The sequence below is a fragment of the Petromyzon marinus genome, chromosome 6 (assembly GCF_048934315.1).
Source record: "Petromyzon marinus isolate PM22_M1 ecotype Great Lakes invasive population chromosome 6, UKy_Petmar_22M1.pri1.0, whole genome shotgun sequence".
NCBI lineage: Eukaryota > Metazoa > Chordata > Hyperoartia > Petromyzontiformes > Petromyzontidae > Petromyzon > Petromyzon marinus.
The window spans coordinates 2,770,232-3,058,589 of NC_133672.1; the positions used below are offsets into that span (position 1 = coordinate 2,770,232).

The window sequence follows — 288,358 nt, forward strand, 5'->3', positions numbered from 1 at the left end:
AACACCATCCCCACCGTCAAACATGGAGGTGGAAACATTATGCTTTGGGGGTGTTTTTCTGCTAAGGGGACAGGACAACTTCACCACATCAAAGGGAGGATGGACAGGGCCATGTACCGTCAAACCTTGGGTGAGAACCTCCTTCCCTCAGCCAGGGCATTGAAATGGGTCGTGGATGGGTATTCCAGCATGACAATGACCCAAAACACATGGCCAAGGCAACAAAGGAGTGGCTCAAGAAGAAGCACATTAAGGTCCTGGAGTGGTCTAGCCAGTCTCCAGACCTTAATCCCATAGACAATCTGTGGAGGGAGCTGAAAGTTCGAGTTGCCAAACGTCAGCCTCGAAACCTTAATGACTTGGAGAAGATCTGCAAAGAGGAGTGGGACAAAATCCCTCCTGAGATGTGTGCAAACCTGGTGGCCAACTAAAAGAAACGTCTGACCTCTGTGATTGCCAACAAGGGTTTTGCCACTAAGTACTAAGTCATGTTTTGCTTGGCAATGGTCTTGTAGCCCATTCCAGCTTTGTGTAGGTCTACAATCTTATCCCTGACATCCTTGGAGAGCTCTCTGGTCTTGGCCATGGTGGAGAGTTTGGAATCTGATTGATTGCTTCTGTGGACAGGTGTCTTTTATACAGGTAACAAGCTGAGATTAGGAGCACTCCCTTTAAGAGTGTGCTCCTAATCTCAGCTCGTTACCTGTATAAAAGACACCTGGGAGCCAGAAATCTTTCTGATTGAGAATGGGTCAAATACTTATTTCCCTCATTAAAATGGAAAACAATTTATAACATTTTTGAAATGCGTTTTTCTGGATTTTTGTTGTTATTCTGTCTCTCACTGTTCAAATAAACCTACCATTAAAATTATAGACTGATCATTTCTTTGTCAGTGGGCAAACGTACAACATCAGCAGGGGATCAAATACGTTTTTTCCTCACTGTACCACCAGTGCCAATCGCAACGCACTGAAATGGAACCGTTTGCACGAGGGGTCAAATAACCGCGTGACAAAGATCAAACGTCACGAATTGTAAATGCCACGAATTGTAAATGTTGTGGATTTAGTCTCCAACACACCGATTAGTGATGAACTAGCAACGAATTGGCTTGTATTTGTTTCCATGACGAACCTCACGAATTGGCTGTGTCGGGTGGTGGCGGGTTTTATGACATTCATATGTACGCGATCTAACCCAAAAAAAACCCGTCATTATGGATTATTTTTTTGTAATCCTTAGCACAGGCCCAAAACGCCAACTGGCCAGCAACAAACAGTACGGTACTGTACTATTAAAGTTGAAATAGATAAATAGTTAATAACATGTCTTGATTTGAGCAACGTTTTAAAGACCTTGGGGGAAAAAAAACTGACGATCGGAGATTCCCAAGTCAAGCAGTGCGAGGGAAGACGCAGAAGTGTTTTTTTCCTGCTTTTTGTGTTTGATTACCCCCCTCCCGCCCCGTAACTCGGATTATCACGGTTAGCTAATACGTACGGTGCAAAAGAAGTTCGACATGTCCGGCAGCACCGGTGGTTGAACGTGTGGAAAAAGCAGAGCACAGCGAACCGAGACCATTTTATGACAGTAGTATACTTTTAATCTACACTTTTACACAACGGCATTGAATTTCCCATAGAAAAAAAGACATACAGCAAATCGTCCTATAGTTTGGTAGAAAAATGTCGTTAAAAGTTTGCATCTCATTAAACGTGTGGTCGGAACGCAGACTTTATTTTACACCCACCGCCTGCATCCACTCGCAGAAAAAAAATACACGTCCCGAATTTACAGCAGCAAATTTTTACGGTCTTACAGCAGCCTGCGTTTTGTTGCATTCCACAGTAAACATTGAAGCAACATACAAAAATACATTACATTTAATTTTTGGTAACACTTGGCTCCTGCTCATTAAAAAAATGGAACCAATAAACTGAAAACAATAAAATGGGACATTTTAGTGTAATAGAAACGGCAAAAAAGTCATTAAAATAAATCGTCAAACGTGACGTGGACTGTTCACATCATGCACCGAATTGCACGCTTCCACCCCACCCCCCTCCGTGACACTGTTGATTTTGCAAAAAAAGAACAAGCTCTTTTACCTGCAACATTTACAAAGTCTGCAGCATGCTTTACAAATAACACAGTGGTTCATCAAAGTGGTATTTTTAAGCTTCACATGTATACAATAGCCACCACAGAGGAACTCTTGTGTGCTGGAACAGAAATAAACGACCAATTCGTCTGCCCGTAAAACAAGTCCGCAGTCCTTGACGAAAAACAGCACGAGTGTATCGTCTTAATGCGGCAGTGCTCGCAAGAGACAGTCCCACGGCATGTTGGTAATGCCGGTCTGTCGTCTGCGCTAGTGTATTATTATCCTCGCTCCGTTTAGCCCAAGCATCATTTCTACAATCATTCATTTAATCCTTTTTAAAACAACGATGCAGCATCGCCAGTGACAACTTTCACGTTGATGACGACGGCGACGATAATAAACGGGGGCAGCTTCCCCTCTCGCCAATCGTACACACACCAACATAAACACGCGCAGATTACGATTTTGCTACATGCACTGCATAGTATGAAGGTAAATTATAAAGTAGACGGAGGTCTTTGTTACAGACGACAGTCATATGAGTACACATGCGTTGTGTTTTTTATGCTGAGTCTTCATTGCTGCCGCTGGCTTTTTGAGTCTTCCAGCAAAAGCCATTGCCGAGTTCCACGACTCTTTCAGGAGGGCCCTGCCAACTCCGAGTGTCTTGTACGGATAAAAATGTACAAAGCTTTTCATTTAACCCGACGACATTTGAATTCAAAATTTGCAGCCTTCTACCCGACAAATTAATGTGAGCAATGAATCAATAAAACAAAGCACGAAACGTTGACCGAGATACAGTACTGCAGTAGTTTCGTTATTCAGCAACTAGCACTGCCTTTAGTGAAATCAGGGGGAACATTTCTGAGGATGTACTTTTCTTTAAATTATAATTAGAGCAAAGGTTTTAAATGTATTCATGAGCTCAAAACAGATGAATCCTTGTTTCTGTTTAAAATTACGTGGGAGGTTTGTGGAAGTGAAGTTGATAACATTTAGCGTTGAAGGTAAACGATTACATACCAAAATATGTTAATAATACGTGTACATATCACATTTTGTCATGATGTGTCTATGAAGTGAAACCAATGGGTTAGGGCCCAAGAAGAAAAAGTCGATTAACGAATGTAGTTTTGTTGTTGTGTTCCTCAGATATGCAAGTGCTAGGCGTAAACGAGTTATGATATTGCAGCGTGCCAGGCAGTATAAAACGTACAAAAGGAACGTGGCAAACACAGCATTCCGTTCAAAGCAAACTCTTCAGTGGTAAGGGGACTTCAGTCGGCCATTTGCATGTTGGATATAACGCAACAAAGAGAATACGTGAATTCTAGGCATACCATATGTAGCCAGTCAGAGTTGAAGCTAATAATAATCCAGCAACGTTGTTCTTTGAACATAGACTTTGTGACTGTCCAAAACGGTGATACGTCGTTACTCTTTGACCTCCTCTACATTTGGTGTGTCACGTGTTGGCAGCAAAAGGCAGTAAACATTTTCGTTTGGAAGTGCTTTTATCTCTCCAAGCTCAAAGACTTCATATATTTTCACATGCGCACCCTTTTAGCAAAGCACGTTTGCATTTCAAATCTGGGTGGAGTTGGTTACAGTCAAGGACATGTTGAGGGTAAGCGTCCACACTCGAATTGATTGTTTATAAGTTACATTAAACATCAAAACGTGTTTTTTTCAAAATGGATGAATGCTCGTAACGCCATGTGACATCATCGGCTGTGGAATATAAAAATAACGCATAAAGACCAGCCCAGGCTTGCCCTGCTTGAGCAGTGTATGTCATCACAAGAATAAGTCGGAGGCCATGCTCTCGCGATGTTGTCGAAATTAATTGCCCCAGATGGCATCGACAGGGTACACTTCTCTCCCCTCGCAGTAATTCCAAACCACAACGCCTATGTGGTTCTAATTTCACATTCAACTTGCATGGAGCACACGCGGCCGGAACATCTTGTCGAGCAGCATGAAGGTAAGTGCGTGTATCCGTCAATGACATCAAAGAACGTTTTTTTTACAGTCGTCAGATGGTGGATCCCTGGAACATCAATGGGAATATAAGATATAAATCATGTCCCCACAGGCTTGGCACTTTTTTTCCGTGACTTGATATATTCTTAAGAAACGGGCGGCAGGCCCGCTACGCTGAGAAGCTTCCCAGGAAGGAGTAGAAGAGGGGCGGCTTTGAACGGGCATGGTCCCTGCGACACCAGGCGACCACTTTGCCCTCGCTGTCCACCGTGAAGAGGTGTAGCCCATCGCACGAGAATGTCAGGCTGCAGGGCAAGAAGCGGGAAGCAAGCACCACCACAGATAGCAACGTCACAGTAAGTGACGTGAGGTCAGGGCGGTACGCGACTGCTCCGGATGCAATGGGTTTGGCAGATTGATTAAGGACACGAGTGCTTGCTAGTGCGATGCTCTTTTACGTCAGTTGCTGAACTCTGTTGGGGATATTCTCATACATAAATCACAGATAACCCAGTTGAGCTGCGCATGATAAATGAGTTCAGACATTAAATGGGAAAAGTTAAAGGCACCCGCACAAGCAGACACATTTTTTTTAATTTACGTTAAATGCCTGGTATATATTTATTTAGAATCAATTACATTTTTATGCTACAGCAAAGGAGTGACTTGCCATTTTAAGGTATTTTTTTCGCAATTTAAGAAAATGATGTAAAATCAATTACTACGGGCCAGATTGCAATGACCTTGGAAATTTGTCTCAATGTTGGTAACGCCCAACCTGCATGGACAAGCGTGAAGAATGGTAAAATAATCCCCATAAGCCACATAGGGTAGGGAGGCCCTCATCCGGTAGTGAATGAAAAAAAGGGATGTACATTAAATTGTTAGTAATCCAGATATCAGCACATTTATGCCAAAAATAAGACACTCATTTTTATTTTCCATCACATGGCTCAAGCCAACATCTCTGGACTGTAAGATTGCTGTCACAGAATAAGTACATTAGGAAATATTTGTTTTGTGGATGTATTTACCTGATAACAGCAAGGCCAGACTTGGGGTATGCAATTTCCCGAACTGGTTTCAAATCCCAAGTGCTCCAAAGTCTACACACGTTTTAGAGACATAGCGGAACATCAGAATCAGGATTACTGCATGGTGCTGGCAAGAAACCTTCATTTGGATTGTGGCAATAACAATCTTAGAAACAATCAAATTAAAGGAATCCCTTATACAACCCACAGCATACAGCCACACATTCATAACATTGTTGCATTAGTTTTATGTTCAATTTGTTTTTCTTGTCTCTGAGCTATGATGTCTGCATGCACAGACATAATCTAACTGAATGCATTGGCTGTGCATATTCAGACTTGGCAAACCGATGCTGGTCACATCATCGACCTGTCTCGATGTGAGTTGGGGGAGGTGGCGGGTGGGGCAAAAGATAATTTCTCAGGTTCGTGTGAATTGTAGAATAACATCGTCAATTTCCCCAGGCTGTGTTCCTATAAATGTTACATGAAGAAATCTATGAAGGGTTGAGGATCGACATTACGAGCGCCTGTTGGCTCACGCCGGGCACCGGTGAAGAAATAGAGAAACGAAGCCGAGCACCTGACGACTCCTGTTTCGAGGCCTCCGGCAATCACGTTGACAGACGTGCCCTCCGGCTGGTTTGAGAACGCCAACGAGCGAACCATCTCCGGAGAGTGAACGTGGCCGATGAGGTCACCATTCACCGTCCAGAGCCGCAGGTCACTGCCACCCCCGACTGTCGTCGAAAAATACACAACACCTCACGTGAGAACCACGAACGACGGGTGGGGGGGGGGTCTTGATTTCACCCATTCTTTGCACACCTTGTTCCACGCCCGGGGAAGGAAAATGGCCACCAATATTTAAAGCAGCAATTTGCTTTGCGGGTACGTATTTGGCATGTCCGTGCATAGTCCGTTTTGACAATCCACTCCTGGATGAGGGCCTGTCCTATGTCCTGTGGGACCGTGAGGGATATGTGACTATACTTCGCCACACTGGTAAGAGCAGATTGTTGAAGGTTAGTGCAGAATTTCAAAGGATTTGCTGCACTGCTCTTTTCTGGCAATAATACCTATTACACCCTTTCCTTGGGCATGGTGGTCACCCATCCAAGCACAATCCAGGCTCAACCCTTGCTTAGCTGCTCTGATGAGACTTGGCATGTTCCAGGTGATCTGATCACAGGTGGAAAATAATTAAGTGGCACATTTACTCCTCCAAAAGTCCCATCATCAAATTAACTTTCAGAACTATGTCCATAACAGTGCGGAGTGGAATGAGACAACATTGTTCGGAGTAGCTTGTTCTGCTGCAATCACCTTGAACAAAATGTTCATATTTCATGACTGAGATATTACGTTTCAATTGGTTCTTGCCTGGTTATAAAAAAAATATGAGAATTATTGATTATTCATGACTGTTTCCACCTCATACAAATGACATTAAGGAGCATGAAGTAAACATATTACACTCCATTCTATGTTGTGACCCATGGAAATGCAAAACATTTTTTAGCAGCTAGATTTTGTAAAAATAACTCGCAAAGTCCATTTCTGATCATTTTCATTTGTTCCCACACAGCCATACCTGACAGGTTGATTAACAAGATGCAGACACAGCCCTCGATCCCTGTCAGCAATTCCAGGGCACACTGCCACCGGTAACACATTAACAACTGTCGCAATTTAGTACAGGAACGGCAAAAAAAAGGTTGGAGTTCTGTATGGCCATTTAAAACAGAGTTTGTTGAAAAGTGCATTTGATAGGCCACAACCCCAGGCTGCTCATGTGACCCCTGTGATTTCATTGTAAATTACCATTCAAGTTGCACGCAAGGGGAGAGACTGATTACATTTGTCCAAACATGGGCACCTACATATTTCATGATGGAAAACGGTGAGGCAAGCATTGTTGATGTTTGTTGCCAATGATTTCTGTAATATTTCCCAAGTGTAGCATGGTCTTAAGAGGGAAACACTGTTCATACTAACAAAAGTATTATATATATTTTTTCTAACTCTCATCCACCCAGAGGTTCAGGCCCTGAACCTCAATAACAGAGCCCCGGTACTTAGCATTACTCAAGCACTCCTCCATTCAGCATCCCAATTTATTGCACTTTTTAAGGCGGCGTTTCGCAAACTCCAGTCCTCGCGAACCACTATGGTCACTGCTTCTCTTGATTTATTTTTTATATTCGTCTCTTTGCCTAATTTTATCCCGACAAAGAATCCATTCACAATTATCGCAAAACTGTACCGTTTGTTGCTGATAGAGAAGGGTCCCGTGTAACGAGATGACAGAACTACTTCTGAAATCACTTTTAACTTACCTTTTATCCACATTCGGGGTCAGGTACAAATGGATAAATGTTCATCACACAGCAGCTACATTAATTTAGTTTTTAAGAGCTTGAATTTTTTCCAAATTAAGCGCGAAACAAGATGTAACATTGCGGGGTTTTTTTACAGTCATTGGTTGACCCGAGCTAAAACCGTGAACTCAGTACATTTGAGAACCGAGTTTAATCGAACGCAACTGTCTGGATCTTAACCCAGGATATCAGCGGTGTCAGCTCAGTGATCTGAACTCTGAGCCACCCACTATGGCCTGCTGTAAAAAAAAAAATCTGCTCTCGGTATATCACGTGGGACATGACTATCACTCATCAGGCGCATGTGTTGTGTCATGACTTAATTAGTATTTAAAATAAAAGATTGGTAACCGTGAAAGGCGGACTGCGGTGAGTCTCGACAACTGGAGTTTGACAAACACTGCGTGAAAGGATTCAAGATTGATTTTACCCAGAAGTTCCAGGTGTAAAGATGGTTGAACTACAGTTAAAAATAATTGCCTGTTGGAATAAGACCACTGCAGGGAACAAAAGATGAAAGAAATGAATGGAATGAATAATGTGTAAGTGAAATAGTGCATCATTTGGCCATTTGTGGAGAAGATTCATTACAGCTAGCAGGAAGCTTTCAGACTGTTATTGCTCAAGAATTCCACAAGCATTGCTTCAAATGGATATGGCTAAATAACTCTTCATGCAAGCAACCTCATCAGATCTCGAAAGCTAAGCAGATATTTGAGCCTGGTTAGCATTGCTACGGGTGATTGCGTGAAAACACCAGGTGGCATAGGCCTGGGCTGTGTGATATGGTCTGGCTACGGCAGTAGAGCAATGTTTGAGCGTCATCCTCTCTTAGCATGCATAGGTTGTCCTTCCACATGCCAAATACTCATTAATGATATTGGCCAAAACTTCCTATTACAGAACTCTCCTAGCCTTGATTCTCATGGAGGCTTTTCTGGGTAAATAACTGCCATTAACATTGAAGGAAGTTATTACGTATGGTATAATACCCAGAAGTCAATATAATAATATTTTAAACCTGCACCTCCATAATAATGGTATTTTGTAAAGACTTTCTAAAAACATAATCAACTCTATTCTCCTTCATGGTTACGTTGCTAATTTCCCAGGAGCTATATTACGTTTTATATATCATTTAATCAGTTACTTGTATCAAATTACATTTAAACCTCGGATCTGTTTGTAATTACGTGAAGATACGAAAGTTTACCTTTAAATATTTGAACAGCATTTTCCCACAATAACCAGCAAGTTGCCCTTTAATTAAACCAAGGTTATCATACGCATGTAGAACTTAAGATTGTTAAAGGGGCAGAATCGAATGAGATATACGCTGTCGCATAAAGGCTTCTGGGTTACAATAAAATCCCTTGTGGCATTGTCAAATAGGCATGATGGACGAGGTTATTAGTGTGAAATCAGGGCAATTATTGGCCTCTCAAAGCAGCCATTGCAGAGCCAATGAACAACAATGTGCGTGTGTGATTAGGCCCAGGGTGTGCTACCTTCTGAAAAACAACAGCATACAATGGGCTAACACGGACCCTTTTCTTCTTTTGATCCTGAATTACGGGCATTATGCTGTAAATGCATTCCGCGGCATGACAGTATTAGAGGAGCAATGAATTGCCTCTCATGTAACCACAAATACATTTTGATTTAAAGCTTTCGTGACTGCAGGGATTCATATTCTTGGTTCTTTCGGTAAAGTCACGTAGAAGGGAAACAATAAAATAATAAAAATATAAAACAATAAAATTCTCACGACGTTTCGACTGCAACACAAGCAATCATCATCAGGTGTGAAAACCACAGCGAGAAAATTTGAAAAAAGTGGCGGTTTTTTTACGTTAGCACCACGGAGAGCGATTTGACAGTTTGTTCAGATGGACGAGTCCATCTAATTTCGGAAAAGAGGAGGGGGGAGACGAAAAATAATGGATGTGGTCTGAAAGCCACCTTAAGTGTGATCAATCAATTAAGACCCGAAATGGTTTATCAAATCCTTCCAATGATTGCTAAGCCAGAATCCATCTTCTCGGTTGAAATTGTCTCTGTGTTTGTATATGTGGATAGCCTCATGAACGAATTTCTCATGGTAGCCAGATGGCTTGCAAAGAACCTCTGTCTTGGAGAAATCAATGTCATGTGAGCCTACTGAATTATAACAGTGATCTGCCACGGCCGAGGTGTTGGTCCTACCGTGTTTCAGGTCTGCTTTGTGTTCACGAATGCGGTCCGAGACATGTCGTTTGGTTTCTCCAATGTAACTACTACCACAGAGGCAACTTAGTTTGTAGACGCCAAGGTACTGTATGTCCGGAATCACATCTTTTACAGACGAAACCAGATCACGGATTTTATGTAATGTGTTGAATCGGACCTGGATCTTGTGTTTATTCAAGATTTTGGAGATCTGTTTGTGATCCCCGCAATGTAGGGTAAAGTGATGGTTTTGAAAATCTCCTCAAGAGGGTCCTTCTTCATGGTTGGAGTGATAGCTTTACGGATTGTGTAGTCGGAATAACCATTAGTCTTAAGAGCTTGGTGTACGTGCTTGAATTCACTGGCTATGTGTTCCTGGTCAAATATGCATTGGGCTCTATGGTGCAAAGTCTTGATGAGGGAATTCTTCTGGGATGGATGGTGGTGGGAATCCGGTTTCAGGTAAGCATCCGTATGGGTATCTTTCCTGTAGACAGAGTGGCTCATTGAACAATCAGGTCTCTTTTTTATTAGGACATCCAAAAAAGGTAGCTTGCCATCTTTCTCGACTTCCATGGTAAATCTGATGGCTGGGTGTATGGAATTGATGTGGTCGAAGAATTGATCTAGAGCAGGCCGGCCATGTGGCTTTCAGACCGCATACATTATTTTTCGTCTCCCCCCTCCTCTTTTCCGAACATAGATGGACTCGTCCATCTGAACAAACTGTGAAATTGCTCTCTGTGGTGCTAACGCTTAAAAAAAACACCACTTTTTTCCAATTTTCTTGCTATGGTTTTCACACCTGATGATGATTGCTTGTGTTGCAGTCGAAACGTCGTGATAATTTTATTGTTTCATATTTTTATTCTTTTATTGTTTCCCTTCTACGTGACTTTACCGAAAGAACCAAGAACACAAATACATGTTGAACTTGATGCAAGCCCTGCCAACCAGAAAGGAAGACAATTGGATTTATATGTTCATGAAAACATGTGACGTGTAGCATGCGGTTTCCAGGATGAAGGGAACTTTGTTTTGTGTTTGAGGGAAACGTGGTTTTTTGCGTACCATGGCATTTAAACCACCAAGGCCATTAACAAGCAGCTGCTGCCCACCGCAAAATCACAAATGGCTCGCATAATTACAGCGATTGACATACGCGCAAGTACTAATCTACCATTTTCCTGTCTATTCTGTAGGAGAGTTTTTTGTTTCCTTCTGTCATCATAAAGCTCTGGTGATATTTTAAGAAATTGTTGTGTTCCTATATTGTTTATACATACTGGGCGGCAGGGCGGCCCAGTGGTACGTTTCAATACGGCGCCCTTCCTAGGTGGAGCTTTGATCTGATCTGACTCTGATTTGTGTGTTCTCCCACCTATTTTGCATGGATTTGCTCTGGGTTCTCAATTTTCCCACCACAGCTTAAAAAAAAGATGTCCGTTCTTAGAAAAAAACATCCCAATGCTACAAATTTACCTGCAAGTTACTCGGTTGGGATTATACAACACAACATCGCCCCCCCCCCCCCCCTTTTGAGAAAGTTTTAACAGGATCCGCCTGAAAAAAGTCTTGAGACTCAATGAGGCTTTCCTGGCTAAACAAACTGAATAAGAACAACACAAAATGTGCAGTGAGAGCAGATTGTTGATTTTGATTGAAATAAATGCTGCGTCTGGATTTTTTTTCCCTAAATTTTTAACAAAGCATTACTCTTTAAATGTTTGTGCGGTGCACAAATTGTTTGGGAAGGTCTTCAACCAGCAGTAGATTGATCACTGCTGATTATAACGACAAAAATGACACGTGATTAATCACCATATTCCCTGCCCTGATCAGCGAGAACAAATAGCTTAAATGCTCACCGACTTGACCTCTATTAATGGAGAATTTTTGAAAAAATACTATTGCTGTAGACAACACAACCATATAGTTATAAACGCTTTTTAAAAACGGGTGACCTCTTGTTCAACTGAGCACACAAGAGACGCGCAAAATCCCTCGGAGGCATCACTCGTGTACGACAAATGCTATTCCTGGCACAGATCGTACACACGTTTGCCATCGCGTCATCTGGCACACTCGAGCCCGTGTGTGTCTGAGCTTGCTGATTCATTAGCCCCATCCCTTGCCAGGCGAGCACACGAGTTGATGTGAAAGCGCAGACGATGCCGAGCTTATTGCATGAGCAGAGAGACGATGACTGTAATAATAATAAAAATGAAGACGAAACTAAAGGGCGGCAGCAGCAGTGGGCGGGGTGTATTATGATGACTAAACCCCTCTAACGCTATGAGATTCTTGGGTGGCATGAAGCGTGAAACGCCAGCGTAGTTGCTCTCTGCTGAGCGGTGACCGTGGTGGATCCGGCACCGTGCCGTACCGGAGCTGCAGGCCGTGGCGATGTCGCCGGTCGTTTCGCTCGCCGACACGGCCATGACAGGACTCTTGTGTCCGGTCAGGCTCTGGACGTAGCACAGCCTGCGGAAACCACGGCAACGACACCGAACTCATTAAGTCAGGGGTCCCACGGAGCCGCGGCAACGACGGCGACTCGTTAGTCACCGCCCCGGAGACGCGTCACAACGACAACACGGAGCCGTTAGTCGTGACCGCACGGAACCGCGACGATGGCTCCTCATTAGTCACGGCCCTAAGGGACAAGCGGCGATAACGGAGCAAACTCATCAGTCGCAGCCTCAAAGATGCACGGCAGCACCAAAACCTGCAGTTACTACCTTCGGGAATCACGAGCGCAGCACCGACTCATTAAGCTGTAGCGAAGACTTCAGGAAACATGACAGCGCCATCCAGTTAGTCACAGCCTCAGGGGACCCACAACTCCAACACCAATTAGCCAAATCTCACTTTATCTATTTTTTATGGATGTATTTTCAGCAGTAGCCCAAAATAACACGTGCATATTTTTTTTAATGAAACGGGCCTCAGAATAAGGGGGTTATTTTTACAAATGATATATTTTATGTGGTCTGGGTAGTGGGTGGATAGACTTTAAGTAATGATAATTTAAGTAATAATTTACAGCCCTTAAAACAATCCACTGCTGGATAAAGGTCTTCTCTTGCCGTGTTTGTCGCAGGGGGTTATCTGACCTTACTTTACCACAAATGGTCAGTGTGGATTGGTGAAGGGTGGGTCAACGGATGGTTCATGTCACTCGCCGCTGATGTTCACTGCGAGTGGGAGCTGAACTCAGGTAGTTGGGTCATAGCGCAATGCACCAGCTACTGGGTGTAAATAGGAATGCTTAAATGAAGTGGCGAATGGGGCGCATGCCATGTGTGACTGGCTGAATGTATTTTACAATAGGATGCATATATATATGTAATTGAACGTCTACTCTAATAATGAGTGCCAAAAGATGACTAACAATAATCATAATAATTCCATTTCTATGAAAAATGTATGAAGAGGTAAGGTCACAATTAAATCAACATTCTTCTCAAGGGATGGCCGAGTACGCACTGTGGGTGTTATTTGACCATCAAGTTGGCCAGTGCGGGTTGGTGAATGCAGACTGCATAGACGTTGCAGAATAGTACAGCACAACGATGGCATTTGCTTTTTTCTGCACTGCCCTCTGCTGACAACGTAGCCCCACGATACACCCGAAATGCGAATGGACAGCATTGTACGTCTTGACATCCACATTCAGCACATTGCTATGGCTACACAACAGTGGCTAACGTGGTCAGCAGAAGGTGGTGGAGCGACATCCGTCGTTGCAGCGTGTGCTATGCGAGTGTGCGACGTGACCTGTTGAGGTCCCAGATGATGCAGGTGCCATCGATGCTGGCGCTCACGAGCACGCTGTACGGCTTGCACACGTGCAGCAGCGCCACGGCGTCCGTGTGGCCGTACAGGTGCACACACGACTCCACTTCCAGCTCCGACGGCTGCAGGGAAGAGGGACAGAAATAAGCCACAGGGCGCATTCACAGAAACAAATGTATCATGCAATGGTTGCGTTGCCGTGAATGCGCGTGCGTACAAGCGATGCAATGGTTAAGTGCGCTGCTCTATGAACACAGCACCACGAGTTCGATTCCCGGCCATGGCTAACATCTGAATCGGGCAGAATAAGAATTTGGAGATCAATCAATGAAGGTCGTGAGTTCGCTTCGTGGATAAACCAAAACTATCTAAAGACGTCGGGTGGGACGCCGAGGGTGGACCTTACCGTGGCTGCACTGAAGCGAGTGACGTAGGCAGTCACCACTCCCTCCTGGTTCCCTGTGAACAGCTGGCAGCCGTCCGGGACCCACGCACAACTCGACACCTGGGACGAGGCACGGCAGAGGCACCGGTTGTAGTAGGCATGGCAATGACGCGTCCATTCACGATTAAAACAGATTCTTATGCTTGTGCTACATGCAATGAACCGTGCACTTGAATCATCAATTATTTGCAATTAAGGAAATTTCATGCATTTCATAATGATTTCCACTGCACGTAGTTCTGGTTGTTCGATTATTTTATTCATTATTAGTGGTCCTCGTGCTTATAAAATGTCCCTGCTTCGGTTCTCTGCAACCCCTGTAAATCCTTCCTTTCCATGTAATGTGCTTGCTGCCTTGGCGGGGTCACCATTAAAAAAGAGCATCTTAGTTCAAGGGACCTTACCCGAAACAAAACGACTGATATGCTAATGTTACCTTTAGGCTTTAAAGAACAAAGCTGCGCAAATGGCATAGAAAAAATAGTGTGTCGTGATCAAGATGATATGCAAATAAACAAGTACAAATGAGGTGTACATTTAGTTTTTTATTAGATGGTGAAAAAATAGATGAAACAAAATCATCCATTCTTGGTTTGAATTGTGACTTTGGGCACATTCTAATGATCATCAGCCATTATCAATATTACACTCTAATGCTTGTACTTGTATTTTAAACATTCAATACATAAAATAAAGTTATTTACTTATCCACAAAAGCCTCATTGAGCGTTAAGATTATTTTTCTGGAGGGTGCTCTGTTTAGATGTTTTGTCATTTACATTTTGAATATGTGCTGTGTGCAATGCTATTTTTCTCTTCCACATCATGGAGAGTACAAGGTTGTAATTTAAAACGAATATTTGCATAATACAAATACATAAAGCGGGGTGAGTTGTAGCAGCTAGCGATTTGTGCATAAGGTATAAAAATATAGCAGTAAATCTACACGTTTATTATGTATCGGGATAGTGGAAGAGGAAAACAAATAACAAAACTGAGGTGATAATCTGAAACACCTAAAGCCACACACAAACCGTGACATAAATGAGATTATAAGAGTGTGTCACACGACAGGGTTAAACAAACAAAACACAACAGTGAATACCATGCATAGCATGCACGCTTGGGATTAACCGGGTCACTGTTGCAACACACGTGTCCTCATTTTTTTTTACTCACTTGGTCAGCCGCGTCGCATTGTATGAAGCTGACTGGAGGCTCGGTCTGTTTGCTCTTCAGACGGAGGATGTTGTCTGCATAGCCCCAACTCAAGATGGCCGACCAGTGGATGTCCGTGTTGTGCATGCTGCGAACGCCTGTGAACGGGCGGCAACACCAGGACGATCCGTTACAGCGACTGACCACCGGAGTAGAGCCCAGCTCTCCAGGAGGCTGTGAGAGCAACATGGCTGGGAGGCAGCTGCTCTCTATGACGAACAATTGCCGCACTTACACACGAGGGTGGCACGACTCGGCTACCAGCAGCCACAGGAGGCTGTTGGCATCGGGTCCACGAGTTTTGGAGAGGACTGCGCGACAGCAACCTCCCCGATAAAACAACCGTTGCGCTTTCTGTAAAATAAAAACCGGTACTCCCCGAATGAAATATCTCTGCAATAAAACGTCAACGCGCGAAGGCCGTGCGTGAGTTAGAGAGCCAGCGTGCGCGTGCGGGTAATGGCTCTGCACACCTTGCTCTTTGCTGTACGTCATCATGAGGCAGAAGTTGGGCGCCAGGCCACAGACGACGCGTGTCGGCAGGGCCAGCAGCGAGCCGAAACGCTGGCCGGGGTGCGGCTGGCTGAAGCACACCATGGGGTCCGGGCAGCTCGGTGAGCCCACGTACTCGCCCCAGCGCAGACCCTTTATCCACGGCAACGGAGACTGGGGGTGGGGAGCGCAAGGCATAAACTGAAAACCAGGCCAGGCAGTGAATTTGACTACAACTGTATTTCGTCGTTCGACTCATTGCTGAGTAGTTGGTTGTCTCCATGATGAAAATACCTCCCCCCCCCCCAATCCACGTTTATGAGCTCCGCTATACCGTTGTTATACCATCCTCCTGGTTACAATTTCAATAACTTTAACAGCAATGGCAGTAAAGAATAATAGTGTTTCTGTGAAAACGCCGCATGCAACGATTCACTTTGATGAACTATCACGATTCAGGGTCGATTATTTTTTTTACCATCTTGTTTGTATTGTTTGTCATTTGTAGCATTTTGATCGCTGCAAGGTAACATGAGAATATCATTTGTAATTTTGGGGTGATTTATTTGCATATATCACAAGTGATTCCTACATGGACGTTTGATGCATGTATCGTAAGTACAAATTAAAATCAAATAATCGATGCATCGTTACACATGCCAAGTAAAAAAACTCAACTCAACCCCAGCAATTATTTTCCCTGAGAGGCAGAGCGCGCAATTACGGAGTGCGTAAAAACGCAAACTCCAGTGTGCGTGAACATCGTATATACACACGCGTACAAGCATAATTGTGATCTGCAATACTGTTCTTAATGCACGGGATCACTTTTCGATTTAGTGACGGGTCATATGAGCGTGATATGGTGGCATCAGTATGCCACATCTAAAGCAATTTCCTGGGGTAAAGAGGTTTGTCTGTATAATTATACAGACACCGATGTCGCACAGCTCACAATGAATGAGGCATCTTAATGGATCGTATATACCGGCTCTCTTTTACATGCAATATGCACACAAGTTTGCGCGATGTGATATTTTAATATACGCTCTTGCTCTGCAAAGAACATAAAACCTCTATTGGCGTGGCAGCCACACCGTGCACATTAAAACTCGACTCATTCACTTTGCGCAAACAAAACTTCATTGGCATCGGTTTTATTGCACAAAAACAACACTTCTTAACCCAGCGGTGATCGCGTTATGCTTTGCGCATATTCATTTTGGTCAGTGCATTTCTGTGTTAGAAACAAAAAAGGTGGAAGGGTTGATGGTTAGTGGTGGAGACCAACGACAATGGCAGGCAAAGGAGGGAGCACGTGTGCAGGCTCGAGATTGGATTTTTGCACCCCGAGACTGAGAGATGGCCACAAGTGGGGAGGTCTTCACCCAGCATTGAAATTAGTTGGCCGATGATGATTGGCAGACAACTTCGCAAAATTGCTCTGCGATGCGTTTTCGGGTTGTACCGCGTGTCGTTTGGCAAGATGTCCGATGGTTTGCTCCATGTCCTGGGAGCTCCTTCAAGGAAATGAACGAAGGAACTGAACAGCACGCGGTAACAACCGGAATACACACCCCCGCAACTTCGTAATTTCAACGAACAAACGACGGAGCATTGAACGGTGTAAAAGAAAATCGAGGCAGGGCTGGGGGTGGGGAGTCTCACCGGCGCGACGGTCTCCCTCGCGTGATCTCGCGTGATCTCGCGCGTCTCGCGGAAGGCCAGCTGCACCAGCATGCCCATGGCGGAGGTGATGTCGGCCTCCACCGGCGAGCGAGGCGCTCCGCGCGCGGGGTGCTGCGACGAGAAGAGCTGGCGCGGCGTCTGTCCGTACGTCTTGATCATGGTCTCGAGCGCACGGCGTTGCACGGGGTCCTCAACCGCTGACACGTCCATGCCAAAGTAAGTCTGCGGGGGGGAAGGGGGGCGGGCAGGGTGGCGTGACGTCGCACGGTGAACGGGGGGGGAAGGGGGAAGGAGGCGTTGAACGATCGGCACAGAATCGGCAGGGAAAAACCGTCGGTCGTTTATAAGGAAGACGTACGTCGCTGGATCTTTATGGCTGTCGAGTCAATTTAATTTTTGTTTAAATACGCAGTGCCTTCCCAGCGCAAATCTGCCGCTCAAAGCTCATCCATTCTGACAGAGGAAACAAGGGAAACCATCACTTACAAATGAGTTAGCAATTATTAAGTCACAGTGCACAGGTAGGCAAGCGATATGGAAAGATATAAGTCATGGGTTTCACTTAATGTTAATTGACCTGTGTAAAATCCGACTAAATCTTCTCTGACACTATTTTCCATTTCCCCTGTATTGAAATGAGCACTTTGTAAGTTAAATTGGTGTGGAATTAACATTTCTTCTTTGCCAAATGGCTGGTATGGAAAAGTAGGTCAGATACCATTTTTTTTATTTTAACAATGCCCCGAAAGTACTGCAAAAATAATAAGAATGATAACTGATAATTTCAATATTGATTCCCATTAGGAAACATAAAATGTGAATATATCATTAAAGTAATTGATAAGCCATGTTGGCTTGTGTTTAAAAATAGACGCAGTATTGAATTGCAAATATAATAATGCAATTTGACCGTGTGATTACATTTCATTGTTTGTGTTGATGACATTTGAGAGGCATTTCCGCTGCAAACGCATCTCTACGCTCCAGGATAACAAAACATTTTATCCGTTTGAAATTTATAAACTGATAATGAATTTAGCAGACTGCATTAAGGTGTTAAAATTAAAGTTTTGTTGCTTACAATATCTGCTGTGATTATTATTACTAGACTATTTTGTCTGACTTTTTAACAACCGGTGCACTAAATTAAAGTTTTGAGAATGAGTTGGATGAAGTTGTATAAACGTAACCTTGTCCTATTTCAAGCCTCATATTTATATTCACATTGTATTAAAACATTAATAACCAAAGACAGAATAAGTACATCGATTAAAGTTATTCAACTAATGAAATATGACGCAGCCTATGCACCACCTATACAGTGTATCGTCACTCTCGAAACATAATCCAGTGTGACATATGCGCGCGCACAACAGCGGCCATTTGCCACTAAGTGGTGGTGATGTCAACCCAGGCATTTGTGCCAGGCCAGGTTCACTGCGAGGCCACTCACACACACACAAAGACAAAGATCCCCCTATAGCTTGGACAGACTGTTAGGGCAAGTGCTGTTAGCGAGCACCTATCAAGGCTTGTACGGCACACGAGGGGGTGGATGGCCAACACCACCGTCCGGCCGCCTTTCGTCTCCCGAGTGGCGATGTTTACACAATCGCACCGGGTACTCATTTGAGTCTGAGTCGACCTAGGGGAGGCCCAGGACCGGTTCAGATAATCGTCAATGGTGTTGGCTGTAGGCGGGATTCGAACTCGGGTAACCGGGTTCGTAGCGCAGTGCGCTAACCGTTGCACTACCGCTCCCCACACACTCTGAGGCCACTCACACAGATGCACACACAAACCTTATTGCTGACAATTTTACAAATGCAACCTAGTGCTTTACAATTTCACCTCCACAACCGCAACCCTCCCAGGGGGGGGGGAAAGTGTGGTCCGGATGGGGGGGCGGTCGAGATCAGAATGACGGGGGCGGGGTGGGGACGCACGGCGGGGTGGAAGACGTTGATGGCCTGCACGGCCGCCTTGCCCTTCTGCTTGTGTCCGAAGACGAGGTCGATCCAGTGGCAGAGCGACAGCGACACGTTCTCCGACTCGAGCGCCTGCCGCTGCAGCAGCACGAAGAGACGCGGATCGCCGCGCGCCCACAGCGGCAGCGTCACGTGGTTCACGCGGTCGCCGTTTTGCCGCAGCCCGAAATCAAATCCTGCTCCCCCGGGGATGGGGTGGGGGGGGGTCGTAAAGTTGGGCCGTGGAAGGGGTGGGGTTGGGGGGGTGGGAGGGTGGAGGTTTGGCGGGCGGGGGGGGGGCAGGGAAGGATCAGGAAGGATGAAATTAAAATAAACGGGGAAAAAAACGTGCAAGCCGTAAGGAATAAAAAAAAATATAAAACCGATGCAAAAATTTCAACTGAAGTCAAAGAACTGAAATACAACAAAAAAAAGTATTCATATTACGTTTAGAAGGGAAGAATCAGTGACTTGCGTTCAATACGAGCGAATAAAGGAGGCATGCACAAAGGGAATTGTTTGGTTTGCAAGAGGAGGATTAGATCGGCAACAAAGGAGCAGAAAAAAGGATTGGGAGAATAAAGACATCCTCCTCAGACTTGAACTGCCCATTAAAAATGTACGACCTATTGATATATTGTCAAAACTGGGCAGCACGGTGCAACGAGACAATGTTTAACGAAGCATAACAGCAAAGATGGCTTCCCATTCATTCAAGGTTAGATTCTGTAGAGCTTTAAACAATGGCTCACTTGTCCTGAAACAAAACATGAATTAAGACAGCAGGGCATACTTTTAAAGCACAACGGCCAGTGCATATTTCTACTCGAAAAAAAAAATGCACGCGTTGTTTCCCGTCACCGATGTCCAGATTTGGAACTGTACAGTGTGTGTGGAGAAGTCGACTATTTTTACTTTATTTTACCAGGTAAGTGCCCCACTGAGCTATATAGCCCTTTTTCAGAAGCGACATGGCCACAAATGATAGCTCAATGAAATGGCTTATAATGTGGACATTTATGGCAGCCAAATGTATGTATATTGAACTTCTTTCGCACGTAGCCAACCGTGCCAATCGGAGGTGCGGGCGTGGGGAGGAAGGACACCAAACGAAACACAAAAAGAAGTTCCAAATAAATGAGTTTCCAATCGAGATGATTTAAAAGTGCATATCTCCAGTGGCTTCCTAATGTCGGATGGAAGAGCGTTCCAGACGGCCGCGGAAGCGCAAATACTCCAAACGCTAAACGGGGGTGTGCGATGGACGGGAGGGAGGCGCAGTCTGATTGCGACGGCGGTCCAAGGGCGAGCGAGGATGGGACTTAAGCTCACCTTCGCGGTTGGCCAGGAACTCGGGCAGGTAGAAGAACTCGGGCACTAGCTCCTTGACGTCCGTCGTCGACTCGTAGGACGAGAGACGCCACGTGGTCGCCATGGAGTGGAACGTGCGGTCAGGAATGTCGAAGCTCTGGTCTGCAGGGTAGTTCATGAAGCACTCTCAATTAAACCCATCCATCAAATCGCGTTGTCATAAAAAAATCTCTTGGATAATAAAACTCTCAACCCTAACCGATCGATCAGGCTCGAACGAGAAGCAACACGGATGGACGTTTGTTGCTTCCCTCTGCAGTCTGGGATGAAGAGGGACGCCTCAGTGACTTGATGAGCGAGCGCACAGATCACGCAAGATTCGCTTGAGATGAATTCCACATGCGGACAGGAGGGATGCGGCAACAGTTAAATTGAAAGAAAGACCAAATTGGATATAGTGGTGGCCAAGAGAAAAAGAGAGAGATATATATACAAATTTATGCCGTTCATCAAATCACCCAGAATGTGCACAATCTTCGTATGATCTCAGAAGCTAATCAGGTTAAGCCTCGGGATTGTTTGTTTGGATGGGCACCTGCGATGCATAAACAAAGCATTGCTGGAAATAGACTTTGGGGTTACCTCGTGGACAGCAGCGAACAGTGCAGCTACATCCATTCCTCTACAGTAGAAACCCCTCTTAACGAGTGTAATTGGTTCCAGGAAACCGGTTGTTTAGTGATTTGGTCTTTAAGCTAGTATGGGAAATACACGTTAAAGGCTTTATTCGTTCCGATGGCATCAAAAGTTACCCTTTTCACCCAAAAAACGTACTTTATAATAACATGACTGAAAGCTTTCGGAATCCATATTCTCACCTGAAGACGATTGCTTGTGTTGCGATTGAAACGTCGTGATATTTTTTTATTTTTCTATCTACATGGCTTTACCGAAAGACCCATATAATACTTAAACAATGGATATTAACACATAAAGATACTAACAACATTATAAACACAACATATTAAAATAAACATGGTTAATCAATGCATTAATTAATATTTACTCTACCTATAACAGCCCGTCGTTAACAGGGGAATGGTCGGTAAGTGAACAAATTTGGCTCTATGGAGGCACTACACTTCTATACACTACACTATACACTACACTACTATACACTACACTACTATACACTACACTATAGACTACCATACATTACACTATACACTACACTACTATACACTACACTTTACACTTCTATACACTACACTATACACTACACTACTATACACTACACTACTATACACTACACTATAGACTACCATACACTACACTATACACTACACTACTATACACGACACTATACACTACTATACATTACACTACTATACACTACACCACTATACACTACACCACTATACACTACACACTACACTACACTATACACTACACTATACACTACACATTTGGCTCTATGAAGGCCCGTTGCTAAGCGCTTAGTCGTTGACAGGAGTGGTCGTTAAGAAGAGTTCTACTGCACTGCACGTCTATGCTGCCACATCTACGCTCCATGCTTTCACTGGACTGCATTGAAGAGCGTAGCGATGTAAGGTCAAATAGCCACCATGATCTGCACGGCATGAGGGAGGCCCACATCCAGTCGTGGATTAGCAATGTACATGTACAAAAGCGATATATTCTTAGCTCTTTCGGTAAAGTCACGTTGAAGGGAAACAATAAAACAATAAAATATATATATAAGACAATAAAAATTCTCACGACGTTTCCCTTCAACGTGACTTTACCGAAAGAGCTAAGAATATGAATTACTGCAGTCACGAAAGCTTTAAATCAAAAAGAGCGATATCGCTTATACCTTAATATTCTACAGGCTGATTTTGACCATGTCAAAACAAACAGATGCACACGTGTTGATCCATATAAATATCCTCTAAGCATATCATGAAAAATCATAAAAACATTTTTTTCAGGGGCATAAAAGCTAGGATATGAGAGTACTCCATAGTACACGATTCAATTCAGTGCATGTCGGATGCTATCAGCCCAACATTTTCCTTCACAATCTAAATGCAATTGATTAAACTTTCAAAGCCCTAAGTGACTTGGCGAAGGTTGATCGGGGGCTTCAATAGAAGGCCTTGTGGTTCCTGGAGTGGAGGATGCATGGAGGGGGGGGGAGTGGAGTGATATGAGAGGGCAGCGGTAGGTGAGCACGCTGAGGGGAGTAGAGTGAGACGTGAGGGGAGAATTAGGCAGGGGCAACTCGATGGCAGTGAGACAATAAACAGGAGTCAAACCTAGATTTAAAGCTTTCGTGAGTAAGGAGTCAAACCGGCGTGGGCCATTCCTGCACTGGTCCAGCAAGGCTTGGGTCCCATTTCTAATCTTTATGGAGACATAGCGCATTCGAGTCACGGCTAGGGTAGCGGTGAGCTTCGAGTCGGCATGGAGAGAGGCGGCCTCGGATTAGGCTGCACACTTGCCCTGGTATGCGAGGAACATCTTGGTGAAGGGCGGCAGGCGCACGAGGAAGTGCAGCACCGTGCCGCTGTTGGAGTAGTGCGAGCCGTAGTGGTACGGCTGCACGGGGGGCATGGGGTCGTCCTCCCGTCCACCCTTGCGGTATTCCTCCTCCAGCCACTGCGGTCGACGCAGGTGCGAGGCAAAAGAGGCCGCAAGGAGGGAGCACAGTCAAGGCGACGTGAGTGCAACTTGCAGGGAAGGTGGAGTCAGACGACACGTAATTTTCACAAAAGGTACGTTCAAGAGAAGGGGGGTGGGGGCCCTGGGACGTCGGATTAGCGTTTTAAGTTTGAGTAGTGAGTTAAACAGATTTGAAAATGGGTTTGAAGCGTGCTAAGGGAGTGTGCGTCCTGTGCATTTTTAATTCACTGTGGTGACATCACCGGAGCACGAATGCGGAATGCCAGAAAATGACACTGGAGTTTTTATTCCCATTATTGAAGCTTCAGACTCGTGTTGGACAGCGTCAGACAAAAAGCCTAAATACATCTCTATAATAAATGTTACTTTTGTGTGGCATATTTTTTTAAGAAACAAAAGACAAATGTTGATGATTATGAATATCAGGCAGTTGTCCTCACCTTATAATTGTTAATGTATCGGTCCTCTTTTTCCTTACATTGGACGGCTATAGGCTTCACCAGGTTTCTGTTGACAAAAACGATCATTTTAATGCACAGCAAATATACGAATAGTCTGCTGTGCCCAAGGAATAATAACATTTTTAATCATTGCATATTTTTAAGCCAAGCCAAATGGATCACATAGACAGTAATAGAATACCGGCACATAAATTAAACAAAAGCTGAAAAGTTTGAAAAAACATTACAAGCATGAAGAGTGAAATAGATTGTGGAATTGCAGGACTTTGAGGGATGGCACTGGCTAGGGGAAGCCTTCATCCAGCAGTGAATAGACCATGGTTGATGATACCAATGACGATGGTCTAGGACAAAGCTTATTCATCAACACTGAATGCAACCGGTGATCAGTGCTTGTCTCGACAGTATTCAGATGAAGCCCGTCAACAAAGGTGTAGCAATGCAGACTCGCCGATTAATATCGATTCTTCAGCTCTTGATACATGCATTGATTCACATGCCTAACAATTAATTCCTTGATTCATTCATATATGTTCGATGGAATGGGTTCACGTGACACTTGCAGCCGCCTGTGACTGCTATATCCACTGCAATGTTAAAATATAATTGATAATTCTCAAGTCAAATCGTGACTTTTGATTCACGACAATTCATCACATCGTCAGGGGAGAGAATTGTTACACACCTCTGCAATGCAATATTCGCAATATATAACAGTCAAGTGAAACATACGTAAAACACGAGCATTTAAACAATAAAGAAAATCCCGATCGCATTCCGTTGAATATGATTCTGAAATATTAAAAAATTAACACGAACAGCGTGGACGCTGACAAATCAGCTGCACGAGCTCTCCGGCACGCAGCAAACTCTTGAGCGACACGCCGCCTTCCATTCTTAGACCGTCGGCCGACACCTCTTCCTTGGAACGTTTGCCGCCCGAGCCCCCACTTCACTTTCTTCCTAAACGGGTTTGAATCAATGCCCGACAACCCTCGCGCGCGCTTCGCATTTCCGCCGGTCGACGCAATACCCGGGCGCACGAGAGATGGCGGAGGGGGTCAAAGCCTTTACCGATAGACCCTGGGGTCGGCGAGGTCGAGCGTTTCGCTCGCGTAGTCGCGCAGCACGAAGGGGAACACCGGGTACTGCATGAGGTCGTTGAAGGAGCGGCCCGCGTGCTTGTTGAGGTGCGTCAGGTACTCGAAGTTTGTGATCTGCCCGGCGCACCACAGCTGCGTGAGGGCCGACAGGTTGCCATACTCGAGCAGGTTTGGGAGATCGGAGCTCAGGATCGTTTGGTAGACCTGGTCGCGCACCTGTGACATGCAATGACGGACAAGTACTGCAGTTATTTTTTTTGTTTTTTATCAAAGCACGTAAGTTGCACAAGGTTCATCTTGGCCAATGCTGCCGATGCTAAAAATCCTAGCAATTGCTTCCTACCCTCTTCTAGATTGCCCAGTCGGTACCCATCTTCCAATGCTTCCTCTTGCAGTATCCCGCCATCTTGCCTTTAGTGCTTCCTCCTTGGTCTCTGACCTCTGGGCGCCACTCCAATGCCTGTCGCGGTGACCTCTGCCCTCCCCCACCCTGAGCCACGTCCAACCCATCACAATCTCGTTTTCCAGTTCTAAGTGACCCACCCTGAGCAACCTGGCCATCACCCAAATTATTTGTGTATCAACACGTGCCGAGTGGATGTCGAATATTTACCCTTCAACCCCCAATCAATATTCTATCATTATCTAAACGGTGGCCCTCAGTGCAGGTTTGCTCTGCGTGGAGGGGGCACCTTGGTGGAATCAAAGGTGAGCAGGAGAGTTCGTCCATTGGTGAGGAAGACCTCCAGGGCGTTGTCACGGAGTTGCCACCAGCGCAGGTGCACCTCCTTGATGTCCTCGTAGGTCCAGGAGAAGGACAGAGCCTCGGCCTCACCCACACAGCTCTGCCCAGCCGATTGAGGGAAGGTCCAATGGAAAGTGTTATATTTATACTTTATTGTGAAAAGAGACAATCACACCTGCAGCCACAGTGTTTGCATGCCTAAGTAGCAGAAGGGAGACTAAGGGACACAATAGATCAGCTTCACATTTTCATAATTTTGCGAAAGTTTTACGTTTTAAATTTAACTGTTAATCACGTTAAAATATCCACAAATGTGGAAAGGTGTGTACCGGAGTCTCAGTTGCATCTCCAGTGCTGTCCTCCACAAAGTGCATTCCAGTCTCTCCTGCAGATAAACGGAGCCAAGCATTCGGTGAGCCTCACTCACAAAGCGCACAGTCACGACCGCGGTGCCTGGAACCGTGCTTTTTTTACGTGCGTGACCGCAGAATTCCGGTGGGCATTGTTACATCTCAATCCCGCAGTCTTCTTTGTAAGATGGGAGCGTTGTAAATAACACTAAGATTTGAATTTGTATTGTGCACATCACGTAACAAAATGTCTCAGGGAGCAGTTTTTCAAACCCTAGGGGACCTCCTTGACGGCAGCTTGTCCCTGTGCTGCGCAAGATGAACAACTGAACCCCCGTTTCCAAAGTGCTGGCTCACAGGCCAGAGGGCTACTCCACGCGTGGCCCATCATATCATCGTGATGCCATGCAAGCTTCAGCCCGGCTGGCACTTACCGAGAAGCAGTTCCCCGGGGGTCTCTCTAGAGGGCACCACGCTGATGCACCGCCGAGTAAACCTGGTAGGAAAATTAGGGCAGGATTCACCATGTTAATTATTATTTTTTATCAATTAAATAGGTGACAACCCTGTGAAGACTGAAAGGATCAACCGTGTTATGACATTAATTTTACATAAAGTTATCTGAAGTAAATTTTCATAATTTCTGATGCGGGCTGTGATAAAGGCACACAACGACCTACTCGTTTTTTTATTGATGTCACCAAGTATTTAATTGCCACATTAACCCGATAGCAGTCTGTTAACAAACTGCAGTGCAGCAGCAACAACATCGCCGAGCAGTTCTGAGTTCACTGTTGCAACATCAGGACTGGCTGATAATTACACCAAGCACTCGGCTGTCGGCGATTGTGTTACCCACAATGGAAAAAAACTCTCTAAACATTCGTCAATAACACTGTGGCCTTAAGAGTAAATATATATGTCACCTTACTTCATAAAAGTTACCCTTTTCCCCTTCGGTGGGACCCCGTATGGTTTGGCGTAGCGTGTCCGTTTGCCATCTTACTATCCCCTGCTTTTCATAACCGGCTTGGCTTGTGTTGACGGTGTGTACACACGTAGGCTTTCGCGACCAATATCATCCATAATGCAGGTTTTTTTTGGGTTAGATCGCGTAAATGTGTTGTTAAACCCGCCACCACTCGACACAGCCAATTAGTAAGATATGTAATGTAAATGGAATGTTTTGTTTCCGGGACAAACCTTACTAATTGGCTGAGTTGGGTGGTGGCGGGTTTAACGACACATTTATATTTACGTAATAGAACCCAAAAATTCCTGAATTATGGGTGTGTACCCGTGCGCCACAACCTGCTGTATCAGGCCCACACATTGCCTTAATAAAAATAAATATAAGTTAATATATATGTAATCGATAATGTTTTGGGCAATGGCCCTTCTTGAAAGCACATAAATAGAGCGGCCAGAGAGATAAAGTCGGTAATAACAGTTGGAGGATGCACTTTACACCATGGGGCCTGATGAGAATAAAATTAAACAAAAAATTCTGAAGACTTGTATTGAAATTGGCATGTGAATAGTTACTTAATAGAAGCTATAGAGTAGCATATAAACATTCAATAATAAATAGTATGACTAAAAGCTCACGTAAAAAAATATCTAATGTTCTTGGCAAATTGCATTATGGGTTGTATGACACAGGTGGCGGTGAAGAGGTCATCACAGCCAATGCCATTGACACCGCTGCTCCTCGCCACGGCTTTCCCTCCCACCAACCCACACCGTGGTTTATACACCATATGTTTCACAGTGCGGTGTGTGTGATCTCTTCCCAACTAAATTCTTTCTTCTCACCATTCGACACGGGCATTACACGACTATAATGCAAAGTGGATTTAAACGCTTCGGCACGTAATCCGACGGGTTCGTACTTGGTGGGCTCGCTCGTTGCCTTGTCCTTGACTGCCGACGAGCCCGATGAGCTGCTCTTGTCATCAAAGAGGAATGACAGCGGCAACTTGATGGCGTCAGCTGTGAGACAGAACAGAGCCACGCCACACAATTATTAACTTAAAGGAATTTATAAAGCGCCTTAACCAAGGCGCTTTACAATGAATTCACATCGGTACATATGAGTGTGTTGGTGGAGATTACGTGAATGAAATAGATGAGAGGAAGGAATGGGTAAATCTGTGATACGTGAAAGCGAAATTGATGACTGTAAATGATGATGATGAATGGATTGAATGAAAGGGAAATGAGTGAAAGCCAAATGAGAATACAAAGGAAAAGTAACGGTGGCGGTTATGAGGGGTAGATTAAGGGGTCGCGGGGTGAGCTAGAGAAAATAAGTGAGTTTTGAGTGCGGAGCGGAAACTAGTGAGCGAAGGTGACTGCTCAATGTGGAGAGGGAAGTTTGTTCCAGTGAAGGGGGGGGGGCAAGAAGAGAAAAAGAGCGAAAGCGTGGATTGAGCGCATAGAGGAGAAGGAACAGAGAGAGAGACAGCAAAGGTTGAGAATGTAGAGGGTGAGAAGGCGACACAGAAAGATACAAGCGGGGCAATTAATCCCCAGCTGCACGACGACCCTTCACTCACCTTAGAAACTGAAAGGCATTATGACGAACGTTATCGCTTTCGCCAAATTAGTTTATAAATATCTCAAGTGGGGAAACACGCTCGGGATGCGATGTCTTTGTGGAAATTAGTTTGGTGGAGGCTACGTTTTACAGAGAGTACAAAGTAAAATGAAAATCAGAGGCAGGGCCAGAGGGCAATAAGGATGAAATTGATTCACCCGAAAATAATTAATGAGCACAATAATCTACTCCACAACTTCACACTGACAGCAGGTTATTAAAAAGCATTAATTTATCGTGAAAAGGATTTACAACTTGCTAGGCTAACTGGCAAGGTTATGCCATTAGTAGGTTGGAGGGGTGGGGGCAACACTTCAACGTTTCTTATAAGTCAATTGGTTCTATTCAAGGGGGGAGGGGCCACGGGGAAGGCCGTGGGGGAGGACCGCGGGGAGGGCCGCTGAAGCGAGTTCAAGTGGCCGAGCTTCCATCGCAGTCACCTGCGCTGGTCCAGCGGTCCTTGAGCAGGTACTTGTTGGGGATGGTGATGTGGCAGCGCTGCAGCCGGCGTCGCTCGCGGTTGGGGCCCTCGGTGGGGTCCAGTTGCCAGGAGGAGGGGCACGCCACGGGAAAGAACCACACCACCCTGTGCGTTGATGGCGGCGGTGGTGGCACAACACGGGCCACGCACACACGGCAGCACAGGCGTCGGGGTCAAAGCTGGACACCACGAGAGCTCCAGCCCGAGCCTTCCTCACTAATAATTACGCTGTCTGTTCGTAGAATTCTTGTTGTCGTCATTTGTTGACCCAGGTCACCTTTAGAAGACGAGAATCGTTTGCATCCGCAGTGTGTTCTTACCTGGTTAAACAAAGGTAGCCAATTGCTCACCGCGACGATTATCATCCAGTGGCTCGGTGATATACGGAATGGTCATGGTCATGGGTGATCACACTTCATCGACCTGCACTGACCAGCATGGTCAAGTGTGGTCAAAATAAATCACAATAATCAATACGGCAAGGGGGAGGCCTTCATCCAGAAGGTGAGCGACAAAGGGCTCTAAGTTATTAGTACTTAGCCCTCTGAAGCGTGTGCTCATAAAAAGTTAACAGATTAATATGCACTACGGATAGGTGCGTAAATTATTTATGCTAGTAAATATATTAATGGCGAGTAAGATGTTTTAAAAGTGATCGCAAATGCTGCACTAAGTACCACGATTATTAGGCATATAAAGATGTATTGATTCATCATATAAATAATTTCTATCCCTAGAGAGAGAGGTTTCACACAGGTTAAAATATTTAAAAGGAGCAGTTATGAATTTGCAAATGTTTTATGTATTCTAGTGGGGTCCCATTCCACAAGCCCCTTATGCAAAGTCGCCATTGCTAACAACATACATTGCAAGGTGATTACATCCAAATCCCAATCCTTGGTATTCAAAAGATCATCGAGGAGGGCACACTGATGAGACAACACGGACAAGGCACCATCGTCGTCACCTCTCGTGCGTGAGCTGCCGGAAGAGCGTCTGCCAGCAGCGCTGAGCACTGAGCTCCGCCTTGTAGGCCTCGCGGATGTGCGCGATCACCTTCTTGCGCTCCAAGCCCTGCCTTCCGGCCACGCGCTGCGTCACCTCAGCCGCCACGCGCGACACAGACCTCGCGCGGGTCTCGATGCGTCCCAGCAGCCTGAACACAACACCGCGGCGAGCCAGCTGTCAAAGATGGTCGTTCTCCTCCCTTTGCAAGTCTCCCGCCAATCCGAGACCTTGCAGTGGCCAAGACGGCATCAAATAGCGTGCAAGCAAGCCATGCCCCGTGAACATTTTTTGGGGATTTTTGCGAGGTGCTAGAAAGAGACGTGGCTTCGAGACGTACGCTTGCCCGTTGGTCGTCATGCGTCGCACCCAAGCCTCTCGGTTCGACTCCTCCTCCTTCTGAAACTTTTCGCGCTCCTGCAATGGAGAATCGCTCCGTCAGGCGATGTTCATCAATGTGACGGTCACCTTGCATTAAACGTGAACCCGTATGGCAACGGAGTAACTACATTTGTGAATCTAATCACCCTGAAGGCACCTGACCTTGTCGAAATCTTTGATGCAAAGCAGTGCCAAGCTTGGTTAATGCTTGGTTGCACGACTGCCTGGCAATAGCAGAGGTGTTGTCCGCTGGGGCTGCGAGGTGGCCAGGAGATGGCAGCAGAGCAACAAATTGAATCCAACTGTGCGAAACTTCGAGCTTCATGGGGATTTTCCCAGAGCACTATCGTTTTCTTCCACATGCCAAACATCCCAATACACGAATACCATCCTTAAAAAATAAAAGAGTCGCAAAGCTCAGTGAGACTTTCCAGATTAAATAAAGGGCATTATTATAAGTTAATCAAATTCCATTCGTTTATTGCCTGTACATTCAACACAAAAGCCAATTTGTAGAAATCACACCAATAGCCTAACCCTCAATGATGAGCTTTAGAGAGGCTGCGCTCGACTTGAGATAGAATTGAAAGTAGGCCACCCCCAGGGGATCTCCTTGAACACATCAGGCATCTCATATCAAACAAAAAAACTGCGTTCAATTGCAAATCAGCATAGTCAATATTAACCCGTGGTGTGTGCCTGCAATGTCAGCAATACAATTAAATCTTCCGTGCAATCAGAAGGGCTATCATCACCAATAATGATTCACAGCCCTTGGTCAATCCATTGACAGGTGAAGGCCACCTGTACGCGGGGGTTGTTTGATCATAGTTCACCCCGCAGAAGTTCAGTAAAAGTTGGTGAAGGGTAGGGGGCCCAGGCCTAATTCAGGAAGCACTCACCACTGTTATTATTAGCCACGGCTTGGGACTGAACTCAGGTTGGCCTGTTTCACAGCGCAGTGCGCTGACCACTGTGTCACAGCTGCCCAGCTGAGGTACAATTAAATCAAAAATATCTCTTGAAAGTTTGACTTAAAACTTTCGTAACTGGTTCTTTCGGTAAAGTAACGTAGATAGAAAATAAAAAATAAATATAAAATGTATTTTTAATTTTCATTTTATTTAATTTTTACGTGACTTTACCGAAAGAACCAAGAATATATTTTGAACGTTTAATATACCATGGTAAAACAGCATTATTTAATTATATTTCTGTGTGTAATTTTCTTTTTTTACTGCAGAGGTGGTGGCGGCCCCATCGGTGGCTCACCTCGCGCACGGCCTCGACGACGTCGTCCTTGGGCGGCGCCCCGGGCGGCACGCTCTTGTACCCGCACTGCCGCAGCAGGTTGAGCAGCACCTCGGCCGCTCGCTGCTCCTTGCGTCCCAGTGTCCGCCCCTCCCGCGCCTGCTCCCGCAGCAGCTCGGACACGTAGAGCGCCAGCTTCGGCCCGTGCTGGTCGCCACGGGAACACGGGAGCCAAGTTCACAATTGAAACGAATTTATTTGCCGCCAGCGGTGCACGAGCACAGATGACAACAACAACAAAAAAAAACCCCGAAAAATTCAACGCGTTCGTAAATGACACTATGGGGGTCTACCACCTGACCGTGAAGGGAACCTCATAGCCATAGGAAGAGGAGAAAATGAAGGAATTCAGTTGGGACTTGGAAAGGGTCTGAGTAGTACGGATGACCAGGACAAGGAGTGGCCATCCCCATGAATGTGAGGTCTGTGCCGTCTCTTCAATGAAATTCAGTTTAAATGTAAAATGCAGCAGCTGTGAGAGTAATTACTTGAAAATGACAGTTATTTTTTTGCGATGCGATTAATATGACAGCGTAGGATATGAACTGTCACCACGAACATAATTTTACTTTAAATTTGAGCCAGATGTAGAACTGCATTGCAAACAACCATATTCGTATAGTTGTAGCATTGCACCAAATCATGCAGCAAGTACATCCAGTCGAAATTCAACATGTTTAAAGTGACATTTTCAACTGCCCCATCGAAGCAAAAATATACCCACTGTGGCATTTCTGGAGGCACATCAACAGGGGCGGAGCCAGGGGGGGTGACAGGGGGGGTGACATTCTGCGTATAAGTGTACGACACTCGGTCTGGTGGGCTCCGTGCAACTGCATTGTCAGAGCGTGTCGCCAACCGATGGCGTCTAGTTCAACAGCCTGACTCTCTAATCATTCTTGAAATTAACATTTGTCGAATGTCACCTCTGGCTGAAAATCCTGGCTCCGCCCCTGCACATCAAGGCCAACTGTTACCATTGCATTCGTAATTTTCAAACTCACTCGCGCGTGCGTGCGTGCGTGCGTGCGCGAACCCGTGCCTGCGGCGGGCTGCTGAGCGTCTCGCGCAGAATCTCTTTGCAGTTGGGCTCCGCCACAACCTCCAGGCCAAGACGGCGCTCGGTGGGGGACCGCAGCGGCGACAGCACGTGCACCAGCAGGCGTCCGAGCTGTGCGCGGAACGTCTCGCGACACGCCCAGAGGATGCGCCGCCACTGCTGACGCGGAGCGTTGCTCTTCCCGCACTCCTGCTCGCCGCGCACGGAGGACCCGGCGGGGGAGGGGGGGGGGGAAACGGCCCACGGCTCAGAGCACAACTTTGTCCACTTGTGCGTAATCAACTCTCAAACATACGGGTCAGGCCTGACCCCGCATTAAAACAAGAATACAGATAATGAAAAAAATATTTGAATTAGGCTATAAAAAGGTATTCATTGTTTACGTGCAATGAGTTAGGGCGAAGACATAGAAGGCGTCATGTGTCATTTTCAAGAATTGCGTGGGGTCATGTGGGTGCCGAGTCACTGACCGTCGATGAGTGAGAAGCAGCTAATATATTGGAAGCTGGATAAAAGCACACATTGTGAGCATAGTTCTGATGCAAGCAACACATCCTTACATATCCAATGGCAACTTCTCATACAAGCACAATTCAGATATAATCCCAGTTGGGCCTTGCTCCCAAGTTGGTGTCATTACTTCAAGCTTCTACTGTAATTAAGCCAGCTTGCATGTAAAGATATTTCATTCACATTCCCGGATGCCTGATGAGCTGCACCGACTAATGGTGATAGTCACGGCACACGCAAGCAACTGAGAATTCAGCGGTGAAGGGCACCGATTCTTTTCCGTGTGGACCAAATTTTATAAAAATAAACTTGGCAACGTGCGTTACAAGTCGAGCATTCTGCCAGGCAAATTCGCCACAGGAGGTGTAAATGTAAGACAAGCAGCCTCTGTGAAGACAGAGCGCTGTTTTATTTGTTGGCCATCGTATAGCTAAGCGTGGCATAAATTTACTTTTCAAATAAAAATGAAAAATGAACTCTGCTTTCAGCTGGCTGTCACGTTGATGTCAAATATTGAATATCGCATAAATCACCACTCACATATTATGCACGGCACTCAAACAAAGATCTAATATTTTTTTCCAACAAATCACCCATCAGCTCAATAGAAAAAAATTTTTCTCGAGAAATTAGTGATGCATTTCAAACTGAAAACTCGATAGACGCGCAGGTACGAAAGGCAGGCAACTGGACATACAGACAGGTTTGTTCGTATCTCTGAAAGTTCGTAAGTTTAATTTTCATAAGTAGAGGATTCCCTGTACTCAACTGCTGTCACTGACGGAGTGATGGACATATTAAGTTCCTTGTGTTTGAATATACAGTCATCTACATTAATCCATTATTACGTAAAACATTACTGAGATGTGTAATGTCTGTCAAGTGTTAGAGATGCAGAATTATGAAATGCTTGTAATATTATGAAATCGCAATCAATGATCAGTGATGAGACAGCAGAAGAACTTAGTTTTATGATTCCACACAGATATAAGATGTTTAGCCCATTGGCCTGTTGCTTTTCACACCAGTATTATCCTGGAACATTTGATTAAGCAAGCAAACTCTGGAGTGATTTCAACCTTTAAGGTGTCATCAACAACAAATATTGCCGGGTTACCAGCTGTTATTGGCAAAAGCACTCCCTCTAAACTTTGGGGCTATATATATGCTTTTACCCATAAGGCACTACAACAATACATGAGTTTGTAACAAGTGAGGAGAAAATCGTACAAACTAAATAACTACGACAATATAAGGTGGCAGCCACCAGCTGTGGGTCACATGCAGCACTGTGAATCTTCGACCCCCTCAAACGTAGCTCCATGACTCACGACTGAGATCTTGAGACCATCGAGCATCATGTGGAAGATCTGTCGCTGGAAGGCCAGGCGCGTGCTGACAGCCATGGGCCACTCCGCCCTGTCCTCTTCGTCCGACAAGGGGGAGCCGCAGTGTATCGAAGGCGGCTGACCAGCTGACGGGGTCATGGGGAGGTCGGCGAACTCAACCTCATCGTGAACGGGGTCTGTGAAGGTCAAGGTTATTCCCGACTTACACTTAACGGCATATCCAGCAGCAGCAGCAAAATTAAAGAAAAATGTTGGCCATGTGTTTTTTTTCTTTTCAAGAGGACTATATGCCGATGTTTAGTCCTTATAATTTAGGCATATTATAATGACAGAAGGCTTTGGTGGAGGCCTTCACCGGGAAGGTGATTGATGATACCGTTGATTAATTGTGGCAGATAACAATCACTGTTTAGCTTACTCCATATAGCTCCCCGCTCTCGTTCAAGTTACCAGGACGCATCATATTACGAAATATTCACACAGCTGAAAGATTTTATTTCCAATCATAAATGTTCGCCTGTTTAGACAGACTATGTTGTTTTTAATCATTCATATTTCATTAAGCTGTGGCATACTGCACAATGAACCCAGTGGCCTCAACAAACTCTGCGCCCCCACTACCCCCCCACCTCCGTGAGTTTCCCTCCTCTAATAGTAGAATACAGCGTATCGGGCGACCTCCCCGGGCCCCGCGCTTTGGGGGGCCCTGTGCTTCGACGTCGAACTTTTTGCGCAACGTACGTAGCCAACTGTGCTAATCAGAGGTGCGGTCATGGTGCGGTCCTGGTGTCAGATGTAATAGTTAAGTTGGATAGTGTTGTCAGGGGGCCCACAGTGTGGCATTAGTCCCGGGCCCCTGCACACCCCCCCCCACCCCCCCCCATGGACGAGTACGGGATGGGGCACCCGACCTTGGAAGAGGATGCGGTTGACGGCCATGACGGTGACGCGCTGCAGGCGCTGGATGAGCTCGGCCTCGGGCGCGCGCAGGGAGTTGTCCTGGCTCATGCGGCGCTGCACGAGGCGTGACAGCTCGTCGCTCGCCACGCTGCGCATGCGCATCAGCAGCAGCGTGTCCGACTGCGGCGCCATCGACGCTCCGGCGCCTGTCGTGCAGGCGCATGAACAAAACATATGTACGCGCACGACCCCGTAACACGTTTAGTTTAGAAACGATTCCTTATCTGAAAACTATTAAAGTTTGCTTACTTAGTCCACTGACAAATCGGTCAACCCAATGCCTCAACTTGTCAGGGATTTGTGTTGTCTTTCAAAAGCAATTTCCATGCAACATCTGTTCAGGCCCTGTCCCTCTGCACTGTTTGCTTCCAACTCATCAGTGGTTAATTGGTGAACATGCTAAAATAAACAAATATTTGCATATTTTTTGCGAATAAATTCAATTGGCAGCCATTTTTAAATACCAGACGCTGGCTACTCTAGGCGGACATTACTTTGAGATGGCACAGCTCGACAGGCGGCCGATACGGAAAGGCTTGACCCACCCGCGTCATGTCCCAGGGTGCACAGCAGCGAGGCGTCGGGCCGGCCGAGCGGAGGCGACCCCGTAGGGAAGGCAAAGGGGGCGAGGCGCTGTCGGGGCTGCCGCGGTATGATGGAATCTCGCACCACCGAGGTTCCTACCCCACCACAAACCGACCGAGTAGCCAAAAAATTTAATGGTGTTGTGCCTTCCAACCAGGCCGTAATTTGAAGATACAACCAGAGCTCCGCCCCGGGGCAGAGAAACTGAAAAACTTACAGTTTTCACCAGATTTATAAATATGCTTGTGGTGTGAGATTTAATGCGGTGACATGCTTCGCCAGAGAAAATGTTGCTGGTTGTCAATTTAAGTTTTTTTAATCAATTGGTTAGGCATGGCAACGTTGGAATTTTTTGGAAGTCATTTATGCGAACACATTTAAGTTGCCTGGGCTTTTGGATATGATGTCTGGCCATTTAAGTGACCTGTATAGTGATTTGTCATGCATCCCACTCAGTCTGGTCCCTTCCCACATGAAATGAAAAACACTCATTAACAAAGAGGCCAAATGTTCTAAGGAGGATCGTTCAGAAAATAATCTTGCGACCCGGTGAAATGTTCCTGGGCAAAGATATATAAATGACGTTTAATATTGATTTGGAAGTGCATGTCGAGGTGGCTGGGTGGTTAATATATTATGGGTGAGAGTCCAGAATCAAGCCACCGTGATTAAAAAAAGTTCTCAAGCAGAGTGAGTTGATGGTTTAAGCCCATTCACCAATGACTGGATATAACAATCTTTGTTGCACTTAATTGAACTTAATAACAGCTCTTATAATAAAATATATATTGGTTTGACTATCAAGTAGCAAACATTTATTTCATAGCAGGTCGTGTGCAAAGTGCGCCCACTGGGGTTATGGAAATAGCCTCTCAAGGTATCTTAGAAGATAATCTGTGATGTCTGCTCTCTGAAATTTTCAAATGGATTCTGCATATGATGACATGATGCTGAAAGAATATTGGGGGAAACATAAATAAAACCACACAACGCATGATAACAACAATAGGGTGGTGATATGACCAAGTGGTTGCACGTTTGACAATTGTTGCAGAGGTTCAAGCCTTGTGGCTACCCTAGTTAACACTCCGGGTGTGTATTCATAAAAAACAATAAGTGCTGTCCGCTTGATAGTGGACTTTAAAGATCCAATGACGTTATTACAAATAAGAGTAGACCATATATGCCCAAGTAACGGTCCAAATTTGCAAAATTTCCCCGCAAACCGATTAATTGGCTGAAACCACAAAGCATCATCTACCCTCACTGGGCAGACTATACTCGTCTGTGCAAAATAGCGCCTTTGTGATACTCTCAAAAACGGCGCGAAATCCATATACATAAACGTGTCGTTAAACCTGCCACCACCCGACACAGCCAATTAGTAAGGTTTGTCACGTAATATTTCACACACGGGTGTGTTGGAGAGCAATCCCACAACATTTACAATTCGAGTACGACATTTCAACGGGAATTACAACCGGCGATATAACCAAAAATATTGGTCGCGAAAGCCTACTCGTTAAACCGAATACCGTATACGCGGCGCCGCATTAACATCTTCGGCATGAAAACACCGAGCCCCTTTTGCTTCACGCGATGGCTAGCTGGGTGCCGATCGCCTAACCTGCGATGCTGCGGCGCTTCTGCTGCAGCGCGTGGTGGGGAGCACTGGGGAGCACGAAGGAGCTGGTCATGGCCTGGCTCTCAGTGTCGGCGACGGAGCGAACCAGGTCCACGGCCGCCTGCAGAACCCTGAACTGCAGCGCCACAGCCACGCCTAAGGGGTGGAGGAGGTGGTTAATGACCCCAAGCTGGCGATGTTCAACCAACTAAAACTAAACAGGCCCACTGAGTTATACAGAGCTCTTTTTCAAAAGTGACCTGGCCACAAATGATAGCTCAACAAAGTGGCTTATCGTGTGGCAATGTATTGCAGTCAAATACTCGAAACGCATGTTACGTTATGACCTCCACTGGTCGTTTTACGATTTTGTTTTCACATCACGGGAGCTCTAAGGGAGTTCCGCGAAGAGGATATTTGGCCTACTCTTCCACGCTGACCAGACGTCTTGGAAAAGGTGGTAGTAGTCAACACTTTAACCAAATGCACAACAACCTGCCCAGGACCGGTTCAGAGGCAGGGGGGCATTGAAGAAACGTGCCCCATTGTTTCAACTGCCGCACCGGGAGATCGAGTCGAACTGGCAACCTCTGGATTGCAAGTCCAGTGTGTGCTGTTAACCATTACACAAAAGCATGAATCCATCACTCCATTGCACAGATTCATATCTGGACAGGATTGACATCCATTTTCCATAGACCGCGACATCACCACAGCCCTTGCACTAGGCGCACTTATGGGCAGGCATATACACGTAGAGAAAGACAAAGAACCCCCATATAGCCTGAACCGACTTTTAGGGCAAGTGCTGTTAGTAAGCACCTATGAAGGCGAGCACAGCACAGGAGGAAGTGGGTGGTCAGCACCAAGCAGAGCTGCCTCCCTATCGCCAGTGGCCGATGTTTACACATCGTACCAGGGACTCATTTGAGGCCGCGCGCATCTCACCCTGGGTGCGTGGGTTGGCCGAGCCCTGCAGGCAGTTGAGCAGCACCACCAGGTCGTCGAGGAGGCGCAGGTACTGGCCTCCGCCCGTGCTGCACGCGTGGATCGTGGCCGCCACGAGCAGCTGCTGCACGTCTCCCAGGAGCAGGCGGCACTCCCACTGCGCCAGGCTGCGCCAACGGAGACAGCGGGCGGGCGGTTCGTTCGACGCTGCCCACATCGGTGGCGTCGCGTGGCTGCAATGGGCCCTGTGTGGCCTCCTGTCCCTCCATTTTTATAGCCCAGTGGATGTGTCCCACCTGGCCACGGGGCCCAGGTCCACTCACCTGCACACTCAATAGTTAAACCACTGCCCTTGATTTGCAGAACCAATTCTGCCGTTCATCTCCATGGTGCTGATCGGTTTTATGCATACAAGTGTGTGCATGCGGGGCGGGGGAGGTGGTGCTGTGGTCTGCAGCGTGCTATGAAGTTCAATCCCAGGCCATGGCTTACATCCGTAGCGAGTGATATATCTAACAGTAAGGGGGCACGACTTCATCCAACTCGCACCGACCAGCACGGTGAAGTATGGTCAAGCAACCACCATGACTGACAAGGCGTGGGTAAGGCCTTCGTCCAGCCGTGGATTGATAAATGGCAGAGAGAAGAATTGGGCATTACGTCACCCTTGAGGCAATCGCTATACCGCACTAATATACAGGTTGGCATTTTATATATTTATATGCACCTATGAGTTCGTTAGACTACTAACGGCGAAGGGTGGGGGGGGTGCGACCGCATGGGACACCGCTCCCTACCCGCCCTCGGCGATGCCCGTGAGCAGCGCCACAATGTTGCAGAGCGTGGAGAGGAGGCCGCTGTCCAGCAGCACGTCGGCCAGGCGCGTGCACGCCCCGAAGAGCTGCAGCAGGGCGCACAGCAGGTTGTGGGCCAGCGGCGTGTCGTGCAGGGAGCTCTCGGCCAGCGCCAGCAGGGGTACCCCCCAGCGGCGCTGGAACGACGGGCACTCACGCACCGCCTGCAGCTCCAGCCTGGTGACACACGGCGGCAGGCGCCACTTTGAGTTTTACTTCGCAACCACCCCACCCCGCTCCCGCCGAGTTCCTCCAGTGGGAGGAGATGTTTCTCTTATTTGCCTGTGGAGTCACGTGACGTCATACGACGTGGCATTATTTCATGCCGTGCTTTTTGTGTTTGAGTCTGTTGTCCTTAGCGCCCCCCCCGCCCCCACCCCCACACACCTTCGATTAGCACGGTTGGCTACGTATGACGGGAAAGAAGTTCAACATACACACATACATAAGTCTCCCATCTCCAACTCTCGTCTCCAGGAATCCCTTCTCTCTCCGTTTCTTCTCAGTTTTGTCTCACGAATCGCTGCGCGTCTCGGCGAGCCGTACCTCTTGGTCGGCAGAAAGCTCAGGGGGGCTGCTCCGAGAGCCGTCGCGAGTCATCGGATTGCTTCACTACTTAAATGATGTTATGACAAATAAATACCTGCCCCAATCGTGCGATGCAGCAGCAAACAAGCTGTCCACTGCTGCAGTCACGATTAACTCTTTGCGAGACAGAGAGATTGTCGCACTCCTGCCGATGAGTCTTTTGGCTGCCTAAAACACGAGTAACAATTTCAAGTGCTGTGGGTCTATGGAACTATTTGACGCGCAAACAATTCGTCTCTCCTCAATTCGGTGTCGTGATTAAAACCCACGCTTCCGTGTTTTTTGTTGTCGCTCTTGTGGTGCATGTAATTCGCTTTGCACAACAACAAAAGAACAAAGGCAAAGAGCCTCCGTATAGTCTTAACATACTTTTGGGGCAAGTGCTGTTAGCGATCACCTATGAAGGCCGACACGGCGCACGAGGGGGTGGGTGGCCAGCACCACGCCCGGCCGCCTTTGTCTCTCCAGTGGCGATGTTTACACACCGCACCAGGTACTCATTTGAGGCCGAGTCGACCTAGGGGAGGCCCAGGACCGCTTCAGATAATTGTCACCGGTGTTGACCGTGAGCGGGAATCGAACTCGGGTCGCCGGGTTCGCAGTGCGCGGCGCGCTGACAGCTGCATCGCCGCTCCCCACGGCACCGCAGACGGATAAGCGATGAATTGGACGAGCGTCATCGTCATCCGCACGTACTCTTCGTCGAGAGCGGAGGGGCAGGCGAGCAGCATGGAGAGGAGCGCCTCGGCGAGGCCGTGCGTGGCCGCCCGCTGGTGCAGCTGGTTGGCCAGCAGGTAGAGGCCATGCATCTTCACGAACGCCGCCTTCTGATCGTCCGAGACGCGCTGGAAATAAACGTCCAGCAGCTGCGCCGACGGGCACACCAAAGAGTGGGAGAACGCATCGTTGTTGTTGTTGTTGTTGTTTTTGTTGTTACGGACGTCAAGCGGCAGGGTGTGCGAATGTTTGTCCCGGGTGTGCGCTTTTGGAATCTCCCGTCTTTTAAAAGCGCAGCACTGGGTGAAGGATTGAACTTCACGTACACATATAGCCCTTATTATTAATCCACCACTGGATGGGGGGCCCTCCCACGCCACGCGCACTGTGGAGGTTGTTTCACCATACTTCACCACACTGGTCAGTGCGGGTTTGTAAAGGTGGGGAGTGCAGATGTAGGAGCGAAGTATGGTTCGACAATTGATGATGCTGCCATAAGAGGTTTTTGGGTTAGATCGCGTAAATATATAAATATGTCGTTAAACCCGCCACCACCCGACACAGCCAACTCGTAAGGGTTGTCAAGTAAACAGAACGCGCCAATTCGTCACTAGTACAGCACACCGGTGTGTTGGAGAGCTTGGCTCTATTATGGATGATATTGGTCGCAAAAGCCTACGTGTTAAACTCATTATGCTGCACTGCCCTTTGCTGACCACTACGTAGCCGCCTTTACAGCAAGCAGGTGAATGTGCGTGACTCCACACGAACCTGCCTACTCTAAACACTGCTTTAAGGTACACTTTTACGGTTATTTTAAACTTTTTTTTTTGGTAATTTGTTTTGACTGGCATGTTTATTGCAACTTCAAAGCCCAATGCCTCGCGCCGCATGAGCGGGTAACAATGACAGGATTATTTACGAGCGCTCGCATTTTATTTTCGAACGACGCGCAGACTCCGCGTTGCACGGCAACAAAATAAAAAAAAGGTCCCTTTGACGTTAAAAAACAAACGCTCAGCGAGAATGCACTTTTGAAAGCGGGAGGTAAAAAAATCCCGAGAGCGTGACCCCAACCGTGCGCGTTCGGCCTCCGCGGGCACGAGCCGTCAGTCACCTTGACGACGGCGAGGCGCTGCAGGGGCGAGCGGTGATTGGCCAGCACGAGCAGCGTCTCGGCCGTGAGCAGCTGCTCGGTGACGAGCGGCAGCATGGAGTCGGGCAGGTTGAGCAGCACTCCCTGCAGCAGGTGGTAGAGGCCGCAGCACACCAGCATCAGCCCGTCCTCCGGGACAGAACTGATCGGGGGGCAGCAGGGGAGGCAGGGACGTCGCCGGCGTTAGAACGCGCCGAGGGCGCACGCGTTCCGGGGCCTTTTGCGTGTACGCGTGTAAGAGTAAGCGTGACGCGTGTAAGAGTAAGCATGCGAGAGGCATGGGGTTCCTCTTGACGATACTTTATCGCGCACCGGCACAACTCAGCGAGGCCCTCATCTAGCAGTGGATTGACAAAACGATTAAATTATTCTTTATTGCTCTTAAGCATGTGCCGATTCAGAGTCATTCACTCCGTTAACATAACCTGTGCATATATTTTGCATGCGTTAAAGAAGAAAATTCTAAATGTATTGTTGCGTGCAACACAAAAGATGTGTAACGGGGGGAAGACCGGAATCCAGATGTTGGCATTGTAAGCCGAGCATTGCCCTGCGGGACTGTGGAGGAAAAGTGTTGGAAGCGATGGAGAGATTTGGGTGCCATCAATGGCATTCGTTGACCTCACCTCTTGTTTCTTGAATGTAAAAAGACAGAGTCCCTATTCAGACTAAACGACTCTCAAGGACAGTGCTCTTAACTGACGACACCATACGTTTAAAACACGATACAAAAAGGTAGAAAACGCACACATCCACTGATGAATTACGCAAAAAAATCACCCATCAGCATTCCCTGGAAGAGCGTATTGTGGTCTTCTTGTCTTAACATCACCATCTTAATTAATGTAAGAAAATGTAACTAACCGTGGCAGTGATGCAGTTTGAATCTCATGGTTTTCCAGCCTGCACTTGTATTGCTACGATGGGTTTTTCTTGTCATTTACAAATTTGACTGATGACACAACATAATTATTGTTCGCATCACAATTAGTACCAAATCGTGAAGCAGGAGTCTAAAATAGTAATTTAAGTAACAACCCTTTATTGGGGAAAGGCTATCCATTTTTTTGCAAGTAGCAAACGCGGCAAATGCCAAAGCGCACACCTCTGGAGCTGGTCCCAAAAATAAATAATTCCCACTGGAAATTCCGATAATTTTGTACGAAAGAAATTCCCTTTCAGGTGCTCTCACCGCAACCACAATGCTAAACTCGAGGTAAAAATCATAACGAACTTACTTAACAGGAAGACAACAATGTGAAAAACAAAAACAAATATGGCTGTGTTACTTTACCGAAAACGTCATGAAGCGAAATGAAAAGGTACGTAATAAATATCATGCAAGAACGTTCGCTACGTTTTAAATGCTTATTTTATTATAAAAAAAAAATTGCAGGGATGCTGATGCAGTCTCATAGAAGACAAGGAATAATAATTCACATCCCTTTGTAAAATTACTGCTGCATTAAGGCCTTTCTACAACACATAGGCCACAGCTGTTGTTTGACCAACGAGTAAAAAATACATAATTAACACTACAAATGAGATTGCAAATACGAGACCAAAAATAGGAAAACAATTCTTGATTTTATTACGTGCCCAAAAAAAACACCGACAGCCATGCTGCAACTTGAGCTCACCAGTGCTGCGTTGGGCTGCCCAGACTCAAGTTGCTCCCAGAGGCCGTGGTGGCACCGGACACGGTATCCCACTCGCCCAGCGACGTCGACGATTTCCACATGCCCTTGCTGCTGCCCAGCCCCGCGCCACTCCCAGGGAAAGCGAGTCCCAGGTCCCAGTGCCTGCTCATCATCCTCTGCAGCCGGGGCACGCGGCTACCGTCGGAGACCGTCTGCTCCCCCATCCCCTCCTGCTCGGACGGGCCCCCGCTGCTCTCGTCCACAGTGCCCTCTGCAGAAAACTCGTTTGTGTTGGAGCGGCGATACACGCGCGCGTCGGGCGCCGGGCCCGCGGCCTCGCCGACGGGCTGGTGCTCGTGCCGACTCCTTTGTCGCGCCGCCGCAAAAGCGTCCGCCGTGGCAAACGGCCCACGGACGTGTTCGCTCACGTTGCTGCTGCTGCTGCTGCTGCTCGGGCTGAGGCTGCTTTCGGTGTCCGCGACCCGACGGCCAACCCCACACTTGCGTTTTAAAATCTCGGAATGGCATTCACGGCCGGCCGAGCTTCCTCCGGCTGCGCAATTGTCAAGCCCGGTAGCTGCTGGGCCGGCACTTTGATCTACGCCGGCTGCGCTGCAGGCCACCCTCACGGAATCTCGGTCTGGCAAGCTTTCTTCCACGGTGCCGCGGAGCACGGCTCGATCGCTCGGCAAGCTGGCATCGCCGCCGCGTTCAATCGTCGGGCCCGGATCGGCGCCGGCCTTTGGGCGTGCCGCGCCGCCCGAGTTCACGATGCCGCCGCCGCTTCCGCCGCCGCCACCGCTGGCTCGGCGGGCGCGCGCCCGCGTTGAGCGGCTCTCTCGGAGGATGGCGGCGCTGGGCGTGTCGGACTCGTGCTCCGAAACTTCGCGGAGTTCGTCCAGGCTCGCCTCGCGCTGGCGCATCGCACGCTGCCTCCGCAGCCTGGGGGAGCCGCCGCCGCCGCCGGATGAGGCCGGCTGGACCCGGCCCACGTCAGGCTGAGCGTCCACCAGATCAACAGAGTCTCGGGCAGACCCTGCCAAAGGTGTAAAAGCGTTTCAAGTGTGAAATCGCATCGGCGTTTCACTGAACGCCACCGCACAAAAAAGGAATGGGAAAAGTAGCATCTGCCAGAGGAACGCAAGATATAACTGTTGTGTGCGCAATGATGCATTGCTTCATGCCTGAAAGCTCATAAATACTGCATCAAAATGCTTTTAGAAGTCATTGTTGTAACAATATATTTTTTATTTTATGGGTTCACATCAACCCTACAACTTTTTGGGGTGCTACTATATTTACCATAGGGAATTGAATCACAATCTCCTGATACACTACAATTCAATCAATTGCAGGGAGGATGTGTTGGCGGGTGAAGTCCACCCCCTACCAAATACATTAAGTAAAAAAAAATCATAAAAAAATAAGCCAAATTTGAACGCTTTCAACTCCATCCAGATTACACATGGCCAACAAAGAGACCGGCTACGGTGGCAGGAAGAATACACTGAAGCCATTTCTCTGCACTTCGTCCAGGGTTGAGCCATGCTTCACCTCTGCTTGCTGGCGGGATCGTAGCGGGGTGGAAAGGGAACGTGGTGCCGGGGGCTGTGGCTGGGCTCATAAGCGGAGTCGAGCTCTGGGCCTGGTCCCTGCGCAGGGCGGAGATTGCCGAGATGCGTTCGTCCAGCGCCCTGCCATCTGCGTGCATGCGTTCACACGTTAGCTCCCGACATCACACGCTGTGCCTTGAATATTACTATTCAACTATTTCATGGGACCTCCTTTGCCAGTAACAAAATATGAGAATAGGTTTTTCCCCTTTATTTTGGCAACAAAACAGGTGTTAAGATGTTGAAACATCGAACTGAAACCTTTTGGCGTCCTCTGGTCTAACACCGTTTGAGACTAGGCTCGAAAGGAAGTTGTCTGGTGTGGACCAATCAGTTTCAAAGACGATGCATATATTATCAGAGTATGTTTTTTGTTTGCATTCTGACCACAAGTATTGTGGTTAATGCAGACATGATTTCTTGTAAAAGGTTTCAGTTTGGTGTTTTAACATCTTAACACCTGTTTTGTTGCCAGAAAAAAGGAGAAAACCTATTCTCATATTAAACGATTTTTATTTTACCAGGTAAGGCCCACTGAGCTATATAGCTCTTTTTCAGAAGCGACCTGGCCACAAATGACGTGTAAATTTATTGCAGCCAAATACTCTAAAGGCACGTTTCAAAAATGTGGAGGGAAAAACCAGAGGACCTGGAAAAAAATCCACGCGACTACTGGGAGAACATGCAGACTCCAAATATACAACAGGCGTCAGGGTCAGGATAGAAACCCATGACCTCCTGTATACCAGGTGAGGTAGTTAACTACTCAAAACGGATTATTAAATATTCTTTAAGCATGTTACGATTCAAGCCCTCTCTCCCAATTTCCAGAAAGGGGAATCAGAATCAGAAAGGGTTTTATTCGCCATGAAAGTTCACACCGACACGGAATTAACTTTGGCAGGATGGTGCATACATTCAACATATAGGAATCTAAAATCTTAAATAAGTTTTAAACAAGTCTTACTATAATAATAAGGGTTAAAAGTCTAACTAACACCACACAGTTCAATGGCTTGTCATCAGGGTTGCGAGATAAACATACGGGTACCGCCCGTCCCGTTTTGCATTGGCCTTGTCGCAAGGCAGGGCTCTCACTGGCTCGCAGCGTGAAGTAGAAGCCGACGCTGGCGTGGCACACGTAGGTGGCGTCCGGCGGGTGCACGGCCAACAGGAAGCGGCACACGGACGCCAGCAACGCCGCGTCGGGAGGCGAGCCCAGCACCTCGCCGATGATCTTGACAAACGAGTGGCTCACGGCCAGCGGCAGGTTGGCGCTGCCCTCGCTCCTGTTCTCCTGCAGCCGCGCGGCAGAGACAAACATCTGTGAAACTACTGAACGTCTGTGAAATAGAGCTTTATAGCTCCTCGGATTCCTCCAGTATAAATAAATATTCTGGTACTGTTGATAAAACTCGCTCGTGCACAGCATTTAATTATGTATGAACGTTTTGATAATGAAATACTGGCTCGCATGAAACGCATTTTTTTTTTTATTGTAAAATTAAGGACTGATAAAAATATAATTGGAAACTTGAGTGGGTGCTGCCGAACTTCATGTCTTCTCTTCAAGAAAAAGCATGCAAGTGAACTCTTGGTGCCATTTGGTAATAAGTAAAAATTGACATAGTTTAACACTCTCATGCATCACGACCGCTGTGGGGGGCCGCGATGAGACATACGGCTGGTGAGGTTGGAGGGGGTTTTTTCGTCTCCAAATATGGCATTAAGACGACGTGTTTTCTTCTTTCAATAATTCACGCACAAGTTAAAAATAATTACTAAGTGGATACAAACATCTCACAACCCCAATTGACTCCGGCGCTAAGCTTCAAAGCAAATCCTCTTGACTGAATGCATGTTTTAGATATATTTCAGCCAGGTGGAAAAAGTAAATATCTAAGTGGGATTATTTTATTTTTTCTTAATGCATAGGATGATACCGCATCTGTTACAGGAAGCATAGAAGCCACATTATGCAGGTTTAATATGCTGTTAATAAGCTGTTATAAGTACGATTTGGCAATGATGGAAATGTTCCATAGATGAAGGAAAAAAATTGTGAGAATAAATCAGTAGTGATTTTTCTCTTTCATGCATATGTGAATTTTTTTTTAATTAACAATTGAGCATATTTACACCTTTTACTTTATCCTTCACTGTAAGAAACACTCAACATTATATTTGCATTACTTTGTTTCCACATTGGTTGCTGCTTTATATATTAATTACAACCCCAGTTCTCGCTTGAAAAACTAATTTGTCCCAATGGCCTCTAACCTGGTTACAAATACAGGTCATGTAACATCGAGATTCATTATACAAGATATTTCAATGTAAACCTTTACACAGTGGAGGAGTACATCGCCCATTTACGCATTTTATTTATTTCACAGCACCTGGAATGTTCGATATTGTTGTTACCAACTCTCGAATGGTCTTAAAAATAAATTGCAAGGAGGACAAATCCTGCTCGGTGTCGCAAACGGTTCTGCTCGGCACAGCTGCTGTTGTCACATCTCCAGCCTGCCGTCACGTTTTACGTGCACGCCAGTGCCGATTGTTTGAAGAGGTTGGCCACAAATTATTCCTCAATGCAATAGGTGCGCTGGGGGGGGAGGGCAAATAGTGCAGTCCTCCAATGTTCCGGAGCAAAAGCAGATTCAAAGTTTCCCCACTGTTGATCCTGATGAAAAGCCCGATAGACAGACTGAAACCCTAGAGCGGTAATCTTTAGGGGGTTAATGCCCAGCAGCCAGAGCAGACTGGTGGCTATGCGCCACGGGTACATAATACATGGTCCCAGATAAGTGCCCAATAACCCTATTTAAGATCCTTCTCGCGTAACAGCGCTTTAAAGGCAAACTCATTACATCAACAAATGCACTCTGCATTCAATAGATTTGTCCGTCAGTGATTTTCCATCAAGTTAGGTGAATCTAATTTCCCTCGAGATGGGAACTTCAGGGCTCTCTCTAGTAGAGGCCCTTCTGCCCAGCCGTGGTGGAGAGAAAGTAATTGCAGGGCTGTAACCTTTACCCTGTCCAAGTTCATCTTTAAACTATGGCCCACTTGCCAGAGCAATAAGTGTGAACCTAGTGCGATTACCTGCAGAACCTGGCAGGTAAGCAGAAGCTGATCCACCACCTTGGCGCGCAGCAGCTGCTGGATGTTGAACATCTGCGCAGGGTGGTTGGGCCGGATGAGGATCTCCAGGGCAGTGAGGAGGGTCTCCCACACACCAGCCTGCCAGGAGTGGGTGGGTCATCAGGTGATAGGTTACTCTTTTATTTAAATACAATTTCCACTCTCTCCTCCCCTCCCCATAATTTTATCCCGATTTCCCTATTGTTGCTATACGAGACAAATAGTCCAATCGGATCTCTTGCAGAGCAGTACGCACCGCGGGCGCGGATATCACAGAGCTACCTCTGAGTGACCTCTGGTCCGCAGAGCGGAGGGCAGCGCTCTCCCCACTCGCTCTACATACGAGAGTAACGTTCACGATAGACCAACCGATATTTGAGTTCTCGGGGCTGGAATAAGGCTAAATGAATTGCGAAGACAAACTGGATGTGATTTTGTTTTTTTTGTGTGCGGTCATTTGTGACTAGGCTGAGAGCATTAACTCCCTACACCTGAGAAACCGGTCTAATCGTATTGTGTTCTTGACAGTTCAATGGTATGACCAAAAAAAAACTCTGTAATATATTACTGACACATGCATACACACTCGGCATGCATTGAACTTCAAATCAACATCAATATGGTACACAAGTAAATCCCCATGCTAAGCAGGCGTATGAGGATGTATCAGTTAATCAATTGTAATTGATTCTTTGGCTCAAGATACATGAACGGAATAATGTGTCACAGAATCAATTATGTGAAAATGTCAATGTTTAAGCTAATGGAGCAGAAGAATAATGAACTTGAAAAAGTGAAAATGAGAAAGGATATCTTAGATGAAGATACCTGAATCGTGATAATTAATTTAATTGTTTTGCGGCAAGCCGGGTGAAGCATTACGTGCCCAATTTGGGCATACGCGTACATACGTACACAAAAGACAAAGATCCCCCATATGGCCTTAACAGACTGTTGGGGCAAGTGCTGTTAGTGAGCACCTATGAAGGCCGGCACGGCACGCGACGGGGTAGGTGGTCAAAACCATACCCGGCCGCCTTTGTCTTCCTAGTGGCGATGGTTACACACTGCACCAGGTACTCATTTAAGGCTAAGTCGACCTATGGGAGGCCCAGGACTGGTTCAGATAATCGTCACTGGTGTTGGCCGTGAGTGGGAATCGGGACGCGGGTTGCCAGGTTTGTAGCGCAGCGCACTAACCGCTACGCTACCGCTGCCCACATACGTACACGCACACGCAGACACAGACTCCACGTACCGGCGCTCGCATCCACACGTTCCAGGCGAGCAGGATGCTGGACAGCAGCTCCACGTCCTGGATCACCGCGTCAGACTCGCGCTCCAGCTCGAAGCGGCTGCGCTCACGGCTCCAGCGCAGGACCACGCCGTCGCAGCACGCCTCCAGCAGCACCTGCACGCGGCACACCACGCAGCACACCACACAGCACACCGCATGGTAAACCATGCAACACACCAAGCAGCCGCACGCAGCACACCCCACGGTAAATCACGTAGCACACCACGCGGCACATCATGCAGCATTACGCAGCACACCACCACATGCAGCACACCGTGCGGCACACCACATAGCAGCACGTAGCACACCACGCAGCACATTACGCAGCACACCACGTGGCAGCAGCACGCAGCACACCACACCACGCAGCACACCACACGGTAAAGTGTTCTCCCAGTGTGTGGATCGAAGGGGCCGCTATAAGGGCTCTTCAATGTAGTCTGCCATTTCTGCTGCCAAGGCTCGTTCAATAACACACAAGGTGATGCACTGCTCTGTGAGATGTCTGAATGGAGACTTCTTCTCGTGATATGACATCAATAGCACAATAAGTAAAGAGGATGGGTACTCTAGTTGCTTTCCATGTGCCAAACACTCATTCATAGCGTTGGCCAAGCATTCCAAAGCAGGAGCCTCTTAACAAAGAGTCTTCATACTGAGATTCATCCTGCGTACATCACTGGCAATAATTTATTTTCTAAAATACACAAACCTGCACCGATTCTCCCCCAGGCATGTTCCATCATGAACGTGAAGCAGCCACCGCCAATTAGGAGTGATGGCCACGGCCGGCCGGAGTGGACAGGGTATGAGAGGAGATGGCCGTTAGGGCCTCGGCGCCCAGCCTGCACCTGACAGGCGCTCATTACTCCGCAGGGAGCCTCGTCTATTGTCAAGGAGTGCTTTGTACCTAAGCAAAGTCACTCCAAATTGACCAATTAAAAAATGCACCAACAACGGTGGCAATTCACAGGGCAGACCAATTAGAACTTTTGATTTGCACGTTCAAAACGCAGCCTCTCACAGCAAAATGGCAACAAATTTTATACGTAGCCCTTGATCTCAGGCGAGACGCACTGTGAAAAGGTACACTTTGTAAGGCGAGTGGCGAAAGCGGCAGGTCTACTCAAGCGAATATTCAAAGGGAATGGAAAAATCCTAGACATTTCAGACGGATTATGTTCCACAAACCACTTGCAGACCATCTCACAGAGGTGTGGCGAGAATGACTGATGATGATGATTGTGGTGATAATGTTCGACCAGGCAAGTACTCAATCTCACATAGATAACGTATCAGCAGACGTGAATCGATGCAAGCCTATAATGCAGTGACCGGGGTTGGTGGATCACACAAGGCATGCATCAACAATGTTTTTGAGAGATATCTGCAGGAAAACAAAGTTCTGGCGGGAAGACAATAGAGCAAGTATGTCTCCCCGTCCATCCAAGAACGGACTGCGTCCTGCCAAGCAGGTTACTAGTTGAGCTTAAGATATCACTCTCGCCACTTCTGATCGGAAACAAAAACTCGGGTCAGCCGGCTCAATGCGCGGTGCGGGAAGCACTGATGATAATTTTGGCAAATAAATAATTCACGTGAATGTGAACATTATTGCGAGACGTGACGATTTGCACATATTTGACGATTTGCACATATTTGACCGCTACAAATTTTCACATGATGATGAACCACTTAATTGAGCGATCATTTGTGGCAGCCAGGTCGCTTCTGGAAAAGAGCTATACAGCTTTAGTGGGCCTAACCTGGTAAAATAAAATAAAATGTTTCAAAATTGTTTCAAAGCAGGGTGTCCAGGCACTTCCAGCGTTTTTTACGCTCCTCAAATCCCGGAGGGGGGCTCCGGGATTTGAGGAGCGTAAAATAAAATAAAATGTTTCAAAATTGTTTCAAAGTAGGGTGTCCAGGCACTTCCAGCGTTTTTTACGCTCCTCAAATCCCGGAGCCCCCCTCCGTTTTTTACGCTCCTCAAATCCCGGAGCCCCCCTCCGGGATTTGAGGAGCGTAAAAAATGCTGGAAGTGCCTGGACACCCTACTTTGAAACAATTTTGAAACATTTTATTTTATTTTACCAGGTTAGGCCCACTAAAGCTGTATAGCTCTTTTCCAGAAGCAACCTGGCTGCCACAAATGATCGCTCAATTAAGTGGTTCATCATCATGTGAAAATTTGTAGCGGTCAAATACCCTGAATGCATGTTGATTCTAAATGTGGAGGGAAAAAAACCAGAGAACAGGGAGAAAAATCCACGCGACGACAGGGAGAGGAGACACGCAAACTCCAATTATGCAGGAGTCAAGGTCAGGCACCTAACCCACGACCTCCTGCATACCAGGCAAGGCAGTTAACATCTCGCCACCATGGTGCGCCCGACAGGCCCACGAGCGGTGCTGACCTTGAGAGTGTGGAAGCCCACAAGGCAGCGCTTCTTGGTGAGAACCTCGTAGATCATGGCGTAGCCGTGGCAGTCGGACATCTCCTGCACGCGCTTCTGGTGGCGGCGCGCCAGGCTGAGCGCCACCTCCAGCGCCTTGGCCTGTGTAGCTTCACTCTCGCTCAGCTCGACCACCTGACGTGTGCGCCGAAGAGGGACGGGCCGGGGTTGGTTAGGGTTTGGGGGGGGGGTCAGGATAAAGCTACCGGACCGTCCTGGTTTAGCTGGGACAGTCCCGCTTTCAGAAAGGCTGTCCTGGGCACCCCGAAGCATTTGCAAACATTGGGATTTTTGTCTCGGGATAAAGCGTTCTGGCCTCGTTTTCGTTGGACATGGGTTGGCAAAGGAGTGGAGGGCAAGGCCATGTGAAGCAATGGTTTGGGGGCCACTGTGAGAAAGAGTGAGGAGGAGGCCTCTCACTGCGTGGGGCAGGGCTAGTGGTTGTCTGGGCGTGACTATTTTAAAGTGGGAAGGGGCTAACGGAGGAAGGCGTTGCAAGCTCTCCACACGTCCGTGATTGAGCCTCCCGGAAAATTTGCTTTATCTAAAGAGCAATAGAAGTGTAAAATCGTCTGGGAACAGATTCCAGTGCCACGATTCAGGTCACATACAAGCCCTGCCGTCTCTGTGAAGTTTCAAATGTAATCACTTCCTGAACTTATGACTGTCCATGTTGTACAATTTCACAAGGGCAACTATGGCAACTACCCCAGCGTAAAAAAACAAACCTCACATTGTAAATGGTTGGGCGGCTCAGGGGGTGGAGCTTTTACATAAGAGCAGTGAACCATTTCAACAGCACTGTACCGCATGGTCGTTCTTGCACATACTCGCTTTAATTTAGGATTGCGTTGTTTATTTTGTGCAATATTTTGTTTGCATGCCAGTCTCCCTATCAAAAATGTGTGTCTCCATGCCTTCATAGGTGCTCACTAACCGCACTTGCTCCAATAGTCTGTGAAAGGCTACACGGGGGATCTTTGTATTTGTCTTGTCACCTGGTTATAAATACATTTGACTTGATTATGTACAACAAAATCATTGCTCCTTACCCCCAGCGATCCATACTATTGACTGTCCAGGCTCAAGAGTATCCATTCTCCCTCTACCTATGACTGACTGCCTCGATAAAATATATACGCATTGATCCTGTACAGCGTCTTGAGATGTGGCTACGCTGTACGAATAATATAGTTGCATCATATAGTTCACGAGGACGAGGAGCAAAGACACGCACGGCAGTCCGCGTACCCTCGCGAACAGGAAGATGAAGGCACTCGTGCCGCCGATCTTGTAGACGCTGCTCTGCAGGCCTCGGTGGCTCGATGGCTGTGGGGCCCTCAGCACCTCTGGGCCGTCAGGAACGAGCTTGATGTCACGCGGGGACGGGGCCTTGACCGGTGGCGGGGCCCTGCCAGGAACGCGGGACTGCGCGGACGCGGGGAAGTCGTACACCGTGTAGCGCGTCGGGTGGCTCGGGCAGTAGGTGAGGCACAGGTTCATCTGGAAAGAATAGCAGAAAAGACGGCACTGAAGCTCAGGGATCAGGTGTTGTGTTTATTAGTTTGTTCCCCCCCCCCCCGCACCTCCGATTAGCACGGTTGGCTACGGACGGTGGGAAAGAAGTTCAACAAACACACGTACATACTTGACCACAATATAGGATGCGATCCACCCAGGATCTATTCGTTACTTTGAGGTCACCAGGCTTAGTTGTGAATCGTTGACATCTAAAAAGATTTTTATATTGTCGTACTCGCATTTACTGCTGTATATTTTGTCAATTGTGATACGAGTGTTGGTGAACACCTAAACTATCATTAACATAAGAACCTCCTGTGGACAGCAAAACAATACAAAAATCGAAGGGAAAATAAATACATCCTTTGATAGAGTTACTGCCCCACCAAACCCATTTGCGCATTCATTAAACTTCCAAGGGTTTATGAGACAGAATGTACTCCTTAGCTACGGGAACACATGTACACATTAGGATCTATATTCTACACACTCTGTCTTACATCGAGACCTGGCTACAGTAAATTACAGGACAATTTTAGGGTCCCTTTGTGAAACCATTAGCAACTGAATGCAAGAAAACCTTTAACTTTTGCTGGTCTTTTTTTCCAATGTCAATACAATTGTGCATTTAAAGTCATGTAATGAGATAAATAATCAATTAGGAACACCCATGGAGCAGTAGTTATGCTCGTGGAAGACTTCATAGAAATGCTTTTGATAAATATAATCACAATTTAATGAGCATTATTATTCACACACTAGGGGGAACATTCACAGACACCCTGGTACCTGCTACAATTCAATGTTTGTTTGATTGCAGCGAGACCAAATCTCTAATTCTCAGAGCTTTAACACAGAAAAAAAAAAGAAACGAATTTAAATGTCACGGGGTTTTTTGTGGTCATTGGTTACCGAGCAGAGACCATCCACTCGCTACAGGTGGTTCAAACTTGGATTTGAAGCTGTCTCTTGAGCAGCGCTGTCTCTTGAGCAGCGCTGTCTCAGCCTGAGACCTCTGAGCAACGTGGACACCTGACAAACCCCCCCCCCCCATTTTTAAGCACCGGGGCTAATCCAGGGCACGAAACGTTTTTGACCACACGAGTTGCCGTATACACAGACGTGGGAAGCGGCAACCACAAGCCAGCGGCCCAACGCGTGCGGTTTTTTTTTCTTCTGCTATTTGAGAAACTAACCACAAGCGGGCTGACGTTGAACTCGGAGCTGCAGGCGAGCAGGTCCTTGAGATTGCCTCCCTCGAGCATGGCCAGGGTGACATACTTGCTGTAGACGGGAGCGGGCGAGCGCTGCTTGCACGGCAGGATGCTGCGCGTGTCCGGGCCGCACGCAAACAGGTGGAAGGCGAACTCCGGCGTGAGGATGGCATCTGGCATCGTCACGCACCGCACGAAACCACCCTTCGGCTATGAGTCATGGGAAACAACTGCTCTACGTGCCTCTGATTAGCACGGTTGGCTACGTACGGTGCGAAAGAAGTTCAACATACATGTAGCATCTGATATTAAAGGTGGAACATACACATCACGTAACTCCACCTACTATGTATGAGGGAAAAAAGTATTTGATCCCCTGCTGATTTTGTACGTTTGCCCACTGACTAATAAATCATCAGTCTATATTTTTAATGGTAGGTTTATTTGAACAGTGAGAGAGAATAACAACAAAATCCAGAAAAACGCATGTCAAAAATGTTATAAATTGATTTGCATTTTAATGAGGGAAATAAGTATTTGACCCCTCTGCAAAACATGACTTAGTACTTGGTGGCAAAACCCTTGTTGGCAATTACAGATGTCAGACGTTTCTTGTAGTTGGCCACCAGGTTTGCACACATCTCAGGAGGGATTTTGTCCCACTCCTCTTTGCAGATCTTCTCCAAGTCATTAAGGTTTCGAGGCTGACGTTTGACAACTCGAACCTTCAGCTCCCTCCACAGATTTTCTATGGGATTAAGGTCTGGAGACTGGCTAGGCCACTCCAGGACCTTAATGTGCTTCTTCTTTAGCCACTCCTTTGTTGCCTTGGCCGTGTGTCTTGGGTCATTGTCATGCTGGAATACCCATCCACGACCCATGTTCAATGCCCTGGCTGAGGGAAAGAGGTTCTCACCCAAGATTTGACGGTACATGGCCCCGTCCATCGTCCCTTTGATGCGGTGAAGTTGTCCTGTCCCCTTAGCAGAAAAACACCCCAAAAGCATAATGTTTCCACCTCCATGTTTGACGGTGTTCTTGGGGTCATAGTCAGCATTCCTCCTCCTCCAAACACGGCGAGTTGAGTTGATGCCAAAGAGCTCTATTTTGGTCTCATCTGACCACAACACTTTCACCCAGTTGTCCTATGAATCATTCAGATGTTCATTGGCAAACTTCAGACGGGCATGTATATGTGCTTTCTTGAGCAGGGGGACCTTGCGGGTGCTGCAGGATTTCAGTCCTTCACAGCGTAGTGTGCTACCAATTATTTTCTTGGTGACTATGGTCCCAGCTGCCTTGAGATCATTGACAAGATCCTCCCGTGTAGTTCTGGTCTGATTCCTCACCGTTATCATGATCATTGCAACTCCACGAGGTGAGATCTTGCATGGAGCCCCAGAGCGAGGGAGATTTACAGTTCTTTTGTGTTTCTTCCATTTGCGAATAATCGCACCAACTGTTGTCACCTTCTCACCAAGCTGATTGGCAATGGGCTTGTAGCCCATTCCAGCCTTGTGTAGGTCTACAATCTTGTCCCTGACATCCTTGGAGAGCTCTTTGGTCTTGGCCATGGTGGAGAGTTTGGAATCTGATTGATTGATTGCTTCTGTGGACAGGTGTCTTTTATACAGGTAACAAGCTGAGATTAGGAGCACTCCCTTTAAGAGTGTGCTCCTAATCTCAGCTCGTTACCTGTATAAAAGACACCTGGGAGCCAGAAATCTTTCTGATTGAGAGGGGGTCAAATACTTAATTCCCTCATTAAAATGCAAATCAATTTATAACATTTTGACATGCGTTTGTCTGGATTTTCTTGTCAATATTCTTTCTCTCACTGTTCAAATAAACCTACCATTAAAATTATAGACTGATCATTTCTTTGTCAGTCGGCAAACGTACAAAATCAGCAGGGGATCAAATACTTTTTTCCCCTCACTGTATGTATGTATAACTTCTTTCGCACTGTACATAGCCATCCATACCAATCCGAGGTGCTGGGGAAGGACAACAAACTCAACTCAAAAAGCAGTTCTAAAGAAATGAGTTTTAAATACATATTTAAAAGTGCATAGCTCGAGTGGCTTCCTAATATCGTAAAGGAAGAGCATTCCAGACGGCCGCAGGAAGCGCATCTGAAAGCGTGCGATGCAGTGACCATCTTTGTTAGATGGCCAACCAAATTCTGCTCCATGGATGTTGGAGTTGGCGTGATGGTTTTGTTCCTTGACGAGATCAGCAAGGTATTGTGGTTCATTTGTGGAAAGGATTTTGTGCATACCCAGGAAAGCCTCACCGAGTCTCATGACTTTTTTCAGGAGGGTTCTGCCACATTTTCGTAGTTGGGGGGCGATGCTTGCCATGCATATTCCAATTTGAGTAACAACTGAAGCAGTAACCAAAATAGGCAAATGCTTGCATTTGAAAATACACTGGACAAATTTGTAAAAAAACAAATATTCTGAATATAAAGTATGAGTGTGGGTGTTACTTGTGATCAACAGTGACTCATTAGTAATAGAGGAATGTTATTACTCCTTGATTGTCCCTTGAACCTTGGCTTTGACAATCAATAAACTAATTAAGCTTGCAGTGCTATGCCTTGCAACGTTACCATCCAGTTATTGTGAGCCAGTCAGTGTCTCCCCGGGATAGCTTTACGCGTACATACACATGGCACGTTCTTAATGTTCTCAATTTTGGCAGTTACAAATGCCGAATCGGCCATAAATTTAACACTCATTATGCACCTGTAAGCGATGGCAAAGAAATTAAGCCAAGTGTTTTAATTGAACATCGTCAATCTCAAGGATGCAGCACCACTAACAATTATTACGCGCATGGTCAAGAGAAAATTGTTCGAGCCCTGTCATAAAATATTATCTCCCATAATTACAGACCCGGGAGAACAATTATAACGTGTACATAAGGAATTTCACCACGGAGCTATTAAGATGGGATCTACAGCTCATGCGTTACATCGGCATGTACATTCGTATTGCTCAAGAGTTAACGTTTCATATTAATTCAAGGTTTTGTTGGCACGATTAATATTCCATCCATGCATGTTGTGCCGTTGTATGTGCGTTTTTGTATCAATGTTTACCGCATTGTAGGGGTGGTTACAATTCACAAACCTCCAAGGAATTCCACAAACTGTCGCAATTCATGATTGTGATGTTATGCAGGAATGTTTTTTTTTTTAAAGACAACAATGGTAGGGCCTCCCGTGGTTGCAGGAGTGACACACACTAGTACAACGGACGTATTGAACAACATTGATGAGTGGATATGCAATTACGTGTATGTATGGTGAGAACTATGAGGGGTGGATGAGTAACACAGCGATTCGAGCACTGCACGATGAACTGACAAAGTCAAGTTTGAATTCTTGGCCACGGCTAATTTCAGTGGCGAGTGATATCTGAACCAGTCCTCGGCACCAACCCACATGGATCAGTTTGGTGAAGTATGGAAAAACAACTGCATGATGGAAAAGCATGGGGAGGTTTTCATCCATAAGTGCATTGCCAAATGAATGTAAATTATTATAATTATTATCATGTCATTCAGAAACAATAGTAACCAATGAATTGATGCATCACTTCACAAATATTGTATTGCATTGCCTTTGTGACCCATGTCTTTGTTGAAAATTTTAATTTAAGTCTCACTTTGTTTTAAATGAATATATATCTATCGGTTCATCCACACAAGGCAACAAAGGTGCAGCACTGCAATTTCTTGCTCATGCCCCTGCTGATGAAAGGGCCTCCGCTGGAGAGAGCTTCAGAGTCCCCTCTAGAGTGTATTTGGCCACGCTGGCTAGACGTCTCGGAAGAGGTGGGAGTATCCACGCTTGATCCCACCACAACACGTGACCTGCGATCCACGAAGTGCCCATTCGCCTCGTGCAAACGTACCGTAAAACACCATGAGGTTTCCCAGGCTCCACGAGCCAAGAAGCCGCTCGGCCTCCTCCTGGCTGCCCACGCTGTGGCCCAGAAGGCAGTACAAGCGCTGAGCGTCAGCCGGGCTGGTGGGCTTCCGTGCGGGCGGAACCACAAAGTCCAAGGCCATCTCGGAAACCCTGGAATTATCCAAAAGGACACTTTTATTTTGTTCGTGTGTGCATGCGTGTAGCGTGTTAGGAAGCAGCAACCAAGTGGTTAGAGCACTGCGCAACGGACACATCTGGGGTCGAATATCTTAACAGGTCATGGGCCACCTGAGGTCGACTCAGCAATAAATGAGTACCTGGTACATTGTTTAAACATCAGCAATAGGGAGACAAAGGCGGCCATGTGCGGTGCTAGCCACACCGCCCTCTCGTGTGTCAGGCTGCCTCTTCATGGGTGCTCACTATCAACACTTGCCCTTAGACCCCGAAAAGGCTATATCGGGGATCTTTGCCTTTTGTTGAAATGTGTATGCAAAAAAAAAGAAAAAAAGCAATGCATACATTAAGCTAAAGCATGTGTCAAATACAAATGTCATACTGCATCAGCATGGCAGGTTTTTTATATGGACTACATAAACCACTTTGGTAGAGGACAGATGTCAACTTTCGTGTTAAAAGTTAGACGTTTGAGATGGAAATGATGTCAGGCAGACGCACGCTGAAGATGCCAGGAAATACATGGAAGGATAGGGTGAGCAACTTGAACGTTTGCAATAGAATGTGGCAGTAAAATTGTTATACGGGAGGTTGTGGATGTGTGGGACAAGTGTGCAGGATGGAAGCCAGGTCTCCAAGAGAGACACCGCAGTTGGCACTCACAGATCGGCGATAAAGGGGAAGGACTAACACCAGACGGTGGGATACTGCAAGAGCTGACATTAACGGTCCGGTGTAGACTTTACAACAACTCAAGAGATCTAGCGAGAAGAAGGACAATGCGATGCTCAGGTGCGGCGGCATCAGCAGCATTGGCGATGACGACATCTTTACCTTCAAAACTTTTAAAATGAGAATCTACGGAGACGGTGGATGAGGCGACGGTACCTGCACCCGTCGATCCAGACGGCCAGCCTGCCGTGGGCGTTCCTCTTCCCCTCCGGACGCTGCTGGTAGGACAGTGCCAAGTGCTGCCACTGGCCGAGCGCCAGCACGTCCTCCGCCGTCTCCGCCTGCGCCAGCAGGTCGACCTTCTTACCATCGCCTGCGTCGACCACCACCCTGGCAAGGCAAAAATGCGTGTCGGCACCGGGCACAGTTTACAAGTGCATGACACCACACCGTTAGGGCCATTACACATACGCGTTTCCAAAAATGTATTTACGTGTGTGCCTGCATACATATATTAAGTGGCTGGTAACTTAATAGTCGTTTGATTTCTGGCTAAGGATAACATTAATGGTGAGTGTGATATCTGAATGTGTCTTGCTGCCCCTGCCTTCACCCCTCCCCTCCTTCAGTCGACATTGACAAGTGTGGTGAAGTGGGCTCAAAGGAACCCTTGTGACCAATGCATAGAGAGTACTTCACTGGCAAAGCGCACAAATTTTATTGTACTGCGATGAATTTAAATTTCTAATGAGGGTTGTGACTTTGCTAACCGTGCTTTGGGGTTGTTTGCCAGCCGAATGGCCTTAAAAAAAATACCTTCTCACAGCTCAATGGCCTTTACTCGGTGGGAGACAAGAAACATTCTAAACTTCTTCTAAGGCATCCGAGCTCCAACATGTGCCAACGCCGCGGCGCGCTCGTTACCTGAACGTGAGCAGGCCGGCGTCTGGCTCGGCCCACACCTGCAGCATGAGCGAGCGCGAGCCGAAGGACAGCAGGTGCAGCAGGCCCTCGTCCACCATCCGGTCGCCCGCCTTGTGGGGGTTGGGGTAGTCAATGACCACCACCCGCTCTCCCTCTGTAGGGGACCACAAATCAAAACGTCCATTAGGCTTGGGGTGCACGGGGAGGTGCACCCCAAGTGCAGCTTTGGATGCGTCTCATAGCCGCCTTTACCAGTGGCACAGCCGAGCCACACCAGTGCGGACCCTCGTGGTGCGGGTGGGTTTTTTTCCACGAGGTATTTGCCGAGCAGAGCTGGAAACAAATCGTGAAAGCTGATGCAAAAAGAACATGTGAATCTGGCTCCGGGTCAAGTCGGGGTTAATCGATTTCGTTCTAAGTTGCATCAGTCAGTACAATGGGTTAGCAGCACAGTTCGGCTTCTGCAGTGGAAAAACAACCTGGCGCCATCGGCATGCGTTTTGGGGTGCGTTACTTTTCCGAGCGCCTCATAATTCGAGTACGATAAATAAATACTCCGTTCTGTTTCCTGCCTGCATGCACTTTTCTGCCCAATGAGCCTCTCATCACTTATAAAAAGTGTTATAATTAGCGACTAAGGCCTGCAGGCCAGACACAGCCTGTGGGCCGCATACGGTCTTGCCACATACGGCCTGCAGCCTGTGAGCACCTTCGCTGCCGGTGCTAATCAGGCACTCGATGAGAATATCTTTGACCTGGCAAGACCGTTTAAACGCTTGTTCGTTCTTAGTCACCGGTTATATTTCAAGCACTTCTGAGCACACACATCAATGTTTTAGAATCTATGAATGTGTGTGGCGTTCCAAAGGTATTTGGAAACCCTATTCTGCTCACGGTTAGGAAAAGTGTTACATGCCCATGGGTTAGTGGATCAAATGAGAATGTAGACAGTGCAGTGTGCAAGGTTCCTCCTGATCCAGTTGTCACCCAGGAGTAAATAAACGAACAAGCAAATACACGGCTACATTGTACTCTGTTCCCAACGTCTATTGACTTGTAATAAAAAAAATAAAAGGAAAAGCAACACCATTAGATGTAATCCAATACGAATGATTGCACAACGTTTCTTAATCTGCCCTATTGTACCCTTTTGCCAATATCAAGATATGAAATGATAAATACAGTAGGTGTTAAGACGTTCAAACTCCAAACAGACACCCATAACAAGTCATAAAGTCTGCATTCACCAGACATACTTGTGGTAAGAAATGCAAAGAAATATGCTTTGATAATGCATGGTTGGCTCTCACTAAAATGTAAAAATATATGATATGTGACTATTTTAATCAACGCAATACAATTCTTAATGTTTCATTTAAATACATAAAATATCCCTTAAAATAACACAAAAAGATATGCAAATTAACGTTTCCTGATATTCCACAAGAGATAAAATATATAAATAACGAATTCAAAAGGTCTGCATTGCAAGAGGCTGCTCAAAAGCTAATCAAATGTTCTGCAAAAATGCATAAATTCTAAGACCCTTAATTGGTACGAATAACGACAGAATCCGTAGACTCTTCACAAAAAGAAAAAATGAACAAGTAATCAAACAAAATACCAGGGCTGTCGATGCTGCTGTCACGGAACACGAGGAGACGGTTCTTCTTGGACCTGCGGACACGTTCGCCGGCCCCTCCAGCCGCGGCGGCGCCGCTGTCCTCTCCTCCAGGGCCCCAGCCGACCCTGAGCCACAGGGAGGCGCTGAACCCCGCGGGGCGGCCCGTGTGCTGCTGACCCCACGCCTGGTGCTCTGCCGGCAGCGCCAGCCGGACGGAGGAGACGACCCAGGGCGATGCCGGGCCGCGGGGGGCGGCGCCGCCACCACCGTCTTCCTTGCGGGACGGGTCGGGCCGCGTGCACCGCAGGAACTCCTGGAAGGCCCTCTGCACGGGGCTGGCGGCCCGGGCCTTCACGCCGGCCGTGGCCACGCGGGCCATGGCGTGGAGCGCGGCGCCGCCGCCCTGTGCCGTCGGGAAGCTGAGGAAGTGCGACGGCACCGCCTGCGTGTTCGCCTGCACCACCTGCGACAACCCGCTGAGCAGCAGCTCCTGAATACAGAGACGATATACAGCATCATCGTTATACATTACCCGTACAGGGCGGCCTTTAAATGAATAAGGTGAGGGTACAAGGTGCAGCCCTGCAATTGCCTGCTCATCCCACTGCTGGCCAAAAAAAAACCACTAGAGAGAGCTTTAGAGAGCCCCTCCAGAAGATATTTTGGCCTAATCTACACAGACTTGTTCTTTTGAAATAGGTGGGAGTACCCACACTTTACCCCACTACATACTAGCTGTTGACGGATGAACCATCGCGTTCTATAACTGGGATGTTAGGTGACATGCATTGATGAGTATTCTTGCACGCGGGAGGGAAATAGATGTAGATAAATCCCACAAATATCAGGAAATCACATTAAAAAAACATAGTCACCAACCTACTTTCTGTACTACTTCACAACACAAGCCATGTAATAGTCTTGCAGATGTATTGCATCATGCACAACATACACATATATATATATATGATCTCTATATGCCGTTTCAAACAGCTGGATTACACAGGCCCGAACCGACAACGCCCAGTGCTAGCGTAAACACGTCTTTATTATCATTAAGCCGTTCACACTTTTTTTGCACGTTATGAGTTAACCATGGCGACTGCTCGTGGGGCGAGTGTGCTGGGAGAATGGGAGGCTGCGCGGCGTGGCTGCAGCACCGTGGGTGGGCGTTGCTCCGAGAAGAGGCGCAGCAGCAGGGTGAGCTCCTCGGAGGACATGTGGCTCGTCGTCATGGCCACCAACAGGTCCACCAGCGCCGTCTGACACTCTGGGCAGTTGTGGACGAGACCAGACCAGGCACGGGATGTGTTGGCCAGAACGACATACCACGCAGTCTTGATTTGAAGCTTTCGTGACTGCAGGAATCCATACTCTTTGGTTCTTTCGGTAAAGTCACGTAGGTAGAAAATAAAATAAATCACAAGCATCCATCATCAGGTGCAACACAAGCATCCATCATCAGGTGCTTTCCCACCTGATGATGGACGCTTGTGTTGCGCCGAAACGTCGTGATTTATTTTATTTTATACCTACGTGACTTTACCGAAAGAACCAAAGAGTATACCACGCAGTCTCGCTCGGCCGTGTTGATTCTCCGACACAAAACGCGGTGCATTATTAATTTACTGTCTCAGCACTGCACGGGGTTGTCCATATTTTCCGGTTTGGACCGATAATTTTTATTTTTAGATAAAGTTTAGCAGGAGGACGTGTTTGAACATTCTGCGCTCAAATCCTTTTTTCTATCTCTTTGTGCACAGCCTCTCAAAATGCAATGCTCACTTCCAAAGTAATTTTTGTCTGAGAATTGTGCAATGCCGGGCTTTCCGTTGGAAGGGTTTTCCCCCATTCCAAACAACTCTCGTCACTCACGCCCGAACCCCTTCCCCCGGGGATAATATTCAATTTGCAAAGGGCACTTATATAAAATAGATTTACCGTTGCGAATTACCCATGCTGTATTTCTGTATATAAACAAGCACAGGCGCCCAATATAGCATAAAGTTACATAACTACTCTGTGACGCAGTCCAAACGAATTTTTAATATTTGAAAAAAAATGTGTACAATACATATTCTAGATTTGAAGCTTTCGTGACTGCAAGGATCCATACTCTTTGGTTCTATTCGGTAAAGTCACGTAGGTAAAAAATAAAACAAAAATCACGACGTTTCGGCCACGACACAAGTGGCCTTCATCAGGTGAAGGGGACCGTACTGTCACGAGGACAGCGTTGGAGTGAAGACAGTCCAGCCCAGGTCGCGTCCTTTTAATGCTATGACCGTAAAGCTTGAGGGTCATTTGATGCTAATTCCTTTGTCAAAGCGTTTTGTTTCCTCCCACACAGCTTAAAAGGACGCGACCTGGGATGGACTGTCTTTACTCCAACGCTGTCCTCGTGACAGTACGGTCCCCTTCACCTGATGAAGGCCACTTGTGTTGTGGCCGAAACGTGGTGATTTTTGTTGTTTTATTTTTTACCTACGTGACTTTACCGAATAGAACCAAAGAGTATGTACAATACATAGTTTTTTTCCCGACGAATGCACAATCACACCATTGCTATCCCTTCATGCCGAACAATCGTGTTGTTATGAAGCGAAATGTTTTCTGCCATCCTTTGTTCAGACCTCTCATAGCCGGATCTGCTTGGCCAAGCAATGCTGTGAATCCTATCAGAAGAGTCTTGACCACTCCCTGCAAAACATTTCCACAAATAACAACAGCAACCTAATTAAAGCTTTTCCCAGGCAATGACTACAATGCTCACGCGCAAAGTACCAATCCTTAGCATTCCAATACATGGTCATTAAATCCCAGCAACAATAACAACTTGATTCTAATATTGGCTTGCATTCTAAATTCAGTTTCACAACGAAAGTAAACCAGACAGAATTAAAGCTTTCGTGACTGCAGGAAGTCATTCTTTGGGTCTTTCGGTAAAGTCACGTAGATAGGTTAACAGAAAATAACAAAAAACTATGACGTTCCGATCGCAACACAAACGGTCGTCATCATGTGTTGTGGTCGAAACGTCATGAGAATTTTTATTGTTTTATATATATTTTATTATTTTATTGTTTCCCTTCAACGTGACTTTACCGAAAGAGCTAAGAATATGAATAACGTTGTTTTTTTAATTTTCTTTGAACCTATCTACGTGACTTTAACCAAAAGACCCAAAGAATATAAACCGTACCGCATAAACGTGTTCAAGATATGCACTCTCATGTCACTCTCCTCTCTTCGTGAACTCTCCATGACAGCAACCAACCCTAGGCTTTTTCTGTCGAAGGCCTCAGCAAACCCGCACTCGGGTGGGAGGTCGGTCTTCTCCCATCGTTGCCCCAGAATGCCCATGTTCCACTGTTCTATATAGCATCTCGAGATGCAGTTGCATTTAGACGGAATATAGACAACAAATCGTGTAATCGTATTATATTGCTCATTTGCGAGCAAGTGACCGGAGTGAATCGGAGAACGATGGAACGTTAATCGACCCCGATTAGCTTTCCATTTAATTCTAAAACAACAAGAAAAAGTGCAGCGAGTTGGGAACTGGGTGCTCCGGATCCCAGGTGTGACGGACGGACCTGCTGGTAAAGCGCGGCGCGGTTCTGCTCTCCGCCACGGGCAATCTCCAGCAGGGTGCGGAACACGCGGGTGGCGACAGGGAGCTCGAGAGGAACAGCCGCGAGCAGCTTCAGCACCAGCACGCACAGCTCCGGGTAGGCCAGCTGGCCCGGCAGGGGCTGAGGGCTGGCACAGGCCGCTGGCCCTCCATCCATGCCCAAAGGAAAGGCCGGTCCCGGGGCCAAACGAGGGGCCGACTCGTCCTTGCTGCCTGCCCGTCACAGGCAGCCGGAATCGTGTAGGCAAATACGAGCGAACGTTGTTGCAATAGAGTTCGAAAACGAATTGTGAACAGCCACTCACACTCTGCCTTGTCTACGATTGTTTTCGAAAAGCCTCCAACCCTAAGCGATTGCTTACATGATCAATAAATTCCAATTGACACCACAACGCAGCTCGTTGTGTGCATTTACAAAAATTAGTTTGGGACTCATGCAATTTAAAGGTTATGGGCAATGTCACGACGGTGGCTGCTCATTCAGTTTGAAACAAATCTGTGTCTCCCAAGACAATTCGGTGGAGTAAATGCAGCTCAGAATGAGCAGGCGTTATTGCTTTGGGGCATGTAATGCTGCATCGATTCTATAAATAAACTATGAACTAATTTTATTTTACCAGGTAAGGCCCACTGAGTTATATAGCTCTTTTTCAGTAACTACCTGGCTGCAAATGATCGATCAACGAAGTGGCTTATGTGGAAATGTATAGCAGACAAATACTCTAAGCACATGTTTTTAAATGTGGAGGGAAAAATCGGAGGGCCCGGTTAATAATCCATGCGACCACAGGGAGAACATGCAAACTTCAAATATACAGGCGTCAGGGTCAGGATCTTACCCACGACCTCCTGCATACCAGCCGAGGCTGATAAAATCTCGCCTCTGATATATACATACACACGCATCGAATCATTGCTTACCTTCCTCTGTGTTGTCATCCGGGTTACTCTCACTGTCCGCTTCATAGCCGCCCTCCTCTCCGCTGCAGCCGCCCCCCGGCGAGTGCTCCGGCTGCATGCCCTTGACCTCCTCGGGGTCGTCAAACGGGTCGGCGCTCCACTCGCCATCGAGGGGGAACAGCTCCTCGTCCGCGCGCTGCTCGGCGGGAAACCACGCGGCGCGGGGGTCAGACACGCACTCCGGCGCACGGTGAAATCATGACTGTTGCATCAATGTCGGCCGCGATCAAACCCTAGCCGTCGCCATCTCCTATGGTTCTGCGATCTAACGATACATGGCACAAGCCGATTTGATCGCTCAATCCGCTTGGTGGATGTCCTCTTAGATGCGTTTCATCTTTTGGATAACGCTTTCCTTGGTCATCGGCCGTAATCCCTGCTAGTGATGTGTTCTTCCCAAGCCAAATGACTGTTTCTAACTAGAGTTTTGTTCTAAATGTAATTCCAAACTTGCATCTCACCATGCTTTCATGCGCACTCCAGTTTTCGTTGCATTTTATTCGTAAATGTCCACGATTCCAGTCCATATGCGAGACGGTAGCGCGCATCGATTTGAACAAAACAACCTGACCATCACTCTTTGGCAGGTATTGCGACGGGTACTGCAAGATTCGACCGTGTCCGTCCAGTGCTCGCCAAGCTGCATTGGCTTCTGGTTGCCGAACGTTAGAAGGTCGCACTCGTTACACACAAAGTGCCTGCGACAAATGAACCACAATACTTTGCCGATCTCGTCAAGCAGCATAAACTATCACGCGAACTCCGGTAATCCTCACAGCGGCTTTTGGTTGGCCATCGAACAAAGATGGCCACTACATCGAGCGCTTTCAGATGCGCTTCTGCGGCTGTCTGGAATGCTCTTCCTTCCAATATTAGAAAGCCAGTGCAGCGATGCATCTTTAGAACTGCTTTTTGTGTCTAGTTTGTTGTCTTTCCCCCACACCTCAGATTAGCACAGTCGGCCACGTACCGTGTGAAAGAAGTTCAACATGCATACGTACGTACAATGCCAATCGACTAGAGCTAGACTGCCCACCTTTTTGTCATCGAAATCGAGCAGGACGTCATCCGGAGGGCCTCCCGTGAGGGCCACACGGAGCAGGGCCTCGCACAGTGGCCGCGCCAGCTCCGTGGCCAGCAGCCCACTCTCCGCCAGCAGGCCCCACAGCTCCTTGAGGAGATCCTTCGTCGAAAAGCCCTGCCGAGAGCCCAGAGCAAGCAACGGCCGTCACACTCGGTAAAAAAACAAAAAAAATTCAAGAGCCGCGATGCACTGTGTGATGAATACAAGACGGTGGTTCCTTAATAAATAACGTCAGGGAGCGGTTCTCAAAGAGCCACCGCATGCGGATCCGGAGCCCCTGGACGTGCTGGTCGGTGCAGGGTGCCCCCCAAACCGGTTCAGACATCGCTCATAGCCGATGTTCGTCACACCCAGGAATCAAACAGAGGTCACCGGGCTCATAGCGCAGGGCACTAACCACTGCGTCACTGCTCCCCAAAGCATGTATAAAATAAAAAAAGAAACATTTTGAATACTAGATTTCAGAAATGTTCTAAAAGTGACACAAATATTTTTTTTTCTTATTATAAAAATCTAAATAAAAACAGAAAACGTGTTAGGTTAAGATTACACGTGCATCTTTTCCTTGAATTTAAACCTCGTTTCGATTTAAAGCTTTCGTGACTGCAAGGATTCATCTTCTTTGGTTCTTTCGGTAAAGTCACGTAGAATGAGAATAAAATAATAAAATAACACAATAAAATTCTCACGACGTTTCGGCCACAACGCAAGCGGCCGTCTTCAGGTGAAAGGTACAGACCTGTTGGGACGACAGAGCTTCAATGAGCCATTGAGCCATTGAAGCTCTGTCGTCCCGACAGGTTTGTACCTTTCACCTGAAGACGGCCGCTTGCGTTGTGGCCGAAACGTCGTGAGAATTTTATTGTGTTATTTTATTCTCATTCTACGTGACTTTACCGAAAAAACCAAAGAATTTTGATTTAAAGCTTTCGTGACTGCAGTAATTCATATTCTTAGTTTTTCGGTAAAGTCACGTTGAAGAGAAACAACAAAATAATAAAATATATATAAAACAATAAAAAAATTCTCACGACGTTTCGACCATAACTCAAACGGTCGTCTTCAGGTGTGTTGGTTCGCATAAATTTATTTTTAAACGGCGCATTTATTTTTTATTGTTTTATATATATTTTATTATTTTGTTGTTTCTCTTCAACGTGACTTTACCGAAAAAACTAAGAATATAAAAACCAAAGAAGTTAAACCTCGTTGTTCATTCCAGCACGCACCTGCCCAGGAAGGTCATTGTCCCTCTGTTGGCCGCCCGTGAGCGTGCAGCCATGTAGGCAGACAGCCAGCAGGGCTTCCAGAAGCCTGATCTTCACCAGCTCGGGCCTATCCGGCCTATCCGTCCTCTCCGTTTCGCACGCACACCAGCGTCCTTCCTCGTTGTTGCTCGTCGCTTCCCGTTTTACATCCGGCGCCACGTGCCCGTCGGCCGCTCTGGCCGCGTGCCCGTCCAGCCTCTGTCCCACGCTCTCGGATTTACTCGTGCCGATGCTGGAGCTCCGACACGATGCGGGCCACCCATCGCCCGCTTCCGACGTCGGAGTCACCTCCGCGTCTGGGGCATCCGCGTCGTCGCCATCGTCGTCGGGAGGCCGCTGCGAGCTCCCGTCGCAGCCCTCCGCGTCCAGGGTCTGCTCGCCATCGGCGGGCTCTTGCTGGGTGATGGTCTCACTCGATTCTGAGAGCGCGGCGGCAGCGACGTGTACCTCTGTCGTCAGCTGCTCAGTGCTGGAGAAGTCCGACGACGTGTTGGATTGCGTTCGCGGGAGGGCGGCTGAAGCCCCGGCGTCGTTGTCTTCGGCTGCGGGGGCGGCCTTGGGCCTCCGTCCCGCCAGCCCGTCATGCCGGGGAGCACCGGGGGAGGGCGAGAGGTCTTTGATGATGATCGCCGCGAGCCGGCGGCATACCTGCAGGGCCCCGCTGCGGGCCAGGCGGCCTCGAAAAGCCAGGCTGGCCTGGCACAAGCGTCGGCACGACGCCCAAACGTCCGCCGCCAAGCGCACCTCGCCGTCGGAGGTCGGCAGCGCGGCGCAATCGGGCGAGAGTCGGGGCAGGGACGAGGCTCCGTAGCGCTCGCCCACGCAGACGCACGGCGTGCTGTCGTAGCCCGAGGTGTCCTCCGAGTCCCGGTCGGTGGAGTCCTCCCCGCCCTCGTCCCTCGTCACGCTCAGCAGAGTCACGCACAGGAAAAGGTCTGCGGCTCGCTGCTGATGATGATGCTGATTGTGGTGGTGCTGATGGTGGTGGTGATTGTTGTGATGGAACTCGGGGCTGCCGTCTCCGTGACTCTTTTTTCGTCTCATCGGGGTGACGTGGCCATCCCGCAGGCCGGCGCAGAGTCGGCTCAGCCTCCTGCGCGAGCCCGCCCCGGCCTGGACAAAGATAAAGGTCCCCCGTATAGCCTTAACAGACTGTAGGGACAAGTGCTGTTAGCGAGCACCTATGACGGCCGGCACGGTACACGAGGGGGTGGGTGGCCAGCACCACGCCCGACACAGCCGCGGTCAGACGCAGCATGTGAGCGCACCCACTTTGCAACCATGAGCTTTTACCATCGTCGTCGTCATTATTTTATGATTTTAATGTGCCTGACATGTCATTGCATCTCAAAGTGCGTACAAAATTGTCTATCATGTGAAGCAAAATTCCCACACATCCGTGAACATAAAAACTACCAATTAATGTTGCAATGAAACAAATTATAGCAATATAACAAAATAAACAATTAGTATCTGTCTGTTTCCACGTAGAATGCATGCGAGTAGCTAGTCTAGCTCTTCATTGATCCAATTCCGTGGACACATTAATATCATCAGATTTGACTGTTTCTCTACAACTATCGCAAAAAAAAATTATCCCGTCATCATCTGTACAATGTTGTATGTTTATGCCGGATTTTTGCATGATGGTCAAATGTTTCTAGCAAATCAAGGACTTTATTTACTGTAGGACTCAAGATCCCAATTGTTGAGATGCAAGACACACGTGACAGGGAATGGCCTGCGGAAGAGTTTCTTCACAGGACTTCTGGAAAATCCTTCCAGTGGCTTTTTTTTCCCTTTAAACAGTAGGGGTCGCATCTTAGCATGTATTCTGCAAAGGGCTTGTCGCATGACAGTCAAACTGCTATTTTAAATTCTGACGTTTAAACCACTATTTTAATTCTCAGAATTATGAATAACAGTTTGACTGGCACAACTGTCATGTGACCACTATTTTTAAATTTCAGAATGTGGCCAAAACAAGTAGAACATAGCATTTAATACAATGTTTTTTTTTTGTGTCACTGGTGACCCAGCTGAGCCCATCACGACATTTCAGAATCCGGTTTAATCACATGGGTGGTTGCCCAGATTAGAATCCAAGATATCACTGACACCAGCTCTAGTACTGTGACCTCTGGGCTACCTGGCTATCTCCATTCACGAGGCTTATTATCATTTACCCTCTCTACACGTGTGGCGAATTCACACAATTCATTTAGGTTCACAATTCAATGAACCAATTCCTTTATTGGCTCGTTCCTATTGTCTCGTTTGTATTGTATGTCGCGTTTGTATTGTATGTCGTGTTTGTATTGTATGTCGCGTTTGTACTGTTTGTCTCCTTCGAGCAATTCGTGTAGAGGGAATATTTTTTCAGATCATTTGCATCTAGTAAAAAACAAAATAAATGTTTATACACTCGATTCGACGCATGTATCACGGAGCATAGGAATACATTTTAATTGCTAAATCGATTACTTGTCATATTAATCAAGAACTGAGCCAAGATAGGTATCACCGCACCATTATAATTATTTTGTTTGTTTCAACTCCAAGCTTGTTAGGGATCGTTTCTTATTGAAACGACACGTTACGTCGCCGCGTACCTCGCCGGACTGCGGGGAGTCGGGAGCCAAGTGAGCGGAGTTGGCGGCGTCTCGCTGCAAGGCCTCACTCCTCTGCACGGGCTCGGGCCCCTCGGCCTCCTCGGGGCCCTGGCCCTCCAGGGCCAGAATGAGAGTGTGGAAGACGGCAAGGGCGGCCGGCCTGACCTCCTCCAGGAAGAGCAGCTCCGTGACCTGGGAGAGGCCATCGCTGACAAGAAACAGCTCCAGCAGCGACCTGCGCACAAGGGGATCACCCCCCGCCCCACCATTTCAACTGCCGGGTTTATGGAAGCTGTGAGTCATTTGAAAAACAGCCTAATGCTTTGACAGATTCTTCCAAAACATACACTTTTAATCCACTGAGGAAATGGGTTCGAGACTGGGGTGTGGCTCTCAAATACAGTTTGGTCTCAATACTGAGAAGACCGATGCCAACCTAAAGTGAATGTACAAATGTTTTTTAAATCACATACAGTGAGGGAAAAAAGTATTTGATCCCCTGCTGATTTTGTACGTTTGCCCACTGACAAAGAAATGATCAGTCTATAATTTTAATAGTAGGTTTATTTGAACAATGAGAGACAGAATAACAACAACAAAATCCAGAAAAACGCATGTAAAAAATGTTATAAATTGATTTGCATTTTAAGGAGGGAAATAAGTATTTGGCCCCTCTGCAAAACATGACATAGTACTTGGTGGCAAAACCCTTGTTGGCAATCACAGAGGTCAGACGTTTCTTGTAGTTGGCCACCAGGTTTGCATACATCTCAGGAGGGATTTTGTCCCACTACTCTTTGCAGATCTTCTCCAAGTCATTAAGGTTTCGAGGCTGACGTTTGGCAACTCGAACCTTCACCTCCCTCCACAGATTTTCTATGGGATTAAGGTCTGGAGACTGGCTAGGTCACTCCAGGACCTTAATGTGCTCCTTCTTGAGCCACTCCTTTGTTGCCTTGGCCGTGTGTGTTTGGGTCATTGTCATGCTGGAATACCCATCCACGACCCTTTTTCAATGCCCTGGCTGAGGGAAGGAGGTTCACACCCAAGATTTGATGGCACATGGCCCCGTCCATCGTCCCTTTGATGCGGTGAAGTTGTCCTGTCCCCTTAGCAGAAAAACACCCCCAAAGCATAATGTTTCCACCTCCATGTTTGACGGTGGGGATAGTGTTCTTGGGGTCATAGTCAGCATTCCTCCTCCTCCAAACACGGCGAGTTGAGTTGATGCCAAAGAGCTCCATTTTGGTCTCATCTGACCATAACACTTTCACCCAGTTGTCCTCTGAATCATTAAGATGTTCATTGGCAAACTTCCAATGGGCATGTATATGTGCATTCTTGAGCAGGGGAACCTTGCGGGCGCTGCAGGATTTCAGTCCTTCACGGCGTAGTGTGTTACCAATTGTTTTCTTGGTGACTATGGTGCCAGCAGCCTTGAGATCATTGACAAGATTCTCCCGTGTAGTTCTGGGCTGATTCCTCACCGTTCTCATGATCATTGCAACTCCACGAGGTGAGATCTTGCATGGAGCCCCAGGCCGAGGGAGACTGACAGTTCTTTTGTGTTTCTTCCATTTGCGAATAATCGCACCAACTGTTGTCACCTTCTCACCAAGCTGCTTGGCAATGGTCTTGTAGCCCATTCCAGCCTTGTGTAGGTCTACAATCGTATCCCTGACATCCTTGGAGAGCTCTTTGGTCTTGGCCATGGTGGAGAGTTTGGAATCTGATTGATTGATTGCTTCTGTGGACAGGTGTCTTTTATACAGGTAACAAGCTGAGATTCGGAGCACTCCCTTTAAGAGTGTGCTCCTAATCTCAGCTCGTTACCTGTATAAAAGACACCTGGGAGCCAGAAATCTTTCTGATTTAGAGGTGGTCAAATACTTATTTCCCTCATTAAAATGCAAATCAATTTATAACATTTGTGACATGCGTTTGTCTGGATTTTGTTGTTATTCTGTCTCTCACTGTTCAAATAAACCTACCATTAAAATTATAGACTGATCATTTCTTTGTCAGTGGGCAAACGTACAAAATCAGCATGGGATCAATAACTTTTTTCCCTCACTGTATATATAAAAAAAATAATTGGTATGTGTGTTTTGCTTTTGGAGATCACAAAAAATATGCATACTATCGTATGAAACAGAAAGGGTATAATGTGACCTCATTCACCAACAGAAAAGCAAAAGCATTTATTTTTAATCGTAACCATGTGATTTGTCAGCTCTTCATGCCTCTGTGTTACGGGGGTCCTTGGCGAGCTTAGCCTCGACAATGGCTCGAGAGGACTTTGTACATTTTCAAGTCACTTCGTGTTAAAGTTCTTACCCGGAGCAGTCCGTGAAATGTTGAATAATAGCCACATCGTGATCACGCTAACATGTTCTCGTGACAAAGTTCTTAAGATGAAAAAAAAAGACTCAATTGAAATGTTTTTAGGGAATTTTGAAGGGGGGGATTTTTCTCTCTTTCCAACAAGCAAAAAATGGGAACACGGTAACACGTCACATGAGTTAAATACAACAGGGGGACTTGTTAACTTGTGAAATAGCAAGACGAATTGGAACGCTTCGCTCTATTGTTCCGTGCTCATCGATTCTCCTCGCCCCAACTTGTCCAGACGGCCCTCTAAGTAAGATAACTGACAAACAGGTGCGCTAATATGAAACTTAAGACATTCCGAAGAGTTTCAACATTATGTTGAGAAATATTTAATTTTGGGTGACCCTCCTAAAGGTACCTCTGAATTAAATATGTAATTTATGTAAGTGAGAGAACACAGCAATAGCGGTAATGATAAGCGAGAGCAATATCCATACGTCATTATGTGATTTGCGTTGTACACATTACGTGTGACATATGTGACCTTGTTAACAATGACAATACATTAAATAGATTTCACATGAGTGGTCGGTCAAAATGTAAGACTGATTAATTCCTAGACTAACAAGTGTTAAAAAAATACTACTTTGTCAACAGAATAATGCGGTTTATATCAGCAAAAAACCTTGGTTAATGATTTAAGAATCAGAATATTTATTTATACTGGAGGAATCCGATGCGCTATAGAGCTCTTTCTCACAGATGTGCAGTAAAAGTGGGTAAGAACGTTACTACGACAGTGCAAAATACAGGAAAGGTAAACAAATCGACCTAACACATATAAATAAAACTAAACTTTCCCCATCCTACCAGGCAAAGCAACCTGGCCACGAATTATTTACAAATGATACATTTAGTTCTATAAGTAAGTCAATCCATACTGGTCTAATCTCTTTCTTCAAGAATTCTCCTCCAAGCAGATAAAAAAAAATTCAGATATACGTAAAAACAACAACACCAAACCGTAAAAGGGCCTAACTTTACGCAACAGGTTTTTCCACTGGGCCTCCTCACCTGTGCTGCAACAGAACGGGCACGGCTTCCAGGCACTTCCTTATGAGCTGTGGAGAGGGGCATCGGGCGTGCAGGTGGCACGCGTGCACGCACCCGCCAGCCGCCGCCTCCCCGCCGAGCCCCAGCTGCCGGGCGTGCTGCGTCGCCTCCACACCCTGCCGGATAGCGGGCGACAGCACGTGCACGTACAGCTGCCGCCGCAGCTCCGGACCGCCCCGCCGCGCCAGATGGCACAGGTGCCTAGCCACCAGCAGGGCGGCGCCGGGCCCGGCCTCGCCGAGCACGGGGCCCCGGTAGGCCGCCAGCGCCTCCCAGCGACGCGGCCGGTTGACGGCGTGGGCGGACGACGGACTGCTGCCACCGCTCTGCGCCGCCGAATCCAGGCCGCTACCGTCGTCGTCGGCGGACTCGCAGATCTGGCACACCGTCGAGGGTTTGGGCTTGCCGTCCACGTTGCCCTGGTGGTTGCCCCCCAGCTGATCCAGCAGCAGCTTCCCCAGCACGGCGAGCGCGTACTGCTGGTACGCCTTGCTGCCGGCTCCGACGGGCGACCAGAGGCTGCGCAGGATGGGGCTAAGGGCCGAGTGCAGGTCCAGGCAACAGCAGACACCCGCCCCGCTCGTGCCGGACAGCACACGCAGCGCAATTTCAGATGTTTGCACAGACTCCAGCATCGCCAGGCAGCGGGCGCTAAATACGGCCACGCAACATAGTCCGTCCGTCGTCTTGCCCGTCGCCCCGAGGCTCGCGGCATCCTCCCTGCCCTCGTTGTCTTGCTCTTCGAATGGGTTCAGCGGCATTCGGCTGGGGGTGAAGGCACACATGGGCAGGCCGCTCAGGTCGCTGTGATGGTGTTCCTGGGGGCAGCTGGGCTGCGGGCACGCTCGGTGGTGGAATGGCTGATGGTGGTGGCGTTTCCGATGGCCACCGGCCGGGTTTACTTGCTCCACTCGAGCCTTCTTTAGGGCGCTGATAACCTCAGTGATGTCATCTACGAGGATGCGGATGTAGACCCGGGCATCTCGAACCTCCAGCGCGCCCATCGGCAGCGACGGTGAAGGGAGCAAAAGGTGGTGTTGCCGTTGCTGCTGTTGCGTCGCGACAGATGACACAAGTGCCTCCAGGTCAACCAGAGATTCCTGCAGGAGATCAAACCCCTGCTGCTTGACGAACTCCTGAATCAAATCCACTGCCTGATTCAGCAGAAAGGGATTAGAACCGGCTGCTTGTACGTACCGCAGCATAAGTTGCAGGGTCGCATGGATAAGCTCTGGCAGGAGAAGCAACCAATGGTATCTACTTTTAGAGTCTTCTTGTGGCTCAAGGCACTTGTAAAGGGCCAGCTTCTCCTCTTCCTCCTGCTGCTGAACCTCTTTTAAAGTCCGCTTCAGCCTGGGGGCAAAGGGCTCTGCCCTGGGTCGCTCTAGGCCCAATTTTGCAAGATGGGCAGCGTTGAGAAGGTCGAGCGCCGCGGAGCGCAGCGTGTCTGGCATGCCGTCGGCTTCCCCGTGCAGCGCGGCGTTCGTCGCGGTCAGCAGCCGCAGCACGGCGTGAAGCAGCATGCGCTGCACGAAGGCCACCGTCTCGCCGGTCCACCCGGCGGCCATAACGCCCGTTTCCAAATTCCTGTCCCCGCCCCCGAGGGCCGACAGGAAGCGCAGGAGGGACGGCAGCACCGTACACACGGACGCTTGGCCCCGCGTCGCCGACGCCAGCTCCGCCTCACACAGCTTCCCCAGCAGAGAGAGCAGCACCCGGCACAGCTCAAAGGGCGTCCCGTCGGCAACGTGAGCGTCCCGCCCCAGGCCCAGCGCGAGGCCGGACGGGTCGTTGGCATTCACGACGTCCAGCTCGCACACCGGAAGCCTCTGAACCTCGGTCTCGATGCTCGGCTGCACGTGCGCCTCCACGTCCGCGAGACGAGTCGCCTGCTCCTCCATGGCGGCGCCGCCGCACCCGAACCTCTCCAGGGACTCGCCAAGAGGCAACGGGTACGACCCTCCGGGCTTGGGCGGGCTGAAGTCCTCGGATGTGAAGAGGCCGGTTGATGCCAGGGACCGGTTGGGGGCCACTTGCCTCCAGTTGGCGAGCAATGTGGCGGCAGCGGTGGGGCGCTCGCTGGAGCTCAGCTCAGAGTCGGTGGAGGCGTGCGGCGCCTGGGCCTTGTCTCGAGCTTCATGCCCAGGCCCTCCCTTACGGTGCCTTCGGTGCTTCCGGCCGGCGCTGCCACCGCTGCAGTTGTACCTCCCCAAGAGGGGGAAGGCCGTGCCTTTGCGGCTAGGGCTGGGCTGCGGCTGTGAGGAGGCCTGGCTGCTGCCCGCGGAAAAGAGATTTTCGCCGAGGGGTGGAAGATGGTAAGCTGCAAAAACAAAACACAAAGACATTCAAATTAATAAAAACATTTATCACGCACCATATTCAGCAAAAAGCTGAGATGGAAGCATGGATGGCAGTGAGAAAATTTAACTCATTTAAACTAAACAGAAGATACATGTATTTAGTCGCGTCTAAAAATCACTGGTTGCCATAGGTGACTGGACTTCAATTGGCAAGCTCTTCCAGGCCGCCGGGGCAGCAGATGGACAGCTCCGTTCTGCTGTCCTAAGCCGAGTGGATTTCACCCACAGCAGGTCCATCGCTCAGGTAGGTTGGTTGACCGCTTGTCTTTGCTATAAAAAGCAAGCAGTGGCGACCTTGAACTGGACTCTTATGCAGTGGTGACAACTGCAGCTCCTTCACAAGGCTTTAGGAGCTTGCGAGAGGTGAGCCCAGGCAAACTACTCTGGCCAGGGTGTTTGGAGACATTGAAGTGTTTATATGTTATATGTTACATTTAAAAAAATATATATCACAATTGCTAAATTGTTGATTAAAAAAATCGCATATCTATCACAAAGACTTTATCAAAGGAAAATAACAATGTCTTTTGAAAGTGCAGAAGGGTATTTAATGTTATGAACTAGTGTATACAATAACGCACAACGTAATGATAATGAGAATTCATATTTAAAATGATCACCATTTGATGATTGCAGTAAATAGAAATAGGTTTTACCCTTTTAACTGGCACAAAAACTGACATCCTTTATTTAAAGCATCATGTTTGCAATAACCACAACACAAGCAGTCAAAATGCAAACAAAAGAGACAACTCTGATAATAATATGCACTGTCCTTGAATTTGATTGGTCCACACCCGAGACGGCTTTTCTTAGAGCCTAGTCTCCACTGGTGTTGGACCAGAAGACGCCAAAAGGCGTACAACTCAAAAACAGCACACTATCAGAGTATTGAGGGCTCGGGGTGAGCATTTACATTATGAGACCTCCTTTGCCAGCAACAAGATATAGAAATAGGTTTTACCCTTTTAACTGGCACAAAAACTGACATCTGGTCCAACAGTGGAGACTAGGCTCTAAGAAAAGCCGTCTTGGGTGTGGACCAATCAAATTCAAGGACAGTGCATATTATTATCAGAGTTGTTTCTTTTGTTTGCATTTTGACTGCTTGTGTTGTGGTTATTGCAAACATGATGCTTTGAATAAAGGTGTCAGTTTTTGTGCCAGTTAAAAGGGTAAAACCTATTTCTATATTTTGTTGCTGACAAAGGAGGTCTCATAATGTAAATATGATTGCAGTAAGTTTTTACCGTTGTATATTAAAACTCCCAAATATTAAACTGTTCAAAATATAAGAAAAAATATATTTAAATGTTTTAGAGGTAGAATGTTTCAGATATGCGTAATACACATTGTCGTTGTCAAGAATTTAATCTTACTTAGAATTAAATTACAACTTCAACATGACAATCATGCACTTTGTAAAATACACTGAATTGGAATCTTTTAAATAATAAGAAAAAGTTCAGGTCTTTGTTAGTTTTACAACAAATCATAAAATTGTAAAATAAATCTGTGATGCAAAATAGAACAGGTTCCCAATGTGAAATGACGGACAGGCAGGCCAGTCCTTGTGCTCAATATAACAAGCGTTATTGATGGTTATTGACATTGATGCCTGGAAGAAAAGCCACATTTCCAGTTTTCTGAGTGCAATATGGATGGCTCCCCCCCCCCCCCCCCATTGATAGCCAGAATAATTCTCTGCCACAGTGAGAAACTCTCCACAAGAACAATGATGAGAGTATGGCCATTTAAGGAGCAGCCATGCAGACGGTGCACATGAGGCCATTCGTGACGTCGGTCTCGTGGACGGCCTGACCAGTGGTGCTAGCAGCTGGTCCACTGGGGCTCCTAGCGCATAAATTGAGAAATGTAACTAAGAATAGAGGTGTGGTGATATGAGAGAAGCGAGATACTGACAGGAGAGAAATAAGAGAGATTTGTTTTACATTAATTATCTTTCCATGGAACTGATTTTGAGCTGGAATATTTTTTTCTCTCATTAATCCAGAGCCCCTTGAGCCTCTTAGGGCCCTAGCCTCTTGCTTGTGCCTTGCTCCATCACCGGGCCCAGTGGAAAGGAGAGACGTTGGCGTGCCTGTGAGCTCGGCTAGCCGTGACGCCAGCGTTTCGAGACCACGAAACAATGTTTACACGAGGAAGCACAGCCCCCCTCTACAATATTCATAAAGGAATCGGATGTTTTTTTAAAATCTCTGCTTCAACAGAAATGCAAAAAACTGTCGAGAATTATTTATAGCTGCCAAGATGAAAAGCTGGGCATAAGATTTGGCTCCCATAAGTGGACTCGCCTCGAAACCAGAGGCTCGTGCTGGATATCTTGATCAGGATTGCCATCCGTATTTGTATTTCAAAACGTTGATCACAGCGTTATTAATTTAGCCTTATCCACAGGGGTTTCATATGCAGGAGTATGCCTCTATATAGTTTTTTTTGTCAGCATCTGTACATTCATGATCATTTTAAAAATGTGCAGTGATACATCTATTTTCATAAAAAACGAAATCTCCAAATTGATCTTGCCATATTCATCGTAATACATTTTTTTTACCTAATATAATGACAGCCACGCAGGGTTTCAGGATAATTCATCATTGCCAAGTTATTATGTAATACTTTTTTCGATTCAAATATTTATTTTGTTCCAGTCATTGCTATGTGCTTCATACATTCCCACGCCATGCGATTATCTCGTGACATCACATTATGTAATCACCGAGCTTTCAAATGGCACCACAGCTGAGGCCACAACTGCAACAATGCAACGGACAACAATTGTCTCTCCGGTTTACTTTAAATGTTATATTACTGCTGCGTTTGAATATGCTTTATTTTGACTAAATAACAAATGCCAACTGCTTATACCGGAACACAGCTCCAAGTGCATTTGTTATTTAAAAACAGGCAATGTACTGTACCTAGATGTACATGAACAATTTTAAAAAGATTTAAATGATATATTAATTTTTTAAATCTGCCCTAAAACCTATTCATACGCTTCTGCTTATTAGACCTTTAGTTCATTTAATAAATTATTTTTCAAATGTAATTATATTATTTTTATGCTGAGTGTCAGCTGCTGTGTCCTTCCTGTTCAGCGCTTTGAGATCCTTGATGAAAAATAATTATATGAATGTAATTATTATTAAATTGAAAGGAGACACAACCTTTAAAAAGAATACACACAATGTGCAGTGTGCACAGATGTACAAAAGCATGGGAGAATATGGCTGACTGCACACAAATGATGAAACTACCCCAAACAAAAAAGCACACGTGCACGCACACAATACAAGTCCATTATTACACCTTTTTAAAAGAATGACTTGATGGGCCCATTCCACGAGTGAGGTTACAGGTTTCCCTCGCTCTATGCGGGTTCGGTTTGTGCGATGTCGGGCATATGATGAGCTAACCTATTTCTACCAAACATTCGCTGAATGCGGCCTGAATTCACTCGTGTGTAGCTATGCGGTCGTACGCGGGACAACATTGTGTGTGTGTACTCTACGCGCTACTCGGCAGGCGAATGTCTCATCGTGCGGTTTCTGCTGTGTGAGCCCTTTTCTCGGAACGTATCTCCCGCATGAACCTCGAGGGAATCATGTATTTAATTTCTGCATCAACATTTTTATTATTTTATTGTTTCCCTTCTACGTGACTTTACCGAAAGAACCAAGAATACAAAAAGAGGGCATGTTAATTTTGTCCCAAGGGGCCGTCCATAAATGACGTCACGCGTTTTGGACAATTTGTGACCCCCCTTTCGTCACACGGCGTCACAAAGTCAGACCCCCCTTTAAATATGACGTCACAAAGCTCTACCCCCCCCCCCCCCCTAAAATAAGACATGCTTCAAATAGCTTTCAACTATTGCCATTGCAGTGCGTATTAATGTGGCGCTGCACTCTGATGTTGCAGGAGAAAACATTTATTAAAAAGTCTATTTAATTAAGTAGAACGTGTTGTCTATATTTATTTAAAGTTGCGCATTTTTATGTGACGTCACATTTCTCAACCCCCCCCCCGCCCTCGTCACATACCGTCACAAATGTCTGAACCCCCCCCCCCCTTTAGGTGCGTGACGTCATTTATGGACGGCCACCAACACTGTCGTGGGTGAGAATGCCACGTGGCGGCTATACCAACGCAGAATACTTGTTTACCACCCCCCCCCCCCCCCCTGTAATCTGCACATTGTGTACACAGCTCAGTTACTTTGCAATGCAAATAGATGAGTTACACTCAACGGCTTCGAAAAGGGCACCCTTATTGATGTCATTATAAAATGCCCACTTCTTGCCAACGCAAGTCATGCACTCTATATATTTTGTTATTACTTGGAAGCATTTTAAAGCGTACAAAGGTTAGTAAAAAAAACATTTAATTTTCGCCACCCGATATTCCAAAGCACAAACCTGCATGTCAATACCTAGTGACGCAATAGCACGCGCACTACGTAAATGCTTTGCACACGTAGCCGCTAAAACCCCTGCACTGCCCACGAGTCGACAGAGCACGAGCAAATATTACGTTCGGTTTCACCTTGATGGTGCTTAAATGTTCTTAAAATTGTCATTTGAACTGGTGGCTCACACACTATGCTGTAAGCCCCAGTAAACCACAATCGATTCCCAATCATGGTTTACGTTAGATTGGCGAAGGATGTCGCGATCAGCCCTGGGTTGCCTTGCTGCACGAACCTACACGAGCCAGCATGGTGAAGTATGCTTAAAAACCGGCACAGCATGGGGAGGTCTTCATCCAGCAGTGGATTGAAAGAGGGCTCTCAATTTTTTTTTGAAATTTTAAAAACAAAGTTCTCAAATAGTGGCTCTAAACTGACCTTCGATGAGGTACCTGATTAAATGTGTTGATTGATTGAGATCATAGAATGGTGGGAGATGGTGCTGCACCACTGGGATTGCAATGAATGATTTGACTCCCATTTGTTCCACTGGGTTGTGGGCTGTATTTGTTTACTGCACTGCAAGAAAGAATGCTGAAACAAACTGGCATGAACGCTCGAGAAGTCACACGTTAGCGTAAGCTATCGGCGAAAATACAACTGCCATAAAACATTTGACAGTGGCTTGCTAAAATAATCTTTCCCCACACTCCCAAAATATTTATTGCAATGTATGTTTTTGTATACGGCGTACACAACTGATGCTGCCGTGGTGTTACCGGTTCTAGCCCACTGGGACTCGCAATCCAGAGGAGGTTAACGACTTCACTTTTCCAGAAGGCAGTTGAAACAAATGGGGCACGTCTTAATACCCACCGCCTCAGTCGACCCGTCAGTAAGTGGAAGGACAATTTAACACCCCAGCGGAAAACCCCCATGCTTGCCGCCATCTCCTGGCCACAATTCACAGCCCCACCTACAACACCTGGCAAGCTCTGGTGGTCAGCAACGTGAGTTCGAACCAGGTTCACTCCTGCGGGGCTTCTTGAGATCTGATACCCGGTGCTCATTCACTTCAAATAAAGAGTTCTTACCTTGGTCATGGATATTTATATATTTATTTTAGGGGTCGCAATTTGTTTTCATTCCCATTTTATTGAAGTAGCTTTTATACATGTGGTAGAAAAACAACACACTTTATTTCATATATTAAGGCAATGGCCTGTTGAGTGGTAATTTTAGTAAACTAGGGTCACCATCTTCTTGGTTCTTTCGGTAAAGTCACGTAGAAGGGAAACAATGAAATAATAAAAATATAAAACAATAAAATTCACGACGTTTCGACTGCAACACAAGCAATCATCATCAGGTGTGAAAAACAGCAAGAACATTTGCTGTGTTTTTCACACCTGAAGATGATTGCTTGTGTTGCAGTCGAAACGTCGTGATAATTTTATTGTTTTATATTTTTATTAGTTGTTTCCCTTCTACGTGACTTTACCGAAAGAACCAAAAATATGAATCCCTGCAGTCACGAAAGCTTTAAATCAAAATTTAGGGTCACCATGTTCTTTTGTAGAATTTTACACGAGCGATACACGACTCGTGATTTTTTTTACATTCATGAAGCATTCAAAACTTGCCCTCTAAACTAAAGGAGGACCCACTCACTTGATTTGTTCTGGCAACAAAAGCGGTGCCAAGCCAATTAAAAGTCGATTAATGCCCCCAAAAAACTAAATGTTCCACACCCCCAAATACCGTAATGGATGACTGTGGGCGGTAAGCCGCCACCCACTTCCGGTTTGAGTCACATTTGAAAAATATTCTATTATTTTTAACCGTGCCAAATTCCAAGTGACCCTGTGATGTGCAGCATGATTAAGTTGTATTTATAGACTCGGGTGGCCTCCACAAGAACCTCCAGCTTAACCGTGAAAATAAAACGGTTTGAATTCTCTAAAGAGAGCCAATTACTCTATGCACTTACATATATGTATATTGAAACTCTAAGTATATAACAATAATTATATTAGACGGAATTCGAATTCTCAAAAGATGGGATATTGGACAAGGCCAGTAAAGCTCCTCCTTATAAAAATATAAAACGTATATATCATTATCAGCACCAGCATACATCATGATCTATCCACTGCTGCAAGGTCTTCCCAAGCCATCACTATTTCGCATGGTTCTAAGATAATCCATCAAGCACGCGAGCAGATTTCATCACTCCATCTCAGCGGTGGATGTTTTCTCTGGAATATTTCCCACGATTGTCTGTCAATTGAAAGCCATAAATCTGGGAATTATTAAACCCCTCGTAATTATATATGAAAACAACTGTAACCATTATGAAAGGGTTACACTTTAAAGACAGACTGACAAAAGGCAGAGGCATATTTCATCTGTAGATCCAAATGTGCACCATGTATGAAAGCACAGCAGTTCTCCTGCTGTGTTTGTTTCACCTGATGATGGTTGCTTGTGTTGCGATCGAAACGTCGTGATATATTAATTTTCTATCTCCGTGACTTTACCGAAAGAACCAAAGAGTAGAAAGGGAACTGCAGGGTTAATGGGCAGAACTCGGGGGTAAAGGCAAATTTAAAGAGGCGAGTTTTCAAGACAGACTCAACGAGCTCAAAAGACTCCCATTGTCTTATTGATAAAGGCAAAGCGTTGTTCCATAGTCTGAGAGGTACACAATGTCAAAATCCCGATCACCCCAGGGACAGAGCCTTGACCTCGGGACTACTTATAAGAAGGCCATCCGAAGATCTCAGGGACCTCTCAAAAGAGTGTTTATATCCGAGACTCCACAAGCCCAACTAGGCAACTTTAAGACTCCTATTGTGCCGTATCAATATCTGTAGCTCAGGGAATGGCACTAAGGTGCCCTTACATATTGGGTGACAAACGTAAATGCTGGGCACGTTTGAAAACACAGCATGATCCAGTGCATTAAAGAAAACCATACTCATCTAATGGACTGGAATAGCAGCTTGTTCAAATATTTAATGTTTTCTTTTGCCTTGCTGAAGCACCGTGCACGTTTGAATGCAGATGTTTGCTATTTTAAAATCAGAAGTCACGCCAGCACTGGTGGTCTGTGACTAATCGATGGCATGCTCTTCATGTGATGGGGGGGGAGGAAATGTGCACTTTAATAAACTCATTTCTATTCTCTGCCATGTGTCTCTGAGCATTTTACATGAGAGCACACACTCTGGAATTTGCAGTGGCTAAGAAAGGGAAGGCTCCAGGACAGGATATCTTCTCCACCCCCCCCCCCCTCCCCAAGGAAGGACCAATTTGCTAAGGTACACACACAATGTGGTTTCAAGAAAATCGGCAAAGGATTTTTTTAACCGAATACAGAAATAGGATTAACTGGTTCCTTACACAGCTAACGTTTTACCACCAGCGATACCGTTCGCGCGACTTTGGTGACACAACAAAGCACCGTGTTTGCGAACAAAACACATTTTCATTGCGTTTTGCTTCGTAGTTCATGGGGGAAATGTTTCCATTGCAAATTAAGGAGCAACGGCACCAAAAAAAATACGATCTTTAAGAAAACCATATTTGCACAACGCGATAATGCCACAGTTTTGAAATATTTAAAGCAGATATGTACGCACAAAGCTTAACCTAAGTGAAACATGTATATTATTCTTACTAATCTTTGGTGGTACAATGCCATTAGGAATGTAAATAAAAAGGCTGGCAGCGTAACAACTGAAGGCCATTGACACGTTTGAATACAGACAACTATAAATCACCTAAATTTCAGCATTTACTGAAAAACACACGCATATATAAAAAATACCAACCGTGGTACCACGGTACAGACATTTTGATTTAAAGCTTTCGTGACTGCAGGGATTCATATTCTTGGTTCTTTCGGTAAAGTCACCACGTAGAAGGGAAACAATAAAATAATAAAAATATAACATTGTCATGTTCTTTGTGGCAGTTTAAACAACATGGTTGCTTGTGCAGAATTTTGATAAGATGTATAATCCAAGCAGAATATCATCACATGCATTAATGTCGATTTATAACAAGACGTTCATGTTGGTTTTCAATAACAAGACCGTTTGAAATTTCAACCATTTAATTGGCTCTCAAAGATTAGGCCAAAGTGAGAATAGGATCATAGAATCTAACCTGAAAAGGGTCTCTAAGAACAACGCAGAGTCTGTATAAAATTGAAATATGAAGCGTCGACCTAAAAGCGAATACAATTACGTTGCAAAAGGTTATGGTTCATAAAAGTTTAAATATCAGGAAGCATACACAGTCATGCACCGTATTCTACTCTAAGCTGTGTATAATGTTCCGAAAATCATGCCGTTGATATTTATTTTTGCGTAATATCTAACGCCATTAGCACTGTGCAAAGATAATTATTCTGCACAATTGCGTCTATTAATAACAACGCCAATGAAGACAGTATCTCCGAGTGTATGAAAACATTACACTATAACTACGCTCACACCTCTCCAATGAAAGTACAAAACTATATATTTCTGTTTACACTGTGCCAAATAGAAAATAAAGTAGATACTACACACCCTTAATTCAATGCAATATGAAACCTGTAAACTTGCTCAGACTACTGTCATAAACACATTGTGATGTCTTGCTGTGATAGTTAACTCAGTAATCAGGTTCGTCATCTGGAATGTATCCAGCAGTGTGACAATCCCTGTGCAGTGTGACAATCCCGGTGCAGTGTGACAATCCCTGTGCTGTGTGTCAATCCCTGTGCTGTGTGTCAATCCCTGTGCATGTGACAATCCCTGTGGTGTGTGACAATCTCTGTGTGCACCAATATCAGTGTAATATAAAGCTATTTATCGTGAGTATTCACTGCGAAGCGAACGTGGCATCACGACTCAGCCATCAAAGGTTTCATCTTCACATCCCATATCTATGCAATTACTTTATTTGGGAAATATTTTTAATTCGGATTGGGTAACAGGAAACATTTTAATTGCACGAAACCCACGTGGAAGGAAATACCAGCAAGTTACATGTATGCGCTTTTCTATGTGTCCTGTATTTTTGGCCATTAAAGGTTTTACTGTGAGAACACAAAGATCATCAGTTGGGAAAATGATTCGTACAATCTCCAGCATCACTAAACCTGACCTGATTGGAACTCAAGTGAAAAGAAACTTTCTTTTTTTAAGTTAGCGTATGACAATTACACATTTATAATGCCATTGCATTCCACACTTTCAGAAAGGCTCACAGCGCATCATTGAGTGGCAATTGAACAAAATTATCCTACGTGTAAATAAGTCAACGAAATTACCAACAACACAGCGGCCTTGAAAGAACAAAAAATGTATAATCATTTACGTTTTGGGCAATGGCCATTCTTCATGGCACGTACATAGAGAGGTCAACGAGACATAGATAAATAAAATATAATAAGAGCTTAAGACTGCAATTTACACCATGGGGACTGCAAATAATGATAATTTTTTGGGAAATCCAGTGGGAAAGAATACGTCTCAAGATGCACTTGAAGATAGCAACAGCAGTGGGCTTCTTGGGTGCGCACAGGCACACAAGTAAATACTACATCAGAGCAATTGCTGTGAAGCAAGTAACTTAAAGTACAACTTGATTCTTTACAAAATACAAGACTAAAGTAAATGGTAACACGCAGTATGAGCTATGCTTTTTTTCCCCAGCACCAGGTGTGCAATCTGCATCGATGACTCAGTGGACGGAATACCTAAAATGGATAACATAGTGCCAAGATTATACAAATTATTCATCGCTTTACTAGTAGCTGTGTAATCACTTTCTTTAAGAAAGTCATCACCGAACACTGCAGTAATAACAGAAAAAAAAGGCTGACGCTATGGAGAGAGAGCACAGGGAGAGCAGAGTGATTTACTGTGCTTATATTGGAAACATTTTTTCCTTACACTGTGGTGTCCAATGAAAACTAGGTCTTGTTAAGAAAGGTGACACATTCAGTTTTGTATTGATATATGAACAGTGTTCTATGAGTTGAATATTGTGTGAGAAACCCTTAACTTTTATGTTTAAATAGCCAATACTGGTGGGTTTAATGATGGACGTTTTTTTGCGCAAAGCTTATAAGTATATTCTATTTACAATGCTGTATGTGTACTTTTATTTCACCTCATATCCATTATATTATGGTATATTAATACATCGCTAATATCTTGGTTCGCAGATGGCATGGTAGCAGTGACTTGTGATGTTACAGATCAGACGTGGCACCCCGGAACCAACTCTCTTGCTAACCACAGTCACTTGGGCCCAGTGGTGGCCTACTTGTCAAGTCAGAGGTAAGCTTGAATGCGAAAAATGATGGATGCCTCTGGCGCCCATAACGGAAGGGATATCCAGGCGGCTCAGGGCACTAATTCCATGTCAGAGAAATAATCTGGCAAGGACGACATCCGAGGTTAAATTCCAAGCAAATCTGGGGAATTAAATGGTTTCTTAAGTACAGAGAGTTGATGGTCTTAGCTGCATCACCGATGACGGTCCAAAAAACCCATAATCTTACATCAATACATTGAAGATTAGCGGTGTATAGAGTGCATTTAATTCAATTCTGGACGAACCACGTGCTTGCTCTTCTCGCACTGGAATTTTCCACAGCAGAGGCAGCAGGGAGAGCAACAGATTCAGCAGATCTTCTCGGCAGGCCAGTTCCTGTGCAAAAAAAAAAAACACACACAGGCATACCGTACAATACAACTTGGGTTTACATCGTGTCTAAATGTGGCCACATCTCAAGATTCTGTCCAGAAACAGTGGGCCTGTTTTTAGCATATACACACAACACGATACATATGCAAAAACAAACACAATACATCTTTAATTGGCGACGTATGCCCCACCCGCGCTTGTTCCAGGCTAAGTGCACTTTGAAGATTCCAAGGTTCACTGGAAAGAGGTTGCAGTACAGGCCCAGGTGTTGTGGGTTAAATGATGACTGTGCCACCTTGTATTTAGACATCTGGCACTCAGCAAATCTGCAAACCTGTTCCTTGGGGCCAGAGATCGGATCATCATCATCGTTCTCCTTAAGGATGGTGCCGCAAGTGATTTTTTTTTCAGTGGATTGCTTGTTTTCTATATTAATTGAAGATAAATATGCAGCAGAAATTCCCTAAAGCGGAGACATTTGTATAAAATAAAAATGTAAATTAATTATAAACGAAGCAAAATGTACAGTGTTTGAAATAGAAAAGTCAAAACAATGACAAACCACGTCGTAACTAAGCCTTACTTGCAGCGACAGGCTTAGCGAAACATCAAACAAAATGTCCAACTGTTACACCGACATGGCTCTATTGATGTATGGCAGACACTTCCTTCCAGCAGCGGGCCAAAAGTAAACACAGAAGATTACAAGAAGCCTAACACTAATCGCCCGCAGGCATACACAACATCCAACGTAGATTTGTTTTGGATGCACTTGCGAAGAGTTTTTGAAATAATGAAATAAACGGACCTTTCATGGGGAGTTCTTGATTAATTTCTTACAACAATAGTGGAACAAGGAAATGCAAAACAGCACATGGACATTTGGTAGCGAAATACGCAATGAAATGGCGCCATCACCATACCATACCATACACAATGTCTTCACAAAGCCGTTTCACAGCTATCTAAAGGTCATTAAGAGCAAATATAAAAAATGCATTCTTTCAAAGAAAATGCACCTTGTTAACAACAACACCCAGGTTGCTTAGAGAAGCAATAATAGGTTGGCAATATTTAGGGGACCGGATAAAATCAAACGTAGCTCATTTGAGTTAACTTCTGGCTTTCAGAAATGTTTACAGATTATTATGATTATTGGTTTAACTGATAGTTTAGCCACCACTGAGATGAAAAATTACACTGATCAATTATTAAGTATTTATTGTGGAAATGACACAATGAGATAAAGACAATGATACTCACGGATATCATTCGCCGCTATTTTATTCACAACTTCGTTTCAAGACGAAACCGCAAAGCTGCGGAATGTGTTCGTAAATAGACAAATAAAAACTAAAATATTCTTCAGAAACCCCAGCTCATTCTCCACGTAGAAGTTTTCCAAAAATGAGTGCGCTGCGGTTTTGGCATCCCGCTTATACCACCCACCCACCCAAAGCACAGGGAATTCTGGCTGGTACAGCCCCACCACCCAGCCGCACATGATTGGGCCACGAGGTTTGGGCACGGCTTGTAGGAGTGGCGGTGCCACTGGCACTTGATTGTCACACGGGGGCGAGAGCTCGAGTGAAAACACCAGCACGGCGGCGCGAGTGACTTTCCGCTCGCTAATAAACTGCCGAGTGTCAGCCCGAAGCAGGCCAAATTAGCAGACTGCTCAGGACAGGTCGCGTTTGAAGGTATTTTAGAGACAGCTCTGCGATATCCACTTCTGTGATGCGCTATCATATACCACGGGCTGCACTGCGCTGCGCTCTCGGCTCACGACGCCGATAGCACAATTGGGATAGGATTATGGAAAAAGATGAAACAAGGAAGGCTCCTGTAACACTATCCAACTTGCATTTGTAATTCCAAATATTTCATTGATGTGAGCAACGTTACCTTCTGAGCTGTTGAATGAGATTACGGTGCATAACGTGTCACATCACAAAGCTTGACGAGGCTTATTGGATCTTGACTTTAAGCTTTCGTGACTGCAGGAATTCATATTCTTTGGGTCTTTTGGTAAAGTCACGTAGATGATTCAAAGAAAATAAAAAACCAGGACGTTTCGATCACAACACAAGCGGTCGTCATCATCCTTTTTCCTCCTGTGATCGAAACGTCGTAGTTTTTTGTTATTTTCTTTTAACCATCCACGTGACTTTACCGAAAGACCCAAAGAACGAGGCTTATTGAGTAAACCTTTGTTCGATTTAGTCGATTTTCCCGAATCTGAAGTTTTGCGCATATTGCGCCATCTCTACGGAATTATCATGACCCGCCCCGCCCACCCCCACCGTTCCAGACGCACAGACGGACGGACGGACGGACACACAGAGAGACAAAACTAACGGATCAAAACAAAGAAAAAATGTTAGATGCTGATACCTGATTAAGCAGCGAGTCGAGAGTGAGCAGCAAAGTGAACCCGCGGCCAGCGAGCAGGTAATCCGCCAGCGCCGTCACGTGTCCGCTCTCCCGCCGCCTCCGCCGCTGCTCTTGCCGCCGCTCCTCCTCCTCGTCATCCTCCACCACCTCCTCCTCCTCCTCCTCCTCGTCCTCATCTCCATCACCGTTTCCTCCATCGTCATCACCGTCACCGTCGCCACTGCCCGGCACCCGCCTGTCTTGGGGCCCCGAGACTGTGCCGCTGGAGACCGATGCGGAGCCGCCCGGCGAGGAGGAGCTCTGCTCCGCCAGGTTGCGGCACAGCTGGTGGATGTCCGTGAGTAGCTCCCGTGCCAGCACATTACAGGCGCCTGCATTCATGGCCGGGCTGAGGGAGCAGAAGTTGAAACAAGGCCAGGGGTGCGGGGGGGGGGGGGGATTTGAATGTCAATTTGGACAAATAAAGCGACTTGGCATAAATGCAGGCGTTATAATACACTGCGGTTAGCTTATCGATTATCCAAGGCCGGGTTATCAGGGTTGCGGGTTTAACCGTGCTCATTCGTGCCTTTTTTATTCGCCGGATGGTTTAATTACGAGCAGCTCCTCACTCGTCGAGGGTCACTGACTCGGTGTACGCGCGTCCACGAAAATGTTTTGCAAGTAAATGGCTTGCTTAAAACAACACGATAAAAGAGATGGCACATTCTACATCTTCACTCCCAATCTACATAGATAAGCAATAAACACGATGTTATTAGACGCCTAGTAACATTTTATGTTATTTGTGTTTTTATTTTATGTGGGCCACCCCTCTTCCCATTATCCCGGATAATAGAGAGAGATGTTGAACAACAATTAGAGCGCATGAACAAACAAAGTAACATAAACGATGGTGTTGTGTGTGCATGCACACGGTGGCCAGAGTCCCTTTGCATAAAACATTAATGTTCTCTAGCCACACGATGCCCTGCCAATTCTGGAATATTTGAATCGAGAATTCAGTGGACAATGGATTGGCAGAGGGATCTGATTTGATGCGGCCGCCCTGAAGCCCGGACCTGAAAACACAACGTTATAATTCCCTTTAGTGCGAAGTATTCTCCTTTATAATTCCTTTCTGCCAAGCCTAGAATGCCTGGAAAACTCCGGCGGTCATCAACTCAAGCGTAAACCAAACACCGCTCCACCAGCTCGGAGGTTCTTCTTCAAGAAGCTCCTGGCACATGCAGCAAAGTCAGACATCCCGACTCTACCACGAGGAGGAGCAGACGCTAAGCCCAACAATTTTAACTGTAACCGTGGGGAGACGAATAATCCTCAATAAATCACAAATATTGACGTCCGCAATTGTGAGATATTTACTCCGGCGCGTATTGCCAATGAAAAGCGCTACATGAAATGCAGCCCGTTTTAGTCCAATCAAAGAAGTGTGAGAAATAAGTACCGATATATCGAGTGGGGAATAAAAGTTACCGTTAGCATTTAACAAAAAAATATTGCATTGCACACATTGGTATACTGTACATGGGATCACATCTTTAAGAAGCAGAGGAACACATTTGTATAGTTCAATGGATCAGTTCAGCGTTGAGACCCGTGAGAACAGAAAGAGTAATGTGCTGGGATTTTAAACCCATGATCTCTTTTTGTTGCAAGCAAACAATCCACCGAGCCATCAACTGGTTCTTCTGAAATTGTTTCAGAATTGACCGTAAAAACCCAAATGTATCGTGTGTTTTCTGAATTTTCATTTAAATAATGCAGTCCTAGGGGATCTGATGCTACCGGAGTTCAATTCCAGGCACTGGCTCACGTCACTCCGATTAGCGCGGTCGGCTGCGTACGATGCGAAAGAAGTTCAACACACATGCGGACATAATGTACTATCCGGTTCGGAGCCCCGGATACACTAACACGTACTGGCCAGCACGGTGAAGTATGTTCAAACATCCCCCATGACTGACACCGTGCGGGGAGGGGCCTTCATCCAGCAGTGGATTTCCAAAGTCCGTGGATTATTATGATTTTCAACATACATACGTACGTACATCTAATCAATTCCAGATGAAGAGAGGAGATGAGATGTGCGAATGTATCATATGTGGTAATGGCCACATAAATCTATAGTAACAAACATGCCAATATTGTGTTTATGCAAACGAAACAGGACCTCAATGCACATCAATTAACTATGACATATATTCAATGGGGGCATCAATGACTCATCAATAATAAGTAAGTGATTGTAAGGTATTGGCTTCAAGGGTTATCATGGTTAATAATAATACATGACTCATATCGTTTACAGCCCTTTGTCTATCAACCACCGGGTGAAGGCCTCTCTATGCCATCGTGAGGGTAGTCTGACCATACTTTACAATACTCATCAGTGTGAGTTGATCAAAAGAGAGGGAGGGGGAACCCAGGACTGGTTTAGATATCACTCACTACTGACGATTTTCTGTGGCCAAGATTAAAACACAAGCGGTGCTGGAAATTCATAAAGTAGCAAGCGAACCACTGCGCCCTGTATCATGGCTCGCGAAGAATTAAACAACGCAGACAGTCGTCTCAGTTGTTACAAAATAGAGACGGTATATCTGTTCTCTAGTAACGTGATAGTGGGGCATTTAACAAATTCACCTGCACAAGTTAATCACGAACACAACAGCACCTCTCAAATGTCTAAGAATCCAAGAATGCATTGAAATACATTTATCTGGAAAATACGGGAGAAAGCAGCTAAATATCAAGGCTGTCAGAATCGTTCAATTGTTCAGAAGCTTCGCTAAATCCACTGGGAGGCAGTCTCAGTGGTTAATGGTGTTTGACCGCTCATCTGTTATGGTCAAGCAGACATTTGTCCAATCGATATGTGGTGCTATAGCCGGTTTGTAAAAAAGAAAAAAAATCAGGTATAGGCGACCATTACCAGGAATAAAAAGCATAGCCAATAATTAGAAAATAATTGTTCGGAACATTTTAATTAGTTTTCTGACTCACATCTCAGTCATACCAATTACAGGCAAACATGCATCCCAGTCACAGCTATGGTTTGCAATGCAGCATAGTTTTAAACAACGTGGAAAGAACCAATTCAAATACGACATACTGCGCACAGCATTGCCAAACTTTGGACAAATGCTGAAAACTAGCCCTGCTCATTAACATTTGACAAAAGTCGACATTTTCGCAAGCATGCATTTTCATGCAATTTCCTTCACTAGGGTTACGCAACCCCCATCAGCAAACACAAGGTTCAAATCAATTCGGGTCATTAAATCTTTACGTGAATAAATGCAATATGAACCCGCAGGGTTTTAACATAGCAAATCCTGTTAGCAGACAAAAGCAACACTGCAATATTTCTAAACTATGCTAAACGATACAATAATAATGTCAGACAAACTGAGGAATCTGGTTTCAGCGCTAATGCAGCAGCCTTCTGCAGTGGCTCTCAAGATTGCTTGGGTCAAGAACCCCTCACAACCAAGGTCAAAGTGTAGTGGACTCTCCTTTGCCTTTGAGGTCCCCTTGATGATGTGTGAACCCCTGGGTAAAATCCTTAACATCTCGCAGAGCCCTGCCCCCTAACAATAACCCCTGATGATTTGCAAACGTGTGGTTAATACATTATGTTCAAGACGTTTGTGTATGGCCCTACCACTTGCTTGTAGCATGGGAATGTAAACTTATTGGATAATAATGTTTACCTTATTTTACTCATAATAACATAAAGCTGGGGGTGCCAATATAAACAGAGGCCACACACTAAAGGTACCAAAAAAACAGTTTCGTGAAATTACATTAAAGGAAAATGTTACGGAATTGGGAAGTGTGAATTATACACACATGGATGTTTTGACGTCACCTAATTAAAACTGTATTAAGAGCAAGCCAATACATATGTAAAACAGCAAAGTCTCAATGTAGAACTCCCATATCTATATTCCCCTGCATAAAATGTATCGCGTGCACTGCAAAGCAAGATGTAACCAAAGATGTGAGAACACTCAAAGTTGAAACCGCAAGATAAGCACACTAACAACGACCTTTAGCCAAGTACCACAACATTTATAATTAAACATCAGCTACTATTGCTTTCAACGTCTACCAGCAGCAAGCATAGGTTATTTTTACACAAAATCCCCCACAGTTTTCAAAACGTACATACTCGGCACCTACTGCTCTGCTAACATCACACTGCATGAACAAGGAGGAGACTGAATGAATGAACTTACTGACAGCTGTAAACAAGAAAGTATGGTTTCTAACGGGGTTACAATATTCACTTTTCACGCAGTGTGCCGTTTTTGGCCATCCAGACTCTCGCCGGAGGCATTTTAAGCCGCCACAGCATGTTCGAGCGTCTTCCGAGTGGGTCACATTGCCCAAACACACGAGCAAGCGAGTAATGAAATGAAGTGTCTCCAAATGCCGAGTGAAGAAACAAACATATGAAAGCAGTCAATGGTCGTCAGTAAAGCGGTTCTTCGATATATTAACCGCCGTCAATATTCGCTGCTCCCGCAGTCATGCATCGGACATCATAAGATGAGACAAATCAACCTCGTTGATGGGCAAAAAAGGTAGATTCATTGCCTATGCGTAATGAACCCAAAAATAACAAGCACGCATTACCCTGACTCATTCCCAGTGCATTTCTGTCAGATTATCTGAGCAGATGGAAGCACTGCCATACACCCTGTAAAACCCATTTAAATGGATAATTTCTTTGAGGTTAACAATTCTATTATAAAACAGCAAAACGCTCTGCCCAGCAATGCATTTGAAAACACTGTTTTTGTACCTGCACACACACAAGCATCCAACCACCCTGAATAATTTACGTGTGGCGAGCTAACGACGGAACAAAAAAAGATGGGATTGGATTTCTGAATTTTAATGAACTCCAGGCCATGGCCAGAGTGTGCTTTTTTGTGCGCTCCAGGCACCAGCCACAATAGCTGACCTCCTGTCACTGCTTGGCCACTTTAAGTCCCCGGTGTTCAACCGAGAGAGATTGAGCTTTTATAAAAGACACTGGCCCACTAAATGATTGAATTGAAATATGTTCAGGCTGGTTGAGCCTCATTCAAATATAATATTGTTGGCATTTCACAAAAAATACCAATCAATAAGAGCTCAGTACTTGATGAAAGCAATTGGACACAGCAAGGTAAAATTTTGGTAAAAGTACGGTTCATACACTTACCCCCCAAAATTTCTAAATTTGCACTGTAGAAAATTAGAAGATGTTACAATATTAGAGACCAAGTTCTTTGCTCCACACTATTTATTTTACAGATTTTTTTTTTAGAAGCAAGCAGCTGACAGGCGTGGCTGGGACTGTGGTACAGGGACGAGAGTTGGGGTGCTGCAATGCAAGGGCCATGGATTAAACGGTAACCTTTAGGGTGGCATCAAACATCAAACGTTGAGAGATCAACGTGAAAATCCAAACCTCGATGGGCTGCTTTGATTGGCCCAATAGAGAACGTTAGGTTTATACAAGACACGTTAAAGTCAGATGAACAGTGATCAAAAACCAGGCTGTCTGCATGATGCAATCACCATGTATGGCGTGATCAGTCTCCCAGATGAAACAATGGGGCATCACTTTAATTAATTTCCGCCGAGGTCCCTCAGACAATGTTGAAAATTCCACGTTCCCAAAGTTGGGGGGGGGGGGGTGGGCAGCCATCCCCCGGTATAACCACTATTCACTGCCCACACAAAGGTACTTATTTTATATACTCTGTAAGGATGATGGGTAGGGTCGATTCTTCAATTCATAGGGATTCATAACTTCGTGAAACATCCATCAAATTTCAAGTGTAAAAATATTTTAAATTCATATCTATTATATCCATTGAGTTCAGATGACCCCACCAGCTACTAGAGGCTGATCCGTTCACCAGAATGTAAAAAAAATATATTCTTAAAGTCAATCGCAGCCTAGAATTGTGACAATTTAATCGTAACAAATGAACAACTCAAATTTGGCTTAATGAGACATCACGGACTTAAACAAATTCCATATTTCATGCACTTACACCACATCCTGTATACGTAAGGCATCAAAGGACATAATTTACAGCCCTTTGACAATCCACTGCTGCATGAAGGCTTCCCCACACCATATATTACCACGCTGGTCAAAGCGGGTTGGGGAAGTGGAGGTCCAAGACCGGTTCAAATATCACTCGCCCCCGAGTTAGCGATGACCGTCACGAAATCCATAGGGCAGTAGGCTAACCACTGAGCCACCCCTTCATTCCACTGTCTGTGTGTGTGTATATATATATCTGTAGAATTGGTCGTGTAGTACATGTGTATTTTTGTCACCACGGTACTTTGGTCTCCCAATCGAAGCATGTCATTAGATTATGCGGCACTACATTTCCAGAAAGTGTTCCAAATGCGTGTCTTTTCCATCTCATCAGCCACCGCTGCCATCAGCTCTACCAGGACAGTGTGTGCAACAAGCAACACGCAAATAATCTCTACCGAGTTGAAATTACACATTGAGCGAGGGGACAGATGCAAAGGGTTTTTGTACTCTCGCAGTACTAATAATTAAGTGCATCCAATCATCAGGTAGTGCACATTCTTTAGTACACAATACACGCAGAGAATGGCACGGGTCAGAATCAATGTTAAGTTCGTGTATTTTGTTTGGAATGGGTTCTTTATGGAACATCCAGCCACTAGAGGCCACTACATTCACTAAAATGTAAAGAACAAAAATCATCTTGAACTGCATCACAGCCCTCAATCGTGACAATTGAGCGAACCGCAAGGCAACGCGAATCGCTATAACCGTACTTCCAATATGTATTGTTGTTATAAATAAAATATTTAGTTGATATAATCAGCTAGGTGAGCCATTGCTCTATGGTTCCAAGTATTTTGGGGTCCAGATCAAGCCTCAGCCCCTTTAAAATGCACTGAACAAGCATCACACTATGTAACACGATTTTTGTCCCTGGGCAGTAAGTGTTATTTTTTAATTGGTTATGCCTAAAAAGTATAGAAAATGGCTATTATTCCCCACAAACTTTGCTTTTGGGGAATGATAGCCATTTTCTGTACTTTTGAGGCATAAGCAATTAGGAAACAACACTTACTGCCCAGGGACAAAACATTTTCTGTTACACAGTTTTATCATACAAGAGTGGCTTTACTAATTTGCATGAAAGTAACTTATCCAAGGACAATGTACAGGCGTATCCTTCGATTTACGAACGGTCAGTTTACGAAATTTCACGTGAATGCAAATTGATAAATTATGGACAATTGTGATTAACGAAATCGAATTTCCACTTGAACAAAATTTCGCTACGGCCACGAGGTCATGAGGTCAAATAAGAAGCACCCGGGAGGCCGTTTCATCCATCCGCGACATCGTCACAGTGTTGTCCCTGCAGAACAACAGTCACATGCAGATCTTTTGGTGTGTTCGCTAAAAAGGTCAATTATTTTTGCTTTGAATTCATTAATATTCAATCGCTTTAAATATTTATATCGTTTGATATTAATTTTGTACTGTAAAAAGTGGTATAGGTGTATATTATTTTCAGGGTAGGAGAAGAGTTGTAATGACTGTCCGAAACACATCCCCCGTTTTTTTCATCAAATGGATAATAAGCCATTTCAGATTAACGACATTTCTTTTAAGCGTGTTTTTTGAAGAACGCATCCCTTTCGTAAATCGAGGGATAACTGTACATACTGCAATGCCGTAATATGCTCTAATGCAGCAAATTTAGTAAAATGACCCTTAATGACTAAATGTCCGGTCTATTTGTGTCAGATGAATGCCTCCATGGCCAGCCGGGAGGATTCTCCTCTGCGATAAACTTCGAGGCATTACAAACCATATGGGTGATAACGATATTAATAACTATAGGGGAACAAAATAAGCTTGTGCAATTTAATTTTCCCTTTGAAAAAATAGTTTATGGTGTTTTTATTAATGTGACTAGTTTAAATAAAAAAAACATGTGGGGATTAAAATATATATATATAAAAATATATATATAGATTAAAATATATATATAAAAATATATATATTTTAATAATTTTCTTGCTGCTGAGATTGTCCAAGAACTCGGCAGCAGGCTTGCATATTCTTTGGAAAAAAAAAAGAATGTCTCATTGCACTTGTGAGTTTGAGGGTTGAAAATTATCTTTCAACACAATAATGAGTGCAGCAGCAGAATTTGACAGTTAGTCGTTTCAATTAAAAAAATAAAGTGTTTTTCTTTTTAAACTCCACAATGTTGTCTGGACAGTGGCTTAACATTCTATGAGGTGTCATGTCAATTCAATTAATTTCAAAGAGCCCGTAAGTTTGTTTCCCCCCCCACTGGTTAAAACATGACACATCATACAGCAAAGATGTTCTTTGCAAAGGTCAGAATGGTGAATGGTTCTAGAGTGCAGTAAACTAAAATCAACATCATTAAGACCATAATCAATCCATGACTCATTCACTTGTTGCCATGCCAGCCCCTGGCCGCCTTGCCGTTATGCCCCATTCAGGGGCCTACGGCGGCGGCTGCATCATCCAACACGATGAAGGCCTCCCCCAAAGTTGTCATCTCTCATGAGTCTACGATGTAATAACACCGAAAGTATAGGGTTAAAATCTTAACAACAACGGTTCTCGAGAGGTACAACAACAACAAAAATGCAGGCTAGCATTCAAAAAAGTGAGTGGCCATCAGTGCATGAGGGCAACGTTACTCTTCTTGGCAGTGCATGGAGGACTGAATACCCATTGAAGGCCATGTGAAAGTAATCATCAGGAATTTCTTCCATAACAAGTTTTATATGGCATGCATATAACAACGAGCTGACAAGAGCAGGAACTAGCATAGGCCAAGGGCTGAAACATATTATTTTTGATAAAACAAAAACATCAGCTCACATGAGTGCACTGTGACTATGGAGTATAATACTGCTCTACTCATTTGCGTGATTAAGCACAAAAAACAATTGCTTCCTCGTGACAGCTTCTGGCATCGCATGATCAAATCAAGCACGTGTGCACATATGAATGTTCTCACTTTGTCGCATGAACGTAATAACGCAAAAAACTGAAGTCTCCCAATGTCAAATTTTGAGTGCCAAATGACAAACAGAATCGCGGGGTTGAGCCACTGCATATCCACTTATAATCATATTTATATGGGTATAATCAAGAACGCTCAAACTGCTCCCACGATCAGGATGGAGGGTCGTATTTGTTATTTTAAATCCCAAGTGAATACCACGGCATTCGGCATTCGGATATCACTGTCACATGGCCATGTATCATCAATGAGTCATGAAGAATTCAATCGAAGGCAGTCAGTCTATTGTCAACAAACTGGGAAATAATTAAATACGTGCACAACCCTTTAGTCAATCCACCGCTGTACGAGAGCCTTCTCATGTCGTGGGGTTCGTGGGGGTTACTTGTCCATACTTCACCGCAAAAAGGTGAGTACGGGTTCGTGAAGGCGGGACAAACAGACGTTAGGAGTATAGTGGTCTCTGGTGAAAACGTAACCCATGCAAGCAGCCTACAGCACCTGTTTAATGAGTGGTAGTCACCCATCTATATCCAGGCTCAAGCCAGCTTAGTTTCTGAGATCTGACAAAGATTGAGATGATTTGGTCATATGCAATTAAATACACAAGGGTGGATTTAGTCAATAACCAAGACACCGCGGTGACGTATTGCACATGCATCTAACACAATGAAAACTGTGGCTTTATAATTTAACTGCCAAAACATGTTTGTTTTTTGTTATGTTGCCTTTCAGAATTTAAAAAAATGTGAATAAAAATCAAACAAATTCCTACAGTATAAACTATGACATTAATGTCATCATTAGCATTGAAAATGCAGATTTCATGCAAATGATAAGAGGGACGTGCAAACTTTCAAATTAACCAATATCATCAGTCTGCCAAATTAGATATATCTGCATAATTAGCAATATCAGAGGGAACCTGTGCTTGCTGACAAGCATTTCCACTAATTGACCGTAGCAATTACCACTGCAGGCAAAAAGAAGCAGGTGGTGTTTAAAATCTAGAGACGACAACGGAGGGATGCAACTAATCATTCTGCACCTCACTCACCATGCAGTGGAGTGAAGATGAATGGCAGGCACGGCCCCAGCAGGCAAGAGATCAAACACAACCAACCTTTTGCCGGGGATGCACAGACAGGTGAGATCACCTCCTTCCATGTCTGCTCACAAAGGGACCAAGTGGAGGCATTCCTGATTGGCGAGCAGATCCGATGCTCGGAGCAGCTGCACGCTCTGCCCCGATGGCCAACGAAATAAAAACGGGACAATGCGGTGGCGACACTCCACTTGGCACTCCCGGCACGGTGGCCGCGCCGTCTCGGCTGCAGGACGTGCCCCCCACCCCCACCCCCCCACCCCCGTGAGGAGCGCGGAGGGAGAAGGCACGGACCCTGCTCGAGAAGCTCTCCCTCTGCGGCAACGACGCCGTCCACATTCCGCGCAGTCCGCGCGCTTTCAAATTGTGCGTGGGCTGAGCTCTCTGCAGCACGCACCTCAACCCCACCCCCCGGAGCGGTTACAGAGGAGAGCGCGCGCTCGTTGTTGTACGCGTGAGCATTCGCATCCGGCCCTCGCGCATCCGATCACAGCGGGGCTTGCGGTGCCCTGCACGGTGAGCGCGGGGTCCCCCCTTGCTTAAGTTTGCTTTGACGTCTTTGCGAGCGTTTGCCTAAAACTGGCTGAGGCCCCTCGACGCATGCGGAGAGCGTGCTTCGCGGTGGCGAATGCAAGCGAGGGCGACAACGCGGTCACTGGTACTGCCGTGTTTTCCAAGCGAATATTACTATCATAATAAGCTAAGTAATTAAAGCGGCATGCAATAAAATGATTCATATCATTTGAAGCATGTCGTTTAAATGAAATGTTTACTAACCGTGAAAGTAGAAACAAATAAATTACAAGCATTATTTTATCCCTTAGGGAGCTTATCATGGAATTCAATTTTTGCCAAATTTCAATTGTCTTCAAAGTGCTGCCTCTGGGACTTTTTCTGCAAACCATTCAGCAATTTTATAGCCATAGCGCTCCATCGCAGACATTCATTCACCAGATTCCTTTTCCTTCCAAGAGAAAAAACCCCACCCCCCACTCCCACTGCACCCCCACCCCCCACTCCCACTGCACCCCCACTAACCTCACCCAGCGGCCTTGCTGGGCCAAGGGTAACTCCCCCCACCTTCCCTCCCCTCCTCCCAGTGACGTGGATTCCCATAATGACGTCACTGTCACATCGGTAAGAGCGCTGCCGTGAATACGGAACACCCTTCATTAACTTATACCGCCTTCACAGTTGGTTAAGCCCATCCAATTTATGGGCAATCTCTATTAATTTTTCCTCCTTCACATTTCACACGTTCCCTTGGCGGACGAGACGTAAGCCGACTGAGATTTCTGCACCACTCCCCGCGGGGGAGAGCGTCCACACAAGCTATTTATTTTACACTAACAAATTCAGCAAAGCAATTTTATCGTCAAGACCTCTGCCCCTGGCATTAGGCAATAACAAAATTAGGAAGGAGTGGTTAAGACGATGGGAGCAGTAAAAACCAAGCTATTGCATTGGTAATTAAAGTGATCAATTAATTGCATTCATGATGAAAGAGCACGTTTGGAGAAAAAATAACGTTTGCTTTGAGAAGGGTCAGACGCCTTCATATTTTGTAACAGAAGCTGCTGTACATGCTTCAAGAGCAGTGGTGGCCACGCACATAACAGGACACGTGAAGTGCAATCGAGGAGGGAGTATTATAATTTAATATTCACCATGGCAGGGTGTGGACAGATTTGTGAACTGTGCATGTGGTTTGGAGGGAGGGGGGAAATGATCATGGATTAATCATGCTAGTCAAGAAGAGGAGCGCCATCTCGAACGGATTTCTGTGCGTGTGCCGACCAATTAGCACAACCCGGACTCTGTGACAACGGAGGGAAAAACCTCGCGTGCGAAATTAACCAATTTCTCTCACATGAATCGGCGCGAAAGAAGCCCCCCCCCCCCCCGCGTGTGGTTAATGAAGCCAGTAAATACACACGTGAAACGGATATTAACTGCACCGGGTAACAATGATGATGAGGTTTATGGAATTCTGAGCGACCGCCGTCCGGGCTTCCTTGTAGCGTGCGGTGCCGGCACTTGGTAAGCAGCATTCTAAGCCGCCCAGAGATAGAGCCGCCTAAAGAAGATAGCACTAATGAGTGCCCTTGTTATGAGGTTGCCTGACCCCGCAATGCTGGCGTTAGGTGGGATTATGCATGCACAAGGGAATCTTCTGACTGATAGTCGTTGAAATTCACTCTTGATGGATGCAATGCATCAACTAGGAAAACTGAATTCACTGCAGGTTATTGCAACGCAAAGGTATTTTTTTGGTAAATTATTTTTATTGATCCAATCACGGTGGGAGGGTGTACAACTTCCGCGACAGGGCGAGTGGTACATAGCGGGATAGGCGGCTCGGACAGACAACCAACGCGAACGTGTAGGACCGTAGCGTTGTGTGGTACGTGCGTCAGATCCCCTTTGTTCGGGGAAGGAAGCAACGCAAGGTATTTCGTTTCAACTTAAAACCACGTTTTTTCCTCCATAGTATTTTTTAATTATACTATTATGCAATGCTGTGCAGCATTTGAATGTCTGAGTTTTTTGTGGAATTCATCAATACATGATGAGGAAATTTGAGATTCTGTTGGTATTTTCCAAATTTACCAATTAACTTGAAAAACCTCTGCAAGATTGAATGAACAACAATTTGTTAAGCTTTGCACTGCTACAAGAAAAAAAAGAAGCCTTGGGCGGAAATCGCTTATGAAATTTCATCTAAAGATGTGACATTTAATAAAAAGCGTGGGGAAAATAACAAAAATTTGAAAAAAATCCAGGGACCTGAGAACATACATTAAATGTAGATTTGAAGCTTTCGTGACTGCAAGGATTCATACTTTTTTATTTTTTTTATTTTTATTTTACCTACGTGACTTTACCGAAAGAAACAAAGTATATACATTAAATGCTTAACAAAGTATTTGTTATCTCCAACATTACCCTACCGAGTGCTGCGCGGATTTTACAAGCTCACTCCACCGCATGGTGTGTTTTTGTCGTCCGTGAGTTTTTTGGGCAAATAATATGTGTTGCTTAGGCCATGAAGTCCATAGGCAGCACCAATGATTTGCTTTACTTTCCAAAAAAGGCACTGCCAACAAACTGCATGCTTCTTCTCCAGAAACACGGGATTACATTTGCGTATCAAGAGATGAGGTTGAGAATCCGACATTTCATTTAGCTAATTCAGGGACCTTTCCTGCGAGCACGGGATTGCAGTGTCAATTGAAGCAATAGCAAAGCAAACCCTGCCAGAGGCTATGGCTTTGTGACGGACGTCCCCGCTATTTGCAATGAAATTGACATTTAATTTTAAAGCTTGCTGCTTCTCCGAACACTGTGCATACACACATAAATATCACTACACCCTCTACACACCCCCTCTACAAAGGTCTAATTTAATATACTGTATCTGATTTTCCAAGTCGAACGTTTAACGTGAATTTTTGTAAAATGTCCTAGGTCACGGATAAATTATACAATGTAATCTTGATGATTACTCGAATGATACATATTTCAATGCTATTGCTAGACTCATCAAGTCGTTGATAGTGAAATCATTTTCACGTGAGAAAGACGTCGGCTAAAAAATAAAAACGACAAAATAAAAGTTACTCATTGTTTTTTTCGGTAAAGTCACGTATGTAGAAATACAATAAAATTGTATGTAAAAAAACAATCACGAAAGCTTTAATACTTTATTAAAATAAAAGTTGACATTCATTCTTTGATCTGAGAATTGCGTCAGCGGCTGAACTCGTTGACCGAGGCAGGAAATAATTGATCTTTAATGAGTAATACGTGCACAACACCGTACGTGCATTACAATGAAAATGTGGAATTAGAATACCGTCAAGGATGGCGACCCATTCCTCAGGAGCCACAAAAGTCATTGTGTGGCAACAAAGTATAATTAATTCATTTGTTTGACACCCAGTAAAGGATGACATGAATGAAAAAGACATGCACAATAATGAAATGCTACAACAGTAGCAGCTGCAGCTACTGAAAGCGATTTCATAAATATTACATCCTACTTCGAGGCTTAGTGGAATAGGGGAGAGTGTGAAGGGTGTGGCTGTGTGCAGCCAAGATGTTGATGGTTCACACCACCGAAGCCACAGCTTATTGGTTGGATCCCTACCCCTGCTTGTGCTGTGGATACAACATTTAAACAACCCGATTCATCTTGCATGACAATGTGTACATAATTAGGATACGATACTAATATTTCGTTCCATTAAAACTATATCACAGAAATAAAAGGAATGCCAATCCACAGATTTTTTAACACCTCTCCATATACGGTTAGTAATGGGATTAGTTTGACCATACTTCACCAAATTGGTTAATAGACGTTGGCAAAGGAGGGACCGATGACTGGTTAAGGTATACCCTCGCCACTTGCGTCAACCGCGGTTTGGGATTCGAACTCGGGCTCCGGGTGGTTCATCAAGCAGCGGCTAACCACTTTGGCACCGCTCGCCGTGGACATTCAGCACACCGTGCATTACACGTCAAGAGTGCGTCAGTGCTCGGCTTTGAAATCCTCTCCTGCGTTGTGCACGCTCGCGCACAACATCGCGCGTCGCTACGTCTGGAAAAATATACTCGCTGGCTTCCCTTTCAGCCAACCCAAAACCCCATAATCCATCTTCATTTTCCATTCCAAATTTATCTGCACTTTATCAAATTCCACCACAGAGATAGCTCCTAACGGCTGTAATCCACCAAATGAGCACATCAGCCCCCCTTTTCTCCCCACCACCACGAATAACCCCCCCCCCAAAAAAAAAACGCATCTTCATTCCGTGTAATGCATGCTGGGGGAACGATTCACTTTAGCTGCTGCAGCAGCAGCAGCAGCTATGATTAAATAAAGCAAGACGGACTAAAATGAGTTTTAGACTGCACATCACAAGTAAACCCGTAATACCGCACATGTCATGTGACCACAATTATTATGCCCGACAGTCTCGTTTTGTTTGGAAAAATCAGACATGATTGTACCGCACAGTGCTGGGTTTAATCCCTTCGGAGGCAACACAAAGGTTCTGTGCTCATCCTTCATCTGCCCTCTTCAAGCTTCGCATCAGTAATTACACTGAACAACACAAATCATCTCAAGGAATTGAAAGGCTGCGGCCAATGAGGATTGGGAATGGAGGGAAGGGGGGGGTTATATGCTTCGTGGACGGGCAGAGGAGCGGGTGGAGTTGGGCATCTTTATCCTTCTGCTGCACCTCATGAGTGTACCCCCTCCGAGTTGGCAACTCGTCTGGTTACGCACTGCGAAATAAATTTACTCCCGGAAGACCGCGTAGCTGATGGGACGTTTGCCAAAAAAAATAGCACCGAATTTTTTTTTTCTCCGAAGGTACAGATAATGGAAGAAGGCGTTTCGTCTGATTGTTTATTGTCTTATTTATATTCTGCTGCACAATGACGTTCGGTGATTAAGTTGCGCTCCGCGCGAGAGAGAGAGAGCTTCAAAGTGTTCTGACCGACAGGGAGAAGACCTCTCATAGTACATTGCCTCTGTGGGGGATAATGGCTCAGTTTAACACGTAGGCTCATTGCATTGTTTGCATTTTATATTAGTTCTCACTGATAGACTCGTTCCAACAACAATGGAAAGCGCATATACTGTATTCGTAGTTTTAGTTTTAAACCAATCATTTGCGCGAACTCATACATTTCGCTGTAAAGCTACAGGGGGAAGCAAAAGAACGTCACAATTGGATACACTCCGTGGAGCGTGCACGATGAACACATCAATCCGAGTTCAATATCCGGCCACGGCTCACATCAGTGGCGTGTGATATTTGAAATGGTCCTGACCGCCTCTCCCCACCGACAGGCGTGGTTTAGAGGCACGGTCAAACAACCCGCATGCCCGTGACACGGCGGGCGTGCGGGAGGCATCTAGCAGTGGATTTGACGTCGAAGCTGCGAATTATACACGCCGCGAGACTGGTGTCCCGACAACAGGAGGGGGCGGCGGTCCACACCAAACGCGGGAGTCATGCCGAATATAAACCAGTCGTAAGCATGTAATGTATATCCCCCCCGTAAGGCAGGGGAAGCCTACAACGCCTGATTGATACAAGCAAGTCTCTGTTGCAGATGCGTGATTAATGGGAGCCGTCCGCTGCTCCAAAACCACCGGCGGTGTGATTTGCGTGTCGCTCACCGGAGCGCACTGATGCCTGAAGTCTACGGTACGCGTCACGCAACATGGGGTGAATCTATTAGCAAACTCGACTTAAGATTAACTTTAAATATTGAAAACACAATGGTCAGCTGTGTGTCTGCCACAGAGAGAGAGAAAAAAGGCTAGTTTTAAAAATAACGTGTTATAGTTACGGAGGTGTTCCAGTTTACAAGCATTTACATTAAAATAGTCCACACGTGATCATTTGTGGTTCATCCTCGCAACATTCTGACAAGGCCTGAAATATCGGGGCAATAAACATGATAAAGTACATTTATTTGTTTAACACGTAGGCTTTCGCGACCAATATTATTCATAATAAAGGTTTTTGGGTTATTTATTAAATGACGCGATCTAACCGAAAAACCTTTATTATGAATACATTTATTTTGCTTTCCTTCGTGGGAGATAAATATATAGACTCCTGCCCTCCACTCCAAACGAAACCTCTTTACATCAACTTCCCCCAAGGCCTCTTCTCCATAATAAAGTATCACACAACACTTGGGATTAGGAAATGGGCTCGTGACACCAGATAGCGGGGTTCCCTCTCACAAAAGACTCCTTTGTAGGGATAAAAAAAGATAAGGCACTACACGGAGATAAGATAACCGGGTGATGCTTACAGTGTAGCACATTTGAAAGTGAACGTGTAACGAGCCAATAACACGGGAAGGAATAACAGAAAAAATGAACCCCTTCAGAATACTGCAGTATCTGCTGCATATATCTAGATATATATACTGGAGCCACAGAGATTAGGATAATGAAAGCGCGACACGCTTACTCGACAAAGTCATGAATTATCCGCAGCCGAGCTTACACTGATTTCACCTGCCGTACGTGCCGCCTCACTCTATTTAATCATTTCTCCCCGACCCCACTGTTTCTGCTGACCCCGCGCAACCAGAGGAGCGCGGACAACGGAACGTGCGCTCATATTGCTAATGCGCCGAGGGTTTTTTTGTGTGTGTGCGTGTGTGTGCGTGTGCATGCCTCTCACAGCGCTCGAGTGTTCCCCCCCCCCACCGCCCCCGTCTGTAACCCAGACGGCAGACTGCTGCTGGTTAAGGTGCACACCTGGGCCAATGTTGGGCCACATTGAAAACATGAAGAAATAACTAAAATCAGCTCTGGATTATTAGACACGCTTTCCTTATTATCTGGTACAATTAACAAAGTCAACACATTCATCAATAACATTGCCTTAAAATAAAGCGTACATAAAATAGGGTACGCTTTGGGCAATGGCCCTTCCTTATAGCACAAATTGGAATGGTCGTTGCTAGAAATAATAAAGTATTAAAGCTTTCGTGACTGCATAAAATTACTCATTGGTTTTTTTCCGTAAAGTCACGTATGTAGAAATACAATAAAATTATATTAAAACAAAAAACAATCACGACGTTTCGATCACAACGCAAGCGATCTTCATCAGGTGTCAAGAACAAATCACGGAGGTAAATACAACAAAAAGATGAGAGACGAGAATTCAACAAACCTCCTCTCTCATCTTTTTGTTGTATTTACCTCCGTGATTTGTTCTTGACACCTGATGAAGATCGCTTGCGTTGCTAGAAATGTCACCGATTATAGATTTGTTTCTTTTTAGACAATATTATGGACGGATGTTTTGAGTTTTGTGTTCGTTTGTTAATTGTGCTTGTTGCACCATTGTGATTTCCACTATAATCAATTACCTGGCAAGCATAGTTGTCTGTGACCAGATTTGTGTAACGTCACTGACACCGGGTGCAAGTTCGGAGCACCAGATTTGTGTAACGTCACTGACACTGGGTGCAAGTTCGGAGCACCAGATTTGTGTAACGTCACTGACACCGGGTGCAGGTTCGGAGCACCAGATTTGTGTAACGTCACTGACACTGGGTGCAAGTTCGGAGCACCAGATTTGTGTAACGTCACTGACACTGGGTGCAAGTTCGGAGCACCAGATTTGTGTAACGTCACTGACACCGGGTGCAAGTTCGGAGCACCAGATTTGTGTAACGTCACTGACACCGGGTGCAAGTTCGGAGCACCAGATTTGTGTAACGTCACTGACACCGGGTGCAAGTTCGGAGCACCAGATTTGTGTAACGTCACTGACACCGGGTGCAAGTTCGGAGCACCAGATTTGTGTAACGTCACTGACACTGGGTGCAAGTTCGGAGCACCAGATTTGTGTAACGTCACTGACACCGGGTGCAAGTTCGGAGCACCAGATTTGTGTAACGTCACTGACACCGGGTGCAAGTTCGGAGCACCAGATTTGTGTAACGTCACTGACACCGGGTGCAAGTTCGGAGCACCAGATTTGTGTAACGTCACTGACACCGGGTGCAAGTTCAGAGCACCAGATTTGTGTAACGTCACTGACACCGGGTGCAAGTTCGGAGCACCAGATTTGTGTAACGTCACTGACACCGGGTGCAAGTTCGGAGCACCAGATTTGTGTAACGTCACTGACACCGGGTGCAAGTTTGGGGGGGTGTGCGGCCGATTTTCCAGAAGGGTCTCATGATCCAGACAATGCCTCAGCACTATAAAAAACCGTGATTTAGTTCGTAAAAAAAAACATTGATCAGAAGTCAATATGGTTTTTACTCCACACCGAGCTAAATAGAAAATTAATTTGGCCGTCGAACAATTCGCGAAACCCGCGGAGGAAATGGGTGCGCGCGCAGGGCACAATGCGAATGGGTGCGCGCGCAGGGCACAATGCGAATGGCACGGCACGAGCAATTAACCGTTGCTCTTTGATGAAGCTCGTCGTTCTGCATCAAAGAGAAACACGCGGTGCATTTCTTTTCGTTTGCATATTCCGTATGTATACTGTTTAAGTCGACATCCCCCCCCCACCCTCATCTTGACACCTTGTGTTTGCTGCATATGTGGACAAATCCACAAACGCTTCACGGACCATGTCTCCCTCACCCACCCACCCTCCTTTTTCGGCAGAGTAATGTGTAGGAAGATAAAAAAATGAGGAACGTCAACAAAAAACCACACACAACGATGTCCACATCATACATGCCTCTTCCAGTTCGTGAAAAACAAGTCCATCAGGATATAAACCCCGGTGACAAGGTCCAATACTTTAAGTGCGTTTTTTTTTTAAATAAACCTCCAAGATCACTACGGCGTGGATATTTGTTTATGTCCTCCAATAATGGAATGACAAAGCGTTGCAAATGATTATTATCATCGTCATACAGCATTAGTGTATAGTTGAAACGATACAACGATTGTAATACTTTATTTGTGACGTGCTATTCATAGATAACACGAGCTTAGACAGGGTAAGTGAAGGATACGCTCGTGTCCCCGATGGCCTCTCACCACTCGATCCCCCAAAGCTGACCCGTGCCAAATACTCTCATTTCATAGTAACATTTCAAATCAACCTCCAACAGATCAATAAAATAATGTGCACTTCCAAAATAACATTGTGATCTCACATCAACAGTGGCACAATGAAACCCGCCTCATTCTTGGTTCTTTCGGTAAAGTCACGTAGAAGGGAAACAATAAAATAATTTTAAAAAAACGTCGTGAGAATTTTATTTCTTATATTTTTATTATTCTATTGTTTCCCTTCTACGTGACTCTACCGAAAGAACCAAGAATATGAATCCATGCAGTCACCAAAGCTTTAAATCAAAAAGAAACCCGCCTCGTCAAGCTAAAGGGGGCATTCACTTTATGACCTGCGGTTACATTGAGACCTCCTTTGCCAGAAACAAGATATAGGAATAGGTTTTACCCTTTTAACTGGCACAAAAACTGACACCTTTATTCAAGGCATCATGTTTGCAATAACCGCAACACAAGCAGTCAAAATGCAAACAAAAAAGACAACTCTGATAATAATATGCACTGTCCTTGAATTTGATTGGTCCACACCCAAGACAGCTTTTCTTAGAGCCTAGTCTCCATTGGTGTTGGACCAGAAGACGCCAAAAGGCGTACAACTCAAAAACAGCGCACTATCAGAGTATTGAGGGCTCGGGTGAGCATTTACATTATGAGACCTCCTTTGCCAGAAACAAGATATAGGAATAGGTTTTACCCTTTTAACTGGCACAAAAACTGACACCTTTATTCAAGGCATCATGTTTGCAATAACCGCCTTTTGGCGTCTTCTGGTCCAACACCAATGGAGACTAGGCTCTAAGAAAAGCTGTCTTGGGTGTGGACCAATTAAATTCAAGGACAGTGCATATTATTATCAGAGTTGTCTTTTTTGTTTGCATTTTGACTGCTTGTGTTGCGGTTATTGCAAACATGATGCCTTGAATAAAGGTGTCAGTTTTTGTGCCAGTTAAAAGGGTAAAACCTATTCCTATGACCTGCGGTTAATTTTAATTTTCATGAAATCGCTGCGATTGCTAGAACAACGCTGTGATAACGGACAGATACGTCTCTTAATGTCCACTGCTATATCGCCACTCTAAGCCACTTCTTCAGGTCTTTCTTTTCAATTCGTAATTTTTTCTCGTGCAGAAATTTTAACTGCACTATTATATGGTGCAGTTAATTTATATGGTGATGAAGCAGTCCTGACATACAAAGATCCAAAGATCCCCCATATAGCCTTAACAGACTGTAGGGGCAAGTGCTGTTAGCGAGCACCTATGAAGGCCGGAACGGTACACGAGGGGGTGGGTGGCCAGCACCACGCCCAACCGCCTTTGTTTCCCCAGTGGCGATGTTTACACACCGCACCAGGTACTCATTTCAGGCTGAGTCGACCTAGGGGAGCCCCAGGACCGTTTCAGATAATCGTCACTGGTGTTGGCCGTGAGCGAGAATCGAACCCGGGTCGCCAGGTTCGTAGCGCAGCGTAGCGCTAACCGCCACACCACCGCTCCTTTCTTTTCAATTTGTAATTTTTTTCTCGTGCAGAAATTTTAACTGCACTATTATATGGTGCAGTTAATTCATACGGTGATGAAGCAGTCCTGACATCCAAAACACACACTAACAGCCAATGTCATGGTGATGTTTACTTCGTAATGTATGCAATGATGGGTAATTACCCCGCATGAGCAGTCACTGCCATAAAATCGTGCCTTTGTTCACTCGACAGATGTTTTATTCTTCCCATGAGCTGCAAAAAACAGCATAGTTCTCAGAGGCAACACTTCTCAATTGGGGAAATAATGCAAAAAATAAAACGTTGCTAAAACAATTGACGATGAAAGAAACTCTGCGGAGCTTTAGAGTGTGGCCCACAATGTGAGCACCGGTAGAAAACCCGGTCGACTCGAAAAGTGAAAGCTCAAATTGTCACGTCTACGTTGTTATCTGTGATGTTAGACAAATGCATGGCAATCCAGCGCAAACGCCATCTCCGCATGTTCCATTTTCTCGGCTAAACTCCAGCGAATCACAAACGTTACTCCAATTGCCTCGGTTTGCAAATGTTCCCCCCACCTCCCCCCCCCCCCCCCTGAGCTAAACACTGCCAACAACATTGCAGCGAGCTATGCATGAAATTATTTTCGCACAAAGTGTTTTCCGTCTGCTCCCTCATTGCCCCCGACGCACTCGTTTTAATCTCCCAGACGACTCGAGCCCGGGGCACACGTGGTACAGCATACAGCAGTGTGGGTCTCTCATGACCGAATATGCGCGTGCGCGCACACGCACGAGGCAAAAATCATGCCGTCCAGTTCTTCCATCAAAGGATTCCTCAACTAAGTCTGGCAGTATAAAATTTAAAAGTTATAACCGTCCCCCCGCCCGCAACTGAAAACGTACGTAGGCGTGCACCGCGCTAGGGAGTGCTGCTCAAGAGGAAATTAATATCCAGCTTGTAAGGTGCACTGGCGTCAAGTCTCACTGGGGGGGGGGGGTTGGTCTGTCACCAAAACAGACACTGAAGCGAGCGGCACGGCCAATTTTCCTGGTCCAGAGCCCACGTATTTCTTTTTTTCATTTAAAAAAGGGTCTCTAGGCTGCAGCAAGCTCATAATTCAAGACAGCTTCGTGAATTCATTCGACAAGTATGAAATCTGCTGATGATACCCAGCAGGTAGAAACCGGCACGGCGTTTGCTTCCTTAAACAAAACGCTGCCGAGTAATATTAGTCGAGAAAGACTAATTTTTGATGGGCCAAACATATTTTTATCTGAACGTGCAGATACAGAATGGAATTCTGCTTATATATTCTACACACCACACGCATTGTGATCCTCGTTATTTATTGCTTCAATAAATGCACACAATCTCTTGCAGTTCTCCGAGCCATGCGGTATATGCCATGCACTTACAGCGTTGCAGAGCGTGAAAGCAGACAGCCACTTAATGAATGCAAGTTCGCGCGAGCAGAGAAATGCCTAATTAGGCAAGTAATATATTGGCGCATGCAGTAGCATTTACAGTAGATATTCCCTGTATTTAAAATGAACGCTCTCATTGGCAGCACTGATCAATATTGACGCGTCCAAATCCGGTCGCTGCATGAAAATCAAGTGGCATATGCGAAATAACGTGCAATTTTCATTTTCAGTGTGCCACATATAAAGAGGCATCTCAACTGTAATGGAACTGGGGCAAAGGAGAAAATTAATAAATAAAATGTGTTGTTATTCAATTAGTCGCATAATAGGCAAGCTCTGAGTATTTTACTTTCGATAATGTACAACCCGATGTTAATGCACTTCTGGCTGAAATTATCTGCACATCGTGGGGGTTGTTTGGCCCCACTTCACTATGCTGCTCAGTGCGCGTTGGTGACCGGTTGGTGACCGGTTGGTGACCAGTTGGTGACCAGTTAAGCCATCACAAGTCATCGATGCTAACCATGGCCAGGAGTGTAAATTCAGGATTCTGGGTTCACAGCGCAATGCGTGAACCATTACGCAACACCGCTTCACTTACTTTGAAAAAAAAAATGGCTGTAATTGGCATGCAACTTTCGACAAAACCAGCAAACGCCCTCACTTTTAATCAAACGGGCATTCACGTCTTTGCAAAAGTGTTACTGTCGACAACAAATATTTTGGTGAATCCTTTGGGTATTGTGCCATCGGCTGGAAGGAATGTCACGGCTTCCCACAAGCATTTCAGTGAGAGTAACAGGTTTCCGATCGTCCTACATCAATAATATAATTATTACTCTTATTACTACATCGTGAAGATATTAATTCGGTATTGTAAGTGAAAATGAGTGACAAGAGTGGCTGCAGTGATTTTATCTTAAGTCCAACGATCGAACACCACATGAACCATTGGAATGGACCACAATACCTTGCCGAGCTCCTCAAGGAGCGTAAACCATCAAGGGCGAACTCCGGTCATCCTTGCAGCGGCTTCTGGCTTGCCATCGAACAAAGATGGTCACCGTATCACGTGCTTTCAGATGCGCTTCAATGGCCATCTGGAACGCTCTTCCTTCTGCTATTAGGAAGCCACTGGAGCTGTGCACTTTTAATTCTAGATTGAAAACCAATTTCTTTACAACTGCTTTTTGTGTTTCATTTGTTTTCCTTCCCACACACCTCAAATTAGCACGATTGGCTACGTGCATTGCAAAACAAGTTCAACATACATACGCGGGATAACTCGAGATCTTACCAGATTTTTTCCAGCTCGAAAAGACAAAGGTTTCCTTTCCAGCGGTAATGGTGGAGCAGAGCCAGGAACTTGTCGAGTCGGGTCTCCCTCTCCTGCAGCACAAACAATGCCGCAGAGCATTAAGACGCGCAGATCGCCAACTCTTCCCGTGAAAGGATGAATTAAAGCGGCAATTAATCAATAACGCAATTTTTGCATTTGAAACGAAAAAAAGATTCAAGCAAGCCATTGCAAAGAGCGGTACAATATTAAGGTGCTGGTCATTTGTTTTTACTCTAAACTTTTGCTTCAATCTAAGAGAATGCCGGCACTCCGTACCTGTTATGTGATTCTCAAATGCACTTTGATATAGTTCAAACTGAATCGTTAAATAAAGATGTGTGTACCATACACACAAAATGTGCTCGCAAGCACATTCTGATGTCATAGATGGCCAAGAAAACATCCAAGTCTCAAAATTACAAACTGGTTCAGAAAGATCAAGCGAGAACGTGATATTTTAGTTGCTAGCGTATATTTTACCGCAGTAAAATCCCAAAGGATAACGTAGCTTCGGGCGCAAAATCAATAGTGCGAGCATCTTTAAGGGAAGGGCATCTGATAAATGTGCAGACAATGAACAGCAGCACTGAAGGTTAAACTGTAAATAGAAAGTCACTGGATGTGTTAAGTGTGATTTACCTATTGGTTTCAAATAGGGGTTTTCAAAGGAAGCAGCAAACCCTCCACCTGTGCCTAATAAACCATCTGAAATGGAAGTCTGCCTGAAAGAAGCCTTTTGTATTGTTTACATGTTTTCTCAATTCTGTTACAATCGCAGTACAGATATGAGACAAGGAAATAATCCATGCGGAACAACTCTTGCAGAGGCAGTACGACTCCCATGTGTTAGAGACCAACCAGTGGAAGCAGAAGTCACAGGACCGCAACTTAGATCGTGCAAGTCAACTCTTTGTATATTTTGATTTAAAGCTTTCGTGACTGCAGGGATTCATATTCTTGGTTCTTTCGGTAAAGAAGGGAAACAATAAAATAAAAATAATAATAAATATAAAACAATTGTTTTATATTTTTATTATTTTATTGTTTCACTTCTTTGTATCTTGCTGTACACACGTTCATTTGACGACATTTAACACGTATATGTTCCTTGGTCAGAAATTTTTTGCTACATCATGTGAAAAAAACATTTGAATGTCAATTTTTTTTAGTGCGGACCATGGTAACATGAGAATCATGAATTCACAAAAAGAATAATAAGTCTAATTTATAACAAACCTCTGACGGCAAGTCGCGGACACAAGTAAGAAGCGCGGAGAAACCAATGAATTACATTTGGGAACTGTATCGCACCACAGGCGGCTTCCTGGACTGAAGCCTTCACAGCTGTGCTGGCCTCACTGCTCTGACCTCTGAGCCAGCCAGATACTTCCCCTAAGTGCAGACTTTAGAAATCGGTAAAACACGTAGGCTTTCACGACCCATATTATCCATAACAAAGGTTTCTTTTTTTGGGTTAGGTCACGTAAATATGGAAAAAAAAAATCACGAGTCGCAGAAAGACCGATAGAGGCCAGAGTCTCAAAAAGCACAAAATGTACAACATGCTGAATCGTGCGTATTAAGTATAACTTATAATACTATAATGCGAGCATCATATAAATGCAGTGGTTATCAATGTAATATGTGTGCATATGTAATGTTTATGTGCTGAAATATTGTTCTCAGGCTGCCTATAATTCAGGAATTTCAAAGGCTGCACCTTATTTGAGATCGAAGTTCGGCTCAAAAAATGCGAAGCAGTCTTATGCAACACTTTCCATTCATTCCCGTGACACCGCAAATTGACTTTATTGTGTTATTAATGTAATAATAAAAAGTACATTAAAAAGCTTGCAGCCTCGTGAAGTCGCACAAAAAATCCATTCCCGGTACGAGACACCATTCCCCCCGATGCCTCCGACAGCTGTCCAAGCAACGTTACATAATAGCAGGATTTTATTACTTTACATTGCTTTTTGCAGATGTGGGAGCGTTAAAAATGAGTGCAACAATTCATTGTTGCAATACTTCCTTCTGCTGCCCACCACATAGCCCCGTAGCAGCCTGCAATGCCCTGTGTTACGCGTGGACATCGCCCATCCAAGCACTGTGCAGGCTCAACTTTGCCTCGGTCTTCTGAGATCTGTTGAGATCGGGTGCATTTCGGGCGATTTGGTGATCGGAAAAACTGGGCAGCAGGGTGGCGGGCAGTGGTTAACACGCTCATGCCTCAGAGCAAGAAGGGACTGGGTTTGATTCCCTACTTGGTTGCCTTACTGTGTGGAGTTTGTAATAGTCTCCCCCCTGTTCTGCGTGCGTTTCCTCTCGGTTTTACAGTGTCCTCCCCCAAAGCTACAATCAAACGTAAAATGTAACCGGTGTTGGCTAAAGCATCCCATTGTAAAAAATGATCTGCACGGTTGGCTATGTATGGTACGAAAGAAGTTCAACCTACATACATACAATTGGGAGTACATATTACAACATCACCTCCTTCTGTGAAAACTTGGCAGGACCCTCAAATAATCAGGGGTACAGATGTAAAAATAAGTTGGCAATTCAAGCACACACACAAGACTTAAAAACAAGTGTGCTGAAAATCTTCCCTCATTTATCGTGACCTGTCCAGGTATTTAAATAAAAATGACTGCAATGGCAAACAACGTTTAATTAGAAACTAATGTTAACATCTGTTGACGACAGATTCCAAAGAGCAGAAATGCCGTGCGAAGTATGCAGCACGTGACATCAGAAGTGAGGCTTTTCCTTTTTTGGCGAACCATCGAACAAAGACGGTCACTTGCATCACGCGCTTTCAGATGCAATTACCATCGAGATGCATTAAAAATCCTCGTGGAGCCAAACATTTATGCCGCTTGTGTTGTGGCCGAAACGTCGTGATTTTTGTTGTTTTATTGTTTACCTACGTGACTTTACCGAATAGAACCAAAGAGTATGGATCCTTGCAGTCACGAAAGCTTCAAATCTAGAAAAGGGGAGTAAAAGCCAGTTGCTTGGATAATGTCATACTCTTCCTTCCGATATTAGGAAACAAACTGGAGCTATGCACTTTGAAATCACCTCAATTAAAAACTTATATTTTTTAGAACTACTTTTTGTGTTTAGTTTGCTGTCCTTCCCCCGCACCTCCGATTAGCACGGTTGGCTACGCACAGTGCAAAAGAAGTTTAACGTACATCCGTACAACCACCACTTGTAACAGTGGCTCCCATGCAGAAGCCAAGGCTACCCTTCTCTAGATTTACGTTGCGGGTTTTAGCGTTCGTGGGGTACAGTGGTGCGCAAATGAGGCACGGAGGAAAGCCAAACCTGAAGGGCTCTCTGTCCAAGAGGAGATTAATTTCCCGTGCGCACCAACACAAAAAAATGAGCCCACCAACAAAAGCGGCTCACGGACCTGGATTTAAACACTGGCATTGAGCCGGGCCTGCAACCGACCATCTGTGTCTGTGCTTATCTCGGCCCACTCAAATCCACCCACACCACCTCGGCTGTGCCAACTTCCACTGGGCACAACACTTTCACAACGAACGTGGCAGTCAAGTTTACCCCTTTTTTGCGTGCATGTGCACGCGTGCCATGCATGTGTGTGTGTGCCTGCACCGGGTGCGTGTGCCAATTAAGTGATTCGGCAATTACATTAGAATCGCTACGATGAAGGTCACAAAAGTGTTGGTTTCTCTGGTAACACCAATGGGTGGTCTGCGACGATCCTCCAAGTGTTCCGTGGGGCTGTGATGCACACGCAGGTCGATCCGGAAATAAGGACAACGTTTACACCTCTTGTCTCGGACATTAAATAATATTTTACTTATATTTCATTTAAAAATGAAGTTAGTCAAACTAAATTTCGATTTAAAACTTTCGTGACTGTAAGGGTTCATCTTCTTTGGTTCTTTCGGTAAAGTCACGTAGAATGAGAATAAAATAATAAATTGATAAAATAAAATAACACAATAATATTCTCACGACGTTTCGGCCACAACACAAGCCGCCTTCATCAGGTGAAGGGACGAGACTGTCTGGAGGACAGCGCTGTCCTCCAGACAGTCTCGTCCCTTCACCTGATGAAGGCCGCTTGTGTTGTGGCCGAAACGTCGTGAGAATATTATTGTGTTATTTTACTTTATCAATTTATTAGTCAAACTACCCTGATTAAACTACCCTAGCCCTAAGATCTAAATATCCCCCCCCCCCTTAAAAAAGTAGCTTATAGACCTTGCCTTCCCACACTGCTTCAGAATACAACCACGCAACGTCAGTGGAAACTCGCATAACGATTGATTTTTTTTTTACAGTCTGTTCAATTCGTGACAATTAATTGAATCACGGAAGGAGTGACTCATAACCATCTCTGTACAGCAGATATCAATCGTACAGAGTACAGCACACACTTATTATATATACACGTTGCAACATTATTTATTTATCCCCAACCCACACTGACGAGCGAGGTGGAGCATTTGTCAAAATAAGCCTCACAATTCGCACCAGCGTGGGGGAGGCCCTGGGGGCATCATCCAAGCAGTGGTGCTCACAGAAGGCCTTGACGTAATTATTTGAGAAAATGTACGAAGAAGACGGGGAGTCGCCTGAGTAAATTCAAACGGCGTTCAGGTGGGCACCCCGACAGCTTCTTTCTCTCAAGTAGCCATAATTGTTTTGGAGTTGTTGCCAAATAAACCCTGCGGTCAATTGGAAGCTGGGGAAGGGGGGCCCTCTCGAGCGTCATTCCAAGGCCTCCACTTATCCTGCGTGACCAACAGGAAGAGAGCACCCACCCACCCCTCGTGGCACCCACCCAGCCCTCGTGGCCTCCGAGCCGTCCCGCTCATCTCGTGAAACAACCACCCCTTTTGACAGAAGAGAGAAATTACAACAATGAATAAATAAATAAATTGCCCCTCAAGTGTCCTGTGGGGGCCAGTTGGCAAGAGGCCGGCCGGAACTGGGCAGCACTTCTCCAAATGTTAATGAAACACTCGTAAGCAACCCGCCAAGGGGGCGGCATAAATATTTAAACTCACCGCGCACTCCCTGGCTTCCAAACTTTTGTGCAGAGTTAATTATCTCGTTTCTAAATTTTGATCATTCACATTTTGCGCAATATGTGGTCACAATAAAGAGTGTGGACCTTTTTTTAATTTAATTTTACAGAAAGCGTTTAAACATTTTAACATTTGTTAAAATTGCTGCAGCTGTATGCCCAACGTGCCAAAGCACATACCATTTGAAACGTTGCGTTTATAGTGAGCCCAACAATTAACCTCTCAAAGTCCTACCAACTCAAGACTCAACGCGATTATCTAATGCTTGTTGCATCAATCTTGCTTCACTTAACGGTTACAATTCACAATTGTTGGGCAGTGACAATGCTTGCCTGTGCAAACTCCACATCGGGAAAACCTGCAAGACAGTTCTGTTTGGTAAATATATTGTAGTGGATACAATCATAAATAATCCATTACCAGACTAAAGTATAGGTACAGGTTCACATGATCCTAAGCTGCAGTGAGCATACAATAAAACATGGTTCCATTTGAAACTGAGCAGAACAGCCCTTTTGCACTATTCGCAGTTTAGCAAATGACACAATTTCAAACTTGCGGACCGTTACTTAATACTTACACACCTGCTTGACGCGATTACTTTGTGTACAATGTTGTACGTTTGCATGAATAAAAAACACGCACACTTCTAAAAATGAAATATGAAACACGAAGCAGCAGTGTCAGCCAGAAACATTTCACCAATGAAAGGTACACCTGTTACGCAACACGCTGCATTCATACGGATGCCGTCCGAGTGTCATGGTCAGCACACTGGACTGGCGATTTCCCTGGCGTGGCAACTGAAACCAAATGGGCGAGTTTATTCAATTCCCCCTCACGCTGTCCACACAGCAGTATAAATTGGTGCCCCACAGTCAAACAGCCGGTCACGTGCCATGGGGTCAAGTGTGGGTGCTTCTTCCAAGATATCTGACCAGCATGGAAGAGTATGTATGCCAAATCTCCTCTGGAGGGGCCCCAGAGAGTACCCTCTAGGGTAGGCCTTTCTGCCTGTGGCAGCTTGAGCAACAAATTGCAGGGCTGCACCTTTACCACTGACAATGAATGTGTTTTTAAAACACCCCAATGATCTGCATCAAGAGTGTTCCATCACAGGAGTCATCACAGGGAAACTGCCCAGTCCCAGACCTGTTTTGGAGATCAGCTGAACAGTACTGCTGTCGCAATTGACTGGAAAGACCATTGGATCGCTAAATAATTTGTTGTATTTCGATTATACATAATCTGTTTTCTTTTATATTGATAATTTATTTTACTCGCACAGATTGAAGTCAAAATCTTATAACAATAAATGGAGTGAAATTCTTACTTAAAATTTTCGTGACTGCAGGAATGCATATTCTTTGGTTCTTTCGGTAAAGTCACGTAGAATTAAAAATAACCACGACGTTTCGATCGCAACACAAGCAGGCGTCATCAGGAAAAGGGGGTTAGCCTCTAAAGGCAAACTGTTTATAAAGGTTTGAAATGGGCGTAGCCCAAGTGTCAGCAGCATGGGTGAGGCAGCTGATGTTGATGTAAGTGATGGGCGATGGCCGGCGTTGGTGGTGGGTTTCCACCAATTAAAGGGCTGCCAAGTAATCATTGCACCTCGCTTTACACACTCACACTGTTGACGGTGGAGGTTGCTGCTAGTGATGATGGTAGTAGTGGGTAATGATGGTACAGGTAGTGGGCTTCCACCATTTAAAGGCTGCCAGGTTTAAAATGGAAATATTACAGCCAGTTATGACTTTTTTATATTTTTTATTTTTTTATTCTACGTGACTTTACCAAAAAAACAAAGAAAATAAATGGAGTGGCTGCACGTTGTAAACATATAATTTTATAACCATAAATAATGTAAAACGAGCATATATGACCGTTAAAATTAAACTGGAAATAAAAACTAAAAAGATGAACAGAAGACGCCGATACCGCAAACGACTCTCTCATCTTAGCTTGTAACTGTTTTTTTTATAACTATCAACATTTAATGGGGGTAGCACCCTCATGATTAAACAATTTGTCACTCTTCATCTTCACGAAGCAATTACACAACCTAATTACTCCTCATGTATTTTCATGGTTCTATTTGTCCCATCTTTGAGCTTCCTTCTATTTTTGTAACTTGCTGACCCCGTGCCCATACTGGAGATCCGTGAGAAAGAGCTTCATAGCTCATCCGATTCCTCCTCCAATCTGATTCACGCACGTTTACTACCATTACAGATCTGCGTCGATCATAAAAGATTCCATCGATTTGCGCATGCTCCACTCCTTCATGCATAATAAGATTAACCTATTCTTGGTTCTTTCGGTAAAGTCACATAGAAGGGAAAAACAATAAAATAATAAAAATATGAAACATTAAAATTCTCACTACGTTTCTACTGCAACACAAGCAATCATCATCAGGTGTGAAAACCACAGTATTTTTTTCCTGCTGTGATTTTCACACCTGATGATGATTACTTGTGTTGCAAAGAAAAAATTGCTGTGGTTTTCACACCTGATGATGATTGTTTGTGTTGCAGTTGAAACGTCGTGAGAATTTTAATGTTTTATATTTTTATTATTTTATTGTTTCCCTTCTACGTGACTTTACCGAAAGAACCAAGAATATGAATCCCTGCAGTCACAAAAGCTTTAAATCAAAGATTAACCTGTTCTAGTTAAGGAATCTAACCCTGCATTAGTATAATTAAAATATTATCTAAAACGTGGCAAATTGAATCGACTCACCAAATCTGATTGACACAGACTACATGATGGTATGTAAAATAAAATAAAAACTCCTCCAACATCACTCAGAGTTCAGTATATATTCGGTGCATTTTATAAATAGCAAAAAAACACTTTCTACAAAAATAAATAAAATGTAAAGCACTTCATACTTTCCTTCATTCCACAATATTGTCAATATAAATAAACTAATTTACAATCTTCTTATTCAACTTACAGTGCCACTCTTGGGAGCGATAATGAGCAAAGCTTTTTTTCCCCATTAAGTATTTAATATTTTTTACGTTGTCGACCCTTGAGGCTGGGGACTGTGAGCTGTAATCTCGAACCCGCTCTTGACAGGACACCAACACCCCTCCAGCAGTTGTCAGCACAAACATTTACAGGGACACCCTTCGGTAAGAGCTGCCTTCTCCTGTAACCGAAAACCGATGTGCACTCCGGCTTTAAAACGGCAAAATGTGACCCACAGTTTTTTTACTCGTTTGGTTCACGATCAAACAAAATGTTGCCAAGCGTTACGCATTGTTCATTTATTGGGATGCTACTGCCTTCGCAGTGGTGCACAACCACAAATAATAAAAAAGTCAACACTTTCATCATCAGTAACATCGCTACGGCATTAGCCAATTTCCTGAAGGAAGTGTTTACCAGTTGAGAATGTACGGTGTTAGAGAGGAACGCACACACACGCTTGCAAGAAGACTTTAGTAAAATAATAACTTCTCGCGTGCAAACAGCAGTAGTATTATACTACAGTAGTCAGACAACCTATACCAAGAGACCATCAGGATGAAGAAATACTTTCGCACTCCCGATTAGCATGGTTGGCTACGTATGGCACGTTAGAAGTTCAACATGCGTACATACATAGCACATTTAATATGTGCTACAAAGAAAGGCCAGTACTCAAAACGTCACCTTTTATATATTTTACTTTTAAGGCCACAGTATTATCGTCGGGTGAGTTGGGTTTTTTCTTTTTCACACATTGCCCAATTGGCTCTCAATTTACCTGCCAATAATTTATTTGCGACCACAAGCAAGCATACACCAAAGTCACAACCCACAACATTACAGCCGCGGGAACTGTTAAACTACATATTTCATATTAACACGTGCATAATTTGGTTGATCATTTAACTCGGTTTTTTTTAAATTGCTCAACGTTCGTCACTCGGCCCTTGTCATTGCTCACGTGGCCCCCAGTCATCCCACTTTGCGTGTTGTTTCGGCGCAAAGCAGCGTTATGGAAAATTTGGCGGTGGTCCGGGGGGAGAGGGGGGCCTGGGGGGCGGGGGGGGGGTGCTGTCGGGCCATGTGGACTAGCCATAGACACACGGCCGATGCCTCGCCCGCAGAACTTCCATGATTCCACCCCGAATCGGGCGTGGAGTTCGCCCAAGATGCGAGGGCAAATAAAAAAAACTGTTGATGAAGCACCACTGTATTCGGCTATAGCCAAGGCTACAGACACACATAGCTGGCCCGTGCATATGCTAGGAAACACGCGGAGCCGCTGCATGTATACCCCAGGCGATCGAGGTCCCATGGGCCCTCGCATCTTGAGCGAACTCCACGCCCGATTAGGGGTGGAATCAGGGAAGTTCTGCGGGCGAGGCATCGGCCGTGTGTCTATGGCTAGTCCACATGGTCCGACAGCACTCCCCCCCCCCAGGCCCCCCACGCCCCCCAGGTGTCCAGCAGCAGAGCCTCTCCCCCCGGACCACCGCCAAATTTTCCATAATGCTGCTTTGTGCCGAAACAACACGCAAAGTGGGATGACTGGGGGCCACGTGAGCAATGACAAGGGCCGAGTGACGAACGTTGAGCAAGTGTCTGCTTTGGGGCTGGATTTTAAGTCTGCAGCACTTGTCAGGCACACAACGGAGGCGCGCACACACACACGCACCGACCAACAGGCCCGCTTAATCTGCAGTAAACGTGTTTCCCTAGAAATGCACAACCCTACAGACAGTGTGACTGAACAACCTGCAACTGACTCGCACGTGGCCAGAGTTGAAACGCACCGCTGCATTATTTATTCGTTTTCCTGGCTCTTGCCCAGTGCAGGGTCTGGCGGTGTGTATTACTCATTGGCGTAGCTATCAAGTGTGCAGGCGGTGCAACTGCCCGAGAGCCCAGGGGTCGGAGGGGTCCAGGCGCCGGCCAAAGCAGAAGGGGTTATGTTGGACAGGTGGTCCCATTCCATTCCGTGCACCAGGGCGGCCCATGCCCAAAGCCACACTACGCTACCGGTGTTACTCCTCAACAACACAAAGCAACTCATATGTAATAGCCCATCCCTTGCTGCGCTGCTCACATCAGTCTCCCCCCCCCCCCCGCCCTGTCGCCACGGAGGTGAGCGTGGTGCCCGGAAAAGACAAAGTGACAGCGAGAACGTGTGCTACTCCTGTAAGCGACTCTCAAATTGGGTACACCACTATGCCATCTCAATTATATTTATCATCATAATCACACTATTGTGGTACATGTAAGTGACGGAGCTTACTCGTGCAGCATATCTTATTTGATGGAGGACTCAAGGCAACGGTTTTAGACTCGGAAACCCTCTTGTGTGTGCCTTGCCTATCTGATGCTTGTGCACTAAGCTGTCCTGCCACCACATGGCATTGAAAGGCATCATCCATATGCGGATAAATGTCTCGCCGGAAGTTTGACTCGGACACAGCTGTCCCCATGATCTTGCGCCTGAAAGTAAGACAAATGAATTCTAGAACCATCACATCCTATAGGACTTAAATGGAAGACAGATGATGGACTATCATGACTAATGAATACAGCACGACGTTCTGAGTATGCACGCGAAACAGTCGAGAACCACCCCAGCTATCCCAATGTGTCTATGATAGTTGAGTTCACCACAGCCATTGTAGTTTTGAAGTAAACATGTCACTTATAAACTGTCATTCTCTCCCATGCTTGAAAACAAGACTAAGTCTGTCTCTTCTTGCTGTGTTTTAATCGTTCTGCAAAGCACTTTATTTACTCTAAATACATTCCTATACATAATCCAGGTTAGAACCCATAATGAAGACGAAGTCTCTTCATAAACAGGACTTGGGAAACAGTGTCTAGTAAAACATTGGCTGTAATCGTGCTCACAACATCGCTGACAGCATGGTCCAATACTTCCTTAAACAAGACAATGTTGTAAAGTAACGCCTGCACAACCACTCCACACGCACGTGCATGACAATATTGTAATTTATTTTGCATACATGCACCCGTGTTAATATCATTGCAATTATAATCGACCGTGACTTTAATATACCTTTCTCTTTAATGATCAGAAAATAAGGTTGAAGTGAAGGGATTTAAAATTACTCAAATATTTTGGCCGTTGTGATTATGGTAAAAAGTATCAGTAAGAGGACAAAAATGTTGCATGCTGCGTTAGTGGTGGTGCATAAGATAAAATAAAAAAAAACTCACATTGGTCAATTTCACTGCCCTCAAAAAAAGAGGAAAAATTATATGATTTCCAACAGTTTGGGCAACAGCTCCTTTCTATAACAGAGAGATAGAGAGGGCAAAGAATATTGAGCAAATAATAGTTGAATATGGTAGGATACACCATGGGGGGGGGGCTGATAGAAGTGTCGTTTTAATGCAAGTGGGTTTATTGACGACCGTGTTGAGTTTTTGTCAAAAGAGGACAGTGTCGTAACATTTGGGTTTTACACACACCAAGAAGAAGTTCCGTCCATTGGCCCGTGTCCTTAGAAACCAATTTGTGCACAAGCCTAAAGCAGGTGGCAGGGCCCATTAAACAAGCCTCTACCCAGGCCTTATTGTTTGGAGGTACATTAAACAAGAGGAAGCCACACGCACACACACAACATAAATCACTTTTACGCAATCCACTTTTTTCAAAAGTGAAATTGGATCTCTTGTTTGCATACAGAACAAGCTTCGCTGTGGGTTTAGCGGTCTGTGCTGATCGGCAAAAAAAAAATCACCCAGCACAGCACGGACATAAATGCACGCAAACATGTACACGTCTAAGATAACCACACACGCGCACGTGTACACGTGCATATGCATAAACGCGCTGGTTATAACTCATGAAGAGGGTTCGCAGAAGACAGACTAACGCTGACTTGTAAACACCGGGGAACAATATGACAGAAATCCAACAAATAATTATTTTAAATCTTGCTGAATTGTGAACTTGCGCCCTAGACCTTTCTTCCCGTGTATCGCATGCCAACATATAAATTGATCCATCTCATCAACATTTAAGGCAAAAGTTAATTAATGCAGAGGAGCTTTCCAGCAGGCTGTTGACCGATGTGTCCACGTGCCCAGATGAAATATTTAATAAATGTCACTCCATCAAGGGGGAGAGGAGAAAAAAAATCCCGTTAACTTAAACACACCACATAATGGAACACTGCGACTAATCGGAAGATTGGGTAAATTGCATGTGCACATACTTTGCAGAAAAAGAGACTTGACAACAACATCATTACCAACCGTTTTGCTTTATTTGTCCGGAGAATCCTGCAGGATGCCATTTTGCAAAGTGGTCCCGCATAAATTTCTTGCGGCTTAATGCACTGTAGCATACAGATTCTGTATTCATAACCGCAAGTGAAAAATTCCAGATTGCACGGTTATATAATATATCAATTTTATACAAAGGACAACAAAAATAAGCTTGTTTCTCCATCGTATAATTCAGTTCCAAAAATGAAGTGACATACTTTGTTATAAGGAAAGCAAGTGGGCTTGGCCAGGACTCGTCGCCGGAAGGGACGATGGCCCGTGGTCAATATACGAACTATCGAGTGGCAGCCAAATGAGAAGAACTCTCACAGATTGAGAAAATAAATCAGCTCAAGCGTGGATTGGTGCATCGCAGGACAATGGAGACGCAGTGACGGCTTAGGGATGCTTTCATCCAGCGACGGTTGATGATGTTAATGAAATGCATCTTAATAAGACAGTGAAATAAGACTGCAGTACACACAGTGGAAATGGGAAACTCCTCCTGGAAAAAGTCTGATTTCCACATGTGCCTCGTCACTCGAGGTACAAAGCACAGAATTCACCATTGTGGAGCGCTATCATCATTCTTGATCTATCCACTGCTGGATGAGCATCTCAAAACATCCCCATGTCGCACGTCGAATTCCCACAAGCGAGACAATTTCACAGATTCACCTCCGTGGTGGGCGTGGCCTCTCCGGCACGTTTCCCCCCCCCCTCTGTCAGCTACAAAGTCGTTCGTCTCAACCACCACGAGGAATCCTGCCAAAACCCCCTTACTTTTCCGAACGGTCATTACGACGTTTCTAACTTACGTTTTGTCTCCGATCCATTCAGCCTATCAGTGTAACTCGAAGCATGTTCCCCCACATGCTTCTCTGTACACTTTGATTTGCTCAATTCCCTTTGTCCGTGGGCCTTGTCGAAAACGTTATTCTTTAGGAACGTTGTTACGCTGCTCTTCACTGCCGAGTTCAATTTTCCAAAAGCATTAAAACCTACTCTCATTCAACTCTTTAGTGTCTCACTTTGGTCACGATCAGCCTTCAATAGCGGCACCTTAGGTATATACACACACACACTCTAGATTGCTGGAGCCCAAAACATATCCTACCAAGGATGTATGATTTGTGGTGGCTGCAACACTACTGGTGTTGCCGAAGCCTCTATTTCGACGGCTAATGCGGACGACGCAAATGAACCGGCATGTGCTTGTGGTGGCTGCAACACCACTGGTGTTGCCAAAGCCTCTATGTCGACGGCTAATGCAGACGATGCAAATGAACCGGGCATATGCTCAATCTTATTGGGCCAGTTTTTATATTGCCAAATGAATATCTAGAAATATGTGCCCATCGTGCTTTTAGATGCACTCATCTCACGAACCACGTCAAGGTGAAATCAAGATAAAAACCGACCGATTTTTTTTGTCTCTGCAAAATCCTAAGTGCTCCTTCCAAATATCTGCAATCAATAGTGTGGAGCTTGCGAAGAGAATGGAGCATGATGGCCAGCCACGAGCAACGGTGGATTTTCACTCGGCACATCTGCTTGCGTGTGACCACGATTATTAAATGCAAATCAACATGCGAACAAAATAAATAATAATAATAATAATTTGCATGCCTTTATCAATTCACAGCTGGATAAAGGCCTCTCTATGCCCGGTTAGTCATGGGAGCTACATGACCAACCACACTTCACCATAATAGCGAGTTGTGGGCTTGTGTAGGAGGGAGACCCAGGACTGGTTCAGATATCAATCGCCATTGATGTAACCTCATGGTTAGGAATCGAACTTAGCTCCACATGCGTTATAACCACTGTGCCAACGTTCCCCACTATACCCACACACACACAACATATACCAACATCTTTAAGTGGATCATACAGTGATTGAAATGAATATAATTACGTAACTCAACGTATGAGACATGTCGCCTACAGTTTACTGTGCATAAAAATGCATTTCATGGACCGTAACTGCTTCAATAACAGTAACATAAACATGTATATGTTCACGGAATAGTAAAAAAAAATGATATAACACCATTTCAGCCGGCAAGCCTGCCGAGCAACACGAACGCAGACGCATTGTGCCTCAACCATGACACACAACAAGCAGGCAACGTAACCTTAACAGCACAAGTTCCGTTTCATTATACCCCCTCCGCCGCGTTTCTCCCATCACACTAACTAATCAGCCGCAGATGAGAGAGAGAGAGAGACGCAGGCTGCGCGACGATGCGTGTAGCATCTCCGCGCCACCACCTGATGGTTTCGGACAGATTTCGGATCCCTGGCCGCGCCGACTCTTTTGAGCGCAGGATGCCAACGCGAATGAAACGCACGCACGTGTGTTCGTCAGAGAGCGCTGGCGCGAAGAGAAATCCAGCGTGAAGAGAGAATGTCGTTCGAGCGGGATCCCCATCAGAGCGTGTTCTCGAGCCAACCTTGGTAACCAGAGGTAACGGAGCCGTTCTTCTCACAATTGGTGTACGACAATGGAAGGTCAGATTTTGACTGCTGGTATAAAAACCCGGTGGCTACATGGCACGTGACATTTACCCAATATTTGTGTTTAGGAGACGCGACGACATATCGCCAATTAAGTCATATGAATAATGCAGCGACCGTGGGTCCGGTCCACGTCACCTCGTCGCTCACGTTCACAAACCACTGCCATCATTTCGGCTCGACTGATCAAAACGCAGATCCTGGTCTTGTTACGCACGTTACCATGGATGTCCCTGTCGCGTCATTCAATTAAAGCAGCCGTCGCTCACTCGTTAAAATAATGATTTTTCTTTTTACTCAATTCAAAACGGACCACGTCAGCGGGAGTAAATACCGTCCGGACAATAATTACCTTCAGCGGATGACCATCAGCTGAGCTGTAGCCTCTGAAATTGACCACAATGAAGATGCCGCAGTCCCACAAAGTGCCTTCCCAGACAGCTTTATGCAATCTGTTACACCCCGCAGAGTCAGAAAGATTAAAACAGCCCGCCCACGCTGCTCATTGTCACGTGTGAGCTACGGGAGGGATGGCATAGGGAAGATGGGTTGTTCGTGGGGTGGGGGAGACGGGGGAGTTTGTTTAGTGGAGGCGAGCAGAAGATATAAAGTGCCTCCTCCTCAACTATCAGATGTTCCCTTGCTGACACCTAGAGGCCAGGGCTGCATATAGCACTTTCCAACATGCGAGAGAAAGTAATATCTACATTATCCATTATAGAGGTTATTGGGTTGGATTGCGTAAATGTATCGTTTAACCCGCCACCAATCGACACAGCCAATTAGTAAGGTTTACCACGTAAACAAATTATGCCAATTCGTTACTAGTAGAGCACACCAGTGTGTGAGAGAGTAAACCCACAACATTTACAATTCGAGTACGACGTTTCGCCAGAAATCACCATCAGGCGACAGCCAAAGTTGTGGAGAAATCCTCCTGTTTCGGTCTTAAATATTACATGCATGTTTCCACGTTAAAAATATATCTAATACAGTAGTTTGCATTTGAATCATAAAAATAGACCGTTGAGAATCATATTTCAGTGCTATATATATATCTTTTTACATATTTTGTATGTAATGTTGAATTATGGACAACTCGTGGCGTGTTATTTCGAAGTCGGCTTGCATGTGCCCAATCTCATCGGATGTCGAAAGCTAATCTGCAGTTGAGCCTGGATCGTGCTCGGGTTGTGTGGCCACCAAGTACATACAGGATTGCCATATGGCTGCGGGGCTACGCAGTGGGCATGGCGGCAAACCCCATCATCGTACTGCATTCATACATTCGTCTATGCCCTTCAACTTTTCCAAAGCTGTACCGCACTTACCAGCGTGGAGAAATATGGTAAAATAAGCCCCACCGACCTGCACGGTGTAAGGGGTAGGCCCTCGTCCAGCAGTGGATTGACAAAAGGGCTATACAGTACTCGTATGAGCAAGTGAAATCAACGGAAGCCATAACCAACCCTTGTGAATTACATCGGAGAGCATTTAGCATCCACATGAGATCAGATTTTGATTTGAAGCTTTCGTGACTGCAGAAATCCATACTCTTTGGTTCTTTCGGTAAAGCCATAGCTGGATTGTTTTTTTTTCCGCCTGAGGACCACCGCTTGTGTTGCGATCGAAACGTCGTGATCTATTATTATTTTTTCTACCTACGTGATTTTACCAAAAGAACCAAAGAGTATTAGATCAGACGTTGGCACACTTTGTTAGAGCACCCACGCATACACTGGGTGGCAGGATTTCAACTGTCTGGTCTGCGTAAAGAGCCTCTGGGCAATAACGGTAACTTGACCCCGACTTGTGCACTAAGTCTGCAGAATAAACATTTCACAATTTATGCCACGAGTGCACGCACGCACAAGCTGGTGTGGCAACCAGTCTAACGTGTAGCATTTTTGGGTGCGCGCAATAGGTGCGTTTATTTTCATTCTCCAGATTTTTTTTGTAAACAAGCAGTGTCACCTAACCGGGTTTGTCAATATAACAAACATGACAAAGACCCCCGATGTGGCCTACATAGACTGTTTGAGCAAGTACGGTGATGCCTGCACGGTGCACGTGGGAGTTGGTGTGGCTTCCACCGGCCGGCGGGCCCGGCCACCTTTGTATCCCCCAGTGCTGGTGTTCGCACAGCACGACAGGTACTCATTTACGGCCCGAGTCATCCTTGGGGAAAACCCAGAACCATTTCAGATAATCCCCGCAGTTGTTGAACCGAGGCCAGGAATTATACTCATGCGAGCCGGTGAGTAGCCGAGTACGCTCACCAATACCCCCCCCCCCCCGCACAATATCATGCACATACAAGGAGAGTGAGAACATTGCTCCCTTCACACTGGACAGTCTGTACAGTTACCCCGGAGGCATGAGCACATAAAACATGCAGCTTCAGCAACATTTTCAACGGGGTACACACATTGCATTGGGGCGCGCAAATGCCAATAATGAAAATCCTTTTTTTGTTAACCCTGCCCTCAACTTTTCAAGCTCGGCGTTGGGTGAACGTGCGAGCGAATCTGTACAAGGGGGGGCAGGCATTGTGCGGTGACGGCAACGCTAACGACACTGTTTCTGAATGCATGGAATTAACCCCTTTTTGTTCTCACCTCCCCGCATTGAACCACGCGCTCCAATCTACTCCCCTCGGTTCTGTCTCAAATCCGACAAGGTTTTGCTCAGAATCAGAAAAAGGCATTTATACTGGAGGAATCCGATGAGCTACAAAGCTCTTTTTTCACAGATGTCAAGTTCTCTAGATAGAGCCCGCGTCTTGTGCATTGTGATCACAGTAAACATCAAACGCCTGGCCAACCTTGTCACGAGGTTGGAACCTTTGAGCCTTTAATGAGCCAACGTTGGCTCAATGTTTCACGTTTACTGGGGTGGTAAAATGGGAACGACCTGTAATATTCCATACTCCTGCTCCTTCACTTTTCCAGCCAATGCTATGTTTAGTGACGCCAAAGCTGCGGTTCATTGGGGAAAATATGGAACGGTACTTCACCACACTGGTAGGCGTGGGGAAGTGAAGATACCCACCCAAAAGTGGGGAAATGGTATTCTGCTCATGCAGGCGACAGTGAAACCACGACCGTGATATAGACATTACAGCTGACTCCAGCAACAAACGACTACAACCACAACTCCGATTACAACCCAACATCCCACTACTACAAATAACACTGTGACTACAGTTTTACCAATGTGATGACTATAGATCACAACTTTAATAGCAAATCATCCCACTACAACCATACATTCCAATGCCATTTAACTGTCACTGCAAAACCATAATTGCAGTCAACTATAACTCTACCATGTGATACTCTGTGCGTGTGTGCAATCATCGACGGCCTTCCTCAGGATTGGCGGTGGTCCAAGGGCAGGCCCAGGCTGACCTGGACGCGCACGATTGAGACCGGTCTCAGACATCGCGACCTCGGCGGCCCGCACTCGGCGTGGCGTCGGGCGCAGGATAGGGTGTGGCCTGGTGGTGTCCCAGTAATAATCCACTAGGCTCCAGCCGAGGCCTGCTGCGACTCGATTGCTTGATTGATGCAATACGACCAGAAATACTTCTGTTGATATGTATGCTTCGCACCATACGTAGCCAATCGTGCTAATCGGAGGTGTGGGGGGGAAGGACAACAAACTAAATACACCAAGCAGTTCTAGAGATATGAGTGTTCAATATATATTGAAAAGTGCATAGCTCCAGTGGCTTCCTAATATCGGAAGGAAGAGCGTTCCAGACGGCCGCAAAAGCGCATCTGAAAACGCGCGATGCAGTGACCATCTCAGTTTGATGGCTAGCCAAAAATTAATGGTTACACAATGAATTTCCTACTGTTCAATTTAAATTAAAATACAAAAGTTAGAAATGCTCCTAACGATAGGAACAGTTACACAAACTACGAAATGTTGTCCTAATTGTGACCTGAAAATACTGAATGTTCAAAAAGTATTTCTTTTTTACGAATAAAAACATTGATTGACTGACCTGTGTTTTTATTTCTCTATAAGACATGATACTGGTTAATAATGTTGATAAAGATTTAATTAATAAAAAATACATTTACAAATATAAAACAGTACAACATACTACAATAGAGATGCGTTTACTACAGCAATAATAAAATATTAAAAGTGAGACAAATTATTACAAATACTGTCTTTGTACAGACTGTAAAACTAAAGATTTAACTTGTATCTTTAAGACTACACAGGTATTTTTCGATTTAAAGCTTTCGTGACTGCAAGGATTCATCTTCTTTGATTCTTTCGGTAAAGTCACGTAGAATGAGAATAAAATAATAAAATAAAATAAGACAATAAAATTATCACGACGTTTCGGCCACAACACAAGTAGCCTTCTTCAGGTGAAGGAACAGAACTGTCGGGACGACAGAGCTTCAATGAACGCTGCAAAGATTCGTAGCGTCTTTTAAGCTGGATAAGAGAAGTGACGCACCTTGACAAAGGAGTTTACATATCAAACAGGAGAATTTAGCATTGAAATAGCTGAGGGATTAGCTTGTGACTGGTCACAGAAATAGCTATGTTAAAGTCAAAGTTTACACATCAACAGAGGCACCTAGTACATGGACGCCAAAGGGGCTGCAACTACCCAACTATCATACATTAAACCGATGTGAAAAAACTAAGTCTAAATTACATCAATATAATAAATGTACTCAATATATTCTTCAATAAGCTGAGCTATTAACAGCAACTGGGTATACACTACACTATATAATAAATACCATATAGTAAACCAATGAAAACTAAAATATAAACTACCTCAATGTTATATTCTTAGTTTTTTCGGTAAAGTCACGTTGAAGAGAAACAACAAAATAACAAAATATATATAAAACAATAAAAAATTCTCACGACGTTTCGACCATAACTCAAACGGTCATCATCAGGTGTGTCGGTTTGCATAAATTTATTTTGAAAACGGCATATTTATTTATTTATCTATATATATAAAATAACGTTTGCGTCACGCGCAACGATTGGCAGTTTGCCCAGGACTAGTCCATCTATTTTTTGAAAAGAGGAGGGGGGAGACGAAATTTGTTTTTATGTATGCTGTCTGAAAGCCACTGTAAGCGTGAACAATCAATCAAGAACTGAAATGATTTATCAAATCTTTCCAATGATTGCTAAGATAGAATCCATCTTCTCGGTTGAAATTGTCTCTGTGCTTGTATATGTGGATAGCCTCATGAACGAATCTCTCATGGAAGCCAGATGGCTTACAAAGAACCTCCGTCTTGGAAAAGTCAATGGCATGTGAGCCTACTGAATTAGAACAATGATCTGCTACGGCCGAGGTGTTGGTCCTACCGTGTTTAAGGTCTGCTTTATGTTCACGAATGCGGTCCGAGATATGGCGTTTGGTTTCTCCAATGTAACTACTACCACAGAGGCAACTTAGTTTGTAGACACCAGGGTACTGTATGTCCAGAATCACATCTTTTACAGACGGAACCAGATCACGGATTTTATGTAATGTGTTGAAACGGACCTGGATCTTGTGTTTATTCAAGATTTTGGAGATCTTTTTTGTAATCCCAGCAATGTAGGGTAAAGTGATGGTTTTGAAAGGCTCCTCAAGAGGGTTCTTCTTCATGGTTTGAGTGATAGCTTTGCGGATTGTATAGTCGGAGTAACCATTAGCCCTAAGAGCTTGGTGTACGTGCTTGAGTTCACTGCTTATGTGTTCCTGGTCGGATATGCATTGGGCTCTATGATACAGAGTCTTGATGAGAGAATTCTTCTGTGATGGATGGTGGTGGGAATCCGGTTTCAGATAAGCATCCGTATGGGTAGCTTTCCTGTAGACAGAGTGGCTCATTGAACCATCAGGTCTCTTTTTAATTAGGACATCCAAAAAAGGTATCTTGCCATCTATTTCGACTTCCATGGTAAATATGATGGCTGGGTGTATGGAATTGATGTGGTCGAAGAATTGGTCTAGAGCAGGCCGGCCATGTGGCCAGATGACAAAAGTGTCATCCACGTACCTCTTCCATAAGGTTGGGCGCAGAGTGGCAGTCTGGATGGCGTCAGTCTCAAATTTCTCCATGAAAATGTTAGCTATAACTGGAGAAAGGGGGGAGCCCATTGGGGTGCCCTCAGTTTGTTTGTAGAAAGTTCCATTCCAAGTGAAGTATGTATTGGTTAAACAGTGTCTCACCAGGGGGGGTACCTCAGTGTTTAGTCCTTGATGAACCAAGTCTTCAATGATTGCAATGGTGTCAGGTACAGGAACCTTGGTGAATAAGGAAACTACATCAAAACTGACAAGCAGGTCGTCTGGGGACAGGGAAATACCCTTGATTGTTGATACCAGGTGAGTAGAATTTTGTACCGCAGAGGTGGTCTTTCCAGTGAAAGGACGCATGATTTCAGACAAAAAACGAGCTAGTTTGTAGGTGGGGGAGCTGATAATAGAGACTATGGGACGAAGAGGTGTATCAACTTTATGTATTTTTGGTAAGCCGTATAATCTTGGTGGCCTGGCAGCAGAAGGTTTCAACGAAAACTGTTTAGATTGATCAATTAATGCGGTTGAATCAGAAATTATTTTGTTGGTTTGTGTGACGAGGCTGTTGGTGGGATCTCTTTTTATTTTTGTATAACTACCATCGTCGAGTAATTCTTTAATTTTGTTGTTGTATTCTATTTTATCCATGATGACAGTAGCATTGCCTTTGTCAGCTGAGAGAACTACAATATCATTCCTCTTTTTTACGAAAGCTTTAAATCAAAATTTTTACCTCAATGTTATCAATAAACTCTATATACTCTCCAATCAGCTGAGCTAACAACAATAAGTCGTTATATATTACAGTGCTATATGGCGAAAAAATGGGTGGATTCTTACCCTCAACGCCAGCACCACGGACAGCTACGAGCCCCGTTCAGACGGACGAGTCCATCCATGCTCGGAACGGAGGAGGGGGGAGAGAAACAGCTGCGAAGCGCTGTTATACTCCATGTAACATGGAAGGGACGTCCCTTCACCTGATGAAGGCCGCTTGTGTTGTGGCCGAAACGTCGTGAGAATATTATTGTGTTATTTTATTTGATCAATTTATTATTTTATTCTCATTCTACGTGACTTTACCGAAAGAACCAAAGAAGAAGACATACACTTAATATACTTTATAGCCGCTACTCGTGGTTATAATTCGTGGCACGAGGTGCAAATTAAATGAATCCATTAAATGAGCACAGGGTAAGGATGTGGTGGCTGGGTGGTAGGAGGTGGCTGAGAACGTGCGTGTCCAGCGGTGATTAAAACAGGCTCTCCAGTAAAGGGAGCTCGTGGTCTCAGGCCAAGTCAAGCCAATCACTGCTCAAAAATCCCACTGGATAAAATTAGGTTTTGCAATACATTTTGCTGACTTCCATTTTGCAATAACTTCAAGATGTATAAGGAAGGAAGCAAAGGCAGGTGTGGTGGCAGAAATCGGCATTGGCTGCGATTTCCTCTGGGTCTTGACAGAGTAACACTTTACAAAGTGGAATGGACTTCACAAACTAATATTTTATAAGAGCCGGGCTATCCGATAATTTTAGCAATCAGTTACTCTACTCATTACTCGATTAAATCGGATAACATAGGGCAAAAAAAGTTGGGGAGAAAAAAAACTCTCGCCTTCATTCCCACGAGTGCCACTGGATGGGAGGTGATGGGCGGGGCTTGATGAGGTCATCCGCATCGTGGGCCACATCACATGGCAGATTGATTTTGTAAAGGGTTTAGACTTTAGAGGAATCGAGCACAACAGACCTGTCAATTAACATTTTTGGCCGATTAAATCCCTAACCTTAACCCAGCTTAATTTTTAAACAGTACGTGCATATCTTAGAATTACATGTGAAACTAACTGCACGGGAGCACCACATTCACACAAGTGCACAGATATATATTAAGACTTCTCAAAAACCATTGATCCACACAAAGTGACTAAATATCCTAAAATATCTCCATCAGACTTGGTGTCCAGGGGCATTTGCAGTTCAGATACACGTGCATGATTTGGCACACACTTGATACATTGGCTAAATCCTTCAGAGGCTGTAATCTTAAAAAAAAAATATGAAAAGACTCAAACAGATCATCTGGATTATGTTCGCATTATTATGATTTTGCATTCCATAAAGGTAAGCCATTGATCCCCATTGTAAATTGTATCCCCCCACCTTGTGTATATGTCACTCCTAATTTTAGCAATTCAAATAAGCTTTTGTACCTCACACCTGTTTTAAAGTCTCTTACACTGGCTGCCTGTCAGTTTTATAATTAATTTCAAGATTATTGTATTGGGCTTTTAAGTAACTAAATGCACCGGCACCTGAATACATGTCTGACATGCTGTTAAGGTATGAACCCAGTAGATCCCTCAGGCCCTCCGGCGCTGATGTCTTGGTTGTGTCAAAGGCCAGGACGAAAACTGATGGGTGGGGCAGCCTTTAGCTTCTTCTGTGGTCCTCGTCTTTGGAACGGCCTGACAGAGGATGTGAGGGCCACTGGAATCGGTGAATGTTTTTAAACGACATCTTAAAAACGTACCTTTTTTTCAAAATTGGCTTTTAATTAGGATGCCCTGATTGTGTGCTTATTATGTTTTTTATTATGATTGTGTGCTTATTATGTTTTTTTATTATACTTTCAATTCACTATGTTACGTATTTTTTTAATGGATTAAGCATATATTAGAGTACGTTTTTTGTTTGCATTCTGACCACAAGTATTGTGGGTAATGCAGACATGATTCCTTGTAAAAGGTTTCAGTTTGGTTTTTTAAACATCTTAACACAGCTGTTTTGTTGCCAGAAAAAAATGGAAAACCTATTCTCAGGCTTACTGTTGTTTAAATTGTGTCAGTCACTTTTAATGTGTCTTGTAAAGCATTTTGTAATGCATTTTAAGCACGAATTGTGCTATATAAGTAAAGTTTGATTTGATACCTTACCTGGCATGTACATTAGCACAAAAGTACATTTCACTCCCCCCTAAATATACCCAGTAAGCATCTGCATACAGTAAATGTCAACCTTTTCATAATTACAGCACACACAAACACCCTGGTCTGGGTTGGGGGGTGGTTGACTCAGCCAATCATCCCTCCAGGGTCGATAAAATATGTACAGTACCACGTTGCGGGTACATCACCGGAGGTTGTGCTATGGATAACAGGAGATGAGCACCAATGCCTCAATGCTTATGGTGAGGAGGAAATCACTTTGACAATTGAACTGGTGTCGTCGTTACATTGTGCACGCATGTGGTGTGTTGTTCAACTTGACGTTGACCATAGCTGTTGAAAAAACCTTCTGCAAATGTAAAAAAAAACTAACAATGCACCTATTTGTCCCCAGCTGGTGTGCCCAAAACTGCCCACAATCACATGACTGAGAAATTATTTTATAAAAGATCTAGCGTCCATACAATATGGACATTTACAACTGGACCGATGAGGCAAAGATCATTTAAAAACAGTAAGTCTTTCTGGTCTCACATGCTACACAACAAAGATTTGTATTGGACGTGTTCAAGTACGCTCTACTGCTGTAGTTATTGCATCGAGGCTAAAAGTTATACATTATACAGCAGTGGGTTGTTGTCACGTTAAGTACTGAGAGAATGATTGATACGAATGCAGCAGCACTGGTAAATCTCCAGGGTTGTTTAAAAAAAAGAACGAAGCCAATGAATATAACAAGGGAACTGACAAGCCAGGTCACTGGCCCATCACAATGACATGAGCAAAGCATCCAGGGTCTAATACCGAGACAGATTTAAACCTGCACGCACAGAATACGAATCGCAGATGCGGTAGTGAACGGAGGAGCTGTGCTCCCGTATTAATTCATCTTAGGTCACGTCGTACACTAATACTCATCACCAGGCCCGTCCATGGGGGGGGGGAGGAGGGGGCCTGGGGAAAATGCGACTGTGTGGGCCTCCCGACAACTTCAAACTAAACCGCAAGTATTATACTCCGTCTGACATCGTGACGTCGAAGCACGGGTGGCCCCCAAAGCACGGGGCCCGGGGCAGTTGCCCTGATTCGCCGTGTACCCTGTGGAGGACTCTGCTCATCACCCAAGCAGACTGCCGCTTTAGAGACAGGGACGAGGCCACACGCATTGCTCGCCATTTTGTAATGGAGGGGTGAACCTATTGCAAATGGGGGCAAATCCATACGCCTGAAGATGTTTCCATGATGCAAAATTAAGTACGCGGTATTTGAAGTAAAACGACACTCGCAAAGTCAATCGCCCGTTTGGATTACAGGACGAACACAGACAATCCGCATTGCTGACAAGGCATTCATTACACAGTTTGTTAGCAATGGTCAAGCTGGTTTGGATAAAAGTGTTGGAGGAAACTGGCGAGGAGAGAAGTGGAAACAATAATTATAAATCACTGCTGAGAAAAAAAAAGCATTCTCTAAAACTGCACTGAACTACAACTATTAGGAGTAGGTTTGGAAAAATCAATGCCTCATCATGCAATGCACAATTATTCTACAAAAGTAGTCAAAAGTTATAATAGGTTCAAAAAAAGCTGTCTGGTGTGGACCAATCAGTTTCAAGGACAATGCATATATTATCAGTGTTTTTTTTGCATTTTGACCACAAGTATTCTGGTTAATGCAGACATGATTCCTTGGGTTTCAGTTTTGTTGCCAGAAAAAAGGGGAAAAAATGTATTCTTATATTTTGGTACTGGCAAAGGAGGTCCCATGATGTAGTAAAAAGTTAATGCCACCCTTTCATAATTGGTGCACCCATAAAATACAAGTTAAAACTTTAAAAATATATTAGCCAAGTATTAGAAGTGGCACATCGGTTAGCTTACTGTACTATAAACTTGCCCACCCGAGTTCAAATCCCAGCGATGGTGAATGATGAATCAGTCCTAAATGGAACCTCCAACCCCCTTCACCCTCTCGCATGAACCAGCGTGGTCAAGTATGATCAAACAACTACCATTACACAGCGGATATAAATTACAATTAATAGCGGAATGTATTTTAGGTATACCTTTAATTACTTGTAAATATCATACTGATGTAGTGTACAGTACTTTAAAATGTATGAGCAGTCCTTAATACTGTCAGCCACAGTCACGATACTGATGTGAAGAAGGCATGCGGTTTTTGAAGACGGTAATGTATTTGTGCCCCATGTATATGGCCTGTGGCTTTCTATTCCCCGGGTGTTTGCCTTCGAAGTTGAAATTCCACGCTCTGAACAACCCTCACCAGATCTCGTGATCGCAAGCTGCAGCTTCCGAACAAAGTGTTGTCACCGGTTGGGAGGCTTTGTGGAGGAGACGCGTCCCATGGCACGTGATTCACAAAAATAAACGATTTGCGTCCCTAGCGCCACCGCCAGATTTCTCTTTAAATACGTCCTGAATCCCAAAATTAATGCTTCATTATTAACATGCCACACATATAGCGGAGCATAGTCATGAAATGGCATGCTGTAATGTATACAGTAAATACTCTACAATGCAAAAAATATAAACAGATGCACAAATAAACGTGATGTATAGCAAAACATCTGTTAGCAGAACTCGAGTAAGACAAAAATCAGGTTAATCCACTTGGCTTCCTGAAATAAATGAAAATAAATCCACGCCTCCGGTTAGCACGGTTGGCTGCGTACGGTGCAAAAGAAGTTCAACATACAGCACATCTGACTGGACCATTGTTAGCCCGCTAATTAAACTTGGTGCGTATGTGCATGAGCAATTGTAAAGCCATATAGATACGGTCTGTTGTACGGAGTTCAGAAATCATTTCCTTTGGAAACCACGTGCTCTCTCGTTTTCTTTACATTTAATTTACCTTTAATTCATTAATAACCAAAATAAGTCTGCCATGCTCATAAGAAAATATATTCAGCCTTCCACATCCAGTGAACGTCAGGCTTCAACCCTCTATTTCAAGGCGATGGGGTTGAACTGCACAGTGGGGTTCTTTGTTATTAAATTGTAAATATAAAGTGTAATATCTTTGGGAGGTAGTTGTCTGTTAAACGTATTTGATGTTAATGACATACACATAATTTCTCAATTGTATAATCATTCAGAAAGCTGGACATCCTCCAACACTCGAAAGGCTTTCCACTCAATCAGTCCGGCTTTCAGAACAGCACCCAGACTTTTATTGTTATTCGCCCTAGCTGTTGTGCATAATGTCACACAGATCTGCATTTCCCGTCACTATTTATTCAATGGCATACGGGATAAGCGCCCATTGTTATGGGAACAGAATGTCAATGGCGAATGATAATCAGGACAGCTGGTATTAAATGTAGCCAAGCCCGTGTTTCACGTAAAGGTGTCACATTCTGCCACCGCAAAATCCTCCAGGGTAATGATGCACGCATCTTTCTTCAGGCAGTGCAATTACCATTGAAATGCATTGAAAATTATCGTGCAGCCAAACATTTTCTGGAAGTACAAGGGGAATAAAAAGCCAGTGCTTGCATAATGGCTTCCTCTTCCTTCCGATGTTAGGAAGTCACTGGAGCAACGCACTTTTAAATCACCTACATTGAAAACTAATTTCTGTAGAACTGCTTTTGTGTGCGTTTAGTTTGTGGTCCTTCCCCCGTACCTCCGATTAGCACGGTTGGCTACGCACGATGCGAAATAAGTTCAGCATACACACATGCAAGGCGGGGAGGACAGACGAAGGAGCAAAGTACAATACAATTCCCTTAGTTGCACTGCTGACAATTTAGCCCCACAGTAGCATACAGCACCTGTTTCAAGGATTGTAGTCACCCATAAAAGCAGTCGGAGATCAACCACGCTCAAGTAAAGGTGCAGCCCTGAAATTGCTTGCTCGCGTCACTGTTGGATGATGGGCCTTCGCTCGACCAAGTAACTCAAGAGCCCTGTAGAGGGTTTTTGGCCCACTCGTTCACGCTCGCCAGGTGTTTCTGGAAGAGGTGGCAGCACCCACGCATTACCCCAACCGCACACAACCTGTCGATCGACTAACTGCTCAAGTAAAGCAATGCTTTAAAAGCATTGATCAATTTAAGAAATATGTAAGTAAAATTTCGAGTTCATAAGTTCTAATTATATTCGATTATTATTTTGTTCAGTCACATTAAACAAATGATAATTGCATCAAATATCATATTTAGCCAAATATGTCCGTTTGGCAGTAAATGCTTTTAAAAGTGCAGGACAATGTGCCCGGTTTGCAGTGTGACTACACGTTTCCTATGCAAAGTCACTTGAAATAACACCCATCAGGGGAATACATTAGTGATCATCTACTCCCGATTCATTGTGATTTCACAAAACCAGAAAATTATTTAAAAATAATCCGCATCAACATAATAACACCATTGCCATGTGTTAATTTGATTGGGGAGTACAGTAAAATGGGAAATGTGTCTTTTGTACAAAAAAAAGCATGCATTCAAGTAGATCCATATCCAACAGAGGTGAAAATGGTGCATCGTTTATTTTACGATTGAAACTTAAGCTCACGACGCATGCGGAGAATTGCACGTTTAAGAATCGATGGGTTGTTTTATTTCAAAAATGTGTATGCATTGGAATTAAATGGGGTTCACGTGACCCCTACAGCCACTGAAGGCCAGTACATTAACCATGAAATAAATAAATACATTCATCGAATCACTACCCTGAATCTTGACCATTCATTAAATATCTGATGTGGGGAGTAAATTCTTAAACCCAGGTTGCTTTGTTAGCCAAGAAAAAGCAGCTACCATCATTCGCGGGCATTTGTTCGCAAGCACCGAGGGCACATGGAATTGATAACGATGTGTGAACCAGCACTTTCGATGTCCAAATTAGCTTGAAATGATTCAAGATCTATGTGGCATGTTCGTTCGACGTTCACACTGCCTGATCTGTGGAAGATGAAAGTACAGCAGTGCCTTTTTATGTATTTCCCCTCCTGTGCTTTAAAAAAAACCACAGGTGCTTTGATTAAAACGGCCATGTTTACTTTTACCAGATCAAAGGATAATTCTGGTTACTCCAAATATGTCTGTAAATAGATTGATACATACATACATAAGGTGTGAGCTGAGAACAAGGTGGAAACCGTCAGCCATTTCAGTCATGTGTTCAAAAATGAGCAGATTTTAGCCATCTCGATTCCCAAAAAGTGCCACACAAAGACAGTCACTGGTGCAAAGTTTGATCGCTTTTTGAAATTTAAATTGTTGTAAGATATTGCAATGTTGATCTTTTTTATCACAAGTAGCCATGCATTACCCAATTTCCTGAAGGAAGTGTTTACCAGTTGAGAATGTAGGGTGTTTGAAAGAAACACACGTGCACGTGTCTGTAAGAATCCTTTAGTAAAATAATTACTTCTCGCGTGTAAACAGCAGTGATATTATACCACATTACACCATAATCCAGCAGACTCGATAAAGACAAAAACGGCTGTCCAGCGGCAGTAGTCAGATAACCTATGTAAGAGACCATCAGCATAAAAAAACACTTTTACCTTTCGATTATCACGGTTGGCTACCTACGGTGGAAAGACGTTCAACATACATTAATAAATGAATACAAAAAAGAAAGTCATTATCAAGGCTCAGGTATAAACATCTTAATTTGCATTGCTTCAGTCTGCTGCCCAAACTGCTGCCCAAACTGCTGCCAAAACTGGGTGTTCTGTGGTCCGAGTCGGTGCTTGAAGGCATGCGTAGCCTCATAATTATAGACACATGAACATCGTAGAACTTAAAATTGATTCGGTTCTGACCAGTACTCACTAATTATGCTGGTAAACGAATACATTAAAATTATGCCATGTTGATAGCGATATTACAGGCCCAACGTTTCAGCAAATTTAACAGTTTAAGAAGATATTGAGATAAATAAAGAGCCTTCAATTAAACTAATCAGCACTTTCTTCTTGCTGATGAGCCCCCTAAAATGTCACAAAGTTTAAATATGTTATACGCATTGAATTAAATAATAATATTCACACCCATTTGTGGCTTGCACTACAATTGCAATTGTACATAAATCCACCCACAGTCGGCAAACATGGAAGCAGTATTGCTTTTTTTCATCTGGAGTAAAACCTCTCTTTCAGTGGGAACCTGAAAGTGACCCCGAGACACCCCCAGCCTCACCTCGGCATCGTCAGCAGATCGTGCCTCATTGAAGCTCTCCCACGCCCGGTACAGGCTGAGTGCCGAGGCTCTGTACATCGCTTCTTCTGGCTTCAAAGTCACAGCTCTAACATCAAACACCAGAACAAGAGCATCGCAATGAATCTCTCTACAACGGCTCAAATAATAACCCTCCTGAACGCAAAGCCCACTTCTCCAAGCTTGGGCTCTTGTATTTTTTGAAGGCGATGCAGAATAACGGGTGCCCTTTGTCACCTGGGTCAGTGCCCTTTTATTTAATCTGTGAATGTAAGTGATGCTATGGTAAGTAATGTGCATCCAGTCTGAACCACCTTTACAAAAAGGATTATCTCAAATTCCAGACTTGAAGGGGGGGGGGGGGGTATGTCAAGTATTTTTTTTATATATATAAAAAGTCCAATTGGTCAAAATTTATTATCATCACAGTGTTACATTATGGGACCTCCTTTGCCAGTACCAAAATATGAGAATAGAATTTCCCCTTTTTTCTAGCAACAAAACAGGTGTTAAGCGAAGTATAGGTTTTTACCTTTTTTTATGGCAACAAAACTGAAATCTTATTACAAAGAATCATATCTGCATTAACCACAATACTTGTGGTCAGAATGCAAAAAAACCTCTTATAATATATGCAATGTCTTTGAAACGGATTGGTCCACACCAGAGACAGCTTTCTTTTGAGCCTCGTCTCAAACGGTGTTCGACCAGAGGACACCAAAAGGCGTCACACAGCACAAAGACAATGCACTATCAGAGTAATGAGAGCTCGGGGTGAGCAGCTACATCATGGGACCTCCTTTGCCAGTACCAAAATATGATCATCTTAAGCATAATCTTAAGCATATATTATCAGAGTGTTTTTGGTTTGCATTCTGACCACAAGTATTGTGGTTAATGCAGACATGATTCCTTGTAAAAGGTTTCAGTTTGGTGTTTTAACATCTTAAAACCTGTTTTGTTGCCAGAAAAAAGGAAAAACCCTATTCTCATAACAGTGTTAATTAACTGGCATTCATTCTGCACTGTATAAAAGGATAAATAATGCAATCCGATTTAAAAAAAATGCACGCACGTGATTAAGTAATTTCCTCATGCAAAAAACATTTGTATGCGAATGCAACTCACATGGAAACACGGAGGCAAGCCTATCTAATGCAACAATACAAAACCAAGATCAAATTCACTTTTTAAGCAGGACTAATATCCAATACATTCTAGTACGAAGGAATCGGACAGGCTCTGACAGCCGTGTGTGGGTCTTTGTGGTATCGCTAGGCACAAGCAAAGTAAACAAAAGCGTAGTGCTCCAAGTAGCTCAAGAGGGACCCGAAATCATGATAAAATATGATTGCATCAGTGGCTCGAATTCAGATTGAATACGACGTTTCGCTGGTAATTACATCCAGCAACATCGGGCAATTTGCCAGAATTCTGTCTTTGTGCTGTGTACGCCTGGCGAATTGCCCGATGATGCTGGATGTAATTACCAGCGAAACGTCGTATTCAAACTGTAAATCTTATGGGTTCACTCTTCAACACACCGGTGGGCTAAAGTAATGAACTAATTGTCTTTTGTCAACGTGACACTTTTTTGCTGATTGGCCGTGTCGGGTGGTGGAGGGTCACGACACATTTATAAATAACGCGATCTAACCCAAAAACCTTGATTATGAATAATATTGGTCGCGAAAGCCTACGTGTTAAACTCGAATTCAGATCCTCACAAGCATAAAAAGCCATTTAACACGATCATTGAATTAATCTCTCGCACCTATGACGAGCACGTGTGGCTACGTCGAAGTTCAACATACATGCATTCTACATTTCACTAACATCGGAATCGCTCTTCCCACCTAGAATTACACTTCTTTATCTTTTGTCCACATTTCTCTCTCACCCATCAACATCTCCATCTCTTGCCTATTTTTCTGCAGCCATCTCCACGAGGAGTTTTTTTGTAAGTAAAAAAAACGAGCATGGGCCAAAACATTATTTCTGCATAGGGCTCCTAAATGGGCCAGCAACAGCCATTTGTGTGGCCTCATCTTTCGCTGGCCAAACAACAAAAAACCCATCAGTAAATATTTCAACATGTACTGGGACCTCTTGCAAACACATGTTTAAGTGCACAAACAGTACCCTGTGTGTATGCCATACACAGAGGGATGCTGATCGATACAGCAGTGGCCCCCAACAATGTATAAAACAGTGACACATTTCAGAGCCCTTTTGGCAACAGACCTTCGAGGTGACGGCTCACCACGACGACACACCTTGTCAATCACGTGCCTTGTTTGACCATACTTCACCGCACTGGTAGGTGCGGATTGGTGAATTTTAGACGCAGGACCGGATTTGATATCACTCGCCACTGACATTTGCCCGGGGACGCGAATCACTCACTGGCTTCACAGCTCAGTGAGCAGTACGCATTACTACATCTATGCACCCTGAATAAGGGCCATTGCCCGAAACGCCATGCACCACTGCCAACGCAGCAACAGCAGCAGCAGCATCACCAACCAGCCCGCCTAAATCAATGTGTCCTGGTCACACACGAAACGGCGATGGTTCAACACCAAACGCCACTGCCCTCTGCTCAACAGAGCCCGTGAAGCTCAACGAGTTTGCCGTGTGCGTTGTCGGTCCGTCAATGCGGGAGGTCATTCATTACAGCGGCCCTGGCTAAATGATCCTCCTCCACTCGCAACAACCCCCGACTCACCTCGTCGAGATCTCAGGACGCAGACGCCAGGCAGGACGTGTGTGTGTGTGTGCCCGTCTCCCTTCGCGCAGTCCTCGGCACGACAGAGACCAGAGCCACCAGCTCTCCCCGAACCCGCTTGCTCCACGCCGCCTGCTCAACGCGCACTCCTGCGAGTTGCACGGAACGGGCCCCCCCCCCCCTTTCACCTCTTCTACCCCCCCACCACCACCGCGCCACCACTCTCCTCGTCCTCCTCCACCCTCCTCGTCCTCTCCGCACTAGCTCCTCACCCACCCAACCAACCCCATCCTGGGCAATTCGAACACGGGAGACCACAGCGCAAGGCCTGTCACCACCACCACCACCTCCTCCTCCTCCCTCCTCGTCGTGTCTGCCCGTCTGTCTGCCGCCAGATATCCTGGGTGCTTGCGTACGAAGAGCGTGCGGACTGTAACGTGCGGACTGCGAACGCCACCGTGAACCAACACTTCCCACCACCACCACCAACACCCCCCACGGAACGTCGTGGGATCGCAACGCGGGCCGCTCCGCCTCTTATGCATTGGGTGTCGACATTGGGTTCCCTCCCTCCCTCCCACAGAAGACGACAACGCAACGCGGATATGGGCTTCTGATGTTGCCGGGCACACGTAAGTCCGTGGGGACGGTGGCGACGCGCCCCCTGCTGCATGACGTTGGCGGTGCAATGCAACTTTTTCGTTTGTTACAACACGCGAACCACCGCCACCCCGTTGTTTTAAAAAACAACAACACACACATCGGGTGCGTGCGTGGTGGGGAGTTGAACGTCCACGCGAAGTCACTTCAAGGGGCCACACGCATGAGGCCTGCCACTGAGAGTTTTCCCACCTTTAAATGTTAACTACAACAACAACAAAAAGCAGGGCCTGTCATGGGAAGAGGAATGTCTCACAATAGTGTACTGGGAGAGGGAGCGAGAACGATATTTGAATGCGTACTCTTGTGCGCTGCAGTATTATTATTGTGCAACTGACAAAACACGGGACTTTAATGTGTCCGGGAATAATTCGATTTTCTAGGACAGCCACCTCAAAAAGAGGATCTCAAACCTATTCTTAGCTCTTTCGGTAAAGTCACGTTGAAGGGAAACAATAAAATATATTTTTATTTTTTATTGTTTTATATATTTTATTATTTTATTGTTTCCCTTCAACGTGACTTTACCGAAAGAGCTAAGAATATGAATAACTACAGTCACGAAAGCTTTAAATCAAAATTTAAGATCTAAAACCTGTTATGGGGCCGTCCATAAATGACGTCACACGATTTTGGACGATTTTTTACCCCCCCCCCTCTCGACACACGACGTCACAAAAAGTCAGACCCCCCTAAAATATGACGTCACAAAGCTCTGCCCCTCCCCCCCCAAACCATATTTCCATTTTGAAATTAAAACACGCTTCAAATCGCTTTAAACTATTGTCTTTGTAGTGCGTATTTAATGCGGCGCTTCACTCTGATGTTGTAGGAGTGTTGTTATAACAATTAGTGTTGTTATAACAATTATATATTTATTTAAAGTTGCGCATTTTGATGTGACGTCACATTTCTCACCCCCCCCCCTCGTCACGTCACAAATGTCTGACCCCCCCCCCCAGGTGCGTGACGTCATTTATGGACGGCCCCTATACATGGTGAGTCAGAATGACATTCTACGCTGCGTTTCAGTGCTATTATTTCCCCCCCAAATCTCGAATTTATGGATAACTTTATTTTTTAAAAGTGGTGTATCCATGATTGATGTTTTTTTCATAATTAGACGTGTGAGACCTTGAGTTAAGTTGTCTGCTGTTTGACCAACCATGGTGTACCCATTTATATTGCTGGGCGAACTGATGCTGGAGTGGTACTACGAGTTCATTGTATAGTACTACAGCAGCATCCCAATCTATATTATGTTGTATTATGTTACGTATTATAAATATTTGTGTCGATATAGTACCCATATAAAAACTTGCCTATAGGGATCTGGCAGTTCACCAGCATTGGACTCTGCTGATGAGACAATTCATGTTGAAACCGGTCCACGCTTTGCTTACATTTAACCAATGCTGCTGCAAAAAAATCACTCCTCCCAGATGATTGTGAGGCCAATGAGATATATTTTAAAAAAAAAAATACTTTTAATTTTTACGTGCAGTAACAGGTATGGCAGGAGGCGTATTGTCTGCGTATTTATTTCGTATGATATATGATATTTGAACAGAGTTAAATTTATACAACACAATACATTTTGTACTGTAAGCTGTACGGTCTGCATCTAAATGCAAATGCTTCCTTGAACAGAAACACATTCTCTGGTGCAAATGCAGGCAGTGAGTAATCTACTCGATATTTATTTTTTTACAATCTGGGGCATTGGAAGCATCCGGATATAATTCAGGAGAGGTACAATGGGCCTCGAAGACCCTACAGAACCTCCTCGCCAAAGCGGCTTAGAGTTAAATATGCTTTCCTGACATAACCCATTATAAACACACAAACAAGTGCTAGGACGCCTGGGGAATTTCAAAGCAGCTGTAATGGAATTTGGGCTGCAATTTAGAACATATAATTGAGTGCATGATGCAGTCAAATACTTTCATCAGATGCAAAGTGATGCTTGAAAAATGCACACCCACATTTCACATTTGCTAGTTGGCTATACACTCAAATAGATAACTACTTATGAAAACATGGTTATTTTTATTCTCGGCTGCGATAATGAAAGTAATTATACATCGTAGTGGTTTAAGCATGCTCTGAGTATGATGGACATTTGGGGTGTATTTGAAACTCCAAATTCTCCAGAATTGCGTTGCAAGACTTCTCACCCACACCCACAAGTGAGATAAAATCACCCCAATCCTCAAATCCCTCCGGTGGCTTCCAGTTCAATCCCGATCAACCACATGGATAACTTCACAATAAAAAAATCCTCCGCGGACTCACTCTGCTCTGGTCATCTGACTCTTCCTACTACATACTCAATCAAACTCCACTCAATGACCTTTAAAGGAAGTGTTATTTAGTAACGTGTTGCGTTTTTATGATATCCACTCCATGGGAGGTGATTCCTTTTTCACTGCTGCCCCAGAGGATTAGGAAATGCCACACACCAGCAATCAGTCTAGGCTCAAGGCCTATGACTGATCCCCACTTTTAAAGTTACTTATGCTCCAGCAAAATGTATTATCTACATTAATTCATGTTTGTGTAATATTTTCGAATTCTCATAGGACACAATTGTTTTTGCCCTGATTTCCATTTGCCTCATTGCTGTACTTAATTTTAGTTTTGTTGTCATTTTGGTGAAAGAGGTCACTCTTGTAAAAGAGCCTACCCTTGTCCCAATGCGTTCTTACCTGGTGAAACAACATTTACTTGAAAACTTGAATATCTTTTGTTACGAATATGAACAACCTCCCTTTTGTCCCAAGGATGTACAAGTCCCACTTTTTGCACAGTGACTTGACAAGTGGCATTTAGATGCTCTATAAATTTAGATTGCAATGGTAATACGTAAAGTCCATGTTGTAGATCGTGAATTTTACATGAAGTTCTTTCAGGTCTGCCTCTGTGCGGTAATCTGTATCCACTGAATTAAACACATTCATTTAAATGTACATTTAAACAGTAATTAAACGGCTCATCCTCATTACATTTTTACATTTTAAACAGAGGAAAACATATGGTATAACTTGACATCACTTCTGTGTAATTATATTTGCCAATGTGAACTTGTTATCTGTTGATGTCAGAATGAATTAATATTTACTTTTGAAATACATTTCCAATTTGCACTCACGAGGAAGGCTACAGTCAACAGAAGTACGTGTGCGTAGTGCTGAGTTAATAGCTAGAGGCAATGAAAATATGATACTTGATATTATCCATATGTGCATAGCTATTGGTCCATACATGTGAAGAATTCGAAAATCAAACTCACATTAAAAACGAATAAAACATTAAAATACTGCAGGCCGTTGCTTTTCACGAAGCTACACATTTAGTTGAAATTGTGTTATGTGCTCTGTGCTGTTTACGTGTTTGGAAGCTTGCATTGTTTGTGAAGGACAGTGGTGTATCACGCTCGTATTGATTTTTATTGTTTGAGACATGGTGAACTGTAGCCCGGTTTATACATTAGAAGGGCACTACAAATAATGTGCAGTATGACCAAATCATGTGGAATGCGCCCAATCTTGTCAGATCTCGGAAGTCATGCAGGAAGAGCCTGGACATTGGTTTGTTTGAACGGGCGATTGTCATACCACACAGGTGTTATAGGCTGTAGGGTGTGTTATTTTGTGCAGCGGACAATGCAGAAAAAATACATTGTTGTCTATAATTCGATGCTCCCTGGTCTATGCTACCCACCTTTACCAACCTGTACGGATGAACATGGTGAAGTATGGTCAGTTAGCTCCTAATGACCCACATGACATGGGGAGGCCCTCGTCCAGCAGTGGATTGACAAAAGGGCTGTTGTGTACACAGACACAGTTGTGAGACTGAGCAGGATATGAAAGATCTTAAAACCTATAATAGACTTGGCTCGCAATGGATAACTATTTAAAACAGTGTTCTTCACTAATTTTCACTTTCGCCGACAAGGCATTGGTGTGAGGGCCACCACACATTTGAAACTATTGGAGTTTGGCAGCAGCACGATGAGGGTGTTTTCACATTTGTGTATTGTCGGGAGTCGCGTGTCAGGGGCCGCACGGAAGACCACCATCGGCCGCCAGTGGCCCACAGACCTTGCAATGAGGAACAATGAATGTAAAACGTTTACCGCCCCAAATAGGGCCCTATAATGTATTACAAAAGAAAACATGCATGGCGCTAGAAAGCACTGGTAATGGGTTCTGTCTCCGAGTGTGATTGCTCTCACTGATGACAATGCAGATATCCCAGACATACTTGTTCTGCTTGATTAACCCGTCTTTTAATAGAAGGCTGCATTCGTCACGAATGTAACACGAACACCGCGACAGAGTGTATGCAATCCGTTGTGGAGGCACGACCTCACTCTAGGCGAAATTACAAAATGCTCCGTGTGTGGCTCATCACATGGCTGCCTGCCACTGGAAAATGAAGCATATTGTCCTTCCAGACAGCGGCAAACCAGGGCAAGTGAGTATGCATATCAGCATCATCAGCCATGGTCAATCCACTGCTGGATGAAGGCATCTTCAAGCCGATGCCATCTCTGCGATGTCACCCAGCACCTGCACACAAACAGATTTCATCACTCCATCTCTTCGGTGCCCGCCGTCCCTTCCCGTGACATTTCCTGCCCATCCCACTTAGTTTCACAAACGGTTTTAATTATGAAATTTACATACATTCCATAAATTCGTGTTCCTCTATTTTTATTATCTTAATACACTCGTAATGATCATGCAAATGCGTACTCATTTGCAGCAGATCTGAATAAATGTTTGGAGCCAGCTACATGTGGTAGCTGCCGTCTTGCTGTCACGCCAGACGTCCAAGCCTCCCCATGCCGTGTTGGCCATCGGGGTTTGTTTAGCCACAATTCACCAAGCCGTGATCGCGAATTGATGAAGAGGGGCCCCAGAACTGGCTCGGATGTCACTCGCCACTAACATTACTCGCGGGCAGAAAGAAATCTAACTTAGGTAGTCGGGTCTGTTAGTGCAGTGAGCTAACCAGTACGCCAATCGATTCACTCCATTCATACGGAGCTGATCGATCACAGGCTCAGTCTATTCCTCTTTCGGCCCTGGTGCGCGCCTATCCTTTTTCGGCTCCGCCCCTTATTATTTAGGCTCCGCCTCTTTTTGTATTCGCCCGCCCCTTCATCTCGGACACGGGGCGAGGCTGGTGTGGGTATAAGGGGCCGTCCATAAATGACGTCACGCGATTTTGGACGATTTTTGACCCCCCCCCTCGTCACACGGCGTCACAAAAAGTCAGACCCCCCTAAAATATGACGTCACAAAGCTCTGCCCCCCCCCCCCCAAAACCATATTTCCATTTTGAAAATAAAACATGCTTCAAATCGCTTTAAACTATTGTCATTGTCGTGCGTATTAAATGTGGCGCTGCACTCTGATGTTGTAAGAGTGTTGTTATAACAATTAGTGTTGTTATAACAATTCTATATTTATTTGAAGTTGCGAATTTTGATGTGACGTCACATTTCTCAAACCCCGCCCTCGTCACACATCGTCACAAATGTCTGACCCCCCCCCCCCCCAGGTGCGTGACGTCATTTATGGACGGCCCCCAATAGTATTACAACAATAGATAATTATAATACTGCAATATGTTTTAGTCAGGAAAACACAATGCAACTACTCAGCACGCTTTGCCGTGGGCCCTACCTGGTACGTTTAGTCATAATTAAACCCTTAAGTGTTCATGCGTCGAAACATAATATTCAATTTTCAAAACCATTTGACTACCCTTACACAAGTGTCACACACCACAGCCTTTATTTATTATATGAATACATTCCGTCCATGTAAAAAAAGTCGTCACCAATTGGCTCAGTGTACCAGAGCCACGTCTTGTAAAATTCCCGTTGCAGGCCCGCTTGATGTTGAGCTTTGCTTGCAGGCTGTGTGCTTCATGCAGCGCCAGCGGAGCGATCCATCAACACTCGTCAAGTGCACACAGTTGTCACTTACCTTGGACCTGACCTTAGGAGAGTTATCTTAATTATAGCGCCACGCTCGGAGGCGGTCGAGCAACGGGTCTTCTTTTCTTTATCATCCCCCGGTGACAGGCACGTTTCCGTGCATAAAGACCACCTCTGTAAATCATCATCATCATCCCTAGATAATTGCTTTTCAAAATTTTAAAGTGAACGGCGTTAATGTGTTGGGAGCAGATAACGTGTCTAAGTATTGGTAAGAGTTGATATATATTTAATACCGGCAATTCGTTAATTTCGGGAAAAATGGCCCTATGCTGAAGCGAACCTCACTGAGCTATCGCTGATGAACAGCAACACGTGTCAACTGGATCGTGCCCCTAAATAATGTTAAAATTATGTTAATTCTTGTCTGTCCGCATGCACTCCTCATGGAAGGTCTGCTGTTACAAGACACGCATCTGCCATGCTTCACAGAAAACGGGAGGGCCTGCTCTGCCTTGCCTGCAGTGTATAAAGTTTAACGCGGTGGAGGTGGCTGGGTGGCTCTGGGTGCTAACACCACGTTCGAGATTTCAGCTGGCACGATTGAGATCCCGGGTTCCAATCTGAGCAGTCACACATGATTAAAATGTCTTCTCTGGCATCGTGAGTTTTATGGCAGGTCTGAAATAGAAAATAAGTTTGATATGAAACAAACACTCATGAGATGGAATATAGAAGCTGTGGATGTGTGGATGAAGTGACTTCGGAAGTAGTAATGTTGTCAACTTCCAGCACCTTTCATTGAGACAATGTCGTGCACTGCTTGCCGTGAGGGCTCCAAATATAAATTTCGTCTCATCGCACGACATGGATATCACAATTGGAACATTATTTGGGCATGTCTGTCAGATGAACGACCTGGCTCGAGCACAACTGGTCCTTCAGCTCACTATTCAGGTGTACCACGGGCTCAGGTAGGAACGATCCTGGCGGAGGCCGCTGATCGTCGTATCCACCACCACCTTCCCGGCTGTGGTAGCTCGGGTTTCGAGCTCCAGATCACATGTGACGCCGCTGCTCGTAGCTGGCTGTTGTGGAGGTCGCGACGACCCACCGCCGGTCACATGCATTAGCAGTAGGAGTACAAGGATAATTTGGAGAAAGGAGAAAAAGATTGCTCAGCCAGGTGCTTAGCTCACGAGAAAAGGAAAGTAAGCGGAGTCCGTCTTTAACCGACAGATTTGCCATTTTTTTTTTCCAATGAAGTAGATTTTTTTGTGGTTTTGCAGTATAGCTCTCCGGCGTTTTCAGGTTGTACAACATTTTGAGCTGCCTGATGTCCGACGTTTCGCTCCACGTGTTGGAAGCTTGTTCAGAAAGAAGTCACTTCCTGAGGAAGCTCGAAGTAACATGGAGTAAAACGTTGGACATCAATGCCGCACAGGCAGTACAAGCCAACAAACTCATCATGTAGCTAGACGTGCAATCTTGCCTGCACAACAACATTTGGATAAAAAAAGACTCTACTGCTGTATTATGGGAATATTTTTTTGTCTTACAGCATCACAAAAATTTCACAATCACCAAAAACTAAATGTGTAGTTTATGTTCAGCACACAATCATTTATTTGCACTGTGTATAATCATTAGGGTATGCCCGTACATGCAGAGAATTCAACTAATTCCGCACACGAGCATAATAAATATCAATATATTTCACGTGTAAAACATATGTATACTGTATTCACAATTCCCCATTTGTAATTAATTATTGTATACCCCCCATGCAATACTTCAAAAGAAACAGAGGCACATGAATGTAAGTAAAGCTAACTTTCATTATTCTGGTTAATATGTAATTTTATCTCTGAACTTATTGAACGCAACGATCGGAGCAAATATGGCTTGTTGGTTTGTTGTGAGTAAACGTTGGCCTGCAAATGTCAGCAAAAATGTTTTGCAGTCCCTTCTCTGACTCAGGGTTGGAATCATGAAAGTCGCATTCCATAAAATGCAATTTGTATTTACGTATAAAGGACCCCACTGTGACAGCATCTCGAGGAAATGCAAAGGAACGAGAATGGTGTGCATCAAGACGACCAAAAGAAGAGGAGGAGGGTTTTCCTCGTCAGAGACCGGCAGTGAAAAGTATGAGGCCACGAAGCAGAGGGAAAGGGCAGGATCGTCCGGTAAATAGTGGTGGTTTGTTACGGAACGCGCAGAGGCCGAGAGCCTTTTGTGCACGTGTTGGTGTGTTCTTTGAACATTTTGGTTTTCCGACCTGCACTATTTTTTCTGTTATGACGGTGGGTTTTTGTTGTTGTCATTTACAGATTTGATTATCATACAGTGAATATGAGGTACTGACATTGGTGGTGAGGAGCAATTATTTTCCCATATGGACACAAATAAGTTGGGGAAAGTTTTAAATGTAGAGGTCCAGTGTTGGGGCAGCGACCTGTACTCATTGGCCACACTGACACCACACCCCCCACCCCACCTCCACTTAAAAACAAGTATCCTGCATGAAAACATTCGCCGAACGCGGGGATTTATGTTCCTGGAAAATGTCGCGTTGGGCGAAACCGCGTTTGATATTTGAACCTTATTGCGGTACTCTTTGGTTCTATTCGGTACGCCGGCTCTCGCATAATGTCCGTGATGCGGTCATTTTTAGTCAGTTGATGGTAGGCGATGCGGCAATCGACTCATCTCGACGAGCTGTACACGATGTACTATCCAAAGTAATTATTTTCGATAACGTATTTTTTCATGCTGATGTTTGGCTTTTCGACATCGCGGAGTAGCACTGATATCGGATTGATTGGTACCCCAGTCGCGGGGTTAACTACATCCCTGAAAAAAATAGTGTCCCAGAAATAAAATATTAGATTTCCTCGGACATTTTGTATTATTTGGTACCCCGGGGTACCGCCATGAGGATCAACTAATGGACCTCATGGGGAAAAATATAGTTGCATTCCTCGGTCCGATTTCCGCCCTTGTTGCACTAAATGATACTGAGTCGCTCTCCAATTCTTATGTATGTATGTCTACACTCTTTACTTTTAATTCAATCTCAACACGAAACCCCTGACACTGAATTGCCAGTCAGCCGCTCGCCCCCGAACACTGTCACGTCAACGTAAATTATATTTATTCACCACCTAGGCGTCCGTATGACTGGCGTCCTCAACGGGCGGACGGCTAGATGCATGCGGCAATGTGTGAACATGTGCGCTGTGCGTGAGAAGAATGTCCGTGTGTCCCGCGCGTGACGTCATTCCACGTCGACCAGCCCCCTCATTAATAATCATGAACAGGTGACGTCACTCCGCATGGAGAACCACCCCCCTCATTAATGATCATGAGCAAGTGACGTCACTCCACATCGAACAGCCCCGCTCATTAATAATCATGAACAGGTGACGTCCTCCACATGGACCCCCCCCCTAATTAATAATCATGAGCAGGTGACGTCACTCCGCATGGAGAACCACCCCCCTCATTAATAATCATGAGCAGGTGACGTCACTCCGCATGGAGAACCACCCCCATCATTAATGATGAGAAAGTGACGTCACTCCACATCGAACAGCCCCGCTCATTAATAATCATGAACAGGTGACGTCCTTGACTTAAAGCTTTCGTGACTGCAGGAATTCACATTATTTGGGTCTTTTGGTAAAGGCACGTAGATAGGTTCAAAGAAAATAACAAAAACTACGACGTTTCGATCGCAACACAAGCGGTCGTCATCAGGAAAAGGGGCGACCGCTTGTGTTGCGATCGAAACGTCGTAGATTTTGTTATTTTATTTGAACCTATCTACGTGACTTTACCGTAAGACCCAAAGAATATAGGTGACATCCTCCAAATGGACACCCCCCCCTGCCATTAATAATAATTAGCGGGTGACGTCACTCCACATGGGGGGGGGGCGAGGCGCCTCCTCCCCACTCCTCAGCGTCAACTCACAACCCTCACTACAAAGGAAGAACCCCCACGTCACGTGATCTCCGTAGCGCTGTTGAGACATCGAAGTAAAAAGGACGTCGTGATGAACAAGGGATTATAACCTTTAAATTAAATAAGTCTGTGTCACCGCGCCCTTACAAATGGCACACGAATGGATGCAATGAATATCACGTCGTTGTCTGCTTTTCGCTTGCAAGTTTCAGATTTACTGCAATACACCCGTCCTTGGACGGGCAAAAGGTTAGTTTTACACTACTGCACAAAAAACACACGGGGAAAAAAACATACACAACCTGCGTGGTAAATACATCGTTCTCAAAGTCGATTCATTTACACCATAGTATGCACCTTCCAACGGATGCAGCAACTCTTACCTCTCGCAAGCCCATGCAACATCTTAGCAAAAATCTTATCAACGTCAAGCCGCGTATAGCTGAAACACCATCCCCGTGTTCCATAAAACAGAACTCATTAGGTCAACCGTGGATAGCCGAAACACCATCCCCGTGTTCCATAAAACAGAACTCATTAGGTCAACCGTGGATAGCCGATACATCATGCCCGTGTTCCGTAAAACAAAACTCATTAGGTCAACCGTGGATAGCCCAAACACCATCCCCGTGTTCCATAAAACAGACCTCATTAGGTCAACCGTGGATAGGCGAAACACCATCCCCGTGTTCCATAAAACAGACCTCATTAGGTCAACCGTGGATAGCCGAAACATCATGCCCGTGTTCCGTAAAACAGAACTCATTAGGTCAACCGCGTATAGCCGAAACTTCATGCCCATGTTCCGTAAAACAGACCTCATTAGGTCAACCGCGGATAGCCGAAACACGCGTTCGTTGTAATCTCCGTTTGTCCTCAACGTTCCAATAATTAATGGATACTGTATATATGGCGTTCTTTCTCAATCAATCTTTATTTCATGTGCCAATGTCGCCCTGAATAAAGTAAGCATCGGTGCACACTCCAGCAGAACTGAAACGGCACAGGGGGGGAGGTCACGGAGCAACGGGAATGAGAAAACAAATCTGTCACGACCTTCAGCAGCTAACACAACCGTCTTGAGATGCAGTAGCATTTATACATCTTGCGAATTCAATTCGTCTTGCGCTGGGAATTCAGCGCGTGGGGCGACCGAGGAGTCATCCACGTGGTGATATTCACGACGAGGGGTCAGGGCCGTTGTCTGCCTGGGGGGGCTAGGATGGCACAGCGTGAATAATTAACTTTGAGAGATGCAACATTAGCAAAAGAGACAATATTGACATTTTCGAGTCGCGTGTGTGCCTTACATAAATGCGTATGTCGGCTCGGCAGACGGAGTGGATTTGACTCGGCTCACCTCCTGCTCGTGAGTATGATGCGAAGCGCGGTTGTCATCCCACCAGCATCAACGCACCTCAGCGCTGTTCTTGTTAAGCCTATACACCTGGCCATTATCGCGCAAGTAGCTGTCTATTGAAGGAGCAATGTATATGCGACTACTACAGTAAACGTGTGTTTTTGTGTTTTATTTTATCGTCGATGTTATTATTATTATCTATAAATGCGAAACGTATAAGAGCTGTTCGATCTCAAAATTTGCTTCAAATAATATCTATCATCAGTTCAGTTCAGTTTATTTTGGTATAGCCCTGTGAGCCATTCGGCTCTTGAATCTGGTGCAACCACAACAAACAAAAAACCAAAAACACGAACAAGAAAAAACATCTTAAAGTGACTTTGTGACTGTGAATTGACGATGTGCGGGGAGAGCGACGGCGCATTGGTCAGACCACGAGTTCGACACCCGGCCACGCCGATCGTCAGTGGCGAGTGAAATCTAAACCGGTGAAGGTACGCGTGGTGAAGAATGGTCGAGCAAAACCCGACAGTGTTGCGCCACGCAGTCGTGCAATACGCGCCACGTGTCCACGCACGTGGCGTCTACAAACCGAGGCTGCTGCACAGACGGATTTTCTCGATTACGAGCCAGGTACCTTTTTTTCCCCACACCCCGACCAGTTCCACAAAACCTATCAATTGCAGGCGCGTATTCTCCATCACGATCAGCCACATAATCGATCCACCCGCTGAGTGAAAAGCCTCGGCAAGCCTCGCCAAAACCCACCGCCTCCTCTCTCGCCGTTACGGTCCCATCCACGCATCGTCAATTCACCTCGCACCGGCAACAGCCAGACGATTTCATCGCTCCGTCTCCGCTGTGTACGGGGTCTCGGCCTTTGCTCGTAAAACGAGCGGCGTGCCAAGCGCTCTGTGTGAACGTGGTCACGCGTTCATTGAGTCTGCCGATTTCTCTGTTCTTCAAGCTGCAATAAATGACGATGGTGCACTTGCAATACATACTTTCCTCGCTTTGTGCGGGTTCGGTTGGTGCGACTTCGGGTAAATGTGGCTAACCTATTTATACCCACATTTTTGTTATTCGGTATTCGGGTTGAATTCACTCATATCCCGCACCTCCGATTAACACGGTTGACTACGTACGGCGCGAGAGAAGTTAAACATACATATGCGGTTGGACGTGTGACGACATTGTGTGTGTCATTGTATGCGCGACTCGGCAAGGCAGCTGTCTCGAACCGTTTCGCTTTGTGCGCCTTTTCTTGGAACGCATCCGGTACCACTGCAGTAGGCTAAGCACTGATTCAGGCGTCTGTAGGCTCCACAACCATTCCGCTGGTAGGGCACCCGCTGCTTACCACGTGTGACAAAGATCCCCTCCCCCATATAGCCTGAACAGACTGTTGGGGCAAGTGCTGTTAGCGAGTAGCACCTATGAAGGCGGGCAGGGCAACACGAGGGAGGTGGGTGGCCAGCACCATGCTCGGCCACCTTTGTCTCCCCAGTGGCGATGTTTACACACCGCACCAGGTACTCATTTGAGGTCGAGTCGACCTTGGGGAGGCCCAGAACCTGTTCAAATAATCGTCACTGGGTATTGTCCGTGAGCGGGAATGGAACACGGGTCACCCGCCAGGTTCGTGTGCACAGCGTAGCGCTAACCGCTGCACCGCCGCTCCCCATAATAACCTGTGGCTGCGGCCCCTGACAAAGACAAAGAACCCCCCCACCCCCACCCGGTATAGCCTTAGCAGACTGTTGGGGCAAGTGCCGTTAGCGAGCACTGGCGCACGCGCACACACACACGCACGCGCGCGCGTTGTAATAACATCTCCCTGTGATGCCTCAGGTTCGAGAAGCCCTTCTCTCTCTGCTCGCCCGTAGCTGGTTGTTCGGTGGTGGTGAAGTGCCGCGATGAAGCTCTTCATCCTCCTCCTCCTCGCGTTCTGTGCTGCTCTCTGCTCCCCATGCGTGGGCGAAGAGGACTACGACGATCGGCCCTACATGCAGCCCTTCCATCTAATTCCACCTCCCCTGAGCGTCCAGGCCACGGAGCAGCCTCTCGCGTCCAACGAGACGTGGGACTACCCCGAGCCGCTTGCGCCCGGCCAAAGTCCCGCTGCCTCATCGGAAGAGGGCAGTTCCGAGGAGAAAGGGGACGAGAGGGAGTCCCACCGAGGCGAAGGCAGAAGGGGTAGAAAGGACAAGTATAAGTCCAAGACTCAGCGCATCGCCTCTGCCGTCAACGGTCTGGGCTTCAGGCTCTACAAGCAGGTGCTGGGAGGCGCGGGACCGGCCGACAACATCTTCTTCTCGCCCCTGAGCATCGCCTCGGCGCTGGGTGTCGTGGCCGCGGGCGCGAACGGAAGCACCCGGGCTGAGCTGGATACGGCGCTCGGCTTCAAGGAGCTCCTGCATGGAAAGAAGAAGGCCAAGTCCATGAAGTACTTCGCGAGGCTCAACAGCGCCCTTTACAGGAGAAGCGCGGGTTTCGAGCTGATGGGCAAGAACGTGGTCTTCAGCAAGAAGGGCCTCTGGCTGTACCGGCAGTTCACGCGTACGGTCGCCCACTTGTTCAAGAGCAACGTGAGGTCGGTGGACTTTGGCGAGTCGAAGGAGGCGGTGGAGCTCATGAACGCTTACATCGAGAAGGTCACCTCGAAGAAATTCACGGATGTCATCTCCGACGTGGACACGGCTACCTCTCTCATGATCGTCAATGTCATTTATTTCAAAGGTACCACCCAGCTCCATTGCTCTCCCCCCCCCCACCTTCTCAGTTACGTTTTAATCGTAAAACTATACCTCATTGTGTTTTTTTTTAAACAAGCGATAGAAATCTGGGATGCATACCTGTCAACCCCTTATCAGTGCCGACCTTATAGACCAATTCAGACCTTATTGGTTGCCTCGTGTCCATATAAATCTCGAAGTTCATCCTACAAAATCCCATCTCAAGGGAGAAACACAAAAAATAAACGCCTGCCGTACGGACCTGAAAACTCAATTTCCGTGAACAAGAACACGGGGTAAACTGTGTGGGTTGACAGCTATGGGGATGGCGCGGTTGTTCGAGCACTGCGCTGCGACCACGGCATCCTGAGTTCGATTCCCAGCCATGGTTCCCATCAAGTGGCGAGCAATACCTGAACCGGTTGCAGGCAAAGTCCCTCTTCACCAACCCGCACTGACAAGCGTGGTGAAGTTTGGTCAAATAACCCCCATGACCGACATGGCGTGGGAGCCATTCATTCAGCAGTGGATTTAATCAAATATGGCTTTAAAAAACGATGTTACTGGCAAACCGGTCTACGAAGGTAGCCTCAATTAAGGGGGGCTCAAAGCGCGTCGACCTAAACTCGCTGGGAAAGCAGCACAATAACCTTTTCGAAAGATATTAAAAAATATACGATACTTTTTTTATACATATATATTGCCAATCTTGTCCAAAAAAACCCCCATACGGATTTGGATACTGGCATTCGTAAGCAGTGTGGTAAAGTTTCGTAGCAGTAGGTTTATTGTTTTGTAGTGTTCGTGGCAATTTGGAGGTGTCCTCAAGACTAACGGGCAGACGTACATTTGCTGGAGCCAACTGGCTCCCTATGAAACAAGAGGTAACATTTTAGGCGACACATGTACCGTAATGTAGTCTTATTTTATTTTAACAACACAGTGTAGTTACGGTATTGAGTCGACGTTCTCCGGATTAACAAGACGCTCCATAAGGGACCGTCCATAAATGACGTCACGCACCTGGGGGGGGGGGGGGTCAGACATTTATGACGATGTGTGACGCGGGGGGGGGTTTGAGAAATGTGACGTCACATCAAAATGCGCAACTTTAAATAAACATAGACAACACGTTCTACTTAATTAAATAGACTTTTCATCTTCTTGGTTATTTTATTTCCATTCTACGCGACTTTACCGAAAGAACCAAGAAGATGAATCCCTGCAGTCACGAAAGCTTTAAATCGAAATTTAAATAGACTTTTTTAATCAATGTTTTCTCCTACAACATCAGAGTGCAGCGCCACATTAAATACGCACTACAATGACAACAGTTTAAAGCGATTTGAAGCATGTCTTTTTTTGGGGGGGGGGCAGAGCTTTGTGACGTCATATTTTTTGAGGGGGGTCTGACTTTTTGTGACGCCGTATGACGAAGGGGGGGGGGTCAAAAATCGTCCAACATCGCGTGACGTCATTTATGGACGGCCCCAATCCACTGCTGAGGTTTTAAAACATACTTCACCACGCTGGTCAGTGGGTTGGTGAAGATGAGTACAGAAGATGAGTACAGACGAGATAGTAGTATGTATTACTATACACTAATGGATTTTACTGCACTGCATTCAACTGCACACAACCTGGTTATGCATGGTGATCACATATCAAAGTACTATCCAAGCTTCAACCCGCTTAGCTTCTGAGATCTGATGCGCTTCAAAGAAGTGTGATTCTCCTTCCTTCCTTCCTTTTGCAGCACACAAATATCAAAGGTCTGACCATGTGAATTATTCGTCACCAGGATCGTGGGCAAACAAGTTTGAACCCGACCTCACGAAGAACGTCCGCTTCTGGGTCAACAGCAGCTACTCGATGATGGTGCCCACAATGCACCAGAGGGCCAAGCTCAGCTACGCACAGGACCGCAAGTTGCGCTCCACAGTCATCAAGCTGCCGTATGAGGGCGGGGCGAGTATGCTGGTCATCGTTCCGCACAGGACAGAGGAGCTGCCCAAGGTGGAGGAGAGCGTCTCCCAGGAGCAGTTGGAGGAGTGGCTCTCTCTGCTGGGTCCCAGGTACGACAAGTGTACGACATCAGCACAATGATTGCAGGTGCAATGACATCAGCAAATTAGTATTATTAGTATCCCAACCCAGCCCCAACAATGTTTATCCCGATTTGTGCTATTGGTATCATGTAATGAGACGAAGTATCCATTTGGGTCTGTTGCAGAGTAGTGCAACCCCTGGTGTGAGAGAATGGTCCGCAGAAGCAGGTATCACGAAGCTATCTCTGAGATCCTTTCAGTTGATCTCTGGTCCACACAGTCGAGGGCAGCGTTTATCCACCGACTGTGCATACGAGTGTAACGTTCGTTGCAAAATTGTCAAATTGATAGCTTCCTTTTCAGAAGTATGGTTAACCACCCCATAACCCAAATTATATGGGGAGGCCTTCATCTAACAGTGGATTGTCAGAGTTGTATGTCTACTTACATAATTCATCTCACAAGTGTAATGTCTTTGATTCTTGCAAATTCCACATTTTACAGAGGAGCCTTTGATTTAAAGCTTTCGTGACTGCAGGGATTCATATTCTTGGTTCTTTCGGTAAAGTCACGTAGAAGGGAAACAATAAAATAATTATTTGTTGTAATTATTTTATTATATTTGTTGTAATTATTTTATTATTGTTTCCCTTTTACGTGACTTTACCGAAAGAACCAAGAATATAGAAGAGCCTTTGTTATGGTTTAAGTGATACGGATCAATGGATCTATTGAATTTACAGACGGCAAGCAACGGTCCTTTGAGGCCAAAATATATACACCTTTTTGTACCTCTTCACGCATAGCATATTGTTGACTCGAGAGCTAATTTTCTAAAGGTTCCTAGCCACTATGAAAATATTCCACATCAGTGCTGCACAAGCTACGTTGAATAATAATTAAAAAAGCCCATTTGTTTTGTTTTTACTAACAAGCAAAGTTAATTGACCAGTTGAATAATGAGGTTTAATCAGTAAAATGGCTTTTATGATGTAAATGTCAATACTTTCCTGAATAGCCGTTTATAAATGTCCTTCCCATAAATAAAACAGCATGACATATAAAACCGCAATGTGAGAAACAATGAAATTATACAAAGTGTTTTCTACTGCACTGTTACATGTGTAAATGCCTATGTGGGACCAATCCATGCCATGACTGTGAAAATACCGACAGTGGCCTGACACATTTAAACTCTTACAGCAACCACTATGTCCAGCTATCTCTTCCAAAGTTCAAGATCAGCGTGTCCTATGACCTGAAAGCCTACCTGAGTGCAATGGGGATGCCCAGCATGTTCAGCTACGGAGCAGACTTGTCTCGGATCACCGGCATGCAGAAGCTACACGTGGACAAGGTGAGCTGGCGTGTGGCTGTGGAAACAGCATACCTGTTCTCACGTGCAGCAACAAGGGTGCATTCAGAGCCCTGTGAAGCTCAGTTGTTCTTAGAGAGCGGAGTATCTTCTCTTGCCGTGATACAAAAGTTTGCAATGTGAGCTCGCCTTTCCGTAAAATGTCTTCAGTTTTTTCATGATGTCACATTCCCCAAATGTGCAGAGCCTGTAAAGTTTTAGTAGCTGCTCAATTGATTCCTTATTTCCATGACCACTGGAAACTAGACTCTTGCAGCCCAGGAATGGCCCAGATTGGTCCAGAAACAACACCAGGGCCCAGGTCCTGGTCCCCACAACCCACCAATCCCCTCACCTCAAGGGCCAGGCCTGTACTCCTCCCCTAATCACTTTCCTTTGCTCCGTGCAGGCACGGGATGAGAGTCGGGATATCACTTTTGTAATTTGTAGTACGAATGAATTTTTAGCTGACGAAATGCAAAGCTAATGGCGTCACGGCAAATGCATCCCGCCACGTGTTGACGCCGTGACGCAAAACTGTCCCAGGCGTGCCCTGTCTGGAAGTGTATGGAATGACCCCACAAGCTTTTGGGTTCTGGAATACCATGGGATTCAGTGTGGCCAGGCTGGGATTTCAAACACACCAGCTCCTGAGCCCAGCTGAGAATGCGAATTAACACGGCATGGTCCCCACTAGCGGTGGAAACAAGGCATTCATGTCTTATAACTCAAGAATGGGGGGACACTTTCATTTATACACAAAACCTGTTCAAATTAGGCATTCTAGGAATGTCCACAACCAACTTGGCAGATGCTATTAGTCTTAACTCACAGGTTAATTTATACTTTAATTTGAAAGTAGCATGTCTCTTGTGCAATTGCCAAGGCACAATGACACGCAATCCATGACCAGATTGTCTGATTACAAACGGTTGATGGGGAGAGTTGAACCGAGGACATTCTTTGGACTGTAAACACCTTAGGCAATGTTATAAAACCGATTAATATGCATTTTTTAATTGTGTTGCTAAGCACCCACGTCTCTTTTCTTCCAGATCACTCATAAGTCAGTGTTGCATGTGAACGAGGAAGGGACAGAGGCCAAGGCCGAGACCGTCGTTGGCATCATGCCCATATCCATGCCACCAACGGTGACCGTGGATAGGCCTTTTGTGGTGCTCATATACGATGAGAAAACGAGAGCTGTGATCTTCATGGGCCGAGTGGCAGATCCCAAGCAGTGATTACACACTTCACATTCTCAAAGAGCTTCGGAAAACATTGTTGACCCTTGTCCAAATGTTTGAAAATGTCATTTAAACATTAACATACTTTTATTACGTTTTTTCCCCAAACATGAAAATGTGATTTGATACACTTGCATCACTTCGTAATTGTAACCATGATTTTTACACATCTAAAATGACCAGAAGTTGCCCCCCCCCCCTCTCATTTTAAATAAAAGTGAGCACACAACATGCATTCTGGTAGAAACAAAACTTTTTATTGGAGGCTTCGTAATAAAATGAAAGTTATGACAACGTATAACCTGTTTGTAGAGTGCAGATATCTTGTATGAAGACAAAGCTGCCCATCATACCTCAAGAACCAAAACATACTTGGCTGGTTTGGGAGACTGTGAACTTGAACCGTTTGGGAAATTACACGCAAATTCAAACGTCTGCATCTTCTTTATTGTCATACCTTTATTTTGCTTACGAGGCTGAATATAAAATTAACTATAGACAGAAAGGTAGAATTGCTTAAGAATTCAGTTTCAAAGGCGTTGGCTTTTTAAGGTAATGACCAGCTGACCCACATTTAAATTAGAACACTTGATTCCATCGTACATGTTGAATTGAAAACAGTCTTTAATGCGTGGTAACCATGGAATTTGGTTGCAAAGTTGGCCAACACCGCTAAACGAAAACCCAACAGAAAAAGACCCATAACTGCTGCATCACCTATCGGTCCACGTGTAAATGAGCTGCGCAAAGATGAACCACACGCACGCGCACGAGGAACGAGCACGCACTGGATCAATATTTTACAAAAAATGTGCAATGTTTTGAGCATTACTGTTGGCTGGTGGATATCCCAAGCACAAAGAAAAATACGCAGGATGCCTGAAATGATGCTTAAGACGATGTGCTTTCCATGCACAAGCATGTGTTGGTACAAATAATCTGAACATTAATGTTGCTTGAGTGACAATCTGTTTTGGGAAGAATACAGAGATGATCTCATTCAATAATTTACAGATGGTTTTATGATAAATTAAATCTTTTAACAAAAAAATAAAATGATTGAAAGATTTTACAACCATTTAAACGAGCAAAATCATCCTGGCCACTTACACGCACCTTTCTGGGTGTCCACACCCATGCTCCCCATGATATATTCCACCAAATCTGGCCAGTTCAACAATGACACTATTGTAATGAGCCATTCTGTAGGGTTTTTTTTAATGTTTTGTAAAATGTATTTGGCAAACCTGGATCAATTAAAGCCTTTAGTTGGTGAAGACGTGTGAACACTTTACAATAGTTAAAAAAATTTACTTTACCAAGCAGTCACCTCAGGTGTTCAACTTTGTACACGCTCATATTTTAAAATACGTGTTACATAGACAATATTTTCTTTGCTTTTCAAGAATATCAATTTATTTTATTACACGGTAATTGTAAATGCACCATTATTCAGCTTTTAGAAGCCAGAGATTAACAGTTTATTACCATATTTCCACATTTTAACCATATGCTTTTAAAGATGGAATGCTGTTAAGCTCATCAAATTACAACCCATCTCAAAAGCATAAACCAATTAAAAAGCATTGTTTGTGACTTATATAACATCACCAACAAGAAATATTGGCAGGACCCTCCTGAAAAAGAGTCTTGAGACTCGGCAATGCATTTCCTGGATAAATGATCGTGATCAATCCAACCAGCACACCCTCCCCACCCCATTATTTACACATTTGCCTCAGATGTAGCAACATGTTCACAAGGCTAACAAATAATCAGGGGTACAGATGTGAAAATAAGTTACACTTGGCAATTCAAGAACACACAAGACGTTAAATAAGTGTGCTGAAAACTTTCCCTAATTTATTGTGAACTGTCGAGGTATTTCAATGAAAATGACTGCAATGGCAAACGGTTTAATTAGAAATGAATATTAACATCTGTTGAGGACAGATTCCAAAAAACATACCTGTAGTTTCTTACCTGTTTGGGCAATATCACCCTTAAATACAACTCAGAAAATGTGCAATGTATGCATTACTTTATCAATGAAGGGTAGGTTATGTACATTGAAGCACATTACATCAGAAGCACATTAAACAGAAACACCATGAATTTCAGAAAAGGGGATTTTTACAGCAAGTAGCAATTAAAAAGGCAGCACAACAGGCAAGATCTAAGTTGGTATATTTATGTATGCGGCATGTTTTGTCGTGGTTACAGTATTTGTACAGGATGTTAAATCGCCCTCTTACAATACAAGGCAAAAAGGAACCAAGGATTAAACTTTCTATTTGTTTTTATCTGTTACCATGGATGAAACAAAATTGCAAAATTATGCATTTTAAAACCAGTAACAGGATGCCTTAATGCTCAGAAGTTGGAACTGAAGGTTGGGGCATACGTGCAACACACACAAACTTTTCACATGTTGTTACGCGCGCGCACACAACGCATGGGGGCTACACGCACACTTGTCTAGCACTTGTAAAGGATGTCGTAGTGTCCTGGGCGGTACAGCAGGTAGACAAAGGGCTCTGTACCCTCGGGGAAGTCATGATGGTTGACAGAGCCGCCTTCTCCCCGGTCCATGTACTCCACGCGGATGGAGACACCGAGGGCCTGCGCCAGTGCAATGATGTGGATGTGGTCGCTCTCCTTAGCCATCGGCTCAACCTCCTGCCACAACGACAACGATCGATCACGGAAATGGCCCTTGCAATCAATGGGGAGGAAGAAAAAAACCCATCACCGTATGGTTTCCAATCTTAGAATTTACTAGAGCTATAGTGTATAACATCAGCGAGAAAAATGTAATGCTATCATGCTTGTTTCTACGTAGAAATGTCATTTTGAAGCGGTATTAAATATATCACACCTGCGAATTTATCAGCTGCATTTAGTATTGTATTACACTCAATTTCAACGTATTACAAGAGCTTCACGTAATTTATATTTGCACAATGCCCTTCATGAACTAAGACAATTAGCCATATGGATGGTTAGGCGTTTTTCTGAGAATGTCAGATATTTTTTTCCACTTGAGATTCCAAACAACTAAAAACACAACCAATGAAATTGAGCGTTTTTTTAAATTATCAAAATATTGAACATTTAAGCTTTTTAACTACAGAGTACAGCTAAAAACCCAAAATGCCACTTGTCAGATGAGCACCAAGATATTGGAAACTTGACTTTAAAATATTCCTGCACAATTCTATGTCGTAACAGAAAACATTAAGAGCGCCATGTGTGAAAATCGGACCCATCAATGTCAATCGACACAGGTGTTTCTGCAAACCTGGCTGCAGAACTCCTTAACAGTCCGTCCACCCTCCACAAAGTGTTCAAAAAATATAGATTCTTTCTGGAGGTAGCCAGAGGTAAGAAGGCGTAGGTAGACAACAACGTAGTCGGATGTGCTCTGCTCGTTGAAGGATCCACGCACATCCTCGAGAGATGCCTGCTTCTCTACCATCTCGATGATATCCAAGAACTACAAACATGAAGGACAACAACAAATTGCAAAGTTGGTCAACAACATATAGAGTGACAATATTATTTGCTTTAGTGTAACCGGAAAAAATTTACTTTCAAAGTATTTTTTTCTCATCACAAAACAGTCTACCAAACTCACCGTACTGTGAAAATCTTCTATCGTGAATTCAGGGAAACCCAACGACACCAGCTCATCTTTACTTTTTGCTGCAACAGTCTTAAACCTGTTGAAATATTGAATTACAGGGTTTCTTTCACGTAAAGTTACTAAAGACGTTTTAACATAAAACTCTCAAAAAAAGCATTGTGCATGTATACACAGTTGATGCGGGAAAAAAAAAGGTTCGATCTCAGGCTTCCTCAGACGTGAGGTCTAAAGTTAACAAACTTTTGAAGATCTTTCGGGTTGTCCATCAGTGCCTCGAGATGTGCAAAGCCAAAGGCACGGTAGAAACAGTTGCCATCCCGTCGCGTCATCCTGATGTGAGAGTATTTGTTGCACAAGTCCTGTAGAATTCAATCGCAAGCCAACAATGTTGAAAACACATTATACTGTACATTTAAAAAATCCAACAATTCGTACCATTAACGGTTTTGCAAATGTATGGTTTTGTTTTGATAATCACATGCTGAGCGTATACTTAAAGGTCTGAATAATGTGACGCAGGCAGCAACATACAGAGCGCCAATTAATTGAGGTTATAGGAATCCTGGATAGAGAGATGTGGGAATTCCAAAGCCGAGCCGCCAGAGGAAAGAAGAATATGCAATCTACAATAAGGTATGCACAAGCAGAACCAGTCTATCTGGCAGAACGAGTCCGCAAAAATGTGTTGAGGCATCAAGCTGTGCAGTTCACGCAAGCAATTACTTCGGTCTTAGTAATAAAAGCGATACGAAAGCAACTGAATGACGACGGTAAGTGATTGGAGTGAATCTGTGAGTGTAGGATCATGAAGCAATTGAACTGCTTGAAATATATGAAATAGGGGCTACATCCAAGACATGAGCACTGTATTCCAACTGCAGCCAAATCAGTGCTCTATAACATTAGAAGTAACTAGCCAGAAGCGATGAAGTCTTTGGTGACTCAAAAAATAATTTCGCTTCTCGATGTCTGCTTTGCCAGATGCATTACGCAGCTGCTCCATGACTCGGCAGGATAAATTGGCATGCCCAGCACATTCGACAGATTCACTACGGATACGATCAACATCATTAACCGTTATTGGAATGACGAATACATCGACTCATCGGTTTTTACACCCACGAAACGTACATGAGAAAGGGGCACGTAAGAAAAGTGTATTTCTGCTTCATTTTCATCGTATATAATTTGTGCAGGCACTTGTCAACCCATTCAAGAAATGCATTCAAGCCAGTAGTGATGTCTTGGCACTTTCGGAATCTTAAAGAGTCTATTACTCTCTGCTTGTGATTTTAATGACGACGATGAAGAGTCGTCATCAGCAAAGACATGGATTGTGAAGAGAAAATAAAAAAAAATCACCGATGGAGAAAAGCAATAATACCTTGATCTTTTTTTGGTAAATTTCATCATCATCATTGTATTCCCTCATTAGAACAGATATGTCGTGCTTGTCTGAGATTAGAGGTGTTGCCATGGCAATCTGAAAAACAGACATGTTGGTTCAAGTGTGTTCTCAAAAGCACAAAAGACATACAATATTGAAGAATTATAACGCATGTAATAGTGTTAAGGAAGTGTTTACATTTTACAATATTTTTCAAATAACTTACGATGCAAAATTGAAATTACCTCTTGCTGGATTTTCTCTTGTTGGGCGATAATGGCTTCATCATACGCCTGAGTGTCGTCTACTAAAACCGACAAAAAAAGAATTCACATGAATGCATCAGGTGAGTCGCTCAATATCGAATTACAAAGTTTTACAAACGCTTCAGATTAAAATGCTACTTTTATTCAAATCCTAGGAATAGCCATGAGGAAGAATCGTTCGAAGTGTATGGACAAGCGCTTTGTTATTTCCAAGCCCTAAACAACCTATTCGTACATCAGTCACGGTAATTAAAACCAATGACAAGTATTTAAATTGTTTATTTTTGTTCCAACAGTTTTTTTAGGAGCATTATTGAAAAGTCGGAAAAATACAAAAGTGGTATGCAAGGAACCGTGTAAGATATACGATGATAAATGTTAATATATGCTAGTCATAAAATATTGCATATGTAAATGTACTATAATTTCAACTATAAAACGCCACCAAAACACAATGTTCAACTAAAATGATAAATATGACTTACATATAATGCTTATTTACAGCTGCTTGTAAATACACTGATGAATGAAGGCATTACTGAATACGCCTTAACCATTTCAGTAATGGAAGTTGCTTTACTATAATGCACCATGCTTGTCAGTGCAGGTTGGTGAAGGGACAGCCAAAATTAGTTCAGATATAACTTGCCACTGATGTTAGTCGTGGCCGGGAATCAAATTCAGCTCACTGGGTTTCACAGCGCAGTGCGCAGAGACCACTATGTGATACCGCTCCACCTCAAAACCCAGAACTTAACTCTCACTTAAAAGTGCTATTCCATATAATTTTAGGCATTAATATAAGGTTAATGAATGCTGGTCATGTGGTAAAAATCGTTGAGATGCTTCCAACTGTGAAGATGCAGTGTTAGCACTAGTTGCATAGGCAAGGTCTGGTGTAGTCAAATGGTCAAAATCCTGCCCCAAAGCTATAACTTAAATTACAATAATATGCAATTTATCTTACCTCTTTAATGTACCCTTTTACAGGAAGTATTTCTTATGAGGTCAAATTACTTTTATTCTTTCATTAATATGAACTTACTGATTTGGATTTCTACAAACAGAAGAATAAATAACCATTTCAGTAACGGAGGTTGCTTTACTATAATGCTTCAGTTCATTTCAGTTCAGTTAATTTATTAGGTAGAGCCCTGTGAGCCATTCGGCTCTTGAATCGGGTGCAACCGCAACAAACAAAAACACGAACAAGAAACGTCTTAAAGTGACGACGAGCAACAGAAAAATCCAGGAAAAAGCAGCAAAGTCAGTGCAGGTTGATGAAGGGACAGCCAGAATTAGTTCATGTTAGCGAAATAGTTTACAATGTTCACTCTCTACTTTTAAATATTATGCGAGTCCATATCACAGTTCAATTGGATGACAAATATAAAATACATCTATGCATCAATTGAACTACGGTACATATTTCTACCTGTAGCCATGTGTTTTTTCCCCTCAGATTGCAATGTTATCCTGAGGCATCAAAATACATTCAAAGACCAAAAATATATTTAAATATCATAGCTATTTAAACTCATTATGTGGAATGACAATGGCCTTCAATGGGATATGGGGCCTCAGTAAATTCCCTTATTTCCTTTAGAAGGCTATTCCATTGTAGATCTGACAATGAAAATCCACGGAAACTCGTGCCATATGCACTGCCAAATCCCACGTGCCTCCCCCCACCACCTTCAAACTGCTCCACCCAACAACTTTAAAGAAGACTGTCTTTTTCCTCAGTTCATTTAAGTCCATCGTGTCATCACTGGTTGCAATTTGCGAGAATTGTGAACCCAATTCGGGTACTATTTGCAATACTTCAAGGAATGTGTCATTATGCCACTTAAATGTGGACAATAATATTGCCTCTTTAGATATTTCAATTATTGTTTACATCCATATTATTGCGTTATAATTATTATCATTTTCTGGCCTGTGGGTGAAGCTAAACATTTGAGTTATCAGTTAACAAATCCCGTTGTATATTACTCATGTTTACATAAATTACCCAATCACTTTAAATGTACACATCATGGTTATAAACAGCTAATATAAATCTTTCATTATTGCACGTCACTATAGAAATATGTTCAGAATGTTTGCGTGATCTGATTCCGTTAAATTCGCCTTCCCTTAAAGTGAATTATTTTACGTGATTAATTATCGATATAAATGTATTTAAAATAGTCGAGGAACCTGGATATCCCCATGGTCAACATGGAGCAGGTTAGCGTGTGTATAATGTTTGATTCTAGGTGCCGTGGACAGAATTTCCCAGGTGAATTACCCCAAGCCTGCCAACTATAAGTGTGCTGTACACAAAAAAAATATCACAATAGTAGGTCACCATTGTTGCGCATGTCAAAGCCTAAATTAAGAGAAGTATTGACCAAATTACTTATAATGGCATGTTTTAAAATCACCAATCATAACCCCATTGTGATATCATATCTACCTGACTTTACCGTAGATACCGGTAAAGTCACTTACGTGACTTTTTCGGTAAAGTCACTTATGTGACTTTAAAGTCACTTATGTGACTTTAAAGTCACTTATGTGACTTTACTTATGTGACTTTACCGAAAAAATCAAAGAGTATGAATCCTCGCAGTCACGAAAGTTTCAAATCTAGAATGATATATCTATGAAGGAACAATTTATAAACTCCCTTTCTCCTCTAAGCCCTCGCAACCTAATGCCCCCATTTTCTTAGATAATTGTAAACCGTGCTGGAACTTGGCTAGTTCAGACAGTCCATATCCCCATGCAAACCCTCTATTGACAGAACAGTTTGCGCATGGTTCACCTAGAGGGCTGGGGGACATTCAGAAGTGAATTACCTGCTTTAAGCTGGGCTAACCCTGCAACCACTCCTATCTTAATGGGTACCTCGGCAGTGAGAGGCGCACTGTCACACATTGCCATGAATACCCGACCCTACAGCATTCCTGCTATATTTTGTAACAAAACAGCATGCCACTTGGTTTAGTCGACATGCTACAAGGTCACGTGGTAAGTGGAATAGGAGGGAAGCAAGGTAGGCATTGTCAAGGCCGATTAAACATCGCCCCATTTGTATATTGAGCATCGTGTCCAATGGCTGCAGGTGTGGAGCTTGCCCCGATATTGTTGCTCGGTAGTTTCCAGCTTGGCAGAACTTGACTCAAGCCAGTCATGGAAATTATGCAACGCACACTCTTGGAAATCGAGATTACCCCGTACAATTGAAACAGGTCTCTCACTTAAAGCTATATGACACTCCGTGCATTGAAACGAGTGGTTCACCAGATATCAATAACTCCAGACATATAATGTATACTGAAATTACATTTCAAATAAGTGAAAATCAAATTTAATTGTAAACTGAAATGCATTGCATAATGGCATTGGGCTTGTTTGATCATGGGTGACCAGGATGGTTACTTTAACTCTGGGTCAGTTACAATAAAGAGACGACCAGCAAGTCAACATGTCCAAGTGGCTGGTTGGCTCATGGTCAGAGCACTAAGTCAACACTGCCGCGATTCTGTTTTAATCCGGGTTTCAGCTTCCCGCGAGCAACATGGGTTATGTGCAAGCGTGGCTTATGCTCCTAACACACCAGTGGCTGCATAAACAAAACAATTAGTTTTGTCTTATTCCAGCTTTTGAGAAGTAAAAATAAATTCAGTTCGGTCAACATACGACTAACACGAGGCAGGGAATATGAAATAAACTTCCCCCCGAGTCGTCGGGTCTTCCGAAGTCACAAGTCACGTGGCGTCATAGCCCAGAGCCACGATTCTCTTGCCACGGGGATGCCACTGATCGCCGCGATTCCCCATTTGGATTTGTACGACGCCGACTGCACCACTAAATTCGAAGAACCTAAACACGGCGTGTCCGCGCTCAAACGTAACAATAACACGACCAGGAAGTGCTGTACACCGTACCATGCGTTTCGACCGACGGTCCCTAACACGAGTGGAGAAAATGACATGAATATGACGGGTGCCAATCAGCACAACTATTTGCGATTGTCCTCATCACCCTGGAGAGCCTCTACGGGGGTTCACGACTCTTTTCAGAAGGCTCCTGGGCCAAGTTTTTCGCAGTCGGGCGCGATTGAGTATGTTTTCAACGGTCCTAATATATAAAGCCAATATCGATGATAAATATACAGATTACCCCTCAACCCCCGTCACCACGGTTACTGCTCAGGTGGCTCCTTACCGCGACGGGGAAACCACGAAACCCCCTTCCCCTGCTCGGGAACCAACAATTACTTAAAATCCCCGCACCAACCCTGCAAGTGTATCGTCATTGCCACTCATGTACACGTCTGTGTATACATATATACATTGTAACATCGTACAACACTGCCCGGCGCTGTGACCCCCACCCCTCGTTCTAAACTCGAGGCCTCGGGACCGCCTTTGTCGCCGGGAGAGAGAGGGCCGCGTCCACGGGGCCCTCGTTAGGAAAACCCCGCCGCACTTTCTCACCCCCACCACCCCCACTCCGCTTCAACTCAAAAACCCCGCCGGCTTCCGTGTCGTTCACCACGCCACACGCGCCCCCTCCTCCGCGAGAGAGGACTGCGTGTGTGTTTTTTGTTGTTGTTGGTTTGACGATGCCCTCTCCTCCTCAACACGAACCTTCCACTTCGAGCTTAACCTGCTCGGGCTGCTGCTCTTGCTGCTCCGCCATCTTCGCCGCGCAGTGCCTTGTGGGATGAGGAGGAGGAGGAGGGAGGGAGGGGGGGGCGGGGCGGAGGGGGGCCACGTGACCTGTGAATTAGTTGTGGGCTGGTTTCGATTAATCGCGGTTTCTGATATTAAATCGTAAACTGTCTACGACGTATAAGTGAGTTTAACACGTAGGCTTTCGCGACCAATATTGTTCATAATAAATGTTTTTAGGTTAGATCGCGTAAGTATTAATGCGTCGTAAGCCTCCACCACCCGACACAGCCAATTAGTAAGGGATTTGTCACGTAAACAAACGCCAATTATATTCTTGGTTCTTTCGGTAAAGTCACGTAGAAGGGAAACAATAAAGTAATAAAAATATAAAACAATAAAATTATCACGACGTTTCGACTGCAACACAAGCAATCATCACACCTGATGATGATCATCACACCTGATGATGATTGCTTGTGTTGCAGTCGAAACGTCGTGAGAATTTTATTGTTTTATATTGTTAATCTTTTATTGTTTCCCTTCTACGTGGTGACTTTACCAAAAGAACCAAGAATATGAATCGCTGCAGTCACGAAAGCTTTAAATCAAAATTCTTATACACTATTGTTGAAAACATCTCATGGCGGTTGTCAAGGAGGCCCCAACTCGTAGATTTAGCCACCAGGGGGGCTACTTGTCAAAGTTAAGGTGTTATTGAAGTATTGAGATGGTTGGCACGCTGCTCTCTAACCAGCAATATAAAGAGTTACGCGACAGTCAGTCGATGCAGTAAATTGTGGGTACTCCAACCACTTCCGAGACGTCTGGTCAGCGTGGAAGAGTAGGCCAAGTACCTCCAAGAGCCCTCTCTCGCGGAAACAAACGCAGGGCTGCGCCTTTACTCAAGGGAGCAGACAGGAAAGCCGTAGAAAGGATAATGACACCAAATTAAATGTAACTGGAAATGAAACGCCTTTACAACCGAGAGAAAATCAACTAGAAGTTACATTTAAATGATAAAAAAGAGAAAATATTACAACATAAACACGTGCAAGAAGACAGGAAACACAGGGCGCACGACATGCAGTGCAGGTCGTCGGCCTTAAGGAGTGAAATAATTAACATAAAATAAATCAACTTAGATGAAAGGTATCCGCACATGAACCTTTAAAATAAATAAAAAATACTTTTGAAAAGAAACAACCCAAATTTAACCGAGATTAAAATCAGAATCTGTATTTATACTGGAGGAATCCGATGAGCTATAAAGCTCTTTTTCACAGATGTCCAGGGAGCACCGCACCGCACAGGAACACCAACAGGAGCATTGGAACATGAATGCGATGTTTTGCTTCCGATCGTTTTATTACTGCACGACATTTTTTTGTCAATCTCTTGATGAATAATCTTACGCCTCTCTAAACGTTATTGGCAGGTGTGCATGCTGGAGATACGGTTACTGTTACTATTCTGAAAGTCGACTTAAGATTGCAGATGAGTGTTGACTTCAACAACATATTTGTGCAATTGTACTGTTTTTTTGTTCTATAATATTTTACACGAACTCTATGAAACCCTCTTATCGTGAATAGCGTTTCGCAGAACACGAGCACACACACACAGAATTCAATATGTATTTGAATCGGCCCGAATAACGTAAACAGTGTTAATTGCTTAGCGCGTCAGGCGGGGCGTGTTTAACAATCATCGGGCGCGTGCAGCGTGGAACGAGTTAACGTGTATTTGAATGGGAGTAAAGTGTGTAAACGCGCATGGATCGCGAAGACTGGAGTTTTTGGGACACCGTGACTTGCGACGAGTTCGTCTGACCTCACGCGCGACTGTTGTGGACATTCACTGTGCAGCCACCAGGGGCTAGTTTAGATACAAGCTGCGTCGAGTGAACAATGCTTGGCATAGGCGACCACTATGCATGACAGGTGTTACATACTATAGGGCTGTCGTGGGGTGGCAGACGGCAGAGCAGAACAATAGAGCACCAAGGACACATCTGCGTTCGCAGAGGCGCCTCGTTTGTGAAATGTCTTGTCCTCAATCGATTTTTCTTAGGGCTCATCCGAAAACGCAGTCATTTCCTCTCGCGTATCCATCTGTGCAGGGTTGTTGTTGCTGTTGTTGTTATCCTCTTCATTTTAATGCTAAGAGTTTGTATTGGGCTTGTATTGTAGAGCGCCGTGAGGCCTTGTGCGAATGGCGCAAAATGTACAGCTGAGTTTTACTGACTTACTAATATCACTATTGTCCTGTACGTATATGGACCTTACTTTAATTGTCCCTGCCTTCAACAAACTGAAATGACCCGTGTGGTCAAATATGGTCAGAGTAACTTCCACGATCCGCACGGCGTTCATCTGGCAGGTGATTGATAAAGCTGTACGTATGTACAAAGATACAATACATCATTTAAAAGTGTGTATCTTTACAAAGATACAATACATCATTTAGAAGTGTGTATCTTTACAAAGATACAATACATCATTTAGAAGTGTGTATCTTTACAAAGATACAATACATCATTTAGAAGTCTGTATCCCCATAACTTCATTCGGCTTGAATAAGTTAACCAATAACAATATTTTCCAGCTCTTTTGTAATTGTAATTCAGTTCACTGGATGAAAGCCTCCCCGCGTCTTGGTCAGTGCCAGTTTTGATTTGGTGGAGTGGGGCGAGGTGGGGTGGTGGCGCCGTCAAGGCTTGCTTCATTTCACACTTTCCACTAATGGAGGCTTGGAGTCTTTCCCAGATCACTTTGGGCTCGCATTGCAGTGCAATGAACCAATACACTGCAACACACAGTAAATATAGGCCGTACAAATTGCAAGCATTAATAATTGCATTTTGATGTGTTTTTTTTATTCTATGTTGAGAATTGTTAATTGATGTGGGACGCAGCAAGCAATGCAGTGCAGTGGTTTTGCATCCTGTCCTATGAAACTGCCAAACTCTGTTCGATTCCCTGCCACTCGCGAGTGATATATGAACCAGGGGCCAGAGAACAGAAAATGTTGTTACCAAGTCGGGCAGGCTACGATGTACGATCCCAAATGTAAGAGAAAACTGATCATACATCAAAGTAAACAGGGGCATTGCAGTGAGATCGTAACTCTCATAAAATAGATATTTGCTAGGGACGCATGCAGGATATTTCAGATTTTATACTTTCTTAGGTATAGTCTTCACAACGACGCTCGTTAGTTAACTAGGACCCATATCATAAAGAGAAGGTCGTTTGCCTTTAACATCTCGCCGTTCGCCAGCAGACGTCATTGAACAGTCGTATTTAGCCACCGGTTGTATCCCTGGATGGTTCGTTTACACAATGCGAAAACTTATTACACTTCGGGGCGAAAATCCAGATTCATTCCGGATATGCATTCAAACGCTGTGACTCATTGCACCATTGCAGGATGAAGTCCTCCCTACGTTGTGTTGATGATGGAGATTGGTTTGACCATACTTCACCGCACTGATCAGTGCAGGTTGGTAACGGGAGGGCCCAGGACCATTTTAAATGACTCGCCACTGATGTTAGCTATGGCTGGGAATCGAATCTAGGTTACAAGGTATGGGACAGAATGTGCAAAAAAATATTCCGCTGCTCCCTCTGTTTCTATAAATCAAAATATTTCCTGAAAAATGCAATTGGCCGAAACACCGAAATCTTACATTTTACTCAGTGACAGTAACATACTGTATACTGATATTTGTAAGTACAGTTAACTCTCGGTTATTTGTTGTATACATACCTGGCCGGGATATTTCCATTACGTAAATCAGAGCATTAAACTTATCGTTGTAAACAGGAGCAGAGCCAGGATTTAGACTTAGGGGGGGCTGACTTCAATATTCTGAGATATTCAGTGTTTATGTTTTCCAATGGGCGCCACAAATGTATAAAACAAATTTTATTGGATTTGAACGCAGAGTTTATTATTAGGTCGGAGCCGCTGATGTGGCTAATAAGTTCGATAAGTTCGAAAGGCTGCCGCTCATGCAGCCTGCCGGGCAGCACAAGGTGACAGCCTGCAGGGCAGCACAAGGTGACAGCCTGCAGGGCAGCACAAGGTGGCAGACTGCAGGGCAGCACGAGGTGGCAGACTGCAGGGCAGCATTTTTCAGCAGCCGAATGTCCAGTTATCCCGATTACCGACTTTCCCAAAATTTCATTGCCCTAACAGGAACGCAGTTCCAATTTAATCCCCAAATGCCTTTGGTATAGTTTGCAAGTGTGGTATATATTTGTCGTGGACAAAGCCGATGGAAGGGGGCAAAGTTAAAGGTGTCCAGTTTTGGGGGGCATTGCCCCCCCCCGTGCACCCCCCCCCCCTCAACTCCGGCCATGGGGCAAGGTGTGTTCCTGTTATTCAGGTATTTAAACACAGTAAGGAGAATGAAAATGGACCGAGGCTGGTGTGCCTCTGCATTTCAAAGTAAAAAAAATGCTCAAACAACAATAAAGCACGAGCGCCATCGTGCATATCCGCTGCAGTGATGTAATAAATGGCAATGCAAATTCAGTTACTGTCACTGAGTAAAAAAGGGATATTGGCATTCGAAATGCATCGCTGCAGGAGGATACTGCATCGAAACGTAGACGTGGGAAAAATGTTGCACAGAAGAGAAGACGACCTGTTGACGCAGGCAGTGATGAGAAGGAAATTTGAACTATTGGGGCACATGTTTAGGATGGACAACAAACAAGAACATGTAAAAGCGTGTTGTTCGGAAAATGGATGGAACGGCAAAGAGAGGAAGACCTCACAGAGTAATGGCTTGATGACGACATCACAAGAGATTGGTGCCAGAGACACGTGGCGCTATTTCAGTATATTGGCGCTACGAGACAGAGGAAAGTGGAAACAAACGTGAAGTGGACACCTGGGGGGCTATCTTCCCCATGTATCGTGATGATGATGATGACGACGAGATTGCTTCACAGCAGGTGGCAACGGTGGCCCAAGCTCGCGCGTGTTTGCCTGGGGGGATAAGCGCACCGGCTTAGTTACCTCCAGCTATAAGCAGCCGCCTAAGTAAAAAAAGTGCACTTAAATAAGTAAAAGTGCACTTCATCCAGTGCCAGTCCTTGCTGTTGGTTTTTTTTATTTCAAATTTTATTTTTCTCTCGACCAATTGCAGTATGTACTTTGTTTCGCAAAGATCAGAGAGGACCAAAATAATGGCCAATTTCGAGATCGAATCAACCCCAGGCCCCTAGAATGACCGATATAGAATCCCTATCCTCTTATTCTGGGCAAAGGTTTTTAGGCGTGAACTTAGCGATGGTCAGTGTTATGTCGATTAGTATCTTTTTTACATCTCTGTTTCATTTTAAACACCCAACATGTTTACAAATTTGGATGTCATGATTAGCCTTGTTTGCTTGCAAACACCCGCAGAACAGTGCGAACTGTTATAAACGCTGTATTCCCACTCAAATAATTATATCCTAAAAGTCGTAGCATTGCGGTTCAGACTCTTCAGCAGTGTCGTGAAGGGGTTTTGTGGTGTATACCCAAACGCTATGGTCGCTGCGATGTGCATCTGCTGCATTATGCTTATAACGCAAGTGCTTTCGGTTACACGGAAACAAAGGCACACGAATGACGGTATCTAATCATTGCGTAAATTACTCTGGAATTCCTTTTTCCTTCAAATCAGCAAGTTAATGCGTAATAGCTGTTTGATTATTGAGTTTATTATTTCATACGAAATAAAACAGATTTTTAAACGAGCAACGGCAATAACGACACGACCAGGCGCTTTCCAAACAAACTACACAATTATCGTGGATATTGCATCGTACAACGTAGCATAGGCTCGTCCTACCACGGCAACCCTAGTAAATGCACACGCAAACACCGCATAATATTGACAAACTTTGTATCCTGAGCAGAGCCCCACTTAAAATAAACTTTTAAAAAAAGTGGGTCAGCAAGATAGTGTAAGTAGTAGCCTTAATTCAGCTCTCTCTCGTTCTGTATCTGGCCACTTGTAAGGGCCCATACTCGGGGATAAGGTCAACATATTTCAACCCAAAGGGCATTTTCAGGAAATTGTAGATGCTTGCCAAGAAAAACGATAGACGATCCGAGCCCTCAACGTTTAGATTCCACGTGGGCCTGCGTGCAGAACCCCACGCCAGGACCGGTTGTAATTTGTGATATTTTCCAGGGCTGGTGTTTCATCATTGTCACATGCACCCGGCCAGGCGTGCTTCGACACTGATGTCATGGCGCAGAACCGATGGAGTGGCTTGGCGAGGAATTTGTCCGTGAACCACGCCTGGAGCCGAAGGGATAACAATTAAATATGCACTGCCATTATAACCAGAGGGCCGTACAGGGTGGACTCTTCTAAGGGCGGAGAGCGCCGTGCCTCCAAGCCCAAATATCAGTCAACAACTACCCGCTAATGGGCTCCATGCACATAAATAATGAGGGGCATTATGATTTGTGGCAAGGCCATTCTGTAAGGCAAACATGTAGCCTTTGTTCCGCTTTAGTAGAGCAGAGGACGGTACATCGATAAGTCATACAAACTGCAGGTTGTCTTTACCACTGGAACAAGCCCAGGTTGATTGTAAATTGTACAGGGTACAACTTATAATCACCACCCTCTGTCAATTTGATTAGGGTCGCGATCCGATTAGATTGTTTAGTCATTAGTGCGTTCCGGTCCATGATAGCGCCTCTAGTGGCTATGGAGGCGACTTGAGCTCAATAAATAAACACTGACGAAACAAAACAATGATTCTTACGCGATGCGATGCATGCATCGTACGTTGAAGAATAACTCTTAATCTATGAATATATGCATCGTCCCATTCCTAACAAACAAACAAATATCGTCGTCATCATCATTAGCGATGATTTATACGTTGCTGTATAGACGGCACAGACCTGTGATGCAGAAATGTAGCGCCTGCACGCAATGCAAATCTATCTCGGCGGTGCATGCCCTCTCGGCGTGCATTGTATTGGTCCCAACATAGGCACGTTCACGCGGGATTTTTTTATTTTTTTTATTTCAGCGACTCATTAAAAGAGGACAATGTGCGTATGGGAGAAGAGAAGCTGGTACTTAATTGGCTGATATTTTCGTTTAGTGGTTGTTGTTTGTCCTCCGTGACAGGTGATCTCCCTGCGCCCTTTGGCTTGTTGACATTCGCAGCATTAGCTGCCAACAAAGTGGGCGGACAAGTTCTAAATTAAGTTCATGGTTACTCATGCTTTACCCGTTAAAGATTACAATTAACCGGTAGCATTCCAACTGTTAACAAAGCTTTCAACCCTTCGTTAAAATGGTTATTTAAACCCCCTTTTAATCTCTAATAATAATAAATGTTTACGTAACATTTGAAGCTATATTCAATGTAGATAATTATATTGAAATGGCCCTGTTGTATTATCTGTTCCAAGCCTCCCCGAAGAGCAACTCAGCCTTGAATGCTTGCTTAGTGTGGTGTATGTATAGTAATAGGTTTTTACCCTTTTATCTGGCACCAAAACTGACACCTTTATACAAGGGATCATGTTTGCAATAACCACAACATAGGCAGTCAAAATGCAAACAAAAAGAGACAACTCTATTACTATATCTTGCTACTGGCAAAGGAGATCTCATAATGTAAATGCTTACCCCGAGCTCTCAATACTCTGATAGTGCGCTGTGTTTGGGTTGTACGCCTTTTGGCGTCATCTGGTGCAACACCAGTGGAGGCTAGGCTCTAAGAAAAGCCATCTCGGGTGTGGGCAAATCAAATTCAAGGACAGTGCATATAATTATCAGAGTTGCCTTTTTTGTTTGCATTTTGACTGCTTGTGTTGTGGTTATTGCAAACATGATGCCTTGTATAAAGGTGTCAGTTTTGGTGCCAGATAAAAGGGTAAAAACCTATTACTATATCTTGCTACTGGCAAAGGAGGTCTCATAATGGTGTATGTATGTTAAACTTCTTTCGCACCGTACGTAGCCAACCGTGCTAATCGGAGGTGCGGTGTGCGCATATAGTGAGTGGATAACCACGAGACAGGTGTTGGATCATCAACAGTTGCAGCAGTAGTATCATTATCATCATCACCACCCTTACCGTTGATCATTATAATCACTGATATTCAGTGGAAGATCAAAGGCCGGTGAATGTTTAATAGCGGTGATGGTGCCCCATTTGAAACCCTAAACATTGCTATTTCATTTATATTTTACAAACGTATAGGTCTCTATTGTAAGTGTATTCTGCTTAAAAAGAGTGATGGGTGTTAATGACTAAATCTTGTTGTAAAGCAGCACGTCCGTGTGTGCCACGTACATGACACGCGGGATAAGCTGGCGACTACGCGGAGCGCGCGAGCTTCTTTATAAAGCCCACAAACTACCCCACACTAAGCAGGCTGTTGCTGTGTCATGTGGAGAGCGTTACTCACCTCAACAGCTCGGGTCAAGTGCCAGAAGAAAAAAAAGCATGAGACGCGCCGTCACCGCCTAAATTTAGTCCCGCACATTGTTTTGAATTGTGTGCACAGCTCATCGGCCACGCTCAATCCACTGCTGGACGAATGCCTTCCCAAGCCAGCAACCACCTCTCCAGCACCTGCACGTGAACTCACTTCATCACTGCGTCTCTTCGGTGGATGTCCCCGCACGCGTTCCATTCCTTGGCCGTCACTCCCATCATTATTCTTGACTCATACGTCGTCCGTGTAGCCACGGCGTCCTGCCCAAGCCCAATTATTGCGTGTTTTTTTTTTAAATAGTTTGGATGATGCCATTCACCTGCGTATGTTCCCCAATCCACGCGTTCCTCTTTCTCTCAATGTAATTCCAAGTCCGCATCTGTCCATGCTTCTTTGGCGCACCTTTCAGCTGCTGTCCTTTGAAGCTCATTTCTCAAAACATCGAGCCGTGAAAATCTGCATCGCTAACATGAGCGTCGGCAGCAAGTCTGAGATGGTCAATTCACGTTTTCCCCCTGTGAACATGCATTCCTTCGTTTCTCCAATCGCAGAAACGTCTCTTGATGACGCTGGGAATTACCTTGTCGTTGGCACTTCGTGGGATCTTAGTGCGGCTATTCCGTCTTTATTCATGGATGTTTATTTTACTTCTAAACGCAGTGTGCACAGCTATTGCATTAAATTTTATTCATATGAGCAGCTTATCACCTGATGTACTGGCGACCAAGTGTTTGGAGTCTTTGATTGGCATCGATTAATCGAATTAATTCGATTCCTATACTCACGAACGCTTGCATTCACTCATGCATGTAAACATGCATTGTACAAAATATATATGCAAATCAGAACTGTTACATGTAGGCTAAACAGAGTGAGCAAAACTGTAAAAATGAGAAACAAAATAACACCATGAGCAATACAAATGTGACACTAAAAATTATTCTTAAAAATTATGTATTCTATGGTTGTTTCGGTGAAGTCACGTAGATATAAAAATAATAATAACAATAAAATCATAAAAATGAAAATAAAGTGAATAAAAGTATTCTTTTATATTGTTTTATATTTTAATATTTATATTATATTTTTATTATTTTATTGTTTCCCTTATACGTGACTTTACCGAAAGAACCAAGAATATGAATCCCTGCAGTCACGAAAGCTTTAAATCAAAATTGAATAAAAGTATTCACTTTATTTTAATTATTTCATTATTATTTTCCTTTTCTTTTTCTATCTACGTGACTTTACCGAAAGAACCATAGAACATGAATTCCTGGAGTCTCGAAAGTTTAAAGTAAAAAACATATGGTTATTTATTAGTCGAGATACAACTTCGATTGGTCGGGGGGGGAACAACAGTGAATCATTGCACGCCCAATGTATGTGCAGCTTTGGAATCAGTTCCTCACCTCTGCCCCTCCACTCTTTCTACGGTCAGAAACGACGGGGGTTCTCTACGTCTCTGTCTGCTTGTAGATGTGGTTTTATGATAACCGATCGAATTTCACGCTCGAGTGTTTTTGTTGTTGTTTTTGTTGTTGTTTTTGTTGTTGTTGTTGCCAACTCTTGCGCCTTGATAGAGACACGCGAAAGAAACTAAATTTGTGCACACTGCGCTATTTAAATACGCTGTTACGCGACGTCAAATGTGTGCGTTGGGCGGCGATATTGTTACTTTAAATAAAGTAAAATCTTCCTGGAATGTGTTCCACTCACGGTGCATTGCCGCGCAAGTTGAAGCCTTTTTGGGAGGGGGTTTGTACCTTTGCCCGCCCGTCAAACGGACCCATGCGATAGGTGCATGACACATTCGAATCATTTTGACCCTTTGCCCATTACATTGCACGGTTCCACCCTAACACATTATACCACATTGTCCGCTGTCGTGGACACAAATTGTTTTTTTTGTTACGACTGCCACACTCTATTGCTGATTGTACAAATCGTAAAACAATAAACGCACCCATTAGATTGTTATTTTCTCCATTTATTGTAAAGTGCCTAAGCACGTGTCCCTTTTGCCACACAGCGACAGACATTAATGTAGAGAAATGGCACACTTTAATACGGTGTACATATGAACACTGTGACCAGCGGCTTGACATTAGTGGGAGTCACGATGGCGACATGGTAACAAGCTCGCCTGGGTATGAAGGAGGTTATGGGTTCGATGCTGACGCCTTTTTGTTTATTTGGAGTTTGCAGTGTTCTCCCCATTGATTTTTCTCCGGGTCTTCCCGTTTTCCCCTCCATATTTGGAAAATTGGATTTAGAGTATTTGAACAATTTCCACATTGGTAAGCCACTTCGGTTGAGCGATCATTTGTGGCCAGGTCGCTTCTGAAAAAACGCCATAAAATTCAGTGGGCCTTACCTGGTAAAATACAAAACAAATAGTTAGTAAGCGCTAGGGGGCCCTGGTGTGAGGAATTACATGAGGCCCCCTATCCAATGTGCCCCATCTTCATAACGCGGCACCTGCCCCCCTCCCCCCCCCCTCCCAAGATGCACCTCCCTTTTTGGGATCGGCAGTACTGAGTAGGTGCATTTGGTATTCACATAATTCCCTATAGCTTAAAAGGCGAAAAATGAAAGCACTGTGTTCATACGGTACGTTGTTAGCTTTACAGAACATTTCCGTATTGGGGCTACAGCAGAGCTGGGCTGACACAGTGACAAATCCCAGAAAGGACATCATGCCAGGTAAGTGCAATGGAAGTACGAGGAAGATGGGAAGACAACAGCATAAGAGAAACATAGCAATCTACTTTACAGTAATAGCAATTTCAAGACGTAGGGACTTTTTACATGAAAAAAGGGAGGTTAAACACGTAGGCTTTCGCGATCAATATCATCCATTATACAGGTTTTGGGGGTTAGATGGCGTAAATATATATTTAACTACATACAATCGACAGGAGGTGCAGGAACAATGGGATTGCATAATGCGCATGCATAATGTACGTTGATTACCATATCAATAACCCAAACGGCATTCATTAATCCCCCACCGCACTTCGCGCAAAAGGAGCACACATGTGACGTCATCACATCTACCCCTCTATTTAAGGAACGAAAGAGGAGGCTTTCTCCACAAATCTGGCTGTCGCCTGATGAAGCCAGTTGTAATTACTGGCGAAACGTCGTACTCAGATTGTAAATGTTGTGGCTTTGCTCTCCAACACACCGATGTGCTGTACTAGTAACGAATTGGCCACGTTCTGTTTACGTGACAAACCTCACTAATGGGCTGCTGTCGGGTGGTGGCGTGTTTAATGATACATTTATATATTTACGCGATCTAACCCAAAAAAAAACTGTATTATGAAAAAAGAGACATTAACACTATCGTTATGTGTATATTGAGCATATTCCAGAATAGTTATCAGCGGGTTGTCCATCTACAGATGGACGATGTCATCCCCACACCATGTCAGTCATGGCGGCAGTTCAACCATGCTTCACCACGCTGGTTAAGTGTGCATTCGTGACAGTGGGGGAAAGGCCCAGGACAAGTTCAGATACCAGGCGCCACTGATGTGAGCCGTGGCTGGGAATCGACCTCGGGTTTGGCGGGTTCATAGCTCAGTGTGCTAACAACTGCACTGCTGCTCCGCCCCCTTTGAAACGATCTCGGTCTGTAAATATCAGTCTCCTTGGATTACACTTGTTCAAGGCTCAGTGCAAAATAATACGAAACTTTGCATTGAATAAATAACAGAGTATGATCCAGTGACCTCTTAACACATTCGCTATGTCCTATTTTTGTCTCCAAGTGCAGCTGAGGTGCCTTGTTGACAGATTTTATTCGAGGCAACATAGTAAAAGCCTACAAGGTATTGTATGATTTAAATGTGCTAAACTTGGATGATGAAATGTATGGCACACGTTATTTATATGTCAGTCCACTGCTAGATGAGGATCTCCCTATGCCATACGGGTCTTGGGGAATATTTGACCATACTTCACTGCGCTGGTCGGTGCGGGTTTTGGCGAAGACGATGTGTAAGTAAATATGTAAATACAATTGCAGGTGTTAAGCTAACACGCAATATCATGGCCCGGTAACAAATGTAATCATGTGAATCCCTGGAAACAGATGCAGACGCTCATCGCGTGCATGACAAAGCGTGTGTCTGAGTTCTATAGAAACAGAGCATGCCAGTAGCACCAGACTTGCTTATCCCAACTAAACTAAAATCTAAATTAAAACTATTTAAATTTTTACAAGGTTAAGGTACACTGAGCTATGCATATTTTTTTTTGTCAGAAGCGACCTGGCGACAAATTATAGCTCAACGATGTGGCATATCACGTGGAAATATATAGCAGTAAAATATTATAAACGTATGTTTCTAAATGTGGAGGGGAAAGACCGGACGACCCGGAGAAAAATTCTACACGACCACGGGAAGAGAGACATGCAACTCAAAATATACAGATGTCAAGGGTGGGGTCGGGATCGAATCCACGACCTCCTGTATACCATGCGAGGTGGTTAACATCTCACCACCACGGCGCCTAACTGAACTCGTTCAGTAGCAGTTTGTAACACCTTCCTGCCGTTCTCAAGGGGTCGAGACAATTCCCTACTCTGTGCCATCAGCTGGGTGCATAGCTCAGCTTGCTATCCCCCGTGTGCCCACTTCACCCAAAATGCATTTGTGATGCTGTTGTACCCTAACACCCGTGACTTATTTGCGGCATGCCAGGAGGCACTTGTAACACTTCGCATACTCATTTTGACCGGACTTCAATGACTGACCTCCAAATGAGTCACAGGACATGTGATGAATACACAATGCACATGCGCCTTCGTACGAACACTGCCGTATAACATACAAAATAGGCCGACGTTTCGGGCAGTGGGCCTTTTTCAGATAAGGCCACTGTTAAGGAGAAATATGTTTTCTCTCGTCCAAGTGAACTTGACCTTTTTCATGTTTCACCCTAAGTAAACGGGGTGCACTGATGCAATGATTCGATTTCAGAATCGATTATTTCTTTTCAACATTGGGACGAATGTAACGACCTCCAGTTGCCGTGACATGAGATTTGGCACATCGGAAGAAGAGCATCGACACATCGAACACTCGACGATATTCACCATAACATCGGAACACGCACATCGATGTTCGATTTTTTTCACTTCAAATAAAGTTCGTATAAAAAAATGATCAATGTAAATATAGAACAAAAATAATACGAAAATAGCACAATCACGTATACGATACACAAGTGTTCACTTTGAGAGTCGTTGCCAGGTTATACACCTGGCAACAACGTTTATGAACAAACAAAAATCAAAGCCTAAAAAAAATTCTACCTTTTTTTTCAGTGTGAAAAAAACACACGCACACACGCACGATTTCGACAGAAAAACATCGAAACGAAAACACTGATTTTCAGATAGGGTCAACACCGATGTCAAAATATCGACTTACCTGAAAAAAACATCGGTCTTACGGATATGTTCCTGCTTTTTTTTGCCCATCCCTGAATGTACAAATCGGAAACACAATCGGTTATCACTCACATGATTTTGACGCATTTATCTCCTAGATTAGCAATCGATCTTAACAGATGAATCGGTGCATCGATAGTCCCCCAAAATGCTCTAGGTGTCGGCTGCATACAATCACTTTCACGACCGCGGTTATCGTCAAAAGGACACAAGAACACAATCTCCCCCCATTCCCGTCGTATCTTTTGCGCATTGGTTTACGTGGCCCTGATTTGCCTGTTTGTCCATCTTGCCGTGGGTTGACTTGACACGGCCAGCTGGGTTGCTCACAGCTGAGCTTACCATGGAGTGATGGGATGATGCGTGCTGGAGGAGCTCACGGGAGACGGCCCCTCGTGCATTTGTATCCACGTGGTTGCAAAATGCTTGCAAGGCATTTAGTTTGCAATTATGGCTGATTACGCTTTGCCGGTTTAAACAAATGTTTGCAGCAGCAGCAGCAGCAACAACAACAACGATATACATACTGAGCCTACTATACCCACGTTATGTAAAAGGCACAGCGTGCTGCATGATGAACCCTGTAACCCAAGTTCAAGTCCTTGCCATGGCTTGACATCAGTGGCGAGTAATGTCTGTACCGTTTTTTTTAATTTATGTTGTGTACTTGTATACCACTGCCAACGCAGAAACACCAAATCATTTTATACGATATTTGTCCGTTTGAAATGTACTTGTAAGATATCCTAACTCGGCTTTTAATACGAACCTTCAACGTACAAATATAGACGTTTAATGAGTGTCCATAACATTTCCAACATCGTGTTACTGCAAACTAAGATGCATTCAACAACAGGTTCTGCAATATATTTCACATATTGACAACTGTACCATATGGGTTTCAAACTTTAAGACTGTTTAAAAATAAAAATAAAATGTTATAACATTGTATGGGGTATTATTTGTCAACATTCTAAACCTATATGAATTATTGTTTTCACTCTGTCGCAACATTGAGTGATGTTTTGATGGCCACGTGAATGCTGGATTTATAACTTGGCTTGACACTGAGATGCACACTCAATTGAGAAGGTTGGCCTTTGGAAAAATATATTCAGGAGGGTTTCAAATAAAAAAAATCAACCACAGTGCTACTCCTAATAATAGCATGAGGTGTCTAAAATTTTACGCATGTGCTCCCACAGCTCACCAGCTGATAACGGAACAGATTGTAAATAAGCTGTCAATTCGTTTTTTTCCTCTCACAGCATTTCAACAAATAATTGGTGGCGAGTAGTTTAGTCGAGGTCTGGTGAGTTTGCATTTTGAAACAAGATACACAAACATTGCTTGTATTATCACGAGGCCACAGACAGGAAACAAAATGGTAAATGACCACCGCACACGTATAGATGTCTCGGTATGAACGTCACGTGTTCACCTCTTTAACTGGGAAATTAAGAGATATGCCACGGTGGTGTAACGGGTGGCACACTGGGCCTGCCTTGCCACCTCGAGATGGCCGCTTCGATTGCGCCGCCAGGAGGGGCAGTTGAAGCAGTGGAACATTGGGGGAAGTTTCTTAAATCCACCTCCTTCTGTCCACCCATTGGCATACATTGGAGCTCCACTTTTAGTTGACCGGCGGTTTGCATGTGGTGGGGTAATGTGTGGGTACACCCACTTCTCCCAACACCTCCGATTAGCACGGTTGGATATAGTGAGGGAAAAAAGTATTTGATCCCCTGCTGATTTTGTACGTTTGCCCACTGACAAAGAAATGATCAGTCTATAATTTTAATGGTAGGTTTATTTGAACAGTAAGAGACAGAATAACCAAAAAATCCAGAAAAACGCATGTCAAAAATGTTATAAATTGATTTGCATTTTAATGAGGGAAATAAGTATTTGACCCCTCTGCAAAACATGACTTAGTACTTGGTGTCAACGCCCTTGTTGGCAATCACAGAGGTCAGACGTTTCTTGTAGTTGGCCACCAGGCTTGCACACATCTCAGGAGAGATTTTGTCCCACTCCTCTTTGCAGATCTTCTCCAAGTCATTAAGGTTTCGAGGTTGACGTTTGGCAACTCGAACCTTCAGCTCCCTCCACAGATTTTCTATGGGATTAAGGTCTGGAGACTGGCTAGGTCACTCCAGGACCTTAATGTGCTGCTTCTTGAGCCACTCCTTTGTTGCCTTGGCCGTGTGTTTTGGGTCATTATCATGCTGGAATACCCATCCACGACCCATTTTCAATGCCCTGGCTGAGGGAAGGAGGTTCTCACCCAAGATTTGACGGTACATGGCCCCGTCCATCGTCCCTTTGATGCGGTGAAGTTGTCCTGTCCCCTTAACAGAAAAACACCCCCAAAGCATAATGCTTTCACCTCCATGTTTGACGGTGAGGATGGTGTTCTTGTGGTCATAGGCAGCATTCCTCCTCCTCCAAACACGGCGAGTTGAGTTGATGCCAAAGAGCTCTATTTTGGTCTCATCTGACCACAACACTTTCACCCAGTTGTCCTCTGAATCATTCAGATGTTTATTGGCAAACTTCAGACGGGCATGTATATGTGCTTTCTTGAGCAGGGCGACCTTGTGGGTGCTGCAGGATTTCAGTCCTTCACGGCGTAGTGTGTTACAAATTGACAAGATCCTCCCGTGTAGTTCTGGGCTGATTCCTCACCGTTCTCATGATCACTGCAACTCCACGAGGTGAGATCTTGCATGGAGCCCCAGACCGAGGGAGATTGACAGTTCTTTTGTGTTTCTTCCATTTGCGAATAATCGCACCAACTGTTGTCACCTTATATAAATAGCTTTTACCCTTTTAACTGGCACAAAAACTGACACCTTTATTCAAGACATCATGTTTGCAATAACCACAGCACAAGCAGTCAAAATGCAAACAAAAGAGACAACTCTGATAATAATATGCACTGTCCTTGAATTTGATTGGTCCACACCCGAGACGGCTTTTCTTAGAGCCTTCTCACCAAGCTGCTTGGCAATGGTCTTGTAGCCCATTCCAGCCTTGTGTAGGTCTACAATCTTGTCCCTGACATCCTTGGAGAGCTCTTTGGTCTCGGCCATGGTGGAGAGTTTGGAATCTGATTTATTGATTGCTTCTGTGGACAGGTGTCTTTTATAAGGTAACAAGCTCAGATTAGGAGCACTCCCTTTAAGAATGTGCTCCTAATTTCAGCTCGTTGCCTGGGAGCCAGAAATCTTTCTGATTGAGAGGGGGTCAAATACTTATTTCCCTCATTAAAATGCAAATCAATTTATAACATTTTTGACATGCGTTTTTCTGAATTTTTGTTTTTGTTATTCTGTCTCTTCAATGTTCAAATAAACCTACCATTAAAATTATAGACTGATCATTTCTTTGTCAGTGGGCAAACGTACAAAATCAGCAGGGGATCAAATACTTTTTTCCCTCACTGTACGTACAGTATAAGAGAAGTTCAACATACATATACAACACGTCTGGTCAACGTGGAAGAGTAGACCAAATACCCTACGGATATCCCTTTAATGGAGGCCCTTCTGCCCGCAGTGGTGTTGGCATGCAATTGCAGGGCTGCACCTTTTACCTGTATTTTCTCCGGGATAAATAAGATAAATAAAGATGCCGATTTTGATTCTATTTACAAAACTATTATTTACCCTTAAACCTGCCACCGTGTGGTGTGTACGTTCGCAGGCGTAAATTCGCGCACTTATGAGGAATACATATTCTACTGCAATCGATGATTGGTTCCAAACTTTCGGAATCGTGATTCGATTTTGAAAACAGGTGCCGGTTTACCTGTTATCCTTCAACGTCCTTGACAATTACCCTGTCTTCTAACGTGTTTACTTTATAGTGTTTATATGTTTTTCTTGCTCTATTCCCACAATCAACGCAAGGCTTCAAATTACTCTCGTGAGCCTGTACACAGAATCGCATGAAAATGTAAAATAGAACAAAAGCTTAACGTTTTACTCTCACCGACAGGAACAAAAAAATACAGTAATTGGACGTTTCAGCCAACTAGACTCCACCAGGAAACATTGCAACGGTTATCCCTCAACCTGTAGCTCTTTTCCCCGTGCTGCGTGTTTCAATTGATGTACGGCCATCGTGTTAGCGGGGGAGGGGGGGCACGCACCTGGTTAAAAATAAATGAACGTGCCATGAAATTTCAAAAATAGGGTCAGCCGAGGATGAATGGAGGAGGGGTGCACGAGGGCGGCCGGAGGGGTCGTCGGGCGCGCGGCCGTTGAGCCACGCTGTTCGTGGCCGTTGAGCCACGCTTTTCGTGACCGTTGAGCCACGCTTTTCGGGGCTATTGAGCCACGCTTTTCGTGGCCGTTGAGCCACGCTGTTCGTGGCCGTTGAGCCACGCTGTTCGTGGCCGTTGAGCCACGCTTTTCGTGGCCGTTGAGCCACGCTTTTCGGGGCTATTGAGCCACGCTTTTCGTGGCCGTTGAGCCACGCTGTTCGTGGCCGTTGAGCCACGCTGTTCGTGGCCGTTGAGCCACGCTTATCGTGGCCGTTGAGCCACGCTTTTCGGGGCTATCTGGCCACGCTTTTCCGGGCTGTCTGGCCAAGCTTTTCGGGGCTGTCTGGCCACGCTTTTCGGGGCTGTCTGGCCACGCTTTTCGTGGTCGCGAGAGGCGAGTATGGCCCTGGAGACGACGATTATAAACGGACTTTGTTGTTGTCGTCTTCTCTGCGCAATGTCTATTCCATGCACGTAATGTTGAATGAATGAGTGAATATTCGCGAATACCAGTACAGAGAAAACCTCGGAACTAATATTGCTCAATAGGTATGACGACGACGAGGAGGATGATATTGCTAGTTGTGGGTGGAGCGGTGGCGCAGTGGTTAGTGCACGGTGCCATGGACCTAAAGACCAGAGTTCGATTTCTGACCACGGCTAGCACCGGCTGAGAGTGATAGTAGTAGGAAACGTAGTGGACTGGAAGCCCAACTGGGATTAATTCACAGGAGGCAGGGGATTAATTGTGTATGTCTGTGGATGTCTGTCCACGTGTATCCAGACACCCGGATATATAACAAATGCGCTCCTAGTGGGCATTACTGGTAGGAAACGTAGTGGACTGGAAGCCTAACCGGGATTAATTCACAGGAGGCAGGGGATTAATTGTGTATGTCTGTGGATGTCTGTCCACGTGTATTCGGACTCCCGGATAAAATGGGAGGGGTGGGGCTGGGTGGAGAGGGGAGGGTGGGGAGGGGAGGGTGGAGAGGGGCTGGGGAGGGTGGGGAGGGGCTGGGTGGGGAGGGTGGGGAGGGGCTGGGTGGGGATGGGTGGGGGGTGGGGAGGGTGGGAGGGGTGGGGGGTGGGAGGGGTGGGGTTGGGTGGGGAGGGGCTGGTCACCCCGTGGTGCCCTTATATAACTCAACGTTTAACCTACTCACGCCGGCTTGTGCCCGCCCTCACAGTCGGGAATATTTGCGGAATACACCACGTGGTGCCGCCGTTGACCCTGGCCCCGCCGTTGACCCTGGCCATTGACCGAGCAACCCAACGTTCCTACCAGCTCCCTCCGCAGGAATGTGTTAAATGAACTAGTCCGAGGCTCCCTACCCTTCACCAACCTGCACTGACCCGCTTGGTGAAGTATGGACAAACGACTGACACGACGCAGGGAGGTTTTCGTCTCGAAGTGGATTGACAAAGGGCCAATATTAGCATGAGCAGTGTGAATCGTAAACTGTAATGGTACCACATCTCGATGATAGTACTGCATACTACATCGGGCATCCAAGCACACACGGCCTCCCTGGTGAGAGGTGTGTTGTGTTTGGCCCTGGAGATTACTGCATGATGTTTATAAATGGAGCTTATTGTCCCTAGCTGTCCTCTGTGTGCATACCTATTTAATTAATGTGCTGTATATATGTACATCCTTCTCTATTAGGAAGCCACTGGGATTCTGCACTTTTAAATTTAGATTGAAAACCAATTACTTTACAAGTGCTTCTTTGTGTTTAGTTTGTTGTCCTTCCCCGCACCTCCAATTAGCACGGTTGCCTATGTACGGTGCGAAAGAAGTTCAACATACATACAATACATGCGTTCCAGCCAGCTCCCGCAACACTCCACCGACTCTGGCCTCCTTGGTCCGACGTTTTTCTCCCCCTGCTGGGGCCTGCCGTTCCTGAAGAAGCTCTCAGCAATCGGACATCGTGCCATGGCCTGGCAGCATCGCGTTTTCCGCTTTGTTGCAGTGGTTTACGGTTCGAATCCAGCTGCCGCCATGGTTATTACAGCGGGTGAATTCGCCGTAACAATTACGTGCCGTCTGCTGCACAGCGGACGATAGCGATCCCGTGACATCATTCGCGAGATGAGGCCGTTGGGTGCGGGCGTCGTGGTCCAAATTTTAGCAAAAATTTGACAAATTACTGCACCCGCATATTCCCCAATTGGGATTATGGGCCGTAATCATCGAGCCCCCCTGCTATATAACAAACTTGGCAAGTACCTACTGAAAGAGGGTCACGAATAATAATAATAATACATAATAATGCTTGTTTACTAACAATAATGGTACAGACAGAAAAAATACATCGGAGGGCTACTTGTACAACACTGCCGCGCTTAGGGAATCAATAAAAAAAAACATATCTGGAAGTATATGGAACGTTCTTACGGCGAGCAGGGTCATGCGCTCTGCAGCTATTTCGAGGCGGCGGCGGAGGAGGAGGAGTTGGCATGTAAACACACACCCGACGTTCTCGCTATAAAAGTCCCCCGTGCCAGAGGCCCGCGCCCCATATTCACCCGCTCGCTGTGTGCGCGCTCCGAGCGCGGCGACACGGCCGGAGAGAGACACAGAGAGAGAGAGGTACGGCGGGCACCTCACGCATGGCACGCACGCAGCAGCGAGCCGTAACGTTCGTCCGTGCGCGCGCAGAGAACCCACGCGTATGCGCACACGTGCACACTATCACGCGCACGTGTAAGCGAGTGAGTGGCACACGTGGAGTAAAAAGGCACTTGCACACAGAGGTGGTGGTGGTGGTGGTGGCGAAATGGGGGAACTCGACAGAACTTGCTTTGTTCCCTCCGTCCTCGTTCAGTTTCTAAAACCCTAATGAGGTAACCGAAGAGGCATCGACGAGGGGTAGGAGATGAGGCGCGATGTGGGGAGGGTGAGACAATAGAGACGCAGAAAATATTCGGGTCGAGAGAATAATTGGCTGCACGTGTGATGTTGTCGTGCTCGTGTCTGTTGGCGTTTAAATTTCGAGGTGATCTTTGATGCACGCCTACGCTTGTTTCGTGAATCCGGAGCACCTTGCGCTGCGACGGGGTTCATATGCTTTTGCTTTACTAATTTAAGTCGTAGCGTCACCACCGCTTGCAACGTGCAGCGCTCACGTGGTCGTGATAACGCGTGCAACACGGCCACACACGCACGTGGAGTTCAGAGCCATAACATTTACTCATAGCGGAGGAATCCGATGAGCTATAAAGCGTGCAGGGTATAAACACGGCATGCGTACAGGGCACCGCGTGTCAATTCGCAGCCAACAAGAAGCGGCCACAACGTAGCGAACCAACACTGGGTTTGTAACAATCAGTCTAAGCTGTGATAACGAATACAAATTCAATGTTGAGCGGTGCATGGGCTTCGGAGGCAAACGAAGTGGCCAGTATCAACTAAAAACAAGTCGGGGACGGGGGGAAGAAGACCCCCCCCCCCCCATACATACGCATGGATTCGGTCGCGTTTTTAAACATGCGTATTTTTCCGTGGAAGTGTTCAAGCAGCAGTAACGAAGCCGATGAGTAACTATTGGAGCAAGGCGCGTTCGCAGCATTACATTCCTTTTGCTCTGGTTTGCGTTTGCAAATTTTTTGGGCGGTACTTCTTGTTTAACCTGGTCGGTTTTCAATGGAATACGTCCCTAATAGAAACACAACCTCGTACAAACGTTCGTCTTCAGTTAATCTTTAGGAAAGTTGATGTGCTCAGATGGAAAGCGTCAAAACTAGCGTCGAACCGTGCAGAACACTGTTAACCGCTGTCATGAACCCGAACATAATTATTTTCATCCGGAATTTTTTTTTTTAATTCCAAAAATTCAATTATCGGTTTTAACCGGTTCGTAGCCAAATTTGTGTCGTGGGTTATTAAAAGTGAAACCGATCGCGATCCCTGAGCCAAGTTCACTGTGAGGACGCTAGGGGAGGGGAGGGGGACGTGGGCACACCTGTCGGAGCAAAAGTTCTGCACGGAGGTCGGCACTCGCCACAGACGACACGGTGAGACGACCCTACTCGAGACACGGACACTCAACACAGAGACACTTAGAACACTGAAGGACACACGGCACGAGGTGGCTGTTCCGCCGACGAGTCGAACTTCATTTTCTCTTAACATTTCGGAGGAAAATTAATCTGGCCAGGGTTAAGCTGGAGCATTTGCTGGAATATATTTAAGTAAATAATGAAATCAAATTCGAGGTACTGTACCGCGTACTGTTTGGTGTGATTGCTCGCGGCGCGTGCACTGTTGCAGGTGCTGTTCTTTTGAGATCCAGAATATGTCGTAACCGGTCCAGGGTTCGCTTGCTTGGATATGTGCTGCTGGATAATATTGGCCGATTGCCTAGCATCGGATTACACGGGTATTAGGCAATCGGTTAACCAGAACGAAACCGGCCATTTTCAACCGAGCCACATAACTGGTGTAATATTTTTTTTCAGTCAACCCGAGCAGTATATATGTTATAATAAATTTGTATTCGTGAAATGTTTGCCATATGTAATATTAGCGCGATGAACAATACCCCAATAAAGCCCTTATATATGGCGCAAACGAATGAAAGTAAACGCTGTCGGGAACGCATCCCCACGTATACAATGGTTATAATGACCCCTATTAGCGCCGATTCGACGAGCGCTCACTTATCCAGGAACGCATCTAGAGCGCTATGCGAGGTCTGCCTGTAATATTAACAAAAAAAACCGTGCGAACCACATCCACACTCGCATTCCCCCCGTGTACCCCTTGCAGGAGGAACACAAAATACAGCACGCGATGGCCGCTGGACTGCAGCGTCACAGCAACGCGCCCGGCTTTGAGAGCGCCGAGCGCATGTGCGTGGAGGAGGACTACTCCCTGTACGGCAGCCTGAGCGAGGATGAGCAGATCTGCCTCGCCATCGAGCAGAGCCTGCAGGAGCTCGCGGGCAGAGGCGCGCCGCCGCACAAGCCCGGCGCGGCGCCCGTGCTCGCCGTCACGGGCAGGAGCCATGCGCCGGCCGCACCGACGCATCGCCCCCCAGCGGCGAACGACGTGGCCAGCAGGTGGTGGGGGTTGGTGGGGGGGGGCGAGGGGATGTTGGCAAGGGGGTGGGAAGGGGTTGTGGCAGTATATGGGGGGAGGGGGGGCACGAGGGAGTTCAGCAGATGGGAGCCCATAAGGGGAATGTGGCAGCGGGGACAGCGAGAGTGGGCCGTGAGCAATGGGGGGCACAGAGGGGCACAGGGGGCAGCAGGTGTGGGAGGGGGCAGCAGGAGCGAGGCCACGGTGGTGGTAGAGTGGGGGGGGGGGGGAGTGTGTGCTTGAAAAATGTTCAACTATTCACTTTGTCCAAAGTAATACGCACGTATTCTTTGGGTCTTTCGGTAAAGTCACGTAGATAGGTTCAAAGAAAATAAGATGAATAACAAAAAACTACATTTATTTTCTTTGAACCCATCTACGTGACTTTACTGAAAGACCCAAAGAATATGAATTCCTGCAGTCACGAAAGCTTTAAGTCAATATTTAATACGCATGTGTGCAAATTAAGTAATCTGGCTTCCTAACTGGGGTATGGACAAATGTATATATATAGTACGCTCCCCCACCCAGTTTGCCAAGTCGGGGGTGCTGTCCCTTCTCCCTAGTGGCACCGCCTATGGCAGCACTGGAGAACCTGGGCATGGTTGTAAAACTTGATCTCATTCGGGTTGCGGCCACACGGGACCCACCAACTTCGAAGCGGCCAGCAAAGAACGTCCATCCACCACCGCGTGCATCTAATTGGGCACGCCGAGGGAATGTTTTCTACGTGGCAACAGCGGTGTTTCTAATTTTAGTGCGCTCACTCGCTTCCCTGGCCTCTTTACACTTTACCTGGTCGATGATCACTCCCCCCACTGATTGTTGGGCAACGCTAAGGCGTGTGTGTGTGTATGCGTGGCTCCACCAAGAGGTATTAATTTGCGAGTCCTATTGGCTCCTGAGTAAATGTGTTCCGCCTTTCCCTGGCCGATGGCGTTGCGCCTCGTCTGGTTGTGATTCCTGGACATTGGCGCGTGACTTGATTTTGAGCCGCGCGTTGAGGGCAGCGAGTTTGAGAGGAGCTCGAAGCCGAACGTGAAACTGAAGCTGGCCTTCTCATATACGGCTTGCTCCCAGTGCTCGCCGCCTCCTCGGTGACCATGCAGAACCCGCTCTGAGGTTTCACGGCTTTCTATTTGAGGGAAGTGCGCTATTCTTGGGCTCAACGTTTCGCTTTTTGGCAGACGTGCCAAACGTTAAAGACGCAACCCTGAATATATAAACAGCGCTCTCGATACCCAAGCTGTGTCAGACACGAGTTTGAAACTATGTTTATAGAAAAACGTTTAAAGCTGTTTCCAGGGGTAGCACGATGACTCTGCAGCGATGTGACGTGTACATTGTGATACCTCAAGACGTGTACATTGTGATACCTCAAGACGTGTACATTGTGATACCTCAAGACGTGTACATTGTGATACCTCTAAGACGTGTACATTGTGATACCTCAAGACGTGTACATTGTGATACTTCAAGACGTGTACATTGTGATACCTCAAGACGTGTACATTGTGGTACCTCAAGACGTGTACATTGTGATACCTCAAGACGTGTACATCGTGATACCTCAAGACGTGTACATTGTGGTACCTCAAGACGTGTATATTGTGATACCTCAAGACGTGTACATTGTGGTACCTCAAGACGTGTATATTGTGATACCTCAAGACGTGTACATCATGATACCTCAAGACGTGTACATTGTGATACCTCAAGACGTGTACATTGTGATACCTCAAGACGTGTACATTGTGATACCTCAAGACGTGTACACTGTGATACCTCAAGACGTGTACATTGTGATACCTCAAGACGTGTACATTGTGATACCTCAAGACGTGTACATTGTGATACCTCAAGACGTGTACATTGTGATACCTCAAGACGTGTACACTGTGATACCTCAAGACGTGTACACTGTGATACCTCAAGACGTGTACATTGTGATACCTCAAGACGTGTACATTGTGATACCTCAAGACGTGTACATTGTGATACCTCAAGACGTGTACACTGTGATACCTCAAGACGTGTACATTGTGATACCTCAAGACGTGTACATCGTGATACCTCAAGACGTGTACATCGTGATACCTCAAGACGTGTACATTGTGATACCTCAAGACGTGTACATCGTGATACCTCAAGACGTGTACATCGTGATACTTCAAGACGTGTACATCGTGATACCTCTAAGACGTGTACATTGTGATACCTCTAAGACGTGTACATTGTGATACCTCAAGACGTGTACATTGTGATACCTCAAGACGTGTACATTGTGATACACCTGACCGTGATTTTAAATGTACATTTTGTATAGAAGCTGCATTCCTTGCGCTGGACATGCCAGAACAAGTTTTTAAATTCACTCGACCGACATCGGAGGGGTGGAGTGGTGGCCGGCGCGCTGCCCCATGAATCCGGCGAACGGAGTTCGATTCCTGACCACGGCAAACCTTCAGTAGTGGCGATATTAGAAACAGTCCTGCCCTGCACCCCTTCGTCAAGCCGATGTGGTGACCAATGTGGTGAAGTATGCTCAAACACCATGCCCTCACCGCCCAGCCGGGAGGCGTTCATCCATCGGTGGATTGAGCATGACCGATTTCTTTTCAAATCTCTGCTAATTCATGTTTGACATGAGGTGATCACCTCCGTTTACCACGGTTGGCTACATACATTCAATGTACGTGGTATGCCCTCTAGATTGTTGTGTTTTGCATGTCGAGCGATGCATTTTGTATGACACCCGCATGGCTGGAGATTTGTAAATGTCATAATTTCTTGGGATTTAACGACTGCAAGAATAAACTTAAAAATGATGAATTGGCGAAACATCCCAATCTGCCTGGAGAAAGAGAAATACATGGTCTGGGTGTAGGTGAGGATTTTTTTGACAAATACAAAAAGTATTTAGAGAGGTCTTGAAATCTGACTTTGTGGCATATTGACAACACGTGAGTGGGAAAAAAACCTGCGATTCTTCTGTCACGTGATGTATATACCCGTAAAAGTCGAACATATGAACATGGAAGGGACCTTGATGATATATATATGGCTGTGAAGCAGCGACACGAATGCATAGATCAGATGTATGCTGCGGCTTCACCTGACCGAGATCACGCTACATCCTGCAAGACTATAATTAGCCGTTAGTATGTTTTTCTCCATGCCTAACTTACGAGTCACTTACATACACACAAGCCAACCCCAGCTCCAGTTCCCAATGACACCGCCGAAAAACCCTCGTGCACTTTCCAACAGTGCAACTTGAAAACACAGGTTCACTCGGGGACAGGTGCGATCCCGTTTAGGGGTTGGCTGGCACACTTAACTCGAAACGTAGACGATGCAAACAAGGCGCTGGTGTCGATCTGTCACGCACTGACTGGTCGTGTTTTCCATTGCAAGCGTCCGTAGTCTACCCGGATAAACAAGAAAGTGTGAGAACAAGAGGTGTAATTCGCATACATTTTGCTGAGCTGTGAAACTCCGAAATACGCTATAGACCATCGAGTTTCCCGTTGTTGTAAACTTCAATTCGCTACCTTTTGGCGTTTCAAGATTCTTGAAATGCGCATCAATCGAATCGGAAAGCTGGTTCATGCGCGTTAAAAGACGCCACTTTCCGTTTGTCAAACTTTAGTTGTGCATCACAGCTAAGTTCACTTAGTTATTTCAATCAAGGGACAGGGCAGGGCAGTGGTGCAGTGGTCACCACCACCTTCCCCGCCCACATGTTCCTGCGAAATAAAATGAACAAAAATCCACCGCAGCACCGGGGGCCGCTAAGAGTCGACTTTAACCCCCCCGGGCTAGGAACGCGCAACCTCAGCACTCTTGCTGTCCTCGGCGTCGATCGCGATGCTGCTGTCCCCTTGCATGAGAATCGCTGACGGAGCGCCGCTCAGCTGACTGACTGCGCGCATGCGGATTTCTCCCCCCCCCCACCCCGTAGGAGCAATCAGAGGAACGAGCAGCAGACTACAGAGGGGCTCGCGTCACGGCAGGGTGCCCGCTACTGGCGCTCCCTCCCTCGCCAGATCATTCTGGAGCATCGGGAGTGAGTGGTCGCCCTAAATATTTTTAAAAACCGCGTAAATATTAAAACACAATTTTTTTTACTTGCATGGTAAAGTTATTGATTTTTTTGTATTTGCTATACAGACAGATAATACGACAAATCGCTAACCTTAAACACCCAGTCGTTCATAAAAGTCGAAGGCGGTATAGTACTATAGTAATAGAGCAAGTGCAGAATCACTGGACCGGAAGTGGTAGCTTGAAAGCATTTAGCGCGGGGCCCTTGAAAGTGCGGGGCCCGTAGCTACCACTACATGTGTAGCTACCACTACATGTGTAGCTACCACTACATGTGTAGCTACCACTACATGTGTAGCTACCACTACATGTGTAGCTACCACTACATGTGTAGCTACCACTACATGTGTAGCTACCACTACATGTGTAGCTACCACTACATGTGTAGCTACCACTACATGTGTAGCTACCACTACATGTGTAGCTACCACTACATGTGTAGCTACCACTACATGTGTAGCTACCACTACATGTGTAGCTACCACTACATGTGTAGCTACCACTACATGTGTAGCTACCACTACATGTGTAGCTACCACTACATGTGTAGCTACCACTACATGTGTAGCTACCACTACATGTGTAGCTACCACTACATGTGTAGCTACCACTACATGTGTAGCTACCACTACATGTGTAGCTACCACTACATGTGTAGCTACCACTACATGTGTAGCTACCACTACATGTGTAGCTACCACTACATGTGTAGCTACCACTACATGTGTAGCTACCACTACATGTGTAGCTACCACTACATGTGTAGCTACCACTACATGTGTAGCTACCACTACATGTGTAGCTACCACTACATGTGTAGCTACCACTACATGTGTAGCTACCACTACATGTGTAGCTACCACTACATGTGTAGCTACCACTACATGTGTAGCTACCACTACATGTGTAGCTACCACTACATGTGTAGCTACCACTACATGTGTAGCTACCACTACATGTGTAGCTACCACTACATGTGTAGCTACCACTACATGTGTAGCTACCACTACATGTGTAGCTACCACTACATGTGTAGCTACCACTACATGTGTAGCTACCACTACATGTGTAGCTACCACTACATGTGTAGCTACCACTACATGTGTAGCTACCACTACATGTGTAGCTACCACTACATGTGTAGCTACCACTACATGTGTAGCTACCACTACATGTGTAGCTACCACTACATGTGTAGCTACCACTACATGTGTAGCTACCACTACATGTGTAGCTACCACTACATGTGTAGCTACCACTACATGTGTAGCTACCACTACATGTGTAGCTACCACTACATGTGTAGCTACCACTACATGTGTAGCTACCACTACATGTGTAGCTACCACTACATGTGTAGCTACCACTACATGTGTAGCTACCACTACATGTGTAGCTACCACTACATGTGTAGCTACCACTACATGTGTAGCTACCACTACATGTGTAGCTACCACTACATGTGTAGCTACCACTACATGTGTAGCTACCACTACATGTGTAGCTACTTGTGTTGTGTGTGTGCTTGAGACTCAGCACCCGGCGACCCGAGTTCGATTCTCGCTCACGGCCAGCGACCAGTGACGATTATCTGAAACGGTCATGGGGCCTCTCCTAGGTCGACTCAGCCTCAAATCAGTACCTCGTGTGATGTGTAAACATCGCCACTGGGGAGACAACGACGGCCAGGCGTGGTGTTGTCCACCCACTCCATCGTGTGCCGTTCCGGCCTTCATAGGTGCTGCTCGCTAACAGCACTTGCCCCAAAAGTCTGTTAAAGGCTATACGGGGGATCTTTATCTTTGACTCACCACCTGGCCTGAAATACACTCAACTCTCAAACCGCCTCTTCTGTCTCTCTGTAGCGGGAGGTTACGCTAACGCTCGTAAAGTCAACTTTAAATCTAAAAGTTGTGTTGCTGTAGGGACTTGCCCGGTAAATAAGAAACATTGATAATTCATCGATTAAAAACTAAGCTCCCGATGACGTCATTGCACTTGACATCATCTCGCGAAACAACGCATTGAGTGCCGTGTGAGGTCTCGTCTGGCTCGCAATGTAACTAACCATACCATGATTGTTTTTCTTACTATTAGCTTATTTTACCAGGTAAACTCTACTGAGCTATATAGCTCTTTTTCAGAAGCGCCCCGGTCCACATTATAGCTCAGAGAAGTGGCTTATCATCACGTGGAAACTTATAGCAGTAGCCAAATACCCTTAAGACGCACGTTTGTAAATGCGGAGGGGAAAAAAAACCGGAGGAGAAAAATCCACGCGACCACGGGGAGAACACGCAAACTCCAAATATACAAGCAGGCGTCAGGGTCGGGACAATGCCGGATTAAGCTAGTGCGGGGCCTGTAGCATATGCTATAAAGGGGCCCTAAATAAAAAAAAACACGTAAACATTAAAAAAAATACTTTCATAGTAAAGTGATTGTATTTTTTTTTATTTGCGACACAGCCAGATAATACGACAAATCGCTAACCTTAAACACCCAATCGTTCATAAAAGTTGAAGGCAGTATAGTACTATAGTAATAGAGCAAGTGCAGAATCACTGAACCGGAATTGGTAGCTTCAAAGGATTTAGCGCGGGGCCCTTGTAAGTGCGGGGCCCGTAGCTACATCTGTAGCTACTTTTGCTACGAGGATAATCCGGCACTGGGTCGCGATCGAATCCAGGCGAGCATGATAATTAATATCTTACCGCCACGGCGCCCCTGTTAACTGTCATCGCGCGTCTGCGTGCAGGAGCACCGACCCGGTGTCGCTGGCCATAGAGAATGACGACGTCTCGATGCTGCAGAGGATCATCGTGACCGGCACCGACCTCAGCAAAGTCCAGGGCCCGGACACCGTCCACCCGGTCCACGCGGCCGCCTTCCTCAACAAGCCCCGCTGCCTGCGGTTGCTTCTGCAGAGTACGTGTGGCCTGAGTGGACGTGCTCCCACCATGCTCACCCCCCCAACCACTGCCTTCACCACCCAGACCTCACTCCTCCCACCCTCGACCTGGGAGCTCTCACGCTCTATCGTCGACGGAGGCCGTCTCCGTGCCATGTCGGTCACACGGGTTGCTCGACTCTACTCCACCATGCTTGTCGGTGCGGGTCAGTACGTACGTGTGCACTGCATGCTGAACTTATTTCGCGCCGTGCGTTAGGGGCCGTCCATAAATGACGTCACGCACCTGGGGGGGGCGGGGGTCAGACATTTGTGACGATGTGTGACGATGGTGGGGGGGGGGGGGAGTTTGAGAAATATGACGTCACATCAAAATGCGCAATTTTAAATAAATAAAGAAAACACGTTCTACTTAAATGGACTTTTTAATCAATGGTTTCTCCTACAACATCGGAGTGCAGCGCCACATTAAATACGCACTACAATGACAATAGTTTAAAGCGATTTGAAGCATGTTTTAGATATTTTTTTGGGGTGGTGGGCAGAGCTTTGTGATGTCATTTGAGGGGGGGTCTGACTTTTTGTGACGCCGTGTGACGAATGGGGGGGGGGGGGGTCAAAAATCGTACAAAATCGCGTGACGTCATTTATGGACGGCCCCTTAGCCAACCGTGCTAATTGCAGGTGAAAGTGGCAGGCTTGGGACAGGTGCTGATGTCAACTCAACACTGACGTTCGCAGTGGCTGGGACTTGAACTCGGGTTGTTGGGTTTTTAGGTCGGAGAGTGCTAACCACGACGCCGCCACGCGTAGCAGCAATTGTTTACCTTTGTTTGATCAGTGGGGTCAACTTTAGGACTGCTTTTTGTGTTTAGTATGTTGCCCTTCCCCGGCACATCCGATTAGCACGGTTGGTTACGTACGGCTTGAAAGAAGTGCAACGTACAACCTATTGGTGCACGGTGGCGTTGTGACCCGTTCCTTTCCGTAGACGTTCACGTCTCTGACCTCTACACATTTTTACCTGTACATCAGTGCCCCAGCGGCTCGGATATGCGACGTTGCACCGCGCGTGTTTCTGGAACCCAGAGTACCCGCAGCTGGTCAACCTCCGCTCGCGTAACAACGAGACTCCCCTGACGCTGGCATCTGGCACTTGCAACCTGGAATGCATGAAGGTGCTGCTGGGCATGGGCGCCTCCCCGGACGAGTGCCAGAGCTACAAGGAGACGCCACTGCACCAAGGCAAATCCGCTCGCATGTCGCTCTGAATATCAAGGGAGGGAGTTTATCAGTTTCATTTATTAGGTGTAGCCCTGTGAGCCATGCGGCTCTTGACTCGGGTGCAACCGCAACAAACAAAAACACGAACGAGGAACATCTTCAAGTGACTACGCACAAACAGACAAAATCCCGGAAATAACAGCTAAGTCTTCCAGAAAAAAAACACCGCATTTCAACGCTGTGTGCAAACATCCCAGTGGGATGCAAGTCCAACAATAACAACCATAAGACAATGGAGATTAAAGTTATCAGGGAGGAGACATTGATCACGAAGTCTTTAGCGTTTTTCAAGGCCGATTATGCGTGACCGCGACGCGATGATTCCGCTTCTTGTGCAAGGCCAGCACGTTGAAATTAATTTGAATTAAGTGCACGCATATCAATTACCTGGCGTACATGAATATCTTGTTCTCTGGCAAGCTTGCATAAGTGGAAAACGAGAACCGTCAGCTGCGAGCAGGGATGTTGTAACATGTACCCATTCATGGACTAAATTAGATGCATTTGTAATTTAATCGTGCACTTAATAATCAATTAATTGCGATCAGTGCGTACTATATGTTAATAAATAAACGTTCACATTAGATGTAGCCTACCGACACACACAAATCTGTATGAATAAAGTGAAACAAGCGAGACGGCAAGACAAAGAAAAAACTAACTATTCTTGCAACTCGCCCGATGATGCTGGTTGATGTAATTACCAGCGAAACGTCGGACTACTCAAATTGTAAATGTTGTGGATTTACTCTCCAACATACCGGTGGGCTAAAGTAGTAACTAATTGGCATATTGTTTACGGGAAAAATCCCTTACTAATTGTCTGTGTCGGGTGGTGGAGGGTTACGACACAACATTTATCCTTACCCGATCTAACCTAAAAACCTTTATTATGAATAATATTGGTCGCGAAAAGCCTACCACGTGGTAAACCGAAGGAAAAGGGGTTTGCGAGTCGAATTGCTGCCGCGAATCGCGACGGGTCGTCAAGCTGACACGGCGATGAATCGTGTGGTGTGACCACCCCCACACTGCACTCAAGAGTGGCGCTGGGATTAATCTCAAGAGCGTTGCGCGATTCTCAAGTCCCAATCACGGCCACCTCGGCGGGAGTTTTGCTTCTCTTGCACAGCGGCATGCTTCCAATCAATCGTGCTGTAAGTTACGAGCTGAACACCGTCGCGTTCGTTGCAGTCTGCTCACGTGTAGCCGACGAGTTGCCGTACCGTGGAGAGGTTGTGGTGCTACAACCGAGAGCCACGGGGTTGCTCGTAATAGTTCGGCGACATTAAAAGTGTGTGACGTTTAAATAATTTCCCAAAATCAACTACCCTCGCCAGCCCCGCGGGACCGTGGTTTAATCTATATTCATGTCTTATTGATCTGGTGCCCGTGGATTCACGTTATGGGATCTCGGTCCTGATGTAAGGGACATACGGTTGTTTGTATGAGAAAAATAAGAATTGGTTTTACCCTTTATGGCCATAAAACGGTTGTGTTAAGATGTTCAAACACCAAATATAAACCTTTTGCAAGGAATCACGAAGTCTGCATTAACCACACACAGTACCTGTGGTGAACATGCAAACAAAACACGCTCTGATAATTATCATTTATTATAATAAATGGCATTGTCTTTGAAACGTATTGGTCTACACCAGAGACAGCCTTCTTTAGGGCCTTGTCTCACCAGTGTCAGACCAGAGAACGCCAATACTAGAACGTCATACTTTGATACTGGCAAAAAGGTCCCATTATTTTACGGTAGTTGGTGTTGAGTCGACTTCTCCCCCTAGAGGGCACCATGCCCCTTTGGGAACGCGGACGAGCCGCGAGCGACACCGCGTGGATTGTTGGGCACGACGCCGTTAGCCGAAAGCAGAGGGAATGCGTCAACGCGAGACCCATTGCGCGTTTTGTTGTTTGCTCAATGTTACTGATGAATATTAATAATAAAAATAATAACAAACAAAAATATCCTGACAAAAAATATGAACAAAAAAATACACTCACAAAAAATACACTAACAAATTACAAAAAAGTATCCAAAAAACTCAACGTCGTAATAAGATCACGAGGCGTCACTAGGGGGTAGCCAAAATGTGTTGAGAGAGGAGGTGGCTTTTAAATGTTATATTTTAGATGTGTTTTTGTTGAAAGCTCCTTTCGGTGAAGTCTGTTTTACGGCTATTTGAACAATAAATGAGCGCATTGGTCCAGATAAGAAAACAAATGACACAGCTTTTTTTCTAAGGCAAACTTCAAACTGGAAAAAATGCATTCTCCAAAGACAGGCTGTGTCAAGTACATGACTTAAAGGTAAAGGCGCAGCCCTGCAGTTGCATGCTCATGGCGCTGCTGGCAGAAGGGCCTCCACTCGAGGGCGCTCTGGACAGCCCCCCGAGATGGTATCTTGGCCTACTCTTCTACACTGGCCGGGTGTCTTTTAGGAGGTGGGAGTACCCACACCTTTATCCCGCCACTCGCAAACTACCGATTGCATACCCAGTTCCACTGCAGGGTGGACAGAAGCGGAGATGGAGGGGGGCGGTGATTTAATCCATTTGTACCATTGTTCAAACTGCTAAGATACGCATGTAAAGTGTATTTTTGTTTCTTTGTAATATATCTGCGTTCGTAGTCCCACCGTGAACGCTCCAACTCGTTGTCCCCGCAGCCTGCGAATGTGCCAACATCGAGGCAGTCTCGCTCCTCATCAAGTTCAACGCCAATGTCAACTTCCGCGGCAACCACGGCCACACGCCGCTGTACGAGGCAATCTCCAAGAACAACCTGGACATGGTGATCCTCCTCATGTCCGCCGGGGCCAAGATGAACGTAGCAAACGATTACGGTGTCTCGCCGCACTTCGTCGCGGCCGAATGTGGCCACCTGGCCATCCTGAGACACCTCGTGAGCCTTGGTATGAGCACGTATGTATGTATCCATCCATGCACGTGTGTTTCTATGTATATATGCATGGACGTGTGTGTCTCTGTATGTCGAACTTATTTTGCACCGTACGTAGCCAACCGCGCGAATCGGAGGTGCCGGGGAAGGACCACGAACTAAACACAAAAAGGAGTTCTCAAGAAATAAGTTTTCAATGGAGATTTAAAAGTGCATAGTTCCAGTGGCTTCCTAATATGGGAAGGAAGAGCGTTCCAGACGGCGCGCGATGCGGTGACCGTCTTTTATTTCGATGGCTAGCCAAAAGCCGCTGCTGCGAGGATGACAGGAGTTTGCGCGATGGTTTATGCGCCTTGACGAGATCAGCAAGGTATTGTGGTTCTTTTGAAGAGAGCACTTCGTATGTAATGAGTGCGACCAGCAGGGCATGCAAAACATCGTGTTTGTCGGAGAGCGTTCTTTGGAGGCAGGCCTGGCAAATCGGGGAGTGCGCAATGGTAAACGTTGTACGTTAAATCTCCACTGGATAGGAATTATAAGGCGCGAGATATATTCCCAGAGTGATTGATGGTCCGCTGATTTTAATGTGTTTAGAAATGAGTAAAGTGAAATTTGTCAGCGAAAGAGGCGCTTTCAGAATTTCAAAATAAATAAAGCAGACAATATGCCCCCTTCCCATATCTGTCTCCCGGTCATCCCATCGACTAGATGGCCTTCTGCGAGTGTTTTTTTTTATTTTCTCCAGAAACTTTGGTTTAACGTAAACGAACTGTGGACTTGTTTCGGCATTCAGGGTTACTTATATTTTCCACGATGACACTAATGATTATTGTGTTTCTCGAGAATGTCTTTTACAAATACACTTCGTCAAAATGCATATATTTTAATGATTTTGACGGAAAGATACGGCAAAGGAACGCCAACATATTTGATTAAAGCAGCGCAGTTAAATGTGCGATCACGAACCCTTTCCCGTTCCGATGACGTACGTGTACGTCATCCGTTTTAAAAGTAAAATAACTTTATCGGTACCGAGGCTCTCACAAGGCCACGCGGGAGGGCGTGGCACAATTTGGCGCCAGCTATCATAGAGTGCGGTGTGGGCGCTACAGTTCTCTGCGGTGAGTACAGTGTCTTTCAAAACGACGGCGCTACGCCTCTCCAAACAAAATAAACATACTGAACTGCTCGCACGTTCCGAGATTCAGGGTTATTAACCGGTTGAAACATTCCGAAACGGCCGCCTGCAGGTGCTGACATCGACACGGAAGCGAGGAACGGAGCGACGGCCCTCTACGAGGCGACGAAGAACAACCACGGGGACGTGGTGGAGTTTCTGCTGTCGGCGGGCGCCAACGCGAACAAGCCCACCAAGGAGGGCCTGCTGCCCCTGCACATCGCCGCGTCAAACGGAAACGAGGAGTGAGGCCCCCGCGCACCGTGGCGGCTCGTCGGTGGTGGTTGGGGGGGGAGGGACATTGGGGCCGGTCGTCACTCACGGAAACATCAAAACTGAACCTGATCAAAACTTACCGGTTCATTTTTAAAGATTATAGTTCGTATACACCGCCACCGGTTTCCCCCCCCCACACACACCCACAACGGCTTCCGTGCCTCCACAATACTTTTGCCACCTCGGCACCACCGCTTTCATTTAGCCGATGCAACTTGATTTCATTTCACCTTGTGTGTAAAAAGAAAAAAAAGATGCAGGTTCTTCCTATCATCCTAAAAAGACGTGGTCACTCCACTGCTGGATGATGGCCTCCCCATGCCGCCACCTCCCCGCACGATCCTGGCTACGCGAGAATCAATCCACCCAGCACCCGCGCATTCGCTGATATCATAGCTCCGTCTCCACGGTGGCCTGCCTCTCAGACGGTGTTCCATTCCTTGGCTGCCACTCCGTGGCCTATATAACCCGATTTTATTGAATCTTACGTAAAAATCAAGTAACATTTTTTTTGTGTAACTGCTGTGCCTACCTTTTTACGTTACAGTCATGCGTTTTGTTTATGCCTGTACCCTTCATCTTTCCCGTTTTGTTTCTCTGCGGCGTTTTCGTCCGTTTTTTTAGGTAAAAAAAATATGCGTCGCAGTGTTCAGAGTTTTGAGATGCGATACGCATAAAACGAAAACGTATACTAAAAATATATTAACACTTTTTTTTTATTTTGACCACCCCCCCCCTCCCCCATTTGTCCGCAAACCACCCACACAGAATTGTCTGCCTCCTGCTGCCCGTCACGAAAAAGGCTCGCATCAAGCGGTGCGGCATCAGCCCGCTGCACCTCGCCGCCAAGAACGGCCACTACGACGTCCTGCAGATCCTCATCAACAGCGGCTTCGACGTCAACTTCCAGCTGTCGGACGACCACTCGTTCTTCTACGAGGACCGCCGCACCACCGCCCTCTACTTCGCCGTCGCCACCACCGACGTCGACTGCGCCGAGCTGCTCCTCGAGTCCGGCGCCGACCCCAACCTGGACCCCATCAACCCGCTGCTCGTCGCCATCCGCCTCCACGCTCGCCCGCTCGTCGGGCTCCTGTTGGCGCACGGGGCCGACGTGAACGCGTGCGTCGCCGCGCACCCGACCGCCTTCCCGGCCGCCGTCATGTTCTCCCTGCAGGACCTGCGCACCCTCCAGCTGGTGCTGAGGCACGGCGTCAGCGGGGAGGCCTGCTTCCGATGCCCCTTCGGCGGCGGGAAGCACCCGCCCGTGCCGCCGAAGAGGAGGAATTCGGACGACACTCGGGCGAACGCCCAGCCCAGGGTGGTGCACGTAAGTGCCCCGGCGTGTCGGGCGCGCCGGGGCGGAGCGTGCGGGAGAAGCGCAGCGTGTCCGTGTGTGGGGAGCGGTGGTGCAGCGGTTAGCGCGACGCTGGGCTACAAGCCTGGCGCCCCGGGTTCGATTACCGCTCACGGCCAACATCAGTGACGATTATCTGAACCGGTCCTGGGACTCCCCTAGGTCGACTCGGCTTCAAATCATTACCTGGTGCGATGTGTAAACATCGCCACTGGGGAGATAAAGACGGCCGGGCGTGGTGTTGGCCACCCACCCCCTCGTGTGCCGTGCCGGCCTTCATAGGTGCTCGCTAACAGCACTTGCTCCTACAGTCTGTTAAGGCTATACGAGGGATCTTTGTCTTTGTGTGTCCGTGTGGGGAGCGGTAGTGTAGCGGTTAGCGCGCTGTGCTATGAACCCGGCGACCCGAGATCGATTTATCGCTCACGCCCAACACCGGTGACGATTGTCTGAACTGGTCCTGGGCCTCCTCCCCTAGGTCGACTCAGCCTCAAATGAGTACCTGATGCGGTGCGTAAACATCGCCGCTGCGGAAACAAAGGCGGTTCGGGTATGGTGCTGGCCGCCCACCCCCTTGTGTACAGTGCCGGCCTTCATAGGTGCTGCTACTTGTAACAGCACTCGCCCCAACAGTCTGTTAAGGCTGTGAGTGGGATCTTTGTCTTTGCATGTCTTTGTGCCTATGTGACCGTGTCCGGTTTGGGGTGGACGCGTTGGGGGGCAGTCGAGGATCGAGTCTCGCCAACCTCGGCAGGGTTGAAGGGCCCTGGGTGATGCTCGCACGTGTGACTGCCATGCGAGCATGGTGCAGAAAAATCCAATGCACTGGGAATTGTTTTGAACCGTGTGGAGAAGCCCTCATCCAGCGGTAGGATTGATAAGCAGGGCCTGTAACACCTGCATGTGTATTGAGGATATTCAGTTTCGTTATGCGTGCATTGTACACATTGTGCTGTGCTTTGGAGTTGTTTTAATCTAACGAGAGCCAGTGGATTCATCAACACCTTCATCCTAATCATCCATGTTTTATCCACTGCTGGATGAAGGCCTTCCCAAGTCATCACCGCTCTTTGCGGCGATGTAACAATCCATAGGCCTTGCTCCTGCTCCCGAGCTAATCCCTGGTTTCTCTAAACTCATCCGGCCGGCACAAAGGAGTTGCTTGGAAGCTTCTCCAGTCCAATTAGAAGTCCTGCGGTTTGTTTGGATTATTGTGGCACAGGTAAAACCCATTGGGCAATAAACGCTCATTTTTCAATCAGGGACCTGGTGACACCAAAGAAACTCGGTTGTGCGTCAGCCTGGTACAACCAAGACAAAGAATACAGCAAGGCTGATGGAACACATCACATACAAAACGTATTACCAAACAGCACCGAGGTCAGAAAGATTGCAAAAAAACCAAAACTTTGAGTCTGCAAACACAGAACGATCAATTGCACTTACATGTGTAAGGGATCGAGCCTCTTAGCTACTACTGAGAAGGGATCCATATCATCCTCCAGTGTAGCAGGTCGTGCTGACATTGCCATCCATCAATATAAGGCAAAGGCAATTCTCGCCGAGTGTAAGGATTCAACAGTTAAATTTCGATTTAAAGCTTTCGTGACTGCAAGGATTCATCTTCTTTGGTTCTTTCGGTAAAGTCACGTAGAATAAGAATAAAATAATAAAATAAAACAATAAAATTCTCACGACGTTTCGGCCACAACACAAGCGGCCTTCTTCAGGTGAAGGAACAAGAAACTGTCGGGACGACAGAGCTCCAATGAACGCTGCTACAATTCGTAGCGTCTTTTAAGCTGGTTGAGAGAAGCGAGGCACCTTGATATGTTAACCCCTTTGTCAAGGTGCCTCTCTTCTCTCAACCAGCTTAAAAGACGCTACGAATCTTAGCAGCGTTCATTGGAGCTCTGTCGTCCCGACAGTTTTTTGTTCCTTCACCTGAAGAAGGCCGCTTGTGTTGTGGCCGAAACGTCGTGAGAATTTTATTTTATTTTATTATTTTATTCTCATTCTACGTGACTTTACCGAAAGAACCAAAGAAGATGATTCAACATTTATCGGGTGATACTCTGGTTGTCAGAGGGCAGAGCAGCAAAACCTATTGTTGGACTGTACTTTGGCCTCACGTCTATGCACCTCGCCTTCGCCAAGCCGCACTGACGAGCGTAGCGAAGTTTTAGTCAAATAAATTCCATTAACTACGCAGGTTGACAAGGCCCTCATCCAGCAGTGGATTGGCAAAGGGCTGTACCTGTGCAAACGTGCTGGATATTACAAAAAAACTCTATTTAAAGTGCAGGCTCCATCACAGTACGTTTGGCACCTGCAATAAAAGTTGCGTGGCATCTACGATGGCGATGGGTTAAGCAGAGAAGAAAGAAAGAAGGAGGAGAATAAGAGGTCATCGACGCCATCGTTAAAGCAAAACAAATCAAAGCGCACAAGGTGCGTGACGCGTCGCGAGGTCGCTTGTGGACAAGAGCAACTCGGCAAGGGAAGGGCGTGAAGGAGGATGGCGGAGGTCTTTGTCCAGCGGTGGAAAGTCACAGGCCGACGACAGCAACAACAAACAACAATTGCGCGCGTGGCGTCTCCGGCGTAGGTCGCTGCGAAGGGGTCCTAACGCCACGGCGCGCCGTTCCGCGTGTGCAGTTCTGCGAGTTGCTGGTCTCCGACGAGCTCGAGTCTTGGGCTGGGCCGATCGTCGACGTCCTCCTCAACTTCGTGACCAACGTGCGCTTGTGCTCCCGGATTAAGGAGCAGCTCGATAGCTACCACGAGTGGAGCCCGATCATCGAGATGGCAGGTGCGTGGCTCGGCTCAGTTCGGCGGTGCACGTTGCCCCCCCCGCCCCCCCCGCCCCCCCCTTCGCCTCCTTGGCGGGTCATTTACGCGCTGCGTTTCCGTACGCAGGCCTTTGGAAAAGGGGGGCTGTGGAGAGAGGGGGGCTGTGGAGAGAGGGGCGCGCGCACTTGCGTCCGATCGATTGGGCGGCCGTGCCTGGAGGGGGAAGTGTGCGAGCGACCGACGCGGTCGAGCGTCGTCGCTGCGTAGTTGTTGGGGGAAGAGTATTTTTTCCCTTGACGGGCGACAAAGCGCCGTCGATTCAAATGTTTCGATCTGCCGAGCGTAGTGAACTGATTGTGCTGAGCCTTGGGAGGGGGGGGGGGGTGGAAACAACAACAAACTCGTGCTTAAACTTTAGCCGTCCGTCATGGGTACTGAGTTGAGTTATTATACAACGTGTTGTCGAATACATTGTATTGTATAATAGCACACAATGTACTGTTTTTTAATACATTTAAGTGGACTTGAGAAATAGTCAAATGCAGATTCATAAAACTGAACACACGTCGTCAGATGCCCGTTGTTCACACCGCTGCTCGACGGATAACAATCCAAAAACATAAAATATCCAGATGTAGATGTTTTAGGTGCTTTGAAGAAGCCCCATTGCCCGAAATGTCGCCCATATTTTAGGTGCTTTGAAGAAGCCCCAGGTCACAGTGGCATTGACAAACACGTTGAGTTCTCAGTTTGAAAGCATATCGAACGCCTCGGTATTTTCCTGCCACTCTGTATTGATCTTCCGATAGCAACTGCACACCACGCACGTGGGTTTGAACAAATTAAAAAAAAAACGTCCCGGGTGTTTATCTGTGCCGACGGTAATGCTCCGCTCTTTGTGCTCCCGCAGAAAACCCACGTCCGCTCTCCCACCTGTGCAGGATGACGATCAGAAGCATGTTTAAATCTCAACGCATGCGCCTGATCGATTCGCTGCCTTTGCCCAAGAGACTGCGAGACTACTTGCTCCACAAATACGGAGAAGACGACTGAGCATACAGCGAGAGAAAAAAGTATTTGATCCCCTGCTGATTTTGTACGTTTGCCCACTGACAAAGAAATTATCAATCTATAATTTTAATGGTAGATTTATTTGAATGGTGAGAGACAGAATTACAACAAAAAAAACCCAGAAAAACGCATGTCAAAATGTTATAAATTGATTTGCATTTTAATGAGGGAAATAAGTATTTGACCCCCTCTCAATCAGAAAGATTTCTGGCTCCCAGGTGTCTTTTATACAGGTAACGAGCTGAGATTAGAAGCACACTCTTTAAGGGAGTGCGCCTAATCTCGGCTTGTTACCTGTATAAAAGACACCTGTCCACAAAAGCAATCAATCAGATTCCAAACTCTCCACCATGGCCAAGACCAAAGAGCTCTCCAAGGATGTCAGGGACAAGATTGTAGACCTACACAAGGCTGGAATGGGCTACAAGACCATTGCCAAGCAGCTTGGTGAGAAGGTGACAACAGTTGGTGCGATTATTCGCAAATGGAAGAAACACAAAAGAACTGTCAATCTCCCTCGGCCTGGGGCTCCATGCAAGATCTGTTTTGCAGAGGGGTCAAATACTTATTTCCCTCATTAAAATGCAAATCAATTTATTACATTTTTGACATGCGTTTTTCTGGATTTTCTTCTTGTTATTCTGTATCTCACTGTTCAAATCAACCTACCATTAAAATTATAGACTGATCATTTCTTTGTCAGTGGGCAAACGTACAAAATCAGCAGGGGATCAAATACTTTTTTCCCTTACTGTACATTTCACGCCTCACGGCGCGTCTGTGCCATGACTGAGAGCAGGCTTCTCGCTTGATAAGGGGTGGCTGTGTGTTCCACTGAGGCTCATGCTTTCCAGCGCGAGCCATCCTTTCGTGCCACCGATGTCAAGTGTATTGGTAATAAAGGTTTTGGGGTAAGATCGCGTAAGTATAAATGTTGTGTCGTAACCCTCCACCACCCGACGCAGCCAGTAAGGTTTGTCACGTAAACAAAACGCGCCAATTAGTTTACTACTGCAGCCCACCGGTGCGTTGAATAGTAAATGCACAATATTTACAATTACATTGCTGATGTGCGAGCCATCCCCGAAGATGATGTTTAAGTCAGTCAGGTGTCATATCTTCTTCTCCCCTCGGGTGCAGTACAACCCTGAAGCCGTGAGCTCATGTGTACCAGAACTATGGTCGTTTCGTCAAATGTTATCTGCAGTTCCACACATCCATTATACAGGTTTTTTGGGGGTTAGATCGCGTAAATTATATAAACGTGTCGGTAAACCCGCCATCACCCGACACAGCCAATTAGTAAGGTTTGTCACGTAAACAGAACGTGCCAATTCGTGTTAAACGGTTCCACACATGGCCACAGCATGCTTGGGAGCTACGGAAAATCCAATTGTGCGGTAATTAATCCTGGGATATGTGATTGTACAGCAATCATAACACAGGGTTACGAATGCAGCGATGCATTGATTCGTCAATTCAGATTGATTGTTAGGCTTATAATTGTCCATGTGTTGAACTGTGCATGTAATGGGCTGCTAATTTTGATCGGCATATCATCCTCTATCCGCTATAACCCTGGATCCACTCGCGATTCTACGTGAATCACAAATGCGAAAGAAAATGTAATCGAATCTCGAATCTAATTGCGGCCCCATGTGGTAACAATTCATAGGGGTGCTTTATTACGTGCCTATCACATGTCCCGACACTATAGGGCCGATACAGTATAGGGCTTTGAGCTTCAGCTTCAAAAATGTGAAAGTAATATATTATGAAATCTGAATTGTACGCTGCAAATACTTTTCAACAGTGTAAATAACTCCATAGTAAGTTGTGCCTGGATTGTCTGCATGTAAACAAGCTGAATTCAGGCTAATAGCGTTAACTGGCTTGCTATTATTAAGCACCGTATGTGTACTGTTTATATGCGGTATACGATCATCAGGATTTACTTTAAATCACATCTAAGCTATAGACTTCTACAACTTATTGGCACGAGCATTGTAAAGCCATACCTTTAATGATGTCTACTCTATTTTATAAGCTGATTATGTACATTCGTTCTATGCACAGGCATTCTTACGATGGCTCTCTGCACTAGATGCGAGCATTAGGATTTCATTTTACGTTCAATGTATATTTTATTTTTTACTTGCATTTTTTATTGCATAGAAATCATCAGTCAGTTTGTAATATATCCAAAAGGCAGTGTTGTAATGTGCAATAAATGTATTTTCCTTGGAAACGCTCTTATTTGTTGTGTTTAGTTTATTGTCGATCAATCAAGCGTTATTTTTAATAACACTTCGTGCAAAAAAAATGCAATACATAGTGCTTTACAGGCATGAACAATGAAAGTGAAATTGTAGGCAAAATTAAATCACGTCACAAATTTCTAGGAAAGTCATGCAAAATAACACGTTAAGAGAATCCTAATTAAAAGCATGTTTAAAAAAGTAAGTTCTTAGATATATTTTGAAAGTGCTTAATGATTCTGAAGCCCTCCAATCCACTGGCAGGCTGTTCCACAGGCGAGGACTGTGAACGCTCAAAGCCGCCGCTTCTCCCCAGGTTTTTGGTTGCCTGGCCTTTGGGAGGGATCTTGTTGGTTCATATCTCAAAAGGATGGAAGACATGTATACAGGTGCCAGACCATTCAACGACTTAAAAAAAAAACCAATAGAATAATTTTTTAATCAATTCTACGACTGGCTGGCAGCCAATGCAAGGATCGTCCAATGGGTGTTCCTTAGGTGCGCTTCCCGGTTTTCGTCAGTGCACGTGCCGCTGCATTCTGAATTAGTTGCAGTTTACTTATTAATTTCCAGACAGGAGGGCATGACAGTAGTCGAGTCTGCTGGTGATAAAAGCATGCATCAGTCTCTCAGGAGTAGACCGAGAGCGAAAAGGCTGTACCTTTGCTGTGTTTCTGAGATAATAAAAGGCCGTTTTTGGTGACATATCTAATGTGGGCTTCAAAGTTCAAATCCGGATCAAGCAAAACACCGATATTTTTAACCTGCAGTTTGGCGTTTTCTGTCAACGAGCTTAAATTTGTGAGCATTTTATCTCTTTGGGCTTTTGCTCCAATGACCAGCGCCTCTGTTTTATCTTTGTTGAGTACCAGAAAATTATGTGACATCCACATTTTAATATCCTCAATGCACTTCGTCAGGTTCTAAATGAGGCTTACATCATTAGGCGATACAGAAATGTAAAGTTGTGTATCATCAGCATAACAATGGAAATCAATGCCTTCTTTCCTGTTGACACCGCCTAGTGGTAGCATATGATGAAGATTTAATAAAAACAGGTCCCAGAATGGAGCCTTGTGGAACACCGCACGTACTTTCTGTTTTTGAGGATGAAATATCACCTAGACATACAAATTGATCTCTACTGGTCAAATAGCTACTAAACCAATTGGCCACTGTGCCGGAGGGGCCAACCCATCTCCGCAATCTATCAAAGAGAATATTGTGATCAACCTAATCGAATTCTGCGCTCAGGTCCAAAAGTACAAGAACCGATGCTTTTTTTGTCATCCGTGTTAATTCTTAGATCATTAACAATTTTAACAAGAGCTGTTTCAGTGCTATGTAGAGCATGAAAAATAGATTGGAATTTCCCAAATATACAGTTAGTATTGAGGTAAACATTTAGTTGTTTGAGAACTAAGTTTTCTAGAATTTTACTTACAAACGAAATGTTGTAAATTGGCCTGAAATTATTGAGCCATCGGCGGATCCTGGTTACTTTTCTTAAGAAGCGGTTTCACCATGGTGGTCTTAAGTTTCTTGGGACAAATACCTGTAGCTAGCGAGTGGTTTGCAATGGCAAGCAATTCTTCGACCACACAAATATATATTTTTTAAAGGAGGTCGGGATAGGATCAAGTGAGCAGGTTGAAGGCTCGACGTCCATTACTTCTTGCCTTAGCATCTCCGAGCTGACAAAAGTAAAGGTGCTCGTTGTTTTTTCATGCAGTGGGCTGGGGCACTGGAGCAAGGATTCGCACATATTATGTTTATCTTGTATTTTATAATTTCTAACTGTAGTTACCTTGCCTCTGAAGTATGCCGCAAACTCTTCACATTTGGAAACAGCGATGTGGTCAGAGAGGTGTATAGGGGCCAGATTAATAAGGCTCTCAATTGTTTAGAAAAGTACTCTTGGGTTGTTTTGATGGTTATTCAACCAATTTCGAAAAATAAGACCGTCGAGCATTTATAATTGCGTTATTGAATATCGTGAGATGCCCCCTTAGAATATCAAGGTTGACAATTTGTTTTTTCTCCAATTCCGTTCAGCCTTTCTGCAATTCCTCTAAAGAATAAGAACGTCCGATTAGCACGATTGGCTACGTATGGTGCGAAAGAAGTTCAAGGTGCATGCATACATGTAATGTACGAACATTGTGTTGTTGCTATGTGTCATCGTAATTGAGTAATTTGCAGGTACTTTTTTTGTATTCGGAGCACGATGCCAGTGAACAGTTGCCGACTCTTTTCGAACTACAACGCGGGATCTTTAAGGTCCACTGTGAAGCAGACGGAGAACAGCAATTTATGGTAAATTTACGCCTTGCAGTATTAATCAGGGTGGCCTGCCAGATTCGAACCGTGAACCTCCGCAACAATCGGCGCACATCCTACCACTGGGCTGCGTCATTGCCCCCTTTCCCCCCCCCCCCCCCCACACAGAAAGTTCCTGCAGTTGTTTTTTACTCGGTGCTGCGTAGTCATGTAAAAGTCAAATTATGAACTCGCCTGTCCTCCACCAATGTCATGCGATGTACTCGTCCAAAAATACCGAGCAGCCTCCACTCACGTGGTCTGGACCCTGACATTGGGACCCTGGCCACTGTCGCCACAGCTTCACGGTGAGAACGTGCCGGAGGGAACGCTTACGGGTTTACCACCCTTACGCGTAGCCATGTAAAAATACAATTTGAAACTAAAATGTTTTTTTTTAAATGTGCTCATTATCTTTTGTCAGTGTCAGTAACGAAGGCCACATGCTTTGCCACTTGTTACAGGTTAACGGCGCGTTGCGGCATGGTTTTTCTTTCCACCGTGTTGCTAAACTGTACGGAAATATTAAGAAGCGGCATAGTGGCCAAATACTATCGAGATTGCACCTCCGATTAGCGCAGTACGGCTACGTACGGTGCGACGAAGTTCAACATGCGTACATACGAGATTGCTTAATCGTTACTGCAGCTAAAGTAGAAGGGTGCCATGATTAATTGACATGCTCAAGAGCTGTATCGCAATGTGCACAGGCATGTGGCTGGCTATGGGCAGGCGTGGGGCATCTAGTGTCCGTGTCGGGTTGCTGAAGGAAATGTCACAGACGCGTGCTGGCAGCGTGCTTCTTAAAAGCACAACCACTGCACTGTACTTGAGAATACATTTGGCAGGGTACCAACTGAAAGACGTTTTAGTGTGTCTAAGTATTGGATCGAAACGTTTTCAAAACTCAAAAAAGTCTAAAATATGTTTCCTCTGCCTATATTCCTTGAATGGGATTAAACTCATAAAGCATGATCGGTATTATTGGAAACAAAAACAATAGTCACCAAAATTGCAATCGATTTATCCGAACAGATTTGAGCTCCAGACGGCCCTGGCTTTCTAATGACAAAACCAACTCCGTGCCCTCTGCGCACACACGCACGCACACACATCTCGGATCGGTGTGAAGGGCACGCACACACTTCACAAAACATGGCATCGGGCCACAGCCTCGATGCGGAAGACTACAGCCTCTACAGCAGCCTGGGGGAAGAGGAGCTCATCAGGATGGCCGTGGAGCAGAGTCTGCAGGAGGTGTGTGGCGGTGACGGTGCCCCGGTCCAGCAACTCAACGCAGCCACGGCCACAGCGACCCCGGGCCTCCGCAGGCCGCCGGGGAGCCAGGGTCGCCGGTGAATTCCAAACCCTTGAGTTCCGCCCACAGTTCACACGCTCGAGGGGGGAAAAAAAAATCGGTGGGTTGTTCGAGAAGTGCGGATGGCATAGAAGCAGTCGAAACAATAGGCTTGCGCGTCACTCGATACGCTGAGTTGAGGTGTTTACTGATTGATGTTTTGCTGGCTGACGCTCTTAGCTGGAGTGGTCAAAAGGGTAGTCACCTTTCTTCTCTTCCGTTTATTGCCTTGATGTGTTTTGTATTTTCGATGGATTTGTAAGTCACTCTTGAGACGCCAGGGCATTTAAGCAATGAAATAACATCACTAATTCAGGTTTGTCAAATACCGTATATGCCGCTGAACAGGGTCCCACATGTTGTATGGAGTGCATTTGCCAATAACATCTGGTAATCCTATAGCATGTTTGGCAAGCCTGTGCCAACAAGACGCAGATTATTGCAATCGGTTCAGATTTTGCTGACTTGGGCCAGTGCTGCTTGATAATGTTGATATGGCAGTCCAATAAGCTAATCGACGCAAACATTTAAAAAATAAATATGTGGAGAGATAGAATGGAGTTCTGCTGATATTTGCTTTTACCAATGCATATGAACACTTCCCAAAGCTCGCATAAGTGTGGAGATACCGTGACATTGACTTGTACCGTATAACCACCTTGCGTTTTGTACAATCCCTGGCTTCAAATTAGACCTCCCCCTGTCTGCTGACCTCAGTTCAGAATGTTCGTGGGTGGTGAGATCCTGCTATGGGTTGTCGGTGAATTCCATGCCAGGCATCAGCCCTAGGAGTGTTGACTGAAGTGAGCTGAACCCACTCCCGGTTGGAAGTAAATAATTTTTTTTAGAATAGTGAAGTATTTTTTTGGGTTTAACACCTAGGCTTTCGTGACCAATATCATCCGTAATACAGTTTTTTTGGGATAGATCGCGTACTTATAAATGTCTCGTTAAACCTGCCACCACCCAACACAGCCAATGAGTAAGGGGTTGTAACGTAAACAGAACGTGCCAATTCGTTACTAGTACAGCACACAGGTGTGTTGGAGAGCAGATCCACAACATTTACAATCTGAGTACGACGTTTCGCCAGTAATTACAACTAGCATCATCAGGTGGATAGCCAGATTTGTAACAGCCAGATTCGAATTGGCATGCTTTATTTACATGACAAAACCTTACTAATTGGCTGTGTCGGGTGGTGGCGGGTTTAACGACACATTTAAATTAACGCGATCTAACCCATAAAACACCTGTATTATGGAAGTCTTTTTTTCCTATTTTTTTATTTTACCAGGTAAGGCCCACTGAGCTTGTTCAGAAGTGGCCTGGCTGCGAATGACAGCTGAACGAGGTGGCTCATCGTGTGGAAAATTATAACAGCCAAATACTCTCAGCGCATGTTTCTAAATGTGGATGGAAAAACCGGAGGATCCGGAGAAAAATCGACGCCACCACGGGGAGAACACTCAAACTCCAAATATACAAGCGTCAGGGTCTATATCGGACCCACAACTTAATGCATACAACACGAGGTCGTTAACATCTCGCCACCGTGGCGCTAAACATTTGGAGCACACATGAGTGCATTGAAACGATGGGTGTCGCAGCCATTCCTCATGTACACAGGAGGGGGTGGGAGCTACGTACGTGTGTACTGTTGAACTTCTTTCGCACCGTACGTAGCCAACTGTGCTCATTAGAGGTGCGCGCTAATCCGAAGAGCTCGAGCAGAATGCACGATAGACACCAGCGGATCGTATCGTTACTCATTCTGCTCAGCGTTTAACATTTGTTTCAAGTTTGTTTAACAGACTGTGCCGTGCCTTCCCCCATCGTTACCAAGCATAGGGAACATCTGGCATGTGTGGCTAGATGACATTTATTCTTCCATACATTATCCAGGCTGTGCATTATTCACACTGCGGCTTATCCAATTTACTGGTTCGCTGTTTCCCATGCAGTCCATTAAAACCCTTCGCCATGGCAGGCAAGGAACCGATTCATTATGCCTGATAATATAATTTGTTCAATATTGAGATAAAAAAAATATATTTTAAGGTCTGCATTGAATCAAATTCCCAATTTGTCAATTTTTGCTTCAGCACTAATATATTATTTCAAGCCACCTATAACCTTACTTGTTTGCAATGTACAGTATATTGTTTTTTTTGTCATATTTGTTCCAAATATGTATTTCTCGTTGAGATGGAAAGTGGCATCGCAGGACCACCAGCGATGGTGTTGGCACGGGAAGGCCTTCGTCCAGCAGTGGATCGGCAATGGCTGATATGATGCTTAAACAATTATTCCCTTCTGGGGTTGTTAGGGTCGTGTTCTCCCATGGCTCGCAGGACCAGGAGGGCCTCTTTAAGCCTCCAACAAACAAAGTCAGTCCATGGAGGAGCATTCCACCACCAGTTCAAGAACAGAAAGGGTAGGTGTGTGTGTGTGTATGTTTAATAAAGGTTCTCCCGTGCATATACTCTGTGCATAAACTCCAAGGGTTGTGTCCCGGAGTGTGTGTGATTAATCTGAGAAAAAAAATCTGGAAATCAGGCTTACGTATTAAACTTTCTGATCCGAATAGATTTTTTTCTAGAATTAATAAAAAAAATGTTTGCTATCACAGGAAAACATGTCACTTAGATTACACCACTTCCGTGCTCCCCCCCTAATAGTGGCATGGCATCATATGGCATACGACGATGTTAATTTTGTTAGCAAGAAGAAACGTTAAGCTCTCATAGAATGTACATTATCCGAAAATTCGAAAAGAACATCCGAAATTGACCTTAGAAATGTGAAAATCCTCATTCAGATATATTTGTAAGAACCCCAAAACTCATCCCTAACGTGTATGCAAGTTATATATAAACATGGACACCTACTGCGCATTTATTTTTAGAACTGGATTGGAGGATCTTCCGCCGCAGTAGCGTGAGCATGCAATTGGAAGAGCTGCGCCTTTACGTGTTACTATTATTGTACAGTAAGCATGCGACGAACACGACGAGGGCTCAGTGTTGTCGCCCTGCAATACAATACAGGCGATTAAATAGCCGTCACGTGGAACCACAGCAAACAACACGTGGCGCGCGGCGCTGGCTGGCCGCGCGCCCATGTCACACGCGCGTCTCCCCCGTGTCACGCGCGCGTCTTCCGCGTGTGTGGGGACCGCGCGCAACGGGTCATAGCCGTGACTGCCAACAAGGGGCTCTTCCTGCTCTTCCAAATAAGGCGGATAATTTACGGTGACCGAGGGCTTAATGCGTGCATGAATGTTATCCGGGGCGCTGGTATAAACGGGAGGTGGCACGCGACTACAGCCTTTGCGAGAGGTGATACTACTTCACCATGCTGGTCAATACGAATTGGTGACGGGTGTGTTGGGGGGGGGGGGAGATGCCCCGCACCGGTTCATATATCTCTCAACTGATGTTGGCCATGACCAGGAATCGAAACTTCGATAACCAGGTTTGTAGTGCGGTCTGCTTACAACCTTGCCACTGATACATGTGCCGGGCGTGGAGACATTATCCTGGAGACCCTGGTAGGAACGGGAGGTGTGGTGCATTGCAGAACTAGAAGCCACCACAGGCTTTGCGAGAGGCGTTACTTGATGCGGTGTTCGGGGCGCAGAAATCTCTCTTTTTTATTTTCTTCTGGAGCTCAGTTGCCCGGGGACAGATGCGGCTAAAACGAATCTCCGATATCTGAGGCTCCGCATCTGTTGCCATCCTTGAGGAGGCTGCTGGACCCGGTGTGGGAAGCCGTCTCCGCGGATGACGGCACGGCGCTGACTCGGCTGCGACGCAGCGGCGCGGAGCTGAGGGCCGCCACGCCGCACGGCTGGATGGCCGTGCACGAGGCGGCCTACCACGACAAGCCGTGCTGCCTCGGCATCCTGCTCCAGGGTGAGCGAGCAGCAGCTGCAGCCCGTCACGTAGAAGGGAAACAATAAAATAATAAAAATATAAATCAATAAAAATTCTCACGACGTTTCGACTGCAACACAAGCAATCGTCATCAGGTGTGAAAACCACGGGAAGAAAATTTGAAAAAAGTGGCGGGTTTTTTTTTAACGTTAGCACCACGGAGAGCGATTTGACAGTTTGTTCGGATGGACGAGTCCATCTATGTTCGGAAAAGAGGAGGGGGGAGACGAAAATATTGGATGCGGTCTGAAAGCCACCGTAAGCTAACGTTAAAAATAACCGCCAGTTTTTTCAAATTTTCTTGCTGTGGTTTTCACACCTGATGATGATTGCTTGCGTTGCAGTCGAAAGGTCGTGAGAATTTTATTGTTTTATATTTGTATTACTTTATTGTTTCCCTTATACGTGACTTTACCGAAAGAACCTTGAATATGAATCCCTGCAGTCACGAAAGCTTTAAATCAAAATGTAATAGTTTATCTGGTGAATATAAATAAAACACTAATTTTCAGGGTCTCATTAGGGGGGGGGGTGGGGTGGGTTGTATCCCAATCGTTCCCCCCCGACCCATGCATCTGCCAACTGTCGGCGTAGCGTGTCGCCACGTTGGCTGTACCGTCGCGTTCAACTTTCGCGGCGCTCTCCGCCCGCTGCTGCAGCTCACCCCGACACGGTGGACGCTCGCAGCAAGCAGAACGAGACGCCGCTCTACCTCGCCGCGTACCGTGGCCACGTGGCCTGCGTTCGCATTCTGCTGGCGGAGAACGCCACCGTGGACGCCTGCAGGCACGTCAAGGAGACCCCGCTCTACAAAGGCGAGTCGTTCCCGATCCGGCATCCACACGCGCAAGCAGGCGAGTTGTCTCGGAGTCTGGGAGATCAACGGCCCCCGCCCCACGAGGACAAAGGGCTGAGGGGCCGACGGTGAAAGCCACAAGGTCAAGCTTAAGTTCACAGCTGGTGGGAAGCAATTTAAACATTAAATGACGATGTTATGTTTTTATTGCTTTATTCACGACAGAATACATTTGTAATTCCGTGCACTTTCCACAACCCCGAATGACGTTGCCATCTCCCTTTCCCATTTCCACTTGGACTGTATCATGCACGTGTTGCAGGGTACAGCCTTTTTTTAACCCACCGCCAGATAAATGTCCCTTTGTTCCATATCGGTCGTGGGGGTTGTTTGACCATACTTCACCATGCTGGTTAATACGCGTTGGTGACGGGTGTGTGGTGAGGGGGGTGCCCCGGACCGGTTGATATATCGCTTAACTGATATTGGACATGACAAGAAATTGAACTCCAATAACCAGGTTCGTAGTGCAGTGCCATTGATACATTTCGACGATGCCTGTCTTGTGGTCTGAACTTTGATCTTGATCTCCACCCTTTCCTTGCCTTTCCAACCCCCTCTGCAATCCTTAAAAGTAATCTCCAGTACTGGGGGAGGCGTGCTGCTACGGCGACTGGCAAAGCGATTAAATGGACCCTGTCTCAAAAAACAAAATCTCTGAATAAACGCTTTGCCGCATTCAAAAACCTGTCGCCGCAGCCTGCGAAATAAACAACTCTGAGGTGGCGTCGCTGCTCATCGCGCGCAGAGCCGACGTGAACTACCGCAACATCTACGGCAACATGCCGTTGCACGAGGCCACGTCGAAGGGCAACCTGGAGCTGGTGAAGCTGCTCGTCGCCTACGGGGCCAAGCTCCAGTTCAAGAACAAGTTCGGCATCTGTCCCTTCTTCATGGCGGCGCAGTGCGGGTGCCTGAAGGTCGTCCGGTACCTCGTGTCTCTGGGTAAGCGTCACGCGGTGTGTGGGGGGGGGGGGGTCTTCATTTTTTAACCGAATATTTTCCTTGAAAACACAAAAACAACAACACGTCCTTCAATAACACCGTGGCCTCGTAAAGAAGAAAAGTGAGCGATAGGCAACGTTTCGGGCAATGGGCCTACTTCTTATTCGTAGCACACACAAGTAGAGAGGTTAGAGAGACAGGGTAGGCAATAAGAGTTGGAGACTGCACTTTGCACCACGGGGCTTGAAGAGTACAAACAGCATCACCACTCATAGAGCAATGAAAGGATCTACAGGGATTGACCTACAAACTATGTTCAGCTTGCGGAGGCCTTCATCCAGCAGTGGAAAGATCATGGCTGATGGTGACAATGATGACTTTAGCTAATTTCATTTAAGCCCTGCTGTGTGCACGTGATCGCATCACTGTGGCACAACCGTGCTGTCCTTTTACTGTTTCGGTGGGCACAGGCGATAGTTTACCGCCAATATAGATGCCAGTGATGAAGGCAAGGAGGAACGCAGAGAGGGAGTAGTCCTGACGCGCACCTTCACGGCATCCCTTCGGGGGAACACGGAGGGGGTACGGCGTATCCCGTGAGCGTCACTTAACCTAGCACGCGAATACTTGACGACCAATTTGTATCTATCGAGGGGCAGCAACCCTTCCGTGCCCCCTGTCCACCTTGGCGTCCCTCTGCCAGGAGGTACTCCCACCACCACCATCACGAACGTGTGCTTGAGCTACTGGTTGACGACCGCTTTTTTTTGCAGGTGTTGATGTGAAGAGCGAGGCATGAGTGACGGTGCTGTGTTGCAGGTGTTGATGTGAACAGCGAGGCCTGTGACGGCACCACGGTGCTGTTTGAAGCCGCCAAGAACGGCCACGCGGACGTGGTGGAGTTCTTATTGTCTCAGGGAGCCGACCCCAACCGACCTACCAAGGACGGGCTGCTGCCCATACACGTGGTGGCAGCCAATGGCAATGAAGGGTATGTGACGAATATTTTTTCTTGTTTTGAAAAATTATATTTCTGTTTTCCCCCACCCAATTTTATTCACTTGTCATGAGACTAATTAATTATTTATCCATTGAATATCACGCAGGGCAGCGTGACCCTTCGTGTTGGTGGATATCGCAAAGCTACCACTGCAGAAGGATTGCCTTCTCCGGGATAGAGAAAAATAGGACATCACGGGAACAAGAATGAGAGTGGTGTATTGTTGTGTAATTAACAAAAAAATGTGACTTTTAATGTCCCGGAAAAGCCTTACTAATTTAGCAAGACAGCTGCTACATCAACAGGAGGACAATCCTGGAAAAAAAAATAGGACAAGTCGAAACCCTGCTGGAAAACTCAGCAGAGGGCAGCACTTTCCCTACACTGTTGAGCCCGATTTAATCACAGGCCTGGATTCACACCCAAGTTCTCAGCGGTGCTGGTTCAGCACTCTGACCTTTGACCTACCCAGTCACCTCCTGGGCACAAGTATTTTTTTCAACAAAGTTGGCAATTTCTTCTCTGATATTAGGACTTTAGGATGTAAATAACAAAAATAAATCCCTCCCGATGCCCCCTGGGTAGGTTGCTGGAATCGCTATTAAAATATATTTTCTGCCGATCGCCTTTGTCTCCCTAGTGGCGATGTTTACACACCGCACCGGGTACTCATTTGAGGCTGAGTCGACCTAGGGGAGGAGGCCCATGACCGGTTCAGATAATCGTCACCGGTGTTGACCGTGAACGTGAATGGAACTCGGGTTCATAGCGCAGCGTCAATAACCTCTGCACCACCGCGTGTGTGTACACGCGTTATCTCGCAGGATCGTCGAGCAGCTGCTGATGCCCGTGACCGACGAGCGCCAGGTGAGGCGGAGCGGCATCAGCCCGCTGCACCTGGCCTCCAAGAACGGCCACAGCGACGTCCTGGAGCTGCTCCTCAGCAGCGGCGGGCTGGACGTGAACGCGACGCTCTCCATGGACCGCTCGCGCCTCTACGAGGACTGCCGCTCCACGCCCCTCTACTTCGCCATCATCAACGGCGACTACCGCTGCGCCGAGCTGCTCCTGGAGGCTGGCGCCAACCCCAACATCGACCTCCTCAACCCGCTGCTGGTCGCCTCGCGCATGCACGCCTACCCCCTGGTGAGGCTGCTGCTGAACCACGGGGCCAACGTGAACGCGTACATCCCCGCGCGTCCCACCGCCTTCCCGGCCACGATCATGGTGTGCCTGCGGGACCTGCGCATCCTCAAGCTGGTGCTGGAGCGCGGCGCCGACGGTGGCGCCTGCTTCGAGTGCCCCTTTGGCAGCGGGGAGCACCCGCCCCTGCCTGAGAAGCTCAAGCCGTGGGAGGAGAGGTGGCTCAACGGGCCTGGGAACGTCCTCCAGGTCGGTCGGTCGGTCGCCTGCCGGGTTAACGAGCGGCGTTGTTCACTCCTCAAGAGGTGGGGGGGGGGGGCACAGTTGGGCAAATCGAGCCTCGTTTGGCTAACTGGCGACACGTCGTACTCACATTGTAAAGTGTTGTGGATTTACTCGCCAACACACCGGTGTGCTGTACTCGTAACGAATTGGCGTGTTCTGTTTCCGTGACAAGCCTTACGAATTGGCTGTGTCGGGTGGTGGCGGGCTTAATGACACATTTATATTTACGCAATATAACCCCCCCAAAAAAACACTCTTATGGAGCCTGGAAGAATCGCTCGTTGTTGCTTGCGCAAACTCGTTTGAGTTAATAAAACAAAAATGACCGGACGATTTATCCAACGTGAAACAAAATACTTGTATTCTCTACGTAATAAAGCGATTCGCGAGGCAATTTACAAAGTACTCTACACGAAGTAAAAACCAATGCAGACTATTTAATACAGGGCCTGGAATCGCTCCTCAGCCTGCACAAGGTCCTCGTCTCAGAACGTCGCTATATTTGTCGCGAGTCGCTTTGACACAGTGTTGTCACTAGGAAAACCCACAATGTTGATGCGACACAATTGCAAAGTTGGCTATACTGGTTAAGGTTAAAATCGATTGTGCTCACGATACACACAGAGTATCATATATGCGAGATCCATGATCATTTTCCATTGGTAAACGATGCTGCGTGAGAGTGGAGCGGTTCACACGCTGTACTACGATTCCGGCAATTTCCATTCAAATCCAGGCTAGCCCTAACATCAGAAGCGAGTTAATTGGTTTCCACCCCACCGCCCCTTTCACCAGCCTGAACTGACCATCGTGGTGAAGTATGGTCAGTCAGCCAACGTCCATGGCTGACACGCAGTTGGGAGGCCCTCATCACACGGTGGATTGACAAAGGGCTGTACATGCACGTGCGTGTCGGATTTACAAAGGCTGTCACCACATCGCAGTGCTTTCAGATGTGCTTCTGCGGCCGTCTGGCACGCTCTTCTTTCCGAAAAAAGGAAGCCACTGGCGCTGTGCATTTCTAAATAATCCGGATTGAAGACTCATTTCTGTAAAAGTGCTTTCGTGTTTCGTTTGTTGTCCTTACCCAGCACCTCCGTTTCGCACGGTTGGCTAGTTACGGTGCGAAAGAAGCTCAACATACATTTCAAAGTTTGCTTTAAACTGTAGGCTGCATAATGGCTGTGTGGTGTCTGCAATGAAAGTTGCCATTGTGGTCGAACGGCACCGTCGTCGTCGTCCTTGTTGTTGCTGTTGTTGTTGTTCCGTGTGCAGTTCTGTGAGATGGTGGCGTCCCCAGAGATAAACAGCTGGGCCGGGCCCATCATAGACACCATCCTGCACTTCGTGGCCAACGTGCGCCTGTGCTCCAGGCTTAAGGAGCAGCTCGACACCTTCCAGGAATGGACCTTGGTCAAAGACATTGCAGGTGCGAATGTATGTGTGTGTTGAAACCCATATACTCATTAAGTCTGTTTCCCTTTAGTCTGCTTCCAACCTAGGTGATCCAGAGAGGCGAGCTGCTATAGGGAGTTGTTTCAGTGTACAAGTGACAGGAGGACCGGGGGGGGGTCATGAATAATAGGACAAATACAGAGCACCGCAACCACAAATATAGCATTTAACATCAACCGCTCGCATTCATAAGAGTGAACCAACAACCTAGGCCGCTCATCAAGATATTGTCAATGGGCACAGCACAGCTGATTAAACAGGTTTCAGTCACATTCCAAATTTGAACGTACTGTGACGATATGCCAGTTAGGGGCCGTCCATAAATGACGTCACGCGATTTTGGACGATTTTTTACCCCCCCCCCCCGCTCCCTTCGTCACACGGCGTCACAAAAAGTCAGACCCCTCTCAAATATGACGTCATAAAGCTCTGCCCCCCCCCCCAAATAAAACATGCTTCAAATCGCTTTAAACTATTGTCATTGTAGTGCGTATTTAACGTGCCGCTGCACTCTGATGTTGTAGGAGAAAATATTTATTAAAACGTTTATTTAATGAAGGTGAACGTGTTGTCTATATTTATTTAAAGTTGCGCATTTTGATGTGACGTCACAATTCTCAACCCTCCCCCCCCCTCGTCACACATCGTCACAAATATCCGACCTCCCCCCTCCCCCCCTAGGTGAGTGACGTCATTTACGGACGGCCCCTTACCCCGTTGACTTGTCACTCTCGCACGACAGGCTGCCCACGACCGCTGGCGCACCTGTGCAGGCTGCAGATCCGTGCCAGCGTGGGGTCTCAGCGAGTGGTTTTGTTGGAAAAGCTGCCCCTGCCTCGCCCCCTGCTCAACTACCTGCGCTACAAAGACGACGACGCCGACAGCGTGGCAGTCTGATGGCAATACAACTCCCCCCCATTCGTTTATTCGTCCACCCGTGTTGGGGAATCGGTCCACCCAGATGGACTAGCTAATCAGTCTTACCCATAGTGTTCAACCATAACGTACCTCTATTTCCCCCGCTTCCCTCTTATCGTTGATGTTTCCAAGTTCTAATAACTTTGCTCTGCCCACATATTAACTCTTATTTATTACAAGTTTAAGGGTGCTGTTTGTTGCTGGCTCCTTGGTATTTCGGGCCACTAATGCCTGCCGACGTTGGAGGTGAGGTTAGAATTGGTTAAAAGGTCGGTGTCGTTTCTATTTTTTTTTGCCAATTTTTATTCCTATTATTCCGTACGAGTGTTACCCAATGAGACAAAGGAATGCAGGCCAGTTCTTCAACCTGCAGAATCATATATTGAAAACGACCAATGACATAAATTCAAGTCACCTCCCGTATCCAAATGCCCAGCGACACCATATATATAAAAATATTGTAAATCTAAGACCTGGACTATAGCCATATTAAGTGAAACAAAATAATAATGTAAAGTGCGTTTTTGTGTGTGCGGTCACTGTTGACTGTCTTGAGACCATCACATTTCTACACTTGATAACAAGGATTAAACAAGGGGTGACTGAAATTCGTATGTAAACTCAGGATGACAACGGTGGGGATTCAGTCCGACGATTGATTTTTCTACCCAGTCCACTTAGGTGCTCTTTTTTATATTTTATTTGCCCCTCCACATTCATAGACGCATGTTCTTGCTCTTTTTTTATGCGTCCGTATATAACGAAGTTAATGGAGGTTTCATTCATTAACTTTGTTTGGTTTGCACTTTCATTTGGATGACTTTTGAAATGCTTTGCATTATTTGTGGATGTCAACAAAAAATGGTGCAATACCTTTAGTACATTTAAGCAGCAAATTCATTTCAAAAGACGCAGTGCTATACAGTAAAGACAAAACATCCTAAGTGCAAATTATGAAAATAATCCCAGCACTATTTACGGTTAGATGAACAGAATAGGACCTTTTGTGGTAGTGTAATTTTAAATTAAAAATATAAAGGTATACATTTAAGAACCCCAATAGAACATAGCTTATAAATGTAATTTTTTGTAATTGCACACCGTACCTTGAAATAATTTACTTTCAAGCACTTTTCAGTGAAACATTAATCGCATAGAAAATGTTGCGTGGATTTGAAAGTACATTTTTAAGTGTTTCATGAACAGACATGTTTAAAATGCATTTTCAATTGTTTGTTATGCTTGTTCAATTATAATAAAGTGAATTCGTGTGCACATGGAAATGTATATACATCTTCACATGAACACGACAACACTCATGCATACGTTGCAATATTATAGAATGACTGCTGGCAAATCCCACTTTATAAATACATCACTGCCAATTCGTGTTTAATTTCACAAGGTAAAGGCTCAGCCCTGCAATCGCTCACCACTGCTAAGCAGGAGGGGCTCACCAAGAGGGAGCTCCAGTGCCTCTCGAGAGGGTATCTTTGGCCTACTTTCCCCACGCCAGCCAGCTGTCATGGAAGAGGTGGACGTTCCCACACTTTATCCCACGACATGCGGCCTGCTGATTGATGAACTGTGGTGCAACCATTTGTACAGATACCTGGACAGAGTTGGGGGAGGATGGAAGAAACCTGCCCACACATTCGTAATTCTGAATCGTTTACTATTTAAAACGAGGGGGGGGGGGCGGAGTTGTGGCACAGTGGTTAGTGCACTTCACTGTGATTAGGGCTAAGTATTTTTTTTCTTCATATTTAGAAAATCCCTCCATCCTCTGGACAGAACTTAACATTGCCCCCTCTTGTACATTGACGCCAAAAACATGAGCACAACATTTAGAAGACTATATTTTTCTTTTAAATCATTTCACAACAGATAAAAATGCCATAGTGCACAAACAGCCCTGCCTGTGAAATAAAAAAAACATCAGTAGCAAGAGATATCGAACCGAATCCTGTCTTTACTGCCCTGCACTAAGTGTGAAGTATGGTCAAACACCCACAACTGATACTCTGCGGGAAGGCCTTCATCCAGCAGTGGATTAACAACGGGTTGTAATTTGCAGTTATACCATAGAGCACGAGAAGCAGATACTGCGAGATGTATTGTGAATCACTTTTATTCCACCTCAATGAAGAAACATTCAAATTGAATGTATGTACAGTATCTTAATTAGCTCTTTGACCTTGCAGTGACTGGTATTTGCAATTACAAAGCAATTGTAACATATCCTTGTAATCGCTAGGGCTTGGAAATATGGCGGAGGATAGAAATATGTACACCGTATGTACAAAAGATGGAAAAAGTGCAATTTTACATAGATGTTACCTGAATTACTTAATTTGGTTGAAGTTACACTGTCCAAAATGTTTCTTTGCCAACAGCTCCACAGAATACAATTATGAAAAAAAGAAAAACCACGAAGAGACCACGAGGTTTCACCCCGGATTATGCCATTTAACATGCAACCCAAAGTTACCTTATGCATTTGTAAGTATAGAATAGCGCAGCATCAAACTCCGAGTCACTGACAATCAACTTTAACCCAAGTCTCGTGTAGTCAACACTGGCCAAAAAACAGATCCTGTATACTGTCATGCAATTTGTTCATTATGCCATTTATACACATACATAAAAGATATCCCAGTTTTATGTGTCATATAAAACCAAGCGTAAAATACACCAAAAACTCTTATTATACTTCCCATCATGCAGTGGTGATACAATGTATCATATTCGTATATTGGATGAAAATAAATGCCAAACAAAAAAGGTATAACTCCACATTATATTATGTTAAAGCAATTTACCATATCCTCCAGATTGTAAGACACTTCTTAAAGTAAGACATCCCAAAAAATTATGCCGGGTGTCAATACGGTTATACAAACTTGATCAAAAGCACACACGTACCTAACAGATTATACGACGCATCCCAGCTCTTGAGGTGCGTCGTATAATGTTTTATAATCCAGACATTACAGCAATATTCCAACACCTGCTCTTGTGCACACGTTACCATGGGTATCACACGTACAAATGATATCCTTAACACAAATATATTACAACCATTTATAGAAGGCACTTTTAGAAATTAATACAAATTGAAATTCACATTTTTTTACATAAATCATTAAAGAAAACAAAAGAAAAAATAAATTGTTCAAGGGAAAAATAAATAAAAAATTCCTATTTAGGAGGCCTGGTGTCCATACATTTTGGAGTGAAAATGGTACATTTTTTCATCCTATACAAATATATTGATCCTCAAAGACATTTAGGAGGTGCAATTAGGAGAACTGCAAACTCATGAGATGATGTCCAAATTGAAGTGTGCAATATTGCTGAATCACCACATTTATGGTAATGCTTGTACAAATACCAGATTTGTAAAAGCTAGTGTGTAACTAGAGTTTGTTAGAAACCATAATTTGTAATAATTATACGGCATATTTTTCAAAGTTTGAATTTTTAATAAAATTGGTTGATAATTTATTAAACAGGGTAAAATGCACAGTATTCAAAGTCAATAATACAAAAATCCACCATCAAATTCAAGCTCTCCAATAATATACTCTTACGTGAAGCCATGTTCTGAAAATAATCTATTTTCCCCAAAGCCACCTTAAACAAACATGAAACATAGTACATCTCTATAAATTACAATCCCGACCCAAGCAGTGATATGTCCAAAAAAAGGGTCACAAATAAAAAATGTATCTTTTGATAGTGTTTATACGAATACACCTATCACAGCAACAGGCAATTACAAGAATCATGGGCCTTGGTCCATCTGTTTTTCATTGTGGAATAGATCCCCCAAATTCAGGTGTTCACAATAAAGAACTGTACAATTATTTTCTTTCGCACAAGGAACTCGTGCGTCCAACTGAGCCTTCAATGGCCCATCGCGGCCACCCTATCCCCGCTCAGATGGTTAGGCGATAACAAAGATCCCCCGTATAGCATTAACATACTATTGTGGTGGTAAGCAAGCACCTATAGCCGGTACACACACACGGTACTCAAAAGCGTCCTCACATATTAATGACTTGCACACCATTGTCGGCGTGTGCATACGTCTTCAGGCGTGGCTGCCGTGGCCTCAGCAGCACGAGCAGGCAGAGCGGGAAGAGGCAGTAGCCGACCTTCTTGGGCTCGGTTCGGGTGCACGACACCAAGAAGCAAAACACCTGGAGGTAGACAAAGAGGAGCAGCGCCACCCACAGCGCGAGCGGCGCCGACAGAAGAGCGTCCCTGAGCCACGCGAGTCTGCCTCTGGCGCGGGCGCCGGACTCGGAGGCCACGCGGTCCAGGGCAAGGGCCCCGTAAGAGTCGCTCACGTCGAACATGTAGTGTGCCAGCGCTAGGCTGGCCAGCATGTAGAGACCCAGGCACACCCAGCCCATCCGCTGGCGGAAGTTCATGTTGCTCCATGCCATATGGATGCTGAAGCCAACATGCCTGCAATGACGTGGGTATGGGGGGGAGAATAAATAATAAGCTGGTGAAAATTATGCTGCACACGTGTCGGTTATGTAATGCCCACCAACACGTGTTTGTCTTCGTTAGTACGACAGGTAGCTTTAGGGGAATAATCAATTTGTATCCTGAATTCGCAAATAGTCCTTACTGCTTTGGTTTCAGTCTCCTCTCCAAGTGTTGGGCAAAGTCTTTGATCAATTTGTGTAGCTGTGAAGACAACACTTTCCGAATTGAGAGCAAAACTTTACGCTACAGGTTTGGTTTATATGGGATTGTGTTTGCACGAGTAGAGACGATCCTGTTATGTACGGACAGAGTTAATGCACAAACGATTTCCACCTTATTCTACTTGCGAAGCATTACAAATATTATCAATACATTACTTCCAAATAGCTCAGGCAAGTAAAAAGAACTATTTCTTTTATCTCAAGCACATGCACACATGTACTCTGCCTAGAGGTATTGAAGACGCATGAAACATTCCATAGTTTGTCAATGTACACATTAAATCACTGCAATAATAAAACATTGAGCACAAGCCCTGACTCGTACCACTGTATGGCAACTGGCAGACTTTGAAGTTATTTTGAAAGCCGTGTCATATGTGAGATCTGTCATCATAAAGTCACCCCTAAAAGGAACAATCATATATTCACGAATAGGCATCAATTATACACAACAGTTTCGTGTTCTTTGGTTCTTTCAGTAAAGTCACGTAGAATGAGAATAAAATAATAAATTGATAAAATAAAATAACACAATAAAATTCTCACGACGAGAAATTCTCACGACGAGAATTTTATTGTTATTTTATTTTATCAATTTATTATTTTATTCTCATTCTACGTGACTTTACCGAAAGATGAATCCTTGCAGTCACGAAAGCTTTAAATCGAAACAAAACAGTTTCTTGGTGTATGTCCACACAAAATTACCAACTTTTGTGAATCACGCCAAGAGCCTCTTTCGCGTCAACATTTACTTAGTCGGCAAGCTCCGTTTAATAATACACTCCACAGGAAAAATGTAAATTGGCCCAAGGAATGAGTTGCAACTGTTAAGCCAGGCCAAAGAGTGCAATGTCCTTATCCTTAACACACATCGGCAGGTTGAACGTCTCTAATCGTGCAAGCGATGAGTAATCACGGCTGCTGATGTAGTGAAGATAAAGGAAGCGGGGAGGAGGAGGATTAGTATCTACCCGTGTTCGGACGTGGTTGAAACCACGGCTGCTGATGTAGTGAAGAGGGAGGAAGAAGCGGTGAGGAGGAGGATTTTGGTTCGGTTCCTGGACGGGGGGAAGCGGTGGCCCAGGTGCTTTGTAGCTCCGCTGTCCAGCTCAGGCCCGGGAGATGTTGGAGAGGTGATGGGCGGCTTTTATGAGCTCGGAAGCAGCGGCCCTGGTTCCCGGCTAGAAGGGGTGAGCTCAGGTCCGGGGTGAGTGGTGGAGAATCCAGAGACTAGTGTTGTTAACAGCTCCCGAGAGATGAGTTCTCTGATCCTGGAGGATAGATTTCAGGGTTCCCAAATGAGAGGTCCACGTCCTACACGACAGGTCCCATCGAACTATCGGGTACATACGGGGTGACATCGGTGAAAGGACTCTTGGTCGTGGAGTGTTCAAGTCCTAGAATGGAGGTGCAAGGATCATGAGGTTCCAGATCCAGGACGAGAATTCTCAAGTACTAGAGCAGAGGTCTCCAATTCTGTAGTGCCTAATAATGTTGAACTTCTGGGACTGTGAGAGGCGAGGGTCCAGCCATATCCCGCCGCTTACAAGGCGCGAAACTATTGCGCGGTCCCAACAATGTACAAAGCACATAACTTGGGACACGAATTCCCAGATCTTGGATAAGCGTTCCTAGGTCTTAGGCGATCTGGCTCGTATCGATTCCAAGTTCGTGTGAAGAGGTATCAGATCCAAGGTTCAAGTCCTGTAGTGAAAAATGACAAGTCCTAAAGCAGAGCGTCCATATCCTCGGCGAAACGGGTAAGGAATCCCCTGCTCCTAGAGGCGAGGTCCCTGGTTCCAGACGGAAATCCCAGTTTCTGAAAGAGTTCCTCGAGAAAATGTCCCAGGTCCTCTAGAAGAACCACCGAAGTGGTGGATGAAGAGATCCCAGGTCACCTGCCAAAAGGTGTCGCGTCGTAAACGCAAGAGCTATCAGCTCTTTCAAGAGAGGACCACAGCTATACAACAACAACAACAAAAAAATCCCACCTTCTAGACAAAGAGTAAAGGGTCCTTACGTACAACGCGAGAGCTACCGAGGGCCTGGCGGCGAAACGTCGGGCTTCGCGATCGCGCCTCCCTCACCCGGAAAGTGAGAACCCGTCCCCCCCCCCCGGCACGTGACTCGCCGTCTCACCGTCCCGCGCACGTGCGCGCAGTGCCTCGCGTTCCGGTGTCACGCGCAGAGAGTTGACGTCGAGGAGGCACCGCGGGTGTCGTGCCGTTTGTACCGTCGCCACCGATGTGTGTCGTCTCCGCCGCCGTCGTTGTTGTTGTTGCAGCGGCCACAGAAGGAAGCCGGCGGCCTCGGCGCGTCGAGACGCCGCAGCCGCGATACGCCGACGCGTGACGTCAATGACGTCGTCCGTCGATGACGTCACGCGTGCGCACGGCATCCAGCGGCCACGTTGCTTAAGGAGCTGCTGCGCTCCGTGTCACGCGGATGGAATCAGAACGCTCACTTAGAACTGCGTGAGGAAACCAATGAGCTCGTAAAGATTTTATGTTTTATTCACAGGCGTATAGAAAGGGGGGGGGGGGGGTGCGGCGAGTAGGACCGTCAACAACAATAAACACAAAAATAAAACATAGGATGGGACGGGCGGCGTTGTAAGGGGGCCATTATGCTTCATGTATACAGTGTTGTGCTGTGAACACTCGCAGGGACATGGCTGCTTGTTGTGTCCTATCGGCGTGGTCGACTGCGGGGGTAACGTGCAGCCGGCCTCGCCCGCGTGACGCCTCCCATCCCTCACGTAATATGGCCGCCGGAAGCAACTTGAGGGCGGGGGCAAGCGGTGGGCGGGAGAGGGCGGGGTTACACGGGAGGTGGGCGGGGTTACACGGGGGGCGGGCGGGGTTACACGGGGGGTGCCACCGGACGTGACGTAACGCCAGTCAGCTGGTACCCGTGCATCGAAGATTCGAGTCCGCGATCCGCTGCGTTCCATTTATGAGGCGCGCTAAGTTGCTCGCCTCGCTCGCACCCTCGGTCTCTTTTTTTTTAAAAGTCATTGTAATTATCTCGCTCTCACACCGAACGGGTCGACTGTGCATCTTGCGCAACTTTCCCACAAATCGTACTCAATCGGTGCTTGACATACGCGCGAGCGACACGTGCGTTGAGTCGAGTCGGCGATACCGAATCGATCCGCCGCCGCGTGGTATCGGGATGTGTGGCGTCTAATCCCCTGCGCGTGGTTCACGATTTGAGGTTTTTCGTCTCTCTCGCGCTGTCGTGGAGGCGACTATGACGGACGTGGTGGTGAAGCAAGAGGCTACGGACGCCGTGGACCTGGAGAGCAGGTAGAGGCGCCGAGCTGGAGAAGAGCAGTGGCTCCATCCACTCGCCCACGTGCCCCCGGGGTTGCTGGACCGGGCACACATGGGTCGAACACACGGGCCCACCCATTGAGCAAATTGGTGAACATGTCCTGTGCCGATTTATGCAAAGGCGTAGCCCTGCAATTGCTTGCTCGTCGCATTGCTAGCGGAAGGGCCTGCACTATAAAGGGACTGTATCGAGCTTGTCTTAAAGGCACGTTGAACTCCTCTGCCAAATCTAGATCGAAAATTAATTTCTTCAGAACTGCTTGTTGCGTTTCTCCCCCCGCACCCCTGATCATCACGGGTGGCGACGTACGGTGCGAAAGAAGTTCAACAACATTACCGTGGTTTAGGCATCTTGGAATAAATAGGTGGGGGAAAACCGCACGCTTCGTCACCGCAAGCCACCTGCCGATCGACTACCGCGGCGTGCTCATACTTGTGGGTAAACAGAGGTTTGGTGGGAGGGATTCAAGAAACGTGCCCGGTTTCAGTTTCATTTCATTCATTTCATTAGGTATAGCCCTGTGAGCCATTCGGCTCTTGAATCGGGTGCAACCGCAACAAACAGAAAAAAACATGAACATATAAAGTGACTATGTGTGGCCGTGCAAACAGAAAATCCAGGGGAAAAAAAACAAACCCCAGTAAAAAATATTCCTGAAAAAAGGCACCGTACACCAACGCTCGTGTGCAAACAAAATCCCAGCGGGATTTCAGGCTGCGTGGAGATCGAAACGTCGACCCGACCACCTCCGCGTTGCAAGTCCAGTGACAGGAGGACAATGAATGACACGTTCAGCAGCATCCTGTTGACGTAATGAGAGCGACCTGGACCTATAGGAACTCATCAACACAGCTGTTGGCGTTATCGGTTTGTAGGAACGTAAGACTCGCTCGAGTACTTGAAGTGACACCGAAGAGAACGAGATGGGCTTAAGTTTCCACTTAAAGCTTTCGTGACTGCAGGGGATTCATTTTCTTGGTTCTTACGGTAAAGTCACGTAGAAGGGAAATAATAAAAATAATACATATAAGAACCAAGAGGTAGGCTTAGTTTAGAAAACAAGCAAAGAGACAATGAATTTCGATTGAAAGCTTTCGTTACTGCAGGGATTCATCTTCTTTGGTTCTTTCGGTAAAGTCACGTAGAATGAGAATAAAATAAGACAACAACATTCAAGAAGACAATGAATTGTCAGGAAGGCTGAGTTTGGTCAGGACATGTCATAGCTTATAAGGGACGATGACTATACTATTTGTATTGTAGCAGGTAAGGCGCCGTCCATAAATGACGTCACGCACCTAGGGGGGAGGGGGGGGTCAGACATTTGTGACGATGTGTGACGAGGGGGGGGGTTTGAGAAATGTGACGTCACATAAAATGCGCAACTTTAAATAAACATAGACAACACGTTCTACTTAATTAGTAGAGTGCAGCGCCACATTAAATACGCGCTACAATGACAATAGTTAAAAAGCGATTTGAAGCGTGTTTTATTTTCTTTGGGGGGGGGGGCAGAGCTTTGTGACGTCATTTGAGGGGGGGCTCTGACTTTTTGTGATGCCGTGTGACGAAGGGGGGGAGATAAAAAATCGTCCAAAATTGCATGACGTCATTTATGGACGGCCCCACACAGCTATGCAGCTTTTTTTTCAGAAGCGACCTGGCCAGAGATGATAGCGCAACGAAGTGGCTTATATGGACATCTATTGCAGCCAAATAATCTCAACGCATGTTTCTCAAATGTGGAGGGAAAAGCCGGAAGACCGGAGAAAACTCCACGCCATCACGGGGAGAACATGCAAACTCCAAATATACAGCAGGCGGTCAGCGTTGGGATCGAACCCACGACCCTCCTTGCATATCAGTTTTTGGAAATAATACCTCGCCACCGTGGCGGTCGAGACTAACGACGGAGTGGCAGACAAAAGAGTACACACTCGACTGCGGAGATGGAGCAGCGGCAATGAAGCTCGTGTGAGCCAAAGGGACCGTTTCATCTCTGGTCCGTGAGAGATGGTGACGTCTTGAGGTCATCATCCAGCATTTTATGAACGATGGACTCATTACATTATCGAATTGAGTTATAGTATTGGACTACACGAACTCGGAGCAGATGCACCATTCAAGAGTTCTATACATGAGCCCTCTGGTGTGCATGAATCATATGAACCAGTCAGTAGGGGCACTCCCGCTCATCGTTGGAAAGGTCATGCATGCATTTAACACACACAGGACCCATTAGTGTGCAAGAAAAAGGTTGGTGCATGTACCTCTGCAATGCAAATGTGACCCAGTTCAGTCTTACAGACGAGACTAATTTAACCTTGTCCCCCTAGTTCTCACCCGGTTAAACAAGATGAATTTGAAACTTGAGGTTTACAATGAAATAACAACACTTAAATACGTGCTGTTTACCTTGTTTTAAGCTTACGATGTACCTTTTTTTCATAAGGGGTGCTGTGTTAATTTCAGCAGGGTGTATTATCTTTTTTTGCAGTTTTATATGAGCTAAGCCGAGCCAAGAAAGCTATACGCTTGCCAAAGATCTATGGAGAGAAGTATTTTAAACGTGATGACGTCACCCTGCTGCTCTATATAAAAAACCGGGAGCAAGCGAGGGCTTTACCATTCTGGCGAATTGCTTGATGATGCTGGATGTATTTACCAGCGAAACGTCGTACTCAAACTATAAATGTGGATTAACTCTTCAACACACCGGTGGGCTGAAGTAGTGAATTATTGTCTTTTGTCAACGTGACACTTTTTTTGCTGATTGGCCGTGTCGGGTGGTGGAGGGTTACGACACATTTATAAATAAACGCGATCTAACCCACAAACCTTTATTATGAATTTTAAACGTACTTTATATTGTAGAGAAGCTAAAGAATTAATTATTAAATAAGGTTAATAGTGGTCACTGGTGCTCTTACTAAAAAAAAGCAAAATAAATCAAATTGGAAATTGGCAGAACGCGCCAAGAGGAGAATGTCGAGAGATGAGAGATCGGTAAAAAGAAGCAGAGGGGAGACAGCGGAGGAAGATGGATGACAAGATGAAATCAAAGACTTTGTGGAGGCCACTATTAGACAAGAACAAAGAATGGAGAAATATAGCAACTAGTTTAGCTCAATCGTAACCAAATTCATTACGACTGCTTTTTATATTTGGCACCGACAAGCTTTGTTTTCCACTCTAACTTACAACGGGGCGTGTGGCATTTCAGGCATGGGATAATTTCACTGATTTATAATGCATTTCAGTCATCGTTTCTCTTTCATTTATGTTTTACAATACATACACTACATGGTGATGATGGAGCAGTAACGCCACTGCCAATTGCCGTCTTCGTTCTCAGAATAATAGAGCTGTGCCAGCAGTTCCCACATGGCATCACGGACCAGGTGATCCAAAATGACATGCCACAACTGGAGCCCCAGCAGAGAGCCATGGCCATCAACCGTCTGCTCTCTACGGTGACTTTAGTTTTGCATGTGCAACACACACACACACACGTGATCTACCAAATTTGTACAATTAGTTTTGCGTCTTGTCATCGGTATCGTCACAATCCATCGGCAGATAGCCCATAGGTGTCCACTGGACATTTTGTCATTTGTTTACACTTTCCTTTCTGTCTTGTGCTACTATTCTCAAGTAGTGAGTATATTATTTCGTGTCTACACCATAATACATCTTGTTTGTCCGTTAGAGTTTGAATTTGAATTCTGGCCGCTCACTCTACAGCTGAACCGCCTCGCTGTCTTGATGCATGCCCGTGTATTCAATATTTATCAATCTACTTTGCACTCAGAATATGTGTATAGTATGTGTCTATATATTTGTTTTATCATTGCCTTCGTAATCTGAAAGTATTATTTACACAGGGCCGGCTGGACTTACTAAGAAGTAATGCAGGTTTACTTTACAGACTTAAGGATGCTCAAGCTGCCAGGTACTGTTTGGTTTTGTTTTCAAGCTGTTTACATTTGCGATTCATTGCATCAGATTTCGTCACTAAAGCATTCTTTAAAGAAAGTTTCTTTTTTTTTACATTGCAGCAAAGTGAAAGGAGCCGATAATCAGGAAAAGCTCGTGTATCAAATCATAGAGGATGCTGGGAATAAAGGTAAGGATGTAATCGCACGTTACAAGATATGATTCAGCGTCAAAGGCTACATTCTTAGTGACAGTCTGAAACCACATACTGTGGTGAATAAAGATGAAGAATCGAGTCACTTATGTAAATGGCATGTTCTGTTTCTCCTGCGCAGGGATTTGGAGCAGAGATATAAGGTACAAGAGCAATCTGCCCTTGACCGAGATTAACAAAATCCTCAAAAGTCTGGAAAGCAAGAAGCTCATCAAAGCAGTCAAATCTGTTGCGGTATGGAAATGACTGAAACGCACGTCATTGCCGTAAACATACATGCACTATAATAAAATATATGTCCAATGTTTTATACTGCCAATATATGCAACTCATTAACACATTTTACCTGCTAGGATGCTATTAGCTACCTCAGAAAATAGCACTATGATGGGTCATAAGTAGGTATGTAATAATCAGATTAAAATCAGCTCTTGGGCCCAGAATACACGTGTATCAAGATGTGTGCGACAATTATTTAAATGACTTGTTTTCACAAATTATATCATTTGAATATTGGTGGGAATGAATAAGGCAGTAGAAACAAGAATTAACAAGCGAGAGAGTAGCTGCAGTATAAATGGTAGAAATTAGACAATGGATGCTTGATTGGAATTGTGACAATGCATCAGACTAGTTGGGGGAGGAGGAAAAGGGGAGTCATTACGTCAGTCGCAATGGGGATTTCAGTCGGTTAACTTCTGCTGTAACCGATCACGTGCATATTTAATTTCATAACTTGAAATATTTGTGTATTATGTAGGCTTCCAAGAAAAAGGTGTACATGCTGTACAACATTGAGCCGGATCGCTCTGTAACTGGTGGTGCCTGGTACAGTGATCAAGATTTTGAAGCGGAGTTTGTGGAAATCCTCAACCAGCAGTGCTGCAAGTTTTTGCAGCAAAAGGTATAGAGCATGTATCACAATTACTACTACAGTTAACTCTCGATTTTCCGTTTTAAAGTTTTCATTTATTAGGTATAGCCCTGTGAGCCATGCAGCTCTTAAGTCGGGTGCAACCGCAACAAACAAAATATGAATCTACATTGCAGAAAGCTATTACACCACAAGCAGACCAAAATAAAGCTACAAAAACAATGTAACAACAGTAATCATAGGAACTGTGATTTTAAATTTAACAATAAACGATATACATAATACGTACGACAACCTGCAGCCATAGCTGGCAGCACGACACTCCCAGTGTATGATGTGTGAGTCAGTGTATAATGTGTGAGCGAGTCAGCGGCAGTGTGAGTGAGTGTATGATGTGCGAGTGAGCCAGCACACGATGAGTGAACCTGTGTATGATGAGTGAATGGGTCAGTGGTTGTGCGAGTGTATGATGTGTGAGTGAGTAAGCACATGATGAGCGAGTCAGTGCATAATGTGTGAGTCTGTGCAAGGTGTGAGTCAGTGTATGATGTGTGAGTGAGTCAGTGTATGATGTGTGACTGAGTCAGTGTATGAGAAAATCAGTGTCGGCTCCCCCCCAACTCCGTGTGTCGATTGTCCGGATTGCAGATTAACTGAGCTTGTGACGACGGTAACTAGAAAATATGGCATTGCACACTCGTTCTTGCCTTTACACACGTGCTGGTTCTACGATTAACTGCTCAAGTGACACTGAGTGACCGATTACATGCACTCTTAAGTAACAATAAAAGCAGACAATGCATTCTATATCTTCATGCCTATTCTACAAAGGTAAAATAATACATGTGTCGCCTAATTTGAATATATCTTTGTATGTTATTTTTTATTTGGACCTCCCTAATATTACCCTGAAAAATTGATAGTTGACTGTAACTTACAGATTTAAAATATATTTTGCAACATCAATGTAAGTGGCTAGAGTGGCTATAGTTGTCATTCGATCCAATCTACTGGGGAATCGGTTCCGTATTGTAGCATGTCATTTGAATTGTTTTCCTTCGGTAGGCTGACGCAGCCCAGGAGAGCAAGCAGGGGCCATTGCTGCAAAGGAACAGTTCTTACGCTTCTTCCCATGAAGTGTGGAAATACATCTGTGAGCTCGGCATTAGCAAGGTCTCTTATTGCACCTCACGAACATTTCTATATTTTATTCTGCAGTAAATTATTACTCTTTGCAGCATTTAACAATGTGCTTAAGATGTGGGGTGACAGATGCATAATTGTCTGTTTTTCCTGGCAGGTGGAACTATCAATGGAGGATGTAGAGACAATTCTGAACACGCTTATTTACGATGGGAAGGTAGAAAGGACGATTTTGTCTGCGAAGGAGGGCACTGTAGGATGTGTCGATGGGTACATAAAACTTTTCCGTGCCATCAACCCACTGGTGCCTCCCACAGGGCTTGTCCGGACACCATGTGGTGTCTGCCCCGTAAGTATTGCCATGCTCACAAACCAATTTCAACTTTTGTAATGGGTGTGGGGAATTAATCGTTTCATTCTTGAGGGTCTAATAGCACTTTCAGATACTTTGGCAGGCCATATATTAACACATCTCGGTCACTTATATCACAAGAGATTCTTTCAGACACAAATAAATTGACCAAGCTCATTGCAACCGGTGTTGCCAAGTGGAAACTATTCTCTATAGTTACTGAATTGAGCAGCTTGCAGTGATGGATAAAGAGGTATATATCAAGTGGAAGGCCTCATGTGGCTGCAACCTATATAAATATAAATTGTGTCATATCCTTTGATTTTTTTGACTTTATAACCAGGCTAGTTTTACTACCCGGCTTCGTCCGAGACTTGAATTCTTGTTTGGATTAATACACGTTCTACGCGGAGGATGGGGGGGGGGATGCGTGACGTCAGCAGGCACACTGCGTGACGCTGCCGCATGCGGGTGACATCGCAGATGTGATGTCATCGCTCACTTGTGCAAAATATATCCATTATTGCACCCCCCAAAATACAAAAGTCTATTTTTATACTTTTTGCATTTTGTACAGTCCGGAAGCTACCCACATGCCAAATTTCAAGTTTGTTGCATGTCGGGAAGTATGCTAAACATTTCGAACAGACACACATAATCACAAATTTCCATTTTATATATCGATGAGCACATCTTTGTTAATGAGCATTTTACACATCTCAGATGCATGAAGTATGGAATTTAATCACTGTTTTCATTTTCACCAGATATTTCATGAATGTCATGAAGGCGGAGACATCTCTCCTGAAACATGTGTCTACATGACAGAATGGATGGCATTCTGATCTTTTTTAAATGTCCTTTTTGCTTTGCAGTTGGTCTATAAATGCGATCTTTATTGCAAAATGTAATTTATTTGAATGTTAACAAAATCCATGATTTAAATTTGTGCAAACCACGTGATACATTTTTAATTTTAGAAAAAGTTAAATATCAGGTCAAGTTCAGATACTACTTTCATGTCACAAAATGCCTAAAGTTAACCATATCGTAATGTTTAACTCCTTGTACATTGCCAAACAGTACTTTAGTTACCTGAATGCATCCATCTGGGAAGCTTTATTTAAAATGGAATATTATTTATTTTGTATAAAAGATGTATTAAAGTTGTACGTTTAAACATTGATATTAAAATAATCCTTAATTTTTGGAAGATTATGACACGTTAACTTGGAAGCGGCTGAATGTTTGCACAACTCAAGCTTACATTATCCTGAAAAGTATTTTCATGTTTGGACATGGCTTGTATAAATGATGAAATTAAGTGTATAACGAGTAAGTTAATTTAGTATTCAAGCCATTCCTGCTGTACAAAGATCATGAATTATAAAACATTTCCATATTCAGGATACTGTAGAACTGGCTAAGTAACAAATCCCTGATTCTGAGCAGCAGTGACTTCCACGTAGATGGGCTGAAAACTGCACTTAAAAAGTATAGTTATATTAGCCATGAGCAATCCACTGCTGAAGGCCTCCCGAGTTCATGAGCCTGCGATGTGGATGTATATTTTGCTTGCCAATCATTCTAGCAAGCCCACTTTTAAATAAAGTCCACAAAAAGGCGAGCTGAATGCCGCCAGCATAAGCGGACAGCTCCGATTAGTAGTTCTTGTAACTGCATATATCTCTGGTCTACACCAACAATTTATCCACCGACTACTCGACTTTCAGATCAATATAACCCAGCAGCAGCCTTTAATCATGTGAAAAAGCTGTATAGCTCATAAGATAGGGTGTTTGGGTTAGATCACGTAAATGTGGCGTTAAACTCGCCACCACCCAACAGCCAATTACGATTGTCACGTAAATAACATGCCAATTCGCTATTAGTACAGCAACACCGGTGTGTCGGGAGGGCAAATCCACAACATTTTCAATCTATAGCTCATCGGATTCCTCCAGTATAGACATTCTGACATTTGGACTGCTTTCGGCCATCCTGTGTCTCATCGGCGGGCAGGCTTGTTAAACACGCCGCCGAGCTGACGACACGTTATTTGGCAGGTTGCACTCCACACATCGGCGCCACCAGCTCCGTTCTAAACAACAACAACGACGACGAAGCCTCCGCCGTGCACGGGCTGCGGAGTGATCGCGTGGAAGGTCCACGTGGCACGCGTGGAGGGGAACACGTGGCCTCGCTAACCAGCCAATGGGCGGCCGCTCAGAGCGGAAATCCCCCGAGCTCTGCCCGCTCGAATATTGAGTTCCGCGTGTAAAATAACTTGTGACGGTTTAAAAACAAAGGGGGTGACACTCAAATGGCTTTTCACGAATGGGTTATCTCAATGTTTGCGGCGTTTTATTCGTCTAATTGGCCAGCAAGAGCATTGACTTAATAAAATATATAAAAGGTAATGGCACCATTAAAGCTCGGAACCTTTAATCACTTTGACCCGGAAGCCGCTGACGTCGGAACGCCCCCAACCGAACTTCCTCCCATCACAAGGCAGAAATCGATTCTGAAGTGAACTAGATTCACACTTCGCGATTCACGGATCGATTCAAAGTTCAACATCGTCTCTTTAGAAATGGGACCTTTTTTTGCCAGTATCAAAGTATGAGAAAAACCTAAAATAGGTTTCACCCTTACTGGCAATAAAACAAGTGGTAAGATGTTCAAACCACCAAATAGATACATTTTGAATGGTCCCCGCAAGTACTCTGTGTGGTTAATGCGAACATGATTCATTGCTAAAGGTTGCCATCTGGTGTTTTGAGCATCTTAACACCTCTTGTATTGCCAAGAAGGGTAAACACCTACTGTATTATTATTTAATACTTTGACACTGGCAAAACATTTCCCATTTTGTAGCTGCTCACCCCGAGGTATACATGCCCTGATAGTGCATTGCCATCGTCATGTTCGCCTGTGGTGTTCTCTGGTCTGACATTGGTGAAACTAGGCCATACAGAAGGCTGATATGTCTTGATGATGCCCATATATTATCACAGCATGTTTGTTTGCATGTTCGCCACAAGTACCGTGTGTGGTTAATGCAGTCACTTAATTCCTTGCAAAATGTTTCTTATCTGGTATTTGAACATCTTAACACCTACATTTTGATTTAAAGCTTTCGTGACTGCAGGCATTCATATTCTTGGTTCTTTCGGTAAAGTCACGTAGAAGGGAAACAATAAAATAATAATAAAATATATATGAAACAATACAATTCTCACGATGTTTCGACTGCAACACAAGCAAATCATCACACACCTGATGACGATTGCTTGTGTTGCAGTCGAAACGTGATAATTTAATTGTTTTATATTTTTTTGTTTCCCTTCTACGTGACTTTACCGAAAGAACCAATAATATCTTAACACCTGTTTTATTGCCAGAGAGGGGGTAAAACACATTCTTATTTTTTCACATCGTCTCTAAGGTGTGTGCGTTTACAGCTGCGAGTGGCCGCCAATAAAAATAAAACAATTCTTGAATCTTTATTGTCAAACATCTTGGCCATTAATTGATTTGCCGTAGGTGGCGGGGGAGATCAGAAAACCATCCCTGTCAACCCCTTATCAGTAATTAATTAGTAAAACCTTATTACAGACCAATTCAGAACTTATTGGTCACCCCGTGCCCCTTATAAATCTCAACGTTCATCCCTACAAAGTCCCATCACAAGGGAGAAACACAAATAGTTCTACCTGATGACGGTTGCTTGTTTTGCGATCGAAACGTCGTACTCTATTATTTAATTTAACAGACAAAATTCATGTCTTTGCCCGTATTGAAACGGCTGCAAGCCGTATGGACCTGAAAACTAATTTAACCCTGTACAAGAATACAGAGTAAACCGTATGGGGTTGACAGCTATGGAATATTTATTTATACTGGAGGAATCCGATGAGATGTATAGCTCTTTAACAGCAGAACGTTGCAACATATAATACAAAACCACGATAGGAGCGCAAAGTACAGGAAAGGTAAACCAATCGCTTGAAAAAAAGTGATTAATGAGTAAAACTATATGAAAAAATATATATGATCAGGTAGGACGCACTGAACTACGTGCTTTGTTTTTCAGAAAGAAGCGAGCTGACCACAAATGATAGCTCAAGGAAGTTTCTCATCGTGTGGACATGGATCGATAAATCGTCACGGCGAACGATGACAACACGAACCAAAAAGTTCCGCACGAGTGGCCAAATGAACCCCAAGACCCGCACCACGTGTTGGGGGAGGCCCTCATCCAGCAGTGGATTGACACTAATGCACAGTACTGCACGGTGATGTACAGGGTGGTCCAGATGTCTTGTGACCCACAATTAATTACCACCCCCCCCACCGCCCCACACAATTGTTTTATCCTAATTTGCATATTAATTTATGTTGTAAATAAACCTTACTTTGTTTAAAGTTTTAAAGAATGAAATGACAGTCACAAGACATCTGGATCACCCTGTACACACTTAAACATTCCAAGGCTGGCATCTGACCTGACGTGCCCCTGCTGGCAACAGCTGTGGGGGGAGGGTGAAGCGCTTTATAGCTCATCGGATTCCTTGAGTATAAATAAATCGAAATTTATAAATAAAGAAATAATATATTCTCATTCTAAAAGAGGAGTCGATCCGAGGTCCGGATCGTTGCAGGGAGGAATCGATTCAAGGAGAGTTGGGGGCCCCAAGCGCTTAGTCCACAACCGCCGCTTGCTGTTGCTTAGCTGGGCCGGGAGAGACGAGAGAGAGACACACAGCGATCGAGAGACATATACAGAGAGACAAAGGGAAAGAAAGACATACACAGAGAGACACAGCGATCGAGAGACATACACAGAGAGACAAAGGGAAAGAAAGACATACACAGAGAGACACAGCGATCGAGAGACATACACAGAGAGACAAAGGGAGAGAAAGACATGCACAGAGAGACACAGCGATCGAGAGACATACACAGACATACACAGGGATAGAGAGACATACACAGGGATAGAGAGACATACACAGGGATAGAGAGACATACACAGGGATAGAGAGACATACACAGGGATAGAGAGATACACAGAGAGACACAGGGATAGAGAGACATAGACAGAGAGACACAGCGATAGAGAGACATACACAGAGAGACACACAGGGATAGACAGACATACACAGACAGACACACAGGGATAGAGAGACATACCCAGAGAGACACGCAGGGAGAGAAAGAGACACAGGGGTGAGACGACAGAGACACAGCGAGATAAAGACGCGGGGGAGACACAGCAGGCAGCATGGTGCTCGCGGACCTCGGCAGGAAGATCACGGCGGCGCTGCGCTCCCTCAGCAATGCGACCATCATCAACGAGGAGGTGACACCGAACGACGATCTTAGGGGGGGTGGGGGGCCTCTCTGTGACCGGCGATGGCCTCTCTGTGACCGGCGATGGCCTCTCTGTGACCGGCGATGGCCTCTCTGTGACCGGCGATGGCCTTTCCTGTGACCGGCGATGGCCTTTCTGTGACCGGCGATGGCCTCTCGCTGCCGTCGTTCGTGGCACGGCGGGAGTATTGCCGCTGTTGTTGCTGTTAACGAACGCCCTACAGAAGTCACATATAACAACATTGTTGTAACAGCTCTCTCTCTCTCCCAAGCTGGTTCACTAGTTCCACCGCTGAATTATATTTTTTTGTCCGCCTGATGACGAATCGCTTGCGTCGCGATCGAAACGTCGTGATGTATTACCCCTCCGTTTAATGTCTCTACGTGTACGTGACTTTTACCGAAAGAACCAAAGAGTGTGTGGGTTCCTGCAAGTTCACGAGAGCTTTCAAAATCAAGATCCGCCTCCAAGACGGGTTACCGGGGTCGCGTTCAGTGCCCCGGCTCTGCGAGCCTCTCTCGTGCCGCGTGAGCCTCAGACTTTACGTTACGAAGACACCGTGTTGTGGACGCGAACCCACCAAAGCAGGGTCGGGAATGCGCCTTGCCCTTGGGTAAACCGGGGTTTAACAACGAGAAGGGAAGAATCCCCAAGTTGTTCAAAGAGCGCGGCTCGCCCTACCGATAAATTGACACTGAACTTCGTGTGAAGCCAATAGGGGCGGTCTTGGGCTGTGGCTCTTTGCGCCTTAAAGGCTGACAAAGTTGCCACGGTATTATTGTTATTCGCCAGATGCGATTGCGTCATTTAAGACAACTGGAAACAACACAGTTCTAGAATCTGCCGTGGGTTGTTAAGTTACAGCACCCATATGGCATTTTTCTCTGTTGATATCCACGACGTATTAACGTCGAATAACGATATGTATTTGCATTGTCTACGTTTATACGCTATAGGGTAAGCATTTTAATGATCCCCGTTAGTATGTATTAACGTAGACCATTCGTACAGATGTCTTCCTCTTCAATTATACTCGAGGAGTGTTGACCAGGTAGTGCTGGAAGGCCGTCAGCATAACATTGTTAAGTCGCTCATGTGGTCAATTGGCAACCCCACCATATGGTCCGTGTTGATGTGTAGACCGGACCCCGCCATAGGAATGCGGAATGTTCCACCACTGGAATTCTCATGGTGAACAGTAGAGTGAGCTTTGATACCGATTTTTAGAATTGCGCATTATAAATAAAGATGAGTACTTATCGACTTAAAGCTTTCGTGACTACAGGAATTCACATTCTTTGGGTCTTTCGGCAGGCAAAGTCACGTAGATTGGGTTCAAAGAAAACAACAAAAATCTACGACGTTCGATGGCAACGCAAGCAGTCGTCATCAGGCTTTCCTCTCTTTTTTTCAGCCTGATGACGATCGATACGTCGTAGTTTTTTTGTTTGTTATTTTCTTTGAACTTGTCTACGTGATTCATGAGTACTGCTCTAGGGGAAATCACGTGACTTGAGGTGCGTATCTCAATGCTAGGTGCTGCCAATAACCACGGTTTGTTTTAACCAGTAAATCTCATGTGATGTCTGGGTGACCTACCAGTGAGCCTTAAAATATTTACTGGCCACAAAGTGTACCTAGCCTGGTACAAGACTCATGTTGACATCACTGCAAAATTGCCAATGATTGCTGTCTGTTTATTTTTGGGGAATAGTGGTTGAGTTGTGTGTGTGTGTACATTGAGTAACGAATGGTCGTTTCTCCTTGTTTGAAAAATCTAGGTCCTCAATTCTATGCTGAAGGAAGTATGTGCGGCTCTGCTGGAATCGGATGTAAACGTCAAGCTTGTGAAGACACTGAGAGAAAATGTCAAGTATGTTGTGTTGCACGCTTTTCCTCCCTTGTTTTACGTGACATGAAGTCCAGCAACGTGTAACAAAGATATATTCTAAGTGGCTTTGTGTGTGCAGGTCCGCGATCGACTTGGAAGAGATGGCGACTGGCCTCAACAAGAGGAGGATGATCCAGCACACAGTGTTCAAGGAACTTGTCAAGGTTGTATCACATTCTGAGTCTCGGGCTCAGACGTGGCCAGGACATGACAGGAGCGCAATGGAGTCACATTCTGTGGAACTTTTGAGTGTTATCCCCTCTTGTGGGTTTTCTCTGCACGCTGTGATTTCTTCCCGCTTGCCGAACACTCAAATCGAATTGGCCATACATCTTAATGTAGCACCATCTTGAAAGGGAATCCTAACTCTCAAGACTACAGGTGATGTGCACACTTATACTTTGTGACACATTTGATGTAGGTTGCCTTTTTCCCATTATGGGAAATAAGTTTATTGACCAAGATTTAGAACACTCATGTTTTGTAATATTATGAATTTCATTACATTTCCAAAAATATAGTGTTGGCTAAGTAAAGGATGCAAGAGCACCTTGACACTAATTGTAGCCTATACCAATATCAAAATAATAGATATCCACCATGTAGGACTAAGTAACATTTTGGTCCATTGCTCTATGGGCCTTCTGGACCCATATGTTTCCAGCAACATCTGTTTCACATGGCAACCTTTGGATTGATTTCTAACTTCTGAATCTCATCAGCAGAATGTGACATTAAACAAGTGATGCTGGGTTGTCTGATGGTGAAGGTCTAATTGGATAAAGTAATGTCACAATCGACATTTAAGCTTAGCAACAATAGCCAACATTGACATAAGCTTGGAGTTCATAGAGGCCAGTAGAAAACAAGGAGTTGCCACCAAAAATTGTTTGCTTTACTTATTTTTATATGGTTATTATTACTTTTTGAGATCACTAATTTCACTTGGTTGTGTTTTTTTCCAGCTTGTGGACCCTGGGGTGAAGGCATGGACCCCTGTAAAAGGAAAACACAACATCATCATGTTTGTGGGACTGCAGGGCAGTGGAAAAACCACCACGTGCACAAAAGTGAGACCTTGAGAAAGTATGAATGTTAATGTTCTCATGTATTTGCAGGGTTTCTGTGTGTGCTTTTTGAAAGATCAGGATTTGACTTTATTTGGCGCTTAAATGCCAGTGTCTCAAATCACCTTAAGAAACTCAATTAAGAAAATAGAGTTACCAGGGCAAAAACAGAGAGAAAAATGAAAACAAGGAAAATAAATTTAGGCATAAAAGCACAAGGAGTGAAGGGCATCAGAGAGAGATCCGAATGGATACTTTGTCTCAGGACATAAAGCCGGTAGCACAATGGATACAATGGGAGAATGACATGAAAATATTTAAAAATAATCCTGGAGTCAAAGGGTACTTCTTATGTTCATTGTGGTTTCAAAAGCATTAAAGATGTGACTGCACTGTTGCTATGTATATTGGTTAATGCTTCCTAATTCCCCTTCTTTCATAGCTTGCTTACTATTACCAAAGAAAAGGGTGGAAAGCTTGTCTGGTCTGTGCCGATACTTTTCGAGCTGGTAAGTTCTTTGGTCATGGAAACTAAATTTCAATACACCTTGTGATACTGTGGCCAACCTGGAAGTGGCATCATTTTTCAAAGACTTTGTTCAACAGTGAACTGTAATTAGTGACAAACATTAAGCAATGAATAGTCTTAGTTCTTTCGGTAAAGTCACGTATATAGAAAATTAAAATAAAAGCAAAAAACCCACGACATTTCGATCGCAGCACAAGTGGTCTTCATCTCTCCGCCTATGAAGACCGCTTGTGTTGCGATGGAAAGGTCGTGGGTTTTTTGCTTTTATTTTTTTATTTCTTTTAATTAAAAAATGTATATCTACGTGACTTTACCGAAAGAACCAAGAATATGAATTCCTGCAGTCACGAAAGTTTTAAGTCAAAATTAAGCAAGGAACACAATAATGTTTTTCTTTCTAAATGTTATGAAATTGTTTCGTGGTATTTGTATTTTGTAACTTACAAAAAGTAGTTGACTACATTAGAAATGTATCGTAATTTACTGTAATATATTTGTATGCTTTAACTGCAACCGTATAAGATTATATCTGTAGTAACCACTCGAAACACCGCTTGTATACCATTTTCAGTTCTGTGTATGTATGTTGAACTTATTTCACAAGGTAAAGCTAATTTCTGTCGACTAAAGAAGGAATCACAGTAAAACTTCATAAATACAAAAGTAGTGGGGACATCTTATTTGTCATTCCATCATCCACAAAAACATCCTGAACTGAGTGTAATTGACTCTTTCCCACATAGGTGCCTTCGATCAACTGAAGCAAAATGCTACAAAAGCCCGCATACCGTTCTACGGCAGGTAAGCTGCGTGTAATATGCTTCAACATCAGTGTTCTCCATCTTCACCAACCCGCACTGATCCGTGTGATGAAGTATGGTTCGATATCTCCCACGACCCACACGGTGTGGGGAGGCCTTCATCCATCACTGGATTGATTAAGGGCTGCGTGCGTAAAAGCTGCGTGCTTACTAATAAGCGCCACCTCATCGTGACCTTTTAACGTGGTTTTTTTTGCAGTCCTTTGTAGCTTGAGCGACTTTGACGAACTTACGTTTGCAGTTACACAGAGGTTGACCCGGTGGTGATCGCGGCGGATGGAGTGGACAAGTTTAAGAGAGAGAACTTTGAGATTATCGTGGTGGACACGAGTGGCCGTCACAAGCAGGAGGAGTCGCTGTTCGAGGAAATGCTGCAAGTTTCCAATGCTGTGGTCAGTACTCCTAGCCAGAGTGATCTCGGGCATTTTTGGGTTGCAACCACGAGTTGTTCAGCATTGCTGACGTTTCACTCCGCATGCCGGAACAGTCTGCGGAAACTATTGAGTTCTTACATGATGAACGTTGAAACGGTTTACTTTCGTAGCGACTGAAAATGTTGCAATTTTCATCTTTCAGAACCCAGACAACATCGTGTACGTGATGGATGCCTCCATCGGCCAGGCGTGTGAAGCACAGGCCCGGGCCTTCAAAGATAAAGTGGACGTGGCCTCGGTCATCGTCACCAAGCTGGACGGCCATGCCAAGGGTGGCGGTGCACTCAGCGCGTAGGTGTCTTCTCTCATTTTCTAAACAATGTCACCCGCTTGAGCCTCAGGAATGCCTGGCTTTTTAATCTTTAAACAGTGGTGTATTGCGATGTTCTACGATTCCTAAACCCCGACGTTTGTGTCAATAGCACTGCTTGTGAAAAAGGAAATCATAGGCGACGAGTTGGGCGTTTACTGACAAATCGCATATTATTCCTCTTTGTGGGCAATGTTATTGATGAATGTGTTAAGTTTTTATTTGTGCATGAGCAACACTGCCAACGACAGAGCACGCATTTTTTGTTCAAAGTGTGCTTGCATTGATGTACATTTTCTGGTATTTTTGTTATTAATTCAGCACGTCTGATGAGTAAATTTAATTTAATTATTCAACAGAGTGGCAGCCACAAGAAGTCCGATCATTTTTATTGGCACAGGAGAACACATTGATGACTTTGAGCCTTTTAAGACACAGCCCTTCATCAGCAAACTGCTGGGTGAGTTGTACCTTGTATTGGATACTTTTTTTAAGTCGCTGATTTTGTTGTTTGTTTACTTCTCTGATTTTGATCTTAATGACAGCGAGTTGGATGAGCTTAACATTGTTTTCTCATTATTCTTGCAGGAATGGGAGATATTGAAGGGCTTATTGATAAAGTGAATGAGCTCAAACTTGATGACAATGAAGAATTGATTGATAAACTCAAGCACGGTGAGCCGATTGCAGAGAATATAATCATGCGACTCCTGCATCACTATCAGACCTGATCATTCTCTTTTTTTCTCCTCCAGTTAATCTCTTGAAAAGTATGGCAATTCCTCATTTAACGTGGCAGATACCGTCCTGAAAGCAAACACATTTCCCCATTAGAAATAATGCAAAAGGTGGCGGGGGGTGTGGGGTTGTATTCTGGGATAACATTTCCTAAGGGTATTTTTTTGTTTAAATGTGTAATGCCCCCCGTGGCTGTTGTTGCAGCACTCGGTCCCGAGCTCTCATCCTGACCCTGCGCCTATACTCAACACGCTGCTGCTGCTGCTGCGCCTTTAACCAGATATACCTGCCCTCTTAATTGGTGTCACCACCTCACTCCCAAGCTGATGATGGCGTAGACAACCAATAGAGAAGGATATCCTCAACGGTGTAATCCCGGCTCCTAATCGGGGATATAAGCCAAAGTGCACGCTTTCCCACTCGCGTATTTATTACGCCTGAATAACTTAAATGCCACATTTACCTATACATGTGTGTGTGTGTGAGCCTCATTACATTTGCTATGTTTGTGAGGGAGGGAGAGCGAGGATAGAGATGTATGTAACAATTATTAAAATAATAAAATGTTTGCAACATTTCACTTACCTGAGATGGTGGTTGCTTATTGTGGTGATGGGTGGAGAGTGGAGGGGCGCATAGCCAGAATTCCCGCACCACTCGGCCGCGTAGCTCAAGAAAGTAGTTTGTCGTCGACCGCGTGTTCCTTGTTTTGCGAAAAGTATTCCCTTGTAGAAGAACCGTGTTATTGTGAAAACGTGTTAAACGAGGACTTGTCTATCTTTTAGGTCAATTTACCCTTCGAGACATGTACGAACAGTTCCAGAACATCATGAAAATGGGACCCTTCAGTCAGATAATGGTGAGCAATTTCCCCTGCATTTTTCCCAATGACAAATACAAAATATTAACGAGTAATGCAATGGTGAATAGAAAAAAAATGTGTGCACATCATGTCTGAAGTTTAGTTTTTTTCGAACGTAACATGTTGCATTTTTTCCATTGTCTAGGGTATGATCCCAGGCTTCGGGACGGATTTCATGAGCAAAGGAAACGAACAAGAGTCTATGGCACGTCTCAAGAAGCTAATGACTATTATGGACAGCATGAATGACCAAGGTGTGGTCTTGGACATTGCGCTTCTGAACAAGCACATACATTATACTGTTGTATTCATCTTCGCCATCTAATAGAGAGCATGGTTGTAAACATTGTGGCGTACAATACGTAGAATGTCTCATTATCCATACCTGGACTGAAAATGATCAATGTAGTTTAGACTGTGGGTGGGTTAGAGCACACTTTTCTCCAACAGCAAAATTGTATTGGACATCTGTGAAAAAGAGCTTATAGTTAATTCAGATTCCTCCAGTATAAATATTGTGTCTGATAATGTTCAAGTCCAAACTACTTTCTCAATCCTTAACAGAAGCGTTGATTGACAAATACTATATATGCAGTTATATGGACACTTTACATGCAGATTGACTTTTGTTATAATCTCCATTAAAATCATGCGCATCCCACGTGCAATGCTCTTAATAAGAGAGAGCCTGTACACACTCAAAAACTATATATTTTATTCATAATATATGCCCGTGACGAAATCATCCGAACTGCATCTAATCTTGTCAGCTCCACAGGGTTCAGTCTGGGTAGTGCTTGTATGTGTGTATGTTGAACTTATTCCGCACCGTACATAGCCATCCACGCTAATCCGAGGTGCTTGGATGGCCAAGCATCATGTGCGCACAGGTTGTCACGGGGCTGCGGAACTATGAGTTGGGCAGCAGAGGGCACTGCACAAAATACGTTATTGATATGTACCTCCTCTGCGCTTGTGTTTGTGAATATCCATGAATTCAGCACTAATTACATTCATGCATTGTGCAAAAAGGACACCAACACTAATTGTCAGTGTATAACATCATCCTTAGGGTCACGTGCACCTTTCACGATTGTACATGTACGCCGGCGATTTAAAGTCCCTCCCCTGCGTGTTTATTAACTGGAGAGACACAAGATATGTGGACACGGCTGCGTGTTGACCGATTGGAGAAACACAAGTCGTGAGATGTGTGGACACAGCTCTGTGTTGACCAATTGGAGAGACAGACACAAGTTGCATGGACACGGCTGTGTGTTGACCAATTGGAGAGATACAAGTTGTGAGATGTGTGGACATGGCTGCATGTTGACTGATTGGAGCGATGCTGTGGATGTCTATGGTGCCAGAGCTGGACAACAAGGACGGGGCGAAGCTGTTCACGAAGCAGCCCGGGCGCGTGCAGCGCGTGGCGCGCGGGGCCGGGGTGTCGACTCGCGAGGTGCAGGAGCTGCTCACGCAGTACACCAAGTTTGCACAGATGGTGAAGAAGATGGGAGGAATCAAGGGGCTTTTCAAAGGTACCAGTGCGAGCAGTGTCTGGCACAATGACCATCCGAATGGCAATTTGCGAGGAATTAACTTTTGTATGTAGAGGAGTAATATAGTGTCAGGGGGCATCAGTGGTGCAATGGTTTGAACCCGCTGACACTTAATCGAGTTTGATTCCTGGCCACGGCTAACTTAAGTGGTGAGTGGTAACAGGAATCTGTCTTGGGCCCGACCCCCTCCACTAATCTCACTGACCAGTGAGGTGAGTGGACCCCTCCTTGGTGTCATGGCTGTAACAAAGTAAAAAATAAGATATTGCATTTTCCATTAATATAGGTTTTTGTTAAGTTAGCTGGCGTAAATATAAATGTGTCTTTAAACCCACCATCACCTGACACAGCCAATTTGTAAGGTTTGTCACGTAAATGTGGGTTTACTCTCCAACACACTAGAATCCTGAATTAGTAACAAATAGGCGTGTTTTGTTTACATGACAAACCTTACTAATTGGCTGTAGGGGGCTTAACGACACGTTTATATTTACACGATATAACCTGAAAAGAACCTCTTATGGATAATATAGGTCGCGGAAGCCTACATGCATGAATAAATGTGTTTATATATGTATACACATCTATATTGCTACAATGAAAATGAGGCCATGGTATTACGTTGCACGAGTGTCACCTTTCCATCTTAAAAGTTGTACTCGTTAACTCAAATTCAGGGTACGTGTAATGGTTCAAGGCTTGTACCACTGATCACCGGTTTAGGAAGCTGTTAAGCGTCGTTTCCGTGCGTGTGGCATCAGGTGGCGACATGGCAAAGAACGTGAACTCGGCACAGATGGCAAAACTCAACCAGCAGATGGCGCGGATGATGGACCCCCGTGTGCTTCAGCAGATGGGTATGCGCCTTCTTTCACTACCCCTATTCATTTTCCCATGAAGCCAAAACGCAGTTTACTTGCGCATGCACCAAACTTTTTTTATGGTGCCTCATGCCCTCATATTTGCATTGTTTTTTTTTTATTTTCGTGTTTCATTTATGATCTTTTGTTCAATATTGCATAATGACGCTGTACTTGTTTGCTGCAATATGGATGTTTTTTTTTTCTTAAATAGCCGGGATACTGGCTTAATGGGAGCATCAGTGTAACAAATCAAAATACACTTAAATGTGGCTATACGGAACAGAGGTCAATATCTGTTGTTCATCACTAATCATGCTCCACAAAATGCACCGTTTTCTTTGTATATTGTTTTTTTGTGTTGACCTAGAACCCTGTGATTTTTGGATTTGGAACGATCAGGCCAATGACGTCTGAACAAACTCAGTGCTATTTGTTTAACATCAGGGCTGCTAGTCATGAGACCCCAGAAAGTTGAAATCGGTGCCGAGTATTGCCTGTTTAAACAAATTCTGCTTAATAATAGCAAACCATTTTACCCCCGATGCTCCATAACTACACGTCATGAGTTGTATGGCACTTAACAGGAAAAAAACGCCTATTTGTTTGAATTTCTAATACAATCGCGCCCCACATTTGATTGTGCATACTGTGTGTGGACTCTACGGCGACATGGGGGGGTTGGGGAGATTGTTTCATCTGCAGTGTTCTTTCTGTGTCCTTTGCAGGTGGCATGTCAGGCTTGCAGCACATAATGAGGCAATTTCAGCAAGGAGCAACAGGCAGTGCAAAGGGGAAATTGGGCATGGACAGCCTCTGAAGGTTGTTCACTTCTGTGGATCCGGCGTGCAACTTTGGGAGGAAGAAGTTCACTCGTTAAAGTAACCTCGCCCATTGACGTTACCATTGTTGATTAAAAGTGGTACATGGGACATTCGTGTACATACATTAGTCAACGTTGAGTTCAAATGCATATTGACTTTATGTTCCAGTCTGCAACACAATATTCCAGCTGATGAGGGTTATTTTCTGTAAACAATACCAGTTTATTTATAATGATCGTACGCGATTATTTGGGAAATTGTAAGGGGTTCACAATTTAGGCATCTGAATTGTTAACTGGGACTGTTGGCTTCTTTAGCATTGCTTTTGCTTTCAAACTATGTTTTGGTAATTGTACGCCTATTCCGAAAATATTTGGAAAATTATCTTATATCTAGCAATTAGATGTGATTTATAAACACACTTTTTGAAGTGTTAAAATACTTAAATACAAGTGTGACAGTGATGTAACAAGAGGATGCATCGTTAACTTTTTAATTCAAAGATGTGGATGGTGAGGCACACGTAGAATTGCATTAAATGAAAATATCTTGTGATGCAGCTACTGCTGCTCTGTTGGCAGCGGTACACAAGCACAAATAAGAACAAAAAAGTAACATAATAGGTGACGTTTATTTATAGCACAGAGAGGACTGTGTGCTGTAAAAGGGCCGTTGTTTCAAAGCGTCACCTATTATCAACACAAGTGTTTTTGATATCTGATGAAAAAAAAACATTTCTACTGTTAACTTTCTCACCTAAGGTGCTAAAAGTTGAACGTTCTTTTTGTTGAGGTGCCTCGTGGTCAAATCTGGTTTGAGTATGTATCCTTTTGTTCCTTTTGTTGTGTGCTCGACTCAATTGGAAGGCTACAAGTTAAAATCCTGGCCGGCTAAACTTCGGCCATCCCTTTCAGGGTCAGTAAATTTCAGTAGCATTTATGTGGAACGTAACTCAGCGGTTTGTCTTTTTGGTCGATTGCGAGGCGCTTGCAATGAGAGTGTGAGATTCCCACGGCTGGATCGCAACTGCCAACCGGTGAGTTTTGTTAGAAGCATAATTGAGCAGGCACTGACTTTTTAAATGCAACGTACAATGTGGGATAGCGTTGTCTTCCCAAACTGAACTCGTTTCCGCCCAGCTGCTTGTAATACGGTTAGAGGCTGATGAGGTCAGAATGCTTGAGGATAATTGGCAACACAAACCACGGGTGTCTTCACTCGCTGTATGTGTTGGTTGTGTATGGTGGGAAACTTGGTCGAAGCATGTACTATAAAACATTTTCAAAATTCTAAATGAGATCTTTATATATATTTTTAAGTTCATATGGCCACGTCACTTGTAAACGTTTACCCAGATTAATTGATTAGTGAGCAGCCAAAGGCGTACATTGGCTGCGTAGATTACCTTAGGAAGTTAGCGTAAAGTTCCGCATGTGCCACCCCATTAATGCCGCTATTATATTTGTTTTATGTTCTAGGGTTGACACTTTTTTTAAATGTGAAGGGTCAGCAAATGTTAACATTCTGTTCTTAAAGCGTACTGTTGTCTTTGCATTTGAATAAACAATTACTGATACGATTGAGTGATTTTTCTTTGGTATTACATTTAATCGAAGACCGAATTTGAAGGGCTCATTTTATTATTTGGCAAAAGTTTGTGCTAGCCAGACAACATTCGGGGATAGTCTCTCGCTGTCCAAAATACACGAGAGAAATGCATTACACATTTCTACGTGATCTATCAGAATTAATATTTAGATTGCAGGAGGAATCCGATGAGCTATGAAGCTCTTTAACAGATGTACAGTATGGCCACGGGGTCAGTGAGTTACAACAAACAATAGCGCAAAATAGAGAAAAGGGTAAAAAAAGTAACTAACATTGTGCAAGTCCGATTGATGAAGCTTGGCCAAGGCAGCAAAAACAACAGTCACCAGACCACACTGAGATACCACACTGAGATACCACACGTATAACTCGTGGTCTATCAGTAAGTTATTAGCCGGCACATTAACTGAATGCACATCACACAAACACATTAAATAAATAAAACCCCCATATTTTTCCGACGAGCCTCATTTACAAGACAAGTCGGTGACCGTGGATGAGTGCTTGCCGATGAGCTGCTATACATGCCAGCGAGGTTATGAATGGGTGATAACATTCCGAAGGGCACTCTTAATTAAACATCACTTAAGCAGATCAGTGCTCGGAGGTGATGACCAACCGATACGTCTCTGCAGCTGTCAAAAGAGCAGGTCACGGTGACAGTGCCATCATTCAACACTCCCTTTGATATTTTGACAATCCCCGAGGCTATTACTCGTACACTGCAGATTGATACTTGGCTCGCATAATGAGCGGACTTCGAAACTCTAAATAAATGGCACATCACCGATGAGGAATCGGACTTCGACCCAACCGCATGATGGCAGTCGTGTTTAGTTGCTAATCCGTATCGCACAATGAGCACAATAATTATTCCTTATTGAATCGCTAAGCCACGAAATCATACCGTTCTGGTACTTCACGTAAGGCTAGTATGTCTGGCCCTTGTAGCAACAATTAACAGGTAGCTGGTGACCTGGGTCATATGGCACTGATATATTTAGTGTACAGCACAACGACGACGCCTATTTCCAATATAGGTTTACGAGTGACGAAAACGTACGGTGTAAAGTGAGACAGATGCAAATGTATAATTTGTCGAAACTGGGGAGGCATATTCAGGTATTTGACAGTACCCTTTCACGCTGGCCAGACATTTTGGAAGTGTTTTGAGTACTCACACTTTACCCCACCACATGCGACACCTGCCAATCAACCGACCGGTGTATACCCATTTATACTGCGGAACAGAGAGGGTGTTGGAACTAAGAAACGTGCCCATTGTTTAAACTTTCACGCCAAGAGGTCAAACGAGCGACCCCTGCATTGCAAGTCCAATGTGCTCGACCATTATAACCTCCGCGGCAGCAAGCCGCACTTCGTAATTATTACTCTAATAATGAACAGGTGACCTTTAATTTTCATTCAGTCAATTGTTGGCAAGGAGTGCCACGGTGGCGAGATGTTAACTACCTCGACTGGTATGCAGGAGGTCGTGGGTTCTATCCGGACCCTGACTCCTGATGTATTTTTGGAGTTTGCATGATCTGTCTCTCCGTGGACGCGTGGATTTTTCTTCGGGTCCCTCCACTTTAAGAAACGTGCGTTCAGGATATTTGTCTGCTATAAATGTCCGCGTTGAGTTAGCATTCGTGGCCAGGTCGCTTTTGATTAACAGCTATATAGCTCAGTAGACCTTACCTGGTAAAATAAAATAGTTATTATACAATCAGCACAGTTCAAGATAACCACACGCTGTTAAATGAGTTGCAAATGCACCGAATAGTAGTCCTGAACACAATTTGTACGAAATGCTAAATTTGATACCCAACGCGTGGAGATCTCGGAGGTCACGACGTTCACAGGTTTTGAGTGGAGGATGGGGGATTGGTTCGTGGTTTTCTGGCGCACAGAAGGCGGGGGTTATTGTGGCAGTGGTGAATTCAATTGAAGTCATCTCGCATTTGAACACGGCGTTTTCACGTGCCCATTAAATTATGTACCGTACCTGAAAGTGTACTTGAGAAAATTCATTGGGGAAAAAAAATAACCACCACCAACTGTCCTTCAGTGATGATATGTTTTTGTTGTTGTTGGTCCCAACAACTGCTTAATAAGTGGCTTATTTCAAGCGCACTGGCCCAGCGAACAATTGCAATGTCATACCACAGAGGCATAATTTGTAAACAACTTACCGCAGAAAATGTAATTCCTGCATGTTGCATGGCAAATTAAAACATCATTATACGCTAACAAAAATGTAGGGGTGAAAAAGTTAAACAACGGATACAACACAATGTTGACTTGGGCTACTGAGGATGCTGATGGAGGAGGAGGAAGGGGGGGGGTCACGTGATGGTACAAGGGGAAGAGCAGGACCTCGAACTGACAGAATGTCAAACAATCAAACGTCGGACGAGATGGAATCTGCCAGCAAGGAAGACGCAGCGATGGACGGAGAGAAGAGGGAAAGGCCATGGCACGGAGATTTTGGCGGCAATTGTGTAGGGAATCTGCTAGCCACCCGAACGCACACGCACCACGCAGACACGACGTCTCCGCTCTCACGTCGACACGCACTAATCGTAACGCACGGGCAAGGGGTCAAAGGGCAGTGACGTCACCCGGACCCAGACGTGCCAGACGGGAATGTGTATTGTAGATGGGTTGAAGGGCGCTGTGGGACGGGTGTTGCTGTGCATTGGTGACTTAAAGAAGTGCCTCAAACCATTCTAGACTCCTCTTCAATTGTTTCAACAAAATCCCAAGAGGCGAAGAAAGGGGAGCGGCAGTAGAGGAACCTATAATGTGTGCGCAAAGATAAGAGCGGCAGATACAATTTGCAGCTGCAATGCAAATTAGAAGCAATGCATTTCAATGCAAATATTGGACGAACACAAATTCCAAATATCTTGCCAACTGTCATTTCCCTTTTGATCACAGAGAGAAGAAGCCTTGCGTTCAGTAATTGATGACTTTATGCTTTGTCATCGCCGGGTTCCCCCAATGATTGGTTCATATCGTGCACGGCGTGGCGATCCGTGGTGTTCTCACAAATGAGACCGCGTGTTTGATGTTAATAATAGAAAGCCGTGCGAAATAAATGTGGAAATCGAATTTCAGGATTATTTAGAAAATTGGCATTCGCGGTTCACATTTGACACGACATGGATTTTTTTGCTTTTACCTTTACCGTGTGGAATTGTATACCAATAATTGGCCTGAATGTAGATGAAACGAAGTTGTCTTCTTCTGTGCCCTGCAGAGTACGTGTAAATGTGACCGCTGGTTGATGGCAGACCTAAATGAAAATAGTGAAATAAGCAGGTTTTCATTGCTTTTGAAAATCTGAACTCTAGTCATGACGAAATCGAAGTGGCTCAGCGAGAGGGTGTATTCATCAGCGTGCGCTACCTGCCTACGACATGATTCGGAAACATCGCGATTCACGAAACGCATAGAAAACGGGAGAGTGCCCAATAGAATCACGGGGAGACGCACGCTCGGAATTGCATTGACACAGGAACGCGTGTTGTTTGGGGGACACATGCAGGTTCATGACATCACACCGAATGTATGAAGAAACGTTAAGTGATATTGTGGCAGGGCCACATCGTGTCGAAGGGTTGATGGACGACGGTTAGGAGTAATAGCGGAGCGACAGCCAAGGGATGGAAGGCATCCAAGAGGACGCACACAAAAGGAGATTCAATTAGCCTGAGTGCAGCTCCCTTGGTGGATTAAGCATCGCAGCATCATGATCGGTGACGGCAGCTTGGGGGAGGCCTCATCCAGTCGTGGATCGACAACGGCCGATGATGAAGATGATGGCATCCATCACAATTGGGAGACAAAGGCGGCTGGGAGTGGTGTTGGCAACAGGGCCCCCTGGTGTGCCGTGCTCGCCAACGTAGGTGCTCGCTAACAGCACTTGCTGTAATGGTCTGTCGAAGGGTGCATGGGGGATCTTTGTCTGTGTTTATATGTGGATGTGTGTGTGTGTGCCTGTCACGTGGTGCTGAGAGAGAGCTCGCCTGCTTTCATGGTAATGGACAAGCGACGCGATGGAAGTGGCGCTTCAAAAGAACACAGCAATGGGAAAAGCCTCTGCTATGACATTTTGTTCATCTGCCCATAATTTCTTCATCGAAAGGCTGTACTATCATCAACAGCTGCTCAAGGCACACACTTTGTGACGGTGCATTACAGATTTGCGTGTGTGTGTGTGTGTTTTTAAACATCGTTGCACAAAAGAGGACGTAGTTTCATGAACGCAAAAAGTCTTTCCAATATTGTCTTATTCCAGATCGGAATCCACTTGCTGTCGCGCGCGTGCGTGCGTGTGTGTGCGTGTGCATGAGGGCGTGCGTGCGTGTGTGTGCGTGGATGCGTGCGTGGGTGCGTGTGCGTGTGTGAGCGTGTGTGTGTGCGCGTGCGTGTGTGAGCGTGCGTGTGTGCGTGGGTACGTGCGTGTGTGCGCGTGTGAGCGTGTGTGTGCGTGGGTACGTGCGTGTGTGTGCGTGCGTGTGTGAGCGTGTGTGTGTGTACGCGTGCGTGCGCGTGTGAGCGTGTGTGTGTGCGCGTGTGTGCGTGTGTGTGTGCGCGTGTGTGTGCGCGCGTGCGTGCGTGCAAATACGCGATGCTGCGTTTGTCCTTCGAGTCATGCCGTTGACTCACGCGCGTGTCTCCTCTCAAGGAAGTTGCAGCCGAAAGCTCAACGCGTGTGGCGGTGGTGCCTCGAGTACTCGACTTGAGTACTCGACTTGAGTACTCGGGGCACCGTCTCGGCTTTTCTTCCCGGTGCCATAATCAAAAGGTAGCGGACGCTGACAGCCCTCTATTACAGTCAACCGGGACAACACAGGGATGGCCGTAATCGTGTTCAAAAAGAGACGCCCCGTGCCCTCTGCTCTCTCTCTCTCTCACCAACACAATTTCTATAAATCTGTCAACTCTGACATTTCATGGGTCATTAAAGAGCGTCACTCTTCAACAGTGAGGGGAGATTTTCTTTTTTTTAGTTTCACGGTAAAACAAAAATCTAATTCGCATCGTTGAAGCTAGTGTCGTTTCGTGGTTAACCTTTTAGAAATTAGGTCACACGTATCACTGTGGATACATTTGCACTGGGGGGGGGGGGGGGGGGTAGAGGGGTTGACCAGCAGACAGGTGTGTTCCGCAATGTAATTATCTCTTAAGACTCGACTGTGTCATCTCTTCTTGAGAAATTGCGACGTTTAAAATAACATAGCCCAATTCATAAATGTGTAACGAATTACCAGGAGTTAAGTGGACATGTGTGTAGTCGTGTTTTTGTGATTTTTTTTTGGTTTCTGCTCGTGCTGAAGGTACCAAGCTGGCGGCTGAGCTGCATCTTCCTTACGACAGCACCGTAATAACCGGACTGTGCTTTTACATCACGGGACTGGTCAGAATTAGCCAACATAAATGGCGATAAAAAAACACATTACTAATGCTATACAATAGGCAAGGACGTTCTATGAAAACAGACACGCCACTTTGGTACAAAGCACAGCGCAGGCAGGCAGCCAAGCGTGATTATTATTACAGAAACTGAAGTTTATCCCTTCGTAATTGTGGATTAAAACTCTTGACTGGCTTTCCAGCTCGTGTCTGTGTCTTTTTAACTGCCGTATAAAGAATCAGAAATACAAAAATAATGGTGCAGGTCCATTCTTTTATATTTTGTCCCGATAAAGACATTTACGAAGCGCTGAATATATTTCAAGTCAAAATAAGCCACAGGTGATGAATTCAGAGACACACTCATGCACAATTACCTGTGCGTCTATTGCGTATATTGTTATACCGTTCTTCGTTCCGCTGTCTATGTACCCCTGCTGCATCAACTGAGCTTGGCGGTGAAGTATGGTGCGGGGAGGCCCTCATTCGGCAGTGGAGTGAACACATACGCGTGTACCATAAAAGCAACGCATAAATCACGGGACACAACACCCCATTGTGGTATGCGATCTCACGTCGTCAACCTGAAGTTGCTCAACTGATTAAGAAAACAAGTTAATTGAAATGTTATTTCTCCCACGTGTTACTAAACACACCCGATTGCAAGCAACCATAGTTGCACAAACGAGGCGATTCGGGTAACGGCTAACAAAAGGAATTCGATTATAGAGGTGTTTTGGGGGTTAGGTAGTGTAAATATAAATGCGTCGGGAAACCCGGCAGCCAACCGAACACAGGCAACTCGTAAGGGTTGTCACGTCAACAAAACACGCCAATTCGTGACTATGGTACAGCACACCGGTGTGTTGGAGAATAAACCCACAATAAAACTCCGGTGTGCTGTACTCGTCATGAATTGGCATGTAACACAACCTTTCTATACTCTTTGGTTCTTTCGGTAAAGTCACGTAGGTATAATTTTATTTTTTTATTTTATAATCTACGTGACTTTACCGAAAAAAACAATGAGTATGGACCCCTGCAGTCACGAAAACTTCAAATCTAGATACAACCATTCTAATTGGCTGTGTCGGGTGGTGGCGGGTTCAATTCCACATTCATATTTACGCGATCTAAACCCCAAACGAACCCCCTGTATAAAGGATTATAGACAATAGCCTAGTTGATGGTGACAAAGGGAATTGTGCCCCCCGAAGGCTAAATTCGTCATCTCCATGGTGAATAGCGTCACTGACCAACCCGTTCGTGAACTGGTCTAATCTCTGAAGCACTCAAAATCCCTTTTACTGTTGCAGTGACCTCGACGTTTGCACACTATCCTCCATATGTTATGAGCTGAAATTAGATTTTTTTTTAAACAATGTGAAAATAACCACACGTAGCCTTTGTAATGAAATTGCATGTGATGGAGTCACGTTGTATATTGACATTCGCGTGTCTAACTCTCCCCTCTAATTACAGCGACTGCCCATTTGTGTTGTTTTGGAACAAAGAAGGGGAGGTAATAATTTATATTTGTCGTGACTTATGTAGTTTAACATTGCCATTTCATAAGTGTTTGCGTAATTGCAAGGGTAAACCGTACATTGCCGACAATAATCCGAGTGCAAAGTTCACGGCGAGGTACAGTGAGGGAAACAAGTATTTGATCCCCTGCTGATTTTGTACGTTTGCCCACTGACAAAGAAAGGATCAGTCTATAATTTTTATGGTAGGTTTATTTGAACAGTGAGATACAGAATAACAAGAAAAAAATCCAGAAAAACGCATGTCAAAAATGTTATAAATTGATTTGCATTTTATTTCGATTTAAAGCTTTCGTGACTGCAAGGATTCATCTTCTTTGGTTCTTTTGGTAAAGTCACGTAGAATGAGAATAAAATAATAAATTGATAAAATAAAATAACACGATAATATTCTCACGACGTTTCGGCCACAAAACAAGCGGCCTTCATCAGGTGAAGGGACGAGACTGTCTGGTAGGACAGCGCTGGAGTGAAAAAAGCCACGTTCAGATCACGACCTTTAAGCTGTGTCAGAAGGAAAAAGCGCCTTGACAAAGGAATTAGCATATCATTTAGCATTGAAATGGCCGAGTGATTAGCTTGTGACTGGTCACAGAAATGGCTATGTTAAAGTTAAAGCATACACATCCGCAGAGGCACCCCTTGACAAAGGAATTAGCATAGAATTTAGCATTGAAATAGCTAAGTTAAAGCATACACATCTGCAGAGGCACCCCTTGACAAAGGAATTAGCATATAATTTAGTATTGAAATAGCTGAGTGATTAGCTTGTAACTGGTCACAGAAATAGCTATGTTTAAAGTCAGAGCATACACATTCACCGACGCACCTAGTACAAATCAAACAGGAGAATTTAGCTAAATTCTCCTGTTTTCTCCTGTTTGATTTGTACTAGGTGCCTCGGTGAATGTGTATGCTCTGACTTTAAACATAGCTATTTCTGTGACCAGTTACAAGCAAATCACTCAGCTATTTCAATGCTAAATTCTATGCTAATTCCTTTGTCAAGGGGTGCCTCTGCAGATGTGTATGCTTTAACTTAGCTATTTCAATGCTAAATTCTATGCTAATTCCTTTGTCAAGGGGTGCCTCTGCAGATGTGTATGCTTTAACTTTAACATAGCCATTTCTGTGACCAGTCACAAGCTAATCACTCGGCCATTTCAATGCTAAATTATATGCTAATTCCTTTGTCAAGGTGCTTTGTTTCTTCTGACACAGCTTAAAGGTCGTGATCTGAACTTGTTTTTTTCACTCCAGCCCTGTCCTACCAGACAGTCTCGTCCCTTCACCTGATGAAGGCCGCTTGTGTTGTGGCCGAAACGTCGTGAGAATATTATTGTGTTATTTTATTTTATCAATTTATTATTTTATTCTCATTCTACGTGACTTTACCGAAAGAACCAAAGAAGATGATTTGCATTTTAATGAGGGAAATAAGTATTTGACCCCTCTGCAAAACATGACTTAGTACTTGGTGGCAACACCCTTGTTGGCAATCACAGAGGTCAGACGTTTCTTGTAGTTGGCCACCAGGTTTGCACACATCTCAGGAGGGATTTTGTCCCACTCCTCTTTGCAGATCTTCTCCAAGTCATTAAGGTTTCGAGGCTGACGTTTGGCAACTCGAACCTTCAGCTCCCTCCACAGATTTTCTATGGGATTAAGGTTTGGAGACTGGCTAGGCACTCCAGGACCTTAATGTGCTTCTTCTTGAGCCACTCCTTTGTTGCCTTGGCCGTGTGTTTTGGGTCATTGTCATGCTGGAATACCCATCCACGACCCATTTTCAATGCCCTGGTTGAGAGAAGGAGGTTCTCACCCAAAATTTGACGGTACATGGCCCCGTCCATCGTACCTTTGATGCGGTGAAGTTGTCCTGTCCCCTTAGCAGAAAAACACATCCAAAGCATAATGTTTCCACCTGCATGTTTGACGGTGGGGATGGTGTTCTTGGGGTCATAGGCAGCATTCCTCCTCCTCCAAACAAGGCGAGTTGAGTTGATGCCAAAGAGCTCCATTTTGGTCTCATTTGACCACAAAACTTTCACCCAGTTGTCCTCTGAATCATTCAGATGTTCATTGGCAAACTGCAGACAGGCATGTATATGTGCTTTCTTGAGCAGGGGGACCTTGCGGGCGCTGCAGGATTTTAGTCCTTCACGGCGTAGTGTTACCAATTGTTTTCTTGGTGACTATGGTCCCAGCTGCCTTGAGATCATTGACAAGATCTTCTCGTGTAGTTCTGGGCTGATTACTCACCGATCTCATGATCATTGCAACTCCACGAGGTGAGATCTTGCATGGAGCCCCAGGCCGAGGGAGATTTACAGTTCTTTTGTGTTTCTTCCATTTGTGAATAATCGCACCAAATGTTGTCACCTTCTCACCAAGCTGCTTGGCAATGGTCTTGTAGCCCATTCCAGCCTTGTGTAGGTCTACAATCTTGTCCCTGACATCCTTGGAGAGCTCTTTGGTCTTGGCCATGGTGGATTGTTTGGAATCTGATTGATTGATTGCTTCTATGGACAGGTGTCTTTTATACAGGTAACAAGCTGAGATTAGGAGCACTCCCGTTAAGAGTGTGCTCCTAATCTCAGCTCGTTACCTGTATAAAAGACACCTGGGAGCCAGAAATCTTTCTGATTGAGAGGGGGTCAAATACTTATTTCCCTCATTAAAATGCAAATCAATTTATAACATTTTTGACATGCGTTTTTCTGGATTTTGTTGTTGTTATTCTGTCTCTCACTGTTCAAATAAACCTACCATTAAAATTATAGACTGATCATTTCTTTGTCAGTGGGCAAACGTACAAAATCAGCAGGGGATCAAATACTTTTTTCCCTCACTCTAATTAACCCCGTCAGTAACGATATCTGACTTGTGAATTGCCTCTGAACATTTGACTCCATTTCATGCTGTAGTTAAATGTGTCCGAATCGGGTGTTGAGAACACTGCTGTGCTGTCCACTGGTATGGACCAGCTTATCCTTATTTATTTCACTTGACCTCAACAAAATGTCCTATATCCTCACAATGTATAATGGATATTGTGTTGTGGTAAGTACAGGCGCTTATATAAAATGTACATGATAACTACTCTGCCAGAAAAGGAAAATGATGGTTAATGGGTGTTTTCTCTTCCATTGCTCCATGTGTGTGTACATGAACAGTCCCGAGGTCCAAAGACACCCGCCTGCACAGAGAAGCTTTTAGCATTAAGGGACACCGGTACAGCTAACGGAGCTGCACTTTGCACAATTTCCTTGCTGCCCCTGGTCGTAAATTCTAGCTACGTACAAATGACCTCCGAACACACATTGCAACGTTCCAGCCTGCAAATATCCCTTCGAGAATGTTTTCGCATATTTTTTCCCTCAATTACTAAATATCACATTTATGTGAAATTGGAATAATATGTATAGCAACATACATATTATAGATGAGAAATTAAGCATGCCTTGGGTAAGTTGGGTTGAAAACAGATGATTAATGTAGTAAAACATATAATTGATCATTTAAATCAATCTTTAAACCGTTTCTTCATCGGTGTTTTTTCTTTTAAACAAAACCTATTCTATATGCCATCCTAAATAATATTTAGTGCGTGGCGATGATTACGTCGTCATTACAAATCGCAGTTCGTGTGAGTGGATCGTCACGTGGCAGCCCAAAGTTTTTTAAATGCAAATGACGACCAATTTTGCAGCTAACAATAATGAAACTCAAATCAGAAAGATCCTTGGACAAAATCTCGTTACAATTAAACCGATCGCCTTGATAACATTTGAATGTACGTGGTTCTTTTGGTAAAGTCACGTAGAAGGGAAACGTGACTTTACCGAAAGAACCAAGAATGTGAATCCCTGCAGTCACGAAAGCTTTAAATCATAATTTAACATTTTAATGAATAAAGCCCCCCCCCCCTCCCCCCGTGTGCTTCATCACTAACACAGAATTTGCCGAAGCACGTAGCTGCTGGCTGTCAGCACGCGATCTGTTATGGATTCCTGGAAACGTCTGGTTTGCTATGGACGAAATAAAACTGAAAAGAGGGAGTGAAACCGAAATACCCACAAGGGTGGCCCTCTGCTCGTTCGCTACTGCCATCGTAATTCCCATAATGGAAGTGAGAATTATTTAGCTGCACCTTCATTTAGTTAATGAAATTGCAGTGGGGGGTCTTTGTTCTTTCGTACTACTTCTTCTTCTTCCGCTGCTTATTCGTTCCAAGAATCTGGGCGTTGTCTGGACGACATAAACAAGTCGCGGTGATTGGGGCACGCGCGTGCAAGATTGACAACACGCTGACAAAAGCGAAACGTCTTGTGCAGGAAAGTGGATTAAAGGAGCCAAGAAGGAGGGCGGGTGGGGCGCGGGGGGGACCATGGAATGGTTCAGCAGAATATTTGGGAGAGGCCTAATAAGGCTTCTTCAGGGACAGAACTGCCACGGGTTGAATGAAAGTTAATGTAAATAGACCCACGTTCAATCGCGAGGACGAAACAGCCGCATCGATGTCATGATAACGATGGCGGTAACTTGCAGTCGTTGACGATGACGATTACAATTGTATGCTCATGATTCTGGCTACGGTGGAGGTGGAACGTTGATACAGCGGTTACAACACAGCAACCCAAGTTCGATTCCCAGCCACGGCTAACATCAGTGGCAGGTTATATCATAACTGGTTCTGCCCTACCTCCTTCACTAACCCGCAATGACCAGCGTGGTGAAATATGGCCCATGATCTCCCTTGACCTTTAGGATTGAAATGTCTGGATTGTTATGTTTGCTCCTGTAATCCAATACATTAATTAACTGAATTGATGTACTCATACAATATTAAGAAATGAGAAACACGACCAAAACTAATCATGCTGTTTTGTCAATATACACCCCCCGCTGCCACTGCTATGCAGAGTGGCCTGAAATGAAATGTACCGCTCCGGATATCCGCTGCAAAGTATGATCTTGAGTTTAAATTATAGTGTGCTGATCTTTAAAGGTGCATTTTAAAATGTTGATACTCCTACTGATACACCTGCTGTTATGGAGTGACTCATGCTGCCAGCTATGGCTGCAAAGTTTGGTCGTCACACCTGATGACGACCGTTTGTGTTATGGTCGAAACGTCGTGAGAATTTTAATTGTTTTGTATATATTTTATTATTTTATTGTTTCCCTTCAACGTGACTTTACCGAAAGAGCTAAGAATATGAATTACTGCAGTCACGAAAGCTTTAAATCAAAACATTCAGATGTTCATTGGCAAACTTCAGACGGGCATGTATATGTGCTTTCTTGAGCATGGGGACCTTGCGGGATTTCAGTCTGCAGGATTTCAGTCCTTCACGGCGTAGTGTGTTACCAATTGTTTTCTTGGTGGCTATGGTCCCAGCTGCCTTGAGATCATTGACAAGATCCTCCCGTGTGGTTCTGGACTGATTCCTCACCGTTCTCATGATCATTGCAACTCCACGAGGTGAGATCTTGCATGGAGCCTCAGGCCGAGGGAGATTGACAGTTCTTTTGTGTTTCTTCCATTTGCGAATAATCGCACCAACTGTTGTCACCTTCTCACCAAGCTGCTTGGCAATGGTCTTGTAGCCCATTCCAGCCTTGTGTAGGTCTACAATCTTGTCCCTGACATCCTTGGAGAGCTCTTTGGTCTTGGCCATGGTGGAGAATTTGGAATCTGATTGATTGATTGCTTCTGTGGATAGGTGTCTTTTATACAGGTTACAAGCTGAGATTAGGAGCACTCCCTTTAAGAGTGTGCTCCTAATCTCAGCTCGTTACCTGTATAAAAGACACCTGGGAGCCAGAAACCTTTCTGATTGAGAGGGGGTCAAATACTTATTTCCCTCATTGAAATGCAAATGAATTTATAACATTTTTGACATGCGTTTTTCTGGATTTTTTTGTTGTTATTCTGTCTCTCACTGTTCAAATAAACCTACTATTAAAATTATAGACTGATAATTTCTTTGTCAGTGGGCAAACGTACAAAATCAGTAGGGGCTCAAATACTTTTTTCCCTCACTGTAATAAATTAAACTGAAAAAATATCCAAACTGACTAATCCGTATCTAAAGGTTTGCCTCTGATAATTTTGATACAGAAAGGTTGTGCATTATATCATAATTGAGAGCTCATCACCACGTAAAACGCAGGAGGTGATTTCACATGCTGCTAACATTAAGAAAATTGAGCCTGTACGGATTTCCGAAATTCCATCCACACGTGTTCACAATACAGGCTATTTAAGGGTGCCCATATAAATTATGTTTCTGTTCAATTACGTCCATTGCTCCCCCGCCTACTCACTGGGCCAATTTTGAAGCCCAATGATAGATTCCTGTCTTGTTATATATATATAAAAACGGTGAATGGCCGATGGAATCCAGTGAAAACCCTGTTAACGCACTTTGGCAACACAAATTAGATTGCCACCAATACTTGTCCAGCGTGCTATATGCATTCAAAATAATAGTAAGGGTCGATGCACAATTCCGGTTGGCCGACAATACTGGCGTTTGATCTATTAATTTCACACCAAGAGTAAATGCAGTCCTATCTCTGCGCAAAACCCATGGTTGGCTCTTGTATTCTCAGGCCAGACCATCACCACCACCACAACAACAACACAAACACACTGCCATTTTGTTCATCACACTCCGAACGAACACAACAGCACGACAAGGCAGCAACAGGTTAAAAAAACCCTAAATTTTCCTAATACATGACATCGCTTCTTCTTCATCGTCTTATCTCCTTGTCCAACCTGTACTGTAGTCGTTTGCCAATATTCTGCACAGCCCATCGCTTCCGTTGGTGGCATTGCCAAATCTTGAGGAGCAGCATTGTAGTGGTACTGCAGGGCATCTCATGAGATGATACGCGGGGTTCTTCTCCCGACAAGCACATGAAGGAACAAAAAGGAGGCCACTTGTGTTGTGGCCGAAACGTCGTGAGAATTTTATTGTTTTATTTTATTGTTTTATCCTCATTCTACGTGACTTTACCGAAAGAACCAAAGAAGATGAATCCTTGCAGTCACGAAAGCTTTAAATCGAAATTTTAACCGCTTAGAATAGTAAGCGAAATGGAGCAGAGTGATCGCCGATGGACAGGACACGGTGTATGGAACGGCAGTCAAAAGAAACACGTCTGAGAAAAATGACCATTGCAGAGTTGGAGCGATGAGATGAATTCACGTTCAGAAAGGAGTGAGATGGATTGTTGCATCGCAGGGGAGCTCGAGGGATTGGTAAGAGCGTGGGAAGGCCCTCACCCAGTGGTGGATAGATGATGGTTGACGATGACGAAATGTAAGTAAAATATGTATTTCCATTATCTCACGCAACTTGCTGTAACATATCAATCACACGATGCAATATGCAGAATCGGTACATGAATCCTGTCATCCAAATGCTTAAATACCGTACATTTAATACAACGTTGTAATAATACAATAAACAACTGTTGAACAATACATGACGAGAAGGGATACTGCGCGTTCAGAGTCTACAGAGGAGCAAATGAATTTGGGCAAAGTTGCCGCATCATGCAGTGCCGGACTAAGCTAGTGCGGGGCCTGTAGCATATGTTATAAAGGGGCCCTAAAAAACACGTAAATATCAAAATACAATTTTTTTACTTGCATCGGAGAGTTATTTTATTTTTTCATTTGCTATACAGCCAGATAATATGATAATTCGCTAACCTTAAACACCCAGTCGTTCATAAAAATTGAAGGCAGTCTAGTACTATAGTAATAGAGCAAGTGCAGAGTCACTGAACCGGAATTGGTGGTTCGAAAGCATTTAGCGCGGGGCCCTTGAAAGTGCGGAGTCCGTAGCACGTGTAGCTACTTGTGCTACTAGGATCATCTGGCACTGTCATCGTGTTATTTTTAAATGAACGTACCACGCCAAGGGATTATTTCTCTGCTCGACTGGGAAGCGCAGCGACAGCTTTTTTTTTAATGATTATTATTTTTATTGACTGAAATACGTCACCAGGGTACGCGGGGTCGGGGGGGTAACGCGAAAAGAACAAAGCAAGAGAGGAACAGCGGTGGGGTACAAAATAGAGCAGCATTCCCGCGTGCACGGACATGCACTGCTTGACAACCGAGTTAGTTTATTCATGATAAACATACGATTTTTTTTATAATAGAAGGTTTTTTTTTAAATTGTTGTCCTGTTTGATCGCGTAAATATATAAATGTGTCGTTAAACCCGCCACCACCCGACACAGCCAACTAGTAAAGGGGTTGTCACGCGAACAGAACGTGGCCAATTCGTCACTAGCACAGCACTAACCGGTGTGTTGGAGAGCCAAGCCACAACATTTACAATCTGAGTACGGCGTTTCGGCTGTAATTACAACCAGCTTGATCAGGCGACGGCCAGATTTGTGGAGAAGTCCGCCTGTTTCGTTCCTTATACAGAGGCGTAGTAGATGTGGTGACAGCACTTAAATGACAGAGTACAGAATTCTTTCGCAAAGTAGAGGGGTGTGGGGGGGGGATTAATGAGTGAACGTACATGATGCATGCGCATTATGCGAGCCCATTGATCTTGTCCTTCCTGTCCATCGTGTGTACTAAACTGGCCGTACCAACGGTAACAAACATACGATTCAACATTGATTTGAAGCTTTCGTGACTGCAGGAATCCACACTCCTTGGTTCTTTCGGTAAAGTCCACGTGGGTGTACAAATTAATAGATCACGACGTTTCGTCATCGGTCGCTTGTGTTGCGATCGAAACGTCCTCATGTATAAAAAAATAATGTTTACCCACGTAACTTTACCGAAAGAACCAAAGAGTAAACATATGATTATTTTTATATATTTTTTTTGTATTGGGTGCAATTGTGAACAACAGCCGTATCAGACACTTAGCGCAATCCAATCGGCATAGTCATTGGTTCACTGCAGCTCAAAGACTCGGTTCCCGACAAGGCGTGTGGTCATTTGTTTCTTCGATGACGACGACGACGATGACGATGGTGGTGGTAGCCTGTGTTATGCTGTTCGGTAACTTAATGGAATTAAATGGAACACTTTATCAAGCGGCACGAGAAAAGAAAACAAAATGTAAACGAAGTGCCAAGTCAATGCCAGTGCCGATTGAGGTGCCACATCGACGTGCGTGTTGAGTTCAGTTGAGTTCAGTCGACACTTGCCATCATCACCATGGGAACCATTTACGTTAGATCATGTCTTGGGATTCTGGTAAAACGCTTTGTCTTTTTTTTCAAAATCACATATATATGTCACAAACTCGGCACCTATTTATGCCTAGAGGTGTCGTGCAATTTTTCAAGGAAAATACTGTCTTTTTCTCATAAACCCATTCATTACCAATAACAGGTGTGACGGATCAACCGAATAATCTGGCGCCCCAAATGTTCTCTAAACGCATCGGCACTAACGCTACCAATACCTTAAGATATGTTGTCAAGATACACAAATCCCTATACAAAAAAACCGCACGCATTTAACAGCTCATTTTACTTGATCTGGTTAATTTAAATGAGCTTACTATTAAATGTAACATTGGTCGTTATAAAATTTTGATTTAAAGCTTTCGTGACTGCAGTAATTCATATTCTTAGTTTTTTTGGTAAAGTCACGTTGAAGAGAAACAACAAAATAATAAAATATATATCTTCAGAAGATGACCGTTTGAGTTATGGTCGAAACGTCGTGAGAATTTTTTTTATTGTTTTATATATATATTTTATTATTTTGTTGTTTCTCTTCAACGTGACTTTGCCGAAAAAACTAAGAATATTGGTCGTTATGTTAATAATGCCAGTGATGTAGTGGCATTGTTATAAAACCTCGCATCTGGATAGCCTCATAGCTTTCTAATTTACAAACGAGCCAACAGTTTACCGGTGTCAAGTATTAGAACCTTTATGATGTAAAACATATTCTTAGTTTTTTTCGGTAAAGTCACGTTGAAGAGAAACAACAAAATAACAAAATATATATAAAACAATAAAAATTCTCACGACGTTTCGACCATAACTCAAACGGTCATCATCAGGTGTGTCGGTTTGCATAAATTTATTTTGAAAACGGCATATTTGTTTATTTATTTATATAAAAATAACGTTTGCGTCACGCGCAACGATTGGCTGTTTGCCAGGACTAGTCCATCTATTTTTTGAAAAGAGGAGGGGGGAGACGAAATTTGTTTTTATGTATGCTGTCTGAAAGCCACTGTAAGCGTGAACAATCAATCAAGAACTGAAATGATTAATCAAATCTTTCCAATGATTGCTAAGATAGAATCCATCTTCTCGGTTGAAATTGTCTCTGTGTTTGTATATGTGGATAGCCTCATGAACGAATCTCTCATGGAAGCCAGATGGCTTACAAAGAACCTCCGTCTTGGAAAAGTCAATGGCATGTGAGCCTACTGAATTAGAACAATGATCTGCTACGGCCGAGGTGTTGGTCCTACCGTGTTTAAGGTCTGCTTTATGTTCACGAATGCGGTCCGAGATATGGCGTTTGGTTTCTCCAATGTAACTACTACCACAGAGGCAACTTAGTTTGTAGACACCAGGGTATTGTATGTCCGGAATCACATCTTTTACAGACGGAACCAGATCACGGATTTTATGTAATGTGTTGAAACGGACCTGGATCTTGTGTTTATTCAAGATTTTGGAGATCTTTTTTGTGATCCCAGCAATGTAGGGTAAAGTGATGGTTTTGAAAGGCTCCTCAAGAGGGTTCTTCTTCATGGTTTGAGTGATAGCTTTGCGGATTGTATAGTCGGAGTAACCATTAGCCCTAAGAGCTTGGTGTACGTGCTTGAGTTCACTGCTTATGTGTTCCTGGTCGGATATGCATTGGGCTCTATGATACAGAGTCTTGATGAGAGAATTCTTCTGTGATGGATGGTGGTGGGAATCCGGTTTCAGATAAGCATCCGTATGGGTAGCTTTCCTGTAGACAGAGTGGCTCATTGAACCATCAGGTCTCTTTTTAATTAGGACATCCAAAAAAGGTATCTTGCCATCTATTTCGACTTCCATGGTAAATCTGATGGCTGGGTGTATGGAATTGATGTGGTCGAAGAATTGGTCTAGAGCAGGCCGGCCATGTGGCCAGATGACAAAAGTGTCATCCACGTACCTCTTCCATAAAGTTGGGCGCAGAGTGGCAGTCTGGATGGCGTCAGTCTCAAATTTCTCCATGAAAATGTTAGCTATAACTGGAGAAAGGGGGGAGCCCATTGGGGTGCCCTCAGTTTGTTTGTAGAAAGTTCCATTCCAAGTGAAGTATGTATTGGTTAAACAGTGTCTCACCAGGGGGGGTACCTCAGTGTTTAGTCCTTGATGAACCAAGTCTTCAATGATTGCAATGGTGTCAGGTACAGGAACCTTGGTGAATAAGGAAACTACATCAAAACTGACAAGCAGGTCGTCTGGGGACAGGGAAATACCCTTGATTGTTGATACCAGGTGAGTAGAATTTTGTACCGCAGAGGTGGTCTTTCCAGTGAAAGGACGCAGGATTTCAGACAAAAAACGAGCTAGTTTGTAGGTGGGGGAGCTGATAGTAGAGACTATGGGACGAAGAGGTGTATCAACTTTATGTATTTTTGGTAAGCCGTATAATCTTGGTGGCCTGGCAGCAGAAGGTTTCAATGAAAACTGTTTAGATTGATCAATTAATGCGGTTGAATCAGAAATTATTTTGTTGGTTTGTGTGACGAGGCTGTTGGTGGGATCTCTTTTTATTTTTGTATAACTACCATCGTCGAGTAATTCTTTAATTTTGTTGTTGTATTCTATTTTATCCATGATAACAGTAGCATTGCCTTTGTCAGCTGAGAGAACTACAATATCATTCCTCTTTTTTAATTTATATAATTCAAAACGCTCATTTTTGCTGAGGTTGCTAGCTGGCATCTTAGCGTTTTTGAGGGTTGCAGCGATTTCAGATCTTGCTACGTCTGCAGCGATGTGACCCAGGCCCCTGAGAGCAACGTCTACTTGGGCAATTATATCATTAACTGGTATGTGTTTAGGTGTGACTGCAAAGTTTAGACCTTTAGCTAAAACGGATTTCAGACCATCGGAAATAGAACTGTTACTGCGATTAATTACGACTTTATTAACGTCTAACTTTTTGGTGTGTGGGTCCGGTCTTTTGTTGAATAGGAGGTTAAATTTGGAAATCAGGTTTTCCTTACATTTGGTCGACATAGTAGCAGCTGAAGAGGCAGTCATATTGTCTACATGTTCCCAATCCGATGTGGACATTATTGCCGTCAATGATAAGTGTGATTTGTAGAGTGTCTTGTCTAACTGATCTAGTTCTGTGCGTATAAGTCTGATTTTTTCTGAGATAAGAGCTAAGCTAGTTTTGAAAAGAATTCGTTTCGCATTAGAAGAAGTTACAGTAGCAGAGGTGAGTGTAAATGCGATTGGTATTACCCCAGAGTCGCGGCATCTCTTCAGGAAGGTGAGAGACTCGATCAGCTGAGCTTTCTTATCCCGGAGTTTGTTGAAAGATCTTAAAGTTATGTGAAAACCCTCCCCGTAGAGGCGATTAAATTTTGATTTAAAGCTTTCGTGACTGCAGTAATTCATATTCTTAGTTTTTTCGGTAAAGTCACGTTGAAGAGAAACAACAAAATAACAAAATATATATAAAACAATAAAAATTCTCACGACGTTTCGACCATAACTCAAACGGTCATCATCAGGTGTGTCGGTTTGCATAAATGTATTTTGAAAACGGCATATTTATTTATTTATATAAAAATAACGTTTGCGTCACGCGCAACGATTGGCTGTTTGCCAGGACTAGTCCATCTATTTTTTGAAAAGAGGAGGGGGGAGACGAAATTTGTTTTTATGTATGCTGTCTGAAAGCCACTGTAAGCGTGAACAATCAATCAAGAACTTAAATGATTAATCAAATCTTTCCAATGATTGCTAAATAGAATCCATCTTCTCGGTTGAAATTGTCTCTGTGTTTGTATATGTGGATAGCCTCATGAACGAATCTCTCATGGAAGCCAGATGGCTTACAAAGAACCTCCGTCTTGGAAAAGTCAATGGCATGTGAGCCTACTGAATTAGAACAATGATCTGCTACGGCCGAGGTGTTGGTCCTACCGTGTTTAAGGTCTGCTTTATGTTCACGAATGCGGTCCGAGATATGGCGTTTGGTTTCTCCAATGTAACTACTACCACAGAGGCAACTTAGTTTGTAGACACCAGGGTATTGTATGTCCGGAATCACATCTTTTACAGACGGAACCAGATCACGGATTTTATGTAATGTGTTGAAACGGACCTGGATCTTGTGTTTATTCAAGATTTTGGAGATCTTTTTTGTGATCCCAGCAATGTAGGGTAAAGTGATGGTTTTGAAAGGCTCCTCAAGAGGGTTCTTCTTCATGGTTTGAGTGATAGCTTTGCGGATTGTATAGTCGGAGTAACCATTAGCCCTAAGAGCTTGGTGTACGTGCTTGAGTTCACTGCTTATGTGTTCCTGGTCGGATATGCATTGGGCTCTATGATACAGAGTCTTGATGAGAGAATTCTTCTGTGATGGATGGTGGTGGGAATCCGGTTTCAGATAAGCATCCGTATGGGTAGCTTTCCTGTAGACAGAGTGGCTCATTGAACCATCAGGTCTCTTTTTAATTAGGACATCCAAAAAAGGTATCTTGCCATCTATTTCGACTTCCATGGTAAATCTGATGGCTGGGTGTATGGAATTGATGTGGTCGAAGAATTGGTCTAGCGCAGGCCGGCCATGTGGCCAGATGACAAAAGTGTCATCCACGTACCTCTTCCATAAGGTTGGGCGCAGAGTGGCAGTCTGGATGGCGTCAGTCTCAAATTTCTCCATGAAAATGTTAGCTATAACTGGAGAAAGGGGGGAGCCCATTGGGGTGCCCTCAGTTTGTTTGTAGAAAGTTCCATTCCAAGTGAAGTATGTATTGGTTAAACAGTGTCTCACCAGGGGGGGTACCTCAGTGTTTAGTCCTTGATGAACCAAGTCTTCAATGATTGCAATGGTGTCAGGTACAGGAACCTTGGTGAATAAGGAAACTACATCAAAACTGACAAGCAGGTCGTCTGGGGACAGGGAAATACCCTTGATTGTTGATACCAAGTGAGTAGAATTTTGTACCGCAGAGGTGGTCTTTCCAGTGAAAGGACGCAGGATTTCAGACAAAAAACGAGCTAGTTTGTAGGTGGGGGAGCTGATAGTAGAGACTATGGGACGAAGAGGTGTATCAACTTTATGTATTTTTGGTAAGCCGTATAATCTTGGTGGCCTGGCAGCAGAAGGTTTCAATGAAAACTGTTTAGATTGATCAATTAATGCGGTTGAATCAGAAATTATTTTGTTGGTTTGTGTGACGAGGCTGTTGGTGGGATCTCTTTTTATTTTTGTATAACTACCATCGTCGAGTAATTCTTTAATTTTGTTGTTGTATTCTATTTTATCCATGATAACAGTAGCATTGCCTTTGTCAGCTGAGAGAACTACAATATCATTCCTCTTTTTTAATTTATATAATTCAAAACGCTCATTTTTGCTGAGGTTGCTAGCTGGCATCTTAGCGTTTTTGAGGGTTGCAGCGATTTCAGATCTTGCTACGTCTGCAGCGATGTGACCCAGGCCCCTGAGAGCAACGTCTACTTGGGCAATTATATCATTAACTGGTATGTGTTTAGGTGTGACTGCAAAGTTTAGACCTTTAGCTAAAACGGATTTCAGACCATCGGAAATAGAACTGTTACTGCGATTAATTACGACTTTATTAACGTCTAACTTTTTGGTGTGTGGGTCCGGTCTTTTGTTGAATAGGAGGTTAAATTTGGAAATCAGGTTTTCCTTACATTTG

At 45.1% G+C, this 288,358-nt stretch overlaps 8 protein-coding genes and 1 long non-coding RNA gene across 24 annotated transcripts; 5 read left to right on the forward strand and 4 right to left on the reverse strand.

The window, feature by feature from the left end:
* Positions 1-1,583: 1,583 nt before the first annotated feature.
* On the reverse strand, positions 1,584-148,282 carry LYST (lysosomal trafficking regulator). Of its 7 annotated transcripts, none has more exons than XM_032948367.2 (56): positions 148,052-148,282; positions 145,306-145,411; positions 115,223-115,314; positions 91,233-91,620; positions 88,751-88,841; positions 75,297-77,655; positions 71,892-72,126; positions 69,241-70,392; positions 67,964-68,125; positions 66,889-67,063; positions 65,930-66,180; positions 64,967-65,033; positions 63,494-63,603; positions 62,334-62,823; positions 60,710-60,863; positions 60,002-60,175; positions 58,920-59,086; positions 54,979-55,169; positions 53,513-53,764; positions 52,223-52,396; positions 49,767-49,919; positions 48,470-48,607; positions 46,460-46,658; positions 45,303-45,449; positions 43,749-44,784; positions 42,070-42,250; positions 40,932-41,101; positions 39,591-39,824; positions 38,794-38,960; positions 37,849-38,001; positions 36,182-36,316; positions 35,588-35,782; positions 34,659-34,852; positions 32,800-33,006; positions 31,719-31,904; positions 30,406-30,482; positions 30,028-30,216; positions 29,020-29,165; positions 27,873-27,972; positions 26,415-26,476; positions 25,960-26,015; positions 25,578-25,730; positions 24,857-25,101; positions 23,762-23,828; positions 23,141-23,297; positions 20,658-20,798; positions 19,305-19,522; positions 17,338-17,580; positions 15,651-15,843; positions 15,139-15,275; positions 13,921-14,019; positions 13,497-13,636; positions 12,103-12,200; positions 5,711-5,867; positions 5,128-5,199; positions 1,584-4,398 (listed from the first exon to the last, which is right to left on the reverse strand). In XM_032948367.2, exons 2-56 carry the CDS (start codon positions 145,381-145,383, stop codon positions 4,263-4,265), a joined length of 13,143 nt encoding a protein of 4,380 aa, XP_032804258.2. In that variant the 5' UTR covers positions 145,384-145,411; positions 148,052-148,282; the 3' UTR covers positions 1,584-4,262. The 7 variants fall into 7 exon arrangements, with proteins under 7 accessions (XP_032804258.2, XP_032804257.2, XP_032804260.2 ...); XM_032948366.2 differs by having other exon boundaries at positions 32,794-33,006; XM_032948369.2 differs by lacking the exons at positions 145,306-145,411; positions 148,052-148,282 and adding an exon at positions 130,466-134,882 and having other exon boundaries at positions 32,794-33,006.
* An 11,662-nt stretch (positions 148,283-159,944) lies between these two features.
* LOC116939663 (serine protease inhibitor) lies at positions 159,945-167,613 on the forward strand. Its single transcript, XM_032948361.2, has 5 exons — positions 159,945-160,005; positions 161,848-162,735; positions 164,533-164,806; positions 165,983-166,136; positions 167,189-167,613. Exons 2-5 carry the CDS (start codon positions 161,913-161,915, stop codon positions 167,375-167,377), a joined length of 1,440 nt encoding a protein of 479 aa, XP_032804252.1. The 5' UTR covers positions 159,945-160,005; positions 161,848-161,912; the 3' UTR covers positions 167,378-167,613.
* A 2,054-nt stretch (positions 167,614-169,667) lies between these two features.
* On the reverse strand, positions 169,668-177,435 carry LOC116939664 (ubiquitin thioesterase OTUB1-like). Of its 2 annotated transcripts, none has more exons than XM_032948362.2 (7): positions 177,323-177,435; positions 172,659-172,720; positions 172,411-172,509; positions 171,267-171,385; positions 171,018-171,102; positions 170,682-170,876; positions 169,668-170,059 (listed from the first exon to the last, which is right to left on the reverse strand). In XM_032948362.2, exons 1-7 carry the CDS (start codon positions 177,372-177,374, stop codon positions 169,859-169,861), a joined length of 813 nt encoding a protein of 270 aa, XP_032804253.1. In that variant the 5' UTR covers positions 177,375-177,435; the 3' UTR covers positions 169,668-169,858. The 2 variants fall into 2 exon arrangements, with proteins under 2 accessions (XP_032804253.1, XP_032804254.1); XM_032948363.2 differs by having other exon boundaries at positions 172,659-172,717; positions 177,323-177,426.
* A 10,434-nt stretch (positions 177,436-187,869) lies between these two features.
* On the reverse strand, positions 187,870-195,609 carry LOC142922292 (uncharacterized). The gene is made up of 3 exons (XR_012939976.1): positions 195,448-195,609; positions 191,272-191,323; positions 187,870-188,201 (listed from the first exon to the last, which is right to left on the reverse strand). It is a non-coding gene; the product is annotated as an uncharacterized LOC142922292 (long non-coding RNA).
* A 2,350-nt stretch (positions 195,610-197,959) lies between these two features.
* Positions 197,960-220,788, forward strand: LOC116939662 (ankyrin repeat and SOCS box protein 2-like). The gene is made up of 10 exons (XM_032948360.2): positions 197,960-198,160; positions 200,339-200,631; positions 204,615-204,719; positions 207,516-207,685; positions 208,758-208,913; positions 211,630-211,875; positions 213,113-213,284; positions 214,084-214,645; positions 217,331-217,484; positions 218,376-220,788. The coding sequence occupies exons 2-10, from the start codon at positions 200,363-200,365 to the stop codon at positions 218,516-218,518; spliced, it is 1,977 nt and encodes a 658-aa protein (XP_032804251.1). The 5' UTR covers positions 197,960-198,160; positions 200,339-200,362; the 3' UTR covers positions 218,519-220,788.
* Positions 220,789-222,274: 1,486 nt separating this feature from the next.
* Positions 222,275-236,287, forward strand: LOC116939659 (ankyrin repeat and SOCS box protein 2-like). 5 transcript variants are annotated; one of them, XM_076063943.1, is made up of 10 exons: positions 222,275-223,421; positions 224,246-224,370; positions 226,800-226,907; positions 228,218-228,387; positions 229,068-229,223; positions 229,964-230,209; positions 231,029-231,200; positions 232,034-232,601; positions 233,913-234,066; positions 234,835-236,287. In XM_076063943.1, the coding sequence occupies exons 2-10, from the start codon at positions 224,291-224,293 to the stop codon at positions 234,987-234,989; spliced, it is 1,809 nt and encodes a 602-aa protein (XP_075920058.1). In that variant the 5' UTR covers positions 222,275-223,421; positions 224,246-224,290; the 3' UTR covers positions 234,990-236,287. The 5 variants fall into 5 exon arrangements, with proteins under 5 accessions (XP_075920058.1, XP_075920064.1, XP_075920046.1 ...); XM_076063949.1 differs by having other exon boundaries at positions 222,275-224,370; XM_076063931.1 differs by having other exon boundaries at positions 222,277-224,468.
* Positions 236,288-237,123: 836 nt separating this feature from the next.
* LYSET (lysosomal enzyme trafficking factor) lies at positions 237,124-242,458 on the reverse strand. 5 transcript variants are annotated; one of them, XM_032948355.2, is made up of 3 exons: positions 241,971-242,458; positions 240,709-241,008; positions 237,124-239,486 (listed from the first exon to the last, which is right to left on the reverse strand). In XM_032948355.2, the coding sequence occupies exon 3, from the start codon at positions 239,462-239,464 to the stop codon at positions 239,060-239,062; it is 405 nt and encodes a 134-aa protein (XP_032804246.2). In that variant the 5' UTR covers positions 239,465-239,486; positions 240,709-241,008; positions 241,971-242,458; the 3' UTR covers positions 237,124-239,059. The 5 variants fall into 5 exon arrangements, with proteins under 5 accessions (XP_032804246.2, XP_032804244.2, XP_032804245.2 ...); XM_032948353.2 differs by having other exon boundaries at positions 241,877-242,458; XM_032948354.2 differs by having other exon boundaries at positions 240,709-241,441; positions 241,877-241,988.
* A 180-nt stretch (positions 242,459-242,638) lies between these two features.
* POLR3F (RNA polymerase III subunit F) lies at positions 242,639-250,813 on the forward strand. Its single transcript, XM_032948347.2, has 9 exons — positions 242,639-243,045; positions 246,429-246,546; positions 246,958-247,025; positions 247,132-247,199; positions 247,345-247,457; positions 247,984-248,127; positions 249,163-249,270; positions 249,398-249,589; positions 250,360-250,813. Exons 1-9 carry the CDS (start codon positions 242,990-242,992, stop codon positions 250,435-250,437), a joined length of 945 nt encoding a protein of 314 aa, XP_032804238.1. The 5' UTR covers positions 242,639-242,989; the 3' UTR covers positions 250,438-250,813.
* Positions 250,814-254,232: 3,419 nt separating this feature from the next.
* SRP54 (signal recognition particle 54) lies at positions 254,233-266,443 on the forward strand. Its single transcript, XM_032948346.2, has 15 exons — positions 254,233-254,957; positions 256,751-256,842; positions 256,940-257,024; positions 257,826-257,930; positions 258,370-258,436; positions 259,200-259,257; positions 259,519-259,669; positions 259,854-260,002; positions 260,381-260,481; positions 260,610-260,696; positions 261,545-261,618; positions 261,767-261,875; positions 262,992-263,162; positions 263,945-264,040; positions 264,772-266,443. Exons 1-15 carry the CDS (start codon positions 254,880-254,882, stop codon positions 264,861-264,863), a joined length of 1,515 nt encoding a protein of 504 aa, XP_032804237.1. The 5' UTR covers positions 254,233-254,879; the 3' UTR covers positions 264,864-266,443.
* The last annotated feature ends 21,915 nt before the right edge of the window (positions 266,444-288,358 follow it).

Coding starts and splice junctions, on each gene's coding strand:
- LYST (XM_032948366.2), bottom strand. CDS start 145,383: ATGTACAGAGCCTCGGCACTCAGCCTGTACCGGGCGTGGGAGAGCTTC. Junction 65,034..65,929: donor GCGCCGCGCTTTACCAGCAG/GTCCGTCCGTCA, acceptor AATGTTTTGCAG/GGAGTGGTCAAGACTCTTCT. Junction 4,399..5,127: donor TCTGGCCTTGCTGTTATCAG/GTAAATACATCC, acceptor CTTGCCCTGCAG/CCTGACATTCTCGTGCGATG.
- LOC116939663 (XM_032948361.2), top strand. CDS start 161,913: ATGAAGCTCTTCATCCTCCTCCTCCTCGCGTTCTGTGCTGCTCTCTGC. Junction 162,736..164,532: donor CAATGTCATTTATTTCAAAG/GTACCACCCAGC, acceptor ATTCGTCACCAG/GATCGTGGGCAAACAAGTTT. Junction 166,137..167,188: donor AGAAGCTACACGTGGACAAG/GTGAGCTGGCGT, acceptor CTTTTCTTCCAG/ATCACTCATAAGTCAGTGTT.
- LOC116939664 (XM_032948362.2), bottom strand. CDS start 177,374: ATGGCGGAGCAGCAAGAGCAGCAGCCCGAGCAGGTTAAGCTCGAAGTG. Junction 172,721..177,322: donor GGTTAAGCTCGAAGTGGAAG/GTTCGTGTTGAG, acceptor TGTCGGTTTTAG/TAGACGACACTCAGGCGTAT. Junction 170,060..170,681: donor TTAAGGAGTTCTGCAGCCAG/GTTTGCAGAAAC, acceptor TCGTTGTGGCAG/GAGGTTGAGCCGATGGCTAA.
- LOC116939662 (XM_032948360.2), top strand. CDS start 200,363: ATGGCCGCTGGACTGCAGCGTCACAGCAACGCGCCCGGCTTTGAGAGC. Junction 204,720..207,515: donor ATCATTCTGGAGCATCGGGA/GTGAGTGGTCGC, acceptor GTCTGCGTGCAG/GAGCACCGACCCGGTGTCGC. Junction 211,876..213,112: donor GAGACACCTCGTGAGCCTTG/GTATGAGCACGT, acceptor GGCCGCCTGCAG/GTGCTGACATCGACACGGAA.
- LOC116939659 (XM_076063931.1), top strand. CDS start 224,179: ATGACAAAACCAACTCCGTGCCCTCTGCGCACACACGCACGCACACAC. Junction 232,602..233,912: donor GGCCTGGGAACGTCCTCCAG/GTCGGTCGGTCG, acceptor TTCCGTGTGCAG/TTCTGTGAGATGGTGGCGTC. Junction 234,067..234,834: donor CTTGGTCAAAGACATTGCAG/GTGCGAATGTAT, acceptor CTCGCACGACAG/GCTGCCCACGACCGCTGGCG.
- LYSET (XM_032948355.2), bottom strand. CDS start 239,464: ATGGCATGGAGCAACATGAACTTCCGCCAGCGGATGGGCTGGGTGTGC.
- POLR3F (XM_032948347.2), top strand. CDS start 242,990: ATGACGGACGTGGTGGTGAAGCAAGAGGCTACGGACGCCGTGGACCTG. Junction 247,200..247,344: donor AGAGGATGCTGGGAATAAAG/GTAAGGATGTAA, acceptor TCTCCTGCGCAG/GGATTTGGAGCAGAGATATA. Junction 247,458..247,983: donor AAGCAGTCAAATCTGTTGCG/GTATGGAAATGA, acceptor TGTATTATGTAG/GCTTCCAAGAAAAAGGTGTA.
- SRP54 (XM_032948346.2), top strand. CDS start 254,880: ATGGTGCTCGCGGACCTCGGCAGGAAGATCACGGCGGCGCTGCGCTCC. Junction 257,931..258,369: donor AAACCACCACGTGCACAAAA/GTGAGACCTTGA, acceptor CTTCTTTCATAG/CTTGCTTACTATTACCAAAG. Junction 260,697..261,544: donor GATTGATAAACTCAAGCACG/GTGAGCCGATTG, acceptor TCTATCTTTTAG/GTCAATTTACCCTTCGAGAC.